Source organism: Cornus florida, unplaced genomic scaffold (genome assembly GCF_030987335.1).
Source record: "Cornus florida cultivar Cherokee Brave unplaced genomic scaffold, ASM3098733v1 CherokeeBrave_3.0.0_Hap2_Chr11, whole genome shotgun sequence".
NCBI classification, from domain to species: domain Eukaryota; kingdom Viridiplantae; phylum Streptophyta; class Magnoliopsida; order Cornales; family Cornaceae; genus Cornus; species Cornus florida.
The window spans coordinates 140,007,443-140,295,800 of record NW_026775581.1 but is presented as its reverse complement, the minus strand read 5'-3'; the positions used below and the strand labels follow the sequence as shown (position 1 = coordinate 140,295,800).

General features: G+C 37.7%; 6 protein-coding genes across 21 annotated transcripts in view; all 6 read right to left on the bottom strand.

Moving 5' to 3' along the window:
- Positions 1-1,582: 1,582 nt before the first annotated feature.
- On the bottom strand, positions 1,583-18,351 carry LOC132285061 (probable magnesium transporter NIPA8). 5 transcript variants are annotated; one of them, XM_059787226.1, is made up of 15 exons: positions 18,121-18,351; positions 17,998-18,032; positions 16,889-17,188; positions 13,686-13,770; positions 13,528-13,589; positions 13,246-13,331; positions 13,060-13,133; positions 10,488-10,590; positions 10,185-10,313; positions 9,994-10,093; positions 9,697-9,816; positions 3,134-3,224; positions 2,987-3,053; positions 2,582-2,678; positions 1,583-2,492 (listed from the first exon to the last, which is right to left on the bottom strand). In XM_059787226.1, exons 3-15 carry the CDS (start codon positions 16,979-16,981, stop codon positions 2,268-2,270), a joined length of 1,332 nt encoding a protein of 443 aa, XP_059643209.1. In that variant the 5' UTR covers positions 16,982-17,188; positions 17,998-18,032; positions 18,121-18,351; the 3' UTR covers positions 1,583-2,267. The 5 variants fall into 5 exon arrangements, with proteins under 5 accessions (XP_059643209.1, XP_059643211.1, XP_059643207.1 ...); XM_059787228.1 differs by having other exon boundaries at positions 16,889-17,101; XM_059787224.1 differs by having other exon boundaries at positions 17,998-18,351.
- Positions 18,352-36,025: 17,674 nt separating this feature from the next.
- On the bottom strand, positions 36,026-37,462 carry LOC132285285 (uncharacterized). The gene has a single exon (XM_059787451.1). It carries the CDS (start codon positions 37,188-37,190, stop codon positions 36,276-36,278), a length of 915 nt encoding a protein of 304 aa, XP_059643434.1. The 5' UTR covers positions 37,191-37,462; the 3' UTR covers positions 36,026-36,275.
- Positions 37,463-56,596: 19,134 nt separating this feature from the next.
- Positions 56,597-103,090, bottom strand: LOC132286359 (syntaxin-22-like). Of its 2 annotated transcripts, none has more exons than XM_059788687.1 (7): positions 102,694-103,090; positions 102,506-102,599; positions 101,225-101,364; positions 101,062-101,133; positions 74,930-75,087; positions 74,707-74,807; positions 56,597-56,838 (listed from the first exon to the last, which is right to left on the bottom strand). In XM_059788687.1, exons 1-7 carry the CDS (start codon positions 102,870-102,872, stop codon positions 56,806-56,808), a joined length of 777 nt encoding a protein of 258 aa, XP_059644670.1. In that variant the 5' UTR covers positions 102,873-103,090; the 3' UTR covers positions 56,597-56,805. The 2 variants fall into 2 exon arrangements, with proteins under 2 accessions (XP_059644670.1, XP_059644669.1); XM_059788686.1 differs by lacking the exon at positions 56,597-56,838 and adding an exon at positions 65,156-65,604 and having other exon boundaries at positions 102,694-103,089.
- A 10,786-nt stretch (positions 103,091-113,876) lies between these two features.
- On the bottom strand, positions 113,877-231,417 carry LOC132286960 (ATP-dependent DNA helicase At3g02060, chloroplastic). 5 transcript variants are annotated; one of them, XM_059789403.1, is made up of 14 exons: positions 230,523-231,413; positions 223,649-223,874; positions 223,194-223,439; positions 222,122-222,256; positions 218,195-218,319; positions 217,364-217,503; positions 217,017-217,087; positions 185,591-185,752; positions 158,788-158,874; positions 132,903-133,076; positions 132,593-132,637; positions 116,235-116,591; positions 114,363-114,758; positions 113,877-114,255 (listed from the first exon to the last, which is right to left on the bottom strand). In XM_059789403.1, the coding sequence occupies exons 1-13, from the start codon at positions 231,194-231,196 to the stop codon at positions 114,657-114,659; spliced, it is 2,544 nt and encodes an 847-aa protein (XP_059645386.1). In that variant the 5' UTR covers positions 231,197-231,413; the 3' UTR covers positions 113,877-114,255; positions 114,363-114,656. The 5 variants fall into 5 exon arrangements, with proteins under 5 accessions (XP_059645386.1, XP_059645389.1, XP_059645387.1 ...); XM_059789406.1 differs by lacking the exon at positions 116,235-116,591 and having other exon boundaries at positions 230,523-231,414; XM_059789404.1 differs by lacking the exon at positions 158,788-158,874 and having other exon boundaries at positions 230,523-231,414.
- Positions 231,418-232,132: 715 nt separating this feature from the next.
- LOC132285440 (potassium transporter 4) lies at positions 232,133-248,166 on the bottom strand. The gene is made up of 9 exons (XM_059787631.1): positions 247,952-248,166; positions 245,405-245,645; positions 245,069-245,314; positions 244,380-244,430; positions 243,996-244,256; positions 236,670-236,722; positions 236,061-236,175; positions 235,708-235,962; positions 232,133-233,494 (listed from the first exon to the last, which is right to left on the bottom strand). The coding sequence occupies exons 1-9, from the start codon at positions 247,994-247,996 to the stop codon at positions 232,407-232,409; spliced, it is 2,355 nt and encodes a 784-aa protein (XP_059643614.1). The 5' UTR covers positions 247,997-248,166; the 3' UTR covers positions 232,133-232,406.
- A 37,885-nt stretch (positions 248,167-286,051) lies between these two features.
- The window catches only part of LOC132282967 (nodulation receptor kinase), a 5,096-nt gene continuing 2,789 nt past the window's right edge, over positions 286,052-288,358 (bottom strand). For all 7 annotated transcript variants that reach the window (XM_059784817.1, XM_059784818.1, XM_059784815.1 and 4 more), the window contains 5 exons: positions 287,978-288,104; positions 287,607-287,678; positions 287,203-287,389; positions 286,989-287,121; positions 286,052-286,539 (listed from right to left, as the gene is read on the bottom strand). In XM_059784817.1, coding sequence (XP_059640800.1) covers positions 286,276-286,539; positions 286,989-287,121; positions 287,203-287,389; positions 287,607-287,678; positions 287,978-288,104 — 783 coding nt within the window. In that variant the 3' untranslated portion in view covers positions 286,052-286,275. The remainder of the gene's footprint in view (positions 286,540-286,988; positions 287,122-287,202; positions 287,390-287,606; positions 287,679-287,977; positions 288,105-288,358) is intronic.

The following is a 288,358-nucleotide window of genomic DNA, read 5'->3' as shown; positions in this document are numbered from 1 at the left end:
AACTGAACCCTGTTGTTACAACTGAAGAAACGACACCACTTCCACGCCGAAGTTAAACAACACCAAAGGAAAATCCAATGTAGAAGAGTATCAATGATTTTTTTAAAAAAACAACAGTGAGTAGAAAATTTGACACAAACACTCTTAGGTCTTATTACCGACTGGTTGAGTTTTTCCTTCTTATATGTGAATACATTTGCCCAAAAGTAAAACTCCACACACAATTACGTATTTGGATGGTCTTTAATCTATGGAATTTGCCCCCATAGACATCTGTGGAATAGAATTTCTATTCTGGGGGTTCTCACACACACATAATTGTCATCTAGTTTAAATCATTCAATTGTCTTTTTTTTTTTTTTTTTTTTTTTTTTTTTTTTGGGAGGGGTGGGGTGGCACGCAGTATCAATGAATTTTTAAAAACAACAGCAAGTAGTTTGACAAAAACACTTGTAGGTCTATGGCCGACCAAGTGAGTTTTTCCTTCTTATATGTGAAAGCATTTGCCCAAAAGTAAAACTCCACACACAATTATACGCATTTGGATGATCTTTACTCTACGTAATTTGCCCCATAGATGTCTGTGGAGTATAATTTTTGTTCTGGGGACACACAAACATAATTGTCATGTAGTTTAAATCTAAATCATTAAATTGTCTATTCTGGGTTTGTATAATCGTTAATAACACTCCAGTGCAATATAATTCAATAAAGAGTGAGCCAATAATGAATGTCTAATGTACCAACATGAATGTATAGCCTTTTCCTTTTCAGTATGACTGAGATGTACAACACCTGCCCACCCCCACCCCAAACAACCCCAACCCCGACCCACAAGGCTTAATAAATAATAGAAGAAAAAACAAAGTGCAGTGCGGTCAACAATTTTGTTACTTGATAGCAGAGAAGATAAAAGGACACTCATCCAGCTTTATAGTTTCATTCGTATTGCAAGCCTTACTTGATGCTCTGGGAAAGCATTGTTGTTGTCTCCAGCACTTCTGCACCATCATCCTCCACCGAGATTTTACTCCAACCGAGATTTCTCAGGGGGGACGAACTGAACCCGATTGTTACAGTCGAAGAAATGACACCACTTCCACACCAAAGTTAAACAACGCCAAAGGAAAATCCGTTGTAAAAGAGTATCAACGAATTTGTTTAAAACAATGGTGAGTAGAAAATATGACCTACCGAGTGAGTTTTTCCTTCTTATATGTGAAATCTTTTGCCCACCGGGAAGAACTGAACCCGGTTGTTACAACCGAAGAAATGACACCACTTCCACGCCGAAGTAAAACAACGCCAAAGGAAAATCCAATATAGGAGAGTATCAATGAATTTTTTTTAAAACAACAATGAGTAGATAATTTGACACAAACACTCTTAGGTCATATCACCGACTGGTTGAGTTTTTCCTTCTTACATGTGAAAACATTTGCCCAAAAGTAAAACTCCACACACAATTACGTATTTGGATGATCTTTAATCTATGGAATTTGCCCCTATAGACATGTGTGGAATAGAATTTCTGTTCTGGGGGTTCTCACACACACATAATTGCCATCTAGTTTAAATTCAATTGTTTTTTGTTTTTTTTTTTTTTTTTTTTTGGGGAGGGGTGGGGCGGCGCGCAGTATCAATGAATTTTTAAAAACAACAGCAAGCAGTTTGACACAAACACTTGTAGGTCTATAGCCGACCAAGTGAGTTTTTCCTTCTTATATGTGAAAGCATTTGCCCAAAAACAAAACTCCACACACAATTATACGCATTTGGATGATCTTTACCCTACGTAGATGTCTGTTGAGTATAATTTCTGTTCTGGGGACACACAAACATAATGCCAAGAATTCAGGCTTGGATGATGGATGCATTCACACAGGCATGCCCATCCTGAATTATGCTAATTGTCATGTAGTTTAATGTAGTTGAATTATGCTAATTATGCCCATCCTGAATTATTCTAGGGTTTGCATATAATCGTTAATAGCAGTCCAGTGCTATATGATTCAATGAAGAGTGAGCCAATAATGAATGTCTACTGTACCAACATATGAATGTATAGCCTTTTCCTTTTCAGTATGACCGAGATGTACAACACCTACCCACCCCCACCCCAAACAACCCCAACCCCGACCCACAAGGCTTAATAAATAATGGAAGAAAAAACAAAGTGCAGTGCGGTCAACAATTTTGTTACTAGATAGCAGAGAAGATAAAAAGACACTCATCCAGATATTACAGTTTCATTCGTATTGCAAGCCCTACTTGATGCCCTGGGAAAGCATTGTTGTTGTCTCCAGCACTTCGGCACCATCATCCTCCACCGAGATTTTACTCCAACCGGGATTTCTCAGGGAGAAGAACCTCGCCCGATCAAACCCACTTCCTCTAAAACCTGTAATCTTGGAGGAAACCATGGGCATCACAAGAACTGAAGATGCATGAATTGAATCTTCTCCCAGACCTAGTGATAGTGAACAAGCAGTCTGCAGAGAAATCAAGTCATGCATAAGTAACTACAATAGCACATTTTCCATCAGAAAAAAAGAAGAGTAAACCAGCCAATTAGCAGAACCTTTGCCTTGACGACCATATCAGCAGCCTTCACCAGCATTGCTCGCCCAAGTGATCTCATGTCTTTAATTTGTGCATCTTCAGAAGGCATGAGCAGCCTGTAAAAAAAATAAGAACAAAAGAAGAAGATGAAAAAGAAGACGAAGAAAATTATATTGATACTAGAATGCACCATGATATGTAATAGCAAAAAACATTTAACCATGTTCTCTTTATTAATTCAATTTTGCAAGATCAAGGTTAAAAGCAGAATAAAATTGAAAGTAGTTTGGCTATGTTACCATTAGTTTGTATCAAATATTCCCCATTACAAAACTTGGTAAGAACATATAAAATTTTATCCCAAAAATTATCCATGAATTCTCCAAAGTTCTGAATTTTGAAGAAAGCAAAAGATGAAATATACCTGTCCGCATCAGTTGAGACATTTGAAGATGTAACAGAAATTAAAGAGCTATCCTTGACTTCACCTCCTGAAAGTACTCAGGGTCAATTTTTATAGTTGACTTTGCATTGTTAGAGTAAGTGAAAATCTCTTTTGACCAGAATGTACCTTTTGATTCATCTGGTGCGAGCAAAGAAATGCCTATGAATACAGAAATCATTCCTAATATGAACATAGTAGTCCTTAGAGTATCAAATACCTGCTTAAATAACACTGAATAAGTTGACAGAAGCAAGAAACAAATTATTGACAGAGTGTTATTCACCGAAAAAACATTGCTAGTGTGTCAACAAGCTCAATGACTATGGCCCAATTTGGTTGGAAAGAAATGGATGGAAAATAAAAGAAAGGAAATGGAGGGATATCGTTGTGTTTGGTACAAAATTAAGAAAGGAAATGAAAGGGAATGGAAGGATTTGAAGGGATACATAAAAGCTTGATGAGTTGGTTTGTTATCCTCAAAAGCTAGCATTTTTAATGAAACTTTATTAATACCAAATCTGCCCTTATTTTTACAAAAGACAGAACCTATGGAAAAGGGTACAGTAGTAAATTCATTAAAATAGTTTCTTTTCCTTTCTTTCCCCAAACATGATTACTATCCTTGCCTTTCATTTCCTTCATTAATCAACCAAACACGACAAGTGATTAACACTATCATCTCATTTCCTTTCTTTTCATTTCTCTCATAATTTTCTTTTCTTTCCTCTTATAACTAATGTTATTCTTTCTATTCTTTTCCACTGTACCAAACATAGCCTATGTATACATCATTTTCATCTTCCTTGCCTTATTCCCATTTGAATGGGCCCGGCCACACGAATCCCCTTTTTGTATTCTTTTAACTACAAGCTCTCTCTCCTATACCACTTAAGTCTACTTTTTCTTATTTTATTACCAACAGGCATCACTCTTAATTTCTCCCTCACGCTTTAATTAGTAACTTTATCTCTTCTATCACTTCTACTATCCATCATAACATTATCCAAACGTCGGACGTGGAATCCCCAAGAAATGGCTAAAGAAGTTTTCTATGTTCCATGATTCCATCGGAAGATGTGTTTAATTCTCAACCACCTGAATCTAATATCCTACATTATCCTATTTAAAATAATCATGTGGAGGCTGTTAGAATTAATGACTCACACACTTCTATTGTTTTCCGATAGGGACATTAAATATATAAGCTATTTTTGGAAAACACTTTGGACATCTTTGGGCACCAATTTGAAAATTTTCTCCGCATTTTGTCCTTAAACTGAAAGAAAAATTAAAATTGTTGAGCAAAGTCTAGGAAAGTTGATTCGGTGCCTTATGGGAGCACATGCAGATATTGGAAACTCATTGTTGCCTCTTTGTCTTTTTTTTTGTTCTTTTTTTTTATATATAAGTAAAATGTATTAGAAAGTGTTCAAAAGGGGAACGCGTCCCGAGATATACACAAAAAGAATCTATGAACTCAAAGAGCCCAAAAAGTCCACAATGTCCTCTAAAGAAGAATAATCCCTCCCCCAACCCCAACAAAAAAGGGTAAAAATAATAGAAAATTTCAGCTCTCCAATAGAGGACTCCTTCCCATCAAAAGATCTTCCGTTCCGCTCTTTCCAAAGACTCCACCAAACGCAAAGAGGGGTCACCCTCCAGAAGTCTCTAGCCTGAGCCCCCACCCATTGGCCCCTCCAGATATCTAGCAATCCTCGAGAAGTCTAAGGCATGACCCAATGGATGCCAAATAAACCAAGCAAAAGACTCCAACATTTATAAGCAACAGGACAATGCAGCAGAAGGTGATCCACGGACTCCCCAAAGCACTTGCAAAGACAACACCGGTTAACAATGATATGTCTTCTCTTCCATAAATTGTCCAAAGTCAGAATCTTACTTCAAGCTGCAGTCCACACAAAAAAGGCCACCCTAAGGGGCGCCTTAGATAGCCACACCGTCTTCCACAGGAAGGGCAACCCATGAAACCCCGAGAGGCGCACAAAGAATGACCGGACCTGGAACATCCCATTAGAAGAAGGCACCCAAAACAAGGAATCCACACCAGTGCCATCCAATTCCTGTCTATACAAAAGGGCCAACAAGCCAGTGACATCATCCAACTCCCAATCCTGAAAAGGTCGCCTGAATCGCACATCCCAAGACAACGTCCCGCTATCAAGACGGTAGCAGTCAGCAACCAAAGTATGTTTGTCAACAGCAATCCTAAACAATCTTGGAAACAATAGAGCCAAAGGCCTATCTTCGCACCAGGAATCCTCCCAAAACCTGATAAATCTTCCATCCCGAACTCTGAATCTAATGTGTTTGGAGAATTCATCCCACCCCTTCCCAATGGACCTCCACACCCCCACACCATAAGCAGCCCTAATAGGCCTAGCTGACCACCCCCCTCTCCTCCCCAAAACGACAAGGAATGACCTTTCTCCATAATCTGTCTTTCACTACCGAATCTCTAAAGCCACTTGCCTAGAAGAGCATTATTGAAAGGGCCAGTCTTCTAATTCCGAGACCACCAAGCTGAAGAGGCTTGCAAACCTGATCCCATTTGACAAGATGATATTTAAACTCCTCCCCACGACCCCCCCAAAGGAAATTCCGTTGGAGCATCTCCAGTCTTTCCACAATAGAGGCTGGAATCCTAAAAAGCGAGAGAAAGTGTGTTGGAAGGCTTGACAAAACACTCTTCACTAACGTGACTTTTCCACCCTTGGAGAGATATTGCTTTTTCCAACTAGCCAATCTTCTCTCGACCCGCTCAATTACCGGGTCCCAACTTCCCACCCTCCTTGCCGAGTCCCCCAACGGTAGACCCAAATAAGAAATAGGGAAGCGTTGCGTCCCACAGCCTAAAGCAGCAACCAGAGAATCCACATCCTACACCTCCCCCACAGGGACAAGCACACTTTTACCCACATTGACTTTCAGACCAGAGACGGCCTGAAAACAAACCAAAACACATCTCAAATACTGCAACTGGGACACCTCTGCCTCACAGAAAACGATAGTATCATCCGCAAAAAGAAGGTGAGAAATCTTCATCTGCTGAACCGATTCAGGGCCGAGCTTGAAACCCCTAATAAACCCCAAATCCACAGCCCTTCTCATCAGCCTACTAAGGGCCTCCATAACAATAATAAACAAAAATGGGGAAAGAGGGTCCCCCTGCCTCAGACCTCGAGAACTACCAAAGAATCCCGTAGGAGACCCATTAACCAAAATCGAAAATCTGCCAGTGGAAACACATGTAGTAATCCATTTCCTCCATTTCGCACCAAAACCCATCCTTTCCAATAGATAAAACAGGAAATTCCCTTATACAAAAGTGGAATCGGGGTTTTAAGGCCCCAAAGAATCCAAAAAAATGATTAAATCATCTGAAGAGGAACATGACTTCCTCTTCACGTGACTGAAAAGAGAGCGAACATATGTAAAGTTTCAAAATCACCGTAGACAACTCTTTCCCTTCGAACATCTACTATTCCTCTCCTTCCATGAGCACCACCAAACATAATATGGTACAACTACCCAATAATCGTGAACATCACTTCTCACCCGGCATCCTTTCCAAACATGAATCAAATCCTTAGGATAACGAGGTATAACCCGACGCATACCAAACAGGCCAAAAATAAGATTCCAACAGTCTCTCGCCACAGGATAATGCATGAGAATATGATCAACTGACTCACCATCTTGTTTGCATAGGCAACACCAGTTAACTAAACAGTTGCCTCTTTTCCTTAGATTATCAATCGTCAGGATCTTACCCCATACAGCGGTCTATACAAATAATGCCACCCTAGTTGGAGCCATAGAGCGCCAAATGGTATTCCACGAAAAATCAACGATATCAAAATTAGAAAGACATAAGAATAAGGATCGAACTTCAAAGCGACCATGGGAGGAGGGAATCCATGTCAGATCATCACTTCCTCTGCCAACTGTCTCCTGTCGATACAGCAAATCCAGAAAAACACATAACTCGTCCAACTCATAATCCTGAAAAGAACGTCAAAAGTGCACATCCAACATAACCCCACTACCATCAAGCCGATAACAGTCGGCTACGTAGGCATTTCTATCAACTGCAATACTGTATAAACTGGGAAATGAACTAGATAAAGGCCGGTCACCACACCAAAGATCCTCCCAAAAGTGAACACATCTGCCATCACGAACTCTGAATCTGATGTGAGAAGAGAAAGCATCCCATCCCTTCCAAATGGATTTTCACGCCCCTACTCCTCCCACGAGATAAACCGGACAAGTAGACCAACCTCCACTCTCTTCCCCATACCGACGTGATACAAGCCTTCGCCATAGGCAATGTCTTTCCTTCCCGTACCTCCACAGCCATTTACCCAAGAAAGCTTGATTAAAGGGAACCAGTCTTCTGATACCAAGACCACCAAACTTCAAAGGCTTGCAAACTTGTTCCCAATTGACAAGATAATACTTAAACTCTTCTCCCCTTCCGCCCCAAAGGAAATCCCTTTGAATTTTTTCAATCCTATCACCAACCGAGTATGGAATTTGGAACATAGATAAAAAAATATGTGGGAAGGCTCGATAACCCCCCCCCCCCCCCCCCCCCCCCCTCTCTCTTAGACAAATATTGCCTTTTTCCATTCTGCCAATCTTTTCGCATATCTATCAATCACAGGTCCCAACTTCCCACAGTTCTAGAGGAAACCCCTAAAGGCAAACCCAAATACTGAATAGGAAAAGAACTCACCCTACACCCAAGGACTATAGCTAAAGAAGAGATATCTTGAACATCCCCAACCGGAACAAGCATGCTTTTAGCCACATTGACCTTCAGACCAAAAACAGCCTGAAAACAGGCCAAAATGCACCCCAAATATCTAAGTTGAGACACAACATCACCACAAAAAACCAGGGTGTCATCCGCAAAAAGTAAATGAGAGATCTCCATCTAATGGGCAGGATCTCTTCCCACCATAAATCCCTTAATAAGATCGAGATCCGCTGCTTTGCGCATAAGTTTGCTTAAGCCCTCCATGACAATAAGAAAAAGGAAAGACGACAGGGGATCTCCTTGTCTTAATCCTCGAGTACACCCAAAGAAGCCAGCAAGAGACCCATTCACAAGAATAGAAAACTTGACAGATGAGAGACAAGTCTTAATCCATTTCCTCCATTTACTTCCAAACCCCATTCTCTGTAGCAAATAAAGCAGGAAATTCCAATTCACATGATCAAATGCTTAATCTATGTCAAGTTTGCATAAGACTCCAGGAACACCACTTCTCAATCTAGAGTCCACACATTCGCCTGCAATAAGAACTAAATCAAGAATTTGCCGTCCTCCGCCAAAAGCATTCTGGGAATCCAATATAATCCCATCCATCACTTCCCTCATCCTAAGAGCAAGAACCTTAGTCATGAGCTTGTAGATACAACCCACTAAGCTGATAGGTCTGAAGTCTTTACTATCAGAAGCACCTCCCTTCTTAGGGATAAGGGCAATGAATGAGGCATTTAGCGACTTCTCATTGTTGCCTCTTATGGAGTATGTATATTATAATTTGATCGATTGGTCAACTAATAGCTATCCTATTGAGATTATATGTGATTTTATTCCTCATCGGTCCATCAACCTTATACCTATGGCTCCATATTTTCATATGTTTGAATTTGTTGATTCGTTTATCCAACTTGTCCATGAGTTTCATGCCGATACGCGACGACAAATTGTTTTGAGTAATAAAAATTATGAATTTATTGCATATGCTCATATTAAGAATCAAAAATTCATTAAAGGAGATTATGTTCCAATTTGTCCATCACCACAATCTTATAACTCATTTGAGACTTTGCAAGCCCAAGTCACTCGATATTTCCACATCACTCATAACTTCGGACCTTATGCACATTTACTTGACTTGCCATCAGATAATGGTATTAGTCCAATTTTTCATGTGGAGTATTCGATGCCTAACCTAGGTACCTTTGAGCCTCTTGTGTTGTTAGCTTGTGTTCCTAAAAGTGAAATTAAATTTTCTTCAGCAACAGCATTTGTCCTCCCATCATGTCAACCAAGGCATTTGAATTGGATTAAAGATATTATTAACTATTAGAGTGATTCACGATGGACATATTATTCAGCTTTAGATGTCACAAGGAGTACAGACGAGTTTTGCCATGTTGTTCCAAACTTTTCAGAGCAGTATTATTAACTTTACCCTCCGGAGAAGAGTTCTTCTTAGCCGAGGAGAATTGATGGGGAATGGGCTGTGATTCATACACGAGTTGCGCGTGTTCCAACATTACTTTTGGAGAAGAGGAAAAGAGAAATAGAATTAGGAATTTTTGTAATTTAGGGCTACATTATTATGTTCCTTGTTGTTTTGGCAATGTTCTATTTTTAGGGTTATTTTAGTATTTTCATATATTAGGGTCTGCTTAATGTTTTGCCTATATAAAGGATTCTTTGTAAACAAAGCATTTAGTTTTGGAATATTGAATATTACCGTGAGTTTGCGAACTCCCCCTCTGACTTTTCTCCCTCCTTGTTCTTCTTGTTTTTAATCCCTCAGTCTATCTGACCCTATGGCCTATGTTGTTGCAGTTTTTTTTTGTCTTCAAGTTGTAGATTGGATCCAACAGAAAACACAAAAGAGAGAGAGAGAGAGAGAGATAACCTGATACTCCTGAAAGTACACAAATCCTGTACAAATTGAAAAGAAAGTCCAAGCAATCTGAAGCATAGGAACGATTAGCATTGCATCAAACAATGACAATCCTTCATTCAACCTTGCCATCTGCAGCAGTAGCAAATTGACAATAAAAATCAAAATTTGGCACCATCCCCAGGTAGTTTATTTATTTATTTTTTCCCTGTATACCATCCCCATGTAGTTGCGGCGTTGAAATATTATAACAAAACATTCAGAAACAGAAAAATATGAGTTATGCATGCAATCATGAATGATCTTTACCCAAAAACCAGCCGTACTAAGAAACAGTAAAAGCATGGAGTAAGTGAACCAGCTATGCAACCGATAACCGTTAGACATGGACAATCTTAGTAGGATAGAGCTGCAAAAAAAAGGATATTGCACGTCAGAAACAATGGCAATTGTAAACTTTATCACCCAAGAAGCAATGTAAACTAAGGCAGCTTACTTACAGAGATTTTGCAAACAAAACCGAGCAGGATCCTACAGCACCCGAAACTATGGCATAGGAAAAAGGAAGCAGCATGTGCCAATAAGACTTGAGGTCATGTCCAGGAACTGCAAGCAGCAATTCTCCTCTCCTGCATATTCCACATATCTATTGTAACAAGAATCAAGATGGAGGCTTAGTCATTTTATCAAATAAAAGAAGGAATAGAAACTAGAACAACAAAATCAGTTAGCTCCCACAAAAGCATATGCCCAGCTCGAATCCTTGATCTTACCCTGTAAAGGTCAGATGCAGTAGTCTTTACCTGTATATGGAGTGATGCAAGGCAACAACTAAGACCAAAATCAGACAGTAAAGAAGGAACGTAATGTTGCTGTACTTCTCTGCCAACTGCTCTGGTGTGTAAACTGTGAAGCAAAAAAGGGAGCAGAAAAACGTCATCACTTGACCTGGAAAACAGCCATACTTGTTCGCCAAGAGAACCTCTATTGCTCAATTGAGCATGCGATGCTGGGTGCAAGTGCCCGTGGACATTATATACAAACCATGACAAGGACACAGCCTATGGTGCATGTGCCACTAACCTAAATACATTTGTTTGGGGAGTGGGATAAGAAGAACTATGCAATATTTAAGAGATCATTCATGTGGAACCCTGATTAATATAAGAGAAGTTATCAATCATTCTTTGACCACAAGTAGAAACAAGAAGCAGGCCATTTCGTGAAAAGATAACATATTGGGAAGAACCAGTCCCAGATACTGATGGAAAGAGATCTGATCATGTGTACAGTGTATTGCATTCAACAATTAGTTTATGGCTCTACGTAAGTTGACACAGACTCTGCATTGGTTACATCATATATTGAAAAACAAAGGCTGATCCGTCAACTGGAAGAGTAGTTCATTTTTGTTATGTAAGAGAAAAATAATAAATCTGATATGTTTTTTTTAGGTACGAACTTTCCCAATAAGAATAAAAATATTATAATACAGGTGTACAATGGAAGCAATACTCCAAGTGTCTAACAACCAAGCCTTTTCCCAATTACTTGGGGTTGGCTACATAATCCCATGTTTCCATTAACTTGGGGGGGGGGGGGGGGGGGGGGGGGGGGGGGGGGGGGGCGGAGGTGAACCCCATGTTTCCATTCTGCTCCTTTTTTAAATATATATATAGATATATATATATATAGAAATGGCATGGAGAACAGTACCAAAAGTAAAATGTAAACATACTTTAACATGTGTCTCACACTGCATGACTCTACGAGTTCACATTATAGGCCTGTAATGTCTGGTTGCTGGTACAGAACATGGCTATCATGATACTTCGGAAGGTTTTGGTAGCAACACTACTTGATTGTTCTGTTCCATAGAACTTTAGAAAAGAATTATTGAATACACATTTTCCTTTAATATTTCATATCTGTATATTGATAGATAAAACTTATAGAAAAAGCTCCTAGTAATTTTTTTCAGAAGTTAAGGAACGTGGACACCAATAAGTTGTATCCATGTCAGACACATTTAATTGGTAGGAGAGAAGGAAGGAGGGATGGAGCAAGTCACAACTGTTTGGTACAAGGGCGAACTTGAGGGAAGGGAAGGATTGATGCATGAGACATACTACCTAGTCTTCAATTTGTCATCCCCCCAAAATTGGATGTAGGAAATCTGTGAAATGTGTGTGCGAGTACTTACCTAACCCAAAAATACATATATATATGGATGTAAGAGTAGAGGAAGAGACGGATAAGGCATTGTATATTATGTCAAGTGACAATATTACCCTTCATCTATTTTTGCCAAATTATATTATATAAGTATAATGGTAAAATAAAATATGAAACCTCTCCTTTCCTTCCCTTTCTCCAAAGAATGAAAGGTGTCACCACCTTATACTCCCTTACATTTCACCAAACAAAAAGAAAGGACACCTTCCCATCCCTAAGAATTCCTCATCCATCTTTCCTACCCTCCTATCCATTCACTTCTCCATCCTTCATACCACACAAGCATTAAAAACATTGAAGGTGTAAAAGCCAAGCCAAGCCAAAGGAAGGTGACAAGGAAGATGGCAGGCAGCCATTAAGAAGAAAACGGCCAGTATACTGAAAGATAGGGTCGCTCTCCCAGTTCGAAGTTTTTCCTAGAAGTTTCAACATTGTTGAATATAACAAGAGTGGTGACTATAAACAGACTCGAGGACACATCATCACATTTTGCACGTCTTTCTTAATTTCGAACACATGGCCAACACTCAAGAACATGAAAAGAAGATTAATTGCAACCTTCTAATTTGGATATAAAACTTTTTAGCATGGCAGAAAAGAAGATTAATTGCAAGGAAAAATCAAATTATAGGTTAATATAAAACGTGTGAAAAGTCTGATATATATATATATATATATTTACAACAAAGTCTGACTATACTAAAGAACACAAGATGTAGCAAGGCTTGATTTAAAGAGTAAACGCTGTAGAGGACATATAGTCATCAAATTGTGTACATGTGCATATACATATCTACATACATGTACAAATTCACATATACGTATCATTATGACTTTATTTATATGAAAAAGGTGATTATGATTATATCATTTGAACATTATAAATTTCATCCAATCATAGCAATTGGACGTGATTTTTAAGAATTGTTGTGTAAAGTGTCTATGATGTGTCAATGCCCTAAATCTGTGTCCATGCTGTCAGGTCCAAAACATACCCATATCTTGTTTGTGCCACACTTCTTGCAACATCAACTTTTAAGACCTTAACTCTTTAACCAAGAATATGGACAAGAAAGTAATGGCTAGCACAAGTCATCATCCTGAAGAAATTAAACTACATTGTTCTCAGAAGTGATTTACCAGGTGACTGGTGGTTGCCAAAAGCTACAAGAAAAATGTTTCCAAGAACAATAAAGGCTGTGGCAACCAATACTCTGCAAAGGAAGAAACATTTATGTATATTAAAATGCAGGAAAAAGAAAAAAAGAAAATAATATTGATTCACTAATATTCTAAAGCATGCTCTCTCTACAGATTCTAACCTACCTGACAGTCACCGTTTTGCTTAAAACAAAGTATGCAAATGCGATGTTGGATACAAATTGTATAGATCCGAGGGCTGCAAGAAGTGACTGCAAAACACGAGAGGACAAAAATGAATAAAAGGACCAAAGTATAATGATACCAAAAGTATAATGATACCAAGGTAAAATTTGTTATCTAACTCAACAGCGCGTGTAGCAGTCACCAAACTGCGTAAATACATGAAGTTCTAGTATCAACCCCATCTATTAAGTGAAAGGAGACAATATTACATGTCATACAGACCTGAGCAGCATATCCAAAGGAAATGAAATTAAGACAATTTCCAAGAGCAAAAACTAGAATACCTGCATGCCAAGAAGTATGCATTCAAGTTACACTATATGTGGTACAATAAGCAGAACAGTTGTAAAAAAACAAGAACCAAAAACTAAACTTCTCACCAACTCTCCAAGCCTGGAAGTACATGATGGGCTTCATTACAATTTTTCCATTTGTCACATCACTGCCGACCATAGCTCTTTCTCTCTGCAATTAATTCAGTCACTCATCATAAATGCAATAGGAAGTGGAGCCAAAAAATTAACGCAACCACAGTAAAAAAAATTTAACCTCCCAGTTCATTATGCCATATTATAAACATAAAGCCAGTGATAGAATACTGCAGAAAGGGAGCTATAAAGACTATGAAACATTTCCTATTCAAACTAAGCACCATGAGGATGATCACAAGGTCCCCAACAAGAACCGAAATTCAAACAAGGCATATATTGTAAATTTGAAAATTTGAAGAGAATTCAACAGACTTGAGATAAGAACAAAATTCAAGTGGAAACCCGAGTCAAGATCTCCCTTGACATTAAGACTTTAACTCGTACATCTTTTAGCTACGAATTTATTTTAGTCGGAATATTTGTCAAATGTCCAAGAGTAACAAATGTAACAGAGTAAAAAGAACAACTTATATCAAAGACATGCACATTAGAACCAAGAAAACAAATGAATAATGAAATGTCCAAATAACACGTCAATGGCAAATCCATGTTGATACGATTCTATAGTACAAGTATCGTAAAAAAATATGTATTCCCTAAACTAACATTCTCATGGCTCCCAAATCCAAGTTCAATAGCCAATCTTTATTCAAACTCAAATCCTTTCATTTCAAAACATTGATTTATCTAAATGTACCATTAGAAGTTTTTGAATCACCCGCAACAAAATTGTGCAAGATTTAATCACTCATTCTAACATTAGTAAAAACAAATATTGCAACCCTTTTATATAGTAGTTCCTACTTATAACCATATGACTTCTTAAACTTACAAGAATAGTAATTCCTGTATAACCATGTGACTCATAATATCACATCATAATGGAGGTAACCATAAGGCTAAAAAATCTCTTTAAGTATAAATTCATAAATTTTTACTGTCAATCGTGACTTATGGAATTTTAATATTTGTGACCCATCATATAAAAATACATAAAAGACTCTCAGGCTAACAATTATAACAGCCCGCACAGAAGAACCCATAAATTATCCAGCTGACTAAGCCCAATTAAGCAAGGCTCCAAGCAAGCCCTGCATCATCTAACAAATGTCAAATCAATGCTTGGACCCTTGAACCCTCTTGTACACGTCCTTTATAGGTCCTTAAAGATCATTCTGTTGTAGAGGGATAGTTTAGTCTTTTTAGCATTCAGATCCTTATTTGCACCAAAATTGAATGTTAAGGAGATTTAGAACGTATAGGGGTTATATACTCTATATGCATACCATAAGGGTGTTTTTTGCCCACAACCTTATATTATATATATAAAAAGAGGGACAATTTAGTTATTTCACATTTAATTAGTTTTTTTTACCTATTTTCTATTGAGTTATAGAGGGACACTTAGTCTTTTCAACATTCAGGTCTTGTTTGCTCCAAAATTAAATGTTAAAGGATCTTTTAGAACGTATAAGGGGGGTTATACACCCTATATGCATACTATAGGGGTGTTTTTCGCTCGCAACCCTTTATATTACAAAGATTCAAATGCATGACTTGCTTGAACAGTTGCTAAATATATAAAACAACATTTTACTGGATCAATTTAGGCACATCATGCATCAACAATTGCTAAATATATAAAATATAGAGAGAGATAAATAATAGAAATAGAGGGTATAATATATATAAATGAGGGAGGGGCAGTTTGGGAACACACAAAGGGTAGATTTGGTATTAAATAGGGTTTTTAGGTCACATGACTTGCACATGGCCTCTACAATGCACTTTTTCATGTCAGAAGCCCTTATTTGCACACTTTATATACTACAAGGGTGGAATTTGAACATCAAGGGGGTTTTTTGAAACCTTTCCAAACTACATGGTTGTTTTTTTTTTTTTTTTTTTTTTTTTGCAATTCACCCAATAAATAAATAAAATAAGGAAAAAAAAGGTCAAACTCAAACTAGTCGAATTAAGAATTGAATGAACTAATAAGTTTATAAAGCAAATGACTTGTCTATAGCAGTATTAGTCGAAAGGAGATGAAAGGAACAAAAAAACATTTATGCCTTGAGTCCTAACTTACCAAAAAGGAACAAGAAAACATTATAAGGTTGTATAGCAGCATCACTAGAATCAAAAGTCGCCTCGTGATCCATAAATTTTATGAAATTATAGAAATTTCACGAGGATTTTACACTTCTAGGATGTTGTAGGGTTCAAGATCAATCTAGTATTTGTAGATAGTAAGATTGTCAAATCATAAGATCATGGGATCATAAGAGTCATATTGGGATCTCAAAAACCCAGGGACCAAAGGCAATAAAGATAGAAAGTTGTACTAATGCAAACAGTGGCATGGAAGTTGACGTTGTAGTTGTCGACAGATAAAAGAACAACCAAAATAAAATTAAAAATTTGTTTATTGAGGTATAAAAGAAATGAGACCAAAATAAAGGAGGGTAGAAAACGTGATGACCTATAAATAATTATATATATATATATATATATAGAGAGAGAGAGAGAGAGAGAGAGAATGGCTTAAGATAGAGCATAACAGAAGCATTATTAATGTAACTAACCTGGACCAATTAGAACAAAAGTGGTTTTGAGTTTAGTTGACTACTATATGCCAGGTAGTTCCTCATTTTTGAGTTTAGTTGACTACTATATGCCAGGTAGTGTCCCATCATTGATGATGAAAGCCATCAAAGTAAACAGTAACCACAAGTGGTGCAAAGAATCAGTTACAAGTTCTCATGATTTGTTGGCTTTTCAAACTTATCACCAATGATTATGTTGCGGCCATTTCTTGCATGATCACATTTTCAATGATGAACTTGCATGCAAAATAGAAAAATAAGTACTAGATCATTTTGCCTGAAACGCCGAACGAAACAAAGTGAAATCATCATTTGTATCCAAACGGAGCAAACACTGAGCTAGCAAATACCAAGACAATAGATAGGAATAATATTTTGCAGCTTTCTTGGAAGAGAGAAATTTTCTAGGAAGCTCTATTGCAAGGGACACAACTTTTTATTATGTTGTTCAGCACAAAGTTCTGGGTACTTAAACCCAATAATTAAATATATATATATATATATATATATTTATATATATATATATTAAAAAGTGTTAAAAATTACCTCATCATGACCCAATTTAAGAAGGTTGGTACCAAAGTTGATGGCAACACTGCCAAAAATGTTGATGAAGGCTCCAATAACCCATTCCCCCATGGATCAAAAATGCGTAGCCTTAAGTGTGGATAGAATGTGAGGATGCTGTCCTTGCAAAGTCACTGATTCTCACAAAATAATTGATTAAAGAAAATGCTGCTTGAAAGACCAAAAGTTCTCCTGCACCCATCAATGAGGCAAAAGGATCCACTTCAAGCAAACATTTGCTTCCAATGCTGAGAACATCACAGTGTGAAAGTGTCTTACCTGCAAAATGCTTACTTCAATTTCTCAGTTATAAGAATCCATATGCCTTTGAGGGGGGGAGAGAGAGGGGTGGGGGAAGGGGAGGGGGGTTTGTTAGTGAAATTTCTCAGCCAAAAAACAAGAAAAAAGAAAAAAAAAAAAAAAAAAATGAGAGGGGAGAAAGTGTTGGAACTCAATTAACTAAACAGAGCCACTTCCCAACTACTTGGGATCAACTAAATGAATCATGTTTCAGGTTTCTACTATATCAAGACCATATCATCTTTCAAGATTAAAACATGCTGCAGGAAACTTTAATTACTAATGATAAAATGACAGAATACGCTAAATAAATTTTCAAATGAATATAAGTAATTGTGATACTCAAAAAAGAAACAGTTATTGGCTATCAGCAAATCTCAGCACTACATCAAATGTAAAAAAATATACCTCCGTTGAGTTCTGGATGCATGGATTAGATGATTTGGTAATGGAATTGCAGGAAATTTTGATAAAACTCCAAACTACTTTTCATTCCATTCCAATTCCAAGACACCTATTCCATGCTACCGTACATAACTTTATGTAGGTCAATTAGCAAGGGAAGGAAGGAAAAATAGTTCATAATTGCCAAATAATAAAGCAAAAAAGTAATTTATTGATCAGATAAGTTCCTGATATTCCAGGTATCAGTTATGATCTAATAACATATAATTGCTCGAATCTATGCAGAAGCAGAAGTGTTGAGCATCATCCAATTGAAAAGGCTAATGTTGTAAATTTATAACAGTAAAAATTGAAAAAGAAAAGGATCTAGAGGCAACTTTTACCGTGAAAGGCTCAGCGGGGAAGAACCACAAGACTCCTTTGAGATGATAATATAGAGAATTAAGAACCGATGCAACGTTTGGATTATATAATACCTTCGATTCAGGAAAAAAAAAAACCCTAACCTGATTGCGAATGTCCAGCAGAGAGGGAGAAAAGCAGAGGATAAGAAAATTAGGGTGCGGCAATGATGGAGGATGGTGGTGGAGGAGGAGGAGGAGGAGGAGGAGGAATGAATTTGATCAACTAAAGTTCAAAGTTTTGTTGGTTTGAGTTCGATTGGTCGATAGCTTGGCTCTGGAGCAAAAAACGTAACATTTTACCCACCGCTGCCCCCGAAATTCAACTGTCGGTGGCAGATATCAAGAGGTCTTTGGCTCGCGGACAATTCATGACGCGTGGCACAAAAACTGCAAAAGGTACCCTTTTTTTTTTTTTTTTGAAGTTAGTCATCTAAATATTGTAAAATTAGGAAAATAATTATTTTTGAAAAATGATATAATTGACAACATTAATATCACGATTTAAACTGACTAGCATAAAAATAAAAATAAAAAAAAACAACTAAGGTTATTACATAAGCGTATCTCCAACAGTGTGTTAAAAGATCTTTTTGCATAAAATATACACAATGTGTAAATTTTTTTTGGACAATACTTAGATCTTCAGTGAGGATCTACAACACACAACCCTACTATAGACCAATAATAAATGAACAAGTCCTATTTTAATTATCAAATCATAAATGGTATTTAATTTTCCATCTCTAATTTGGTAAATGAGTATCTACTCTACCATCTTTGATTTGATAATTAAAGATAACGTGTTCATTTATTATTGGTCCTCGTAATAGTGAAATGATGTAGATCCTCACTGTAAGGACCTAAGTATTGTTCAATTTTTTTGAACTCTACCAGTGTGCTAAGATACATTGTTACCTCATCAATGTGTAAAATTGCTATTTATTTTGCACAACTAATAAGTGATGAACCCTTAAACGTGCATATGTTAATGCCTTAGTGATACTTTTATCTGGTTCTTATATTTATTATTATTTATTTGCTTTTCGTAGGTTTTTATCCAAAGAGACGGTCAATTCCATGTATTTAGAGATTATTGAGCTGTTCCCGGTGCTTGAAGAGATGTGTGGGGCCTTCTCGGTAAACTCGGGACTTAACCGAAAAGATTTGGTGAAGTTTCAGGCTTTAGGGCTCGAGCACACTAAATAGGGCTCGAGCATTGATGAAAAATTATGTACCTTCTTCAGTATTTTGGATATAACTTATTACTCAAAATTCAAAATTGGGCAAACTCAATGGTTATGGAAAAAAGACTCGAAGCTTGACATTTTTGTGTCTAATAGTAATTTCGAGATTCGTATTCCAAATTTGTCAAAATAGCGTTACAAACTAAGTATAGAAGAAAAGACGCTTCGGAAAAATTGGCTAAAAAATAAAAATAAATAAAAAAAACTAAGTGTTAAGACAGTGCTTGAGCACTGTCACTCTGGTAATTAAAAACACATGCAGGAAACACTCCTTTTTTGTTTTAGACGGGCCCGATGACTCCAAAAGCTGTAAAGTCCATCCAAGAAGGATTAGGGCTTGTTCTTTACTATAAAAGAAGATAAGAAGACACATTGATGCTCTAACTCTTCTCTCTCTTGGTTCTCCTACCTTGTGGCTACTTTTAAGGTTTTGAAGATTCCAATTGGCGGTCCATGGAGATGGCTTCTACACTAACAATGATGAAATATTTCCTCTACATGAGTAGTTAAATTCCATCTTAAGGCATTGATGTAGCCCTAGTCCGAGTATCATGGTTTGATTATTCTTGACTTCAGGGATTTTTATATGTATATTGTTTGCATGGTTTTGAGCAATTGATTTAGTTGTACTAAGCAATTGGGTTTTAATGATTATAATCAGTTTTGATGAAATTAATCTCTTGTCTTAGAATTAATCTTATTTTAATTAAATTCAAACCCTTCTATTGTGAGAGATAGGCGGCTAAGGGCTTCTCTTAATGATAGAAATGGTTATCATTCAATAATGCTTAAACAACTATGTGAATGAGTTATGATAAATTGGAGTAGTTAGATAGACAATTCGTGCTAACTAAAAATGAGTTATGGCATGTTTATTCATATATATCTTCTTAATTGAAATAAAGTGTGCTTATACCATTTGATTCCCGAATATGCATATCCGTGAATTTTCCCATAGTTGAAGCAATTGACCATGTTACGAGGCTAGCGGCGAAGTCAATCCCTAAGTTCTTTCTTTCCTTGATCTTAATACTTGATAATTTAGTTTACTTATTTTATTTTATTTTTTTAATGCAGTTTAGACTTAATCAAACAACAAAATCATTCTTCCCTTGAGTTAAATTAGGATTAATTTTATACTTTACAGTCCACCATAATCCTTGGGGTTCGACACCCTCAACATAGAACTATCCTACAAAGATTCGTTCTATTGCGAGTGATTTTATCATTGAAAAATACACATATCAATTTTTGGCGTTGTTGCCGGGGACTATGTAACGATTATTGTTAGGTTAAAGATTAGTTCTACTTTGATTGTTAGTTTAGGTCTTGTATATAATTTTTTATTGATTTTTTTTTTTTTTCAAGTGCAAGAATTTAGGTGCACGAGATGAAGGAGGTAGTCGAGTTGTTAGATACGGGCTAGAGGGTGACATTTCGTCTTGCTAGAGACGTTAAACTTAGCACCCATGTGACACATTATGTCTTATTTGTAATTGTAGATTTCATAGGTTTTCAAAAAAAAAAAAAAAAGGTTTTTAATTTTAATATTATTAATTTTTAAATTAAAATTTATTTTTACTTTATTTTTATTTTTTTGTAGTTATTTTCTATTTTTTTTTTTATCATGACTCTTTACTCTAAATGTGTGCGATAGTGAGAGTGTATTTATTACTTTATATTCTTTGGTGACTTGTTCATTCTCATGAGGTGATGTTTAGTTGCTTTCATTGACAGGTTTTTGTATTAAGGTTTGGGCGTACCACCGTACTTGACAATTGCCTATGCTTTGGACAGTTTGATTTTGACATTCATCACTTCTGTAGTAATATTGTTCTAACTCTTCTTATATTTTTGTTCTTATTGCACATTGAGGATAATGTGCAATTCAAGTTTGGAGATAAGGCAATATAATTGCAAGTTTGTTGATTAATTCCATACTTTTTGAAAAAAATTGCAATTTCTGAATGGTAGAATTAAGAGCATGTGTTGTTAGCAATGATTTTATACCTATGAAGCTAGTTTGGTGTCCCAAAGTAGTTTTTAATGGATTAATACATCATGTATGTGGAATTAATGTTATTTTGGGGATACATTAAATTTTTTTGAAATTGTGTCGGCATATGTGGTCCACATTATTAGTCTTTTCATATTTTTATGATTTCTGATTTCTAGAGTGCTTCACTTTGCACATGAGCATACTTACATTTATTCTGTGGGAGTATAAACTTGATATCTCGTTCTATTTTTTGATTGACTGAGATGAGTTGGAAGATTTGAAAATTTTGAGGACTATGGCATAATGATAAGTATGTATGCAAAATTAATTGGATCGTTGTCCACTGAGTAATTATCCGCACGAATCAAATTTTGTGAGGAACGTATCGAGAGATAATTGGATTTGGTTATACAATATGTGGTTGGTAAACAAGGGTTTGTTTTTTAGCAAGATACGAAATGTATCGTCAAATATTCAATATGATTCCATAAGATCTAGTTTCGTTCAAGTAACGGATTCTAACCAATTTAAAGGATCTTCTGATCAATCCAGAGATCATTTGGATTCCATTTAGTAATGAGGATTCGAAATACTACACATTGATCAATCAGAGAGAGATTTAACAACTAAAAGAAAGATCAATTCTTTGAGATCCTTCCTTTCTTCAAACGAAATGAACAGAGATAGAATCAGACCGATTCCCGAAATACTTTTCTGAATATTTCTCAATGTCCCGGCTCTTCACGGAACGTGAAAAGCAGCTTTCGAAAGAAATCAAACAATTTCTTGAGAATCCTACAAAATCCATTCATTCTTTTTTCTATGGTCAGAACTTCATCTAGACGAGTGTCAATTATTTTTGGGACAAAAAATAAAGATTTATTATATATTTTATATAATATTATTAAATTATTATGCAACATGTATAATATATTATTATATACCATATCTATATCTATATTATATTATAGTTATATTATTTAATATTTATTATAATATAATATATGTTAAATATATTATATATTTAATAATAAATGTATAGATGATGCATATACATGCACTTATACACATAATTGTTGCAAATATTTTTGTCCTAATATACGTTATTTTGTACGATATTATTAAAATTTGTAGTTTTAAATTGAATATTATATTTTATTATCTTGTATTGGGTCTTTCTAATATTTGTAAAATAATTGAATTACATATATATTTAAGGTTTTTTTATATTAATGAAAAAAATTAAAATTAAAATAAAATAATTAAAAAATATTAGGTACATCGGTAATAAATATATATTATTAAACATAACTATTATTTTTTTACTTTCTAAATTGTGACAACAATAATTATTAATAAACATCATTTTTATTATCACTCAAGAAAATAAAATTATATTTCTACTTTCTTGAAATTGCAAAAACAAGAAACAAAAACTTTACTAAAAGCACTCTAAACAAACACAATTTGTGTTTGAGCCCTCCTTTACTAGTATCATGTCCTCCTACTATCCCCACTTAAAAGACAAATTAGAAGACAAATTAGGGAAGAAATCAGAAAATATATTTGAACCTAACGATCTCCAGTAAACAGAAACCGAACAGAAGTGTGCGATGTTTCTGGAAAACATATCTAAAACACAGTTCGATAGGGGAACAGGGTTATAATTTATTCCATAACTTTAGACTGACTTTTGGAGAGACTACTTGTGCTTGCCTTGCTTGTGCGTTTTCTCTGCTTTAATTTCTTTCACTCATCTAATTGAGTTTAGAGAGTTTCTAAGTCATGATATTCCGGGCCTCTCTTCTTCGATTAAGAATCATCACTATGTTCAGAAACTCTCCACTTGGCTGGCCTTGCCACCTGCTCGGCTGGTGGCGGCATCGACTTTCACCGTTATTTCCTTCACCGGTGCCTTTCCGGTTATGGAAGCGAATGAATCAAGGCGATATCTCTGGTTTTGGTGAATTGGGGACGGGGAGATTAAGAACCCTAATACGATAAAAAATAAAATTGAAACCTCAATGAAGGAAAGGAATTTGTACAGAGATGTGGGTCTTGAGGCTCGATCTTAACGATAACGGGGTGACACAACTCCGACGAGGCAGGGTTGGTGTTCACTATGGTTGTAAATTGGGGCTCGATAGTGGGTCGCTGAGTCGACAGCGGCACTAGTGGTGGCAACTGGCCAGGGAGGAGAGGAGGCGACACGATAGATATAGAAGCAATAAAGGTCTATATATATATATATATATAATTGTAAATTTATAAAATATTTAAGAATATTTTAGTCTTTTAATCTAATTTTTTTAAGAGTTAAAGGAGTATAAGTCAAAACTAAGACAACGTGCTGGTAACGATTGAAGGTTTGATGCGATTGCGCGGAGGCAACCCAACCCAAGCCCACAGGTCAAGTCCATCGTCGCCAATAACCCATCAAACCCCACCACCATCAGGAACTAGACTTCTTAAGTAACGGTACCGGCCAGACTTCTTAAGTAACGGTACCGGCCAGGCCGCCACCCTGTTGGTTCAGAAAAGAGGATCGTTTTCAATGTCGAAAAAGGCATGTAGGCCACATCCCTATAACAATGAAAAACAACCGGTCTATTTCTTGTATCCAACATCGTGTCCCAAAATAAAAATAAATATGAAAAGCATCAGTAATTTCAACTGGGAATGAGTAAATCAAATAGGAGCCCACGGCTCGATCACGAACTCTTTTTAACTTGATGAAAGCTATTGCTTATATTACCCGTCAAAAATGGTACTTCACGTCATGATAAGAACTAAAAAAATGTTATCCAATGTTTTATCTAAAAAATATCATCAGAAGGAGAAACACTTGAGAGAACGTCAAAGTAGATACCAAAATGAAGACATTACTATTACCGAAAGTTCTAAAGCAAAAAGGATATTAGCAAACAGTGCGAAGCCTTACCCCTCTTTTACTTTCCCTTTTCTCTCCTATTTCTTCTCCACAAATGTCTAAGAAGATTATGGATTAAATTTTGAGCAGCACTCACAGGAGAAATTGGTTTTTTTTTTTTCCTTAAAATATATGTGCAAAACTGTCTCATTTGCTCTACAAAAACAACAGCAAGAAGTCAACTACAATAAATAGCATTGCAGCTGCTTACAGTTCCTGTATAATTAAAACAACCCATCCACCTCCAGTCCATGCTGGAAATCGATGTGCAGTGGCAACTAATTCAGCCAAAACATGGAAGATTACATCATATACAGTCCAAATAGACCGATTGGTGTACACAAACATACTTCTATTTGGAATGTTATCAAATAAATTACTCCAAAAAATAGTCACGCACTGTAAATTACATGAACTGGAAAATTACAGAGCAAGGCAAAAGATATTACCCTTCGTCCAAGTCTGCAGTCATGAAAGCCAACAAACAAATAAAAAAAGATCTACAGAATCCAATCTGCTTATACATGCCAGCAAAAGACACCCATTTGCTCAAAGTAACTTGAAAAAGGTTAGGCAATGGAAATAAAGGGGGAATCAGCGATAGGGGGTTAGTTATACTTAGATGAACATCACGGGATGGTGGAAGATTGTCCCAAATTATATTCGTTTCCTCCTTTTTTGTGGATATCTAGTTTACTGTCCAAAATGACACACCATTAGGACATTAACCAAGTAATCTAGATTGCCACTAACTTGAAGTTGTTGTCTGAATCATATCTTCATAACTAAATGTCACAAAAAACTTGTGTGCCTTCAACAAGCCTCTTTTAAGGCTCAAGTACCTGAGGCATAGTTTCCTATATAACACACAGAAGTATGCTAAACCTGCACCACATAATCTAGGTACAGTGCACCAGTACAGGCTATTACTTGAGCAACTTCAAACCAACAGAAAATCTCTCTCCTCATACCCCCCAACTGCTTAAGAGCACGTTCTATGTCGTCGACATAAAAAAGAAAAACCATTAAGTTGGTTCATTAGCAATGCTCATACTTTGGGTCAAACTGAGGTAAAAATGATCAATTAAAACTGAGAACTGTATCCGCAGAAGATACGAACAACTGCAAGCCTGATACCACAAACATCAATATGTTACCATCCACAAGCATTAATAGTCTGTGTATTATGCAAATAATTTAGACACTAAGTCAATAGACATTAAACATATCCCACAAAATGTAAAACAGTTCAACAGTTGGGTATGGTTCTCCGTTTAGCCACTAAGAACTACTACGGTACATTGTTATTCCACTGGAAACCCCATATTTGGCAGTGCTAGGATAACAAGGTTCTTTTTTTCTCGATCAATGAGGCAAAAGAGATAAAACCACTTTAAAACCTTATTCTGTCAGAATGATTAAGCTTCAACTTTTATTTTATTATTACTATTATTTTATTTTTTTATAAGTAAGAATTCAAAAAAAAAGCGTTCAAAAGGGGAACACATCTCTCAAAAACAACACAAGGCCAAATAGGGCCTCTAAACCCTCAACAAATCCAAAATTCTACAAGTTCGTTCAAGGATTTACAATTTCTTCCTAGAACCCAACAAAAAAGGGTGCTAAGAATGGAGAATTTCAGCGACCCAATATGATTTTCCTTTCCATCAAAGGATCTCCTATTTCTTTCAAGCCATAGACACCACCAGACACACAAAGGAGTAACCCTCCAAGAGTCACAAGCTTGGGCCCCCACTATACACCCTCTCCAAGAGTCAATCAAGCCTCTGGTAGACCAAGGCATAACCCAATGAATCCCAAACAAACCCAAAAACATAAAGCTTCAGATTTTATCTCTTCCACTCTACCCAATGACAAAATTGAGGACAAAGCTCTAAAGATGGTCCAACGTTAATGAAAGCCATATCTACAAAAATACTGTGATATACATACTAAGGTACGCAAATATACAGAACTTTTAGTTAAACTCAAGTGGTATCTCCTCTACCTCCTATACGAGAGGTTGAGGGTTCAAGCCCCTAAAGGGTTAATTTATATAGGAGTTACAATCAAACCCATCCCAAGTTCCAAAACAAGAAAAGAGAAGGGTTCCGTTAAGTAGCTTAATACCATTTGAACACAAGTAAAATTAGAAATGAACATATTCGAGAATTAATTAAAGTAGAAGCCATTAAAGATAAAACAAAAGAAAATCAATTAAAGAGGTTTGACCATATGCAGTAAAGACCAATGACATCATCAAGAAGGAAGAGTACAGTAGTCCACATTGAGGGTGATGCTAGGGGAAATGAATGTCAAAACAAACATCAGTTGAGAAAGTAAGGAAATATATGAGAATATGTTGTTTGGACGACATCTCCAAGGTTTAAAGGCTTAAAAACCAGCAGAGACCACAGACCTAACAAGTTTAGAATTGTTCTAAAGATGGTCCAATGTCAATGAAAGCCATATCTACAAAAATATTGTGATATACATACTAAGGTACTCAAATATACAGAACTTTTAGTTAAACTCAAGTGGTATCTCCTCTACCTCCTATACGAGAAGTTGAGGGTTCAAGCCCCTAAAGGGTTAATTTATATAGGAGTTACAATCAAACCCATCCCAAGTTCCAAAACAAGAAAAGAGAAGGGTTCCGTTAAGTAGCTTAATACCATTTGAACACAAGTAAAATTAGAAATGAACATATTCAAGAATTAATTAAAGTAGAAGCCATTAAAGATAAAACAAAAGAAAATCAATTAAAGAGGTTTGACCATATGCAGTAAAGACCAATGACAGTATCAAGAAGGAAGAGTACAGTAGTCCACATTGAGGGTGATGCTAGGGGAAATGAATGTCAAAACAAACATCAGTTGAGAAAGTAAGGAAATATATGAGAATATGTTGTTTGGACTACATCTCCAAGGTTTAAAGGCTTAAAAACCAGCAGAGACCACAGACCTAACAAGTTTAGAATTGTTCAGTATTTGGACCATCAAAGTGCTGATTAATTCCAAACCATGTCTAGTTAACATATTACCAGTCCAAATTCTACGGCTCATTTGCATATCAGTATATAGGAGCAAATCAATCCAAATTCTGATTAATAATTAAATATTATAGTGCAAATAAGAAATTTTTAGATCTTATGTCTGTGTGTTTTACATAATTTGTTCTTGTTGTGGTGCATTTCGAACTCCAATAAATAACTGGTACATACATAGCACTTTCCTAAATATGCCTCCTATCATATATCAGTATGTAGGAGCAAGTCAATTTGTTATGTTGCAACATGGAATTATCGGGCATCTATATACCAAAACATTACATGTTCAAAAAAAATAATTGCAGAAATCAAGAAACCAGTTGACAATTAAAAAATGAAATGAAAAAATAAGCAATCGTATAATTTATATTTTTGCAGTCCAAGTAATTATCTGTATATTGATTGATCAACTACATGGTTCATAAGCACTTTAAAGATATCTATATTTGGGGTTCATTAGGTCATGCCAGGTTCCATGAAGAGCATGCTTGAAGCTTGGAGAGGATGTATAGTGGGGGAAGCAAGCACGAGATGTTTGGTGGGTGGCGCCCCTTTGCTTGTGGTGGAAGTGAAATAGGAGATCCTTTGATGACGAGGAGGCTTGTATTGGGGTGCTTTCAATGATTGAACAAATTGAATTATTTGCTCCCAACTACACCACATAACAGAAGTATTTTGGGTATTGATTTTTCTTTGTCTAGGTGACTAGGTTCTTGATAAGAAAAGCATTATCATCAGCAATGAATCTACATCTTAAATCCAGTAAGTTACACTCTTTTTCTGCTAGTTAATAAGAAATTCATTGCTTGCTTCACAGAAATCACTATTATTTCGTAGAATTTATTAAATTAATTATTAAGTCACTCTGTTATAAACTCTCATTCCTTCAAAGGTACCTTGAATAAGGTCATTTTTAGCTTAAAAATCACATACTCTCTCAAAGTTTGCATCTTTTTACATTAAAACACTCTCACTCCTTCAAAGGTACCTTGAATAAGGTCATTTTTAGCTTAAAAATCTCATTTTCACTCAAAGTTCGTATCTTTATTCATTCAAACACTCCTTCAAAGGTACCTTGAATAAGGTCATTTTTAACTCAAAGCTCTCATTTTAACTCGAAGATCCTATCTTTTTACATGAAAACACTCTCGTTCCTTGAATAAGGTCATTTTTAGTTCAAAAGTCCTATTTTCACTCGAAGTTTCTATCCTTTTACATCAAAACATTCTCGTTCCTTAAAAGGTACCTTGAATAAGGTCATTTTCAGCTTAAAAGTCCCATTTTCTCAAAGTTAGTATCTTTTTACATGAAAACACTCTCATTCCTTCAAAGGTATCTTGAATAAGATCATTTTTAGCTTAAAAGTCTCATTTTCACTCCAAGTTCGCATCTTTTTACATTAAACGCTCTAATTCCTTTAAAGGTACCGTGAATAAGATCATTTTTAACTCAAAACTCTCATTTAAACTTAAAATTTCTATCTCTTTACATTAAAACACTCTCATTCCTTCAAAGGTACCTCAAATACGGTCATTTTTAGCTTAAAAGTCTCATTTTCTCTCAAAGTTCGTATCTTTTTACATTAAAACACTCTCATTCCTTCAAAGATACCTTGAATAAGGTCATTTTTAGTTTACAAGTCTCATTTTCTCTCAAAGTTCATATATTTTTACCTTAAAACTCTCACATTCCTTCAAAGGTACCTTGAATAAGGAAAGTTTTAATTCAAAACTCTCATTTTAACTCAAAGTTCCTATATTTTTACATTCCATAATGCATCATTGACAAAAAAAGGTATTTGTTTTCAGGAAGTGATTAATACTAGAGCTCCAAACAGGGATAAAAGCTCATTGTATAACAGTAGAATACTTCAGCAAGTTTGATCACTTCCTATTTTATGTTTAGTGAATCCATCTATCAACACCACTACTTTGTTAGTTGGCACAATGTTAAAATTCTTCATTTACCTCAAAGTGGCTAAATCCACCTCTCTGCCAAAGGCATGTCCTACTATCAAAAAGGCTTATCAATCTGATGTTTGAGATCATTTTATCATAATTATAAATATTGGAAAATGAAAGCAATAGCTTCCCTTCTTTTACATTGCCCAGTGGCCTAAGATTGTTGGTTTTTGTTTTTGGGTTTGTTTGGGATTCACTGGGTTATCCCACGGTCTAACAGAGACTTCATTTAGGCTTGGAGTGGTTGTATAGTGGGGGCCCAAGCTCCTGACTCTTGGAGGGTTACACCTTTGTGCGTTTGGTGGAGTCTGTGACATGAAAGAAATAGAAGATCCTTTGAAGGAAAGGAAAATCCTATTGGGTCGTTGAAGTTCTCCATTCTTAGCACTCTTTTTTGTTGGGTTCTAGGAAGAAATTATAAATCCTTGGATGAGTTTGTAGTGCTTTTGGATTTGTTGAGGGTTTAGAGGCCCTATTTGGCCTTGTGTAGTTTTTGAGGGATGTGTTCCCCTTTTGAGTGCTTTTTATGAAATTTTACTTGTCAAAAAAATTAAAAAAAATTACAAAAAACCGTGTTTGGTTGGAATGAAAATTTTGTAAAAAGTTATAGAAGAATATCATTTAATAATTTGGATAGCATGAAAGATAAAAGAAAATATTATTTGGGATAACAAGTCTAAAAAAATTTGCCTAACAAATATATTTTTGGGTGTTCTTTTAAAAAATTGAAGTAAGAATCTAAATAAATAATTTTCTGGAATATTCAGAAAGACGATACGGACCATTATTCAGTTCTTTTAAAACAATGGCATAAATCCATCTTATTTTAGAGAGATAAAGAGAGAACATAATTGTAAAATGCAAAATTTCCTTTGTTTTTTGCATAAAAAATTTAATGGATTTTTTTTTTTTGCATAAAATGTTAACTCCTTGAAAACTTAACCAAGAATTACACGGATTTAGATTCAACCGAATAATAAGCGTCAAGGCTTACCACCATGGAAAGGGAATACTGGGGAATTCTAGGCTAATAGGAAGAAAATGTTGAAAATTTATCGACAAAATCAAATTAAATAATTTGCCTTGCATAGATTTATGGACCTTGTTAAAAACCTTTCACAACTCAATTTAGTGATAAAGATCGAATATTTCATAAATGAATTCTCAAACTTTTGTTTGATTTCTAGTCACAAAAGTGAGACAATTGGTCGATCAGTTGAGGCATGCTACAACTACATGGGGTATGAAAAAAATACGCACACTCACTACCAATAATGCAAATCCAAATGATTTTGCAATTTCATACTTAAAGATTAAGGTTTCTAAGATGAATGATACATTTATTTTAGTTGGTGAATTCTTTTACATGAGGATTTTTGCATATACATTGAATTTAATTGTGAAAGATGGATTGGGTACATTGAAAGATTCATTAACTCAAATTTATAAAACTTAATCCTATTAATCGTAATTGGGAAGTGCTCAAGATTTACCAAATTTTTAGACACTTCTAGCTCATTTTCTCATATATATATATATATATTTTTGAGAAATAAAATATATTAGAAAGCATTCAAATGGGGAACGCATCCCAAGAGATATAAGAAAACCAAACAAAAACCAGATGGACCCAAAGAACCCAAAAAGTCCCAAAACTCATCTAAAGATGTACAATTTCTCCCCATCACCCAACTAAAAAGAGAACTAATAATAGCAAATTTCAGCGCCCCAATGGAGGTTTCCTCTCCATCAAAAGATCTTTTGTTTCGCTCTTTCCAGATGCTCCACCAAACACAAAGGGGCGTCACCCTCCAACAGACACGATCATGGCACCCACCCCTTTGACCCCTCCAAATGTCAATCAATTCCCTTGAAGACAGATGCATAACCCAATGGATGCCAAAAAGACCAAAAATAAGACTCCAGCAATCATAAGCCATAGAACAATGAAAGAGAAGGTGATTCACAAACTCTCCATCATTCTTACACATACAACACAAGTTGAATGTGATCTGTCTTTTCTTTCTCAAATTTTCCACAATCAAAATCTTGCTCAAAGCCGCAATCCAAACAAAAAATGCAACCCTGAGAGGAGCCTTCGAATGCCAAATCGTCTTCCACGGGAAACTAGAGCCAAAACCAACGAAGCAAAGGAATAAAGAACGGACATCAAACCTCCCCTGAGGAGAAGGCATCCAAACCAAGGAGTCAGACCCTCTACCATCCAAATCTTGTCTATACAAAAGATCCAAAAGGCCAATGACATCCTCAAGTTCCCAATCTTGGAAAGAACGCCGAAAAACGCAGATCCCACGTAAGCCTTCCGCTATCAAGCCGATAACAGTCCGCTACCATAGCATACCTATCCGCAGCAATCCTAAAAAGTCTTGGAAACAACCAAGACAATGGGCAATCCCCACACAAATAGTAAAAGGAACACGAGTCTGTTGAAAATTAAATGCATGAGTCATTTATGCCATATACTAGCACAGCTCAAAGCCTAAATGACATGAAGGTTGATCAACCAATTATGGAAGCAAGTTTCACGAGTAAAGTCTCTTAAATCTATTTCTAAAAGCACTTGGAAGAAAAGGAGCATATTGAAAGCCTGAAGTGGACAAATATTTAGAGGAATCTTGTGACAAGAATGATCTGAACTTTGAAAGATTAGGTTGGTCAAAATTGAATTGTCGGTGTAAAATACTCTCTCAAGTTGCATAGTACGCTTTAAGTATTCCCGTTTCAATCGTTGCCATTACGTTTGCTATTTGTACTGGGAACCGTATCCTTAATTAATTCCGTTGTTAGGTCAATAGGATTTATGTTGGCAAATTTCTACTTTTGCTTAATTTCTAGCTTAGAAGTTGTAAAAAGTTAAGAGTTAGGTACCTCTACATGCAACATCAAAGGACAATATGGTAATCTTCATCAACAAGATGCCCAAACTTTTCTATGGAAACCCAAAACCGAGAAAAATCATAGAATCTCATTCAGAGTGAACAAAACTGGACACCTTAACACGAAGTTCGTATGACACAGTCGCTACCGACACCTCGGTCTTACACAGTTACGTCTGCACTCTCAAGATCAGTGATTGTTCCCTTGAATTGATCAACCTTGATCGATTCTTCACCAGTTTACTCAAAAAATTCTCCATGAACAATGGTTTTGAAGTAATTGTGAGTATACTACTAATCTAACTTCAATTAATTATGTAATCATGGCACACACGAATAATTTGCAATTGCATGTGTGCGCGGCAAAAGAGAAATAGCAGCTTACCAGAAAATAAAGGGGTTGCTGAGAACAAAAGCAAGCGTGTAAATTTGAAAAAGAGAAGACAGAGAGTTGGAAAAATACTAGGAGTTTTGTTTCTGTAGGGTTTACAATCACAATCAAGTTCTAAACGACTTCAGGATTGATTTGAAGATGTTTTATAAGTTTAGGATTGATTTGCAGATGTTTTATAAGTTTAATAACAAATAAGTTTTAGGCATCGTATAGCAGTACAAGGGCAACTTACACACTAGTGCAAACTTTTTTCCCGAGTAAGCATACCTGTAGAAGCGCAACTTGTACCGATGCACAACTTCCACTGGAGCCATATACCAGTGCGAAAATATTTTGCACTGTTGGGTTGTGTACCGATGCAAACTCACCTTGTAATGTACAAAACTCAATATTTTGATATGAAAAAAAAAAAAGCTAGAAAATAACGTGATCAGGTGATGCTACCACATCGAGCCCGTTGCTGGAGAAGAAAATCAATATATTGCTTACATAGCTTAGCCCCTTAGACCTTTTTTGAAGAGGGTTCTGTTACAATTATGTTTATTTCCATTGTGGGTAATGTATTTGGGTTCAAAGCCCTGTGTGCTCTCCTTCATTTTGAAAACATATTTAACACTTTACAACACTACCAAACATGTTTTCAAAAATCAAGTAAATTCTCACCAATTTAATAACTTGCCCTAAGTGTGTGATTATCAAATTATTCACAGAATCAATGTGCTTTTGGGAACACAACGTGAACACATCCTTAACTAGAACAAACACAAGACTTCAGACTCAAACTCAAATTAGAAATTACGGAATCTTTAACACCAAAATTATCAACACCCTTTTTAGTTGGGTTCTAGGGAAAAATTGTAAATCTATGGATGAAATTGTTGATATTTTGGGCTCTTTGAGTGTTTAGAGGCTCCATTTGGCCTTGTGTTTCTTTGGAGGGATGTGTCCCCCTTTTGCGCACTTTCATACAATCTTACTTATCAAAAAAAAAAAAGTGCAATTGTTGATTTTAAATTTTTTTTGTAGTTTTGCAGTCACAGATCGGGTTGACAACATTGAAATCAATTTCAAATTCTAAAGCATCACATGTTTCAATTTTCATGGCAAATGATATAAATTGTTGACAGATGTTTACTAATATTTGATGTATTAGTTTACAACTAATTACGAAAGAATTAAACATATGTAGCTTCTAAATGACATCTATGGAACTGAGGAGGTGGTGCAAAGATGTTTGTAGGAGAATGGGTTGTTTGCTTAATTGAAGTTTAGAGTGCTATTAGTTTTACTCACTTCGAGATGATTTGTTAACTGTTGGATGCTTTCTTTTGTGGTAATGTGTGAAAGTTTGAAGATTTTACATGTTTTATGGATGTTACGATTATGATGGTTAAATATTTTAGTATTATTGTTGTGAATATTGATATTTTTTAACTTAGTTATTGTGCATTGATGTTAGAGCTTTTTGAGAGTTGTATGCTTTTTAATTGTATTCCATGTTGGAATCGGTTGTAAATCTTTACTGTTGGCATGAATATTTACAAATTTTATCTACTTTCTCTTTGCAAAAAATCAAGTTATAGCTGGAGCCTCAATTACAAGAATTTTAATTCTAGAGAAGAAGAATTAAACTGGTAGTAGCAGAGCTATACGACAATTTTAATACTTGGTTGGCATATTACTTAGTATTTTCTTCTGTTTGAATTGAACAACTATAACACTGACATTCATCTTTCATGCACAACAATTTTAAGGTTTGAATGAAATGAAATTTCAATTATTAAAAAATAAAAAATAATAATCTTCTTTTGGGCACAACAATCTTTAGGTTTGTGCAAAGAAGACCTTTAAGTGCGCCAATTAGGAAAAGTGACATAGTCTATATTGAGGGCAGTATTAGGAGAAGGGTAAGACCAAAGTTAATGTGAATAAAGTTAGTAAGGATGGATATGATAGCAAGTGGACAGACTGAGGCTATGGCCTGAAATAGAGCGGAATGTAAACATAGGATTCATGTAGCCAGCCAAATAATTGGGAAAAGGGCTTGATTATGTTGTTTATTTGGGAAATTCGAACAAATTGCTGCAAATTGAGTTGGCATAGTGTTCCATACATATAGATACAGATAGAATGGATCATTAGTAGTCATTCATAATGTTAAATAAGTTTTTGGACTGAGTAGCTCTTCACTTGAGCTAGCCTATTTATGATTGGACTGTTTTTCTACGTAAGCCCAATATGTAAAACCAAAACAATCTAAATTGTTCTTATACGATTCAGATTTCATTCGGTGGTTCCATCAGTTTAGTTTGGTCCAATTCCAATTTCCAGGAGACCAGCAAGATCAGTTTGTTTATAGTTCATCCTCCAAAATGAACCATGTACAACCCTATATGGGATTGGCTATTATGCTTAACAGATGGATTAAGATCATCCCAACCCCAATTCACATCCAATCTGTTCACTAACCAACGAGATGGCACGAATGGTTCAGCCATTGACATCTCTTTCAGCGTATCCTCTTTGAATTTCAAGCAAAAGATTGGATAATGTTACATCTCGGTGTTCATGGAATGTTTCAGCTGAACTACAAGTTTCTAACTGAAATAATCCTAAATATGGGAATCGGGCCGCCGGGGGGGGGGGGGGGGGGGGGGGGCGGGGCGGGGCGGGGGGTGCGGTAGGAGAATATATAGAACTTTTGTGTGGAATGAAATAAAGGATTCTTGGCTCCAGTTCTCACTGAAACAGGACATTTCAGCATGAAATATGCCGAGGATGAACTGTTTTCTAACTATAACTATGTACAATTGGCAACAGGATGTTAGGCAGTCAAAACCCAGAAGCCGAGCAGCTTATGTTAATTTACACCTACTGTGAAGACAAAAGCATGCTAAATTGTGCTCTCTTTTTCTCTTACGAGGACATGCTACATCATAGTACACTGTACACCTAGTACTCCAACATGCACCAGAATAACAAATTCAGCAAACCAAGGAAGGATATCAAGGTCTCACAGAATATAACCTTCCATCGCTGCATTTATACAAACTTCAGAGACCTATAGCTCCCAATCTTCAATCAGACAACAAACCTAAAGAATCCGAAGCTGGAATGTATCTCCTTATGATTGTTTTGCACTCAGCATTTTCAACTCGGAAAACTATGGTGCATTCGCCTGTCAGAGCTGGCTTAGTCAAGTTACGGTTGTGCCACCAGTTCCCCTTTGGCAAAAATTAAAAATTTCAAAGAACAAAAGGTCGCATTGCAAATCAAGCTTTAAACAAGATAATGATATTTAATCAACCTCACAGTAATAAATGAAGCATCATCAATTTAAAAGCATGGTGCAACTTACGGGCATGATTTTAGAGATTCTAAAATCCAGCCTTTCTTTTAAACATTGGGCAGGAGAGAGAAACTAATAATGCAATATACATTATAAAAGGACAGGGCCCAAAACTAAACTATCTGAGTAAGAAAGATAATTTCCATAAAACAGGAGAAGATCAAAAAGTGAGGAAGCTTTGCAAGTTCACCAAGCAAGAGATACAGTCGATTTCTTTGTATACACAAAACTGAAGTTGTTTATGAGGTTACAATGTTTTTTAGTCAAACAACAAAAGAAGGGAGAGGACATTCTCAAATCATTACCATGACATTAACTAAAAAGAAGGAAGGATAGCTAGAAAGAGCACAATCTAAAACATCTCTAAGAATGGAAAAGTAAATTAAAAAAAAAGGAAAAAAAAAAGGGGTAAAAGCGAACCATACAGAGATGATATCAGGCTTGGGTGCCGATCATAGCCTTCATCTGGACGTGATTAGAATCGGCGGTGGCTACAGTGGGCAATGCCTCGTAAGACCCGAATCTCCTGATTCCAACAGTCTTGACGATGGCAGCATAAGAGACCATCACAATGATCACCACGAACATGACGTGAACCACGAACAACAGATCGAGAACCGCAACAGCCCTTAGCCTAGAGTCCTCCAGATCGCACTTGGTGGAGCCCTCGACGCCGGTGACCACATCCAACAGTTTATGGCAACCTTCTGGTATAAAGGCATCCACGTAAAGGGAGAAGCCCGTCTGAAGCACCCAAAGGCCCTGCAGGCACAACGAGGCCCCCAGTCCAACGTCGGCGACGAACAGCCTGGGGTTGCAGGCCAGGACGAGGCAGAGGACGGCAGACAAGGCGGAGATGCGGGCAGAGACGGAGTCGCATTTGGCCTGGAGATCGGAAATCTGGAAGGAAGCGGCAGCAGAAGAAACGGAGTACTGGAGGAAGAAGAGGGCGGCGGCAAGGGCGAAGAAGAGATCGGGAGGGAAGGGGAGGAGGGAGGTGGTCTCGGATAGGAGAAGGGCAAGGGAGAGAAGGATGAAAAGGAAGAGGACGGCAGCGGCCTGGAGAGAGGTGAAGCGGTGGACGGGAGTGCGACCCTTAAGGAGGGGGTCGGAGACGGACGAGATTAGGGTTTGGTGGACAAATGCTATAAGGAGGCAAAGGATCATAAGGTACAGAAGCAGATGCTTGAGGCGTTGCGAAGATGAAGAGGAAAGAGACAAGGGATGGTAGGGTTTGGCCAAGTAGTCGCGCGGGGATTTGAGGTGGTTCCTGGTGGTGCAGATGAGGTGGTACAGTCCCAGAGATAGCAGAGCCGACGACGAGAATATGTGATAGATTATGGCTGCCATCTTAATCACCCTTTCACAAACTAAATAAATAAATAAACTCTAGAGTGAGTGTGTGAGAGAGACGGTGGTTTTAGTTCGGAGTTAGAGAATTGGGAATAGCGACACCGTCGCTGCGCTTGTATGAGGTAGTAAGTATTGTAATTCACACTAGGTCAAAAGCAAGATGCACCGAACGAAAATGCCACTGCTCTGCTACTTTTCTCTTTATTGGAAAACTACGCGAATCGGCGGACTGAGGACCTCAGCTACGAAAAGGGTTTACAGGTATAAAACGTTTTAAATATATATATATAAAGTAAGGGTTAAGTGGAAAAGGGGCAAAAAAAAAAAAAAAAAAAAAAAAAAAAACTCTGTTATACAAATATTTGTTTAATTAAATCCCTAAACCTTTTAAATTCTGCAAATAGACATTTTTAAATTCTGCAAACAAGTCTATTTTGTCAAAACGGCTAAATTACCCTTACAGAAAAATTAAAAAAAAAAAAAAAAACTCAAAAAAAATCAAAATGTCTAATAACACTTGCACATAACTCAGTGCTCTTGCCTTAATGTCTTCGGCACTTTTTGCTTTGAAAAAAAAAACAAACCGAGTGATCTTGCCTCCGCAACTACATTCACTGTCCACATGTTGGTCGGCATGTTCGTTTTCATAGACAGAATCAAACGGAGCTTGACATCCGCTATGGGGGTCACATTTGATAAGCAAAAAATTAATATGTGTCGAGAAATCAATACTAAATTTGTGATATTGATTTGGTGGGTATGCCACTCGAAAGTCATAGGAGAAGAGTTCTTGTCTCCTTCCCAGATAAAGCAGTTAGTTAAAGAGAGAGACATGAAGAACATCCACGGTAACAACGCAAGGTACAAGTTGGGCAGCCCCAACCCAGGCCTGGTCAACCCGGAATGGGCCGGTCTGGGTTGGGTCAAGGTCACCCAACTTTGGGTTCAATCAGTAACCCAAAACAGTAGTCTACGGCAGGTACAGACCGAAAATTGGTTTGGTGAATTTGACATCAACTAAAACAACGCAGCAGGATTGATAGAGGGAAAACGGTCACCATGATTCAGGCGAGGAGAGAACTGGTTATGAAATGAACTATAATAACATAGTGGTCGTAGCTGCTACTGAAGAGGGTAGCTGGGAGAAAATTAAAATCGAGAACAAGCTGCAGAATTTCCAAATAAGAGTTTTGAGGGGCTCCGAGCACGCCATTGTTGATGGTGACAGAGTACTAGCTAGCCATTGTATTAATAACAATGGAACAAGTTCAGCCATGAAACATATATATATATATATAATAAGATAGGGTTAAAACCAGGATCTGGAAAGCATCAGAAAATAAGATAAAACTCGTAAAAATGCTGATCCAGTTGTGTTTTGATGAGTGTGTAATATATTCGTTTGCTAGAGCACTTGTGGTTGTGCAATACCCATTCGCATATGAACGATCTGTTAGGTTTTTATGGTATAAAGTTTTTAAATTTTCATTTTAAGGTTAAATTAAAGAGGTGTGAGTAAATATGAAAAGGTGTTTCTGGGTTGTGTCGGTTAGTTAGAGGAATGAAGTAGTCTATAAATATATGGCCTCTTCAATAAAAATAATGAATGATGAACTTATATCCTTACACGTCCCATGTTTTTGGGGCAACTACATGACACTACAAGACTTGGTAAAATATTCTTCTGTGAACGTGTGCATAGAAGACTAGAGTTCTATGTTGGAGCCTTTCAGAGTCGTCACAACCTACACGTAAGGAGACTGTAAAAGCTTTAGGACAGAGCAGTATTGCGTGCCTCTCCATTAAACATGCCAGAAGTTTCTTACTCTGTACTACTTTGATATGTACATGTTGTTATTTTACTGGCTATTATTTTAGTTTATTATTTTATTTATACAATATATTGTGTTATGATTATATTGTGATATGAATATATAAGTATTTTAGTCAAAGTGCATTTTGATATAATTACGTGAATAAACTTAAAAATAAGAATGATCAACGGGTTAGTGGCCTAACGATAGCAGTCTCTTACTTCCCAAAAGGAAATCAGGGGTTCAAATTTCAGTAAAGATATGTGTGTGTGAGTACCAATTAGGAAAAAAAAATAAAAAATGTATAAAAATATCAAAAATCCCCAACAATCTAAAGCCTTTACGGACTCCTTATGTGCAGATTGTGACGACTATTAAAGAATTCAAGATACAACTCCAATGTTCTCCATGCGCACGTTCACAGAATGACGACCACCAAGTTTTGTAGTGTCATGTTGCCCCCAAAAACCCAAAGACTTCTTACCTGAATATATTGAGACATATTAGTTAAAATCCTTGGTTGAGTATCACAGTACAAAACCAAGTAACCATAATTGGATTAAAATCCAGTAAAACGTACATACCCTTTCACATGAGAAGTCCATACTTTTTAAGTTTCTTCTTCACATAAGACGACACCCTTCCCTGGAGTTCTAAGAGTCTAAGAGGATAAAGCTATATTAGAAAATATTACTAAAACGTTTATATGTGTAGGATGTGTAGGATGTTTTATAGAGGAAAAACGATTATTTGAATATATATATATATATAACAAGAAGAATCCTTTCTTTTAGTAAAGCGATATTCTAAACTAAAGTACATTTGAAGAGGCATGTCTTTTTAGAATAAAGTCACGTCTGTTAAAATTGTTTTCATTATATATGAAAATAATAATAATATATATATATTTTTAATTTTATTACCGTTAGATTGACAAACCTTTTTAATGTCGTGTAAACTAAAAATGTTTCATTTTGAATTCAAATAGATAAAGCGTCGTGTTTTAGAAAAGTCATATATTTTGGATTTTGGATCTTAAAAGAAATAAAGTTTAGTTTGTGATATGTAGTCCAATCAAAACATATTGACATATTAACAATAATTTTATATCATCATTTTCATGCAACCCTTGATGTCACTACATGTATACAGAGATATTAAATTCATAGTCTCATGAACTCTCTATTTGAGATGAACTGCTTTCATCAAGTACTATACTTTGGTTATACTTGAATATAATTACACACATTTGTATCTGTTACTGTTGGGTCTGAATTTAAACTAAATAAATTAATAAATAATATGTTTAGACCCTGAAACAGAGTATTGGTCATGTTTTTATTTTAGAACACTAGTTTGGTTGGCATTCAAAATGATTGTTTGAGTCCAAACTTATATGAATCATCTTCTTGTTAATATCAGGTGTTGCTTTTTCTGTAACTTTTAATCTCATATTTCTTTATTAATTTAAATATGAGTTTTTTTTGGTTTCTTCCCATCGTTTATTTTATAATCCTAAAATGTGGGGGTAAATTTAGTTGAAATTATATTTTTTTGACAATTTATTTTAAAGTTGAGAGTTTGTTTATTTTCAACAATTATATGTTTCATTATTACTCTAAATAAAATTCCTTATATGGCACAAGTTAGAGACATTAATTCAATACCTTATTTAAGTGACAGAGGTGTCTGTCCCTTGAAGAATTTAGAATTTTGTATACAGCGGCGTATAAATATGCAATTACACTTCTTTATATTATTTCAAAGAAAATTTTTATATGTAAGTTAACTAGTATGTTGTTTTAGTCTATGATACAGGCTAATAATCTAATTTGACAACTCAGTGGCATCGATACAAGTTAGAAGATGCATGCGCTACAAAGAGAATTAAAATAAAAAGACCAAGTATCTCTTCTTTCTAGGAGTGTAGTCCTAGAACTCTCTACAGAAAGAAAATAATAATGATACTGATGATGTCTTATTTTTCTAAGAGCGTAGTCCTAGAAGTGTCGAGGGGAATGGGCTTAAGCCCCAAGGGAGTCACCTACGGAAGTACTAACCCGTTTTGTGATTGGAGATCCCATGAATTAGGTTTAACAGGTAGAAACAATTTGTACTACATGACTTATTTATAACACTATCTTTTTAGGAGGTTTCTCATGAAGATCCACTCCTACCCATCCTTATGGCACCAATGCTATTTAGTGTGATGTTAGGAAGGGCATTGCCCTGAATGAGCCCGAGGCAAGCAAACTTTTGCAAGGTATTGGTCACATGTATCTTTGGAGGACTCACCTAAATGAGAGTAGTCTTGAGGCCGCGATGGTCGGTTGAGTCGATTACAATTATAAATCAACCTTCGCAATAGCACGAATCATTGTAAAATAGGGATATTGGTCGGGTAAGTCGAACCACTGGGACTGCGCTAATCTATGGCAACCTAAGTGTCTAGAGTCTTTCTAGAATGATATGGGGTGTTCATAGAGGAATTGTTGGTTGTCACTTAAGTTATGAAATTAAGGTGCATAAATTAAAAGTTTGCAAGAGTTTAAGGGAGATGAAATACAAGTAAAGAGGACTAGTGTTAGCCCCTTGACGGTTGTCCAAGGGAAGACATGGGCATTTCAAGGCCATGCCATGTCTTGGGAATACTTTGGCTTTGGTTAGACAGCCATGAGAATGCTCAGTGGGTTGTCAGCGTGCACAAGATGCTCAGCGTGCACACAAGATGCTTAAAAGGATGCTCGACGTGCACTGGGGGTGCCCAGTGGCACTTTCGTAAATATGGCGAAAAGTGAAACTTGGAGTTTTGACTCGGGATCTTTATGGGAGATACCTTGAGTCCATAGAAGCTGGTTGGGGCAGACGGCACTCAATTTGGATGTCGGGAAAGGTCTGAAAGGCCATTATGACTCCTCAAGCATGGGTGATGTTTACTCCTGTCAGAGTGCTGGATTTCCTTAAGACTATATTAGGGGGGGTCTGTTGAGCGCATCGGTTGGGCTATGGCATGGCTTGCTTAGAGGGCTTAGCCAACGTGCATGGGCACGTGTTGCACCACTCCAAGATGGTTGCACAAGTGGGGAGCATCCAAGATATTGAAGGGCAAACAAGTGTGCACCGACACGCGCGCTGGGGTGCAGCGGCGCGCGTGTGGGCGTGCAGGTGGGCGCGCGGGTAGGCGTCCAACCTAGTGTGCACGAGCGTCTAGCTCGGCGTGCGCATGGGCGTCCAGGTGGGTGTACAGCCACGGGCGCATGAGGGTACAAACATGGCGCGCGAAGAAGGGCACTAGTGTGTGCGCCGGCGTGCACTTTGGTGTGCACCCGAGCGTGCGCACGGGCGTGCATGGCTTGGCACGCCGTGCACTCAGAGACATATATATGTGGGTGCAGATTGGTGGACTTGGCTTGGGCTAGGTTCACAAGGTTGACTCAGATGTGGCTAGAGCATGGACAACACAAAGTCATGGCTTGCGGTTACAAGAGGTGGTGGCTTAGTGGGCTCGGTTGGTTGGGGGAAGTTACTAGCACTTCCCACTCATCATGGGAAGTGGGGGAGTGCTGAGTAACCTCCCAAACATGTGGCACAATTCTGAGAGGACCAACATACATGCGGTTAAGGGTGGTTTCCTCCACTATGCAGAATCTAACTTCTTGTGGTTATGTGGCATGAGCAGAACATGCCAACAAGTCTAGCAGTTGGGCTTGTCAACTGCATTATAGTGCTGGCTCATTTAGAGGGTGCCAGCACGACCCTAGGTGGATGGGGGTGTCATCCATCATCTTAGTGGGCAGTTATGGGCGGTTTTGAGAGTGGCTTATATAATGCTAAGGTGGGCTTTGTAGAGGGAACAGAGAAGAGGGTGTGAGTCTTGGTTGTTCCTTGTACGAACTCATGTTCCTTTGTAATATGTTTAATATGAGCAAAGGTTGGGGCTTGTCCCTGTAACTGTGTGTGCCTTCTTTACATTTTCTATACTGTGTGTATTATGTTGTTGTGTTGGCTGAGACTTGGTGGCCCCAAGTGCCATTGCAGAGGCAAAAATTCGTGGTGTAATTTAGCCCTGTGACAACTAGGGATGTGAATCCGCCTCCATCCCTATACACATGCTAGATTAGAGCTAAATTGGGGGAAAACAATATATATATATAGTCATGATACATAGCACACTTGGTTGCTATGTTATCCTCAAGAAATTCATTAAATCAGAAGCAAGCATAATCCATCAAAGGTTAACATGTTTAGACTACCTAACTAAGGTGTAGCTTAACCACATTTACTTGAATGAAAAACTATCAAGCCCTAGATAAAATGATGAAGCACATGAAGGCAAGAAATAAGCATAAATCATCAAAGGTTTCACCTAAGCAATGATCTATCAAAGTCCTTAACAACATGCCTTTAAACCATTTCATAACCTTGCTTCCATTGTCACCATGAAAACTTAAGCAATATGATTAAAATAAGATATCATCTACAACTAGATAATCAACTTAAAGAAATCATCCATACATATATCAACATTCATTACAAGACATGAAGTGCTCTTGGTTATGAAAAGACCATAAAAATATACATTGTAATCCCCAAAATATAACTATACTAGGACATGCTTACAAGAGAGGGACTTCATCACCTCCCTAGAAGGAGGTTTAGTTACCCATGGGAGCCTTAGAAGAAGGAAGAAGCTTGGTTGGAACCTCCATTTTCGAGCTCCCTTCCTTTTGCTCCAAGAATTCTTTCTTTTTCTCCTCTTTCTCTCTCCACAAATCTTGCAAAGATTAGATATCATTTGTTTGTGTGGTTCCCCCCTTTTGTAAAGACATCTCCCTCCACCAAACAAGGCACAGAAAACCACCAAAAGACATCTCCAACCAACCCATAAAGATGGAAATCAGAGATGAGAGAAACAAGGTGCAAGTGGGCTGAAGTGATGGTTCTCGGATAGGAAGCTGCTCGGAGTTCGAGCGCTCGAACTAGCACTTCGAGCGCTCGAACTAAGGACTTCGAGCGCTCGGACTAGCACTTCGAGCGCTCGAACTAAGGACTTCGAGTGCTCGAAGTTAGTCCAGTGAGCTCCTTGCTCTTAACCTGCTGTGCACAACTTTGGTAGAACAGCCATAACTTTTTGCTCCGATTTCCAAATGACGAACCGTTTGAAGATTTTGAAAGTTAAATCGAAGCTCTAAATATGTCATGTTTAAATGGAAGACCAGTTCTCGAGTTTGATTGGTCAAAAATGGCTAGTAAAGTCAGATTCCGCTGCTGCCAGAACTTAGCCTTGAGCATATTGCTATTCAAAGATTTGATAAAACACCATTTTTGCTCCTTTTTGGCCAATGAACCTAAAAATAAATAAAGGCGTGCAAATGAAGATAATTTACAAAGAATAATCATAAGATGGATTGAACTAATGTAGCTAAGGGCGCTTGAATATGCAATATTCGGCGCTTATCACACCCCCAAACTTACATTTTGTTAGTTCCTTAGCAAAACTAAGATGAAAAACTCAATGAAATGACAACAATGGAGATGCTACCACAAAATCAACTATGGCAAAATGAAATATATACATAGCTCGAATATAACTCGAAACAGACACAGGACTGGAGACGGGGTCATTGAGGAGACTACCATGCATATATGAAGCATTGATACAAAAAAAAATGGTTAAACACATTTCAATAAACACGCATCGACATCCTAGTCTATATAAATAACTCAATTGTCATCTCTTGACTGGAAATCAACTCTAGCCTCAGTGAAAGTGGATTGGATTCACAACATGCGGCTTTTACTTTCTTTTTCCAGTTTCAAGACACAAGTCTTCAAATCGTTGAATTCTCTTTTAAATGAAGTTCCTAAGGCATCAATTAAATTACAAACAACTTTGTTGCTTGTTGACGGTTTATTTTAACTCGAAAATGATACATAAAATGGTTGGGCAATGCTGAAATCCTTTAAGCTTTCTAACCAACCCGTATAGCAAGCGTTAGGCCAATAACTCCCAAACCAGATGGCTTTAGGGTGCTGAGTGTAGAGACACTCCTAGGGCTTAATAGCTCGAATTGGCAAGGCTACGAACTCCAACGAATCATGTTTAATAAAAATATTTTTGAATGACCATGCAATGTCTAAGTCTTTTAAGCTTTCTGACCAACCCATATAGCAAGCGTTAGGCCAACAACTCCCAAACCAGATGGCTTTAGGGTGTTGAGTGTAGAGGCACTCCTAGGGCTTAATAACTCAAGTTGGAAAGGCTAAAAACTCAAACTGGTCAAGATTTTTTTTTTTTTTTTTTTTTTTTTTTTTTTTTTTTTTTTTTTCACACCAAAGGTATCCATCTATTAAGTTCATCAATTCAGATTGACTAGGTCAAGATCACGGTTAATCAAGTTACATGCCTCACGGTTAAGTTTCCAATGTGCATCTGTGCATTGTGAAGCAAAAAAGAGTGGAAAATCCAACGAGAATCTAATTGAGACATTTATACAGACTAATTTGAAACCACATGATCGCTTTAAAATCACATTTTTTCTTTATTTTCAAAAATTCACAATTGCTTCTATATCCACGGTATTAAACATATGCTTTATCTCCGCCCAGTTTCAAATTATATTGTCATTGTTTAGCAAAAATATGGACCCAACAATGCAAGTTGCACCCCCAAACTGGAAGGACACATTGTCCTCAATGTGGGAGACAAAGATGGAAAAAATAAAGGGCAAAGGGGGAAAAAAAAAAGGAACAAAAATACCCAGTGGAGTGACGAAGGCAAAGGCGTCCAGCTATATACAAGCGCAAAAGGCGTCCCCCAAACTTGAAAGGTGCCACCTGGAATGGGACATGAAGAAAAAACAGAACAACGACAAAAATAGTAACAAATTGTAAAATATGGACGGAAAATGTCAAAAAAGAAGATAACAGAAAAGCTAAAGTATTTTTATTCATAAAAACATGATTACAAAAGGAACTGAGAGTCAATCATGTTGAACCAGAGCAACTTGTGCATAGTACAATCCTAAAGGTGAAAAGTAAAAGAAAAACAGAAAGGAAACATACACAAGTACGAAACAAAATGAAAAAGTCCAACATAGGCTACTAGCTACGGGGCCGGGGGAAAACGGGCGAGGATAGCATTGAGGAGGGATTGAGTCTCACGCCGGTCCTCCTGAGCCATGCGACGGTCCTCCGCCGCAACACGGTGGTCGTCGGTAGTAAGGCGACGGTCTTCTTCGGCATAGAAGTAGTCCTCCCGCACAGTCCGAGTGTAGTCGGCTAAAGAAAGCTCAAAACGATCCATCCGCTCATGAAGACGGGCAAGACTATCCCGGAAGAAGGCTTGGTTAGGCAGAAGATCAGTAGGAGGCTCGTCCCTTGCAGCGTCCTCCGCCATAGGGTCATCCTCAGATAAAGGAGGAGATAGAGAGTGGGGTAAAGGAGGAGCAGCGAGCCGAGGGTTCCGAGAATGGCTGAGAACATTGGTCCACCGGCGGAGAGTAAAAGTTTGAATCTTTTTGCCCCTTGGTTCATGAGGGGGAACCATGAAGCCCTTGTACTTCAAGAGCTTGATAACAAAGAATGGTAATGGCAAAGGCCGATTTTTAAGACGCTGCTGCCGTGCGTTGATACACTCATCCCAAAACCGCATGAATGTGTCCCAAATGAGTTTGGGGACAGAGAACCATTTGCCTTGGTCCATGGCATACAAGGCTTGCAACATTAGGCCTCGGCACTCGGTGCTATGCGCCAAAGGGTAAACATTATGCTTGAGAATGGAGTCAAGGAACCAAACTCGCTCCGGAAGGGTGGATTTAAAGGTAAAGCTCCGAGGGCGATAAGGGTCATCCACGTTGCAAATGGCAGCGACAACCTGCTCCACAGTTAAAGTATCCGGCTCCTCATATAAAGGGAGATTCTCACGATTGACAATGTCATTGGGGCACTCCAGAGGATAGCCAGAGACAGCCACCATGTCCGCAAGAGTGAAGGAAAAAGGGATGCCATCAATGGATATGGTGAGAGTGACCGGCGGCTCTTCAGGGCAATTAAGGTTCTGGAAGAAGAGCCGCACCACACGGGGGTAGGTGACCTTGGAAACAGGTTGGCAAATGTGCTGAAGACGCCGGTTAACTAGCTCGGCGACCGCCCATGAAGTGGTGGGATGAGTGTCAAAGACACCCGTGAGCGGGAAGAGAAGCTCATAATTGAGCTCTTTGTCGAGCCAAGGGCCGCGGGGCTGTTCATAAGGAACGACGGGAACATCCTCAGATGGTCTAGGACGACGGGAAGGTCCTGCACGAGACATATGGAGAGGCGAACTTGGTTGGGGAATTTCAGCGAACACCTGGTATGCATAAAGAAATAAAGGATGTGAGAATGAGAGGAATCTATGAAGAAACCTAAAAATTTCAGACATAATGCTCTCTATGATAGAGCATAGCAACAAGCACAATTAAACTCCAAAGATTTAATGCCCATACTCCTCAAATGTAAGAAGAAAACACAAAGATTAAAGAGAAAGAGGGAAGAGACATACCTTGGAAGAAGAGTAGAGAAATGCACCGGTGGAATGAGGAGGAATGATGGGGGTGAGGGTCATATATAAAGGGATGGATGAAGAAGAAGGAGAGGAGTGGGATGTGGGTATGAGTTAATGGAGGAAGAGAGGAAGGTGGAAAGGTGGAGGTTGTGGGTGATGGAGGGAGTGGGGGAGGTAGGAATTAATGGAGGAAGAGATGAAGGTGGAAAGGTGGAGGTTGTGGGTGATGGAGGGAGTGGGGGAGGTAGGAATTAATGGAGGAAGAGAGGAAGGTGGAAAGGTGGAGGTTGTGGGTGATGGAGGGAGTGGGGGAGGTAGGAGAGAAGTAATGGGAGAGAGAAAATGTGGAAATGGAGTATGGAGGTCGTGGGTTAGGGAGTTAGAAAGACACGGGAGAGGGAGAGTCGGTTTTTAAAAACTGGGGAATGGGGGTTCGAGCGCTCGAAGTTAGGCCTTCGAGCGCTCGAACTTGAGGCAGTGAGTTTCGAGCGCTCGAAGTGTGCACTTCGAGCGCTTGAAGTTCAGGCAGTGAGCTTCGATGGATTTTCGAGCGCTCGAAGTAAGGACTTCGAGTGCTCGAACTTGAGACAGTAGGCTCCTAACTGAAAATTGGAAGTTTCAAGGGCTCGAAGCCTGGACTTTGAGTGTTCAAAATTGGACCAGGGAGCAAAGCTTGGGTGAAATGTCTGAAATTGCCTATTTGCCAACATCTCTTCAATGCATGAATGGAATTTGGAGTTAATTTTCCCATAATGCATAAAAAAGATATAGAGGTCATACACATGCGAAGCACTCCAACAATCCAATAAAATTGCCGGATGGAGCTGAAAATTTCCAAGTATGAAAACAAGGGTTGTAGAAAGCCTCAGAGAACCAGTTTGAATTGTTGGACACAATTTAAGATAATTCTAGATAAGGTTAAATTTTGGCTTTCCTTAGTAATTTCCCAGAAAATTTCAAAGCCCAGGCAATGAGAATGCAGAGAAGTCTGGAAATAGAAAGAAGTGCTTCTCTTGCTATGCTAAATTTGAAGTCGATAGCTAGACGAAGCTAAAACAAGCATCAATCCTCATAAATTGGGTCTGTCAAGAGGACTTCCTCAATTTTTCGGGTTGGGACTATGCCGTCAATGCAAGGCTTAAGCCGTTGGCCATTAACTTTAAAGAGCGATCCTCTCGCCGGATCTTGGAGTTCGATTGCTCCATGAGAGAAGACAGTAGTGACGATATATGGACCATCCCATCTTGACCGGAGTTTACCGGGAAAGAGTTTCAAGCGGGAATTGAAAAGCCACACCTTTTGTCCCGGGGCGAAAGACTTGCTAACAATGTGCTTGTCATGAAAAGCTTTAGTCTTTGCCTTATAGATTTTGGCATTTTCGTATGCATTATTTCGGATTTCCTCAAGTTCATTCAGCTGCAAAGCACGATTAAAGCCAGCCTGTTTGAGATCAAAATTTAGCCTTTTTATGGCCCAAAAAGAACGGTGCTCTAATCCTACTAGAAGATGACACGCTTTGCCAAAAATAAGTCGATATGGCGACATGCCAATGGGTGTCTTATAAGCCGTTCGGTAAGCCCAAAGTGCATCGTCTAGTCTTAGTGACCAATCCTTGCGGTCCGGGCGAACCGTTTTTTCCAAAATGTACTTTATCTGTCGGTTAGACACCTCTACTTGACCACTCGTTTGAGGATGGTAAGGTGTAGCAACCTTATGGATGACGGAATACTTAGAAAGGACGGATTTAAGATAACGATTTCTGAAATGTGATCCGCCATCGCTGATGATTGCTCGGGGCGTACCGAAACGACTAAAGATGTTAGATTAAATGAACTCGATCACAACTTTATGATCACTGGTTCTGGTGGCCGTGGCTTCCACCCATTTGGAAACATAATCCACCGCTACAAGGATGTACTCGTAGCCATAAGAAGATAGAAATGGTCCCATGAAGTCGATTCCCCACACATCAAAAATTTTAATTATTAATATGGGATTGAGGGGCATCATGTCTCTTTGGGACATGGATCCGAGCCTTTGGCATCTTTCACATGATTTACAGAAATTGTATGCATCTCGGAACAAAGAGGGCCAATAGAATCCGCTTTGAAGAACTTTATGAGCGGTCTTTTTGGCACTGAAATGGCCTTCACAAGCAAGAGTATGAGAGAAATTGAGAATGCTCGTAGTCTCAACTTCGGGAATACATCGCCGAATGATTTGGTCGGGGCAGTATTTGAATAGCTCCGGATCTTCCCAAAAGAAGTGCTTGACTTGGGAAAAGAACCGGTCCTTCTCTTGTTTGGACCAATGAGTTAGAATTTTACCTACCGCAAGGTAGTTAACAATATCCGCAAACCATGAAAGATTTGCATGGAAAATTTGGAAGAGTTGCTCATCCGGAAAAGAATCACGGACAACAGCGAAATCGGACGATTTTTCAATGAGTAAGCGAGAGAGATGATCGGCGACAACATTGTCTGCCCCTTTTTTATCCCGAATTTCAATGTCGAACTCTTGAAGTAAGAGTATCCATCGAATCAAGCGGGGTTTTGTCTCCTTTTTTGATAGCAAATGCCGAAGGGCGGCATGATCCGAGAAAACTATGACCTTGGAACCTAGAAGATAGGAGCGGAATTTGTCCAAGGCATAAACCACAGCTAGCAACTCTTTTTCAGTAGTTGTGTAATTTAATTGAGCATCAGAAAGAGTTCGACTAGCATAATAAATAACGTATGGGAGCTTGTCCATATGTTGGCCCAAAACCGCGCCTAATGCATAGTCGGATGCATCGCACATGATCTCAAAAGGAAGAGACCAATTAGGCGGTTTCATTATTAGGGCAGATGAGAGGAGAGTGCGAAGTTTAATGAAAGCTTCCATACAAGCTTCATCAAAATCGAATGGAACATCTTTGGCTAAGAGGTTGCACAAGGGCCGTGAGACTTTGCTAAAGTCTTTGATGAAGCGGCGATAAAAACCAGCATGGCCAAGAAAAGAACGGATTTGACGGACGGAATTCGGAGGAGGGTGGTTAGAAATTAACTCAACTTTTGCCTTGTCTACCTCGATTCCCCATTTAGAGATGACATGACCTAGAACAATGCCTTCTTGGACCATGAAATGGCTCTTCTCCCAGCTTAGAATTAGATTTGTCTCCTTACATCTTTGGAGTACAAGAGATAGGTTGTTAAGACAAGAATCAAAGGAGGAGCCGAAGAATGAAAAATCGTCCATGAAAACTTCCAAGATTTTTTCAACCATATCGGAAAATATGGACATCATACATCTTTGAAACGTTGCAGGAGCATTGCATAGCCCAAAAGGCATGCGTCGATATGCAAAAGTTCCAAAGGGACATGTGAATGTTGTTTTCTCTTGATCTTGAGGAGCGATTGCCACTTGGTTATAGCCGGAATAACCGTCGAGAAAACAATAGTAACTTTGGCCGACTAGCCTTTCTAGGATTTGATCAATAAATGGCAATGGAAAATGATCTTTCCTAGTTGACGAGTTGAGCTTTCGGTAATCAATACACACATGCCACCCGGTGGTGATTCGTTGTGGCATGAGCTCACCCGCTGAATTTTCAACAACGGTGAGACCGGATTTCTTGGGAACAACTTGTGTGGGGCTTACCCACTTGCTATCAGAGATGGGGTAGATGATTCCCGCATCTAACAATTTTATTACCTCCTTCATTACTACTTCCTTCATGTTAGGATTTAACCGGCGCTGAACCTCTCTAGTAGGCTTTGCATCATCTTCCATATGAATGCGGTGCATACAGATGGAGGGGTCAATTCCCTTCAAGTCAGCCGCTGCCCAACCAATAGCTTCTTTGTGCTCTTGTAGCACCACTAAAAGGTTGGTTTCTTGGTCCTTTAGAAGATCCGATGCAATGATGACCGGGAGAGTTTGATTTGAACCAAGGAATACATACTTGAGATAGGCCGGGAGCGGCTTAAGCTCAAGTAGCAGTGGAGATTTCAGAGACGGAACCGGTGGAGTGGTGGAAAGCTGAGGAAGCGGCTCTCTTGGAATTTTCCAAGGGGGAAAATCCATGATAGCATCGACATCTAGCAGAGAATTAACTTCTTGAATGGATTGGTCAATATCAAAGTTTAAGAAGTCGAAATGAGACATGCAAGTCTCAAGGGGGTCCTTGCTTAGAATGAAGGGGAGAGATTCTTCAACCACTTCATCAATAACATCAACAAGAAAACAATCATCCTCATTGGAAGGATGTTGAGTTACATGAAAGATATGGAGTTTGACTTACATGTTTCCAAAAGCAATGTCTATCACCCCGGTTCGGCAATTAATTGATGCATTAGCCGTAGCTAAAAATGGCCTACCAAGGATCACTGGAATATGCTTTTTTGGATCGTGGACTGGTTCCGTGTCAAGAATTACAAAGTCTACCGGGAAGTAGAATTTGTCCACTTGGATGATAACATCCTCAAGAATGCCTCGTGGATGCTTGACCGATCTATCGACAAGTTGCAAAACCACAGAAGTTGGCTTTAAATCTCCCAGGCCAAGCTGTAAGTAAACTGAGTATGGAATTAAATTCACACTAGCTCCTAAGTCAAGGAGGGCCCTCTCGATTTTGTTGTCACCAATGACACAAGAGATTGTGGGGGCACCCGGATCCTTATACTTTGGAGGAGTGCTGTGCTGAATGATAGCACTAACATTTTCAGTTAACCTCACTTTCTTTGGCAAATGACTATTAGAAGTGCGCTTTTGAGTACACAAGTCTTTGAGAAATTTCGCATAGGGAGGAATCTGCTTGATAGCATCCAAGAGGGGCAAGTTGATTTTCACTTACTTGAAAACTTCCCACATGTCTTGAATTTTACAATTCTTGTTCCCAATGTGTGTTGACTCTTGAAGGCGTTGCGAAAACGGAGCTTTTAGCTCATAAGTAGTTTCCACACTTGGGTTAACATGCGTGGGATTTCCGTGAATGGTATTTGGACAAGAAGAGCTTGGAATTTGATTGGAAGGGCTTGAATTTGGATTTCTCAAAGGAGGTTCTTTTCCATTTTTATCTCCATCAACCTTGTTGTTAACCACTCTACCACTCCTAAAGGTGGTAATCGCTTAATCATGCTCATGACTCGGCCCACTCGATGGAAGGGTTTCATCAATCGCATGCATCCCTCTAGGATTTTCAAATGGTTAAGCGGGAAGCTTACCCTTATCCTTTTGAAGCAATTAGTTCACAGAGTTAGCTATTTGGCCAACTTGATTCTCGAGCTTAGCTATGGATTGAGTATGAGAGTGAACCATTTGAAGAGTAGGTTACAAAGATGTTAAGAGTTGCTTGTTGGAGTCCATAATTTGCTTGTTTAATGACTCCATCATTTGCTTGTTTGCAGCTACAATTTCATCAGTTGGGTAGACCGGAGGTTGATTAGAGACATTTGGATTATACGGAGGGCGGTAGCTTGAGGAGGCTGGAAATTGCCTATTTTGAAATTGAGGAGAGGGCTGATTTTGCTGCCCTTGATTTTGGAATTGGGAGTTTTGTGGGGCTTGTTGTCGCCACGAAAAATTAGGGTGATCTCGCCATCCCGGATTGTAGGTATTGGAACAGGGATTATTCCCGGATCTTGAGAACATGGCATGAGCTTGTTCTTCATTTGGATTGGAATATTGCTCCGGTGTGGGACAATCTTCCGTGAGATGGAATGGACTAGAACATGATGAGCATACCGAACTTGCCGAATTTTGAGATAATGAAGGAGAGAGATGTGGTGCCATCATTTGATAGAATTTATGAACTATGGCATCCACTTGGGATGATTCCTCCCTTATTGATTTTAGTTGACACGGGTTGGTATTCTTTACATTGGTTGAGGTCGGAGCCCTACGAGAATTATGTTGAAGTGAATTTTCGCTTAAATTCTCTAGTAGGGTCCAAGCCTCATCTGCATTCTTGGACATGAACATCCCGCCACAAGAAAAATCAACCATGAATCTATGGGGTTCGGTTAAGCCAGCATAGAATGCTTGCACTAATTGCCATTTTGGAATCAAATGATGCGGACATTTTCTAAGAAGGTCTTGTAGCCTTTCCCAAGTCTCGTAGAGTTGTTCTCCATCCGTTTGAGAAAAGCTAAGAATGGAATGCCTCGTTTGGTTAGTTTTACTCACCGGATAATACTTCTTAAGGAATTCTTGCTGTAATTGAGCCCAAGAAGTGATAAAATTTGGAGTGAGTAAGTTTAACCAATACTTTGCCCTATCTTTTAAAGAAAATGGAAAAAGATGCAGATGGAGTGCATTCTCAGGAAAACCTCTTAACCGGATGGTCGAACAGATTTCAAGGAATTCAGCAAGATGCTTATACGGATCTTCATTATCAAGGCCATGGAAAGATGGAAGCATTTGAATGGTACTTGATTTGATCTCATATTGAGCCACATCAATGTTTGGCATCACTATGCATGAAGGTGAAGCATATGTAGTAGGGATAAAATGGTCCCTGAGAGTCATTGGCTCTTTATTTGGAATTTCGGCCCGAATTCCCTCATTTCGGGCGTCTCCTACATTTTCAGCCATTATGTTAAATTCAGTTTCAAGCTCTCTTACGCTAGAAGATTCCCTAAGGTTTCGTCTAAGCGTTCTTTGAAGTGAATTTATGTCAACTGGTGAGTTAAGAGTTGGTAGGGAGAGCGATCTACCGCCAAACATCAACAATATATAATGCTATCAATGCTACTATTCATCATTCCCAACTCCACATACGATGTTCCCATTCTCCTCAATTAGCAAGACATAATTTAAATGGCCACGACAAGGACCTATGCTTGTACACGAAATTTAAACAAGATAAGAGCCTCAACCAGGGCTTTAAAACTAAATTATTACTAAGGTTAACACATGCACATTATATTACAAATTCGAAACTAGAAAGTCAAGAAACTTACCTGGAGTCCCCTAGACTTACAAATTTGCTAGCGTTCCCTCAGTGAGCCCCAAGTTCCTAGAATCTCACACAACTTACAACAACAGAATTGTCAAAACCAAATAAGAAATATCCACAAAACACAATATTAATAATCACACTAAAATTAACCCTAAAACTTCGGTTGCTAAACCGTTTGCATTCCCCGGCAACGGCGCCAAAAATTGGTCAGTTGAGTCGATTACAATTATAAATCAACCTTCGCAATAGCACGAATCATTGTAAAATAGGGCTATTGGTCGGGTAAGTCGAATCACTGGGACTGCGCTAATCTATGGCAGCCTAAGTGTCTAGAGTCTTTCTAGAATGATATGGGGTGTTCATGTCTATATATATATAATAAATTTCCACTAAATTATTTTTACATTTCTAAATTGAAATTTGCAGGTTTGAATCAATAAAGATTATGAGATACAGTTAAAGTTAAGTGCACATTTTTTATTTTTTCTTTCTTTATAAATAAATATATATGTTGTTTTTTATTTTATTTATTTTTGGTAATATATACCCCACATGCAAAAATGCCCTTCAAGTTTAAAGTCAACTTGAAAATCTTGTTTTTTCTAAATTTCCAATGAAAGAATTATTTGATTTAGAAAGGATATTTTGATATTTTGAAATAAGAGTTGGCAGGGTATTTTGGACCTAATGCATGTGTAATTATTTTGCTTAACTAAACCGAATTGAAAAACCAACTTTTAAAATGGACTTATTTGTTATTTAAGGCTCCTAATTCTACTTAAATGTAATTTTTCCAAAATTAAATCTAATCCGATCTTACTTTATGGATTGAATCGAATTAAGCCTTTTCACGTATCGTATCAAATTGGTTCTACGTATTTGAATTTTTTCAAATAGCCCAATATTATTATTTTTAATCAAGGTCCCAATGGATAATTTTTTTTAAAACGTTAGTAGGTGTTTAGGGTTAAAAGTTAATAAAACTTAAAATAATAAATGAATAAAGAAAATAAAATTATTGTGTGGAACCCACTCCCACGACAGCATGACACGGGTGAGATCAAGGATGCCTTAACAGGGTACCATGAGAGGGATCGCATCATTACGAGTTCGAGAGCAAGACCCTTCTAAAGGCGCTCGAGAATGATATCGAGAAGTGTAGTACCAGATTGAGAACAAGGTAAGATGGTCTCGATGGTTTGCAAATCATCAATTGGGGTTTGGAAGGATCTTTGGTTTAAAGGATAAGAAGTTAAAGTTCGTTTTATCTATAAGCCTAGTTAATGAGATGATGAAATCACATTTAATGTGCTTAACGACTATCGTTTTTGAGGGAATGGGTACATTTAATACTACAGAGCATCTCCACGAACGGAAAGACCATTGTGACTTTATTAAACCTAAAGGAGTCATGATGGCCTAGCAAAGTAGGCTCGAGCTCCAAGAGTAATTCCCAAGAGCAAGGCAATAATTGAGGCTATAAATAGAGCTCTTATGCATGCATGAAGCCATGAATGAACAACCTTAAAACTACAGACAAGGCAGCAAACATCCTACATTCATCACAGTTCTCATTAACTAGTCTACTTCTCCTCCTCCTTTCTAAGGCTTTTGTCTAGGTCAATAAAAGTTTGTTTCTAGATATCACCCTTCTACTAGTAGCATTATCAAAATAAAGAACCCCCCCACAAGAACAATATTAAAAGCTATGAAACCTTAAAACCTAAACCTCCATGTTTATTAGGTACGTTGACAAAGAGAACTCCCCGAGTCATTTGATTTGAGGTCTGTCCTCTCACACGTTCTGTCACTTCGGACTTAATTAAAAGGCTCTATTGACCTCTTTGGAGTACTACTTTTGTGATTTTCTCGTAAAGGGTAAAAAAGAACAACTGAACAAATAAAAACTTAAGCAAAAAGTAATCTTCTCGTCATCATAGATAAATACCAGTTATATGATATCCTCGGATTTCCGAATGCGGGTTGGCCAGGCCCACGCCCGAATACCCGAGGATATCAAAACAAATTGATAATAAACGAACACAGAGTACAAAAGAATAAAGAAGAATAAATAAAATGCTGACAAGAAACTAAAATGATAATCTAATAATAAACCTCAGAATATATTTCCATTAATTAATAAACTCTTCTGATACAACTGATCCTTCAAAATACAACTCGGGAATCCATACTGTATGGACCCCTAGAAAATTCAAACTAAACAAATGACAGCAATAACTGTCTAAATCAGGAAACTGAATCATAAAGGAACTCCTATGTAGCATCGGAAGAATGAAGTAGACTGATCTCCGCTCAGCACGACCAACCTCGACTCCTGACGAACACCTGAAAAATAATGGTAGGTCAGGCCCACAAACAAGTTCTACTCTACTACAGTCCAAGCAGAGATCCGATACACGTATACGTCATAGTCAATCCAACAGTAACTAGTAGTCCGTATATATATATATACACACTAAAGGAACCTTACTAGACTATAGGGTTGTCTCAACCTGAATAGTAGGCAACATGCAAAACGCAAATATAGTGGGCATGAGTACCTAGACCTACCAGGGTACACAACTACACTATATCTAGCTACACATCCCTGGCGATATACGCACCCTAACCACTAATCCTGAGACTCAAGCTCATATCATGGCACCATACTTATATATATATAATCTAGTAACCATCCTATTCAGTATAAATTAATCCTCCATAAGTCATTCAACTTGTTCAGTTGACCTGACTTGAATATAAGTAGGACTTAACATTTTAGTTAATCCATTCCCTTATATAATAAATCAATCCTCCATAAGTCATTCAACTTGTTCAGCTGACCTGACTTGAATATAAGTAGGACTTAACATTTAAGTTAATCAATTCCCTTTTATAAAATAGGTCGGACTTAACCGATAAGTTAATCCATCCCTAAAATGCCACTGTCCCATACCGGTGCATTAAACCACACAATCCAACAATTGATGTAACGATTAAGGAAATACATCAAACAATTCAGAAATAACTATGATAATATGATATCAAGTTATCACAAAATAAGAATGACTTATTATTTATTTAAGCTTCCTATATCATATGTCATACATAAACTGAATCTTATACATATGATGATATTTTATTATACCGTCAAATAAGCATTATTCATATCCAATTCATCATACACATTTAATCTCAATTGTTAAAACATATTAAAAGATTAAATCCATTCGTTTGTTTAAAACATTTAAATAGCAAGCATCATTATGATTGAGTTCATTTAAATTTATTTAAACCCAAACCTAGTTCTTATTTAATGTTCAGGAATATGTTTCTACGTTCCATCATTCCACAGATATGTAAAATACATAATTTAAACATGTAAAAATTCACACCGGAACTCAAATCAAAATCATGCATTTATCAATTCATAACACAAGAACAGATATGAACCAATTTCATAAAACTTATGTTCTAATCCAATTAAACATGCATAATTATTTAATTTTATGTATTTAATAAATCATGGAATTTCCTAGGCATGCATAGAAACACGAATCAAAGGAAAAGAGATAGAAGAAGAACTTGCCTTAAACTTTCAGATAGAAAGTTAAACTTCTTCTTCCTTGATCTTCTCTCTACAGGGTTTTTCTCCTCATTCCTTTCTTTTCCTCCTTCCCTCTCTAACACTATCTCTCTAGTATATATCACATGAATATTTCTAACCCCTTTTTACTAGCTATATATTTATAAGCTAAATAAAATAACCCTAATCCTTTTCCCAATCCAAGTCAACTAAAAAAAAAAATGAAAATAAAAATATTAAAAAGGTAATCAAAATATGTTACGTATATAATTTATGTATATGTTTATTAAATAAATAAATTATACACATTCCATTATTTATTAATGGATTATCCAATAATATTTAAGTTACCATAATATTATAAAGTAACTTAAAACATAACACGTATCAAATCTATGTATATTTTTATTATTTAAATAAACATATACATCAGATTAAATATTATTACCCAAATTACCATAAAAGTAATTAATAAATTACTTTATCTTTTATATATATATTAAAAAGGTAAGTAAAATATGTTACGTATATAATTTATGTATATGTTTATTAAATAAATAAATTATACACATTTCATTATTTATTAATGGATTATCCAATAATACTTAAGTTACCATAATATTATAAAGTAACTTAAAACATAACACGTATCAAATCTATGTATATTTTTATTATTTAAATATAAAACATATATATCAGATTAAATATTACTACCCAAGTTACCATAAAACTAATTAATAAATTACTTTCCTTTTTATATATGTATATAATATATATCTATATATATACATACATTATCCATGGGTAATAATCCATACACATCCAACCTCCTATCCAAGTAGTCCATGGGACCCAATTGGTTGGCCCATTACTACTAACCATAACCATAAAAGAAAAATAAAATAAAATAATAAAAGAAAAGAAAACATTTAATTTACAATTAATCAAAACACCATTTAAGCACATAATCTAATTAAACAATTAACACATAGACAAATACAAATAATACATAGACACATAATCAAATAATCAAGTAATACCTAATTCAATTAAACACATAAGCAATTAGTCAAATAATTAATTAAATAATTAAAAAATACAATTAAAACAAATAAATAAATACCGAGACTATCCTTTTAAAATTAGGAGTATTACATTCTTCCCCCCTAATAAAAGGAATTTCGTCCTCGGAATTTGCCCTTACTTTCTTTCATTATGCTTGGAAACTGTGAGCGAAAAACATCCTCATATTCCCAAATAGACGCAACCTCACTATAAGGGCTCCACTTAACTCCAATATACCAAGTGGTATATAGAGTTCCTATATTTTAAGAAACACAATAGTCATACAATGCGTAGGTTGTATCAAATAACAACGTAATCCTCCTATGTCGACAAGGGAATGATCTACATACCTCTAAGTGCCATAGAATATACGCACAAACTCCTATGCACCCAGCGTTAATAATTTGGTAACGTTGATTCAGAGGTGACTGCCTCAATTGCGAAACACAATCTTCTAAAAGTCAATGTAATGAGTAAAATTGACCTTTCTCCAAAAATCGCCTTTCTTCCTACATAGAAAACAGAACAAGCAAACTACTCCCTGATAGAAAAACTCTAGTATACGAGTTCAACTATTTACAACATCTTACTGTTGCCTCCCAACCGCGCGCAGTTCAATATAAAGGGAAGTATCTATTTCCGTCATATTTTTAAATGAAGTCGAGGTCTGATTGTACAACCCTTACTTTCATTTCCAACCAACAAATGAGAGGTATGCATTGTGAAAGATACAAAACCTCCAAAGTTGTCACACTAACCTCCTTGTGCCAACAATATCACAGACAAAATTCCGACAAGTGAAGTAAACACTTCCAACAGTCCATGAAAATCTAGGATATACGCCTCAAACATATCCTTTATGGTCTAATTTAATCTCTCGATTAATTCATCCGTCTATATATATGAAATAGAGCTGCTGCTCCAAAATCTTCATAAAGCTCCTTCGAAATAGCACTTTGCATCCACTAATATGGACATCCACATGCTATAACACCACTATCACTGAACAATATAACTACTATGAAGTTCTAAAATAAGCATCACTCAAATTTATGTCCTCAAGCGATCTTTCTCAATCCACCACTCGGATTCCATATGAAAAATTGAAATTCCAAATCAATGTCGATCCTTCCCACCAACTATCACTCCTGTTTAGTTCAACTTCCATATTTGTTATAGGAAGTGGCTAAAGATTCCTATGATATCTAATGATCAACTTTCCACCTTTGTAGCAGGTTTTACACTTAGGGCAATTATGTACACGTCCCTATCCGTACCTGTTCACCAAAACTGACATTTGATATCGTGATGTACTTTCTAACCGTCTGGGTGTACCAAGAAAAATTATAAATTTCCATCTCAGTCGCCCGACCGTCATATCACTATTTACAGAAACTACTAACTCTCCTCTAGTACCTTAAACTCCTTCTCTAGGGTCAGCTCCAATATTTAAAATTGACCTCTTGAACTACCTTGGCAATAACAAGTGTTATTATTAAACCTGCTATACATTCAACTGATAACTCATCAACGAACCGAAAGATTTAAATATCTCATCGGTCGTTAAGAGCATCCACTTCCATAATTGCTTCCACCAGATGGAACTTGATATAAAGTGTGAATTACCACTTCTATCTATCTAAACCGTCTCGTGATCCATTCTATTCGTATGAACTAAAGTCCTACCAGTTTGAAATAGACAAGAATCAAGCTGACCTAATGTATCAGTCAACCAATATCCCATCCAGAATCCTGACCCTTGTGTAAAATCAGAAATCCCGCAACTAAATCTGTAAAATGCTCTCTCATTTCCGCTTTAGTATAGGAAATGGCAGCAAAGGATCTAGTGATCTTTGATGGTTCATCTTTACTATCTAATAAATATTAGACTTGGAGAGAAATCACTATATCCATTCTCCTGCCTATCGTGAATATAAGTAGGACTTAACATTTTAGTTAATCAATTCCCTTATATAAAATAGGTAGGACTTAACTGATAAGTTAATCCGTCCCTAAAATGCCACCGTCCCATACCGGTGCATTAAACCACACAATCCAACAATTGATGTAACGATTAAGGAAATACATCAAACAATCCAAAAATAACTATGATAATATGATATCAAGTTATCACAAAATAAGAATGACTTATTATTTATTTAAGCTTCCTATATCATATGTCATACATAAACTGAATCTTATACATATGATGATATTTTATTATACCGTCAAATAAGCATTATCCATATCCAATTCATCCTACACATTTAATCTCAATTGTTAAAACATATTAAAAGATTAAATCCATTCGTTTGTTTAAAACATTCAAATAGCAAACATCATTATGATTGAGTCCATTTAAATTTATTTAAACCCAAACCTAGTTCCTATTTAATGTTTAAGAATCCTAAGCATGTTTCTACGTTCCATCATTCCATAGATATGTAAAATACATAATTTAAACATGTAAAAATTCACACCGGAACTCAAATCAAAATCATGCATTTATCAATTCATAACACAAGAACAGATATGAACCAATTTCATAAAACTTATATTCTAATCCAATTAAACATGCACAATTATTTAATTTTATGTATTTAATAAATCCTGGAATTTCCTAGGCATGTATAGAAACACGAATCAAAGGGAAAGAGATAGAAGAAGAACTTGCCTTAAACTTTCGGATCGAAAGTTAAACTTCTTCTTCCTTGATCTTCTCTCTACAGGGTTTTTCTCCTCATTCCTTCCCTCTCTAACACTATCTCTCTAGTATATATCACGTGAATATTTCTAATCCCTTTTTACAACCTATAGTTATATATTTATAGGCTAAATAAAATAACCCTAATCCTTTTCCCAATCCAAGTCAACTAAAAAAAAATGAAAATAAAAATATTAAAAAGGTAAACAAAATATGTTACGTATATAATTTATGTATATGTTTATTAAATAAATAAATTATACACATTTCATTATTTATTAATGGATTATCCAATAATATTTAAGTTACCATAATATTATAAAGTAACTTAAAACATAACACGTATCAAATCTATGTATATTTTTATTATTTAAATAAACATATACATCAGATTAAATATTACTACCCAAATTACCATAAAAGTAATTAATAAATTACTTTATCTTTTATATATATATTAAAAAGGTAAGTAAAATATATTACGTATATAATTTATGTATATGTTTATTAAATAAATAAATTATACACATTTCATTATTTATTAATGGATTATCCAATAATACTTAAGTTACCATAATATTATAAAGTAACTTAAAACATAACACGTATCAAATCTATGTATATTTTTATTATTTAAATATAAAACATATACATCAGATTAAATATTACTACCCAAATTAGCATAAAACTAATTAATAATTATGTATATAATATATATATCTATATATATACATACATTATCCATGGGTAATAATCCATACACATCCAACCTCCTATCCAAGTAGTCCATGGGACCCAATTGGTTGGCCCATTACTACTAACCATAACCATAAAAGAAAAATAAAATAAAATAATAAAAGAAAAGAAAACATTTAATTTACAATTAATCAAAACACCATTTAAGCACATAATCTAATTAAACAATTAAAACATAGACAAATACAAATAATATATAGACACATAATCAAATAATCAAGTAATACCTAATTCAATTAAACACATAAGCAATTAGTCAAATAATTAATTAAATAATTAAAAAATACAATTAAAAAAATAAATAAATACCGAGACCATCCTTTTAAAATTAGGAATATTACAAGTTACAATTTCTTAAATGATACAAGGCTTTGGACCTATTTAAACTCTTACATAAATTTCACCAATATGTATACTCCATGGGTTACAAGTTTACAAACTTAACGACTAACTAAGCTAGAAGTGCAAGAATTTGAAAGGGCTTAAGCTACACTGTCAAGCTATTGAAAACATGTGAGGTGGGCAAGGTAATAACAAGTTTCAAAAATAAATTAAGTATTCCAGGCTTGGAGCTTATTGGAGACAGTGTATAATGTCAGGTGTATTAGTGCAACGCTTTTGCTCATACATAAATGAATTATATTTATAATGCGAGCGAGCAAGGTCGATCATTGTATCATTTCCACGTGTGACCAAATTACCAATTTGGTGCAAACACATGCCTCACAACATCTGCATTATCTCTCTCCCACTAAAAACAATTCGATCGATTTGAGTACGTGAAACCCAAATCACTCTTTTATGTAAATTGCTTACATAGATTCCTCGATGTTTAAATTTTAGACCCAACCAGTGTGCAATGAATAAGAGCTAAAGAATATAATTTAGTGCTTATGAGGGACCCTGAAGATGAAAAAATGGAGTTTGTCTACACAGCAAAGATAATATTAGGTTAGAAATAAAGGTGAAACCCCAACTAATTTGAAGATTTTGAGCTTACGAAATCAAGTCAAAAACAATATCTGGTTAAAAATTAAATGAGCATCCATATTTACGAAACCAACTTAAGCAAAAAAGAGAGCGAGCAAGAGGGGGGTGAATTGGTCAATTTCAAATCCTCATTCAACACAACAATGATCACAGTTGACAGTAAATACAAGGAATACAAGGTTTAAAAAAAAACACCCTCTCAATAGGGAAAAACCTTAGTTCTTAGCCTCAGCCAATATAAGCTCCACTAGTTGTATGCAAATAGTTACACACTGAACTGTCTCACACTCTGCACACATCCTTGTATGAGTTGAAACACTAGTTTTCACAGCCTCTACATACACACTAGCTCAACACAGTGTTCACAAACACTCTCCCTATCCTAAGCACCATTGCTTAGACCTTGCAAGCTCTCGTAGCTCACCAAATACAATAAGAAGTATGAATATCAACAATATTCAAGCCTACACAAAACAACAATTTGTACCACCCTATAGAACAACTCTGCTAAAGTCAGGGTTTGAATGGTGAAATTGAAAATTCGTGTCCTCAAAATTATGTGATCAATCCCATAGCCTTATATCACCATTACAAAAATGCTCAGATGATAAACAAGTAAAGTATATCATGTGAATCACAATACAACATCAATAAGGCGTTGATAGCAACTTCAACAATGAAGAATACGGGTTTTGGTAGGTCAAAACCAAATGTGACCAAAGTTCTGTCCAAAAACGAACTTCAACAGCCTTCATTCATCAAAAATAAACTTGCTAGCATGTAAATCAAACATTATATAGCAAGATATAATCAAACTATATATGACTCATAAGACTAAACCAGAAAACAACTTAAATCACGTGTCTGAAATACAAAATTCATTTGCGAGGTGACAAAATTTGAGATGTCAATCCATTACAAGCAATGTTAAGAGTACACTCAGTCCGTTACCTAATGTCAGGCAAAGAGCCCACACGAAAATGTCCGGGTAATTAAGGGTGACAAAATTTGACATGACGTGCCAACACGACTTGAATGCGACAAGAAGTTAACAGATTTGAGTTGTTGTTAATCATGTTATAATCATATCAACCATTTTAATTAATCTTAACCCCTATAATTAATTGTCAACCCAATTAACCTCCAACATGTTACCCAATTACTAAAGACATTTCTTTAATTTTAATATAAATCCAATATGGATATTGTATTTGATTTTTTTTTTTTTCTTTTCCTAATTGTATTATCCCAATTATTTTCATTTTTATGAATTTAATAATCCGTTATCTAATAATCCATTATCTAATATCTAATATTTGCATTTTACACTTGAATTAATAAACAAGTTACATGACCCAATTAAGTTAAACAGTTAAACAAGTGTTTGAAAGGCTGATACACTAAGTCACATAAAGCGGGTGTGGGAACGAGAGCGAATTCAAGAGCGGGAATGCGAAAACGACAAAATTAAGTCACAAATAGTGAGAGCATGAGTGCAAACGCGAGCAAAGCATGGGAACTAGAGTACGCTGGGGGCGTAAGAGCGGCACCCCGTTGAGAAGGATTGTGTAACTTTAAGTCATACATATTATGTCTTGTTACCCATTTAATAAATGAGTTGTGTTCGTGTCGAGAGTTCGCGACTATTAAACAAGTTGTGTCCAGAATACTCGGAGGTTAAAACCACACCATTACAACTAGCCAAAACGAATTGCCACCGTTAGGCTTGACCACGATAAGAGCGTCCCACTTGCTCAGCATAACCAAAAATAGATATACAGTGCTTTTACTCGTGAAGAACTGATAATAAAACAAGACCAAAATGGCGTGGGCGCTTTAATACATTCAGTTTCTTGAATACCGTAAAGATCCAACAATAAGTGATAGACATCAGACAAATCTCCCCGTAAGATGCACACTACAGCTGCAGACGTGTACTTGCACATTATAAGATAAAGACAAGGAGTAAAATGACCACCACCACTACGAAAATCGCCAGCACCCACCAACACTGTTGGATAACAGATAGAAACACCATAATCAAAACGAGCCAGGAGATTCTAGCAGAAGTATGAAAGACAATAAATCATCAAACTTCGAGGATACCAACCAAACATTTCAACATATAATTATTAGGTCTGACCGTAATTCAAAACCTATTTGCTCTATCTTATCGCCATTAAGATGGTTGCCTAAGCATTGTCATGGAAATAAGACTCATTTACATTTTTCTTTCAATTTACAATAGCACGCTCGATGTAGTCAAACATAATAAAATTCATTATCATTCTTTACGACATAATATACAAAATGGCTACAGGTCCTGTAAAAATAGATGACTATTTATTTTAGGATTCTATAAAGTACCTTTGTAAGAGTTGTGCTAACGAAATGCCTGATGGGTACCACGATATGGACCATACCTCCTAGAGGGAGGAAGTGAATAGGTCCCTTCTTCTGCCAATGCCTAATTGATACTTGTTCAATTACCAAGTTTGTATTCAATTACCAAATCTTTTAGTTGAATGGTAAAGGCACCCACCAAAATCAAATAATCTACCATAACAAACTGCTTTTGTTACTTATCAAAAAAACAAAAAAAAAAAAAAAAAAAAAACTGCTTTGTAAATGCAATCACACACTCATGATTTCTTTCTCTCAACAGTGATTCTTACCAAACTAGTTCACCACATGAACTAATAACACTCAAATCTTTATGAGTGATAAAGTGAAGTGGTTATGGAATCTCTGCTCCTATGTTTTAGGAACAATCTTTAAATTGACTAGTCTTAAGTTTTGTCTCAAACTCACAAAGCGTGTACGTGTAAAACTCATGAAGTTCTCACACAAGTGTAAAAGACCGTGAACAAGTGATCCACTATCCTCTCACCTACTTTTATTTGTTTTAGAAACCTTAGAAGACTGTAATATAAGTTATAAAAATCTTTTTTCAAGTAAAGAACCAATTTAAAGAACTTTTCAGATGATGAGACCAGCTATTTTTCACAAATCTACTGCCGGCACGCTCTTAAGCAAAGGTGTCTAGAGTCATTCGTCAGTGTGTAACTCACTGGAGTATGCATTGATGCTTAAATTATGCATCAGTGGTAATTCACTATTTTGTATAAGACTTTTCAGAAAATTATCTTGAAGTGTCCTATTTTGATTTAAACACTACTTTATCAATTTATCACATCCTTGATACCCTCCAAATGTAGATCAAAATGATAGCATATCAAGCTATTTTTTCCAATCCAATGTGGAATTTAGCAATTTCAAATATTTATTTAATTTCAAAAAATAATCTTGAAAGTTTATTGTCTTAATCTTGAAAGTCTTCTAAAACATGAAGGGTTCTCTTATATCGATTTTGCTATAGCCATATGTTCTCTTCCCACATGGAATGTTGAGGATTCGAATTCCCCTCGGAACAATTGTGGGTGTGTGTATGGGAGTTAGTCGTTCCTTGTGCGAGTCTCTTACCTATCCAAAAAAGAGAACTAAGAATAGAGAACTTCAACGCTCTAATAGGATTTTCCTCTCTCACAAAGGATCTCCTATTCTGTTTAAGCCATAAGCACCACCAAAAAGGCAAGGATGATGTTGATATATTAAATATAAAAAAGGAATCATTTAGAGTTTTTAGCTTAGACCTCGACTTCAGTCCTAAGCATATGGTAGCAAGTCAAGTTCAACTTTGACATCTTATTTTATATGTTCATGACATATATATGTTTAATATAATTTGTATCAATTATATTCTTAGTAACTAATGAAATAGGTTTTTCTAGGGTTGCAACTTGGGTGGGTTGGGTTGCAGATCAACGCAAGCTCAACTCAAGATAAAACCTTCAAGATATAAAAAAATTAACCATAAGACAAGCCCAAGCTGCTCACCAAAGTTATTTTCAACCCAAACCACACTTACATTTCTAGACTCAATTGATTTGAGTTAGCATGGAGTTGGGTTATTCCTAGGCACAAAAAAATCTTATAGAAACCGAGTTTAAAAATATAAAAATATATATATAATCTAGCTCTCAAGAAATTAATCATTCAAATGATTAATGTACAAAATATCAAGGTTTAAAGATAAAATTTGGAAAAAAAAAAAAATGATTGACCACGACTAAAACAATTTTTAAAAATATAAGGCCCTGCTTGGATTGTAACTCCCGAAATACTTATAAGGCCCTGTGAAATAGGGTTACCCAATTCAGTTTGGGTTTGGATTGCTTGACACTATAACCTAAGCCCAACACGAATTGAGTCTTGGTCAGCTAGGAAGCACGGACACGCCTAAAAGGGCAAAGAATCCGTGTCGGACACCGACGTGCTAAACACGCCCCGACATGTGTCGAACACGCCAAAAAACGTGTTTGGATATTTTATATTTTGTCGAATATCCGGACCCGCTTCCGACACACCATGGATACGTGTTTGATACGCATGTCCAATTCTTTGGGGATTTTAAAGAAAGTTTTAGAAACAAAGTTGAGTTGAAATTAAGAGTTGGATTATTATATATAAATGGTGTTAATGATCCATATTTACCATTTAATGGAGTCAAAGTCCCATAATTTTGAAAAAATGAAGTTGATCAAATAGCTGACCTGAAAATGGAAAAACACTGGGTACCACTTTTTGTGCACGCAGATACCACTTTTGTTTTGGGCATAGAGGTACTACTTTTATGCACATAGGTACCACTTTTTGTGCATGTATGTACAATTTTTTTGTGCAGTACAAAAAGTGGTACCTAATGATAAAAAGTAGTACATGCGTGCACAAAAAATGGTACATTTGCTAAAAGGTACCACTATTAGGCACATATGTACCACTTTTGTTTTGGGCATAGAGGAACCACTTTTATGCGCATAGGTACCACTTATTGTGCACGCATGTACCATTTTTTTGTGTAGCAAAAAAAAATGGTACCTAATGACAAAAAGTGGTACCTGCGTGCACAAAAAAATGGTACATATGTGTCTAAAAGTGGTCCTTTTGGCAAATGAATAGTGTTTTTCCATATCCACGTCGGCATTTTGGTCAACTTCATTTTTTCGAAACTATTAGACTTCGATTCCATCAAATGGTAAATATGGATCATTAACACCATTTATATGTAATAATCCTTTGTTTAATTACATAATTACTTAAAAACTTCTTGTTTCATAAAATAATTTTATATCCAAACAATTAGATATTTATTCTTATATTTTAGTTCAAAGGTTCGAACTCTTGCACGACTATATTTGACACTCTTGTTGTCCCACCAACCAAGCTTCGCTACTGGTGAATGGTCTCTCTCTCCTTTTTCTCCTCTTTTCTCTCTTATTCTTCGTCCTCCTCTTTTCTTTCTTCTTGTTCTTCATAAACTCTAAATACTTCTCTTTTTCCTTTCATAATAAATTTCCTTTTGTCTCTTTTTCCTTTTTCTTCTATTCCCCATTAATTTTGTTCTCTTCTATGGATTCTTACCTTTATTTTTAACTAGGGCCTAATTCTTTTCCTAAGAAAACCCTAATCCTCTTTCTTTTCTTTTCTTTTCTTTTTTTTTTTTTTTTTTTTTTCATTATGGGATTGTAAAAAATAATATTACCCTTAATTTCTTAAAGTACAACATCATATATATAGAAAAAATATTTCTTATTTGTCATGTCCTCAACGTATCCATATACTAAATTTTTAGAATTTGCCGTGTCACCGTATCCGTGTCGTATCTGTGTCCCATATCTGCTTCCGTGCTTCTTAACTGATCAAGATTTCCTAGCACAAGCCTAACCTCAATTGCAAAAAATGGTTGCTCAATTCTGTGAAAATTCGGTTTGGGTTTAGGTTCTCTCAACCAAGTTGCACCCTAGTTTTTTCTTGGATTGATGAATTTGAAGCAATAGATTTAGATTTAATCCTTTACTGCTTATAAAGAGTTGCTAGTTTGAAATTAGGCTTCACAAAGAGGCATTGACAAAATTTTGGACCTTTGTAAATGTGAATTCGAAATAACTTGTGTAACATGAACACTCTAATTTTCCTTGCATACTCGTATCAACATAAGACGACATGGATGTAGGTATGGGTAATGGGATATGTGTCCAGCACACGTACCCAATCGGAGACCTAGATCCTATTGTGATGAATAATAATAGCATCATAAATTACTCTTTTACGTAACATATTCTGTCTTTAGATGTACAAGATACACCCACTTGCTTGAACCCAAGTTTTGGATGCATTTCCAGCGGTCTCTCTATATCCTAAGATTCTGGATTCAGGGAGGTCCAACGCTCTGACACATACCCAAACTCGATACATTATCCATTTCATTATGAAAAATAAATTCACACAGACAACCTACATATCTTTTGCCATTGTAATCTTTCTAAACGAACTATTATATCTCTTCCACCTCTCTTATTATCAATTTGGATAAAATTGAGGATCATCACCGGTTATAATATTAAATGCTTAAACAATATACGTTTCTTTGAAAATTGCAGGATCAACTTTCATAAATAAAACTATATGTTATGACAAATGCAATGAACCCAAGTTTAACTAAGAATCACGACAGAAAAGTAAACACGCCACACAAAGAACACAAAGATTTATATGTGGTTCGGCAACAGCCTACGTTCACGGTTGGGAACCGGCGAAAGTTTTTACTATGTATAATCGGAGATTACAAGTTTTCAGCCCCCCACTCTGTTTCTGTATGAATTTCAAAGTCTCTTTCATCTCCCACTCCAAACCGTAGCCACCCTTATATATTGGGTTACAAGAGACTAATTAGGGTCCATGACTCATGAGCAAAAAACGGGTCAAAAATTTTCCACACAAAGCTCATCCAACTGGTCGTCGGGTCATAAGCGGGTCGCAACACAACCCAACAACAATTTTGGGCCACAATATGACAAATCTCCACCTTGGCTCGAGTTACGCCAAGCTCCACAATCTCTAGTTACTCCTTTCGCTGCCTCCACAAGCCCCTAAGGGCCTTAGCAACAAGTACCAATCAAGTCCAGACAATGTCTGAACTTGAGTGTAGGAATGACCTTAGTCATCATATCTGCCAAATTCTCTGCTATCCCAATCTTTCTTCCTTACTGCAATAGCACCTTGTGTAACCACATCTTTGATGAAGTGAAACTCGACATTGATGTGCTTGGTCCTCTTATGGAACATCTGATTTTTAATCAAATGTATGGCACTCTGGCTGTCGCAAAACACAGTCAAATCATCCTGCTGCAAGCCCAAATCACCAACTAAGCCTCTCAACCATATAGCTTCCTTCACTGCCTCTGTAGCTGCTATGTACTCAGCCTCAGTAGTAAACAATGCAACTACGGGCTGCAAAGTCGCCTTCTAACTGACCACACTCCCACAAAGAGTGAAGACATACCCTGTCAAGGACCTCCTCCTATCAAGATCTCTAGCATAATCCGAATCAACATATCCAGCAACACTCCCACACGTGTCATTGCCTCTATCATAGACTAACCCAACATCTGCAATGCCTCGTAAGTATCGTAATATCCACTTCACAGCCTGCCAATGGACATTCCCAGGTCTATCCATGTATCTGCTCACTAAACTAATTACATGTGAAATTTCTGGCCTAGTGCACACCATAGCATACATAAGGCTACCAACTGCACTAGCATAAGGAACACGAGACATGTACTCCACCTCCTCCTCGGTCTGTGGTGACAATCGTGCTGAAAGTCTAAAGTGGGCAGCCAATAGAGTATTCACAGGTTTTGATGCCTGCATACCGAAGCGTTCTAGCACCTTCTCAATGTATTTCTTCTGTGACATATAAAATCTGCCCGCTCCTCTGTCCCTATGAATTTCCATTCCCAATATCCTCTTTACAACACCAATATCCTTCATCTCAAATTCACCACTAAGCTGAGCCTTCAACATGTTGATTTCAGACATGTTCTTTGAAGCTATCAACATGTCATCAACATACAGCAACAAGTACAAATACGAACCATCTGAGAGCTTTTTGTGATATACACAATTGACAAACTTACTCCTACGGTAGCCATTCCCAACCATAAAGGTGTCAAACCGCTTGTACCACTGTCTAGGAAACTACTTCAGCCCATATTAGGACTTCTTCAGTAGGCAAACATGATCTTCCTTTCCCAGAATCTCAAACCGCTCAAGCTGATGCATATAAATCTGCTCTTCCAACTCACCATGCAAGAAAGCAGTCTTGACATCAAGCTATAAGTCATACAGAGCAACCATAGCAAGTAACAGCTGGATTGAGCTATGTTTCACCACAGGAGAAAACACTTCATTGGAGTCCACCCCTTCCCTCTGTGTATAGCCCTTTGCCACCAAGCGTGCCTTGTACCTCACATCTTCCACCCCTGGATTTCCTTCCTTCTTTTTGAAGACCCATTTACAGCCCACAATCTTTTGCCCTTAGACTTCTTAACTAGCTCCCAAGTTTAGTTCTTATGAAGAGACTCAATCTCCTCACTCATGGCAACAGACCACTCTGCTGACTCTCCACCTGTGATGGCCTCATGATAAGAACACGGCTCATCAACATCCTCTGCCACACTAAGTACATAAGCAACCGAATCAGTATGTGAAAACCCATATTTCTCACATGGCTTAATATCCCTCCTAGGCCTGTCTCTAGCTACACTATATTACTGTAACTGTGCATCTCCCTCAACTCGAAACTGCACCTGCTTGTGAATCGACCGAAAAGGACTATCCTCTTAACTGAACCTCTACATGTTCCACCTACTCACTAACACCCTGAGCTTTCCCTGAATCAACTACCTCCTTTTGCGCATGAAAAGTCACATCCCTACTAACAAGTATCTTCTTTCTCGAAGCCTCTGGGCACCATAATCTATATCCCTTGACCCCAGGCTGATAACCAAGAAACATGTATTTCTTAGCCCTCGGTTCAAGCTTCCCCTCATTCACATGAGCATACGCTGGACACCCAAATATTCTCAGATTACTGTAACTAGCAAAAGAACCAGACCATACCTCCTCTATAGTCGATGGAGACCGGTTCACTAAGTAACTAGTTGTAGAAACAGCTTCAGCCCAAAACGGTTTGTCTAACTCTTCATTGGACAACATACACCGTGCCCTCTCCAATAACGTTCTGTTCATCCGTTCTGTAACTCCATTCTGCTGCGGAGTCTTCCTCACTGTGTGATGTGTCGCAATCCCGTGAGTCTTACAGAACTCATTAAATTCTCCATCACAAAATTCCAAGCCATTGTCTGTCCTCAAGCGCTCGACCTGTTTTCCTGTCTGCTTCTCAATCAAGGTCTTCCACTGCTTGAATGTAACAAAAGCCTCATTCTTGTGCTTAAGAATATAAACCCAAACTTTTCGAGAAAATTCATCAATCAGCGTCATCATATATCTACCACCACTATGTGAAGTAACCTGAGAGGGACCCAAAGATCAAAATGAATATAATCCACTGTACCCTTGGTCCTGTGAATTCCTGTACTGAACTTCACTCTGCACTGCTTCCTGAAGACGTAATGCTCACAGAAATCCAGCTTCCCAGTTTTCTGACTACCAAGCAAACCCTGCTTACTCAGAACATCCATCCCCCTCTCACTCATATGCCCAAGCCGCATATGCCACAATCTGGTAGTATCTGAACCCGTGATTGTGCTACCCTGCAGAGCATATAAAGCATGCTTCTTCAGTCCCTTCATCACCACAAGAGCACCCTTGGAAACCCGAATGACTTCACCTTCAGCCTTATAAGTGCACCCGATGGAATCCAGCGTACCCAGGGAAATCAAATTCGTTCTTAGTTCTTGTACATGCCTGACATCAGTCAACGTCCTCACTATGCCGTCATACATCTTGATTCGAATTGTACTGATGCCTACAACCTTGGACGCCGCATCATTCCCCATCAGAACTTCCCCTCCATCAATAGATCGATAAGAGGTAAACCAATCCCTGTTTGGACAAGCATGAAACGAGCAACCCGAATCAACAATCCGCCCGTCGTAAGAGCTGCCGACTGAAATTGTGAGACTATTACCACCATCTGAATCATTACCCTCTACAACAACCACACTTTCAACTTTAGAGGATTTTACCTTTCCCTTCTTATGCTCTGGACAATCCTTTTTGAAGTGTCCTTCCTTGTGACGGATGAAACATCTCAACACCTTCGTTTTGTTCTTAGACTTAGAACCTATGTTACCCGGACTCGAGTACGGGTGTCGGACACGGGTACGTGTCTAGAGGTCGGATCTATCTATGTATCAAATTATAGGACACGGGGACACGAAATAAAAGTGTCCAAAACTCGGACACGGGTACTTGGACACTTTATATATGTTGTAAAGGAGAGAGTACTCTTGTATAGATTTCTCTAGACTAGTCTAGTAGTGTAGAGTTTGGAGTGTTCTAGAACCTCATTCTAGAATACTCCTGATCGTTAGATTGTTGACACCTGTAAATATCCAGACCATTCATTGTAAGGCCCTTGGCCTATATAAGGAGGTGGGAGTTCATTTGCTCCTCACCAAGCTACCAAGTTGTAATTAAGTTCGCTAGAGCAATACAAGCTACATTCTCTCAAACTCTCTCTTGCTCACTTGTGCCTGGGTGTTCTCTTCCTACACACACACTAGTAAGCAAAGCACTTGTCTAGCCTTAGTTACTACTAAGCTAGCACACTCGGGTAGGCTAACTTAGCCCGTGAACTCGGGTAAGCTGACTTAGCACTTCAAGGGTGCTTGAACGCGCCTAACGCTGCACGTGAACTTGGAAAAGGCCAAGTCCATGACGTCTAAGGATGGCCACTTAGCGAAAATAATCCTAAAGACTTGGCATAGATGGGACAACATTGGATAATTAATTGCCTCTTCAGAGTAAAATCAGCATGTAGCTCACGCTTTAGGGCAGATACATTTATTACGACCTCCAAGATTCATATTTTCCCCTAAATAAGAGACAATTAAGCTACGTAATGGAACAATATGTTGTATCTTGAGAGACAATTTGCCTGATCGTGAAGGAATCCAAACTGATACAGAGTTATTTCATAATAAAACTTAAAAAACTATTAGACTATAAAGACAGTTTTACTCACCCACGAGGATTTAGAATTCACACTTTTGGAAGCCTTTGATAATTGTACTCTAGCTTGGGTTGTCATAGCAGAGGAAGCCTCAACGTTTGATTGAATGTCGTCTGTTACAATTTACAATAAAACAAATAACCAGATGGATAGAGTAAAAGCAAAATCACTCCATAATTGGCAATATAATTAAGCTGTACAAGGAAAAGAGCCCTAGGGGTATATGACGTCTTACCAATAACAACACCTTGCTCGTGAACTAGAACAGCAAGGTCCTTAAATATTTCATTTGCTTCGCCAATTTGATCTTGTATGTCTCTAATACCCTGTTCCCTTTCCTCAATTATGGCTTCATTGAATGCAATTTCATTTCCCAGCAGTAATACCTCCTGCCTGCATATTCAAAGAAAATCATTGTAAACCGTGGTTCTTTTGAAGCGCTCTCTCTCTCTCTCTCTCTCTTCCTTTACAAAAATTTAACATTAATTTTGTTGGCCCTTTGCCTTGCTGCCAACATATAGCACTTGGAGGAGCCAGGAAGGAATTAGGCACTTCCTAGGTTGGCCCTTTGCCTTGCTGCCATCATATAGCACTTGGAGGAGCCAGGAAGGAATTAGGCACTTCCTAGGTCTCCCACGTAAATAATGACAATGAAGTAAAGTGATGTCTGAAGTACTTATCAGATCCATCAGGATCAGGAGAAAATAAGATAGAAATCCAGCCTTAAGAAACTAGTATACCATTTTCAGATAACATGCAGAGATGCTTAGCTGATAGACAAAAACATAAAACATGGAAGAAAGATGGACATGAATAGACTTACATTAGCTTTAAAGTATCAATAACCATCACAATAACCAGGGTAAAACTATTAGATTCCTCGCTGGGAATATCTCCATTTCTATAACCTTTCAGACAATTATAGAATTGCAGACACGATTAACTTTTTGTCTTCTAGTTTTTTAGTTTTATCAAACACTGAAAGCTCTCAGTTGTCCCTCGAAGGAAAAAATTCACCCAACTGATATGCTTTGATATCAATTGAAAGGAAGACTATGATACATCAGATTACTCTGAATGTCCCAAACTAGACCTTAATTGTTGGTGAGGGTTCCTTGCTTCTCTTTAGCTGACATGTCCAATTTTTTTAATCCCTGTCAACAATTTTACACTACTTAAATCATATAGGGCAAAACAATCAATATACAACAATAATTATATAATTATGTAAGTAAAGCATATGCACTGATTTACATGGAAAACCTTGCAAGGGTAAAGACCATGGGATCCTTAACCAGGCCCCATAACTAGGCCCCAATCCAGAATACATACAGATATCTACACAAGGCCCAATCTATTTATTTTAATATTGTAGGCTAACAACCTTATTTTTAAAAATCTAAATCCATCATCATCATCCTTGCCAATATCCCATATGGATGGGGTCGGCCACATGAATTCTTATTTTCCATTCTTTCATATTTTACACCATGTCTTTCCTTAAAATTAACTTTTTAAAATAACTTATCAAAAAAAAATAATAATAAAATAACTTTTTAAAATAATTTTTAATGACTTCATCCCACATAAGCTTTGGTGGGCCTCTTTGTTGCTTGCCTTCTAGGCAAACAACTTTTCCTCTTTTATCAGGTGTATCATGGGGTCTACGTTGAATATGGCCATACCAAATAAAGTCTACTTTCCCTAATTTTATCATTATAGGCACTATTCCTAATATTCCCCTTGCATGTTCATTATTTATCTCATCACTTCTAGTGACTCCTATCATCCAACCTATCATCCTAATTTCCGCTACATGAATGTGTCGTATTTGTGTCCTTTTCAACGCTCACACTCTGGTCCATACAATATTGCTGGCCTACTAACTGTTCTATAGAAATTTTCTTAATTTATATGGTATTAATTTGTCACAAAGGATACTACTAGCTTGCCTCCATTTTGTCCACCCCGCTCCAATCTTACTTACTACATCACCATCTACCTCTCCATCTTTTTTGTAATATTGATCCTACGTAACGAAAGTAATTTTTTAGAGTAACTCTTTGGTCTTGAATTGTAATATTTATAATGGCATCATTTTCTACTTTATAAAATTTACATTCCATATATTCCGTTTTAGTTTTAGTAATTTTTAGGCCTTTTGTTTCTAGGGCCTTTCTCCATGTTTCTAATTTTGTTGATAAGGCTTCCTTAGAAGTATCTATTAATACTAGGTCATCTGCAGATAACATACACCGTGGGATGTTTCGCTCCCCTTTGAGCGCTTTTTTATAAAATTCTTACTTATCAAAAAAAAAAAAAAAACATACACCGTGGGATGTTTTCTTGAATATCTTTTGTTATTTCGTCCAATACTATCGCAAATAGGTGTGGACTCAACACCAATCGTTGGTGTAGGCCCAATTCTACAGGAAAAATTACTAGTTTAGTGTTAACTTTAGTCAATGTCTCAGTCCACATATCCTGAATAAGATTTATAGTTTTAATAGTCTACATATCTTGAATAAGAGTTATAAGTTTTAATAGTTTACATATCCTGAATAAGATATTTTAATAGGTACTTGTTTCCTTAGGTATATGATGCAAATCATTCATGGTACCTTAGTCAAGATTGAGGCGGTCAATGATGCCTTGAAAAGTGTTTAGTCAAAGTCTATTAAATACTAATTATGGTGTGGAAATCTGAATATGTCCTGGGAATAGAAGTTGTTATTAATGCTCTGTGGGTAGTTTAAAAGTCAGTCAAGATAGTCCAAAAGTCAGTCTAGAGAATTGAAGAGTCATTAACAATCTTATTATAAAAAGGATAGACATGTATATTTGTTGTATTCAAGTCTTTATCAATATATTTTGAGTTATTATAAGTTATAAACAATTCTTCAGGTTTTTTCCCAGATTTCCTATAGAAATCTAGGCTCCAACGGTGATTGGAGTATTCCTAGTCTCCCTTACAATTGTAAGACGACTTGTTCATTTCTGTTTGCTTCAAGTGGTATCAGAGTGACTTTCCTTTTTTTGTTTGCTTCAAGTGGTATCAGTTAAACCATCAATGGTGAGCCGTACTAAAGAGTGTGAAGTTTGGTACGCACATGAGGAGTTGAGATACAAGTCTGCCAAGGGTTCAACAGTTTTTGATAATTGCAAAGTTGGAAATTATGTTGATTTTGTAAATGCCACATCAGATTGGGATGAATTTGCTGGATGGGTAGATGAAGAAGGCGAGACTGGAGGAAAACTCAACTTTCTCGTATCAAGAATTTGACAAAAAGGTGGAGGAACATAAAGACGAAATTTCTTTAGAGAATAATGGTGGTGATTTGCATGGGATAGGAGAAATTCAAGTGATGCAATTGAATCGAATAGCGCAACAACTGAAAATCAATCAGCCTGCAATGAAGCTGAGATTCAAGAGGACAAGAAGGTGGAGGACAAATTTAAGGAAGCAACCATCAACTTGCCTAAAGTTGAAGAAGTTGTCACTGTTCAACCTGCTCTTCTTGGATTTCTCAACAATGTCTCTGCTAAAATCTTGCCTATTGCAAATCCTGGTCAGAGCTATGCCTGAGTCTTGTATTCTTATCATGATTTGCCCAAAACTAGCAAATCTGAATCAGGATTCTGCTATGAAGAGCATTGATTTCCATCAAATGCAACAAACTCTGCTCCCTTCTAGAACGAATATTGGTGATGTCGCATTGTGGGAGGTTGGTGACAAGGAGAAGCTTGCTTCCAGAAATTTCAAGGTCTGTAACCTTCGATTATGTTCAATGACTCTGCAGGAATCTTTGGCTAATGAGTATCCTGCATTAGTGAAGAGAGTAATATGGAGTTCTGATGGTATCCTTTTTGTAGCTTCATACTCCAAGAGCACTGAGCAAATATACTCCTACCATGATGGCGAGGATGTACGGAACCACCTAGAGATTGGTGCCCAGGTTGATGGTGTTAGTGATCTTGCATTCCCTCATCCAAACCAGCAGTTATGCTTCATAACTAATGGAGAGGACAAGACAAGTAAGCTGTGGGATGTTGGTTCTAAGCAGTACACCTTTGAGGGTCATGAGATTCCTTGTTATTCTGTATGCTCACCTTATAAAGAAAACATTCAGTTCATCTTTTCAGCAGCTATTGAGAGTAAAGATAATAAATCTGATCCAGCAAAGTATTCTCAAGTGGGGCAATCTGAAGATAAAAACAGTGAAATTCCTGTGGTACATGGCGCAATAAGCATGACATCAGATTCAAGTTTCTGGAATAACTTGGTAAGAAATGAAGCTACTTAGTTCACGAGGTTGGAAAATCATGAATTCCATATTCATGACTCAATTTGGGATGATTTCTTGTTGCGACATATAACTTGGAGTTGTTCTCATTTGAAAATCAGATTAATTCAGGTTTCGTTTCATGATATGTGTTCAAGCAAGCTTTGGAAATCTTAAATTCCCAAAAAAAAGCTTTGGAAATCTTCTAAATTTAAAGAAGAGCTCGGGAAGTCCATGAAAAGGTGTTCTTTGCTGATGAAAGAGGATTATTGTGTTTTCTTCAAGCAAGGAAATGAAGAAAGAAAGGATGGAAGGCTGTTAGCCGAGATAGGATAGCCACAATTTATGGAATGACTTACTGTATTAGCAGAGATTTGATTATGCTATAGAATATGCCATAGAATATTCTGTGACTTGATTTAGATTTGATTTAATTTCCTTTCTTGTAATATGAGCATGTGCTCTTTTTATATATAAATACTAGAGCTGTGAATGAGTGATTATCTCATTCAAGCCTTCATACAATTCTATCATTTTTCTTCTTTTTATATTTCTTCTTGATACCAAGAAGAAATATAATATAGAAGAAAGAAAAGAGAAATACGTAAAAGGTTTAAATAAGATGTAAAAACACTCATTCACAACTCTCATATTTTTATATATTAAAAAGAGCACATGTTAATAATACAATAAAGGAAACTAAATAAAATCATTGCATATTCTATGCCTAGACATATGCGCACAAGTTTGTCATCAAGGTTTTTAGCCATAGCAACTCACATACCCCAAGTGCCATAGCCCTACTCTGCCAAAGCACTAGATCAAGAGAAGATCATATTTGGTCAAATTTGCACTCCATTTGTCACAAGCTCTTAGCAGCTTGCAGACATTCTTATAAAGGGCATCAACAAGATTGTGATTGTGTTTAAGGATGCATTGTCCAAGTTGGGTGTTTCAGATATCCACGCACCAACTTAAAGGGGAGTGTTAGCAGATATGATAGCCACGATTTATGGAATGATTTACTGTATTAGCGGAGATTTGATTATGCTACAAAAATATATGCCATAAAATATTTTGTGATTTGATTTAGATTTGATTTAATTTTCTTTTTTGTTTTTTTTTTTTTTTTTTCTGATAAGTAAAATGTATTAGAAAGCGTTCAAAAGGGGAACGCGTCCCGAAATATACACAAAAAGAATCTATGAACTCAAAGAACCCAAAAAGTCCACAATGTCCTCTAAAGAAGAATAATCCCTCCCACAACCCCAACAAAAAAGGGTACAAATAATAGAAAATTTCAGCTCTCCAATAGAGCACTCCTTCCCATCAAAAGATCTTCTGTTCCGCTCTTTCCAAAGACTCCACCAAACGCAAAGAAGGGTCACCCTCCAAAAGTCTCTAGCCTGAGCCCCCACCCATTGGCCCCTCCAGATATCTAGCAATCCTCGAGAAGTCTGAGGCATGACCCAATGGATGCCAAACAAACCAAGCAAAAGACTCCAACATTCATAAGCAACAGGACAATGCAATAGAAGGTGATCCACGGACTCCCTAAAACACTTGCAAAGACAACACCGGTTAACAATGATATGTCTTCTCTTCCGTAAATTGTCCAAAGTCAGAATCTTACTCCAAGCTGCAGTCCACACAAAAAAGGCCACCCTAAGGGGCGCCTTAGAGAGCCACACCGTCTTCCACGGGAAGGGCAACCCATGAAACCCAGAGAGGTGCACAAAGAATGACCGAACCTGGAACGTCCCATTAAAAGAAGGCACCCAAAACAAGGAATCCACACCAGTGCCATCCAATTCCTGTCTATACAAAAGGGCCAACAAGCCAGTGACATCATCCAACTCCCAATCCTGAAAAGGTCGCCTGAATCGCACATCCCAAGACAACGTCCCGCTATCAAGACGATAGCAGTCAGCAACCATAGCATGTTTGTCAACAGCAATCCTAAACAATCTTGGAAACAACAGAGCCAAAGGCCTATCTTCACACCAAGAATCCTCCCAAAACCTGACAAATCTTCCATCCCGAACTCTGAATCTAACGTGTTTGGAGAATTCATCCCACCCCTTCCCAATGGACCTCCACACCCCCACACCATAAGCAGCCCTAACAGGCCTAGCTGACCACCCCCCTCTCCTCCCCAAAACGACAAGAAATGACCTTTCTCCATAATCTATGTCTTTCACTGCTGAACCTCCAAAGCCACTTGCCTAGAAAAGCATTATTAAAAGGGGCCAGTCTTCTAATTCCGAGACCACCAAGCTGAAGAGGCTTGCAAACCTGATCCCATTTGACAAGATGATACATAAACTCCTCCCCACGACCCCCCCAAAGGAAATTCCGTTGGAGCATCTCCAGTCTTCCCACAATAGAGGCTGGAATCCTAAAAAGCGAGAGAAAGTATGCTGGAAAGCTTGACAAAACACTCTTCACTAACGTGACTTTTCCAAACAGCCAATCTTCTCTCGACCCGCTCAATCACCGGGTCCCAACTTCCCACCCTCCTTGTGATAAGCGCTGAATACTGTATATTCAAGCGCCCTAAATTACATTAACAAAGTCCATTAATTGATTATTTTATGTAGATTAACTCCATTTGCATGTTTTTATGCATTTTCAGGTTAAAGTGCAAAAAGGAAGCAAAAATGATGCCTTGTGGAATTTTGAACAAAAAGGGTGCCATTTCTGAATTTCTGGCAGCAGTGATCCTGACTTTTGTCGCCATTTTCGACCTAGCAAACTCAAGAACTGGACTTCCATCATAACATGAAAGATTTAGATCTCTGAATCAGCTTTCCAAATCTTCAAGCGGTTCATCATTCGGAGTTCGGAGCAGAGAGTTATGATCTTCTTAACAGAGGTGCGCAGAACTGCCTGGCAGCACTGAAGTACTGCCTTTCTCCCCATTTTCGACCAACCAGACTTGAGAATTGGGTCTTCATTAAAACATGAAGTTTTTAAAGCACTGAATCAGCTCTCCAAATCTTCAAACAGATCATCATTCGGAGTTCGGGGCACAAAGTTATAGCAGTTTTACCAAAGTAGGTCAGCGCTGAGCAAGAAGAGCATGTTGCACATTACACTAATTTAGAGTGCTCGAGACCACTTTTCGAGTGCTCGAAAATCAGGCAGATTGCACTCGGAAATGGCTCAATTTCAGCCACTTGCACATTGGTTTCCTCAATGCCATCTTCCTTCTTTATGAAGTGGTTGGAGGTGTTCCTTGGAGGAGAGAGAGGGTTTTGTTGGAGAATAAAAGGCTACCAAAGGCCACACATTTGGTATGCTTCATTTTGGGAAGATAGAGGAGAGAGAAGAGAGCAAGGAAAGAGAGTTCTTCAAGCTAACAAAGGGAAGCTCGAAAATTGGAGATGGAGTTCAAGCTTCTTCTTCATTCTAAGGCTCCAATGGGTAACTAACTCTTCTTCTAGGGAGGTGATGAAGCCTCCCTTGTAAGCATACTCTAGTTTTGTTCTTAATTTGGGGAATGAAGTATGTATGTGGTATTTTTCATAATCTAGAGCTCTACACATGTTGTAATGGATCTTAAATTCTATTAATGATTATGTTGAGTTTTATCATCTTGTTTTAGGTTATATTCTCTCATGATTTTATAGCTTGCATCTTCATAGTGGGAATGGAGATGAGATTATGAAATGGTTTTCTTGGCATGTCTTGTGAAGGTTTTGATAGTCCATTCCTAGGAACGATGAACCATACTACACCCCTAGTTTAATGTAATTAAGTAGATGGTTCATACCAACCGTGGATGGATTATACTTGGTCTTTGATTACATGTGCATTTACCATACAAAGTAAGGGATTTGATAGGCCATTCCTAGGGGATTATACTTAGATGGTTTATACTTAGCTCTTGATTGTATGAACTTCTTGAAGATAGTGTAGTTATCATGCATCTCTACATATCATGGTCATTTACATAAGTAGCTCCCCAAGTTAATTGCAAGCTAGCATGTTTATGAGGTGTGTGGTGGATTCATTTCCCTAGTCCTCTCCACCTAAGTTTCACTCCTTTTAATCTCCTTCCATTTATTATTTTATGCATCTTTACATTTCTAGCTTAGTGACAAACCAATCAACAACTCTTTATTACACCTTATCACTCTAAAATGACTCTAGACACTTAGGTTGCCATAGATTAGCGCAGTCCCAGTGGTTCGACTTACCCGACCAATAGCCCTATTTTACAATGATTCGTGCTATTGCGAAGGTTGATGTATAGTTGATCAACCGATCAATTTTTGGCGCCGTTGCCGGGGACTTGCAAACGGTTTAGCAACCAAAGTTTAGGGTTAAATTTAGTTTGATTGTGCATATTGTGTCTTGTGAATATTCCTTGTATGTTTTAATCATCTTCGTGTTGTAAGATTCTAGGGACTCGAAGCTCGCCGTGGGATTGCTAGCAAATTGTAAGTCTAGAGGACCCCAGGTAAGTCTCGTGACTTTTAGTTTCGAATTGTGAATATCGTGCATGTGTTAAATTTAGTTTTAGTTTAGTTGTGAAGCCCTTGTTGAGGCTCTTATCCTGTTTTAATTTTGTGTTCAAGCATCGGTCCTTGTCGTGGCCATTTATTTTTTGTCTTGATAATTGAGGAGAAAGGGAACATCGTATGTGGAGTTGTGGTTGATGAATTGTTTTGTTGAGTATATGCTTTGTTGTTGATGTTCGGTCGTAGGTCTCTTTCCTCACCCTAAAACCTCACCACCCCATGCAAACCCAGCTTCACCTCCTCCACCTTTTCTCTCTCCTCACTCCAAGCTCCCAACTCTCGGCATCTCACCCACCAAAGCTTCACCATGCAAGAAATCAACCATGCCCACCAAGCATCAACCAACCTCAAACCTCCAGCATGCAAGCCCCATGCATGCATGCCCCTCCATCTCCTCTCAACCCACAACCATGCATGCCCATGCATGCAAAACCACCCACACCTCCCCAACCAAGCATGCAAATCTTGCATGCAAACCCATCCTAACCTCAACCCCACCTCATCATCCCGACATCATCCTCACCAACCCACCATCCACCACTCTCGACCACCAACTTCCAAACCCACCACCTCATGCATGCCTCCATGCCAAGCCACCTCACCTCCATAACCAAACCACCCTCAAACCCATGCAACCAACCCCATGCCTGCCCCCAACAACCAACCAACCCCCACTTCACACACCACCACCTCTCATGCCACAGCCAACCTCACCCGAGCCCTCTCACTTCCCTCTTGAGTGCTCGAGCTTGTTTGAAGCTCCCACCCGAGCTCACTACCAAGACTTCGAGCACTCGAAGTCCCATTTCGAGTGCTCGAAGTGTAGAGCACCATGCCCCATCCTCAGCCGAGGCCACTGCTCCTATTTCGAGCACTCGAAGCCCAAGCTTCGAGTGCTCGACCTCTTCCTGCCCTTGGCCCGAGGCCTGTGTCCTTATTTCGAGTGCTCGAAGGGCCTCTTCGAGCACTCGAACCCAACCAACCCCTCACTCCTTTTAACCCCCAGCCCTCCTCTATTTCACCCCCAACAATCCCCACCCTCTCGGCTCATCTCTCTCTCTCCCTTCACCCATACCAACTCACCCAAACCTCACCTCTCTCTCTCTCTAAACCCTCACCACCTCCATCAACCATCACCACCTTTCCTCTCTCATCCATACTCTCGGCAGCCACCCCCTCTCCCCAACCTCTCCTCACCTCCCCCCACAACCACCACCTTTCTCTTCCCCATGCAATTCACCCTACTCACCCACCTACCCTCATCCACAACCACCACCCCATCATCTCCCCTCCCTCTTCCTACCATTCTTCTTACTCTAGGATAGAGTGCAATTCAGGTCAGTCTCTTCTACCTTTGTTTTTCCTGCCTTTGTTCATTCATGCTGATTTTACAAGGAGGATGGGCTTGCAATGTTGGTGTTTTGTTGTGTTGATGGTTTGTTGATACTAGCTCTATGCTAGAGCTTCATTGCTTGTCAAAATTTTTGGGTTTGCTTCATCCACCCCACTCATTTTCACCCTCTCCTTTTTGTGGTGCACGCCAGGTGTTCGCTGAAATTCCTCAACCAAGTCCCCCTCTCTAAATGTCTCGTGCCGGTCCTTCTCGCCCTCCTCGACCCTCTTCGGGTGCCCGTGCTGTCAATCGTGAGCGACCACGTGATCCTTGGGATCGCAAACAACTCAACTACGAACTCTCATTTCCGCTCACGGATGCCTTTGACATTCTACCCACTACTTCGTGGGCTGTCGCCGAATTGACTAACCGGCGTCTGCAGCACATTTGCGCACCCCTTGCCAGGGTTGCCTACCCCCGTGTAGTGCGCCTCTTCTACCAGAATCTCCAATGCCCTGAAGAGCCACCCATTTCTCTCACTACATCCATTGATGGCACCACCTATGCTTTCACTATGACTGACATCATTCAGGTTTCTGGTTGCCCCATTGAGTGCCCCGATGACATTGTCAATCGTGAGAATCTCCCTTTATATGAGGAGTCGGATACATTAACTGTGGAGCAGATTGCCGCTGCCATTTGCACTGTTGACGATCCTACTAGGCCCCGGTCTTTTATCCACAAAACCAATCTTCCGGACCGCCTGTGCTTCATTGACACTGTCTTCAAGCACAATGTCTGCCCTTTGGTGCATAGCACCGAGCGTCGGGGCCTCCTTTTGCAAGCCTTATATGCCATGGACCAAGGCCAATGGTTCTCCATCCCAGAGCTCATTTGGACCACATTTATGAAGTTTTGGCATGATGCTCATAATGCACGGGTTCCGCGAGTTGAAAATCGGAAATTGCCTTTGCCGTTTTTCATCACTCGGCTCCTTCCGCACAAGGGTTTCATTGTTCCTCCCCATGAACCAAAAGGCAAAAAGATTAAAATTTTTACCCAGCGTCGGTGGATCAATGTTCTTAGCCATTCTAGTACCCCTCAGCCTGCTGCCCCCCTGTTCATCCACGCTCCACCTCCTCCTCCTTCTGAGGATGCTTCCACCGCAGCAGCCGCTGCAAGGGTAGAGCCTCCGGTCGACTCTCACCAGGACCAGGCTTTCATCCGAGCTAGCTTTGCCGGTATTCATGAGCGACTGGATCGTTTTGAGAATTCTTTGTCCGCGTACACTCGGACTCTGTGTGAGACTTCTTCACGTGCTGAAGAAGATCGTCGTCTTGCTGCTGAAGACCGTCGTGTCGCCACTGAGGAACGTCGTTTGGCCTCCGCTGAACGGCGTAAGACTCAATCTCTCCTCCATTCCATCCTCGCCCGTTTACCCTCTAGACCGTAGCTTGTTGCGAGTGTTGGACCTTATCTTTTTGTTTCATATGTACCTATTTCTCTTGTATCTTTTGTTTTCCTTTTGAACTGTAAGAATTTGCTATGTATAGGTTGCTCTAGTAGACATGATCCCTGTACAGCTCTTTTTGTAATCATGTAATCTCTTTTTGCAATGCAAATTCTTTCTGTTCTGTTAACTTTCGGTACATTCTTTTTCTATATTTATGCTTGTGCTATTAATGCTGTTTGTGGTTGTTTCTTTTTGTTCTTCATGATGCTCTCCAGGTTGCGCAGTCCAATTCAAGTTTGGGGGTTTTTGTATCAAGATGCCGTTTCCTCCCCCTGGGTATTGTTGTTCTTTTTTATACTCTTTGTCATTTTTGTCTCTAACTTACATCCATGTCCCACATTGAGGACACTGTGTAGTTTAAGTTTGGGGGTGCATCAAAGCATTCTTGGCATAGTTTTGGTATCATATTTTTGTAAAGCAATGATAGTGTAACTTGGAACTTGTCGGAGACAAAGCATATGTTTAATACCTTGTGTATAGAAGCAATTGAGAAATTTTTGAAAAAAAAGAAATTTGAATTTGATGTGATCATGCAAATACAATGTAGTCTGTATAAATGTCTCAATTAGATTCTTGCTGGATTTACACTCTTATAAGCTTCACAATGCACAGATGCACATTGGAAACTTAACTGTGAGGCATGCAACTTGATTGACCTTGACCTTGGCCTAGTTAATCTGATTTGATGAACCTGATAGATGGATACCTTTGGCATGTTTCTATTAAAAAAAAAATAATAATAATAATAATAATAATAATAATTTTGACCAGTTGACGTTCGTAACCTTTCCAACTCGAGCTATTAAGCCCTAGGAGTGTCTCTACACTTAGCACCCTAAAGCCGTCTGGTTTGGGAGTTGTTGGCCTAACGCTTGCTACAAGGGTTGGTTAGAAAGCTTAAGGGACTTAAACATTGCACGGTCATTCAAAAAAAAAAATTGTAATAAACATGATTCGTTGGAGTTCGTAGCCTTTCCAACTTGAGCTATTAAGCCCTAAGAGTGTCTCTACACTTAACACCCTAAAGCCATCTGGTTTGGGAGCTGTTGGCCTAACGCTTGCTACATAGGTTGGTTAGAAAACTTAAAGGACTTCAGCATTGCACAACCATTCTATGTTTCGCTTATGAGTTGCAATAAATTGTCAACAAGCAACAAAAGTTGTCTTGTAAATAAAATCATGCCTTAGGGACCTCATTTAAAGGGGAATTCATTGATTTGAAAACTTGTGCTGTGGAATTGGCAAAGAAAGTAAAAGCCGCATGTTGAGAATCCAATTCACTTTCACTGGAGTTTGAGTTATTTCCATTTAAGAGATGACAATTGAATTATTTATATGGACTATGATGTTGATGCATGCATGTTGAAATGGTTTTTCCCAATTTTTGTATCAATGCTTCATATATGCAAGGTAGTCTTCCCAATGATCCCGTCTCCAGCTCTTTATCTGTTTCAAGTTGTATTTGAGCTATGTTTATGTTTATCTTTGCCATGGTGAATATTTTTGTAATAGCATTCCCATGTTTTCATTCCATTGAGCTTTGCATTTTGGTTTTGCTAAGGGACTAGCAAAATGTAAGTTTGGGGGTGTGATAAGCGCTGAATACTGTATATTCAAGCGCCCTAAATTACATTAACAAAGTCCATTAATTGATTATTTTATGTAGATTAACTCCATTTGCATGTTTTTATGCATTTTCAGGTTAAAGTGCAAAAAGGAAGCAAAAATGATGCCTTGTGGAATTTTGAACAAAAAGGGTGCCATTTCTGAATTTCTGGCAGCAGTGATCCTGACTTTTGTCGCCATTTTCGACCTAGCAAACTCAAGAACTGGACTTCCATCATAACATGAAAGATTTAGATCTCTGAATCAGCTTTCCAAATCTTCAAGCGGTTCATCATTCGGAGTTCGGAGCAGAGAGTTATGATCTTCTTAACAGAGGTGCGCAGAACTGCCTGGCAGCACTGAAGTACTGCCTTTCTCCCCATTTTCGACCAACCAGACTTGAGAATTGGGTCTTCATCAAAACATGAAGTTTTTAAAGCACTGAATCAGCTCTCCAAATCTTCAAACAGATCATCATTCGGAGTTCGGGGCACAAAGTTATAGCAGTTTTACCAAAGTAGGTCAGCGCTGAGCAAGAAGAGCATGTTGCACATTACACTAATTTAGAGTGCTCGAGACCACTTTTCGAGTGCTCGAAAATCAGGCAGATTGCACTCGGAAATGGCTCAATTTCAGCCACTTGCACATTGGTTTCCTCAATGCCATCTTCCTTCTTTATGAAGTGGTTGGAGGTGTTCCTTGGAGGAGAGAGAGGGTTTTGTTGGAGAATAAAAGGCTACCAAAGGCCACACATTTGGTATGCTTCATTTTGGGAAGATAGAGGAGAGAGAAGAGAGCAAGGAAAGAGAGTTCTTCAAGCTAACAAAGGGAAGCTCGAAAATTGGAGATGGAGTTCAAGCTTCTTCTTCATTCTAAGGCTCCAATGGGTAACTAACTCTTCTTCTAGGGAGGTGATGAAGCCTCCCTTGTAAGCATACTCTAGTTTTGTTCTTAATTTGGGGAATGAAGTATGTATGTGGTATTTTTCATAATCTAGAGCTCTACACATGTTGTAATGGATCTTAAATTCTATTAATGATTATGTTGAGTTTTATCATCTTGTTTTAGGTTATATTCTCTCATGATTTTATAGCTTGCATCTTCATAGTGGGAATGGAGATGAGATTATGAAATGGTTTTCTTGGCATGTCTTGTGAAGGTTTTGATAGTCCATTCCTAGGAACGATGAACCATACTACACCCCTAGTTTAATGTAATTAAGTAGATGGTTCATACCAACCGTGGATGGATTATACTTAGTCTTTGATTACATGTGCATTTACCATACAAAGTAAGGGATTTGATAGGCCATTCCTAGGGGATTATACTTAGATGGTTTATACTTAGCTCTTGATTGTATGAACTTCTTGAAGATAGTGTAGTTATCATGCATCTCTACATATCATGGTCATTTACATAAGTAGCTCCCCAAGTTAATTGCAAGCTAGCATGTTTATGAGGTGTGTGGTGGATTCATTTCCCTAGTCCTCTCCACCTAAGTTTCACTCCTTTTAATCTCCTTCCATTTATTATTTTATGCATCTTTACATTTCTAGCTTAGTGACAAACCAATCAACAACTCTTTATTACACCTTATCACTCTAAAATGACTCTAGACACTTAGGTTACCATAGATTAGCGCAGTCCCAGTGGTTCGACTTACCTGACCAATAGCCCTATTTTTCAATGATTCGTGCTATTGCGAAGGTTGATGTATAGTTGATCAACCGATCACCTTGCCGAGTCCCCTAGTGGTAGACCCAAATAAGAAATAGGGAAGCGTCGCGTCCCACAGCCTAAAATAGCAGCCAGAGAATCCACATCCTGCACCTCCCCTACAGGGACAAGCACACTTTTACCCACATTGACTTTCAGACTAGAGACAGCCTGAAAACAAACCAAAACACATCTTAAATACTGCAACTGGGACACCTCTGCCTCACAGAAAACAATAGTATCATCCGCAAAAAGGTGGTGAGAAATCTCCATCTGCTGAACCGATTCAGGGCCGACCTTGAAACCCCTAATAAACCCCAAATCCACAACCCTTCTCGTCAACCTACTAAGGGCCTCCATAACAATAATAAACAAAAATGGGAAAAGAGGGTCCCCCTGCCTCAGACCTCGAGAACTACCAAAGAATCCCGTAGGAGACCCATTAACCAAAATCGAAAATCTGACAGTGGAAACACATGTAGTAATCCATTTCTTCCATTTCGCACCAAAACCCATCCTCTCCAATAGATACAACAGGAAATTCCAACTGACATGATCATAGACTTTTTCGATATCCAGCTTACAAAGAACACCAAGAACACCACTACAAAGTCTAGAATCCACACATTCACTCGCAATGAGAGCCGAGTCCAGAATCTGTCTACCCCCAATAAAGGCATTCTGAGACTCAGAAACAACTCCATCAAGCACCTCCCTCAGCCTAAGCGCAAGGACTTTCGCAATGATCTTATAGATACATCCAATCAGACTAATTGGTCTAAAGTCCTTGACATTAGAAGCACCACCCTTCTTAGGAATAAGGGCAATAAAGGATGCATTCAGTGATTTCTCAAATCTCCCCGTGGAATGAAACTCATGAAAAGTGCTCATAATCTCAAGCCTAACCACCTCCCAACTTTCCAGCAAAAATCTCATAGTAAAACCATCGGGGCCTGGAGCCTTATCGCCATTACAACTCTTGAGAGCCTTCAGCACCTCCTCCTCCAAAAAAGGAACCTCCAGCCCATCCCTTTCCAAAACAGAAATAGAGTCAAAATGAAGGTCATCAAGCCTTGGCCTCCATCGAAGAGGCTCAAAATAAAGCCTTTGGTAGAAAGAGACAATACCATTTCGCACCTCCTCCTTTGTAGACAAGACCGTACCATCCACACACAATCGCCCAATATGGTTGCCCCCTCCTATGAGCATTAGCAGTTCTATGAAAAAACTTGGTATTACGATCCCCCTCTTTGAGCCATAAGGCCCAAGATTTCTGGCGCCACGAGATTTCCTCCAATAGAGCAATTTCCACACATTCTGCCTGACAAGCTGCTCTCCTAGTGCGATGAGACTCAGAAAGAACACCCTCCCCTTCCATTCTATCGATCTCGTCAATATAAGCCAAAGCCTTATTCTTCCTCCACTCCAAATTCCCACACTCCTCCTTATTCCACCTTTTGAGCTTATTCTTCAGGAGTCGAAGCTTGCTTGTAAGAATAAAACTGGACGTACCCACCACCAGGTTCTCCTCCCACCAAGAAAGCAAAGAAACCTGGAAATTATCCACTCGAAGCCACATGTTCTCAAATCTAAAAGGAGTGCAACGAGATCTCAAACCTCCACAATCCAAAACCAAGGGGATATGGTCCGACGTAACCCTAGCCAGCACAGCTTGAACAACATCCGGGAACTTCTCCTCCCAGTCGTCGGAAATCAGAAATCTATCAAGCCGAGAAAAAGTTTGCGATTCCCTCCCGCTGGACCAAGTAAAAGAAGCTCCCTCAAGAGGAAGATCAATAAGCTGATGACCATCAATAAAATCAGAAAAATGCATCATAGCTTGAGTCCACGAACCACCTGTAGATCTCTCTGCCGATGACCTAACCACATTAAAATCACCGGCCACACACCAAGGAAGAGACCACCTCCCCTTCACCCCACTCAACTCCTCCCACAACGCATCCCTCACACCATCATCAACCGGCCCATACACCCCGGAAAAACCCCAAGAGAACCCATCCTCCTCCAAAACAAAAGCACAAGACAAAGAAAATCTCCCCCTGCAAACCTCCATTTTAGCCATCCATCTCCTATCCCACATAATGAGAATACCACAAGAAGCCCCAACAGAATCCAGCACCTCCCACTCAACAAATCGATTCCCCCACAAACTCCTAACCACTTTCTCCGTCATAGAGTCCATCTTTGCTTCTTGGAGGCACACCAAATGCACCCCCCATTTTCTAACTGCCATCTTCACCACCTTCTGCTTGCCCAGATCATTGAGACCACGGACATTCCAGGATAGAATTCGTAGCTTCATGAGGAAACAGACGCCCCCATCACCCCCTTACCACTCCCGCCCCCCTTACCACTTCCCCTCTCCTTCTCCCCCGCAGACTTTCCATCATAGTTCACATCAAAACACAAGTTCCTTAACTCCCTTTCCCCTCTTCCTGGAGTAAGGTTCTTCTTCTTCCTGCTTCTCCATCTAGAAAACTGAATCATCTCCCCCTCTCTCCCCTCAACAGTAGCTTGAAGAATGGCCAAGGCTTGTTCACTATTCCCCTTGCAAGAGACCCCAAGCTTCTCACTAGTAGCCCCAATATTAGCCATAACCCAATCCTTACCAATATCCTCACCTCTCTGCCTACAGACCATGCTGCCCAAATCCTCTGGATGAACGACAGCCAAGGGATCCACCACCCCCAAACTAGCATGACCTTCCTTTTCCCACAAAATCAGATCAAGAGAGTTACCCTGTTCCACCCTACATCCATCATTCTCACCTCCCTTGGCCTCCATTTCCTCCTCAGCATGCGACATCCAATCATTCAAACCTCTATACAATTCTCTCATTTTTCTTCTTTTTATATTTCTTCTAAGGCTTTATTTGGGTTCTTCTTTTATCGTGGTAAATTGTTCAACTTGAGGGAGAGTGTTAATAGATATGATAGCCCGATGTTGCTATTACGGTTGAATTTTGTGGCTCCTCTAAGAAGATTTGCGACTCGATTGCAAAATCTTACCCGCAAAAGAGTAATGTTTTTTTTTTTTTTTTTTTATAAGTAACAAAAGAGTAATGTTTCTCGGGTTTATGAGTTATATGAGAAAATTTTCACTACTAAGCAGTTTGGAAAATCATTGTCTGAATACGACAGCATATTGAAAAATTTGTGGGGTCAATTACTACAACATCGGCCCTTTACTACTGACTTGGAGCAACAAAAACAACATTGGGAAGAATTTATGATTGCTTTTGTGTTATCTGGTTTAGACTCAGACCTCCATGGCTTTAAAGAACAGATTTTTGCGAGTGAGACCCTGCCTACTGCTGCTAATGCTTATTCTCGATTATTGCACTCATCCTTGGGACAAAGCTCCACCATGACAAGCTCCACTGTCACTTCTTTAGAGTCCTCTACTTTAGTCTCCAGTAGTGGAGGTTGTGGGTAGTTTTTGTGGTGGTCGTGTAGGTCGTGTTTCTCGTGGTGGTTCTAGAGGGGGTGGTTGTATCGGCGGCCGTGGTGACAGGAAGTGCGATCATTGTGGTGGAATACTGAACTTTATTGTTGGGTGAAGTATAGCAAGTCGAATTATGCACATTAGGTCATTGATGGTACTACACAGCCATAGTCAACTCCTGCCCTGTTTGGAACTCTTGGTTCTAGTTCACATGATGCACTCACTACTCAGCTCAGCGAGTTGGTTCAGACATTGCGCACCACGCTTCCATCTGCTCCCACTGCTTCATTTGTTGATTCAGGTAATAATGCATGTGTGGCCCATTCTCCTTCGTCCTGGGTTATTGACTCTGGAGCAAACCCTCATATGTCTGGTATACCCTCTCTCTTTTCTAATTTGAACCCTGTTAAACGTCAAATTGTATTGGATGATGATTCTTCTCGGCCAGTCCTACGGACAGGTGTTCTTCATCCCACAAATTCCTTATCTTTACCCTCTGGTCTCTATGTTCCTAACTTTCCCTTTAACTTGTTTTCAATTAGTCAGTTTACTAAATCATTACATTGTTTTGTAACCTTTTCTCCTAATTATTGTGTTTTCTAGGACCTCATGACGAAGAAGATGATTGGTTCGGGACATGAGAAGGACGACCTATATTATTTGGATCCTAGTGGTTCTCCTTCATTTCATCTGCTTTGCGTGTTACCGTGTCACCTCTTCAATGGCACTTTCGTCTAGGTCATCCATCATTGGCTAAACTCAAGTTAGCTAATCCTGGTTTGATTTATGTGTCTAGTTTAGAATGGGAAGCTTGTGAGTTGGGCAACCATCACCGTAGCTGTTTTCCTAGTAGACATGATAGACAGTCTGAGTCCTTTGTTGTAGTCCACACGGACATATGGGGACCTTCCCGCATTACTAGTTTGAATGGATTTTGTTATATTTGTGTATGATATATTCTTGTATGATATGGTTATTTTTAATAAAAATATATATTGTCTTTCATCTCCATGGATCCAAAATCTTCATGATCAACCGCACATACTTCATCTTGAGATCCTTCTTTTGTAACTTCCTCATCATCCTCATGTGTCGGAATAAATAGTGGCATTTGCATAACCAAGAATTCACCTATATCACCATATATAATATCATCCTCTTCCTCTGGGTAATCATCATATTTTGGCTTGACCATTGGGGTTGCATCATCTTCCTCGATCAAAAGTTGTTTTTCTTCTCCACCAAGATTTCCTACAAATTCAGGAATTTCCTTCACGAAGCCACCATTCCAACGCCTTTCATCCAGTGAAATAGGTGTTAGTCTGGATGTTGCGCTAATACAAAAAGGATTGAAAAAATCCTCTTCAAGGTTGTCCTCACAAAAATCATAAATCTGGAAATTGACATCTGTCGATCAACAACGATCAGTCCGCTCGTCGAGTGATCTATGGCTAAGCGAAAAATAGAATGAATTTTTCGCAATAGTCTCGATGTCTAACACATCATCATCCACCGAAACATTGTCATCAACTGGCGTGTTGACAACACGTTGACCTAATAGTTGAGTTAATAACTTGTCTCCGCAAAAACTCTATCTCGCTTTCGTGTTGCTTAGGAATAGGTTTAGCCAGATTCTGCATCCTATCCTCCTCTCCGTTGTTGTCGTGGAGGCATGACTGAGCAGTCGAAAAGCTAAACCATAGCTCTGATACCAAACTGATGCTGCTTTACCAAGAGGATATGAATAAATCGTCTCCACAGCAATATTGAAACAAAATAAGAACAAAAAAGCAAGAGAAAGGAGAATTGAAAGGTAAACTATATTTGCTGCAAAAGAATTCTCTGTAATTCTAAAACTAATTGAACCTTAGAAATTACAAGGCTTTATATAGAATTTCTTCCTCCCCAATCCTAGCCTTATATTAGCTAACTACCAAATATATAATAAAACAAAAATAGGAAAGCTGTTGAAAATCAGAAAACTACTTAAAAAGGAAAGCTGATGAAAATAAGAAAACTACTCAAAATATGGAAAGTTTATGAAAAACACAAATTCCTTAGAAATTCTGCCAGCATCAACCTCCTTTTTCTCTTTTATACCATAGTCTCTCACCTTTTCAGCTCACTCGGGTTTTTGGTAGTGTTTCCTTGTTCATATTTCATATTCTTTATCTAGGTCGGGACAAATGACCTCCTCGCGCCTGCAAATGTGTTTTTCTTGGGTGCTCTCAGACTCAAAAAGGTTATCGTTGTTACTATCTTGAGTCTCGTCGTTACTTTGTTAGTGCCGATGTTACCTTTTTTGAGTCCACCTCTTTCTTTTCCTCATCTAGCGGTCTCTTATCTACAGATCTCATATCTTGCCATGAGGAGGAGACTTATTTGCTTACTCTTCCTGCACCATTAACTTTTCCACCTATTTCTCCTTCGACTAATCCTCCCTTGCAGGTTTATCAGCGATTCCAACATAGGCGTGTTGTTTCTTTTAGTCCAGATACCACATCTTTGCCGTTAGAGGTTCCTCTTTCTTCCTCCTCTACTCCTATTGCAATTCAACGAAGTAAACGCAATTGTACTCAACATCTTATTGCTCATTTTGTGTCCTATAATCATGCTTCACCTTGTTTGCAGTCCTTTGCTTGTGCTTTGTCCTCTATTTTTGTTCCCATATCTTATAAGCAGGCTTTATCTTTGTCTGGATGGAAACATGCCATGGATGAGTAAATTAGTGCCCTTCATAAGAGTCTGACTTGGGAGCTTACTACTCTTCCTCCTGTAAAATAAACAGTAGGTTGTCGTTGGGTTTATACTCTTAAGTACCTTCCTGATGGTTCTGTTGAGCGTCTTAAGGCACGCTTGGTTGCTAAAAGGTACACACAAACTTATGGCATTGATTACTTGGAGACTTTTTCTCCTGTGGCTCATTTAAATTCTGTACGGATCTTACTTTCTGTTGTTGTCAGTTGTTCTTGGCCCTTATACCAGCTTGATATAAAGAATGCATTCCTCCATAGTGATCATCAGGAGGAACTGTACATGGATCAGCCCCTAGGTTATGTTGTTGCTGGTAGCGAAAATCTTGTTTGTCGACTGTGAAAGGCTCTATATGGTCTAAAGCAGCCCCCCCATGCTAGGTTTATCGCTTTAGTGCCATGGTACTTGCCTATGGTTTCCACCGTTCTACTTCTAATCATTCAGTTTTTGTTCATCACTCTTCTGGAAGTTACTCCGTAGGTATTGCTGATTTGAAAAGACATTTGGGCCAACACTTCCATACTAAAGACTTGGATGTTCTTCATTATTTTCTTGGGATTGAGGTTGCTCGTTCTCATCAAGGTATCTCTTTATCTCAAAGGAAATATGTGCTCGATCTTTTGTCTGAGACTGGTCTTTTAGGTGCTCGACCGGTTAATACTCCTATGGATTCCACTAATAAGCTTGATGGTAAGCAAGGGGCACGGTATGCTGATGTGGGTAGATATTGGAGATTGGTTGGAAAGTTGATTTATCTTACAGTTACACGGCCTGATATTACTTATGCCGTTAGTTTGGTGAGTCAGTACATGCATACTCATTGTCAACCCCATTTTAATGTTGTTTGTCGTATTTTACGATATCTGAAGAGAACACCAGGGAATGGTTTGTTGTATAAGCCTTCAGCTTCCCTATTTGTGATTGGTTTTGGTGATGCTGACTGGACTGGAAGTCCTTCTGATCGGCGATCCACTTCTGGCTGTTGTACATTTGTCAGTGGGAATCTACTTACTTGGCGTAGTAAAAAGCAAAATGTTGTTGCCCGTTCTAGTGCTCAAGCTGAGTATCGTGCTATGGCTCATACTGCCTCAGAGATGTTATGGGTTCGTTCTCTCCTTCAAGATCTTGGTGTCAATATTCCTACTCCTATGCATATGCATTGCGACAATCAGGCCGCTATATTTATTGCTAGTAATCATGTGTTCCACGAGCGTACTAAACATGTAGAGGTTGATTGTCACTTTATTCGGGACTTGCTGACGAAGAAAGAGATTGTCACTCCTTATATTCGCTCGAATGATCAACTGGGAGATATTCTCACGAAACCATTACCTCATGCTTCCTTTCAACGTTTGTCTTTCAAGCTGGGCATGTTTGATTTATATGCTCCAACTTGAGGGGGAGTGTTGTTATTATATTTTATAGTTAGTTGTTATTTTCTTCGGTTATTTTACCCCAAGGGTATTATTGTATTTGTCTCTATTCTAATATAAATATGTGGCAAGGTGAAGGGATAGATGGATGATCAGTCGTCTGCCCAAAACCTTTTCTCTAATCACTTTCTCTTCATCTCTCCTCTTACTTTTCACCTAAATCTTCTTAGTATTTTATACTCTTAACTGTACGTAATGTTGAGACCTTAACAGATGATGTTCCTTTGTTTGTGGTTTCTAGCATGTCTCAAGCTTCTTTACGTACATTGCACATTGATATTTTATCAAATTCATTTTATGTCACTGCACTAAAGATTGCACTCAGAATGCCAAATACATTGTTCATAATCACTTTTACACTTTTTAGCTCTAGGTTTTATATAGTTTCTCCATGAATTCAAGTTCCTCTTTCTTAGCCCAAGCCTGAACCGAATTCCAAATAAGCCCAAAAATTTTTGGGTTGGGCTCAGGTTAGCCTGCCTGAGTTGCAGCCCTAACTCAAAAGACTCCAGGCATGCAGTCGGCTCTATTAACAAATTCACTCCTCATGTGATCCTCCAACAATCCATTATTTGATCTCCAATGACCAGTCATCCAATCCTGTGTAGGTGTTGCGCTTGACCAATCTTTTACGTATTCAATAAAGCTCCTTACTTTATAACTCAATCACTCAATATAATGAGACATTCTATGGAAAACCTCACTTGTAATAATTCTTGTTCTTCTCCAGAACATTGTTGAACTTCCATTTAAGAAGCGCTATCTCTTCTTTAAAAGTGTCACTCTCGGTATCTTCAGAATTTTCTTTAAACGAATGGCAAATAGGACTTCTAGTTTTCTTATTTGGGGGAAGTTTAATTTACAAGTCAACTTCTCTACCTTGATCTAGTCTACATCTCTACTTTCTTCAACAGTAGTTACTTTTGATTGAAACTCAGCATGTAAAGATCTGAGAGATTTTCTTACAGCTTTAATTTCATAAATCTTTCACCTATCTTCAAGCTACTATCTACTATGCCATTAAGCTTTCCATAGAACTCATCAAAGGTTTCATTTTCTCCCATCCTCATCATACCAAAATTTTCTACTATGGTACGTAATGTTGAGACCTTAACAGCTGATGTTCCTTTGTTTGTGGTTTCTAGCATGTCTCAAGCTTCTTTACATAAATTGCAACTTGATATTTTACCAAATTCATTTGATGTCACTGCACTAAAGACTGCAATCAGAATGCCAAATACATTGTTCATTATCACTTTTACACCTTTCAGCTCTAGGTTTTACACAGTTTCTCCATCAACAGTTTGAGTTGGATGAGTCCATCCATTCGCATTAACATCCCAAATTGTTCCATCAAGTGATCGTGTGAATGCCGTCATTCTAGCTTTCTAGTAATAATTAGTTCCATATAAAAAACAGGTCTAGTAGTGGATCCACTTTAATTAAACGTATCCATGATCTAACTCAGTTAATAGAGCATCCCGCTGTAATACTAATTGAAGGGAAATGTCCCTGACCAATATGCTCTGGTACCACTACTAAATACGCCAAAGAATACTAAATACATGGAGAACCTTATAAGGGTAAATACATGACTCTAATACATCAAAGAATACTAAATACATGGAGAACCTTATAAAGGTTAACACATGGAGAACCTTATAAAGGTTAACACATGGAGAACTTTATGATGGTAAAACCACGAGACTCTGGACCTCCACTAAGAAGAAAGTATACAACCAAGTAACCAGATTCTAAAAGCCAATGAAATTATGCAGTTAACCCTGATCTACAACTTATACCCTACCTTGAACTATGCAGCTATCAATCAACGAACTCGTTCACCAACGTAATCTGCTCTTATCTCCATGATTGATCACCATGGCTAGCAATCCAAACTTGCTATTGTGTGATCATCTTTGATGCAGGTATATAAAGAACAACTCAAAACCGCATCTCAACATTCAAAAACCATCATGCCCATCATCTAAAGCATTGTGTATGGAAAATAGAAACATATGTGAATGCTGTTTTAAAGGTTTGCCGTAGAAAAAAATCTTTAGAACTCCCTATATGCACTTGTTCTAAGAGGCCTTTGTATGTTTCAAAACCTAAAAAGGCTATATATATATGATAGACAACTTAAGTCTTGAAAGAAATAAGTTAATTTTAGTTATCCGTCAAAAGTAGAAGTCTCAGGTCAATGCCATAAATGATCCAAGTCCTGATCCTTCAGTATTGCTTGATTGCTGACCGATCCATCATTAGCTCAACCCATCAAACTCAGTCCAAAATGCATCCATCAATTCCCATAAGGCTTGATTGATTTATCTTAGCCTAGTATGCTTAAAAACCTTATCTTTCAAATTTTGAATCCATTTTATCAAACCATGGTGCATTATAAATGTTCTATATACATTTTTAAACTACCAATGCATGAAATAAACATCTAATTTGGTAAATAATCAATTCATGAAGTTGACTTTAGCTTTTCACCATAAGATGCTTGGTCTTTATGCTTCGTAGTCATAAGTCATCCATGGATCAAAAGTACCTTCCAGCTAACTGACTCAAAAATAAATAAAATACATACTCCGAATTTAATTGAAAAGTTTGCCAACACTATAAACAACGAGGTACTTGCCCCCATAGATGCACCGAGTTTTATGGAACTGTATCTGGTTCCTTTGTTTTTCAGTTCCTAATTTCAAATCATGCTGCTGCCAACCTTTAAAATCAAATTTTCTAGCAAGAGCCATGTACAAGAGCCAATTGGAAATCTCTAATAAGGGATATTTTTCTTGAAAGAAAAGATGCCAATAGATACTACACAATTTTGACTCCAAAAGGTGGGCAGGAACACAATGATGTGCTTTTCTTCACTCAAAGAAAAATTAGCAGAAACTTGTTATAACCTTGCAAACAAGCTCCATGCTTGAGAGTGCAATTTGTTGATCCAAGTCTTTAAACTTTAGTTTTATGTACTTCTCTCTAGCTTTACCCAGTTCTTTTCCGCTTTTTTTTCTTTGGTGTGTGACTTCTTTGGGCTTTATCATCTAGCCACTTACATTGATGATTATGATCCTCCAAATATTCAACTCAACTTGGAATTGGCAGCACAAACCGTTCTGCTCTTTTTCACTGCTTAGACCAACATTTTATATACATTTAAGTTTCCTCCTCGCCTAGCCATTTATACCTATCTTCAGTTCCTGGGGGAATGCAGTGGCTTGTTGGATCACATCAAATGTTTTTAAGGAAATTCAAACACGTGTAGGCAATTTTTTAACCAGCAATTGGCTTCATGTTTCCTACCATTTCTGAAGGAACAAAGTACCAACCCCCATTCAAAAATAATGCACTAGAAATATCTAATCTATATGGATACAGAGCCTCTTAATTCAACTGAATTTAGAACAAGTACAAGAAAATATAGATAACTGGCATTGGGCAGACACTGAAAGGACACCATATCTTTGTTAGCAATACATACATATATATATATATATATATATATATATGAGTACTAGAAAACTAGGGGTAATTGCTTGTCATGGGAAAAGTCAGCTATAAAGCGTGGAATGCGGGTTTGAGTTGGGTATTTGCTTTGTACAAGTAATGCCGAAATCTAGGTTTGTAGTTTGTAAAGTCCACCCACCTAACACCCTCGATTAATACAGACCATACCAAGTACCTTTGAAGTACCAACGTACTCATTGTTATGATCAAAAGTGCCTACCTCTTTTGTTCTGTAAGAAATGGTTGGTTCTCCTGTTCCATGGTAGGCACCGAGTATTCACCAGAGTTAGTGCTGCTTCCAAAAGCACAACAAAGTAAAATGGTAATGCATCAGAGGTAAGTAGAGTAAAAATGTTTTAAAAGAAAAAGCTACGAATGCATACGTAGTCATGAAGGAAGATGGAGAAGCAGAAGGCAAGTAAGTAGACTCGCGCTCAGAGGCAAGCTGTTGAACTTTCTGAAATTCTTGTAAGGTAGTTTGAAAATCTCTTGCAAGCTTAGCATCTTCTATTCTCTTGCTTTGCTGGAGAATCCACCCAAAAATACTGGTTATTCCTAATACACAGATGGAGACTATTGACAATATTAAACATTCAACTAGAAGTAGCTAAGTCTTTTCATAGAAAAACACCTTATTGACCATGACAAATTCATCTTCCTATCATATACAAAATTTTATGCATCACCAAAGTGTTAAGTTTTGGGCTAATAAGAAAGTTATTTTAACAGTATAAATCAATATAAAACTGACAACTGGAGACAGACCATAAATCCACAAAGTAAGAGATAAAAATACGTCAACAACGAACTGAATTCTTTTATGAAACACATGGATTCTATCTCAGACCAACAATTAAAAACAACTGCTTTTATATGACCTCACAAAATATTACAACAGAGAAGGCTTGTCAAATAATTTTACTCCCAACTACCATGACAGAGATATACACTTTACTCTGACTGTTATCATAATATTCTAACAGTGATGAACTGTAAAGGAAATTCTTTGAAATCATATAACACCCAATTAAGGGACAGAGATAGTGTTATTGACCAACTGTCCTCAAATTTCAAGTTAGTTGTAGATATGCTACTAAAAATCAATGAACGCTGCTTTTATTCTATTATATGGAGTTGATAACACAACCAATGAGAAGTTTTATCCATCTAGCGAGCAGCATGACAACCTCAAATCCTCAAAAGGCATCAATTTCAATGCACGACACTGAGAGCACAAACCACTTGTTCTTTTGAATCATGCCCAAGATAACCTTGAAAAATTCAATTGTTGAGCGACAATTTTGTTTAACCTTGAAGAATTATCACATTCATTAGCAAATGAAACAAAACTTAAAACTTTGAAACAGTACTAGAGAAATAAACACAATAAGTTCATTATTATTTAACTCAAAATTATAAACACATATAAGTAAATTAAAAATTTAATGTTGGCGTTCACTTTTATTTATTAGTAATGATTTCAAAATTTTACCTTCACGATTTTCATTTTTTTTAAATATATTGTGAAGACACAAAGAGATAGAAAGTGAGAGAAGGTGACAGTTGTAAAAAAATTGAAGGGGGTGCCAAACTGAATTTGAGTCATGAATTTACAAAATGATAAAGGTAATAGTGGGAAGGAGAGAGTGGTGTGGCGAATTTACATCGACAGTGGTACCCCGGTCGGATTCGCTGAGGGATTTGAGCTTGGCAGAAGTTTGCTTCACTAACTGCATTATCCGTTGCCTTGTATTGTGCCTGTCCCGAATCAGTCGTAAAATTGCATTTGTCAAATCAAAGTAAATAATAAATAAGTAAGTAAGAGAGACAGAAAAATAGAGGGAGAACTGACAGCTTTTGACGGTGATCGGGGGTGTCCTTGGAGGTTCCGATGGCATCAACAAGCCTACGGAATCCGGCGACGGCAGTATTGATCTGGAATATTCCGGCAGCCACGGTCTGCGATGGATTTTGAGACGCAACCGAGGAGGAGGGCTTGGTCCCCCAATTCTGGAGATCTTGGAAGCTCATACTTTTGGGCTTTCTGACAAGTAAAGGGAGGCTTTCTCAAGGAGCAGGAAAGTTATCGGTCGGTTTTCATAGAAGCATGGCGGATTATTCTCTGTTTTCGAAAAGGAGCACTCACGGAATTTGAGTTCTTCTGGTCTGGTATGTTGAAAAGAAGAATAAGATTCAGCAGATGTTAAAAAACCAAAACAGGGCTATTCAGTTTTAGGAAGAACTGCTTGGGTCCTGGGAAAACCACTCACCATGTGGGGTAGCAGTTATTACATACCATGCCACCTCATTTAACCTTGATAATAAGAAATGAAATGTTTTTTTTTTATTTGGAAGGTAAGTTAGATGTATATTCAATAGATACAAAAAAATTACAGCCCAATAGCAGCGGAGGCCCACGATCATAGACAACCGAGCTAAAACAGTAAAAGAAATACAAGCCAAAAGTTAACAAAGCTAAAGAACCCACAGGCCCAAGCCCAACAAAAGCACAAAACATTCCTAGACTACAGAACCCTAGTCTATACATGTCTCAGCCACATGAATCATCCGGTGAAATGTTGTGCTTCAGTGATTGGACTATTTGTATAATTTTTAATTCAAATCAGTAGTAATTGACTATTTGTATAATTTTTTTTTTTTAAGTTTATCTTAATATAGTATGTGATTAAAGTTTCAACCATCATGTATATGTATAATTGTTTTAAAACAATACGTAAATCATCATTCTGATTACTAATTTGAATTAATAATAAATGGGTACGTTTTATTTTAATTACCAAATCATAGATCTTAATCAAATCACCACATGTAATTTGGCAAGTGGGTATATATCCTCACTATATTAAATTTAGTAATTAAAGATGACATATTTTTTGTATTATTGATTCACAGAATCACAGAGGATGATGTTCTTCGTTTTATATTTCAAATTAATCCCGGTAAGGACCATTGAAATTTTTTAGATTGTGTTTTTTATTATTAATATACATCTGTTACTTTGATAGGCATTTGTTAATTGTTATAATGATCAAAGCTAATGATCTATCTGACTCCCAAAAACAAAGACAAGAAGAGAAATTTTAAATAAAAAAAATTTTGCAAAAGCATGTAAAAATTATAAAACATTACAGTTTTTATTTTAGATTTTGTACGAATCAAATTATTAAATTTGAGTACCATGAAACTTATTGTGAATAAGAAAAATAAAATGATACGGCTATGGAAAAATAAGGAAAGGGGCTATAGAAAAACCGAAAAGATAAAGAAAGGGAACGAGAGTATTTTATTGAAATAAATAATGCCTATTTAAGTTGAAATTTTGAATAACCACGTCATATTTTTATGCCTCTTGATTTTAAATCGGGTATTAAAACAGTCAAAAATATCATTTTCTAAATTATATATAAAATGAGTTCTTTTCTAACCCATTTAAAATGGAATTGGTTTATTTTTAATTTAAGAACCCAAATAGTAATTGTAGCTCAGCAGTCACTCGCTCACACTTATAATTTCATTTTTATAACAACTATTTAGTACTCATCTCAATTTTTTTTTAGAGTTTCTCATGATTGTATTTATTCATCTCAAATTTTCTTCTCTCTAACAATCTTAACTTTTCTTAAAACTTCTTTCTTCAGATGAAAAAGGTTAGACTAAGTCCTTCAATTAGCATTTATCGTCCACATTAAGCTAATTGGTTGCAAACTACTGAACGAGCTTGTTTTCCCAGTAATGGCCCACTATTGGCGGTGATTTTTGCAAATCAGACTTTAATACAGCCGTCGTGACTATCAAAACTTCAACTTTCTCTTCATCACTAATTGTATAAAGAATTATATTACAACATACTCACTATTGATGTGAACCAATAATAAATAGATATATCATTGTTAATTATCAATAATCTATGATTTGGTGATTAAAATAGGATGTGTCCATTTATTATTGGTTCACATTAACGGTGAGTATGTTATAAATCTTCACTAGGGAGGACCTAAAAAATTTATAAATGGACCCTCAGGCCAAATAATTGTCATCACCTTTTACCATGGTGAAAATAAGTAACCTATTCGTTCACCGTGTTTTTCTCATAACTCAGTTTATTGTTGGGAGGCCCTATCCTCTCTCTCTATCTAAATTATGTTTCTCTTGTTATAAATATAAGTGAGTTTTTTTATTACTTCTTGTTTTCGGTGTGTCCAACTCAATACAAAACATACTTACTTATTCAAAAATTTGTTAATTGCTATAATGATCAAAGCTAATAATCTATCTAACTCCCAAAAACAAAGACAATAAGAGAAATTTTTTTAAAAAAAAATTTGCAAAAGCATGTAAAAATTATAAAACATTGCAGTTTTTATTCTAGATTTTGTACTATTAAATTTGAGTACCATGAAACTTACTGTAAATAAGAAAAATAAAATGATACGGCTATGGAAAACTAAAAAAAAATAAGGAAAGGGGCTATAGAAAACCGAAAAGATAAGGAAAGGGAAATAGAGTATTTTATGGAAACAAATAATGCCTATTTAAGTTGAAATTTTGAATAACCACGTCATATTTTTAAGTCTCTCGATTTTAAATCGGGTATTAAAACCGTCAAAAATATCATTTTCCAAATTATATATAAAATGAGTTCTTTTCTAAACCATTTAAAATGGAATTGGTTTATTTTAATTTGAGGACCCAAATAGTGTAGCGATTGTAGCTCAGTAATCGCTCACTCACACTTATAATTTCATTTTTATAACAACTATTTAGTACTCATCTCTCATTATTGTATTTATTCACACTTATTATGTGTGTCTCACATTAAGCTAATTGGTTGCAAACTACTGAACAAGCTTGTTTTCCCGTAATGGCCCACTATTGGCGGTGATTTTAGCAAATCAGACTTTAATACAGCCGTCCTGACTATCAAAACTTCAACTTTCTCTTCATCACTAATTGTATAAAGGACAATACTTACATCCTCACTAGTGAGGATCTACAACATACTCACTATTAATGTGAATCAATAATAAATGGACGTGTCATTGTTAATTACCAAATTAAATATGGTGGGTAAATACTCACTTACCAAATCAGAGAGAGTGATTCGATTACCATCTATGATTTGGTGATAAAAATAGGATGTGTCCATTTATTATTGGTTCACATTAATGATGAGTATGTTATAAATCTTCACTAGTGAGGACCTACCAAATTTACAAATGGACCCTCAGGCCAAATAATTGTCATTACCTTCCACCATGGTGAAAGTAAGTAACCCATTCGTTCACCGTGTTCTTCTCATAAGTCAGTTTATTGTTGGGAGGCCTTATCCTTTCTCTCTCTCTCTCTCTCTAAATTATGTTTCTCTTGTTATAAATATAAGTGAGTTTCTTTATTACTTCTTATTTTCGATGTGTACAACTCTATACAAAACACACGTACTTATACACAAATTTTCACCAACACTTCACTATTTTTTTTCGTCCATCTATCATTCCCAATCCATGTCTATAATTTAGGGGTGCAACTTGGGTAGGCTAATCCAGCCCAGAAATTTTGAAATTTGGACTTTCAAATTCACAAATCGGGCTCAAATTGGGTTGGGTTTTCTCAAAACCCAGGCATGTTCGAGTTGGGCTCAGGCTCAACCCGAACCCAACCCAACCCAAAATAATTATAAAAAAAACTTTTTAAAAAAATTATTATTATTTTTTTCTCCCTTCTCTCTCTTCCTTTCTTTTCCCTTCATTTTTTTCTATTCCACTTTCAAGTTTCAAACCCACTGAAAACCCTTGAGAGAGAAAGAGGAAGAGAGAGAGACACACACACACACAAACACAATATTTTATGATTAGCCTAGAATATATATATATATATATATATATATATATATATATATATATATATATATATATATAATATACATATTGCACGCGTATAAGTTCTTTGTATTCTCGAAGGATTATCTTAGGTACATATTTGGATTCAATGCTTTACGGTAAATTCAATACTCTATGGCTAAAACAATTCTTGATTTTTGGTTGAGGTTGGGTTGGGACTGAGCTAGGTTGGGCCAGCGCAACTTGCAGCCGTAGTCTATATACACACAAATCACTCTTTTTCCCTTCTGACATTCATAAGCCCATATAATTGAAGCAAAAAATTTAATGATGGACCCCACATTGACTTTTACAGCACTCCCCTTAGGTATCTATCATACTACACTAAGAATATATCTCGTAAATTCAGTAGGATAAAAACTTAGCGAAAGAAAAAGAGTACACTATTCTTGTATATCTGAAAATGATATTACATAGGTTAAAACTATCTCATTAAAACTTTGTCCTAAACACAATGAGAAAAGAACCTTAGCGAAGGAAAAATAGTACAGTATGCCGATACATTTTCAATTCAATTTCTCCCCCTCATTCAACATTAAAAATCACTGAGTCGACGCATTCTATTATTATGCACCAGTTTTTTTTAATGTTGTGATTGAAAGTTGATAAGAGATGAATGTTGCACATTCGAGCACTTATATTTGCATATTTTAATACCCTAGTAATGTTTATTTTATTTTACTTATGTTATTTTATTAATTTTTTTCATTTTCAGGTATTCTTCAGAAATTCAGTCAATTCCGTTGCTTTTAAAGTATTTTAGTTCAATCAACGGATGGAGACCGCGAGAGTTAGAGTATCCAAGGTAATCTAATGGCTAAGATCATTCAAGGATATTTAAGACTTTTAAAAGAGTTTCCAGCAAGCTAAATTTATTTTTGGGTCATTATATGAAGAAAAGAAAGTTTCCTATTCCAATAAGGAAACAACTTAAGTAGGAAATTCTGCACCCACTTCATATTTTGGGCATAACTTTTTATCCGAAACTCCAAATTAGGTAAACTTAGCGGCTCTGGAAAGAAGACTTGAAGCTTGTCGTTTTTATGTCTAATAGAAGTTTCGAGATTCGTACTCCAAATAGGTCAAAGTAGCATTATACACTGCAGCCTAGATAGAAAAGTGTACGGGCTTCTTTCTTTTATCGGGCTTTTTCTGTTTCATTTCTTTGGGAGGAAACCCTACAATATATATATATAGGAGATGTCTAGTAGAGGAAGAGAGAGATTTGGTGGCTTTTAGGGTTTGATAGATTGAAGATTCTAATTGACTATCCATAGAGATGGCTTTTACACCAACAATGATGACATCGTTCCTCTCCATGAGTAGCTAAAGCATTCCTTAGGGAATTGATGTAACCCTAATCCGAGTAGCATAGTTTGATTGTTCTTAACTTTGAGAATTTTTCTAAATTATGTATATTGATTACATGGTTGTGAGCAATCGACTTAGTTATACTAAGCAATTGGGTTTTAATGATTATAATCAATTTTAATGAAATTAATCTCTTGTCTTAGAATTGATTTTAATATAATTGAATTCAAATTTATTTTATTGTGAAAGATTGGCGGCTAAGGGCTTCTCTTAATAGTTTAAGTAGCGATCATGCAATGGTGCTTAACGAATGTATGAATGAATATTTTGATAATTCACGCATAGGGAAGACAAGTTATACTTACCCTAGATTAGAGTAGTTAGTTAAACAATTCGTGCTAATCGAAGATGAATTATGACTTAGTGTTTATTCATATATATCTTCTTAATTCAATTAAAGTGTGCTTATAGCCACTTGATTCCCAAATATACATAAGTTTGAATTTCTCCATAGTGGAGACAATTAACTATGTTACAAGGCTAGTAGTGAAGTCAATCTCTATGTTCTTCTTCCCTTGATCTCAATACTTGATAATTTAGTTTAATTTCAATTTTATTGTAATTTAGACATAGCCAACCACAAAATCATCTTTCTTCTTGAATTAAATTAGAATTAATCATATATATATCAATTCACCGTTGCCGGGGACTGTGTAACGGTTATTGTTAAGTTAGAGATTAGTTCTAGTTTGATTCTTAGTTTAGGACTTGTAGATAATTTTCTATTGATTTATTTTTGTTTTCAAGTGCAGGAATTTAGGTGCACGAGATGAAGGAGGTAGTCAAGTTGTTAGATATGGGCTAGAAGTGGCATTCCGTCTTGCTAGAGATGTTAAACTTAGCACCCATGGGGCACACTATGTCTTATTTGTAATTGTAGATTTCATAGGTTTAAAAAAAAAACATTTTATTATTTATTTATTTATTATTATTATTATTTTTTTTGTAGTTTTTAGTTATTTAGTGTTTATTATTTCATACCCTTTGGGGACTTGTTCACTCTCACGTGATGGTGTCTAGTTACTTTCATTGACAGATTTTTGCTTTCAAGTTTTGGGGTACCACTTTGCTTGACAATTGCCTAAGCTTTGGACAGTTTGATTTTGACATTCATCAATTTTATGGTAATATTGTTCTAACCCTTTTTCTATTTTTGTTCTCATTGTACATTGAGGATAATTTGCATTTCAAGTTTGGGGGTATGGCAATATAATTGTAAGTTTGTTTATAAATTCCACACTTTTCGAAAAATTTGTAAATTTTTGCATTGTAGAGTTGAGAGCATGTGGTTGTAGCAATGATTTTATGTATGTGAAGCTAGTTTGGTGTCTCAAGTTGATTTTTAATGGATTAATACTCCATGTATGAGGAATTAGCTATTTTGGGGATAAATTAAAATTTTTTGACATCGTGTCTGCATAGGTGGTCCACATTATTAATCTTTTCACATTTTTTTGATTTCTGACTTTTAGGGTACTTCATTTTGCACATAAGTACACTTGCATTTATTCCGTAGGGGTATAAACTTGATATCCCGTTATATTTTGTAATTAACTGTGGGTTTGGAAAATTTGAGGACTATGGCATTATGATTGGAATGTATGCAATGCTAGATTGTTTTCCACTGAATAACTAGGATTTTTGCTTTAATAAGCATTGAGATTTCACGTCAACAGGTGGAAAATTTAGGAAAAAGGAAGTCGAAAAGTTAGTTTGAATTCGTAACCTAGTTAGCTTGAGTGATTAAGTCCTTTGAGGTATCTTGACACTTAATGCCCTAAAATTGGCCCGTTTGGGAGTCATTGACCGAAAGCTTGCTACATGAGTTATCTAGAGAGCTTAAGGGATCCGAACATTGCACTAAACTCTTATTGATGTAAAAGAAAAAAGAAAAAAAATTGAAATAAATGCATACACATGTTAGAATTGTTATTTATGTCTTGAGAATCAAAATTTGAAAAATTTGCTAGCAAGTTGAGAAATATTATGGAATATATATGAGCATGGATGGTAAGCCATATAAATGGATGTAAGTTCACTTTTAAAAGGATGTTAGAGTTCGAAATTGTTTGATATGTGGATTTAAGCTTTATGTGGGGACCATAATTTTTACGCACGATGTTGAAGCTACGAACTTATTTCTGACTGTGCATAATCTATATACTTGTTGTAATTTTTTGTTTATTAATTTTTGGAATACCTTTACTATGCTAAACAAGTGATAATTGAGCTAAATTTGAGATGTTTGTACGTATCAGAATTGGAAACCCTCACGAGACTATAACTCGTCCACTAGGGGTAACCTAGGGGTTTAAAGGCTTGTTGTATACGCTACATGCAATTGTTTCTCCCACAAAAGAGGAAGTTATCTTAGTTGCTTTATTTTAATTTTTGTTTTATATTGCTAAGGGACTAACAAAAATTAATTTTTGTTTTAATTTTTGGGGGTGTGATAAGAGATGAATGTTGCATATTCGAGCCCTTAGATTTGCATATTTTAATACCTTAGTAATGTTTATTTTCTATTAATTATGTTATTTTATTAATTTTTTTACATTTTTAGGTATTCTTCAGAAATTTAGTCAATTCCATTGCTTTAAAAGTATTTTAGTTCAATCAACGGATGGAAACCACGAGAGCTAGAGTATCAAGGTAATCTAATGGCTAAGATCATTCAAGAATATTTCTAAAATACTTTTAAAGGAGTTTTCAGCAAGCTAAATTCCTTTTTAGGTCATTGTATGAAGAAAAGAAGGTTTCCTTTTTAGACTTGAAGCCCGTCGTTTTTATGCCTAATAGTAGTTTTGAGATTCGTACTCCAAATAGTTCAAAACAACGTTGTAAACTGACTAAAATATAGAAAACTGTTTGGGCTTCTTTCTTTTGCCGGGGTTTTTCTATTTCCTTTCTTTGGGAGGAAACTCTACAATATATATATATATATATATATATATATATATATGGGAAGAGAGAGATTTGGCGGCTTTTAGGGTTTGGAAGATTGAAGATTCCAATTGGCAGTCCATGGAGATGGCTTCTACACCACCAATGATGACATTGTTCCTCTTCATGAGTAGCTAAAGCATTCCTTAGGGAATTGATGTAACCATAGTCCGAGCAGCATGGTTTAATTGTTCTTAACTTTGAAGATTTTTCTAAATTATGTATATTGATTGCATGGTTGTGAGCAATTGACTTAGTTGTACTACGCAATTGGGTTTTAATGATTATAATCAATTTTAATGAAATTAATCTCTTATGTTAATGTGTGAATGAATATTTTGATAATTTATGCCTAGGGAAGATGAGGGAAGACGAGTTGTACTACACCCTATATTAGAGAAGTTAGGTAGACAATTTGTGCCAACCGAAGATGAGTTATGGCTTAGTGTTTATTCATATATATCTTATTAATTGAATTAAAGTGTGTCTGTAGCCACTTGATTCCCGAATATATGTAAGTTTGAATTTCCCAATAGTTGAGACAATTGACCATGTTAGAAGGCTAGTGGTGAAGTCAATCCCTAAGTTCTTCTTCCATTGATCTCAATACTTGATAAGTTAGTTTAATTTCAGTTTTATTGCAATTTAGACATAGCTAAATACAAAATCATCTTTCTTCTTAAATTAAATTAGAATTAATTTTATACTTAATAATCCACCACAGTCCTTAAGAGTATCTACTGAACGTCAATATCACGATTCTTCAGGAGCTCGTGTGTGGAATATATTTTTGGTGAAATGTGCTTGGTTCTGTCATTTTTTATGTAACCTTCTCTTATCATTTTTTCATGTTAGTAAGTTGATTGCAAATGTTATATTAGGTCTAGTGCAATTTGTAAGGTACATAAAGGCACCGAAGTTCTTCGTCTTCTTGTTTAGGACGAAAATGATCTTTCTTAACATCAAGTGATCGGATAATCATTGGAGAACTCAAGGGGTGACCTTATCCATATAAAGCGCTTCAGGACTTTTTCAGTGTACGTTGACCGATGGATAAGAATTCCACTTGGTAAATGCTCGATCTGCAGGCGTAGACAAAATTTTGTTTTACTAAGATCTTTCATTTCGAATTCTTTCTTTAAATAATCAACAATCATGGTGAGTTCTTCAGGAGTTCTTACAAGATTTAGATTGTCAACAAATACAGTTATAATGGTAAATCCAGAATTTTGATTTCTTGGTAAAAGTGCATGGACAAACTGGATTATTCACATATCATTCTTTCAATAAGTACTCACTGAGACAATTGTACCACATGCGTCCAAATTGCTTCAATACTTACAAGGATCATTATAACTTGATCGAATACATGGTAATTTCAAGTTATTTCCTTCAAGCATTTTAAATCCTCCAGAGATCTTCATTTATATGTCACTATCTAGTGATCCATATAAATATGCCGTTACAACGTCCGTTGACGTATATCCAATCCATCCGAGACTACCAAACTAATCAAGAAGTTAAATGTGATTGCATCCATCACAAGAGAGTATGTATCTTCATAATCAATGACAGGTCTCTGTGAAAAACCTTAAGCTACAAGTCGAGCTTTACATCTCAAAATTTTATTTTTCTCATTACGTTTCTGTACAAATACCCATTTGTAGCCTATAGGATGGACATCTTCGTGTGTCTGGACTACATGTCCAAATACCACATGTTTTGCTAATAAGTTTAGCTATACCTGGATTGTTTCTTTCCATTTTGGTCAATTAATTATACGTTAACACTTTTTGAAGTTTTGAGGTTCAAGATCCTCATGATTACCTACAATATCAAGAGCAACTAAAAAAAGAGAATATATCATCAACAATAATTCGAGTTGGGCTCAAATTGACCATGTTCTAACTTGAGACCAACCCGAAAATAGGCCCAGGTTAAAATATGTCAACCCAAAGCTAACCCAATTTGTTGGTGAACCTAGCCCAATCTGAGAAATCTCGGGCTAGGTTCGAGTTGGGCTGGACCAGCCCGTCCCAACTTACAGCCCTACGCAAGATAGCCAAGACGATTATGCCAAAGTATAAAAATCAAGGGGTCATAGCACTTCTGGTACATTATAACACTTCAAGTGCCTGCACTTCTGGGTGCATCATAACACTTACTTTAGGTGATTGCACTTCTGGTGCATCACTACATGTGATTCAATTGCTCTTATAGTTGTTGAATACAACGCAAAAGTGAGCAGGAAGTTTTTCTAATACATGTTTCTGGCATGAAACAATAGATGTAGTAGTGCAGAAATAGACAACATTACTTTTATTTATAGTCTCAATATAGTATCTATTACGATGTATATCTTCTAAACTCAACATATTTCTTCTTGATCTGGTTAAGTGCAAATCATCATCAATATATAATTTTGTTCCACATGGTAACAAAATATTAACTTTTCCGGAGCCTTCAATCATGTCTGCAGGACTTGATATTGTATTTACACTAGCTTCTAATGTTATAAGAGAAAAATATTTGCTATCTCGAAAGATAGTGTGTGTTGTTGCACTATCGGCTAAACATACATCTTCACCATATTTCTTGGACTTAAGTCAATTCAATTGCCAGATCCATGCCTCTTCATACATGCAAATTTAAAATTGATTACTTCCAAAAAGAAATATGGAATAGTCAAGAGTGTTAACTTGGTTAAGCTACCCAGTCATCTTTTTTGATAGTGAATGCTGTTAATGCAAAAACATTACGCATCCTGAGAGCATTTAGCTTGCTAAATTAGCGGGAAGGTAACTAAACCAAATACGTACAAGACCTTAAACTTAAAAGAGGAAAACTACAACATATACTTGCTGACATTTTTGTTTGCATAGTCACGCTCAAAAAGGACAAAGCTATGGTTTGTACGGAACTATACAACAAATTGCAGTATGACAAAAAAAACCTTTACGCAGTAAATATTCAATCAGATAATAAAAAAGTGATAGTAAAAGCTTTCAACATAAAAATTTTATGAGGAAGGAGATAATTCCTTCCAATTTCAGAAACTAGATCTTCAGAACACCACATGCTATGAAACATGTTCAACAGTCTTCTAGGATGTAGCTGTTACTTCGTAGTGGAAATAAAAATGTGCTGAAGAAGCTGATGCAGGCATCTTCATATCGAAAATCCTGCACATTAGAGTTATAGTCTATGACAGAGAGAGATACTTGATATGATCCATGCATATTATTCTGATATGAGATAGAGGTAATTAAATTGAGTTTGCATAGCTTACCATGAAATGATTTGTGCATTGGACAACTGTATTATTCTTCTGATCAGATGCTGTCTACCACAGGTAGAGTTGTAGTCTCAAATATCAATAAATTGTGTCAATTGTATTCGACTTAAATTTGTATGATCTATCCAAAGGCATCGTCAGCTCAGAGACAATGGAGGGTGAACACAAGCAGCTTCTATGACAGAAAGATTCTTAGTTTTTATGATGGACCCACTCAACGCAAGTATATCATCTTGATGTATGGGTGCTGTACTGAGTTCATCAAAAAGGTTATGTCTATAGAGAGCATTAGTATTTTATAAGGGCTGGTAGTGATGCATGAAGTTCGGCCAAGCACTGAAAGATCCAATTGAGCAGCTGTTCTCTTGGTAGTTCCAAAAGAAGTTCTGCCTGCAAGATTGAAAAGAGGCAATATATGGGAGATAAGTAAGAACAGCCTGAAAGTTCTCAACTCTATGGAAGGTGAATAAAAGGTGTGCCAAAATCACTTTTCTTTAGTGAAAAACTTGTTTATAGAACTCAAGGACCAAAATACAAGTTGGGGATTTTCATGACCCGAAAAAAAAAAATAAAATAAAAAATTATAATAATAATAAAAAGCAGCAATAGACACTATCAATGCAGCCACTGTGTGCAAAATAATATCAAAGTTCAGTTTGTTGGAGTGGAGCGAGACCTAGAGCTTCTCTGGTCTGCTGTCTGGCAATGCAGAATAAGCTTTTAACCTTTGAAAATCTAAAGAAGAGGGGGCTGCCTTTAGTGTCTATCTGTCATAACTGCATGAACTCAGCCGATGATGTAGATCATCTTACCGTAAATTGTCCGTTTGCTAAAGCAATTAGGCAATGGTTGTCTGATGTCCTAGGGTGGAATATGCCTCAAGTCAGTTCGTTGATTCAATTGGCTGATTGGTTTGTCACCAAAGGGATTAAGCATAAGGCCCAAAAACGTATTTGTGCAACTGCTATTTGGTATGTGTGGAATGAGAGGAATTTGCGATTGCATCAGGAGGGTCGAAGAACTGCTATGGAAATTGCTAGAGCTATTTGTGGAGAGGTCCTAATGTTGTCTGGGATGGAGATGGGAGAGTTGTGCTCTGAGTCTCTATCTAATTGATACTTGTACCTGTTTGATTAAATGTGTTTATTCTCTAGTTGTCAGTAGACAACTTGTTTCCAAGGGATGCCTTGCTGATGATTTGTAATTTTTGTTATATCTATAGAAATTTTCCACTTTACCCAGGAAAAAAAAAAAAAAAAATATCAAAGTTCAGATTTGTTTTTAGTCTTTTGTCCCAACATATGGGTAGGTGGATCATGTGATAAATGAATACAGACAAAGATAGTAAGATACAGGGATGGAAAACAATATGGGACCCTTCTTGCATCATACTGTGCTCAGAATGAAAATTTGTTGCTAAAAATTTCGAAGACAAATTAATGACACTAGAAGATTTTAAATTGCTAAAATAATATTTGAAACCTAGTTTATGAATTCGAATTCAAATTAAAAGTGACCTTTCACTGGCTTTGTTCAATTAAAATAAGTGAAAACTAAGCACAGCCTATTGAAAATTTTGACCCATTTCAAATATATATTTTTAAGAAGTGAATCACTCTCACATTATAGAAAACCCACACTAAAGAAACCGCCAAGACTTCCAAAATCCAGCAATTAACAGGTCTATCAGAAATCAGATGAGCAGTCAAGTAGTGGCATCGCATGTCTCCTATATGTGTACTCTTTGGAAGCTCATGGAGCAAGTATGTGGAATATCCAGGTGAACTGGCTAACATTACAACCATCCATCATAAAAGCAGACATCTACAACGTAATTATAAATAACGTGCATATACTTTTTAATACCTTAATCTGGTCGTTCTCAAAAACCAGAGAATTTCGGTGAACATCAGAAGCCATTGAATCCTTGATCAGCTTGAAAACCTTTTTACTCATGCTTGTTTTCATGCCGACCATCTTTCCTGAAGCATATATTCTGGTAATCCCTAGATCTGCTGCCATTCTCTTCACATAAAGTTTCTTCAGTAGAATTTCCATGGAGTAAGGCTCCTTTCCATATTGGCGGCGTAGATTCTCTGTAAATTGCATCAAACTCCAGATGTCTTTTTCAGCAGCTTTTTCAGCTTCATTAATTATTTCCATGGGATTCTCCAGATAATTTATGTACTCAGAAGGGAGATGAGGATTTATATTCATATCGAGCTGGCATAAAAAAAAATGAGAACAGATGATAGTAACTAATTGACTGTTGATTTACGGTACAGTAGGGTAGATTACTAGATTCTACATGTCCATTTACATATTTTATATATCTGAGAATTTAACTATGCTCTTAATTTTATATTGAGACTCTCTCTCTCTCTATATATATATCTAACTTCATGTATGTGTGTTTACATGAAGAAAAGTGATGAGTCCAGGAAAGTTGCCATTCCACATTCCCACTCTGGATAGCTGAACCAAATAGTTACAGTACTACTGTTTTTGAAAAGGCAACTAGAAATTTTATAGAAGATACGGAACAAATACAAGAAAAACAAACGAACTCTACTTCTAAAGCAAAAAGGCCCACAAATAAAGAAGCTAGAAACTACCAAATAGAAAAAGGGAGGAGGAAAAACCAATATTTACAAACAGTTACAAAGCCTTGGGGAGGATAAAGTGTCACCCATAAAAACTAAAGAATGCTCGTTTAGCTAAAGAACCTATTAGGAAGTTGAGTCGTGTTGGCATATTCCTCATCAAAATAGCATTGTAATGTGTCAAGTGTCATTGAGCTGTTTGTGGACACAGTTGAAGACATGGCAGACACGGAATCTAAGAGATCACGGAATACTCAAAACACACATTTAGGTTACAAGTAATAGGACTATATGTTATGACAAATGCAGCAAAATAAAAACAAATCACGAAACACGACATAAAAGTAATTACGTCACACAAAGAACACAAAGATTAAACGTGGTTTGACACAAGTTGTGTCTACGTCCACGGTGAAGATCCGGCAAAATTTTTCACTATGTGAAAATCAGAAGATTACAAGTTTCAGTTCCCAAACCCTAACTTAGGGGTGCAACGTGGGCCTGCCCAACCCGAACCCGACCTCAACCCGGCTGTCCTGGTCAACCCATTTTCCTTTTTTTTTTTTCCCCCCAAAAGCAGGTAGGCCTACAGTTTTTATTCTTTTCCTGTTTGAATTTAATTTCAAGATAATTTTAAAAATAGTGTTAATATATATGAAAACCATGATTTATGGAATGACTTACCATATTAGTAGAGATTTGATTATGCTATAGAATATGCTGTGATTTGATTTAGTTTCCTTTCTTCAAATATGAGTATGTGCTCTTTTTTATCTATAAATACTAGAGCTGTGAATGAGTGATTCATCTCATTCAAGCCTTTACACAATTCTCACCTTCTTCTTTTTATATTTCTACTTGGTATCACGGCAACACCTTTCCACACCTTTCAGCAGCCTTACTACTTGTGCGATAATCACCTTAGGCTGTTTGTGACATCGTGTGACGTTGCCTACACATGTTTTTTTTTTTTTTTTTGTGTTACAGTCTTGTGATCGAAAAAAGGTATTTTTAAGTTTCACAATTTCTTTTTTACTCTTCTAGGGTTGGGTAAACTGGGATAGTTGGTCTCCAACACCTAGAAGGGTTTGGGTAAAAAAAAAATTTTAGTCCACAAAGAGGATCCGGATATTAAGGAGGAGGCTGTCTGGCTATATGTAAGTAGGCATCGCTCCTTAAAAAAAAGTATGTATTTGGATTTTTCGGGAATGGTCTGAGGAGACATTGTTATTATTTATGGTTTGAGGAGACCCTTTGATTTATTAACAAATTTTGTGGCGTTTTTGGAGGGTTTTTATTTATTTATTTATTTATTTTTTTGTTGTGTGATAGATTATGGCAGATTCAGGGTCCTCGACAATTAATTCTTTTGGTTCAAGTTCTGTGGGTGGTGGTGCCATTTTTTTCCACCAACTCATCAGAAAATCCAGGACTTCAAATCACCACAGTGAAGTTGGATGGTTCCAACTATTTGATTTGGGCACACAGTCTACCAAAATGTTCATTGGTGGCAAAAGCAAGATTGGCTATATTACTGGTTCTAAGAAAGAGCTAACTGAGTCTGAGAAGGCATATCCACAGTAGTTTGCAGATAACGCTATGGTTATGTCTTGGCTAGTCAATTCGATGCAACCAAACATAACTGTTGGCTATATGTTTATAAAGACTGCTAAGCAGATTTGGGATTCAGTTCAACGCACTTATTCTCAGAGGCAGAATAATGCACGAATTTTCCAGCTGGGGCGAGATATCACTAGGATTTCTCAGGGTGACTTGACAATTTCAGGTTACATCGCCAAGCTTCGTTCTATTTGGGAGGAGATGTCACATTATAATTCCTTCCACTCTTGGAAGGATCCAGATTATGCAGTGTTATATGTACGGATTATGGAGAAAAATCAAGTTTCAGTTTCTTGCCAAACGACGAGTTTAAGTATGCTTGTGTTCATTTATTGGGCTTATTTTCATTCCCTATTCTTGAGGATGCATACTCCTATGCGTTGTCAGATGAGAGCCGCTAGACTCATCCATGAAGTGTAGCTTCTGTTGATCGTTCTACTATGGCAGTTCGGGTTCCCAACCTTTCAAGAATTACACCATCCCAGTCAATTCAGAGCTCTACCACCAGTCCTCTGGGACGACAATGTGGACGATGTGAACATTGCGGAAAAATTGGTCGCATCAAATCTTCTTGTTATGCTCTACATGGATGCCCACCGCAACATAAACAACAACCTCGATCCTCTGCACATTCTGTTACACAACCAGTCTTGTTGTCAACTCCTGACAACTCTGCATCTAAATCTTCTACCACAGTCACCTTAACTCAAGCTTGATTTGGACAAGTTCAAACAATTCTTCAACTAAATGAAGACATCATCTCAGCCAACCTCCACTTATGCCCACTCAGGCACTATTGCGTCTGCACATAGCATATCTACATCTTCAACACCATGGATCATTGATTCTGGTGCTTAAGACAATATGACTGGTATGTCCTTATTTTTCTAATCTTATAGTATCTGCTTGCCGATGGCAATCAGTAACTCTTTTACTAACTTTGTCAGATACATTCATGTTCCACAATTGACTACAAATCTTAAATATGTTAGTAGCGTCACCAAACAATTAAATTGTAGTGTAACGCTCTTTCCCTCTCATTGTATTTTTCAAGATTTGGTGTCGAAACGGATGATTGGCAGTGGGCATGAAGTGGACGGTCTATACCTGTTGGATGCTCCTTTGTCACCTCAAGCACATTCAGCTTCATTTTCTAATTTTGTTTCATCTAATAAAGCCCAGCTTATGCGTTGGCATATGCGCTTAGGACATATTTCTTTCGGTTATTTAAAACATTTATTTCTTTATTTTGTAACGTGGCAGTGTCAGATTTATCCTGTGAGACATATCACATGGCTAAACATGTTTGTTCCAATTATCCTGCTAGTAGTAATAAATCTACTTTAACACCTTTTGATCTTGTTCATTCAGATGTGTGGGATCCTGGTCCAGTTATTTCTAGACTTGGATTTTGATATTTTGTGTTGTTCATTGATGATCATAGTCGTGTTACATGGGTTTATCTTATGAAAACAAAAAAGGAGGTGTACATAATTTTTAAAATTTTTATGACAATAGTTCAGACTCAATATGGTCGTACCATTAAAAAATTCAAATCTGACAAGGGTACGGAGTACACTTATGGGGAGGTACAACGGTTATATACATAATTTGGGATTGAGCATCAGATGGCGAATGTTAAAACTCCTCAACAGAATAGCCATTATGAGAGAAAGAATCGCCACATCCTTGACTTAGCCAGAGCAATCTGCAATGGCATGAATGTTCCCCAGTCATTTTGGGGAGATGCAGTTCTTACAGCTGTTTACATCATTAATAGGACTTCTTCTAGAGTTCTTAACTTTTCAACTCCACTCTCAATCTTACATCCCAATTTATCTCTTTTTTTTATTCCTCTACGAGTCTTCGGGGGTGTGCGCTTTGTTCAGTAGTTGGGGTAGACTCGTACAAAGCTTGACCCCAAGGCTTTGAAGTGTGTATTTTTGGGCTATTCTCACTCTCAAAAAGGTTATAGGTGTTACCATCCTCCTAGTCGTCGGCGGTTTATATCCATGGATGTTTCTTTTTTTGAGCATACACCATGCCACAGTGGTTCAATTGGTTCTTAAAGTGAATGGTTCCCTTTGAATATAATGGATGATCACCTTCTTCCATCTTTAACTCCTCTACCGTTACATGTTTCGTCTTTTATGATTCCTCCTCGTGATACCCCTCCAGCAACGGGAATTGTTCCTTTTCCACAGGTTTATAGTTGGAGACAATAGGTACAAGCTTCTACTCCCACGATCAACTGCCCTGTTCCTTCTGCACCAGCTCCGCCTTCTCAAGCTATTGTTTCGCTTGATGATTGCCTCATTGCTCTTCGAAAGGGTAAACGTTCTTGTACATATCGTATTTCTAATTTTGCTTCTGATTGTGCTCTCTCACCCTCCTATCGGAGTTTTCTTGTTTCTGTTGCCTCGGTTCCTCTTTCTTCTAGTGTTGAAGATGCACTAGCACAACCTCAATGGCGTGATGCTATGACAGAAGAACTACAAGCACTTGAGAAAAACCAGACTTGGGACATTGTTAGGCGCTGAATGTTATATATTTTAGCCCCTTTATTCGTATGTTTTATTCTCTTAATAATAGTTTATTTGTGATTTTACATTGTTTTATTGTTTTTATTTATTTCAGGGCTTTAATTGTAAAATCAGTCAAGACCAGTAATTCTGAGCTTTACAAGATGACTTTTCGTGGGGACCGAGCAATGTTGAAGATCCAAGTCTAATTATACTTAGAAAATAGTCTAAAGAAGCTACAAGTTGATGAGAATGGAAAGAAGAAGAAAAGGAAAAATCCTTCTCCAAAAAGGAAACTTTGCCAAAGTTGGTAACTTAAACCCGTTTTGGTAATCTGTCTGTATCTCTCTCCTCGAGTGTCAAAACAGCTAAATTCCCACGTTGGTTGATAGGAAATTCAATGAGCTACAATTTTGTGTTTCACGAGCTTTCCCTAAAACAACTGTTTACCTTGTCAAAATTGGCCTAGAAGTCTACACGAATTTTGGGAGTCCTTATTCGATAGAATTTCTATGCATGTCTCTTATATGAAAAAGGGAACTATAGGGCTGATATTTTATTATTTAAAGGGGGTCCTCTACAACATTGGATGAGACAGAGGAGTTTGAGGCTGAGATCAGAGAGGAGAAGCAGTCAGAAGAAAGAAGGGATCAATCCATGGCGGTGAAGATGTCTTCCTCAACCATGAAGAATTCCACCCCAGTCATGCTTGACTAAACGCTTTGCTAGGGTTGTGATGTAGCCCTAGCTTAGCACCCTGGTTTGATTGTATTTAATTATTGGAGAATAATTTCTATCATGCATGATTGTGTAATCTATAGGGTTTTTAATTGAATTTTCAATAAGAATCGGTTTTAGAGTTTTAATTCAATTACAAATATTTTTCTATCTTGTCTTAGATATTTTGATCTTATGATTGAACACAACTCATTCACTTCTTGTAGTTGTGAATGAGATGATTACACAATGGTTTTTATCTGAATATAGTGTTAGAGATTTGATGGATTATGCCTAGAAAAGATAGACCATGCTACACCCTAGAATAAAGTAGTTAGGTAGATGGTTTATACCAATCGAAGATAGTCCATGCTTAGCTTTAAATTATATTATTTTCTAGCTGAATTAATATGTGCTTGTAGCCATGATTAATTCCCCATGCATGTTATATGATATATCTCCAATAAATTGATGCAATTAACTGGTGGTGCGGCGTTAGTGGTGAAGTCATACCCCTAGTCCTCTCTCTCTATTTTCTACATCATATTTAATCATTGTTCTTTAGTTTATTTTATTTTTCTACTTAGTTAATTTAGAATTAATCATCACAGTTCGATTATCCTACTTTCAAGTTAATTTTGGAATTTAAGAAATCCGTTGACAAACTTAATTTACACAAGTCCCTTGGGTATGACACCCTTACAAGTAAACCCTATCTGCAAAGATTCGTGCACTTGCGAGTGGTACATATAAATCTCACAACAGACGTGGTTTCGCTTCTTATTGGACGAAAGGCTGTGATTGTCGTTGGGTGTTTGCAGTTAAGTATAATCCAGATGGGTCAGTTGCTCGTTACAAGGCCCGTTTGGTTGCCAAGGGTTATGCTCAGACTTATGGCAGAGACTATCAAGAGACTTTTGCCCCTATTGCCAAGATGAATACCATTCGTGTATTATTTTCTGTTGCTGCGATTCAATCTTGGCCTCTATTTCAGTTAGATGTCAAGAATGCCTTTCTCAATGGTGATTTGCAAGAGGAGGTGTACATCGCTCCTCCTCCGGGCTTTCGTTCTCCCGCTCATTCTGGTATGGTCTGTCGTCTTCGTCGTTCTCTGTATGGCCTCAAGTAGTCTCCTCAAGCTTAGTTTGATCGCTATGGCACTGCCATGCTTAAGTTTGGTTTCCATCAAACTATAACTGATCTTACCTTATTTTTACGTCATTCAGGCAGTAAGACAGTTGCTCTCATTGTGTATGTCGATGATATTGTTCTTACGGGAGATGATACTATCGGAATAGCTACTATCAGAATTGCTGAGGTTAAGAGCTATCTTGGCCGTCAGTTTGAGATTATGGATCTTGGTCCCCTACGGTACTTCTTGGGCATTGAGGTGGCTTGCTCCAAGGCTAGCATTTTCATCTCTCAACGCAAGTATGTTCTTGACTTGCTTTCTACTTCTGGTCAACTTGGCGCTCGTCCTGCTGATACTTCAATTGAGCAGAATCATCGGTTGGTTGATTCTGAGGCGGAAGTTGTTGTCAGATGTTCGTCAGTATCAACGACTTATGGGGAAGCTCATTTATTTATCCATGACTCGAACTGACATTGCTTATGGCTTATGCCATGAGTGTCGTGAGTCAATTCATGCACTTTCCTCGTACCCCTCACCTTGATGCAGCTATTCGGATCCTTCGCTACTTAAAAGGGTGTCCGGGCTGTGGTATTTTGTTTGCCAATCATGGTCACTTTAAGTTGAGGCTTGAACAGATGTTAATTATGCGGTAACAATTTCAGATAGGAGGTTAACTTCGGGGTATTGTACCACTATTGGTGGTAACTTGGTTACTTGGCGTAGTAAGAAGCAGGATGTTGTCTCTCGATCTAGTGTAGAGGTAAAGTATAGGGCTATGGCTCTTGGGGTATGTGAGTTGCTATGGCTGAAAACTTTGATGATATACTTGTGCCTTCCAATGTTTCTTCCATTCTCACTCTACTACGACAACAAGTTTGCAATTAGCATAGCAGCAAATCCCATTCAGCATGACAGGACTAAGCATATAGAGGTGGACCCTCACTTCATTCGAGAGAAGATCATCTCCGGTCAAATTTGCACAAGCTCTCAACAACTTGCAAACATTCTTACAAAGGGCGTTTGGAAGATTGTGTTTGAGAATGATTGTCCACGTTGGGCGTTTCAGATATCCACGCACCAACTTTTTTTTGATTAGTAAAAAATATATTAGAAAAACGTTTAAAAGGGGAACGCGTCCACGCGTCCCTAATACAGGAAGAAAAAATGTCTAAAGACCAATAGAATCCAAGAGATCAAAGAAATCATCAATCGAGGAGCATGCATTTCCTCTTACATAAAGACGATTCTTTTCCTTCAAATGATCTGTTATTCCTCTCACGCCACAAACACCACTAGACACAATGTGGAACAATCTTCCAATAATCATGAGCTTGTTCTTTAACTGGACACCTTTTCTAAGCGTCAATCAATTGTGAGGAGTGCTTAGGCATTACCCAGAAAACGCCAAACATGCAAAAAATAAAACTCCAACAATCATACGCCACAGGACAATGCAAAAGGATGTGATCCACGGATTCACTATCAGCTTTATATAAACAACACCAATTAAAAATGATGTTGCCTCTCTTTCTAAAATTGTCAAATGTCAAAATCTTTTCCAATGTGACAGTCCAAACGAAGAATGCGATTCGAAGAGGAGCTTTAGAACACCAAACAGACTTCCAAGGGAACTCAGGACCAACGAAATTGGACAAACAGAAGAACATAGATCGAACGCCATACCGACCATGAGCTAAAGGAACCTATAAAATATCATCACACCCTCTGCTAACATCCTTTTGCCTATACAACGTATCCAAAAAAACACAAGCTTCCTTTATTTCCCAATCCTGAAAGGGCTGCCTAAACCGCACATCCCCACGTAACTCCATTGTTATCAAGTTGATAACAATCAATCACGTAGACATGCTTATTGGTTGCAACACTGTAAAGTCTAGGAAAGGAGTAAGACAGCAACTGATCGCCGCACCAAAGGTCCTCCCAAAAACGAACATGTCTGCCATCACGAACTTTGAATCTAACATGTGTGGAGAAAACATCCCAGCCCTTCCGAATGAATTTCCACACACCAACGCCTCTCGTAATAGTGACTGGAAGAGATGCCCAGCCCCCACTCTCCTCACCAAAACGACACGAGACAACTCTTCTCCACTGACGATGACGTTCCCTTCCAAATCTCCATAACCACTTTCCCAAAAAAACACGATTAAAAGGAACAATTTTTCGAATGCCTAACCCACCTACCCTCAACGGTTGGCAGACTTGATCCCAATTAACAAGATGGTACTTAAACTCCTCGCCCCTTCCATCCCAGAGAAAATCCCTCTCAATTTTTTCAATCCTTTCAGCAACAGAGCATGGAATTTGAAACAAAGATAAAAAATAGGTAGGAAGGGATGAGAGAGTACTCTTAATGAGTGTAACTCCCCCCCCCCCCCCCCCCCCCCTAGATAGATACTGCTTTTTCCATCCTGTTAATCTTTTCTCATATCTATTAATCACTAGATCCCAATTCCCAACTCGTGTAGAAGAAACTCCCAAAGGCAATCCTAAGTACGGAAGAGGAAAAGTACCAACTCCACACCCTAGGACAGCAACTAAGGAGGAAATATCTGGGACATCCCCCATTGGGACAAGCACACTCTTTCCGACATTAATTTTTAACCCAGAAACCGCTTGGAAGCAAGCAAGAATGCACCTCAGATATCTGAGTTGAGAAACTTCAGCATCACAAAATACCAAAGTATCATTTGGCAAACAACAAATAGGAAATCTGCATCTCATGTTCAACATCTCTACCAACTCTGAACCCCCTGATGTAACCCAAATCTTCCACTTTTCTCATTAACCTGCTCAGATATCCACGCACCAACTTGAGAGGGAGTGTTAGCATATATGATAGCCACGATTTATGGAATGACTCATCATATTAGCAAATATTTGATTATGCTATAGAATATGCTGCGATTTGATTTAGATTTGATTTAGTTTTCTTTCTTGTAATATGAGCATGTGCTCTTTTTTATCTATAAATACTAGAGTTGTGAATGGGTGATTCATCCCATTTAAGCTTTTACACAATTCTCTCCTCCTCTTTATATTTCTACTGATAGCAAATTTGTTTTTTTTGGAATGACGGCTTGCACCAGTTGGACTATTTCTTATCATTGCAAAGGCACCAGTTGGACTATTTCCTATCATTGCAAAGGCATGCACTGACATTTTTTTCTGTTTTAATTTGTTTGACATTAAAAAGGCAAAACATGCATATATCTTTTGTATGTATTACTTAAAATTGAAATTTTATAAACACATAACAAGGAAGACAAAAGTACCCAAAAAAAAAAAAAAAAACTGAAACACTACTAATGAATAAATTAACAATCTCTGGCATCTTACCAACACTACGACTGAAAGCATGAAAAACTATAAATAAAAGCATGAGTTTTCCTCTCCTACCTAATTAAATGCTATGAGGAAAAAAAAAAAAAAAAAAAAAAAAAAAACCTAATTGACACAATATGTAAGTATATGTATATGTATGTATATATATATATATATATATATATATATATATATATATATATATATATAAAGGAAAAGCTATAACAACAAATTATTAATTTTTTTAATACAAGCACTTATGAAAAATCTAATCAATAATTTGCCGAAATTATAATAGAAAAACCCATATCCTATGTAATTATCTCTTAATAGTAGAGAGATATTCATCTATATTTGGGATGGGTGAGAGAGAAATCCTTGAGGTTGAGGAAGAGAGAGAGAACAACTGAAAGAGGGAGACAAATCAAACGTGGTCTGGTTAGAGATAGAAAGAGTTCAGGCGGTGAAAGACGCAGATGTTTGGCTAGAGAGAAAGGGTCCAGGCTAGAAATCCGCACCATAATATGAAATCTCATCCTTGTAGTCTCCGCCGTCGTTGGAACCCTCATCCTCATATTCTCCACCGTCGTACTAATGGCAGTGATCATTTGTGGGGTGGCGACTACTTCTCTGAACGGCAATGTTCTCTTTTTTTTTTTGGTCTCTAAACACAGATCTAGGGTTAAAAAGGGAAAAAAAATAAAAATTTAAATACCCAATTCGGGTTGGGCTTGGGTTAGAACTATTCTAACTTGAGGCCAACCCGAATTAGGCCTGGCTGAACACTGTTCAGTCCGAACCCAACCCAAAGTTCTAAAATTGGGAGCCCAACCCAAAATATTTTGGGTTGGGTTCGGGTTGGGCTGGGCTAGCCCGCCTAACTTGCACCCCTACCCTAGCTCTCGGTCTCACTATCTTTTCTGCGATTTCCAGTCTCTCAATATCCCATTCTAAACCCTAAATGCCCTTAGATTATCAATCTACAAGAGAGTACTAAACAGGGACCACGACCCGCAAGAAAAAATAGGTCAAAAAAAATATTTCAGGCCCACACAAAGCTCAACATCTGGTCACGTTGAACCAAATTCGGGCCACAACATCACACTATAGTATGACCTTAATTTAACTTTTTTTTTTTTTTTCTCTTAGTTAGGGTATAAAATGTGGAAGTTGGATTTTCAAAATTAAGTAATATTAACTGTTTTTCAAAAACTAGATTATGTAGGAAACAACACCTGCCAATTGAAGTATAGATTGATCGAGGTGTTGCTTAGAAAGCGAGACTTGTCTAGAAGGTGTTGATCTATGCATCGATCAATCAAAATTGTCGAATGCAGATTTTAGAAACTCTCTTAAATTAGAGTTTCAGTAGGTTTTGACTACTTAACATGTTTGGGACTCTTATATTGGCTATAAATATGTATAATGTTGGCTTCCCGAATTTGGGGTCGGGTCGCGTTGTAACCCGCTTACGACCCGTTGGATGGTTCAGGGGCTTGACCCCGAGGAAATATTTTGACTCGGTTTTTGCTCATGGGTCGTGAACCCTAATTAGTCTCTTGTAGCCCGATATATAAGAGTGCTTAGGGTTTGGAGTGGTAAGAGAGAGAGACTGAAATTCGTACAGTAAAAGAGTTAGGGGCTGAAAACTTTTAATTTCTGATTTTACACATAGTGAAGATTTTCGCCGAATCTCCACCATGGACGTAGGTTGTTGCCGAACCACGTATAAATCTTTATGTTCTTTGTATGTTGTGTTTACTTTTCTGTCGTGATTCTTGATTCTATCTAGGGTTCGCTGCGTTTGTTGTAACAATATGGAATTATGGCCAGCCTAGGAGTATAAAGAGAATAGAGAGAACAAGAGTAAGATCTTTAGATTTATTTTTTGTTCTAGAGAGAGATTCCATTCATAATCAAACTAGGATTCACACGAATCCTAGTTTTATTCAATTTAGATCTTATTATTCAACCGATAAAAGAAGAGAAGAGAGGATTCAGGAGGTGTGGATGCTGCAGACAAGCGGACAAATGGTCTAAGACTATCAATGGTGACTGAAGGTTTGGTGTTCATCGGTGTCTAGAGGTAACTAGGGGTTCAAGGATGATTGAACTGGTACCTAGTTGTAATCTCTTTTATGATAGTGGATTGCACCTTACCGGACTAGGTCCTGCTGTTTTTTCCTTCTGAAGGTTTTCCATGTAAAAATTATGTGCTCCTGTTAGCAGATATGATAGTCACGATTTATGGAATGACTTACCATATTAGAAAAGATTTGATAGCCACGAATCATGGCATAGTATATGCCATAGAATATGATGTGATTTGATTTAATTTCTTTTCTTGTAATACAAGCATGTGCTCTTTTTATCTATAAATACTAAAATTGTGAATGAATGATTAATCTTATTCAAGCCTTTATACAATTCTCTCATTCTTTTTATATTTCTACTTAGTATCAGAGCTAGGGTGGTCCGACTGCAATGAGGGCATTATGAGTTTGGCACCACCCTTTCAGGAATGGTCTAAGGTGACATCGCCCATCCGGGAGGTGTTGGGTAGGCGCGGTGGTTCAACCTTAATGAGGGTGCTGCAAGTTTGGCACCACCCATTCAAAAATGGTATGAGGAGATATAGTTGTTTCTTTTTTATGGTTTGAGGAGACATTGTTGATTCTTTTATCTACATTGTTTAAACATATGTATAAAGGGGAATGGTCTGAGGAGACATTGTTGATTCTTCCACCTACATCTTTTAAACATGTGTATGAAGGGAAATGGTCTGACGAGACATTGTTAGTTGTTTACGGTTTAAGGAGACAAGATTGGTTGTTTATGGTTTTAGGAGACATTGTTGATTGTTTATGGTCTGAGGAGACATTTTTGACTTGTTGATCGACACTTCATTTGATAGAAAATCATCGCTAGTCAGATTTGCACTCAACTTGTAGATTTTGAAGAAAGGTGCTAGCAAGACCGTGTTTGAAGATGCATTGTAAAAGTTGAGCGTCTCAGATATCCACACACCAACTCCCGAGTGTTAGCAAATATGATAGTCACGATTTATGGAATGACTTACCAGATTAGTAGAGATTTGATAGCCATGAATCACGGCATAGAATATGCCATAGAATATAATGTGATTTGATTTAATTTCCTTTCTTGTAATATGAGCATGCACTCTTTTTATCTATAAATACTAGAGCTGTGAATAAGTGATTAATCTCATTCAAGCCTTTACACAATTCTCTCCCTTTTCTTCTATATTATATTTCTACTGTTCCTACTCTTCTTTTCTTTGCCTCTTTTTTTTTTTTTTTTTTTTTTTTTTTTTTTTTTTAAATAAAATAAAATAAAAATCCATTACCCTTGGTTGTGATTTAATTTCTTAAATTTGGAAATTGGATCTTCCTTGATAATGAAACATCACATAAAACTGATTGGAATTAAGTTGTATCTATTGGAATTCAAATAGTTGGTTTAAAAGTTAAAAAATATACCTAATCACCCCCCCCCCCCCCCTCCTCCTCCTCCTCCTCCTCCTATAGGTCTAATTTTCCGTGTAGTCTGACGTGTTAAGAGCCTTGGGCAACGGTCCTATGTTTTTGTCAGTTCCACTTTCTTATTGGCTTCCATCTAAAATCTGTCTCCAATGAAGAAAAGAAATCCAAAATCTCTTTAGGTGATTATAGCACCATAGGTGATGAGATCGCAATGTAAACCATCTTACCAACATGTTGGAATAACCCTCTCAATCAAATAACAATGCATTTAATTTCAAGGGCAGAGACACCTTTCAGAAACCTTCCAAAAGGACTTAGATCTCAGTCTCTATTGCATAACTCTACCTGCTGGCCCTAGAGAATGTGAAAATGCAAGCTCAGTCTCTATCGCAAAACATCACATTAAACTTTAACTTTCTCAGTCACGAATCCAGTCACGGGGAACACACTTAAAATGCAAACTCGAGACACATATGTCAAATCTATCAAGATTAGTGAAAAATGGCATTCCTTTGAACCCTTCAGTAACCAAATTTGAAAGAGAAGCCATGAACTGAGATTACCCCCAAGCTTTTCAATAGATGATTTGTTATCTACAGTAGCTCTGTAAATAATTTCGATCTTACTCCATAAAACGATCCTGATTCCACAAAGCAGCAAAGTTCTGGTTCTCTCTGCCTTCCCAAAACCTTGAAAGAAGTTCAAGTGAGGAATGGATTGCGATAGGGGTCAACAGATCACCCAACAAATGCCAAGGAGAACAAGAGAACAAAAGGATGGTTGCCTAATTAATCATATCCCTTCTACACAAGTCACAATAATTCGTACTAAGAACTTTATTTATTGGGTGTTTTAGCCTGAAAGCTAAAAAAATGAAAAATTTAGATGAAAAAGAACCGCTAGACTTTTGACACGATGAAAGATATACGTAATAAAGAAGGGGGAGAAGAGAAGAAAGCTCAAATCTATTCCCGAACTTTCAAATATCATAAAAAAGAATACGAAATTTTGATGACTCCACAAAGTCAGAAATAGGGTCTCTAGAAGCTGACAATACAAAAAAGATGATGAAAAGAGTCTTTGAATGCATGTCTCCCCCCACATACATCCTTCCATAAACGAACCTTAGATCCTGTTGTTTTTTAGAGAGAAAAGTTCTAAGTATTTTTCATCTTAATATGTCTACATCTTGTACAAGTATATATAGGAAATAGGGAAAACTATACAAGGAAAAAAAGTCTAAAACAAAACCCTAGAATCTGCTCCTCATCTGCTTCTAACTCACAACGATCATAATAATCAAATCCCTAAAAGAAAGGACCTAAAGCAATTATTAATCAAATCTGTAAAATAAAGGAGCTAAATATGGCAGTAAATATAGAAAGTCTAAGGCTGGAAGATCAGCTGTTTAAGGCTACTATTAGCTGTCACAACTAACATCTTCCAACAGATCCATTTCAAATGCTGAACATAATATGATTTGAGAAATTGGGTGCTACTGAGAAAAAGTTTTCCAAGGATGAAGTGAGTCCCCCTCAAAGCTAAGTTAGCTTACCAACCTCCTGCAAACCATACTCACTTTTGACATAACTGAGACTGTCTAATCAGTTGGTTGTATCTGTACAAGTGTGTATAACAAATAACATGTAAAATATAATAAGATGGACATATAAAACCTATAATATAGGTACAGATGTAATATATTACTCTAGATCATTTCCTAGATATCTTTTGAAGGTTATCTGACAATATAATTGCCATATATTCAACATTTGTATTCATCTAAGAAGGCTAGTATTTGGCACAACAATTTTCTAAGGACCTTCCACATTCATCTCCGTGGTTGCCACCTTACCAATTCTGACACCTCAATTTTGACACTACCCACACCATGATTCTCAGTCATGAAAACAAAAATAAAACTAAGAAATAAAAAATTCAGGTACACCACATGCACGTGAAAAGATTTTCTCCTTCCCCGTCTCTCATCTCTAAGAAATCTTGACCTAAATCTTGGCTAAGAATTAATAGGAAAGATTTGGGTAGTGAGGAGGGCGTCACAATGGGTCTTATCGGTCTGATGTGATGAGATGGTGGTTATTTGCCAGAGGCTGTTGAAAGTTGCTATGTTTCTGCAGTTGGGAAATGAGGACTAATTACTTTTGCAAGAAAGCATAGCAGTTGCAGAATTGGGGTTGATTGCTTTCTCAAGATAGAAAAAATGAAGAAACACACACAGCGAGAGAGAAGAAAGAAGAAGCTGGTGCATTAATGTCCATCCCAGTAGTACTTCAATCACATCCTCATGGCTCTAAAGAAGAGCAAAGAGTCGAGGCATTGATTTTTTCTTTTTTCCTGAAAATCAACTGTAAGTTGAAATACAGGCAGCCACCAGGCCTTAATTCAAGACAATAAAAACTGAATTTTACTAATGAGGTACTACTAGGGGAAGAGGAAGATCAAAGTTAAAATGGGTAGAGTTAGTAAGGAAGGATATGATAGCATGTGGACTGATTGGGCTATGGCCTTCAATAGAGCAGAATGAAAACATAGGATTTATGTAGCGGACCCCAAGTAGTTGGGAAAAAGGTTTGGTTGTTGTAGTTGTTGAAACTATGCCTGTTTAAAACCTGGACACAATGTACAGAGTTAGCTGGTCTATTGGCTTCCCAAACAGCTCCAAAACCTTGGTTCGCATGTTATAAACTGCAATATCCTGTACATGCTAACATTAAATTTTAAAGATGGTTTGTTTTTCCTTATACTGTGTCGAAGAAAATACCTGTACTGATTGGTACGGAACTGAAATGACACGATGCTCTTCAACCTGGATTTTAAATAAAACCCATTTTAACTTTAAAAAAAGAATGAAAAACAGTAAGGGAACAGCAAGTCAAAATAGTCGTACTACAAAAATTGGAAAACAGTTCAAGGCTTACAATAAGAAGATAATAATAAGACAAAATGGCCAGCAACCATTCTCTTATGTTTAGACACTTCAACAAGTGATTCACAAAACACATCGAACTAGATTGCATCTATTGCATGACAATTAAGAGTTAATGAAAAGAGGATCACAAACAATAACTTACCTTAGACAAGCTCTCAAAGAGCATTTCAAAGAAGAGGTCAATTCCCACATTTCCAACATCCCCTGTTTGCTGCTCACCAAAGATATTACCAAAGCCTCTTATAGCCATGTCTCGTTCTGCAAGCTGGAAACCTTGACCAAGATCACAGCACTCTTCTAGAGCCGCAAGCCTCTCCTAAAGTGCCAAAACCCAGAGTATTACTTTACGCAACATAAGGAACAGCAAATTATTACCTAAAATAAACATGAACAACTGCATCTAGAAAACTGGGAATCACCTACAGTTGGCCTCAATTAGAAAATGCGTAAAACACAAGGGTAAAAGAACAGCTACCTCATCATCATCACTCTTGCCATGGTCTATTTAAATGTGATCGGCCACATGAATTCTCTTTTTTCATTTTTTTTTTCATTATAAGTTATGTCTCCTATTATATCTATTTATTAAGGTCTTTTTTTCACTACTTCATCCCAAGTTAGCTTTCATCAACTTTTTTGCCTTGTCCCTTCTATTTTAGAACACCAACAGTTGGCCTAAAATCAGAAAAGGGTAAAATACAAGGGTAAAAGAACAGCTACCTCATCATCATCACTCTTGCCATGGTCCATCTAAATGTGATCGGCCACATGAATTCTCTTTTTTCATTTTTTTTTTTTTTCTATTATAAGTTATGTCTCCTATTATATCAATTATTAAGGTCATCCCAAGTTAGTTTTGATCTCTACTTTTTTGCCTCTTACCTTCTGATAGGGAAAAATAAACTTAACCTACTTGACCTAACGATAGAGGCAACTAAGTGTTGACCAGCCGCCAGACCTCTTCAACTTTCGAACGATGATATTTTCATTGGATAAGAATGATAATATTTCATTATTAAGGATGATGAAATATGATATGGTTCAATAGGGTAAAGAAAACCTTGGCACAATTTGAGGAAGTCAAAAGGGTTAAATCATATCCCCGACAAATCTGGCAACAAGCGGATCTCCTCTGATCCCGCAAATGAACTGAGGGAGAACAACTATAAGAATGAGATCCTACCGGTCAATAAAGGTACGACAAAAAACAATTATTAAATCCCTACCTTTCTTTTAGACCTCCGGTGACCGACTTGATCGTCGTAGAGCTCTTGGCAGGCACCATACTGGTGCCGTCAATATTCATCGACCTTCTATTCTCTTCTTTGCAGGAAAACGATGTCGTATCGGACCGCGTGGTTTCTCCCCCAACACCTTCTATTTTAACTACATGGTGTATAGATATGGATTTGGTACTGATCCTCAGTGCAAAAATACTTTTATAGAAAGACCTTTTCAATTTCCCCAGGTATGGTTTAAACTCTAGTTCTAATGTTCCTATACATATCCTTAATCTTTGTTCTATTACCTTCTCCATAGTTTCAGAGTGTGACTCCTTAACTTAATTCCTTTGTAGTTCTCACAATTTTGTATATCCCCTATACTGCAATAAACTAGTACAATAATATTATTTCTCCATTCATTTGGCATCATCCCATATTTCAAAATCTTATTGAATAATTTTGTTAGGTATTCAATTCTCACACTTTCAATGTTTTCAAGCTTCCATCAGTTTTATCAGGTCCTATAGATTTATTTCTTCTGTTTTTGTAAATTATCTTCTCTAGTTTATGTTGAGAGAGAGAGAGAGAGTGAGAGAATATATGAAAACGTATATCTTATTGAGTTAGTAATACAATAATACAATGGCGTTTATATAGGAGAAGCTACGGGAGTAAGTGAGTAGAGAACAAGTAAACCCTATATATGGTAATGAGGGGTAGGTGACAACTCATAGAATACTAAATGTACACGTGTGACAACTCATAGAATACTATATAACAATCCCCCTTAAGCTGGAGGGTAAATGTCAATAACTCCCAGCTTGCTACATATGGAATCAATAGAGTTCTTGGGAAGCGCCTTAGTTAAGATGTCTACTAGCTGTCTACCAGAAGGAACAAAAGGTGTAACAATCTCATTCGAGTCAACTTCAGATCGAATAAAATAGCAATCTACTTCAATGTGTTTAGTCCTCTCATGGTAGACTGGATTGCTAGCAATATGAATAACTACCTGGTTGTCACAATGGAGAGGAATTGTGTACTGGATTGAAATCCCAAGTTCCTGTAAAAGAGTTTTTAACTAAGTAAGTTCACAGGCAGTGTGTGCCATGGCACGATACTCTGCTTCAGCATTGGAACGAGCCACAATTGACTGTTTCTTACTCCTACAAGTTACTAGATTTCCTCCTACGAAAGTACAGTAACCCGTGGTGGACCGTTGATCAGAAGAAGAACCGGCCCAATTTGCATCAGTGTATCCCTCAATCCGAAGATGTCCAGAAGATCGATAAAGCAGACCACGTCCCGGAGCACCCTTGAGATACTTCAAGATGCGTACAACTGCCTCCTTGTAAGGTACTCGAGGACTGGTCATGAACTGGCTCACAAGACTGACTGCATAGGAGATGTTTGGACGAGTGATTGTGAGGTAAATAAGTTTACCTAAAAGTCTCCTATACATCTCTGGATCATCGAGTGGGTCACCATCATCCACCTTAAGTTTTACATTAGTCTTTTTTTTTTTTTTTTTTTTTTTTTTTTTTTTTTTTTTTTTTTTTTCATAATTGTGTTTTACATTAGTCCCCATGGGTGTAGCTAGAGGTTTCGAACCAAGATGTCCAGTATCTTGTAAAAGATCAAGAGTATACTTCCGTTGAGAAAGACTAATGCCTTGCTTCGACCGAGCCACCTCAATTCCTAGAAAATACCGAAGTTTGCCCAAATCCTTAATAAGGAAGCTAGAACTCAAGTGATGGATTAGAACTTGTATCCCATCTTTGTCACTGCCGATGATAACGATATCATCTTCACACACCACAAGAATCACAATACCACGCTTCGTTTTCTAAAAAAAAAAAGGGGTCAGCCTGGCTTCTGGTCATACCATGAGTTACCACTGTTTTACTGAACTTATCAAACCATGCATGGGGGGACTGTTTGAGGCCACAGATAGACTTCTTGAGATGACACACACACTCCCCCTTATACTCAAACCCAGGTGGTTGAGTCATATAGACTGTCTTAGTAAGGTCACCGTGCAGAAAGGCATTTTTAACATCAAGTTGATGAAGTGGCCAGTTTAGATTAGCTGCAAGAGAGATTATCACACAAACATAATTCAATTTGGCCACAAGAGAGAACGTCTCAGTATAATCAAGGCCACAAGTCTGAGTGTAGCCTTTAGCAACAAGTCGAGTTTTGAGACGGTCAACAATACCATCAGGCTTCTGTTTAACAGTAAAAACCTAACGACAACCAACAACCTGAGTATCAGCAGGCTTAGGAACAAGGTCCCAAGTATGATTCAATTTTAAAGCATTTATTTCTTCTTCCATAGCTTTCCTCCACCCAGGATGAGAAAGTGCCTCCCTGTAGGACTTAGGGAAGAGCAACAGAGGATAATGCCAAAGAAAAAGCTTGAAAGGAGGAGGACAATTTATTGTACGATACAAAATCGGAGATAGGGTGGTTGGTACAAGACTGTTTACCTTTCTGAACAACAATAGGTTAATCAAGATCAGAGTCCGGAGAGATGGAAGAATCTCCAGGTGTTGAAGCGACTGGTGGAAGTGGCAAGGTTGGGTTTACTACTTCAGTCATTGGAACATGATTAACCATTCTTTTCCAGCGACGAGCATAGACACGAAGAGCTGGTGGGATGTCAAAATAAAAAATTGGAGTTGGAAGAACAGACTCTTGAAGAATAGAGTCCTCCAAACGACTGCCTTCCTGGGAATAATAAGGAACATCCTTAAAGAAAGTTACATCTGCACACACAAATTGTTTACGAAGAGTTGGACTATAACATTTATATCCCTTTTGAGTGCGAGAATAACCTACGAAAATACATTTGTGAGCACGAAGATCAAGTTTGTCTCGTCCCGGGCTTAAATTATGAACAAAACAAACACACCCAAACACCTTTGGAGGAATGGAAAAAGGGTTTTTGTCAGGAAACATCAGTTGGAAGGGTGATTTTCCTTGAAGGACCCTAGAAGGCATATGGTTTAAAAGATGAGCAGCAACCAAAACTGCATCTGCCCAAAAATGTTTTGGAACATACATTTGAATTAATAAGGCACGAGTGATAGCTAGGAGTGGGCCATTCTTCCGTTCCGCAACTTCATTTTGTTGAGGGGTATCAAAACAAGATGTTTAATGGATAATGCCCCCAAACTCAAGAAATTTTGAAAAACATTAAGTTTATATTCAAGGGCATTGTCAGTTCTAAGAAGAAGTAATTTTGCGTCAAACTGATTTTGAATTTTAGCATAAAAGGATTGAAAAACAAAGAATACTTGAGATCTATCTTTAAGAATATAAACCCAAGTTAAACATGAATAATCATCAATAAATGACACAAAATAACGAGCACCAAATAAACCAGTAGTACGAGCTGGTTCCAAAACATCCGAATGTACTAACTTAAAAGGTTTTAAACTTTTATTATCAAAACGAGACTTAAAAGTAGCCCGACGATATTTACTAAGTTTGCAAGCAGTGCAATTAAACTTAGCAAAATCAACTAAAGAAGGGACCAAGGCTCGAAGACTATTTGAATAGGGATGTCCAAGGTGACAATGCCATTGGTAAGCTGAAGAGGAGGTGGAATGTAGAGCTGTCGGAGTAGTAGTTGGCTGGAAGTAGTAAAGACTATCCTTCCCAAACCCCCCACCAATAGTCTTCTTCGTCTTGAGATCCTGAAAAACACAACGGGAAGGAGAAAAAGTAACTGAGCAATTTAAATCTGAGATGATTTTGTGAACTGACAATAAATTGAATGAAAATTAAGGGATATATAAAACTGATGAAAAAGTAAGACCCGAAGTGCGGAAGGTACCAATTCCATGAACAGGTGATTTGGCACCATTCACTATAGTAACAACCGATGGTGAGAAAACATGAGAAATATTAGAAAGAAAAGATGGGTTACCTGTCATGTGATTGGATGCCCCTGAATCAATGATCCAAGGTGTAGAAAAGGAAGCATGGAGACATATATTACTTGAAGTAACGACAGTAGCGGTGGAGGAGGGCTGATTTGCACCCTCACGCTTTACTAGAGAATTATATTCGGCTTTGGAGAGAGTGACTTGTTCATTCACAGGAGTGCGAGTAGTCTCCTCTGAAACCGAAGCTTGATTAGCCCAAGCTGGCTTGCCATGAAGAGCCCAACAGAAGTCAACATAGTAATTGTTTCTGCCACAATGAGTACATTTCTTGCTGCCGCGACCCCCTCTGCCACCACGAGTACCACGGCCTGGGTTAAAAGGACCTCTACCCCCTCGTCCTCCACGGAAAGTATCATGTCGCTTAGTAGGAACAACAAGAGCAGAGTGGTTGTCCTTCTCAATCACAAGGGCATGAATGGATGCTCTTCGAACTCGAGCACAAGTCTCACTTGCTGTGGGTATCTCATTGCCAGACAAAATCTACGAACTGATCGGAGCTAGTTTGGGTTTAAGTTCAGATAAAAAATTTGCCACCCGAAACTCCTCCCTGTGCCCTATTTGTTGTTCTATGTCTGTAGTCAATGGTTTAGTTCGGGAAAGGAAGATCATGTTTGCCTACTGAAGAAGTCCTTGTATGGGTTGAAGCAGTCTCATAGACAGTGGTACAAGCGATTTGACACCTTTATGGTTGGGAATGGCTACTGTAGGAGTAAGTTTGACAGTTGTGTGTATCACAGGAAGCTCTCAAATGGTTCGTATTTGTACTTGTTGCTATATGTTGAGGACATGTTGATAGCTTGCAAGAAAATGTCTGAAATCAACATGTTGAAGGCTCAACTTAGTGGTGAATTTGAGATAAAAAAGATCTAGTTGCTATAAAGAGGATATTGGGAATGGAAATTCATAGGGATAGAGGCGCGGGCAGATTGTATTTGTCACAGAAGAAATACATTGAGAAGCTGCTGGAACGCTTCGGTATACAGGCATCAAAACCTGTGAACACTCCATTGGCTGCCCACTTTAGACTTTCAGTACGATTGTCACCACAGACCGAGGAGGAGGTGGAGCACATGTCTCGTGTTCCATATGCTAGTGCAGTTGGTAGCCTTATGTATGCTATGGTGTGCACTAGGCCAAACATTTCACATGCAATTAGTGTAATGAGTAGATACATGGATAGACCTGGGAAGGTCCATTGGCAGACTGTGAAGTGGATATCACGATACTTGCGAGGCACTGTAGATGTTTGGTTAGTCTATGACAGAGGCAGCGACATGTGTGGGAGTGTTACTTGATATGTTGATTCGGATTATACTGGAGATTTTGATAGGAGGAGATCCTTGACAGGGTATGTCTTCACTTTTTGTGGGAGTGTGATCAATTGGAAGGCGACTTTGCAGCCCGTAGTTGCATTGTCTACTACTGATGCTGAGTACATGGCAGCTACAGAGGCAATGGCGGAAGCTACATGGTTAAAAGGCTTGGTTGGTGATTGGGCTTGTAGCAGGATGATTTGATTGTGTTTTGCGATAGCCAGAGTGCCATACATTTGATTAAAAATTAGATGTTCCATGAGAGAAGCACATTGATGTCAGGTTTCACTTTATCAGATATGTGGTTGCATAGGGTGCTATTGCAGTGAGGAAGATTGTGTAAAATCCGGCAGATATGATGACTAAGGTTATTCCTACACTCAAGTTCAAACACTGTCCGGACTTGATTGGTACTTGCAGTTGCTGAGGTCCTTAGGGGCATGTAGAGGCGGCGAAAGTAGTAGCTGGAGATTGTGGAGCTTGGCGTAATTCGAGCCAAGGTGGAGATTTGTGATATTATGGCCCGAATTTGGTGCCGGGTCGCGTTGTGACAAAATTTTTGACCCGTTTTTTGCTCATGGGTAGTGGATCATAATTAGTCTCTTGTAAACCGATATATAAGGGCGCTTAGGGTTTGGAGTGGTGTATGAGAGAGACTCTGAAATTTGTACAGAAATAGAGTGAGGGGTTGAAAACTTGTAATCTCCGATTTTATACATAGTGAAAACTTTTGCTGGATCTCAACCGTGGACCCGTAGGTTATTGCCGAACCACGTATAAATCTGTGTTCTTTGTGTGGCATGTTTACCTTTTTGTCGTGATTCTTGGTTCAACTTGGGTACGTTGCGTTTTTCATTATATCTAGTATTGACTATACGGGGACTTTTGCTCCTGTTGCTAAAATGACGACAGTTTGCACATTAATTGCTGTAGCAACAGTTAGTCAGTGGAGTCTTGCACATATGGATGTAAAAAATGCCTTCTTAAATGGGGACTTGGCCGAGGAAGTTTATATAGCTCCTCCTTTTGGTCTTTTTCATATTCATGGAGAAGTGTGTAACTCAAGAAGGCATTATATGGTCTCAAACAAGCTCCAAAAGCTTATTTTGAGAAGTTCTCTACACTGATATGTGGCTTAGGCCTTCATCCCAGTGCACATTATTCTGCTTTATTTATTCGTTTTACTTCTGCTGTCGTATTCTTCTTCTCTTATATGTTGAAGACATGATTCTAACTGGATATGACTCACATGGCATTACTATTTTGAAGTCACAGCTGCAATATCAGTTTGAGATGAAGGATCTTGGTCTCCTCCGCTATTTTCTTGGCATTGAAGTAGCCTATTCTCCCAAGGGCTATCTTCTTTCTCAGTCCAAGTTTGCTGCTGAAGTTATTCACAAAGCTCGTCTCACAGATTCTAAGACAGTTGACACCTCTTTACAACTTAATGTCCGTTACTCTTCAATAGATGGTGTCCCTTTGGCTGATCCAACTTTGTATCGCATTCTAGTTGGCAGTTTAGTATATCTCACAATTATGAGGCCTGATATTACCTATGCAGTACACATTCTTAGTCAGTTTGTCGTCTCCTACTACTGTTCACTGGGTTATCGTTCTTCGTATTTTGCACTATGTTCAAGGTACTTTACATTAGAGTTTGTTGTTTGCTTCCACTTATTCTTTGGAACTTCGAGCCTTTTCTGATGCTAACTCGGCTAGGACCAACCGATCGTAGGTCCACAACTGGCTTTTGTGTTTTTCTTGGTGATCCTCTCATCTCCTGGAAAAGCAAAAAACAGACAGTTGTTACTCCCTCCTCTGTTGAAGCTGAGTATCGTGCTATGGCAGCCACTACAGCGGAAATTGTGTGGCTCAGATGGTTGCTTAGTGATATGGGTGTTTCTCTTTCTGTTCCTACTCCTATGTATTGTGATAACAAAAATGCCATTCAAATTGCTCGTAACTCAGTTTTTCATGAGCGCACAAAGCATATTGAGATTGATTGTCATTTCATGCGAGATCACCTTCAATTTGGCACTCTCTCTCTCTCATTTGTTTCTTTTACTATGCAACTTCTTCACGAAGTCTCATACTATTATGCGCTTTCATTTTCTTTTAGGCAAACTCTTGATGCTTCTTACTGTAACATCGTGAGTTTGAGGGGGGTGTGTTAGAGGATTTATTTATTAAGGGTAGTCTTGTCTTTTCTTTCGTTTTAGTTAGGACAGTATTGTCTTTTATTTCATTTTAGTTAGGGCATATTTTGTGTATATATATATATATGCATTGTAATACAGAAAAAATATACGATTCAATAATTTAGCATAAGTTCTTCAAAGTTTTCAAAAACAAAAACTACAGAAGACCGCCTCTATCTTTCTTTATATACTACCCTAAAGAAGCTACTTTAGGGTTTTGCACGTAAGCCCCCAAAATATAAGAAACCTTGCTAGTACCTATGCACTTAACTTTCTACTACAAAAGCACCCCAAATATCCAAAGACAACCCGAAATTAAACCTCAATTAAAACATCCACGATCTAAAATTACCAAAATACCCCTAGACTACACTACTTGCTAGAAACCACCCAAAACACTACACATACTATACATATTTTACATAAATTCGCATCACCGATGCAAATATTTAGAATATAACCCTCTAACTATTAATTAGATAATTACTCAAAGTGCCGGTCAAAGGATCCCGCAAGTTCCGCCGAATAAATCAAAATAATTATTAATTAACCAAAGAGTATATACTTCTCTCGTACTTGAGAGTCAAAGCCAGTGATAGGGACCAATTGCATACGATGGCTCTCGCAATATATCTCAACCCATCGCGGATCTGATTCAAGTCTTCGTTAATTAAGAGTTCATCCTTAATTACCGACAATGAACTATTTATGATTGCTATTTATACTCTTGTTTTGATCGCCATCACATACATATAAATATCTCTTGTAATCAAGTGGACACATTCAATTTCATAACGAATCGAAACATAATACATTTGCATTAACCAATTATATAACGCATAAATATCATTTCAGATAACGCAAAGAACATATGTCTCTTCTATCCAAATAAGAATGCGTTATGCCAGGGCATACAAATACTAACAATACATGCCACGGACATGCGTGCCAGATTAAAAGATGGATTAAAATATAAACTAGGTGGAATTCCTTAAAAAATTCAATAATATGGAGGTCAAAACATAAAAACTAAAGAGTTTTATCAAGATATTTTATTTACTTGATCTTTTGTAGCTATTACTTGTTTGAAATGGTAGAAGTCAGAAAGAGAAATGGGAAGAATCTTGCTCTTCGCAACCAAGCTTCGTACTTTACTACAATAGATTATATCTATCACAAACCCTTTTTTTTTTGCTCTACAAGTTCTCTATTTTATTCTTTTATTGCCAACAAAAATATATTTTTTTCTGAACACCTTATTTCTTTATTTTTTCTTCCTTTAAGGGATTCTCTGTGTGTGCGCGCGCGCGCCCGCACATGCGTGTGAGGAATTATCTTTCCTTTTTTAAACAAAGCCCGATTTTTAGAAAGGGTTTGAAATTCTACTTCAGCCAATTCTCTTTTTTTATTTTCTATCATTCTTTACACAATTAGATATAGATAACAACAAATCATTCTTTCTTTGTTCTCTTTTTAAATGAGAGAATTGTTATTGTAGTTGATAAGTTATTGTCGTATGGGATTTTTAATTCTTAATTTGATGAAAAGTTATATTAGTATTATAACATATTATCACATATACTTGAATCCGTGTATTAATCTTTTAGGATTTTTAGGTGTCACGATGTCCACGTCATGCTGCATCCGTGTCATTAGAAGCGCACAAAAAACTGGTGGAACCAGTAAATCGAACAGCACTGGTTGGTTCAGTTTTTTTACAGTTCAGTCTCCATCCGGTTACAAAAACATGGAGCCATTTTTTTACAGATCAATTCTGGTTTGGAGTCCTATAGGATGAAACTGAACCAAACCGTTTCCTGCTTATATATAATATATGATATATAATACATCCATATGAAATAATATAACTATAGGTGGATATATTATTTTTTACTGAAAATTCATATTACGATACTGAACCACATATGACACATCAATTTCCAACTGAAAATTTAATTTTGTTTTCTTCCAAGGCTAAAACTGTGGAAACAAATCGACCTGGTCTTTCATGGTCTGGTTCCATCCTCGCAGTCCGGTTTGGTTCCAATTTTTGTGGAACCCTTAGGACTGGTATGGTTCCAAATACTACCGAATCAGTCCAATTTGAATTGTGTGCACCCCTACGTGTCATGTTTGTGTCAAGTATCTATATCCATGTGTAATTATGATTAATTATTTATTAAATTATGATTAATTATTTGTATTTTATTTTTAATGATTTATTTGATTTAATTTGAATTAATCGCGTTTTTTTTTTAATTTTTAATTGATTTGTTTTAATTGAGTGCTTAGATTAATTATTATTATTTTTAATTAAATTATATTTTGTGTTTATATATGATAATTGTTGTGTGTGTGCTTAATTATTGATTAAATTATTCGGTGTTGTTTTTCTTGGTATGGTGTGACTTAGTTGTAAATTCATGTTTGCTAAGGTGCTTCGTGTAATTAGTTATTTTAATTTAAGTGTTTGTTTAATTATTTATTTTATTTAAATTAATTGGATGTGGGCTTAAGGGAAGTTGGACCAAAAGATGTGGTTTTGGACTTGTATGAAGCCTTATTGGGTTAATTAATAAAGGCCTATGGTTATTTGATTATTTAAATGATCATTTTTGTATTAATTATAAATGTGTATATTTAATTATATATACATATAATTAATTAATATGTGTTATGGAAGAATATATATATATATATATATATATATATATATGTAATATAATACATGTTTATATATATATTATATTATTTAGAGATTATTGTTCTATTTCGTAATCGTAGTAGAAATAGGATTTGGATTCTAATGTGTATAAATATACACATAAGGCTTTAGAGTTAAAAGTTTTACACGTTAGGAAAATAAGAGAGACAGAGAAAGGAAGAAGAAGAGCTGACAAGGAGGAGGCCGGATCTGAAAAGGAGGACGTTGGGATTGGAGGAGACAGTCAAGCTTGAAGCGTCGGTTTCGTTTCGAAACCCACAGGCAAGTTTTCTCTATCTTTCCTCTTGGAACTCATAAATATTTCACCTTGAGTATCAATACTTTAATTAAAATATTAATTTAAATCTTTATTAGAACGGATTAATCAAAGTTAGGACGGATTAATAGGAAAATATTAAGTTAATTGTATTTGATTAAATTAGGATTAAATTGAAGTATGAAAAGCGTGTTTTATTATTATTATTATTATTTTTTGGAATGTTGGATTTTAATTATATACAAAGGTTGTATATATTTAAAATAATTGTTATGCTTGATCTGTGACCTAAGATGATTAATTAGGGTTTATGGAATTTCTGGTAATTTTCTAAAATTTTCTGGTATTTTTATATATTTTTTGGAATTAATTAGATTTATTTTCCTATTATTTGTTTGGATATATATATATATACATACGGCACATATATACGCCGGGGCAAGAATCGGCGTCTCCAATAAGGGGTGCGCTACAGTGCGTCGCGGCACATAGCAGGATGGTCCTGATGATTAATAGATGATCCGGTGTGGGCAGGTGTATATGAAGATGGTACATAAACTGATATAGTCCATTAGATTACTTTAAATGTTAAGTAGATTGATTTGGTGCAGTGTGGATACATGGGAATTCGGTGTACCACGGATTAGAGCCATTACTGTGGCTTGATCAAAGAGAGATTGATAAGGTATAACACAAGTGCATGTATTCGCGGTGAGATGATCCAGTGCTTCGCGTCTCACAAAAAGAGAGAGGAACAACCAACCATAAGAAGCCACGTCATCCAAAAAAAGAGAGCAGTGCGTGGGAGCGCGTGTGACCATCTGCCAGCTAGGAGTGGTGCGTGGAAGCGCGTGAGAGGTGTTTGGTGACATGTGACGACGCGTGGGGGCGCGTGCATAGGGGTTTGATGCCCCGGGAGGTTGTTGTAGCGTTCGTTGATGTCCCAGAGTTGATTTCAAGCTTATTAATGTTGACATCAATTAGAAGAGGAGGTGTTTTAGGTGTTTGAGAGCTGTAGTATGTTGTTACAATATTTTTAGTTGCATTTTTCGGTAATATACTTAATTAATATTACGTGACGGGAGGAAGTGAATATATATATATATATATATATATATATTTAAATTATATATGTGTATATATGGTTTAATTGTTTAGGATAAGTATGGAAAGAGGGGTACATATATATATATACATATTGATATATATGTATATATATATGGAAGGTGTTATACACATGTATATATTAAATGATAGATGTGTATATGTTGTATATATTATTTAAGATGGTTAGTATCATTAGTCTTATTTGGTATATATGGATAGGCTGATTATTAAATTAATTATATGCATTTGATATGCATGCAATGCCTAGGTATGAGTTGTTTTGTTGATAAGTTAATTTGCTTATGTATGAATTGTTTGGTTGATAAATTTAATTTTAAGGTTTGGTACATGGTTGAATTGTAGGCATGGATAAGTTGCCAAAGGCGTAATTATATTGCCCAAGTATATGTATGAATAAAATATAAATAGGACGCATGGATGAGTTGCTAAGTTTTAAAAGTATAAATATATATACTTAAGGAGGCATGGTTGAGTTGCCAATATATAAATAAATATATTTTTAATGGCATGGTTGATTTGCCAATGTATAATTAAATATACTTAAGGAGGCATGGTTGAGTTGCCAATATATAAATAACTATATTTATAAGGGCATGGTTGATTTGCCAAAGCGTAATTAAGTTGCGATGTGTTAGATGATTAAAACTTCATCGATGGTTATTGTCTGAATAGGTTGGATAAGGACTAGATATTCTTAAATTAGAATAATCTAGTCATTATAGGTTAGTGTATTATTTTATGTGCATTAATAAAATAATATTGGTGGAGACATGGATGAATTGTCAAAACCTAGGTATTGGAATCATTATTGAGTTTGGATTAAATATAATATTATTTAATTATATTGTTTAAATGTTTAAATTAACTATTTAGGACGGGATTGAGGTTAATGAACTTTTCTTTAAAAGAAATTGTGGAATGGTCTAGGTATGATTAGTATTTAATCATTGTTTTATTGGATTTGAGAATTTAATAAACCTATTTATGTATTTATTAAATTTTATTAGTGTAGTGTATATATATATATATATATATTATTATTTGTTTATATATATATATATATATATGTATCATTGTATAATAAAGATAAAAGCTTTATCAGGTTTAGATTTGATCAGAGATGATCAACTTATTGGTTTTCAGAGGTCTGGTAGAGAGAACTTGTTCGTAGGGTTTAACCCGCGATTTATTTTTCAGGTTATTAGAAGTTCAAGTCTCAAGGTTGAGGATCCGCAGCTGGAGGACTTATCTATTCTTTCTATGTTACTTCAAAGTAGAATATTATACTTCAGTAAATATTAATGAATTTATGGATAGTGGATTTCGGTTAAGGGGTCCTTGAGTTACGGGATTCCTGAGTTGTAATCATTGGAGAGTTATTAATAGAAACTTTTACTTATTAGTTTTTCTTCAACAAGTTATTTATTCTTTTTATTTCTTCTTGTATTCTGTGTTCGTTTAAATGCTAAATTGTTTTGATATTCCCGTGTTTTCGGGTGTGGGCCTGGCCAACCTACACTTGGAAATTGTGGGGTATCACACCATGCATCTTGTTTTTTTTTTTTTTTTTGATAAGTAAAATGTATTAAAAAGTGTTCAAACGGGGAACGCGTCCCAAGAGCTATACAGAGGCCGAAGCCAGAGATAAGGTCCTAAGGACCCACCGAACCCAAAAAATCAATAAACTCATCAATAGATATACAGTTTCTCCCAAAACCCAACTAAAAAGAGAGCTAATAATATAAAACTTCAAAGCCCCTAAGGAAGATTCCTCCTTTTCAAAAGATCTTCTATTCACCTCCTTCCATAAGCACCACCAAACACAAGGGGAACCACCCTCAAACACTCCCGGGTGTGCGCTCCCACACCTACAGCCCCCTCGAGGACCAAGCCATAACCCAATGGACGCCGAAAAGGCCAAAGAAAAGGATCCAACAGTCGTGAGCTACATGGCAATGCAAAAGAAGGTGATCCACAAACTCGTTACTCCTCTTGCACAAACAACACTAATTGATTGTAATCTGTCTTCTCTTTCTCAAATTATCCAGGGTCAAAATCTTACCCCAAACAACGCCATACCGTCTTCTAAGGGAAATTAGAACCATGAAAATCAGAGAGACAACAGAATAAGGAACAAACCTCGAATCTCCCTTGAGAGGAAGGCACCCAAACCAGAGAGTCAGTGCAACTACCATCTACCTCCTGTCCGTACAACAACTCCAACAAATCTGCAACATCATCCAACTCCCAATCCTGAAAGGAACGCAGAAAATGCACATCCCACGCGAGCCTACCGTTATCGAGCCGACAACAGTCGGCCACCAACGCATGTCTATCCACGGCAATTCGGAATAGTCTGGGAAAGGAATGAGCCAACGGGCAATCAACACACCATAAATCCTCCCAGAAATGTACTCTACTGCCATCCTGTACACTGAATCTAATATGCTTAGAAAATTCATCCCATCCCTTACGAATGAATTTCCAAACTCCCACACCTCCAGCTAATTTGACCGGATCAGAGGACCAACCGCCTCTCTCCTCCTCGTAGCGGCACACAACAACCTTCCTCCAAAGACGATGGCACTCACTTCCGAATTTCCACAACCACTTTCCCATAAGAGCCTTGTTGAAAAGGGCCAACCTCCTAATGCCCATCCCTCCCAATGGAATTGGCCTGCACACTTGATCCCAACGAACAAGATGATACTTGAACTCCTCCCTCCGTCCACCCCCAAGGGAGTTCCGTTGAAGTCTATCAATCCTTTCAACAATCGAGACAGGAACCTGAAAAAGGGAGAGAAAGTATGTAAGGAGACTCGAAAGCGTACTCATCAAAAGAGTAACCTTCCCACCCTTCGAAAGATACTGCTTCTTCCAACCAGCCAGTCTCCTTTCGAATCGCTCAATTGCAGGATCCCAACCTCCCAGCCTCATTAACGGAGCACCCAACGGCAAACCCAAATAGGAGATAGAAAAAGACACCACCCCACACCCAAGAACTGCAGCAAAAGATGCGGTGTCTTGAACCTCCCTTATAGGGGGACAAGCATGCTCTTTCTGACACTAATTTTCAAACTAGAAACTGCTTGAAAACAAACCAGGACACACATCAAATATCTCAAACGCGACACATCAACATGATAGAAAACCAAGGTATCATCCGCAAACAATAAATGAGAGATCTCCATCTGATGACCCGAGTCTCCATAATAGTAAGGAATAAAAACGGAGATAGAGGATCGCCGTGTCTCAATCCATGCTTCTTTATTTATATCTCTATTCAACCTATCTACACTTTCTGCTAAGTTGTAAATTGCTGATTCACCTTATTTTGCACTGAATTTTTTTATATAAATGATAAGCGCCGAATATTGCATATTCAAGCGCCCTTAATTGCATTATTTAAGTCCATTGTTTGTTTAATTATGTAGATTACCTTCATATGCACGTTTTTGCATATTTTCAGGTTCATTGGCCAAAAAGAAGCAAGAAGGATGCTTTGTGGAGTTTTGAACATCAAAGGTCACAATGCTGAATTTCTGGCAGCAGTGGAACCTGGACTTTGCTTGCCATTTTGACCTTGAAAACTCGAGAACTGGACTTCCCTCATAACATGACATATTTAGAGCTCTGAATCAGCTTTCCAAATCTTCAAGCAGGTCGTCATTCGGAGTTCGGAGCAGAGAGTTATGATCTTCTTATCATAGGTGCTCAGAACTGCCTGGCAGCAATGAATTTCTGCCTTGCTCTTCAATTTCGACCAACCATCCTTGAGAATTGGATCTCCACCAAAACATAAAGTTTTTAGAACTCTGAATTAGCTTTCCAAATCTTCAAACGGTTGATCATTTGGATTTCAGAGCACAAAGTTATGGCCGTTTTACCAAAGTAGGTCCGGGCGGAGCAAACCAAGCATAAGGCATTCTGGCCAATTTTCGAGTGCTCGAGGCCTTATTTCGAGTGCTCGAAATTAGGGCAGATTGCTTCACGAGATCAGCAGTGGAGTTAGGACTTTGCTCGCCATTTTGACCCAGAAAGCTCGAGAATTGGACTTCCATCATAACATGAAAGATTTAGAGCTCTGAATTAGCTTTCTAAATCTTCAAACGGTTCATCATTCGGAGCTCGGAGTAGAGAGTTATGGCCTTGTTACCAGAGGTGCGCAGAACTGCCTGGCAGCACTGAAGTACTGCCTTTCTCCCCATTTTCGACCAACCAGACTTGAGATTTGGGTCTTCATCAAAACATGAAGTTTTTAAAGCTCTGAATCAGCTCTCCAAATCTTTAAACGGTTCGTCATTCGGAGTTCGGAGCGCAAAGTTATGGCCATTTCATCAAAATAGGTCTGGGCGGAGCAAGTGAAGCATGGAGCTTTTTACACTAAATTCGAGTGCTCGAGGCCCTATTTCGAGCACTCGAAATTTGGGCAGTTTGCTCCACGAGACAGCCCACTTGTGCTCTGAAATTTTCAACTTTGGATTTCCCTATTAATGAGGTGGTTGGGGATGTTTTTTGGAGGAGAGAGAGGGTTTTGTTGGAGGACAAAAGGCAACCAAAGGCCACACATTTCATATCCTTGAATTTTTGTAAGATAGAGGAGAGAGAAGAGAGCAAAGAGGAGGAGTTCTTGAAGCTTCAAGGAGGAAGCTCGAAAATGGAGGGGAAAGCCTTGCTTCTTCCTTCATCTAGGGCCACCATGGGTAACTAAACCTCCTCTAGGGAGGTGATGAAGCTCCATTTTGTAAGCTTTGCTTTGTTTTGATTTATATTTGGGGGTTAATATATGTATGTAATCCTTCCATGAACTAGAGCTCTTCATTTGATGTAATGAATTTCAATACCTATACATAATCATCTTGAGTTAAATATCTTGTCTTAGATGGTTTTTCTCCTATGATTATATTGCTACATTTTCATAGTGACAATGGAATGGAGTTTATGGAAGTGTTGTTAATAGCATGATATTTAGGAGATTTGATAATCTATTGCTTAGGATCTTCCTTTGATAGATTATTCTTGGATTCTGTGTCATGTGCTTCTACTATGTGATTAAGGGCTTGATAACTCTATGCTTAGTGAGTATGTCTAAGGTTACAACCTAGTTTAGGTAACCAAAACATGCAATGCTTTGATAGGTTATTCTTACCTATTGATTTCATAAATTTCTTGAAGGGAATGTAATAATTTGTGTTGTTGCATCCTATGGTTATACATATATGTTATTCCCCTAAGTAAATCATATCCTAGCATGCTTATTGATGGTTGTGGAGTCTCTTCCCTAGTCTCTTCTCTATTGTTCTATTTCATCCTAAATTCCTTGCACTTTGAATTCCTAATTTAAGTGACAGCAAACAAAACCTTTATGAACACCCCCTCATCATTCTAGAAAGATTCTAGACACTAAGGTTGCCGTAAGACTAGCGCAGTCCCAGTGGTTCGACTTACCCGACCAATAGCCCTATTTTACAATGATTCGTGCTATTGCGAAGGTTGATGTTTAATTGACCAACCGATCAATTTTTGGCGCCGTTGCCGGGGACTGCAAACGGTTTAGCGACCAAGGTTCTAGGGTTAATTTTAGTTTGATTGTGAATATTGTGTCTTGTGAATATTCCTTGTGTGTTTTGACCATCTTTGTGTTTTAAGTGTTGTAAGATTCTAGGGACTCGAAGCTCGCCGTGGGAATGCTAGCAAATTGTAAGTCTAGAGGACCCCAGGTAAGTCTCGTGACTTCTAGTTTCGAGTTGTGAATATTGTGCATGTGTTAAATTTAGTTTTAGTTTAGTTGTGAAGCCCTTGTTGAGGCTCTTATCCTGTTTAAATTTCGTGTTCAAGCATCGGTCCTTGTCGTGGCCAATTTAATTTTTGTCTTGATAATTGAGGAGAAAGGGAATATCATATGTGGAGGTTATGGTGATGAAGTGTTGTGTTGATTGCTTTGTGTGTTGTTGAATTACTCCTAGATGGAGAATAATTGTCTCCCAACTCAATTCTACGCACCACATGCGTTTTGTGCTTTTTGCTCTAGTAATACACATTATACAAGAGATTGTCTTCCAACGAGACAATTCTCGGATTTTTATCTAGAGCAACCAAATGCAAATTTCTCTGAACCGGGTAGTGATCCATACTTCAATGGTTATGACTCGAGTAGGGGAGATCACCAAAATTTCTTGTGGCATGACATAGGAAATTCAACCCCACAATCTCATATGCAACCTTTTCAACCCAATGATCATCCTTTCCCGCCCTCTTCTCCTTTTCCACCGTCTCCATTGGATGAGCTAATTGTTGCTAACAAACAAATGATGGAGTCTATGCACACGCAAATGATGGAGTCTATGCACACGCAAATGATGGACTCCAACAATCAACTATTGGCCTCCCTTGCTAGCATGCATCCAACAATCAACTATTGGCCTCCCTTGCTAGCATGCAATCCACAGTAGAGTTTATCAATCAAGTGGTACCATATCACCAGTCCCAAGTTAGTGCAATGATAGATGACCAAATATCTCAAATTCAACAAAGGATTAATGCTAAAAATCATGAAGAGGAGGAAACATTTTCATTTGAATTTATGGCCAATCCAAAAGAAAATTCTATGAATGATGAGATTACTCCTAGTAACTTTCATCATGAGAATGATCAAGTGGTTATTACATGTGAAAATGATGAAATGGTGGTTGAAGATCAAATTGTTGCCACTCATAAAATGGAAGAATTTGTGGTTAAAAATGAGGAAAAAGATGATGAGATTGCATCCTTTAAAACTCCAGAACAACCCCTAAATAATCCTTTGCTTGATGCACCTCCTTCAATGGAGGATCCTCTAAAAGCTTGTTTGGCTCATTTCAATTGTGAGGATTTTAATGTTGACAATTCCATTTCGGAGGTGAATTCTTTACTTAATATTCATCCACCTATTCATTCTCTTCCTTGGTCAACATCAAATGTATCTCTTTCTTGGAAGCTTACATCTCATCCCATTCCCTCACTTGAGTTGTCTCAAGTTGTTGAGCCCAAACCGCCGGATAAGTGTGAGGAGGATGTTGAAATTTTGAAGGATAAGTTGTCGAGCATTCCCGTGCTCAATATGACCCTTCAAAAGCCTTTGCTAGGTGCACTCTCACCTACTCCATCTTCCTATAATCCAAATAAGCCCCATAATCCAAAGTTCTTCATTGAGGATGAAGAGTGGGTTGAGGTCTTTCCGCTACCTCTTTTCCACTTTTGTCTTCAAGCTCTTCCTCCCTCGCTTTTAAAAGAATTATCCTATTTGGGGAAGCTTGAATCTCTTGAGAGACATGGTATAGGGTAAGGAGGACTAACCTGATCTCGGTGTGTCTAGCTATCGAGATTTTTGAGGATTAGTACCTGCTCTAACTTCGTCTAGCTATCGACATTAAATTTAGCAAAGCAAGGGAAGCAATTCTTTCAATTTCCAAGCTTCTTTCTCTTTGAAATTGCTCGTGCCTTGCAAAATTTTCTGGGAAACGGTTTAGAAAAGCCAAAAATTTGATTTTTCTTAGACCTTCTCAACTCTAATTTTCATTCCCGGAAATTTCCATCGCTTCCTAGCAATTTCATCGGATCTTGGGAATGCTACTCATGTGCATAATGTCTCATTTGTAATACATTCTTGAAAATTTTCGCAAAATCATCCATGCATTGAAATTCTTACATTGTTTAAAATTTTTCCATGCATTTGCAATGTTTGAAAATTTTTCAAAATTCCCCATGCATTGTCCCATGCAAAATTTCAATTTCTTTCCATGCATGCAAAGCTTCAAAAATCCATCCATGCATTAGATTGGAATAATGTGCAAAGTTTTAAAATTTTCCATGCATGGCTTGAATTGAAGCTGCTGCTTGCAATGATTTTTCAATGCATGGGAATGACATGAAAAATTTTCGACGCATGGAATGGCATGCAAAGTTTTCAAATATTTTTCCAACTACCATGCAAAGCTTTAAAAATCTTTCCATGCATGGGAATGGCATGCCAAGTTTAAAAATTTTCCATCCATGCATTGGAATAGAATGAATTTGCAAAGTTCAAAATTCATCCATACATTGGAAATGTGTTGCATTTTGAAATTTTTTCCAATTATATTCATGCATTAGCAAGATGTTGCAAAGTTTGACACATTTGTTTCAGCAATTGCATCCACTCAAAATGCTCACTGGGCCAAGATTCTAGTGCTCGAATGATCTAACCAAAATTCCATGAGCTACTACCCATTTTGGAGCACTCTAAATTCCATTTGGATTGCTCCAAATGTCTTCACCATCAATCCCAAGCTCACTGCCCATTTTTGGAGCACTCTAGCTTCCATTTGGATTGCTCCAAATTACCACACCAACTTGCCGAAGTCACTGCCTTCATTTCGAGCAATCTAGCTCCATTTTAGAGTGCTCTAATTGTGAACCAATCTTGTATGCACCACTGCCCAATTTTAGAGCGCTCTAAATTCCATTTGGATTGCTCCAAATTTCAGTCCTCACAGCCGAGCTCACCCCCTAGCCTACTGAGCCATTTTCGAGCACTCTAAATTCTTGTTTGAGTGCTCGAATTTCATGCACCAACCCACCCAACTCACTGCTCTCAGTTCGAGCACTCGCCGATCCTATTTGGAGTGCTCGAATTCCACCTTCTTTCTCTCTCCATAGCCAACCCCAACATACCGAACCTACTGGCTCCATTTCGAGCACTCGAGCTCCCCCTAGCGAGTGCTCGAACACCTCATGCCAACGCCCCGAGCACTCGTTGCCTCACCCTCAACCTCTCTCAACCTCTCGGCATCTCTCCATCCAGGCCAACCCCTGCATGCCAACTAGCCACCACCCTGCCACCAACCTACCCACACCAAGTAACCCAACCCCATCACTCCTCTCGGTTTGCACCAATCAACCCAACCCCATGCCCACCATGCTTTCACCACCCTCACCATGCACACCACTACACAACACTCCACCCTCGGCACACCACCATGCACCCACAACTAACCAAACCAACCTCATCCATGCAAGCTCACACTCGGCAACTCATCCATCTCTTCCAAACCCACCACCTCACAACCATCTCATCAACCACTCCATGCACCAACCCTCCCATGCCAAGCTCTCCTCTCGGCCACCACCCTTCACACTCAATCAACCCCATCCTCAATTCCTCCACAACACCCTCATGCATGCCATTCAAAAAAAAAAAAAAAATGGCACACTTTTGGCATTCTTTTGCTATCCATTTTACACTTGTGGCTAATGTCTGCATTTGTGTTTTGTTTGGATTTTTATCTTGCACTACAATTCAGGTTAGTGTTTTTAATTCTGTTTTGATTTTTCTTAAGAGCCTATGCTTTTACATGTGTATATTAGTTGTATTTTAATAGGTCTTCATGTCCAAGTTTGGGGGACGCAATTGCGCACTCACATAGCTGAACATCTTCGCCTTTGTCACTCCACTTGGTATTATTGTTCCTTTCCCCCCTTTTTGCTCTTCTTTTCATTTACTTGTCTTCTCACATTGAGGACAATGTGACATTCAAGTTTGGGGGTGCATTTATGCATTTTTGGTTTTACATTTTTGCTAAGCAATGATAATGGAATTTGAAACCTGTTGGAGATGAAAGCATATGTTTAAAACTTTGTGTATAGAAGCAGCTGATATTTTTGAAAATAAAGAAAATTTGAGTTAAAATGATCATGTAGATTCAAATTAATCTGTATAAATGTCTCAATTAAATTCTCGTTGGATTTGACACTCTTTTAAGCTTCACAATGCACAGATGCACATTGAAAACTTAACTGTGAGGCATGCAACTTGATTGACCTTGACCTTGGCCCAGTTAATCTGATTTGATGAACCTAATGGATGAATACTTTTGGCATGAGTCTAAAAAAAAAAAAAAAAAAAAAATGAAAGAAAGAAAATAATGACCAGTTGACGTTCGTAGCCTTTCCAACTCGAGTTATTAAGCCCTATGAGTGTCTCTACACTTAACACCCTAAAGCCGTCTGGTTTGGGAGTTGTTGGCCTAACGCTTCCTACAAGGGTTGGTTAGAAAGCTTAAAGGACTTAAACATTGCACGGCCATTCAATAAAATTGTAATAAACATGGTTCGCTAGAGTTGGAAGCCTTTCTAACTTGAGCTATTAAGCCCTTTGGAGCGTCTCTACACTTAACACCCTAAAGCCATCTGGTTTGGGAGTTGTTGGCCTAACGCTTGCTACATAGGTTGGTTAGAAAGCTTAAGGATTGCACAACCATTCTATGTTTCGCTTATGAGTTGCAATAAATTGTCAACAAGCAACAAAAGTTGTCTTGTAAATAAAATCATGCCTTAGGGACCTCATTTAAAGGGGAATTCAATGATTTGAAAACTTGTGCTTTGGAATTGGAAAAGAAAGAAAAAGCCGCATGTTGAGAATCCAATTCACTTTCACTGAAGTTAGAGTTGATTTCCATTCAAGAGATGATAATTGAGTTATTTATATAGTCTATGATGTTGATACATACATGTTGAAATGTGTTTAGTATCAATGCTTCATATATGCAAGGTAGTCTTCCCAATGACCCCATCTCCAGTTCTTTGTTGTTTCAAATTGTATTTGAGCTATGTTTGCACTTCATTTCACCATGGATGATATTTTTGTGGTAGCATGCCCATGGTTGTATTTTCATTGAAGTATTCATTTTGGTTTTGCTAAGGGACTAGCAAAATGTAAGTTTGGGGGTGTGATAAGCGCCGAATATTGCATATTCAAGCGCCCTTAATTGCATTATTTAAGTCCATTGTTTGTTTAATTATGTAGATTACCTTCATATGCACGTTTTTGCATATTTTCAGGTTCATTGGCCAAAAAGAAGCAAGAAGGATGCTTTGTGGAGTTTTGAACATCAAAGGTCACAATGCTGAATTTCTGGCAGCAGTGGAACCTGGACTTTGCTTGCCATTTTGACCTTGAAAACTCGAGAACTGGACTTCCCTCATAACATGACATATTTAGAGCTCTGAATCAGCTTTCCAAATCTTCAAGCAGTTCGTCATTCGGAGTTCGGAGCAGAGAGTTATGATCTTCTTATCATAGGTGCTCAGAACTGCCTAGCAGCAATGAATTTCTGCCTTGCTCTTCAATTTCGACCAACCATCCTTGAGAATTGGATCTCCACCAAAACATAAAGTTTTTAGAACTCTGAATTAGCTTTCCAAATCTTCAAACGGTTGATCATTTGGATTTCAGAGCACAAAGTTATGGCCGTTTTACCAAAGTAGGTCCGGGCGGAGCAAACCAAGCATAAGGCATTCTGGCCAATTTTCGAGTGCTCGAGGCCTTATTTCGAGTGCTCGAAATTAGGGCAGATTGCTTCACGAGATCAGCAGTGGAGTTAGGACTTTGCTCGCCATTTTGACACAGAAAGCTCGAGAATTGGACTTCCATCATAACATGAAAGATTTAGAGCTCTGAATTAGCTTTCTAAATCTTCAAACGGTTCATCATTCGGAGCTCGGAGCAGAGAGTTATGGCCTTGTTACCAGAGGTGCGCAGAACTGCCTGGCAGCACTGAAGTACTGCCTTTCTCCCCATTTTCGACCAACCAGACTTGAGATTTGGGTCTTCATCAAAACATGAAGTTTTTAAAGCTCTGAATCAGCTCTCCAAATCTTTAAACGGTTCGTCATTCGGAGTTCGGAGCGCAAAGTTATGGCCATTTCATCAAAATAGGTCTGGGCGGAGCAAGTGAAGCATGGAGCTTTTTACACTAAATTTGAGTGCTCGAGGCCCTATTTCGAGCACTCGAAATTTGGGCAGTTTGCTCCACGAGACAGCCCACTTGTGCTCTGAAATTTTCAACTTTGGATTTCCCTATTAATGAGGTGGTTGGGGATGTTTTTTGGAGGAGAGAGAGGGTTTTGTTGGAGGACAAAAGGAAACCAAAGGCCACACATTTCATATCCTTGAATTTTTGTAAGATAGAGGAGAGAGAAGAGAGCAAAGAGGAGGAGTTCTTGAAGCTTCAAGGAGGAAGCTCGAAAATGGAGGGGAAAGCCTTGCTTCTTCCTTCATCTAGGGCCACCATGGGTAACTAAACCTCCTATAGGGAGGTGATGAAGCTCCATTTTGTAAGCTTTGCTTTGTTTTGATTTATATTTGGGGGTTAATATATGTATGTAATCCTTCCATGAACTAGAGCTCTTCATTTGATGTAATGAATTTCAATACCTATACATAATCATCTTGAGTTAAATATCTTGTCTTAGATGGTTTTTCTCCTATGATTATATTGCTACATTTTCATAGTGACAATGGAATGGAGTTTATGGAAGTGTTGTTAATAGCATGATATTTAGGAGATTTGATAATCTATTGCTTAGGATCTTCCTTTGATAGATTATTCTTGGATTCTGTGTCATGTGCTTCTACTATGTGATTAAGGGCTTGATAACTCTATGCTTAGTGAGTATGTCTAAGGTTACAACCTAGTTTAGGTAACCAAAACATGCAATGCTTTGATAGGTTATTCTTACCTATTGATTTCATAAATTTCTTGAAGGGAATGTAATAATTTGTGTTGTTGCATCCTATGGTTATACATATATGTTATTCCCCTAAGTAAATCATATCCTAGCATACTTATTGATGGTTGTGGAGTCTCTTCCCTAGTCTCTTCTCTATTGTTCTATTTCATCCTAAATTCCTTGCAAATTAGTGTTTTATGCACTTTGAATTCCTAATTTAAGTGACAGCAAACAAAACCTTTATGAACACCCCCTCATCATTCTAGAAAGATTCTAGACACTAAGGTTGCCGTAAGACTAGCGCAGTCCCAGTGGTTCGACTTACCCGACCAATAGCCCTATTTTACAATGATTCGTGCTACTGCTAAGGTTGATGTTTAATTGACCAACCGATCAATAAATCATCTAACAATTTTGTTTAACCTTATTTACACTTTTTTTTATCTTCACCTTTAATTTATTTATTTTTATATCTTTCCAAATTCTTGTGTTTTTCAAATTTCTGTCACTTTTTGAAGTTCTTTCTCTGATGTAGTATCACTTGTATTTCATCGTTCCACCACTATGTTTCTTTCTTTAGAAATTTCTTCCCTTTGGTATTAAAGAACAACATAATTATCTAGGGTAAATTTCACGGACCTACTAAACATATGGTTAATAGGACATACCAAGAGAAAATAATAATAATGATATTATAACATACCAGTGCTTGATCAGAAAGTAGTGACTTATCGGGGTAAAATAAGTGTGCATGGGCTTCCTTATCAGCCCGCCCCACCCTTCCACGCAACTGTTGTTATAAAAAATAAAAAAAATAAAAAGAAGAGAGAGAAAAAAGAAGAACATAAAACATTAAAATCCCTTGTTACAATGAATTAAACCACCATAGCAACTTTCAAATTAACCATGAACTGATCCAACCATAGAAGACTTGAAATTTGATACAAACACGAGTTACAGCATGTAGCAGTAAGTTCAGTACAGACAGTTAAACTACTCGCATGATCAACCGGTCCTGGAAGCATGGATTTTTATGAAGCCTATTAAATTTTCTTGAATATCACAAGGATTTAAATGCAGATAATTTAACAGATTTTTTTATTTATTTATTATTACAGTAATTTTAATTTCATTCAAATATCACGAAAAGGAAAAGGATCAACCAAACACACACAAAACAAATCTATATATGTAAACAAGGATACTGCATATATGATTTTGTGTAAAGTCAAGAAAATCAAAACAATTGAAGCCCACAAAGAAAAGTAGAACTTTAGGAGCATATTGTTTACTTCTAATATATTTTTCTAAGAAAACAAAATCAATTTTTGGACTTTGATTGTCAGACCTACTATTCACCATCTTGGAAGGCAATCTTGTCAGTTAGAGACCTCATGTTGCAGCACTTGAGATTGCATGTCAATAATGGTACTACTTTGAGTCTGTTTTTTGACCCATGGTTCAATGGTGCATCTTTGCAGCAAAAGTTTTCCTTAGAAGACTTTCTGATGCTGGATTTCAATTCAAAGACACTGTCAGCATCCTTTGAAACTCTGGTAGATGAGCTGTCCCAACTTCTTGGCCTGAAGAAATTGGATGTTGTTTGAATAGAGCTGTGAATCCAGTAGAGGAGGATGCTGTGGTGTGATATAATGAAAAAATTTCTTTTAAAGTAGCATGGATGATTTATAGACAGCAAGGAGTTCAAGTGCCTAGGTATATGCTGGTTTGGAATGGTTGCAGGCCTAGCTCTCTCTTTTGGTTGTTCTAGTGCTGCAGCATTCCAACAAATCTTTCATCAATTTAAGGAGAAGACATCTCACTATCATCTCAGTTCATCACAATTGTTACTGTGGGAGGACTCTAATGATCACTTGTTCTGGACATGCAACTATGCTAGTCAAGTTTGGAATTAGTTTATTCACTTATGCAAATGGGATGGCTTACAAGATCTTCATTCATTGGATGCAGTCACTCGATGGTTCATTAACACTTTTGCAGATTCTTCTATTAAGAGTAGGCCAGTAGGGTTTCAAAATGTTTCTTTACTGCAACCAAATGGAGTTTATGGTCTCAGAGGAATAGAAGATTACATGGTGGACTGTTGACCTCTACAGATCAGTAGCCATTGGAGGCTTTGGAGCATGTTCGGAAGGGATTTCCTCTATGGGAATCTTTTAGTTGATTTACATGTAATTTTTTAAGTTTCACATGCTTATTTCTTTGTCTTGGTATAGTTTAGGGTATGCCCTGGACTAGTTGTTCTCTTTGTGATCTCTGTCTTGATCACTTCTCTTTTGTATTGTCCATTTGTATCAATAAAATTATCAACATTAAGGGGACAAAAAAAATTTGCGTTTCTGTTTTGCACCAGAAATTGTTAGGTCGTCAGGACTTACTACTAGCAATTTTCATAACAAAAGACTCTATTTACTTTTCAATGTTAGTTGAAGTGTTAAGAGTTAGATGTTGATGATCAATGGATCTTGCAGATGACAATTGGAGATTAGGACACGGGCAAAAGGATAAAATCACCTCTCAAATACCCAGCTCACCAATTAGCATTTTGTTCTAAACATTTGTATCACAGATTATGCTCCACTTTAGAATGCATCACATACTTTATAGAGTGTATATAAACAGTTTTTAAAATGAAATCTCGTGTTTCTGAAGAAATAGAGAATCCAATTGATAGACGCATCAATCGTCCCTCACTGGTTTAGTTAGACCGGGTTGAACCAACAATGGATCGATTGAATCTAGTGGAAATTAAGTTTTCTTTTCTGTTTTAAACTCAAAAACCCTAATAGCTCTGATCAAAAACCTACTTAAAGATTCTTAGGCCTATATAACGAGAATAGTAGCATACACAAGAATACATGAACAACTTATACGCAATTAATACAGCAACGACTAAGTTTTTTTTCCAACATCGGTGTAGCACGAGAAAAGAGACTGTGGTGTGGATTTGGAGAATAGACCAAGTCCTAGGTAGGACTTGAGGTACCGAAGAATTTGGTATACTGCATCTAAGTGTGAGGTCCGACGAGCATGCATGAATTGACTCACAACATTAACCGCAAATGTGAGATCAGGTCTAGTGTTTGTTAGATAAATTAAGCAGCCAACAAGGCGTTGATAAGCAGACGGATCTGGAAAAAGGTCTCCAGACTCGGCATGAAGCCGATGCGTCGAATCAATAGGAGAGGAAGCAAGACAACACCCAAGCAGACCAGTGTCCCGTAGGAGGTCTAACGCATACTTCCACTGAGAGAGCAAAATTCCATGCTTAGAGCGTGCAACCTCAATACCAAGAAAAAATCAAAGAGGACCTAAGTCTTTAACCTCAAAAGCAGGTCTATGTTTACCTTGTCAATGAAAGATGCATCATTTCCTGTGACGATTGTATCAACAAAATATAATAAGATAATGGCACAACAATTTTCTGGACTACAACGATAGAAGCATGTGTGATCTGAGTGACATCGAGTGAAACCCATAGAAATAACTACACCACTGAGTCGGTGAATCCATGCCCGAGGTGACTGCTTCAGTCCATATAAGGATTTTAGAAGGCGACACACTTTCCCATAATACTCCCCTTGAAGCCCGAAACCAGGAGGAGGATCCATATAAATTTCTTCTGTAAAATCCTCATAAAGAAAGGAGTTCTTCACATCTAACTGGTGAAGAGCCCAAGAGTAGCAAGCCGCTAAGGAAATAAGAAGGCGGACAGTAGTCAACTTCGCGACCGGAGCAAAAGTGGCATTAAAGTCCTTCCCCAAAGTTTGTGTAAAGCCCTTTGCGGCCAACCTAGCTTTATAGCGATCAACAGTACCATCTGGTTTATATTTGACTGTAAATACCAATTTACAGCCCACAATCCTCTCTCCATATGGTAAAGTAACAAGCTCCCACGTCTTAGTTTTTTTACAAGGCATCCATCTCAGCAGCCATGGCTGTTGTCCAATGTTGGTCTTGCAAAGCCTCAAATATAGTTCGAGCGATGGAAATAGCCTAGGTGGCGGCAAGGTAGGCCCGGTAATTGTGTGAAAGTCCCTGATAAGAAACAAACTGGGCAATAGGATGATTAGTCACACAAGTCATTTTACCTTTACAGAGAGTAATAGGCAAATCAGAATCAAAAGTAGGCGATGCAAGATCTACAATACAAGTAGGCAAGGTAAGTTCTGAAGTAGAATTGGGAATAGCGGGGTTAGGATTACCTGTACCACAAAAGAACAGTGGCAGGGTAGCATGAGGGGGATCTCGTGGGCGACGAGTGTATACGTGAAGCTCGGGTTGAGCCACAGGAGGAGATGTTGAGGATAGAACTGGTGCAGGTCGAGCTAGGGGTGAGAAAGTCACCGATAGAGTAAAAGAAGATGAAACCTGCAAAAAGAATGTGCCAAAGAAGGGAACATCTTCGAAAAAAGTGACATTAACATAATGATATATCTGACGAGTACTTGAGTCATAACAACGGTACCCTTTCGTCATATAGTTGAATAACCCAAAAAAAAAACACAATGAATAGCTTTATCATCAATCTTTGTACGTGTAGGAGTTTGGTCCTGAACTAAACATGTATGTTTTCCGTTATGTTTCTAATTTAGAGTTGTATTCTGTTAGGTAATTTCTTATTTGGCAAGTCTTGGACTCAAGAAATTATAATCCTCGTCCAATGAGTAATTGGGTTTGAAACTCTATAAATACATACATAGGCTTTGGGTTGAAACTTATGAGATTAAGAGAGATGTAGTCTCATGAAGGAGTTGATGCGGGTTGGTAGAGTAGGAAAAACACCGGTGAAGCTGAAAGCGAGGAAATAGGCTCGTGGAGTGGTGATGTTGGTACTCTATTGTTGTAATATCTCTACAAATCATAATGGAATCTCTTCTCATCCATGGACGTAGGCCGATTTTGGTTGAACCATGTATATCTTATGTTTTTGTGTGATTGCTTTATTGGCTTTCACTGGATCTTTTTGTTCGTGTACTTTTGTTGCCCCTAACAAATTGGTATCAAAGCCAAAGGCGAAAGAGATCCAGAAAACACAAAGTGTCAACATGTGCTGCAACGGGCTTCAGTTGTAGGTGGAGTCAATCGGCTTTGCTACATGGCATGGAGCTCAAGTTGTCAAGGTAGAGCCTTGGAGGTTTGACTGATCCAGCAGCGTAGAGTGTGGACAATCGGAGTTTTACAGAAGGATCGTCAAGATTGAAGCTGCAACAAAATTGTCTTCATCAATGCCGCGGAAGCGATGATTGGCTAGATGGAATTTAAGTCAAGGTGGAGATTGTTACAAATTCCTATTCTAATTATGTTTCTGTTTTAGAGCTGTATTATGTTTGGTAATTTCTTGTTTGGCAAGTCTTGACCAAGAAATTGTAATTTCTTGTTTGGGTTGAGACTTATGAGATTGAGAGAGATGTAGTCTCATGAGGGAGTTGATAGGTAGAGGTAGTATGCGGGTTGGTAGAGTAGGAAAAACACCGGTGACGTTGAAAGCGACGAAATAGGCTCGTGGAGTGGTGGTGTTGGTACTCTATTGTTGTAATATCTTTACGAATCATTATGGAATCTCTTCTCATCTATGGACGTAGGCCGGTTTTGGCTAAACCATGTATATCTTGTGTTTGTGTGTGATTGCTTTATTGGCTTTCATTGGATCTTTGTGTTCGCGTACTTTCGTTGCCCCTAACAATGTACATCTAAAAACACGAGGAGTAATAGGGAAAAGGGTGCCGTCTGGACACAAAATATGTAATGGAACCTTACCCCTTAAAGTTCAACTAGGGGTTCGATTAATCAAAAAAGTTGCAGTGAGAACTGCCATATTCCAATAAGATTGAGGAACCAACATACCACGTAAACGACACCGAACAACACTCATGAGATGACGGTATTTACGTTCCGCCACTCCATTATGTTCCGGTGTATAAGGGCATGTCAACTGATGAAGAATCCTAAATTGATTAAGATGACCGAATGGTTTTAACAATAGTATTTGAAGGGGCCAGATTCGCCCTAGGCCGAGCCAGCAATATCTATTCTCTTAAACCCAGTTAGAAGATCCAGTGGCCCCATTGGGCCTAAACCAATCCAGCCCACTCAGCCAAGGATAAGGCCTAGCAACGCCTTGACCCAGCTACGTGCACGACAGTGGGACATCTCCAACCAAGCAGGCTAAAAGGACAACATTTGGCCCACCAGCTCCAAAACGGGGGGCACCAAGAGAGGTAAACTTTATAAATAGAAGTTAGAGAGAAAAGGAAGGCAGAATGTTTGGAGTGTGGGAAAATTCTTTCCTCATATTGAAGAGCGTTTTCTTGCATCTTCATCTGGCACCGTCTATGGGAACGGGAAAAACATCCATCGATTTCAGCATCAAATGACGCAGCTCCGATCGGGGCCCATGATCTGAGGAGACTCCTATCAACAGAGCGAGAGTGAACGAGTTAAGCATGATGAGCTGATACAAATCATTGAAACTCTACGACAAGAGAACGCCAAGCTCAGATCCAGGATGGAACGAAGGGAAGTGCCGCCACTCCATCGCCCCCCAATAGAGGGTGAGAGGGTGGAGACAACAAACATCAACCGGCGGTCAGAGAAAGTAGGATCCATTCATATGGACCCGTAACCCAGGAAGCCTAGACCGGAAGAAGAGATGGAAAGCATCTAGGTTATTCCTTCATGGCAGAGAGAATCAACTGCAGACAAGTCATTCGAAAATTTGCATCAGTCAAAGGCGAGCACTCATAACCAAAGGGCTGCCGGAAAGCAGCAGCACGACCGAAAGGCGCCCCCAATGAACAACAAGGTTGTTCGATCATCGATTCTCCCATCATGGAAGAGATACTGCAATCCCCAAATCCCAGAAAGTTTCCAATGCCAATGTTCATTCAGTTTGACGGAACTATGGATCCGACTAAGTATGTAGTAGAAATATAATATAGAAGAAAAATGAGAGAATTGTGTAAAGTTTTGAATAAGATGAATCACTCATTCACAGCTCTAGTATTTATAAATAAAAAAAGCACATGGTCATATTACAAGAAATGAAACTAAATCAAATTTAAATCAAATCACAGCATATTCTAAAGCAAATTCGATGGCATATTCTATATTATAATCAAATCTCTACTAATATGGAAAGTTATTCCATAAATAGTGGCTATCATATATGCTAACACACCCCCTCAAGTTGGTGCGTGGATATTTGAAACGCCAAACTTGGACAATGCATTCTCAAACACAATCTTACTGATGCCATTTCAAAGAATGTCTGCAAGCTGTTGAGAGCTTGTGACAAATGGAGTGCAAATCTAACCACAGATGATCTTCTCTCAAATAAAGTGAAGGTCCACCTCTATACGCTTAGTCCTGTCATGCTGAACGGGATTGGCTGCTATGCTAATGGCAGACTTATTGTCGCAGTAGAGTGAGAATGGAAGCGACACTAGAAGGCACAAGTCTGTCATCAAGGATTTCAGCGATAGTAGCTCACATACCCCAAGAGTCATAGTCCTATACTCTGCCTCTGCACTAGATCGAGAGACAACATCCTGCTTCTTCCTGCGCCAAGTAACCAAGTTACCACCAATAGTGGTACAATAACCCAAAGTTGACCACCTATCTGAAAAAGATCCTGCATAATCAACATCTGTCCAAGCCTCAACACGTAAGTGACCACGATTGGCAAACAAAATACTATGACCCGGACACCCTTTTAAGTAGCGAAGGATCCGAATAGCTCCATCAAGGTGAGGAGTACGAGAAGAGTGCAAGCATTGACTCACGACACTCACAGCATAAGCAATGTCAGGTCGAATCATGGATAAATAGATGAGCTTCCCCACAAGTTGTTGATATTGACCAATATCTGACAACAACTCCCCCTCAGAATCAGCCAACCAATGATTCTGCTCAATCGGAGTGTCAGCAGAATGAGCGCCAAGCCGACCAAAAGCAGAAAGCAAGTCAAGAACATATTTGCGTTAAGAGATCAAAATGCCAACCTTAGAGCCAGCCACCTCAATGCCCAAGAAGTACCATAGGGGACCAAGATCCTTAATCTCAAACTGACGGCCAAGATAGCTCTTAACCTCAGCAATTCCGATAGTATTAACTCCGGTACGAACAATATTATCGACATACACAATGAGAGCAACTGTCTTACTGCCTGAATGAAGTAAAAACAAGGTATAATCAGCTAAACTTTGATGGAAACCAAACTTGAGCATGGCAATGCCAAAGCAATCAAACCAAGCTCGAGGAGACTGCTTAAGGCCATACAGAGAGCAACGAAGATGACAAGCCATACCAGAATGAGCAGGAGAACGAAAGCCCGGAGGAGGAACCATGCACACCTCCTCCTGCAAATCACCATTGAGAAAGGCATTCTTGAGATCTAACTGAAATAATGGCCAAGATCGAATCGCAACAACGGAAAATAATACACGGATGGTATTCATCTTGGCAACAGGGGCAAAAGTCTCCTTATAATCTATGCCATAAGTTTGAGCATAACCCTTGGCAACCAACCGGGCCTTGTAAAGAGCAACTGACCCAACTGGATTATACTTAACTGTAAACACCCAATGACAACCATAGCCTTTTGTCCAATAGGAAACAAAACCATATCCCAAGTCTGATTTTTCTCAAGTTCGTGTAGTTCTTCTGTCATTGCATCACGCCATTAAGGTTGTGCTAGTGCATCTGCAACAATACAAGAAAGAGGAACCGAGGTAACAAAAACAAGAAAACTACGACGGAGGGTGAGAGAACACAATCTTAATGGCAAAAGGCTATGTACAAGAACGTTTACCCTTTTGAAGAGCAATGGGGCGATCATCAAGCGAAACAATAGCTTGAGAAGGCGCAACTGGTGCCGAAGGAACAGGGCAGTCGATCGTGGGAGAAGAAGCTTGTACCTGTTGTCTCTGACTATAAACCTGTGGAAAATGAACAATTCCCCTTGCCGGAGGGGTATCACGAGGAGGAATCATAGAAGACGAAACAGGTAACGGTAGAGGAGTTGAAGACCTAAGAAGGTGATCAACCATTATATTCAATGAGAACCATTCAATTTGAGAACCAATAGAACCACTATAGTATGGTGTATGCTCAAAGAAAGAAACATCTATGGATATAAACCGCCGACGACTGGGAGGATGGTTACACCAATAACCTTTTTGAGAGTGAGAATAGCCTCAAAACACACACTTCAAAGCCTTGGGGTTAACTTTGTACTAGTTGGCCTCAGCTGCTAAATAAAGCACACACACCTGAAGACTCGTAGAGGAATAAAAAAAAAGAGATGATTTAGGATCTAAGACTAAGAGTGGGGCTGCAAAGTTAAGAACCCTAGAAGGAGTCCTATTAATGATGTAAATAGCTGTAAGAACTGTATCTCCCCAAAATGACTGGGGAACATTCATGCCAATGCAGATTGCTCAGGCTAAGTCAAGGATGTGGCGATTCTTTCTTTTAGAACGGCCATTCTGTTGATGAGTTTTAACATTAGCCATCTGATGCTCAATCCCAAATTCTGTACATAACCGCTGTACCTCCCCATAAGTGTACTCTGTACCTTGGTCAAATTTGAATTTTTAATGGTACGACCATGTTGAGTCTGAACCATTGTCATAAAATTTTTAAAAATGGTGTACACCTCATTTTTGGTTTTCATAAGATAAACCCATGTAACACGACTATGATCATCAATGAACAATACGAAATATCGAAATCTAAGACTAGAAGTAACTGGGCAAGAACCCCACACATCTGAATGAACAAGATCATTTATTACTACTTGCAGGATAATTGGACCGAACATGTTTAGCAATATAACATGTCTCACAGGATACATCTGATACTGCAACATTACAAAATAAGGAAGGAAATAAATGTTTTAAATAACCGAAAGAAATATATCCTAAACGCATATGCCAATGCATAAGCTGGGCTTTATTAGATGAAACAAAATTAGAAAATGAAGCTGAATGTGCTTGAGGTGACAAAGGAGCATCCAACAGGTATAGACCGTCCACTTCACGCCCACTGCCAATCGTCCATTTTGACACCAGATCCTGAAAAATACAATGAGAGGGAAAGAACGTTAAACTACAATTTAATTGTTTGGTAACGCTACTAACGGAAAGATTTGTAGCCAACTGTGGAACACGAAGTGTATTTAACAAAGTTAATGAAGGAGTAACTGATATATGGGTCCCTTTGCAGCAATGGAAGATGGAGAGCCATCCGTAAGATGTACCTTACGATGGCCAGAGCAGATACTATAAGATTGGAAGAATGAGGACATACTAGTCATATTGTATGAAGCACCAGAATCAATGATCCATGGTGTCGAAGATGTAGATACACAATGTGCAGATGCAATAGTACCTGAGTGGGTATAAGTGGAGGTTAGCTAAGTTGATGCCTCCATTTGGTTGAAGAATTGTTTGAACTTGTCCAAATCAGCTTGAGTCAAAGTAACTGTGACAGAAGATGTAGAGGCAGAGTTGTCAGGAGTTGACAACGAGACTGGTTGTGTAACAGAATGTGCAAAGGATCGAGGCTATTATTTCTGTTGCGGTGGGAGTCCATGTAGAGTATAACAACGAGATTTGATGTGACCAATTTTTCTGCACTAGTCACACTGTCAGAGGACCGGTGGTAGAGCTCTGAACTGACTGGGATGGTACAGTTCCTAAAAGGTTGGGAACCCGAACTATCATAGCAGAATGATCAATAGAAGCAACACCTAATGAATGAGTTCGACGGCTCTCATCTGACAACAAATAAGAGTATGCATCCTCAATAATAAGGAATGAAGATAAGCCAACAAATGAACACGAGCATACTTAAACTCGTCGTTCAACCCAGCAAGAAACTGAAACACTCGATTCTTCTCCACAATCCCTGCATATAAAACTGCATCATCTAGATCCTTCTAAGAGTGGAAAGAATCATACCATGACATCTCCTCCCAAATAGCCCAAAGCTTGCCGATGTAACCTGAAACTGTCAAGTCACCCTGAGAAATCCTGATGATATCTCGCCCCGAAAAATCCGTGCATTATTCTACCTCTGAGAATAAATGCGTTAAACTGAATCCCAAATCTACTTAGCATTCTCCATAAACATATAGCCAATAGCTATGTTTGGTTGCATCGAATTGACTAGCCAAGATATAACCACAGCGTTATCTGCAAACCACTGTGGATATGCTTCTCTAACTCAGTTGGCTCTTTGTCAGAACCAGTAATATAGCCAATATTGCATTTGCCACCAATGAACATCTTGGTAGACTATATGCCCAAATCACATAGTTGGAACCATCCAACTTCACTGTGGTAATTTGAAGTCCTGGATTTTCTAATGAGTTGGTGAGAAAAATGGCACCACCACCCACAGAACTTGAGCCAAGAGAATTAACAATCGAGGACTTGAATCTGCCATAACCTGTCACACGACAATAAAAAAACTTCAAAAACACCACAAATTCTGTTAATTAATCAAAGGATCTCCTCAGACCATAAACAATAACAATGTCTCCTCGGACCATTCCCAAAAAATCCAAATATATATATTTTTTAAAGAGCGCTACCCGCTTACAAATAGCCAGATAGCCTCCTCCTTAATATCCGGAACGTCTTTGTAGATTTTTTTTTTTTTTTTACCCAAGCCCTTCTAGGTAACTATCTAAATTTACCTAACCTTAGAAGAGTAAAAAAGAAATTGTAAAACATAAAAATACCTATTTTCGATCACAAAACAGTAACAAAGAAAAACATGTGTAGGCAACGTCACACGATATCACAAATAGCCTAAGGTGGCTGTCAAGTAGTAAGGCTGCTAAAAGGTGTGGCTCTGATGCCAAGTAGAAATATAATATAGAAGAAAAATGAGAGAATTGTGTAAAGGTTTGAATGAGATGAATCACTCATTCACAACTCTAGTATTTATAGATAAAAAGAGCATATGCTCATATTACAAAAAAAAAAAAAGAAACTAAATCAAATCACAGCATTTTCTAAAGTATATTCTATAGCATATTTTATAGCATAATCAAATCTCTGCCAATATGAAAAGTCATTCCATAAATTGTGGCTATCATATATGCTAACACATATTTACCAAATCCAGCTGAAAATGGCTCGGGATACCAAGGATGATGCCCAGATGTGCAAGGTCTTCCCAACGAGCCTTACCGAACCAGCACTCAACTAGTTTAAGCACGAAGAGGTCAGTCGGAAGTTTTCAGGCACTTTGTGATATGTTCATAGGTCAGTATTTCGGTAACTGGCGGATAGAGAAGGATATATTATGTCTATTCACTATGCGACAACAGGAAGGCGAGCGCCTTCGGCCTTCCTTACCAGATTCAACTTGGAGATGAACATGGTGATTGATTGTCATCCATCATCAGCAGTACTAGTGTTCAAACTCACTATGATCAGAGGGACTCAGTTTCACACATCCTTGGTGGTGACGCCACCCAAAACTGTGGATGAGCTTAAATCAAGGGCACATGGCTATATACAGCTGGAGGAGGATGAAGCTGTCAATGCAAGGAAGACAACGATGGTCACAGTGGAGAACAGGTCAAAGGCCAAAATGAGCACTCAAAGGCCTCTAATAGCACAATCACAAGTAGTTCCTTAGAAGAATGAGAAGAGGCAGCGGGAAGACGAGACGATCAACCCCCTCAGAGTCACCTTGGCACGGCTATACCAAGAGAATAAAGCGATGTTCCGACCACCTCAACCAATCCGACTACCACTCGAACAGCCGGATCAGTCCAAACACTGCGCATTCCATAGTGATTTTGGGTACCAGACAAATGAGTGTAGGAGCCTAAGAAGACAGGTTTAAATGCTGATTGCAAAGGGTGAGTTGGCCAACTATGTCCAGGCCAAAAAGCACAATCGTCCAGTTAATCAAGCGAAGAGAAATCCGAGATTAAATCCTCAAAAGGGACAGCCAGTCAGAATCATAAATGCTATACACGGCCGAACAGTGGCTGAGGATGAATAAGAGGAATTGCGGCAGGTGCACAAAATGAGGCTAGGCAACGTCAACACAGTCTGCTAAGAGTGCAACATGGCCTTGATCGGATTTGACAAGACTGACCTTCTCAGGGTTCAGACTCCGCATGAAGACTCGTTGGTGATTAGCCTAATGGTGTCAAACTACTTGATCAAAAGAGTCCTAGTAGACCCTGGCAGCAATGCTAACATCATAACGAAGGTGGTGTTTGAACAGCTGATGATAGGACCAAGGCAGGTCAGGCCACAAGCAACCCCTTGGTAGGTTTCAACGGGAAATGTGTAAAACCCATTGGAGTTGTTGAGCTTCCAGTATGTGTTGCAAGAAGAAACTTGAAGGAGAACTATGTCATAATGGATGTTCACCCTTCTAATAACCTCCTGATGGGGAGGGAGTGGATCCATCAAGTCCAAGGCATCCCATCCACTTTGCACCAAGTTATGAGATGTTTGAGACCAGATGGGAGCGAAGTGATTGACATCTACGATGACCATGTAGCAGCCAAGGAGTGCTATGTGGTGACTCTTAAGGCCAGTGGAAAGGGCAAGGCGATCGCCCATCCCACGAGTCCAAAATAGCAATTACAGAACCCTTTACCAGGAAAAGCCGAGACCGGAACGGGGGAACCGGTCCTCACAATGGTAAAGGGTAGACTCTTTCCTTTACCTCATCTCATTTTTTTATCTTCAAGCTCTACTTTCTCCACTTATAAAGGAACTTTCTTATTTTGGGAAGCAAGAATATCTAGAGAGACATGGTAAAGGGTAGACCTTACTTTGAGATTTGTAGTTAGATTTTATTTTTTTTCAGTCATTGATTTTTCATTTTTTTGCCATTTTTATCTTTTGGATGTTTTGATTTGATTTCATGAACTTGTGGATATGCATAGTTTAGTTTTCTTTGCACATTTTTAGTTTGTTTTTGTGTGCCTATGCTTTTAATTTTGTATGCTAATGTTGTGATTGATAGGTTCTTAGGTCCAAGTTTGGAGGGAAGACGTCTTGGCATCTCTTCATGGGATTGTATGCGGCTGCATTACCGACGTTACTCACTCACTTGGTATTATTGTTCCTTTTACACCATATGTGCTTTATTTTTATATCTTGTCTTCACACATTGAGGACAATGTGTAATTTAAGTTTGGGAGTGTTGGGATGTAACCATTCATATGCATATTGTCATTGCCAAGATGTGGTTCTTTTAAAAAAATATAAATATAAAAAATAAAAGATAAAAAAAATTGAAATTGAAATTTTTTAAAAAAAGAAAATTTTGTATGTTTAGGCAAATGATTTCTGGTTTTGCTGGAACTAAGATTGGGGAGGAATTTATGTGATTAATTCAACTTGTATGCTTATATATGATATCAAGGAATGATTGAAAGTTGTTAGCAAGATTGTTCAAATGAAAATGGTCCATTGCATGATTTAAATGTTTTATTTTGGAGTCTTTCATCTCTAAGTGACTTCACAATGCACATTGACCACACCGAAAATTGCATTCCCTTCCTTGTGGTTTTAGTTAATTGGCTCCCTGAATTAGTAAGTCGGATGAATGAAATAATCCTTGGCATTGAAAAAAAAAAAAAAAAAAAATGAATAAAACTGCATTCTTTCAACATGTCAACTGATTAAAAAGGAAGATAAGGAAAAAATGTAAAATGTATGATTAGTTTGAATTTGTAGCCCAACCATTCCGAGTCATTACGCCCTTAGGAGTGTCTTTACACTTAACGCCTTAAGACCATCTAGTTTGGGAGTCGTTGGCTTAACGCTAATTACATGGGGTGATTAGAGAGCTTAAGGAATTTAGACATTGCACATGGTCATGCATAAAAAATAAATAAAATAAAAAATAAAATAAAATAAACCCACAAAATGTGTTCAAATAAATTCATGTCTTGGATTATTATTTCAAAAGATGAATTAAGGACGTGGAAGGCATTGTATGAGCCATAAAAGGGTTAAAAGTGCATTATAAAAAGAAACTTAAATTTCGGTTCACTTCTAAGGAACTTGAGATGAAATTCTGTTATAAATGAGACGTTGAAGATCATGTATGTGGACTATTTTGTTGATGCATGAATGCTGGGAATTCAATATTGTTTTGAGATGTCATTGTATGCATACTTATTGTAGTCTTCATGATAGAGTTTTTCCCTAAAATCATATGTTTCAGTTTATACAACAATGAGCCTTGTTGCTTAATGTTTGTGGGTAACATTTCTGTTAAACCCTCACGAGACTTCACTCGTCCACTAGGGATGCCTAGGGGTTTAAAAGGCTTGTTGCATATGCTAAATGCAACCGTCACTCTCACGAAAGACGGAAAGAGGAGTCATTTTGATATTTCATTGTGTGTTCCATTTTATTTTGCTAAGGGACTAGCAAAATGTAAGTTTGGGGGTGTAATAAGCGCCGAATATTTCAGATTCAAGCGCCCTAAATTGCATATCTTAGTCCATTTTTGTATTGATGTTGTATACTTTATATGCGCTTTTGTGTTTTTCTTATTTTCAGGCGCTTAGCCTCAAAATGCAATAAAGACCATTAATTTCGGACCATAAAAATAGCAGTTTCACGGGAAGGCTCCGAATTCCATTCTAATGGTCATTCTGAGTGTCTAAGGCCTTCTGGAGCTTAAATTTGTAATTACACAATTTTCCGGGCTCATCCCGGCCTCCGTTTGGCGATCATGAAATTTCAGCCTCTGGCCATTTTGGCGTCCCAACACGAGTTCTTGCGTCCGGACGCGGGGCCTTGTCTCGCGCGAGCACATGTCATCAGCTCTGCGCACCTTCGGTAAAAAGGCCATAACTCTATACTCCGAACTCCAAATGACGAACCGTTTGATTCTATGGAAAGATAACTCAAAGCTTTATGTTTGGTATGTTTTAATTAAAGTCTAATTCCCACGTTTCAGAGGTCAAAAATAGAGAGCAAGAGGACACCAATATGCTGCCAGGCTGGCAGAACTCAGCTTTCCACCCGTTTGCTATTTTGACCATATTTCTCTGGTTATAAATCCAATTGCTAAATGGTTTAATGATTTGGAAAGCTGACTCATAGCACTATATTTTCTATGTTGAGAGGAAAGTCTAATTTGGACAATTGATAGGTCGAAAATACAGAAGAATAATATGTTAATTCTGCAAAAATGCTGAGCTATCACACTATCTTTTGGTCAAAGTTTGTTTCCTTAATTTAAGGGATGTCTCCAACTGTTTTAGGGTTCAAAGGCCACAAAATATGCTCTTTTGATAGGGCATTTTCAGTTTTTATATCAATCACCCATCATTATCTATCTATAAGTTTTGACTTGGTAAAAGATGGAGAGAGAAATATTGAGAAAGGGAGAGGAAAAAGAATGGGGCAGAATTTTGAACTCGTGGAGATGGAGTCTTGAACATCAATAGAGGCTTACACCTTGCACATGAGAGGCTAACTCCCTTCCTAGGGAGTTGATGTAACCCTTGCCAAGTAATTATGTCTTGATTGTATCTAAATTTGGGGAACCTTGCATATTTGTGACAAGTTGTATAATCTAGAGATTACACTTTGATGTATTTGTGCTTCATTCTATATATAATCTTGTTGAGACTCTTATCTTGTCTTACAAAATTGTTTCTTCATGATTATGCTACTTACATCTTTATAGTGAAAATGAAGATGAGATTATACAGTGGTTTTAATGGCATGTTAATTGAGAATTTGCATAGATTATATTTAAGGAAGATGGACCATGCTACACCTTTAGGTTAATTTATGTTGGGTAGATGGTCCATACCAACTGAAGATAATTTATGATAGATAATTGAATTTCATGTGCTTCAACATACAATTGAAGGACCTTGATAGGCCATGCCTAGGGAAGATGGTTCATACCACAACTTAGTTTAGGTAGATGAACCATTCCAACCAAAGATGGGTTATGCTTAGTTCTGAAATGTATGAATTTCTGGAAGATATTATAGTTGTCTTGCATTTCTACATATCATGGTTACATATATAAGTTGTTCCCCAAGTTAATTGCAATTAGGCATGTTTACAAGGCTTGTGGTGAAGTCATTTCCCTAGCCCTTATCTTTATTATCTCATTTACTTGCAATCAAAATTTTGTTTTAGTAATTTTAGTTAATTTCAGTTTATGTATGTGACAAACAAAACAATCCAACAACTATATTTCACAAATCAAACCGGGAATTAATCTTACAATCTTGATTGCCATAAGCTAGCATTCCATGTGGTTTGACAAAACCCTTATTATAGCCTTATTCTACATTGATGTATGTGCTATTGCAAGTGGTAATTTTAAGTGGTAACAAATTATTGCCATCACCCCTCCTGGCTATCCAATGTGGTGGTCGTCCAAAAGAAGAATGGAAAGTGAAGAGTCTGCATTGATTTCACAAATTTAAACAAGGCTTATCCCAAGGACAGTTCCCCCCTGCCCAAGATCGACCAAATGGTAACCACCGGGTATGAACGGCTGACCTTCTTAGATGCATATTCGGGTTACAATCAGATCCCCATGCGTCCGGACGATGAGAAGAAGACATCTTTCGTGAAAGAATGAAGGATCCATTGCTACAAGGTGATGCCGTTCGGACTGAAGAATGCCGGGGCTACCTACCAGAGATTGGTCAGCAAAGTTTTCAAAGACCAAATGGGTATGACCGTAAAAGCATACATTGATGACATGGTGGTAAAAACCAAGAGGAAAGAAGACCACCTCTTACACCTGCAAGAAGTGTTCGACACATTGCGAGAGCACGGCATAAGGCTTAACCCCTCCAAGTGTTTGTTCAAAGTTGGCTCCGGACAATTCCTGGGGCATATTGTAAATAGCCGAGGGATCGAAGTAAGTCCAACACGAGCCAAAGCGCTACTGCGCTAGTGCAAAGTGAAGAGCCAAGGACTCTCAGAGAAGTTCAAACTCTCACGGGAAGAATAGCAGCACTTAGCAGATTCGTCTCAAAGCTATTCTTTGACACATAAGAAGTAGCGAACGGCAGACTAGGGGAGTGAATAGCAACAAGCGTTGTCCAGACTAAAGGAATACATGCAAAGTCCACCAATCCTCTCCGCCCCAAAGCAGGACGAACGACGACAAGCGCCGCTCTAATCAGAGAAGAGGAAGGGAAGTAATACCCCGTATTTTACGTAAGCAAAACAATGGCTGATCCCGACAAAAGATATTCAAAAGCAGAGCGAGTTATACTAGCGCTAATGCATGCCAAAAGAAAGCTCCGGCATTATTTCGAATCCCATCCGATTGTTGTCCCCCCCACTTATCCGATAAGAGTTATCTTGCACAAGCCCAACCTATCAGGACGAATCACCAAATGGGCGATTGAATTGAGTTCATTCGACATCACATACGAGCCGGCCATAAAGGGCCAAGCGGTAGCCAATTTCCTGTTAGAATGCGAGACAGAATATTAAGAAGAGGACCTAGAGGAACCGCTGTGGAAGCTTTACGTCGATGGCTCATCGAACCAAATGGGAGCAGGTGTAGGAGTTAAACTGCAAACTCCCGAGGGCACAAGTCTGCACCAGGCAATTAAACTTGAATTTGAAGCGACAAACAAGGCAGAGTACGAGGCACTTCTGGCAAGACTGAGACTCGCCAAGGAACTCAAGATTAGAAGTGACAGCTGATCGTGAAGCAAGTGCTAGGGGAGTATAACACTAAGGACAGCACAATGAAGGCCTACCGTTCTACAGTCGAACGAGAGGTGAAAGGGTTTAACCAAGTCAGATTCGCTTAGATACCTAGAGAAGAAAACTGTGATGCCGATCGGCTACCTCGCAGCGCGTCCGGTTTAGGCGAAACGTTAACGATGGTAGTGCCCGTAGACGTGTTGCACCAACCATCCATCTTTAAAGCATCACTCGACCCTGACCGCCTGCAAGTATACGCGATACCGTATGAGCCTAGCTGGATCGATCCGATCATGTCTTACTTAAGGGACAGAGTGCTGCCTGAACCAAAGCATGAAGCAAGAAGAATCCGAACAAATGCAGCAAAGTATGCAATCCTTCACAACCAGCTCTATCGAAAATCCTTTTCAGCACCTTACTTGAAATGCATTACCTCGTTACAGGCCAGACAAGTCCTGCGCACCATTAATGAAGGGGTATGTGGCAATCATACGGGGGCAGATCCTTAGCACACAAAGCAATGACACAAGGCTACTTTTGGCCACATGTCACAAGATGCAGAAGAGTACTACAGGAGATGCGGCAAGTGCCAAAGATTCGGACCACTGATACACCAACTACCTGAGGACTTGTACGTAATGGCCAATCCATAGCCTTTTGCATAGTGGGGGATGGATGTGGTCGGTCCGCTACCAAAGGCAAGGGCACAAAATAAATATGTCCTACTCGCAACAGACTACTTCACCAAATGGGTAGAAGCAGAACCCTATCCTAGCGTCACACACACAGGTGAGGCGCTTTATACGGAACAATGTAATTTGCCGGTTTGGGGTTCCTAGATCAATCGTCATGGACAATGGCAAGAATCTGGACAACAGACAACTGAGGAAACTGTTGGATGAACATAGGATCAATCAGAAGCTGGTTGTAGTAAGCCACCTAAAGGGGAACGGACAAGCCGAGATCACGAACAAAACAATTTTCGATTCCATAAAGAAGAAGCTGGAGGGCAAAAAAGGCAAATGGCTAGACGAACTCCCGAGCAACTTATGGGCATACCGAACGACCCCGAGAAGACCAACTGGTGAAAGCCCGCTCACTATCGTTTATGCCACGGAGGCCGTGATACCAACCAAGCAAGCTGTACCAACTATATGGAGCCTGACGTAAAGTAAGAAGAGAACGACAAAATGCTAAAGCATAACCTTGATCTGTTGGAAGAAAGAAGGGATTTGGCAGCAAGCAGGCTTGTTTCGTACCAACAAACACTAACGAACAGCCACAACAAGAAGGTAAGACACAGGGACTTCGCCATTGGTGAGCTAGTGCTAAAAAGAGTAGTGGGCATCGTCCCAAAAATGAAGCCCCCGTGGGAGGGCCTTACACGGTTACAGAAGTTATAGGAAATGGGGCATACATGCTGGAGACCTTAGCCGAAAGGCAAGTTGCCAAGCCATGGAATGCCACCTACCTGAAGAGGTATTATCAGTAAAATAACATTATCAATTAAGTTTTTGTTGGCTTATTTTTTCCTTCAAGAATATATTTACATGAATATAAGATGATCGAGCAGCAAGAAATCTATAAAGAAAAGAAAAAGGTCGAAATAGAGGAGTTTTTTTTTAAATTTAAACATAACAGATTGAAGTGACAGTGGCAAATGGAATTATATTAATATTCTCAACTTCATTACATCGAAAAGTTTCCTTACAAGAAGGAAACTTAAAGTTTACCAAAAAAAAAAAAAAAAATGGCCTACTCTTGGCCCTCTATATTTGGGGTGGGGGAATCGAGATAGATGGGGTTCTCTTCGGTGGTAGCAGTGACTGGAGCCACAGTCATATCTGAAATCTCCCCACCGAGATCTCCTTGCTCGTTCCGAGAAAAAAGGCTGGCATTTTCTCCAACAGGAATTGTTGGAAGCGCAGGAGCACGTGGAAGTAGCTCAACCAGGGCTGCAGTACAATCTTCAAAAACCCCCTCTGTTGGATCTTCATCCGGATCAACATAGGATCCGGAAGGATCAATAAGCAGCTCCGCATCACGTGTCTGGATTAGCAAAGGCCTCTGAGGCCCTTCAGGCAAAGGAAAGTCACCAAACCCCTCTCTGTAACCTTTGGCGTACCTCAAGGCAGTCGTTCGGGAGAAACTAGTCAAAGCCTCAACCCCCTCCAGGAATCCAACCAAAAAGATCAGTTAGACGGATCCGTTCGGCAATGGCAACCTTCAGCCGTTCCTCTACCTCAAGCCTTGCCGCCTTTTCAACCTTAAAGGCCGCCCCCAGGTCAACCATGTCCTTCAAAGCCTTGTTCTGACCGTCTTTGGCTTTGCTTAAGTCGGTGGAGAGCCTGGCGTTTGCATCATTCAAGGACCGAATCTTATTGTCCCCAACCTCAATGGCCCTTTGCATGGCCACCATTCCAAACACCATTTGCAAACGAACATGTCATCTCAAATAAATCAATCATGGCAAATTATATATCTCAGAAACAAAAAGAACGAAAGCCAAAGGAATTGAAGGTACCTCCATAGCACAAATGGGAAAACGAGTGAACAGCTCCTGCCTGTCCAGCTTATCTTAGATCTACAAATCTTTTTGAGTCCACAGATTCCAATAGTAGGACATGGAGATAGGCCCATTCCTGAACATGGTATCTGTCGGGTCACCATGATGTTAAGAATTTGGGACTCCAAGCACTAACGGGAACCTCAGGGCCCTCAGAACCGGCGTTCTTAACTCTCTGATCAAATGACCAGAGTCAGTAGTAAATCCACCCAATCGGAGTCTCCTCCTACGGGCATCATCCCCTTGATTGGTTGCAGGCCTCTTTCCAAAAGACCTACCTTGTGCAACTAGTTCCAGCCTCTTGCTGAGTCTGAGCACTCTGGCGAGATTGGGCAACGGAAGGACGCTTACCAAAAAGGGACGCTGCAGGCGGGGCCATGTTCGTACCTTCAGAAGCTATGTCTTGAAGAAGTTTAGGAGTTGGCAAGGAAAAGTTGTGGGGGACGTTGTGCCACAGGTTCTGCTTCAAGTATCTGAGCCTACACAAGCAGATTGAGTAATCAAGAAGATCGTATGGAACACCCAGAAACTGATAGATGAACTTGCAGAAGCGAGAAAGACATGTTTCACAAACACATTCAGACTTGTGTTTTTTGAGAGGAGGATAGAAAGAAAGGGCGCATTGCCCAAATTTAGCGGGGATAGCGACACGATCAGCAGCCATCCAATCTCCCCCAACCATGACCATGTCATCCCTCCAGCCCTTTTGAGAACCAGGATTACCTTTACAAAAGGATCGGCCAGGGATCGAAAAGAAATGATACCGAAAATCAGTCCTCCCAAATCGACATGTGTAACGAGTCTTGACCATTTTATAACAAAAAATAGGTCGAGGATGGAAAGATCAAAATTATGGCTTGAATTCAAGGCTAGCATGACAGATATGACTCTGAAAAAATTTGGATTAAACTGTAGGGGGGAGAGATTCAGCTTGTTTAAAGCAAGATTGTACACAAGGTGTAAAGGGAACCTAAGCACTTCTAAGTGTTTGGAGGAAAAAATCATCTCCCCATCATTAAGCCCTTTACTGATCTCATAGTTAGCATCATTGAGATAATATCTAAGTTGGATCTCATTGGGAACTTGGCGACGTTCGCGCAGAATCTCTACATCTACAAACATGGTGAGGTAAAATCCAAAGACTAAGGAAATAGGTAGTTCGAAGAAGAAAAAGCAACTGACCTTGTCGGAAAGAGACATGATCACGCCGGAGAACTTGCTAAGCGGTAGAAATCACCAGAGAAAGAAGCTGAAGAATTAATGCAGGCCTTCAGTCAATGTGCAAGTACAAATAGCAGAAGAAACTGTGGTAGCAGTGGAGAGGGGTATATAAAGACAAAGCAAACCTCGTTGATCGACAAAACCCAACGGTCATGCAATAAAGACAATACAGAAACCCAAGTGATGTACGTCGCCTCTTCCCTATCATAGCGTATATATGCCTTCATTGCGCACGAAACCCGAAGAATGTGTCCTATACAACTGCTCCACATTTATGAGGAACAGTTGTAGGGGCATGATGAAGGCACCATATTCGCCCTAGGCCGAGCCAGCAGTATCTATTCTCCTAAACCCATTTAAGAGATCCAGTGGCCCCATTGGGCCGAAACCAGTCCAGCCCAATCAGCCAAGGATGAGGCCTAGCAACGCCCTGACCCAGCTACGTGCACGACAGTGGGACACCTCTAACCAAACAAGCCAAAAGGACAACATTTGGCCCACCAGCTCCAAAACGGGGGCACCAAGATAAAGGTTTAGGGCAAATGTAAACTTCTATTTATAGAAGTTAGCAAGAAAAGGAAGGCAGATTGTTTCGCGTGTGGGAAAATTCTTTCCTTATATAGAAGAGCATTTTTTTTTTTTTTTTTTTTTTTTGATAAATAAAAAATTTTATAAAAAAACACTCCAAGGGGGAGCGGAACCCAAGAACAATACAAAAAGCCACTCAATCCTTCAAAGAGGCCAAAAAATCAACAATTTCCTCCAAAGATCTATGATCTCTCCCTAAAACCCAACAAAAAAGAGTAGAAATAATCGAGAATTTAAGCACCGAAATCGACATCGCCTTTCCTTTAAAATATCTCCTATTCCTTTCAAGCCAAATGCACCACCATACACAAAGCGGTGTAGCCCTCCACGCATCCTGACTGTGAGTCCCCACAGGGCAACCTCTCCAAGCCTCAATCAACCCTCTTGTAGATCTAAGCATAACCCAATAAAGCCCAAATAAGCCAAGCATCAAATCCCAACACTCTTTAGCCACATAGCAATGAATGAGAAGGTGATCCACTGATTCCTCGTTACGAAGGCACATAAAACAACGATTGATCACCACTTGGCTTCTCCTTCGCAAATTATCCTGGGTTAGGATCTTACCCATAACCGAAGACCACACAAAGAAAGCCACCTTGAGAGGAGCCTTGGAGCGCCAAACAGACTTCCAAGGAAAACGAACATCGGGATCAAATGAGAGACACTTGAAGAAGGACCTCACCTCAAAACGCCCATGAGAGTTTGCTACCCAAGACCAACAATCCGAAACCTCCTCCACAATCCTTTGGCAATAAAGCAGCTCCAAGAAGCGAATGACCTCCTCGATCTCCCAATCCTGAAAGTGACGCCTGAATCGAACATCCCAAACCAGTCTCCCATTATCAAGATGATAACAGTTGACCACCATGGCCTGCCTATCCAAAGCAATCCTGTAAAGCTGAGGAAAAGCGAGAGCGAGAGGAACATCTCCACACCACACATCCTCCCAGAAGTAAATCCTCCTCCCATCTCTAAGACGAAATCGAATGTGCTTAGAAAATTCATCCCAACCCTTCCGAATCACTTTCCAGACCCCTACCCCCCGAGGATCCCGCACTTCCAAGGAACTCCACCCTCCTCTCAATTCCCCAAAACGACACGCCACAACCCTCCTCCAAAGCCAATGTCTCTCCACACCAAATCTCCACAACCATTTCCCGAGAAGGGTCTAATTAAATGGCACCAATCTACGGAGACCCAACCCACCATTCCGAATAGGCCTGCAAACCTGATCCCATCGCACCAAATGGAACTTAAACTCTTCAGCTCTACCTCCCCAAAGAAAATTACGCTGCAACCTCTCAATCCTTTCCGCAACTGAAGAGGGAATTTGAAAAAGAGAGATAAAGTAAGTGGGGAGGCAAGAGAGGGTGCTCTTAATCAGAGTGACCCTGCCGCCCTTGGTAAGATACTGCTTCTTCCAACCCGCTAGCCTTCTTTCAAATCTGTCCACCACTGGGTCCCAAATTCCTACACATCTCAAAGGAGCACCCAGAGGCAAACCTAAGTAAGAAATGGGAAATGACCCAGTCCTACAACCAAGAATGTCAGCAAACATCTCAATCTCAGGGACCTCCCCAACCGGCACCAAAACACTCTTGCCCACATTCACCTTAAGGCCGGAGACAACTTGAAACCAAATCAAAACACATCTCAAATACTGGGACACATTCGCATCACAAAGAACTAAAGTATCATCAGCAAACATCAAATGAGAGATCTCCAACTGAGAAGCAACATCCCTGCCCACCCGGAAGCCCCTCAAAAAACCCAAATCTGAAGCCTTTCTCATCAATCTACTAAGGGCCTCCATCACAAACAAGAACAAGAAGGGAGAGAGAGGATCCCCTTGTCTCAAGCCCCTTGAGCTAGAGAAAAAACAGGAAGGAGCACCATGGGTTTTAATCATTTGTAAGAAAGGAATAAATGTACACAATACTTCAGAACGTGACATAAGTAAATAAACCCAAGTACAACGAGAGTAATCATCAACAAACGTATTTATGACCAGAGTAAGAAGTAACAGGGGAAGGTCCACATACATCATAATGAATAAGATCAAATAAACAAGGACTACGACGCATGCGTGAAATATAAGAGGTGCGTGTGTGTTTAGAAAGCTCACACACAACGCACCGAAACTGATGGGTTCTACAAGCTGTTCGTAATCCAGGAAACAAAGATAACAAATGCGGAAAATTAGCATGTCCTAGACAAGCATGCCATAAATCAAGGGTTTGGTTCGTAAAAGAATGCCCTTCCATACTCTAGTAATACGGAAGCACGTGTAAGAATTGGAGATGTCCCAAAGAAGTACAACCCGTTCTTTTCATACCCCCAACCAAATATCCTCTTTTTAGCAAGGTCCTGAAAAACACAATAATTAGGAAAGAAAGTCACTGAGCAGGCCAAGGAACGAGTTAAGTGGCTAACGGATAATAAGTTAAGGGAAAGGTTAGGCGTATGAAGAATAGACTGTAAAGATAAATCAGGAGATAAAGGCACCGTACCCTTACTAATGATCGGTGTAAAATAATCATCAGCAAGGCGTACCTGCCCGAACGATGCTTCCATATCCGAAAAATATCGAGACTTACCAGTCATGTGATATGAAGCACCAGAATCTATTGACCTAAGTTGGATGAACAACACTTAGAGGCATGAAATGCGGATGGGGTACCTAAGTGAGCTGTAGTTGATGTAGCTGGGATGGTGCCTAAGTGAACTACAGCAGATGTAGTTGAAGGGAGAGATGCCTGTGATAAATTATCTCAGATAATAGACCCAATTTGTGTATGCAACTGATGCATATCAATACATCCAGGCAGAGGAGCAGGTGGCTTATGGGCACCAAAGGACTCGACAATAGCAACAGTAGAATAAGTTGTAGTGTTGTTAGATCTGAGGTTTAGGTAGAGCTGGAAGCACCTATCCTTAGCATGACAAGTTTTTCCATAGTGTGCACATAAAGTAGAACTCCCCCGTTCACGGTTAATGCCACGGCCACGGCTGCGAGTACCAGATGGTCTAGAAGAAGCGACTAATGCCATCTAATCAGTGTCAGGTTCAGGAAGTGTAGCAGGAGCCATCGAAGGTGTAACCTGACGTCGACGATCATCCCCATCAATAATAGCAAAAGCCTCGAAAAGATAGGGTAGAGGTGTAGTATTTAGAATTTGAGCACGAAGGGCCTCAAATTGCTCAAATTCTGGACGGAGTCCCATAAGAAACTGATAAATCTGATAGCGCTCGTGTCTAGCCTTAATAATCCCTACAGCCTCTGTTGAGATATCACCAAGGGACTCCTCAAGTTCCGCCCAACATAACTGAAGGAAGGTAAAGTAATTTGCAACTGACAGCTTCAAATCGTCTTAGGTAGCTCGTGAGATATCTCGATGCAATCATACATCCAGGCTTCATTATAAGCATGAGCATTAGTCTTAGTGAGAGCAGTCCATAAGGTGTGTACAGTTTCATGATATATAAACATATTATAAATACACTACTCCATAGAATTGAATAACCACCCAAGAATGGTACAATTATCAATGTCCCATTGTGTAAACGTGGGTTCAGCAGGTGCTGTTTTTTAATAATGCCCAATAAATATCCAGTTTTACCCCGACTCCCTAAATAAAGTCTCACTCATCTCTACCAAGACAGAAAATTTTTCCAATTTAATAAAACTGTAGTAATCCTTTGGGCTTGGGAATTATGCCCATATGATGCGTTATCCTTAGTCTGAACAGATTCCATTTCTCAAATTGTGATGATATAGAATCAAATCACAAATTCTTACCAAATTACAGATTGTAAATACTGTTGTCTGCAAGTCACAAGGGCTAGAAAAGTCTTCCAAGTGAGCAGCTCTATCTGCAGGAGTGAAACTCGGCCGGATAATTCGTCAACGGTATATACTGACCTTGCAGAAGTCGACAGAGAATGAAAAGAGGGGACGATTCGTCAGCAGCACATAACGACCAAGTCGGTCATTGGTTTAGAGAGAGACCCCTCTACCACATGAAGCGATGGGGGAAGAAGATATACCCCCGAAGGGGTTTGGTTTGCTTGGGTGTGGTTTAGTGGTTGGTGACTGAAAATTTTAAAGAACATAAAAAGAGGAGAGGATGAACTAAGAGAAGATGAAGTAGATATCAAGCAATGGAGTGTGTGTCATGTTCTTGGCTCTAATACCAAGTTGAATGTAAAAGGCTCTTATAAGCCACAAATTCTCATTAGCGATACTCCTAATAGGCACATGATGAAAATAATATCATATAAAATCAGATTAAGATCAGATCAAATCCAATCCCTAAAGATACTCCCAATACAGATCAAATCCCTATATTTTCTCCCGATACAAATAAAAAACTGAGGCACGAGGGGAACATAAAAAGCAAAACCTGATACAACTGTGCAAGGCCAAATTGTTGAACATCCTGAATTATAATGGTGTTTGCATTTTGTATGTCAAGCCCACTTTCTACTATATTTGTGCATATAAGAATCTTAATTCCTCCTTGCGCAAAATTTTCCATGGTTTCTTCAAGCTGTTTTGAGTATTGCTGCAATAAATAAATAAAAGATGTATTATTTATGTGAAAAAGCACAATAGTCAACAGTAGTTTTTCATGTCTATATACATATATATAAGTACATACACATTACATAATGATGTATAAGAGCCAGTGTGTGACCAGAGTAGAAACTTCTCATAAGAAAGCTGTGTTAGAAATTATGAGAATTTTTCAACAACTGTTAGTATATTTGCCAAAATTACTGGTGCAGTACCAGGCAAGTACACACCACCAGGTGTCAAGGAACATACTTCGGTTCTTGTATATGCTTCGCTCACTTGTCAAACAAAGAAGCAAGTTCTTCATTGACATCACAATATAATTTTTTAGTTGGGTAGTGTGAAAGGGTTTATTATATCAAAACTGGACCACATGTAAAAAGTCTTGAACAGATACATGGATAGAAGTTAGATAACAATTACTAAGACAATGATGATTCTATAAGTACGACACCAGAGGAAGTTTTGGAAACTATTGGTTATTGACTGCAATGGCACGTCGGTCTGGAAGAACACTAACTGCCAATAGCATAGATTGTGTTGATTTCTCATAATCACAAGGCCTTTTTAATAAGTATCATAACGAGAAAATTTGTTAGTTGTACTAAGAATTATCAATGCCTCAGACAATGTGTGCAAATGTGCCAATATTGGAATGAGAAATTACAATGTATGCCGAAAGATAGTTATAAAATTGTAAGGCCATAAGAAATTTTTTTCCCCCCGAATGGTAGGCCATAAAAAACTTTCCTATTGGACAATTGCATGATTCCCAACATTTCTTCAAAAATTCTCCATATAGAAATGTATAATTCGATAAGCAGTTTCCTGAATACAAAAATCAATAAATAAATAAATTGCCTGAAATGCTATCATCCTGTTTCGTCAAGGCCATCTACCATCATCTTTTCTTCACCTTTTCTTTCTTTATTTCTTTTTTTTTTTTTTAATTTTGCTTTGTTTTTGGAGAAGTAATATATACATTTTTTAGAAGAATTTAAAAGCATTATACCTTGTGATCATTAATTGTAGTTTATGAACTTGGGCCTTCAGTAAAATATGATCAATATTGTCACGAAAGTTAGTTTCTAAATTACCAACAATTTCATATGTTAAACTCCTTTTTTTGAATATACATGTAGTTTATCATCTAAAAAGTACTCTCTAACTTTCTGAAGATATAATGATGTCATAGTAAGAAAATAAACCATGCAAGGTGATCAAGGAAGACGTGTCATCTATAGTCGGATATGTGTACCAGGTGCAGATTTGTGTTAAAAGTGTCAAACCTTTCTTTCTTCTTAATCTTAGGATACTGGGAGTTGGCTTTATACAAGAATGTAGATAAGTCCTGCAAATTTAAATATATTATATGTTATATAATAGAGTAATGCACCATTTATTGTTCTTCAAGGATATATACTTAATTAAATTTAGGTAAATTATCTTGACCTTTCTTGAAAAAGATGGGTTACATGTGCTCTCCTATCTCTCTTCACGAACTTGTGTCGACATAACACGATGTGAGTATGAGATATGTGTCCGATACACAAAAAATTAGACATTCTGACCTTCACACGTAAAAACACTATTTACGATTTTTATCTTAATAGATAATGAGTTAATTGTGCTGGAAATTAACTTAAAAGAGAGTTAATAAATTACAAAGTACCAAATTTTGAACAAGTACCGATATGCAAGAGAATTTAAAATTAGAAAGTCCAAAAGGTGTGAAATTGTTGAGAGAGAAAAATGAGGTAAATATAAGATAAAACTAAAAGAAACTTATATTGACCAATTGGTGCAGGGCAGTAGCAATAAGCTGCTGTCCAGCAACTGTAACAGTGCAAAACCACGAAGGAAAATGATTTCCAGCAGTAGTCAAGCAGAAAAATAGAGAGATAAAGCAATAGAATCGAAGTTGGAACGTAGATGGGTGAGTTCTAGGGCAAAGAGACTCAAGAGAAACTCTAAATCTGATTTCTGGAATAAAAACTGCATACAAAGTCTCTTAATAGACTATTTATACTAGGGTTACAGCAGCCCTAGCATCCTAGCCCTTGATTACTTCAATAACTAATAAATCTTAATCCTCCAAAGTACTTACAAACTCACATGACAGTCACATGACTATTTAAAAAGACTAGGACTATAACTATCATCTACCAAATAACATAAAACATAAAAATCAAAAAAGGCACATAGAAAATAAGCAAATAACTAAAACCCCAAGATAAATAGAACCCAAGCCTAGTTCGCTAGTGGGCCCGATTAGTCTTGGAGCCTTGTAGATGCTCCTGCATCAACTCCTCCCGGTCGGGAAAAACTCGACTCCGGCGAGAAAGCCTCCACAACTTCGGCATATATTTCTGGATTAATTCTTTTCAGCTCTGCTTCAGCAACCCAAGTATTGTCACTAGCAGGTTTACCCAACCATTTCACTAGAAACGGCCTATACTGGCCCCTCCTTGATTTCACCTCTTTAACATCCAATACATCTTCGACAACATCTGGTTCACTTTTGGAAAGTACTTGAGTTGTGCCTCTGTTGACACTGGTTCCCCATCAAATCCTTCAAACGAATATAGATCAGACACGTTGAAGATTGGGCTTATTTGGAGGTCAGATGGCAGCTCTATCATGTACGCATTTTAGATAATTTTCTTCAGCACCTTGCATGTCCCAAACTTCTTTGATTTCAGTTTATGATATGTGCCTTTTGGGAATCTGTCTTGCCTCAAATGCACCAAAACCATGTCACCCTCTTCAAAATCTTTGACTTACCGGTGTTGATTGGCTGCTGTTGCATGGGATTCATTGCTAGCCTTTATCGCTGCCCTTACTTCTTCGTGCACTTTTTTGATGTGGTCTGCAAATGCCTCTCCATCATCACTCACTTTTACCTCTTGTGGTAGCGGAACTAGATCAAGAACATGCTGAGGTTTTAGTCCATAAGTAGCTTCAAAAGGTGTCTTCTTTGTAGATCTATTCACGGAATTATTGTATGCAAATTCAGCTTGCAGAATAATTAAATCCCACGCCTTCACATTGCTTCCAACAAGACATCTCTGCATATTACCCAAACTCTGATTTACTACTTCCCATCTGTCTGAGGATGGCATGTGCTACAGTATTTTAATTCAGTCCCAAACTTTCTCCATACAGTCCTCCAAAGTGTCCCGAATAGTTGACATCTCTATCAGAAACAATAAAAGTTGGCACGCCATGTAGTCTCACCACTTCTTTGAAAAATAAATCAGCTCCATGTGTGGCATCCGCAGTTCTAGAACATGGAATGAAATGCACCATTTCGGAGAAACGGTCCACCACAAGAAAAATACTATCATGGCCCCTTCCTGTCTTTGGAAGTCCCAACACAAAATCCATGCTAATATGAACCCAAGGAGCTTCTGCCACTGGTAAGGGTGTGTATAAACCTGTGTTTTGAGAACTTCCCTTCCCAAACTGACAAACATGACACCTCCAAACCAGCCTATTCACATCCATATATATTCCAGGCCAATAATAACGATCAGCCACCATTGCCATTGTCTTATCCCTAACAAAATGTCCTCCTAACCCATTTCCATGAAGTTCTCTAACAATTTGTTCCCGTAAAGATCCCTCTGGAATGCACAGCAAGTTTCCTTTAAATAAATACCCATCATGCATTCTAAATGGCAGCAACTTCCAACCTGCAGGGCCTTGAAGTTCAGCAACTACAGAGCTAAAATATGGATCTGCGACATACTGATTTTTCAACTCCCCAAACCCAATAACTTGAGTACTCATCACTGTCAACAGTAGATTCCTCCAACTCAAAGCATCTGCAACTTTATTAGACTCACCAGTTTTGTACTTAAGACAAAAATTGAACTCTTGAAGGTATGAACTCCATTTGACATGTCGAGCATTCAACTTCTTTTGAGAATTCAAGTACCTCAAGGCTTGATGATCTGAATAAACCACAAATTCTTTATATGCTAGGTAGTGTTCCCAATGTTGGATTGCACGAGCCAAAGCATAAAATTCCAAATCATAGGTGGAATAACGACATTTAGCACCTGACAACTTCTCACAAAAAAATTCCACCGGCCTTCCTTCTTGACTCAAAACAGCCCCTATTCCTGCATGCAATGCATCACACTCAATAGTGAATAGCTTCTCAAAATCTGGTAGCGTGAGTACCGGAGCTGAAATCTTTTGACCACTCAAAAACATTTGCTTTCAAGCATTCAGTGATCGGACTCATAATGGAGCTGAAATTGTGAATGAACCTCCTGTAGAATGAAACAAATCCATGGAAACAGCGAACGTCACCAACAGATTGTGGTACAAGCCACTCCGTAATAGCTCTTACTTTCTCAGGATCAGCTTGCAAATCATCAGCAGAAACAATAAAGCCAAGAAACACAACTTTGTCGCACAGAAAAGGGCACTTTTTCAAGTTTACATAAAGCTTCTCCTTACAGAGAACCTCCATGACTTGGCGCAAATGGACTGAATGTTCTTTACTTGTATGACTATATATTAATATGTCATCAAAATAAACCACCACAAATGAGCCCAAGAAAGGTTTGAGGACCTCGGTCATAACTCGCATACATGTGGTAGGAGCATTGGATAGTCTGAATGGCATTACTAACCACTCATAAAGTCCAAGAGTTTTGAAGGCTGTCTTCCATTCATCACCACTCCTAATACGAATCTGATGATACCCGCTTCTCAAGTCTATTTTGGAGAACACCTTGGCCCCCACTAACATATCAAGCATATCCTCTAATCGAGGGATGGGAAACCGGTATTTTACTGTAATTTTGTTCATGGCACGACTGTCCACACTCATCCTCCATGATCCATCTTTTTTGGTGTTAGCAATGCTGGAACAGCGTAAGGACTCTTGCTCTCACGCACAAAACCTTTAACAATCAAGTCTTCCACTTGCCTTTGAATTTCAGCTCCTTGTGTGGGTGGCATCCTATAAGCAAGAAGGTTTAGTAAAGCTGCACCAGGCACCAAATAAAAAACATGTTGAATACTCCTCATTGGTGGCAAACCTTGTGGTAAATCATCACCAACCAGCTCTTGGAACTCCATTAGTATATGCTGAATTTCAAAGGTTGTTCCTCTTGTACTTTCTTAGCAACAAGCGCATACACAACTCCCATCTCCTCGCTCTCAAGTTCAAATTTGTGGGCTGTCAAAAACCCATTAACTTTGGCAGCCTTAGGAGTGGCAGTGATTTCTTCTTTAAGTGGCTGCAACGTCAACTTTTTCCCATCTTTATGAAACGAGTAGGTATTGGCTCTAGTATAATGGGTCATGTATTTGTCAAACAACCATTGCCTTCCTAATAAGATATGACAGGCATCCATACGAACAACATCACACCAAGCTTCATAATTAACTGTATTACCCATAGTGTAATTTAACCAAACAACGTGAAGTGACAGGCACCTCGTTCCCTTTTTGGAACCATGCAACCTTGTAGTGATTAGGATGCTTCAATTTGTAACTTGAGTTTGTCTACCGCATCCTGCGAAATAATGTTCTCACTGCTACCTCCATCAAGAATGACGTTACACACCTTTCCACCACAAAGGACTTGACGAGCACTGAATATTGCAAATTCGAGCCCCTAAACGTTCGTATGTTAAGACATTAAGTAATACTTCTATCCAGTTTTAGATTTATTTTAGTTTATTTGCTTTTGTAGGGACTTTCCCAAAGAAAAGGAAAAAACCGGGATTCTGAGACTAAAAGACTGATATCGAAACTTACAGAGTTGTTCCCGATCATCTAAAGCAAGCTTGGAGGAGTCAAAACGGTAATTTTCGAGAAGTTCAAGTGCAAAAGCTCAAGCACAAGTTCCTTAGCTCAAGCACAAAGTCAACTGAGGCAAGAAAAGCAACGAAGGCCAAAAGGCTCGAGCAGAGGTACTCCTGCTCAAGCAGAAGTTCAAGGTGCTAGATCCTTTGCAAAAGGGCTCGAGCATAAACTCCCACGTAATATGAAAAATCGCTTCGGAAGATCCATGTTGCCAGAGCTCGAGCACAACCCAAAAAGCTCGTGCAAAATTCAAAAGGCTCGAGCACCCAAGCCAAGGTGATTGAGCACCCTGAAGAAGAAGTCTCAAAATATTCCAAGTGTCGATAAAAAAGATGCTTCGGAAATAAATTGGAGAAAAATAGTTAAGTATAGAATTCCTGCTCGAGCATAAGTCAAAAGGCTCGAGCACCGGCCAAAAAGCTCGAGTAGAAGCTTCTCTGCTTGAGCCTTTCCTCCTAAGTCAGATTTCTAAGTTGCAAGATTAATTCTAATTAAGTCCAAATTCGTCCTAGACGGGCCCACATGACCCCAAAAGACCTAAAGCCCATCCAATCATTGATAGAAGTCAGTTGCTTCTATAAAAGGATGCACAAGGCCACAAAAAAGCTCTCTTTCCTTTAGTTGTTTTTTATTGCAAATATTTGGCGGCTTTAACGGCTTTCTGGTTTTCTCTGAAGCATTGAAGGTGAAGATCCTCAGACGAGAAGTGCAGTCCATGATGATGAAGTCCACAACAACACAAATGATATCTTCCATCATCGTGAGTAGCTAAATCCACTCTTAGAGCATTTATGTAACCCGAATCCGATTTCTATGGTCTGATTGTTCTATACTTGGGGATTTTAATTCTTTATGTATTTTGATTGCATGATTTTAAGCATTTAACTTAGATGTTCTAAGCGATTGGGATTTTTATTTTTTTTTATAAGGCGTTTATTGGGTAATGCCTAAACACTCCTCACGATTGGGATTTTAATGAAATATATTAGTTTTTTGAGAAATTAATACTCTAAACAACAAGGAATTAGGAGAGAATTATTTTAGTGAAATGGTATTTCATTGATACTGAGAATAATATACACATACACTACTTATAGGCTATACAAGGCATTAAAAAAGGAACATAATAACTATACAACTAATTTTCCTTATTTACAAAGTTGACTAGGCCTATATTTAAAGATAAAATACAGCTAAACAATCCCTAGAGATCGGTAATAAATCTCAGCTGAATATTCTCCTTTCCAACACTCCCCCTCAAGCTGGTTTGAATATATCTTCCATAGCCAGCCTGCCTGTCAATTTCTCAAATTATTTCTTGGACAGACCCTTTGTAAGAACATCTGCAATCTGTTCATCAGTTGGTGTACAGATCATACAAATCTGCCCGTTCTCTATTTTCTCCTTGATGAAGTGTTTGTCTACCTCAACATGCTTGGTCCTGTCATGAAGAACAAGATTATATGCTATTGAGATTGCTGCTTTGTTAGCACAGTATGCCTTTATCGGAGAGGGACTTGAGATTTTCAGTTCGTTTAAGATTCTCTTAACCCACAACACCTCACAAATTCCACGGGCAACTGATCTATACTCGGCTTCAGCATTGCTTCTTGCCACCACATTTTGCTTTTTACTACGCCAAGTAACAAGGTTTCCTCCAACAAAAGTACAATAGCCAGAGGTTGAGCTTCTATCGGTTATACTCCCAGCCAAGTCTGCATCTGTATATACTTCAATTTGTAGGTGACCGAGCTTTTCAAACAGCAGGCCCTTCCCTAATGATCCCTTTAAGTACCTTAGGATTTTATACACAGCCTCGAGGTGTTTTGGACATGGTGAGTGCATAAATTGACTTACCATGCTAACTGCAAAAGCTATATATGGGCGAGTATGCGACAAATAAATTGGTCTACCAACCAGCCTCTGAAATTGTTCCATGTTCTTCACATCTTCGGGTTTAACAAATTAGAGCTTCAAATTAGGTTCAATTGGTGTCAGAAGAAATATATAAAAAGAAGAGAAATGAGAGAATTGCGTAAAGGCTTGAATGATATGAATTACTCATTCACAGCTCTAATATTTATAGATAGAATGAGCACATGCTCATATTACAAGAAAGGAAACTAAATCAAATCAAAAATCAAATCACAACATATTCTAAAGCATATTCTATGGCATATTCTATAGCATAGTCAAATCTCTGCTATTATGGTAAGTCATACCATAAATCGTGGTATCATATATGCTAACACTCCCCCTCAAGTTGGTGCATGGATATCAGAAACGCCCAACTTGGACAATGCATTCTAAAACACAATCTTGCTGACGCCCTTTGTAAGAATGTCTGCAAGCTGCTGAGAGCTTATGACAAATGGAGTGCAAATTTGACCAGAGATGATCTTCTCTCGAATGAAGTAACGGTCCACCTCTATATGCTTAGTCCTGTCATGCTGAACGGGATTTGCTGCTATGCCAATGGCAGACTTCTTGTCGCAATAAAGTGAGAATGGAAGCGACACTAGAAGGCACAAGTCTGTCATCAAGGTTTTCAGCCAAAGCAACTCACTTACACCAAGAGCCATAGCCCTATACTCTGCCTCTACACTAGATCGAGAGACAACATCCTGCTTCTCACTGCGCCAAGTAACCAAATTACCACCAATAGTGGTACAATAACCTGAAGTAGACCTTCTATCTGAAATTGATCCTGCATAATCAGCATCTGTCCAAGCCTCAACACGTAAGTGACCATGATTGGTAAACAAAATACCACGGCCTAGACGCCCTTTTAAGTAGCGAAGGATCCAAATAGCTGTATCAAGGTGAGGGGCACGAGGAGAGTGCATGAATTGACTCACGACACTACAGAAATAAGATTTATAGTCAACTTTGGAACATGAAGTGTATTTGACAAAGTTAATGAAGGAGTAACTGATATGTGACCCTTCCCAGCAATGGAAGATGGAGAGCCATCCGTAAGGCGGACTTTGCGTTGGCCAGAGCAGATACTATAAGATTGGAAAACTGAAGACATACCAGTCATATTGTCTGAAGCACCAGAATCAATGATCCATGGTGTTGAAGGTGTAGATACGCTATGTGCAGACGCAATAATACCTGAGTGGGCATAAGTGGAGGTTGGCTGAGATGATGCGTCTATTTGGTTGAGAATTGCTTGAACTTGTCCAAATCAGCTTGAGTCAAGGTAATTGTGGCAGAAGATGTAGAGGCAGGGTTGTCAGGAGTTCACAACGAGACTGGTTGTGTAACAGAATGTGCAGAGGATCGAGGCTGTTGTTTCTGTTGCAGTGGACGTCCATGTAGAGCATAACAACAAGATTTGATGTGACTAATTTTTCCGCAATGGTCACACCATCCACGTTGTCGGTCCCAGAGGAGGACCAGTAGTAGTGCTCTGAACTAACTGGGATGGTGAAGTTCCTGAAAGGTTGGGAATACGAACTGCCATAGCAGAACGATCAACAGAAGCAACACCTAATGGATGAGTCCGGCGGCTCTCATCTAACAACACATAGGAGTATGCATCCTCAAGAGTAGGGAATGAAGATAAGCCTAAAAAATGAACACGAGCATACTCAAACTCGTCGTTCAACCCGGCAAGAAACTGAAACACTCGATTCTTCTCCACAATTCCTGCATATAAAACTGCATCATCTAAATCCTTCTAAGAGTGAAAGGAATCATAATATGACATCTCCTCCCAAATAGCATGAAGCATGGCGATGTAACCTGAAACTGTCAAATCACCCTGAGAAATCCTGGTGATATCTCGCGCCAGCTGGAAAATTCATGCATTATTCTGCCTCTGAGGATAAATGCGTTGAACTGAATCCCAAATCTGCTTCGCAATCTTCATAAACATATAGCCAACACCTATGTTTGGTTGCATCGAATTGACTAGCCAGGACATAACCATAGCGTTATCTGCAAACCACTGTGGATATGCCTTCTCTGACTCAGCTAGCTCTTTCTCAGAACTAGTAATATAGCCAATCTTGCCTTTGCCACCAATGAACATCTTGGCAGACTATGCCCAAATCAAATAGCTAGAACCATCCAACTTCACTGTGGTGATTTGAAGTCCTGGATTTTCTGATGAGTTGGTGGGAAAAATGGCACCACCACCCACAGAATTAACAGTCAAGGATCCTGAATCTGCAATAATCTGTCACACGACAATAAAAAACTCCAAAAAAACCACAAATTCTATTAATAAATCAAAGGGTCTCCTCAGACCATTCCCGAAAAATCCAAATACATACCTTTTTTTAAGGAGCGCTCCAGCTTACATATAGCCAAACAGCCTCCTTCTTAATATCCGGAACCTCTTTCTAGACTAATTTTTTTTTTGTTTTTATCCAAGCCCTTCTAGGTGCTGGAAACCAACTATACCAATTCACCCAACCCTAAAAGAGTGAAAAAGAAATTGCAAAACTTAAAAATACCTGTTTTTTATCACAAAACAGCAACACAAAAAAACATGTGTAGGCAACGTCACACGATGTCACAAATAACCTAAGGTAGCTGTCGCACAAGTAGCAAGGCTACTGAAAGGTGTGGAAAGGTGTTGGCTCTAATACCAAGAAGAAATATACAAAAAGAAGAGAAACAAGATAATTGCGTAAAGGCTTGAATGATATGAATTACTCATTCACAGCTCTAGTATTTATAGATAAAATGAGCACATGCTGCTCATATTACAAGAAAGGAAACTAAATCAAATCACAACTTATTCGAAAGCATATTCTATGGCATATTCTATAGCATAGTCAAATCTCTGCTATTATGGTAAGTCATACCACAAATCGTGGTATCATATATGCTAACAGTGTCTCTGCTGCCTTGCAACCTTGTAGACCTGTCTCTCCAAGAAGATCCTGCACATATTTTAGTTGAGACACGACGATGCCCTTTTTAGACCTGGCAAACTCCATTCCAAGAAAATACTTTAAGGCTCCAAGTCCTTGATCTCAAAGTCATCAGCAAGAACTCTCTTGAGTCTTTCGAGCTCAACATGATCATCACCTGTTAATATTATATCATCAACATAAACAATCAAAATAGCAATCTTTCCTTCTTTTGAGTGCTTATAGAACATAGTGTGATCTGCCTAACATTGTGTATATCCGTCGCCCTTTACAGCTTTCCCAAATCGCTCAAACCATGCTCTGAGAGATTGTTTGAGGCCATACAGGGATTTTCTTAGTCTACACACTTTCCCATCACCAAGACGTTCTTCAAACCACGGTGGTAGGCTCATAAAGACTTCCTCTTCCAAATCCTCGTTTAAGAATGCATTTTTTACATCTAGCTGGTGTAATGACCAGTCAAGACTAACTGCTAAGGATAGTAAGACACGGATTGAATTAATCTTTGCGACTGGAGCAAAAGTCTCCTGGTAATCAATACCGTGTCGGTGTAAATCCTTTTGCCACTAAACGTGCCATGTACCTTTCTATACTTCCATCAGCTCTACACTTAACTGTAAACACCCATTTGCATCCTACAGTTTTCTTCTCCCTGGGTAAGTTAACTATCTCCCAAGTCCCATTCTTTTTTCGAGCATTCATCTCTTCCAAAACTACCAATTTCCAATCCAGATTATCTAAAGCTTCCTGAATGGTTCTCGGGATAAACAGATGGGAGATTTTTGAGGTAAAAGTTTCATGAGACTTAGAAAGCCTATAGTAAGACACATATTTAGCAATAGGATGTTCTGTACAGGTTCGGACTCCCTTTCTAAGTGCTATAGGTACATTAAGATCGAAAGAAGTAGGAGTGGAATTTGACAAAGAAGGATTAGAGTTACCTGGAGTAGTAAATGGACCACTCGGAGACAGTGGTTGGTCTTGTGCTACAGTTGTAGGCAAGTCTTTATATTTTTGATGAGTACTCCTTCTAGTGTAAGCACGGAGCACTGAGTCTTGATTATTAAAGGTGGAAGGATCAAGAACAGGGACGGGAAAGAAAGTATTAGGCAAAGGAACAACTAAGGTATTAGGCAGAGGAACAGCTGTTTCCCAAAACTGAGCTTCATTATTCACTATTTCCCCATGAAGACAGTTTTGTCCAAAGTAAGGCTGACTTTCCACAAACGATACATTCATACTCACAAAAATGTTTTTTGTTTTAGGATTACAACACTTGTATCCCCTTTTATTTGGCGCATAACCGATAAACACACATTTTTCTGCCCTAGGATAAAGTTTGGATCGAAGCCTACTAGGTATGTGAACAAACACAGTGCACCCAAAAATTTTAAAGGGTAAGTCAGAGAAAATTCGACATTCAGGGAAGAAGTTTTTAAAACACTCTAAAGGTGTATAATATTTTAAAATACGAGTAAGCATTCTATTTATTAAATAAAATGCTGTCAAAATAGCATCTCCCCATAGATATTTTGGTACATGCATTGAGAACATAATGGCACGTGCAACTTCAAGTAAATGTCTGTTTTTTCCATTGGCAATACGATTTTGTTGAGGAGTATCACTACAAGTAGATTGATGTTGAATCCCCTTTTCCTTTAAAAAAATTCCCAAAAAAAATTTTTTTTTTTTTTTGACAAGTAAGATTTTATAAAAAGCGCTCAAAGGAGAGCAAAACCCAAAGAAACAAAAGGCCACAAAAAGCCTCAAGCCTTCAAAGAGGCCAAAAAAATAACAATCTCATCAATAGAACGATAATCTCTCCAGGAAACCCAACAAAAGAGAGTGGAAATAATGGAGAACTTGAGCAAAAAAAAATAGGCTTCTCCTTTCCCTCGAAATATCTCCGATTCCTCTCGAGTCAAATGCACCACCAAATACAAAGAGGCGTAGCCCTCCAAGCATCCTGAATAAGAGCCCTCACTGGGACACCCCTCCAAACCTCAATCAACCCTCGAGAAGAAGATGGCATAACCCAAGGGACCCCAAATAAACCAATCATCAAAACCCAACAGTTTCTAGCCATGCTGCAATGCAACAAAAGGTGATCAACAATCTCCTCTTCGAGTAGGCACAAGAAACAACGATTGACAATCACCTGATTCCTCCTCCTTAAATTATCCTGGGTTAAAATCCTACCCAAGACCGAGGTCCAAGTAAAGAAGGCCATCTTACGGGGAGCGTTGGAGCGTCAAATAGACTTCCACGGAAAAAGACCTCCATCACCAACAGAAAGGCACCTAAAAAAGGACATCACCTCGAACCTGCCCTAAGAATTAGGACTCCTAATCCAACAATCAGAATCCCCATGAGAAATCACCTGGCGATACAGTAACTCCAAAAAACGAGTGACCTCCTCAATCTCCCAATCCTGAAAATGCCTCCTAAACTGCACATCCCAAGTTAGTCTTCCGTTATCAAAATGATAACAGTCAACCACCAGAACCTGCCTATGAGAAGCAATCCTGTAGAGTCGTGGGAAAGAAAGAGTAAGGGGAAACTCCCCACACCAAAGGTCCTCCCAAAATCTGATCCTTCTACCATCTCTAATCCGAAAACGAACATGCTTGCTAAAGGCGTCCCACCCCTTTCGGATGCAAGTCCAAACCCCCACCCCCCTAGGACCACGCACCTCAAGGGAGCTCCACCCTCTACTACTCTCCCCAAATTTGCTAGCAATAACTCTCCTCTAGAGCCAATGCCTCTCCACCCCAAATCTCCAAAGCCATTTCCCAAGAAGGGCCCTATTGAAAGGCAACAACCTTCTAATCACTAGACCTCCATTCCGTAAAGGACAGCAAACTTGCTCCCAACGAACCAGATGATACTTGAACTCCTCTCCCTCCCCCCCCCCCCCCAAAAGAAAATTACGCTGCAAACTCTCAATTCTCTCAGCCACAGATGAAGGAATCTGAAAGAGAGAGATGAAATAAGTTGGAAGGCAAGAAAGGGTGCTCTTAATCAGAGTGACCCTTCCCCCCTTGGAGAGGTACTGTTTCTTCCAACCCGCCAGCCTCTTCTCAAATCTATCCACCACCGGATCCCAGGTCCCCACACATCTCAAAGAGGCTCCCAAAGGTAAACCTAAGTAAGAAATGGGGAAAGATCCAGAGCGACATCCAAGGATCTGAGCAAACATCTCAATATCAGGAACCTCCCCAACCGGCACTAAAACACTCTTTTCGACATTCACCTTTAGCCCAGAGACAACTTGGAACCAAACTAAAACGCATCTCAAATGTCTCAGCTAGGACGCATCGGCATCACAAAGAACTAAGGTATCATCTGCAAACATCAAGTGAGAGATCTCCAATTGACTAGCAACATCTCTACCCACCCGAAAACCTCTCAAAAAGCCAAGCTCAACAGCCTTTTTCAACAATCTGTTGAGTGCCTCCATCGCAAAAAGGAAAAGAAAAGGGGACAATGGATCCCCCTGTCTCAAGCCCCTCGAACTAGAGAAAAACCCCATCAGAGCTCCGTTCACAAGGATAGAGAAGCGAGCACTAGAGATACAAAAAAGAATCCATCTCCTCCACCGGTTCCCGAACCCCATCCTCTCCATCAATAAATGAGAAAACTCCAACTCACATGGTCATACGCCTCTCAATGTCCAGCTTGCAAGTAACACCCGGAACCCCACTGCTCAACCTGGAGTCCACACATTCACTGGCAATAAGAACTGAATCCAAAATCTGACGACCTCCCACAAAAGCATTCTGAGAGTCCGAGATGACACCATCCAAAACCTTCCTTAGCCTCGAGGCCAAGACTTTGGCAATTAACTTGTAAAAACATCCCACCAAGCAAATAAGACGAAAATCCTTAACATTAAACGCTCCTCCCTTTTTCGGAATGAGAGCAATGAAAGTGGCATTCAAACTCTTCTCAAAAGAGCCATAAGCATGGAAAGCGTGAAAAGAACCCATCACATCTTCTTTGACCACCTCCCAGCACTCCAAAAGGAAACGCATTGAAAACCCATCAGGACCTGGGGCTTTATCCCCGTTACATCTCTTCAAAGCAGACACAACTTCCTCTTCAGAGAAAAGCACTTCTAGAATGGAACATTCCTCACTCGAAATAGAGTCAAAATGAAGCCCATCCAGCAAAGGTCTCCAACCATTTGGTTCAGTGAACAACATAGAAAACAAATCAGTAAAACCCTTACAAATCTCCTAGTCCTTACAAAAAACCTCCCCATCCACCCGAATCCTCCCAATATGGTTGCTCCTTCTATGAGCGTTGGCATGCTATGAAAAAAATTCGTATTATTGTCCCCTTCCTTGAGCCACAAAGCTCTAGACTTTTGCCTCCATGAGATTTCTTCCAAGACAGTAATCTCCGCATACTCTGCCTGACAATTTACCCTCCAAATTTTAAAGGAGTCCGCCAAAGTGCCCTGACCCTCCAAACGATCAATATCAGCAATCTCAGCAAAAACCCGATTCTTTCTCCACACAAGATTACCGAAATCCTCTTTGTTCCAAACCTTAAGATCATTCTTTAAGAACTGCAGCTTACCTGCGAGAGAGTGACTATGGGTGCCTGCCACACAATACCCCATCCAGCAAGAACGAACTCGCTCCAAAAACCCCTCAGCCACATGTTCTCAAATCGAAAAGGGGATCTTCCGTTACGCAGCACACCACAATCAACATCAACGGAACATGGTCAGATAAAGGGCGAGCCAAAGTGGCCTGAACAACATCCGAAAAGTGCTCCTCCCAATCGCTTGACACAAGGAATCTATCAAGTCGAGAGAGCGTAGGAGGAGAACGACCACTGGACTAAGTGAAAGGCCCACCCACCAAAGGCAAAGCAATCAATCTAAAAACGTCAATGAACTCCAAAAAAGATTCCATATCGACCGTCCACCTACCTCCCATCGATCGCTCAAAAGGAGAACGAACAACATTAAAATCCCCGCCAATACACCAAGGCAACGACCAACCCTTATGAACCTCTCCCAACTCCTCCCAAAGCAAATGATGATCATTGTCCTCATTAGGACCAAAAATGCCAGAGAACACCCAACGGAAATCATCCTCCACCATAGACAAAATATAGGAAACAAAGAAAAGCCCAACCTGAAACGCCAACCTAGAGACCCACCGGTTATCCCACATCACAAGAACACCCCCCGCAGAGCCATTTGCATACAAAGCAAACCACTCCACATATCCCCCCCCCCCCCAAAACTACGTACAATCACATCTGTCATCGTCGCAATCTTTGTTTCCTGCAAACAAACCAAATGTCCCCCCCCCCCCCCCTTCTTACGAATAACCGATGTCACCACTTTTCTTCTAACTGGGTCATTGAGACCCCGAACATTCCATGAAAGAATTTGTAGCTTCATAGAGACAACAGAATTAACAGTCTCTCCCCTTCCTTGTCCACCCCTCCCCCTAGAACCCTTGCTCCTTCTTTCATAAGTGACAAGTGCCGTTGGGCTCGACACTCCCCTCTCCTCTTCTCCCACTGGAAAATTTCCTCTCTTCCCCCTACAACCCATTCTTTCCATCTGCTGAGAATTCAGAACCTGAAGAAACAAGTTAGTCACCTCCTCCATTCTGTCTTCAAAAGAGACTGCCAACAAAGAGCCAATCTCAACACCCTTCTCCCTCATCCAATCCTCCTCCACATCAGTCATCCCTGCTTCAAAAACATTCCCAGCAACAAAAGCCTCTTCCGGTCGAACAACAGCCAAAGGAGCAAAAACATCAAAATTCGTCTCACTGCCATTCCACTAAATCAACCCCAAATCCTCATTAACAGAAGAAACCGACCCACCATCAACATCCTCAAAAATTGACGAAAGAGGTGAGCAGGAAACTAGCGAGATCCCATATTCCTCTACAGACAAAGGCCCAGTCGACCAACTCTGAAAGTCTTTCAAGGCTAAATGAGTCCGCAACTCACTCAACAACACAGCCGCAGAAGCATTATCTAACCGAATTTTCACATCACGTCCCACACAAACTATGACATTCTCACCCTTCCGAAGCACCGATCGAGAAGATCCCAACCCCTCCACCTGAAAACCCCCTAACAACTCCTTCTACCCAATCTCCAATCCATCTCCCAAAGCCGATGAAACAAAGGACACCGGCCTCATTGAACTCTCAGAGCCAATCCTCGACAATCCAGAAGAGGAAAACGGGGTAGAAGAAGAAGGAACAAAAGACGAAGAGCTTTTCAAAGAGTCCAACTTACCTGTGAAAGAATCTGAACGAGGGATCCATTTTTTTTTCTCCTTGCGAGTCCACTTTCTTCGGAAGGCAGGGAGAAAGATCTTTTTCTTCGATCTCAATCGGTGCCCTTGAGAATGCTTCAATGCTCGCCGACCATCCTTTTGAGAGACCTGGGACAAACCCTCAAGAGAAGAGAGTGGACCAAAGCGGTTAGCCACAATCGATCCAGAACAAAACGGCCCAGGGTCATCCGACACAAAAATTGGCCCAGTCAAAATCTTGCAGCCCACAACATCTGAAAGATCTTTCGAGTGACAATTGACCTCAACATGGGCATCCTTTCCTTTAATAAGCCAACACAATGATGATCCAAGCTCTTTAGAACAAGAAGACCCAACAACCGGCCCACCAGGAACCTAAGCCTGCTTAGCCAAATCACTACTCACTGCCTAATAGCAAGCCCACCAACACATGTTGACAACTTGTCCGTTCTTGGCTTCACAAAAGAATTTGAAAAAGAACCAGCTGTAAGCCACTTGGAACGGTTCTCACCTCTGCGCCAACCGCGTGTAAGGGAATCTTTTCTCCCCCACCCACGCTCCATCTGCGCGTGAAAGCCACCTCCAAAAAGGTTCCCATCCCGTCTCTGAAACTGACGGCCAAAACCAGCCCCGCCGCCCCTCTGAAAATTCCAACCACCAACCGACAAAGAAGAAGACGAAGACCTTTCTTGCCTTCTCTAAGTGTAGATCCGTCTAAAACACTCTGTGTTACGATCCCAAAGATCATCCCTCCATTTCTTCCAACGTCAGAATTCTGCCATCCCCTTACCACCCATTGAAGTCCATCTCAACCACTTTACCTCCTTCAACAAGTGAGATCCATCCCCCCCCTCCAAGCTATCAGTTGTCGGGACAAGTTGAGGGGGTGATTCCTCCCAAACAACCACCTTATAGCAAAATCGGTCGTCATGAACAAAGATGAACAACGGGCAAGAACGACCGTCAGCCACAATGATCCGAACCTTCTCCGCATCAAGAGACTCATCAGCATCCACCCAGATGAAACCGCCACACAAATCCCCATTCATCACAAAAAGAGTATGGCTCCAAAGGTGCAAAGGGAGACTGTACACCGTCACCTTCTTCAACCCTTGCTCTTTCAAAACGTCGGAGCATCCCACCTTGAAATTCCATGAATCCACAGAAAGCGTAGCCTTCCCCCAGACACGACACCCCCCTTTGAGCACTCTCTCTACTTCTGCCAAAGAGGGAAAACGGAAAAGGAGAAGAGAATCCGGCAAAGGCGATACAATCACCGCCGGAGAAACTTTCCAAGCACGCGAGGCCCAATCTGCAATCTGAGCCCTAGAATCCACTTCTTTGTCGAATTTCCCAACCAAACATGACCTCAGATCCTCTCTTCTCTTGCCCACTGAGTCATCATCCAAGAAAAACGACCCTCTGTACGTAGAAGCAGTTCTCACAAAGCCACCTTGAAACAGACGTGGGAGACTCGCAACCTCCAAGAACGAACGCATATCTAAACAAAAAACCACGAGAGAGGACAGAGAAAATCAAAGGAAAGTAACTAAGGATTTCACCGGAGTAGATGACTCGGTGACTGGTCAGAGCAGTGGGCTCAGACCGCGTCTCTGTTACCTGAAGCTTTCTCTCTCTCCATACACCTCACCAGTGACCTTTCCTTGGATTATTCTAATTCCCTGTCAGATCATGTATACTCGGTTCCATTATCAAAATGAGGTATTCTTATTTTTGTTTGAAATTGGTTTTCAACCATATTATAAAAAATTTTGAACAAATTTTCAACTTTAGATTTATCATTCATCAAATATACCCAACATAGCCGAGTGTGATCATCTATGAAAGTTACAAACCATTTTTTTCCAGAAGATGTGGTAATTTTCGAAGGACCCTAAACGCCACTATGAATTAAGTAATATGGTTTTGAACTGTACGTAGTACGATGGCTCTTTGATAAATGACAACTTTCACATTGAAAAGATGAACAATCCACATTTTTAAATAGAACAGGAAATAGATACTTCAAATAAGAAAAACTAGGATGTCCTAGTCTAAGATGCCAAATCATTATTTGTTTACGGACAGAGAGAGAACTAATACTAGTACCAAAGCCTTGAGCTTGTTTATTACGGAGGAAGTTGTCATCAGAATAGTAAAGACCGTCCACCATTCTAGCACTGCCAATCATCATCCCCGTGCTCAGGTCCTGAAAATCACAGTGAGAGTCAAAAAAGGTAACACGATAATTAGAATCTTCAGAAAGTTGACTCACAGATAAGAGATTACATGCAAGATTAGGGACATGAAGGGCAGATTTTAGGGTGATTTTGTCATAAATTTTGATAGAGCCTTTTCCTGCAATAGATGAAAATTTTCCATCTGCAAATCTAACTTTTTTATTACCAGAACAAGGCGAACAAGAATGAAATACATGAGAGAGATTTCTCATGTGATCAGAAGCACCCGAATCAATGATCCAAGGTCTAGGACTAGAATGACAAGAGAAAGCACTAGAGTTGCTACCTGTTTGAGCCAGAGAAACATAAGGAATACCAGACTCTGGATTAGATTTCAGCAGCTTCAGAAGATGATCCATCTGCTCTCTACTAAGGGGAGCAGCATCAGCCTCATTTGCACGAGTAGATCGGTCTCCAGGATTGCTGCTCTTCCAGTTGGCGGGTTTGCCATGAATCTTCCAGCATGTCTCACGTGTATGGCGGGGTTTGTTGCAGAAATCACACCATATCCGAGGCGACATCGTGAGAAGTTAGGGTTTCGATTTGAAAGGAAAAAGAAATAAAAAAATGTGGAGTTCACCAAGGAACAAGTCCTAGTATTTTTTTTTTTTTTTTTTCGGGAATGCAGAAAAGAGTCAGAAATAAAGTTCATGCTCTGATACCATCTAAACAACAAGGAATTAGGAGAGAATTCTTTTAGTGAAAAGGTATTTCATTGATACTGAGAATGATATACACGTACACTACCTATAGGTTATACAAGGCATTAAAAAAGGAACATAATAACTATACAACTAATTTTCCTTATTTACAGAATTGACTAGGCCTATATTTAAACATAAAATACAGCTAGGCAATCCCTAGAGATCAGCAATAAATCTCAGCCGAATATTCTCCTTTCCAACAAATACCTTGTCTTAAATTTAATTCTTCTTAAACTATATTCAACCTATTCTTAGTGTACGAGATTGGTGGCTAAGGACTTCTCAGACAATAAGAATAGAGATCATGCAATGGTATTCAAACGTTTTTTGTGGATGAATGCTTTCACAGTCTATGCCTAGGAAAGACAAGTTATACTACAACATTAGTTAGAAGTAGGTATGTAGATAATTCGTGCCAACCGAAGATAGGTTATTATTAACTGAAATTCATAAAACATCTTTCTTTAAATTGAATTAAACGAATGTTATTAAATTTAATTCCGTATTATACATAAGTGTTGAAATCCCAAGGTTGAACAGTTGACCATAGTATGAGGTTCATGGTGAAATCAATCCTTAAGATCTTCTCTCTGATCTCAGTCCTTTATTTAGCTTAATTTTGTTTATGTTATTGAATCACAACAAACCAAACAAATCTTTCTTCTAAATTAAAATAGTATTAATTGAAGACTTGATAAACCACCATAGTCCCTGAGGTTCGATACCCTCTAAGTAGCCCTATCCTACAAAGGATTCGTTCTATTGCGAGTGGTATTTTATAATTGAAAATAGCGACACATCAGGACTCGTGTCCGGAATATATTGTGTTGTCACCACTCTTCTTCCTCAACTTTGGGTGTTGTCATCACGCGTCCCACCACCAAAGACTCTCTTACCAGGAAAAGCTCAATTACTTCCTCTCCGTTGTTATACACGTCAAATACTGGTTCATGTAATTCTGTTTCTTCATCTTCAAACTCTACTAAGTTCACCCTTCGTTGTGGACAAGCGTAAGACGTGTGCCCCTTCTCTCCACAAGTGAAACACGAACTTGTGAAGTGCTGCCACCCTTTGAATTGCTTACACCAGCACTGTTTTGTGCTCCGAATCTTACTATTTCCTTCCCATTTTCACTCCTATCAGCACCCCCAATGTTCCCACCTCCTGTTTGGGTACTTGGGATAGCACCTTGAGCAATTCGAACACCTCCAACAGCAGCTGTACTCCTCTGCCAAACAGCACCTGGGCGACCAGAAAGAACTCTTCCACCGCCACGACGCAACATTATTTTTTCCGCCATTAAGGCATATTGCCGAGCATCTTCTATGTTGAACAAACGGACCACCCCCATCTCATCTCTAATGGACTGATGCAAACCAGAGAGATAACGAGATGTCAATTGTTCATTACTCTCATTTAAACCTACTCGAATCGAGAGATTATTAAACTCAGATGTATATTCTTCAACGGACATGTCATGTTGCTTCAAACTATGAAACCTTTCATATAACTCCATTAAATAATCAGCAGGCAGAAATTGCTTTCGCAATTTTGATTTCATACATTCCAATGTGTTGATTTTTTGCTTCCCTCATTGAGCACGCTGTTCTTCAACTCTCTTCCACCATTGAAGTGCAGCACTCTTCAACTTAAGCTTTACAAACAACACCTTCCTATCTTCAGCCATAGGCTTCCACTCAAAGTAATTCTCCAAGCTTGCCTCCCAATCTAAATAATCTTCGGCGTGCATCTTTCCATAGAAGTCAGCAACCTCAATTTTAATTCCTCCACCATTCAAATCCAACGCACGAATCAACCGCTCTTCCGATCTGCCATGATCCAGATTTTCTCGATTTGTAGCATCATGAAAGGGGTTCTCCTCTACTTCCTCAAAATATTCATTCTCAAGACTACCTTCTGGTACGTCCAAGGGGCCGCGGTTGCCTTCCGGAATCTCCATACGGGCTTCCGCACGTTCCTGTCGTTGAAGAGCTTGCACCGCTCTTGACAGATCTTCAATCATACGCCGCATCTCAGTCATCTCTGTTTGTTGGGCTTGGTATCCTCTTCCACAACCTCTACCACATCCAACCATGGTGCAGACCTAGGGTTTTTTTTTTCGGCTCTGATACCAATCTGGTGCAGGGCAGTAGCAATAAGTTGTTGTCCAGCAATTGTAGCAGTGCAAAACCACGAAGGAAAAGGATTTCCAACAGTAGTCAAGCAGAAAAACAGAGAGATAAAGCAGGATCAATCGAGAGACACCTGAAGAAAGACCTCACCTCAAAACGCCCCTGGGAGTTTGCAACCCAAGACCAACAATCCGAATCCTCCTCCACTATCCTCTGGCGATACAACAGCTCCAAGAAACGAATGGCCTCCTCGATCTCCCAATCCTGAAACAAACGCCTGAATCGAACATCCCAAACCACTCTCCCACTATCAAGATGATAACAGTTGACCACCATGGCCTGCCTATCCGAAGCAATCCTGTAAAGCTGAGGAAAAGCGAGAGCAAGAGGAACATCCCACACCACACATCCTCCCAAAAACAAATCCCCTCCCATCTCTGAGTCGAAACCGAATATGTTTGGAAAATTCATCCCAACCCTTCCGAATAAAATTCCAGACACCCACCCCCCGAGGACCCCTCACTTCCAGAGAACTCCACCATGCTCTCATCTCCCCAAAACGACAAGCCACAACCCTCCTCCATAGCCAAAGTCTCTCCACACCAAACCTCCACAACCATTTACCAAGGAGGGCCTTATTAAAAGGCACCAATCTACGGAGAACCAACCCACCATTTCGAATTCGCCTGCAAACCTGTTCCCATCGCACCAAATGAAACTTAAACTCTTCACCTCTACCCCCTACAGAAAATTTCGCTGCAACCTCTCAATCCTTCCGGCAACTGAAGAGAGAATCTGAAAAAAAGAGATAAAATAAGTGGGAAGGCAAGAAAGAGTGCTCTTAATCAGAGTGACCCTGCCGCCCTTGGAAAGATACTGCTTCTTCCAACCCGCCAACCTCCTCTCAAATCTATCCACCACTGAGTCCCAAATCCCCACACACCTCAAAGGAGCTCCCAGAGGCAAACCTAAGTAAGAAATGGGAAAGGAACCAGTACGACGACAAAGAATGTCAGCAAAAGCCTCAATCTCAGGGACCTCCCCAACCGGCACCAAAACACTCTTACCAACATTCACCTTAAGGCCGGAGACAACTTGGAACCAAATCAAAACACATCTCAGATATCTAATCTGGGACACATTCGCATCACAAAGAACTAAAGTGTCATCAGCAAACATCAAATGAAAGATCTCCAATTGAGAAGCAGCATCCCTGCCCACCCGAAAGCCCCTCAAAAGACCCAACTCGGTAGCCCTTCTCATCAATCTACTAAGGGCCTCCATCACAAACAAAAACAAGAAGGGGGGAGAAGATCCCCCTGTCTCAAGCCCCTCGAGCTAGAGAAAAAACCCGTAGGAGCACCATTAACAAGAATCGAAAAGCGAGCGTTGGAAATACAAAAGTGCATCCATCTCCTCCATCTATCACCGAACCCCATCCTCTCCATCAGGTCAAGAAGGAAGCTCCAACTCATATGGTCATACACCTTCTCAATGTCCAACTTACAAAGAACACCCAGGACCCCACTACGCAATCTGGAGTCCACACACTCACTTGCAATAAGGACTGAATCCAAAATCTGACGGCCTCCGACAAAAGCGTTTTGAGAGTTCGAAATGATGCCATCCAAAACTTTCCTCAACCTTGAAGCAAACACCTTGGCAATCAACTTGTAGATACAACCCACTAAACTAATAGGGCGAAAATCCCTAACATCCAACGCCCCTCCCCCCCCCCTCTCTCGAAATAAGAGCAATGAACGTGGCATTTAAGCTCTTATCTTTTCCCGAGAATAGAAAGCATGAAAAGTGCCCATCACCTCCCTTTTAACCACCTCCCAGCACTCCAGAAGAAAATCTCATGGTAATTCCATCTGGACCTGGGGCTTTTTCCCCATTGCAACTCTTCAAAGCAATCAGAACTTCCTCCTCAGAAAAAGGCAACTCCAAACCCAAGCACTCCTCCTCAGAAATAGAGTCAAATTGAATCCCTTCAAGCAAAGGTCTCCACTCAACAGTCTCTATGAACAACTTCTCAAAAAACTCTGAAAATCCTTTGCAAATCTCCTCCTCCTTACAATAAATAACCCCCTCAACCCGAATCCTCCCTATATGATTGCCTCTTCTATGGACATTGGCTAATCTGTGGAAAAATTTTGTGTTTCTATCCCCCTCCTTAAGCCACAAGGCTCGAGATTTTTGCCTCCACGAGATCTCCTCCATGATTGCAATCTTAATAAACTACGCCTTACACTCCGCCCTCCGAACCTTCAAAGCGTCCAGCAAATCCCCTTGACCCTCCATCCGATCGATAGCCGCAATCTCAGCAAGAACCCGATTTTTTTTCCATTTTAGATTCCCAAAGACCTCTTTATTCCAAGTCTTAAGATTCTCCTTTAAAAGACACAATCTGCCTGCAAGCACATAACTAGGGTGCCAACCAAACCATACCCCTCCCACCAACGTCGGACCCTCTCCAGAAAACCCTCAGCCCGCAGCCACATATTCTCGAATCTGAAAGGAGAACGTCTACTACGCAACCCGCCACAATCCAACATCAACGGAACATGGTCAGAAATAGGACGAGCCAAAGTAGCTTGAACAACATCAGAGAACCTCTCCTCCCACTCCCCCGACACAAGGAATTTGTCAAGTCGAGAAAGGGTAGGGGGAGAGCGACCACTAGACCAAGTAAACAATCCTCCAACCAAAGGCAAATCGACCAGCCCAAACTCATCACTAAACTCCGAGAAAGCCTCCATATCAGACGTCCACCTACCTCCCATTGACCTCTCGAACGGAGAGCGAACAACATTGAAGTCCCCTCCAATACACTAAGGCAAACACCATCGACTTCTAATCTCCCCCAACTCCTCCCAAAGCAAGTGGTGCTCACCATCCTCCGGAGGACCATAAACACCAGAAAAAAAACCCAATGAACACCATCCTCCACCAAAGCAAGAATGCATGAAACAAAGAAACGCCCAACCTAAGCATCCACTTTAGACACCCATCTATCATCCCACATGATCAAGATGCCCCCCGAGGAGCCAATAGCATCCAAAGCAATCCACTCCACAAATCTCCCACCCCAAAGACTTCTCACAATCCTATCAGACATCGAAGCAAGTTTGGTCTCTTGGAGACGCACCAAATGACCCCCACCTTTACGAATAACCGACTTCACCACTTTCCTTCTGACCGGGTCATTGAGACCCCGGACATTCCATGAAAGAATTTGTAGCTTCACAGGGAAACACCTGAAAAAGCAAACCCTCCCCACCTTCCACTACCTCTCCCTCCTGACCTGGACCCCTATTTCTCCTTTCATACGTGCTAAAATCATTGGGACTTTGTATCACTATCTCCCCTCTCTCCTACAACCTTTCCTTACCACCCACATTTTCCTTAAAATGAGAATTTAGAACATCATTAAACAAACACATCGCCTCATCCACCCTACCCTCAAAAGAAACACCCAACAAGGAGCCCACCTCCAAACCCTTCTCCCTCACCCACTCCTCCTCAAGGTCATTCACTCCAACATCAATCAAGTCTCTAACCCAATTCTCCCCGGGCGGAACAACAGCCAAAGGGACAGCCAAATTCACTGCTTGTTCCAAGTCTTCCCATGGAATCATGCCCGAGTCCCCATCAAAGGAAGAACCTGCAACTCCCTCCCAATCATCAAGAACAGAAGAGCAATGCGAGCAAAACTGCGAAACAGGCTCCTCCTCTGTCAAAACGCCTCCTGAATCATAAAGAAAACCTTTCAAAGACAAATGGTCCCGTAACACCTTCAACAGAACAGAGGCCATTTCATCATCAAGCTTCACCTTCACATCCCGACCTACACAAACCGTAACTCCCTCACAGTTACCCTCACTTCGCTGAGAGAAACCAAACCTATTCCCAGAATCACCACCATGCCTTCCAGCAAAATCCGAGTCCTTCTCAACCGCCGGTGCTAGGGAATGAGAGACAGTGGCTGTCCCACCCATCTCCCGTCCCAAGGAAATCATCAACCCCCCCAAAGGAGAAGAAGTAGAAGAAGAGCACGGCTTAGGAGGAGAAGCTTCAAAGGGAACTGAAAACATACCCGGATCGAAACCCGACTGCGAGGATGCCACCCATTTTTGTTTATCCTTTCGTGACCACTTTTTGCGAAGAGCGGGAAGGATAATCTTTTTCTTAGGCAAACGATGTCCAGCACTGGATCCTTAACTCGCCGATCAACCTTGACTCTCGCTTTCAACGAACCAGTAGCACAAGGATCACTATCATCCCTCGAGGAAGACAAAGGCTCAAACCTATTCGACAAAACCAACCCAAATCCACAACTCGGCCCACTCTTCAACCCCGAAGACCCACCAACAAAAACATCTTTAGAAACTGAAGGCCCAACAAGCAGCCTAACAGATAAAGGCGCATCATCACAAGAAACTAAAGCCCCATTACCTAGCCCAACAACACAAGTAGGCTTCAGAGTCTTCCAAACCCAAGAAGAATGGGCAAACGGGCTGGATCTGGGCAAACGGGCCGGATCTGGGCTATCGAGCCAGATCTTATCCCAGGTTTAGTAAACCAAGGTTGGAATAGCTATTCCATGTTTAGTAAACCAAGATTGGAATAGCATAACCATGTAACCAAACAAGGGTCTTCTTCTTCACATTGTCACAAACGCCGACGAACAAAGCAGCGGAGACAATGGCGACCCAGTCACAAGCAACAGCCGAATCAAGAGGCAGCTACCTCTGTAACTTCCGGCCAAAAAAGAACAATTTGATGAACCTCACCTCTGTAAATCAAGAAGGCAGATCTGATGACGAGTTCGCTGACAACCAAAAAGAAGCTGCCGGCAACGACGATGACGAACGATGCAGATCTGACGACGACGAATGACGATGCAGATCTGATGACAGTGAACGAGGAGCTGCCGGCGACGAACGAAGAAAGCAGGAACACCAACACCACAATCGCGATTCCGATCGTGATTCCGATCTTAAACCACACAATTACAGACCCTCACACCCATGAATTCGTAGAGCTCTGATACCATGTTCTTTATCATGAGAGACAGAGAGAGAGAACTTGTACTATATTTCACACAACTGTAACCTAATAAGCCTACATAAGCTTATATAAAGGATACAAGTCACCTTAATAACACAAGGGCCCTACTAACATAATGTAATTACATAATGGCCTAACATATATATATATATATATATATATATATATATATATATATATATATAACATTCTAACAGAAACCACCACGTCGTCTTGATTGATCCCACTGCTACAAAAAAAAACCGACGACCATTTCCGGCAAGACCTTTGCCCCACTGCATATTCCGAAACCCTTCTTACAGTCGGCGATTCGGCAAAAAAGGAAGCCCTTCCTTTCGATTATGTTTGAAGATCCTTCTAAAGCACTCCGAATTACGAATCCATAGCGCATCTCTACATTCCTTCCAAACCTGGAACTCTACCATTCCTTTTTTCACCATGGATTCCCACCGCAGCCATTATTCTCCCAAAGCAAGTGCGAACCATCACCGCCTTCCAAGCTATCTGTCATCAGAACAAGCTCGGGATGCTTCTCTTCCTAAATAGACACCTTATAACAGAACTGGTCATCATGAATGAACACAAACGGAGGGCAAACCCTACCATCAGAAACGGTGATTCAGACTCTTTCAGCGTCCAAAGCTTCATCAGCATCCACCCAAATAAACCCACCACAAAGATCGCCGACTGTCACGAACATAGCATGACTCCAAAGGTGGAGAGGAAGACCGTACAGCGTCACCTTCTTCAGCCCCTTCTCTTTCAACACCTCCGAAAACCCTACCCTAAAACTCCAAGCTTCCAAACTAAGAGATGCCGTTCCCAGTCATGGCGACCCCCCTTGAGAACTCGAGAAGCTTCCGTCGAGGAGGGAAACCGAAAAAGAAACAAAGAATCCGACAGAGGTGAGACCGTCACGCCAGAGGAGACCTTCCAAGCACGCGAGGCCCAAACTGCAATATGAGCCCCATCACCCACTTCCTTATCAAATTTCCCTACCAGACACAACCGAAGGTCTCTCTTCATCTTCGTACCGAATCATCATCCAAGAAAATCGATGGTCCTTTATACGGATTTGCAGATCTAGTAGATCCACCTTGGAACAAGCGGGGCAATCTAGCAACCTCCAAGAAAAAGCGCATGACAAAGAAAAAGAACCAAACCAGACAAACATCCAACAGCAACCACGAATCACAGACCCAACAGAGAGAGAGAGCAGCGAAAAAAAGTAGTAGAGGATTTCACCAGAGTTAATGACTCCTGTGACTAGTCTGAGTAGTAGACCCCGACCACGTCTCTACCACGTCAAGCTCTCTCCGTTAAGTAATCAGCTGCAACCACCACAAACCTCACTCCAGAGTTTATTTGGTAATTAATATAATACACGAAGCATAATTAATTCATTAAAAGAAATATCTAACTAATAGAATGAGATATGGGCCTCTGCTCCTATTGGGGGCCTTAGGTGTCCACCTAAATTGCCTTATGGGTACTTGTATCCAACTTTTGGACACATTTTCCTATGCTGAAAGATTTGGGAGTCGGGAAGGTATACATGGAAACACACGCACCCAATACTCTCATACTAAAGTACATGTAACATAAGTTGACAACCACGTATAGAACTTTCATGGAAATAATTCTGACATGTTGAGTTGTTATTATGATTATTATTTTGGAATAACAGAGGGTGTCCCCACCCTTTTTGGGGGGCAGAACAAATCCATTCGGATACCCACAAATCACTTCCACATTATGGGTATTAGCTATTGAACAAAACCTAGGTCATGCCCAGAGGCCTTATACTAACTCATGGGGCTACCTTGAGCTAGAATTAATGTTAGCCTACATTTGGTGGAGGGAAGGAATGGAGGGATGAAGCAAGCTTCCATTGTTTGATAGAGGGGAGAGGAAAGGATGTGGGGAGGGATGAAGTATCCCTCTTGGCCCACCATTTTGCTTACATCCAAAAGTGGAAGGAAGAGGAGAGAGAAAAAATAAATATTGGATGGATTAAATCAAAAAGACTTCATAACTCTCACTTAAGCATTAATTTAATTAATTAAGGGTAAAATCACCTCTTTTCTTCCCTTCCACTCACCAACAAAAGGAGAAATGGGCACCCTCTCTTCCCTAGGGATGCCTTTTTTTGCCCTTACTCATATCCATTCCCTTTTCATCCCTCTTACCAAACAAAGTAATAGTGTCCCAAAAACTCATGGCCTTTTCCCATTTTACCCCAAGTATACATATTTTAGAATTTGGCAAATTGATTTTCAAATTATATCTATACTATGTCAAGTTTTACTACTAATTAAATATAAAAGATCAAAGTCAACAAAATTCAAATGACCAAAATACCCTCAAGCCAACAACGCATTCTCTCTAGTCTCTCACTTTTGTTATATCTCCTCCCTCTCAGACACAACTCCTTCACCACTAGCCTTGGATCCGCCACAATACTCACAGTTGGAACTTTGATTTATTATACAATGGGAAACTAGAATAATATGATCAAAAATATTTAGAGAAAAAAGCAGAAAGGAAATGAAATTGAACCCATAAATATACAAACATAAATATACCGAATATAAGAGAAAAACAAACCCACGCATTACAGATATCGTGGACTAGAAGGGGCAAGAAGAGGGCCAAGAATCCATCGTGTTCGTGTGCGTGAACCGTGATAGAGAGAGAAAGAGAGGGGGGGAGAGTTGATCATGTTTGGATCATCATTGTATCAACCCGAATTGACATGCTAATTAAAGGTGTTGTGTTCGTGTTTGACACGCCAACCCATTTGTAGTTAAATTACACAATTTTAACTAAATGTGTCGGGTCAATATGAATATGACCTAACCCGTTTAAATTAAACAAGTAGCAAAAGGGTTGAAATGACCCTACTAGTATGGAATTCTAATTATGTTGTGTTTTGTCTTCTTGGGTCAAATTTTCAACCATATATTGAACTGGTTACGTGAGTCGTGTCATGTTACCTGTTTAATAATAATGTCATGTTTGTGTCGAGGTTCCTTGACACGAATGATAAAATTGTCGTGTTTGTGTCAACCCATATAACAAGATACTCAAATTATAATACAACACAACTATGACATAGAAACACAAATTGTCACCCCAAGCAAACAGTTCGTCAAAATCCAATCACAAGGAGGCCAGATTTTGGGAGTAATTTTTTTTTCCCAAATCTTTTTAAAAATTTACTGTCAATATTCTTTTCCAAATATTTCAGGAGTCATTTTTTTTTTTTTAATTGCAAATTTTGCATGTGCAATCAGTTATATGATATTTAATAAAATATTTGATTAAAGTTAACTTAATTGTAATATAAATATATATATATATATATATTAAAGTGAAAGAATGGCGATTTTGACATTGAAGGAAAACATTTTAAATGGAGTAAATGGACCATCAATGGCATACGGAATCTGCATTTTCAAGATAACCTCAAAGAAAGTTTAGCACAATTTTTGAATAAGTTTTGTGTGCGCATAACAGCTTAAATTCTTGGGGAGCTTAGTGTAATTTCCCTAAAGTAATTAAACAGAATGCAGTGACAAAGGGGATTTTCATCTATAGTAGAAAGAGGAAAACCTTCTTATTATTCTTCCATCAGATTAACTATAAGAATAATTATATGAGGCAGAGGACGAGTAAAAATTATTGAAGTATAACAAAGATTTAAGAGAACAAGTGAGTAGAAGATAGACATTTTCACTGGAGCATAAAGTTTCTCATCTACTTTCACAAAACGTACTTTTGCCACTTCATATTATACCCATTTTCGGGACATGTTGCAGCCACTGAACCAGCCAACCTGTTTATAGTAATTAGACAACCATACTAACAACAAGGATACAAATAGCATTTCTTTTCTTTTCTAGAAACAATTCGGACATAAAATTCCAGTTTCAAACTAAAAGTACAGTCACAAATATTACAACGCTTTAATTTAAAATCAGGGAGCTTGCTGATTATAATAACAGGGAAGTTCCATTCTGTGGCTTAAATTGAAATCAGTGCAAGCCAATTTAAAGAATACCCATAAGAAATTAGAGAAAAGTCACCTTTCCGTGAGCAATAGCAATGTCCACATTTGGAAATGACTGTTCAAGAAATTCCATCACTTCTTCAAGTCCTGTAATTGTGGTGAAATCATCATCAGGAAACCAAAATATAAAAGTAATAGTAAAAGGTAAACTTGGCAAGTGAATGGAAAAGCTCAATTACTGGGTGATAATTGTGAAATTTTATTTATTTTTACTCTTTCTATCTTTAAATATTAGCAGGAAAAAAATAAAATCAGTTGCGACTCAAACAAAGGCACATTAGTGAATGTTAAACAACGTACTACTAATGCAAAATGAAAACGACATTACTTTGTATATTATATTCAAAATGGTAATGGGGCTACCTTTGATACGAGGCAAAACATAGAAAACTTGGCCCCCACGGTCCAGCTCATACTTGATTGCTGAAATTACCTTTTCCTTGCTGTATGCTGAAAGATGGGTTCTTATAGGAACTCTTTCAGGAGGTGCTGTTGAAATTAAACTGAGGGGAAAAATGCATGGTATAATAGCACAGTCAATTTTAGGATTAAGAAGTTGTCGGTCAAAATTTTCTAATAGGATGAGACAAGTCACATGCACACAGCAAATGAGTAAGGAATCCATTTTAGTCATGTCTTGGCAATCCTTTGTTCTCATAGCGTTAGTTTCTCTACTCACGGAGCATTTTTTTTTTTTTTTTCTGAATACTCGCGGAGCATTTATTACAACCAACCCTGGGCATAGACAATATTTATACCTATGAATATTCTAACTGAACAGAAAAATAATTTACTATTAATGTATTGATAAAAAATACATGATGCAGTTTCCATGATACTGTTAATCCAAACTAGTCCCCAATAAGTTGTACAAATTCTAAAACATGCCACAATGGCCAAACATTTCAAAACTGCCAATCCGGCATTTTGTTCTTGTATTATACACATTTCTGTTTCACTCCTATGAACAGGTGAAGGTTGTAAGAGCACTTACTGAAGGGGATTTAACCTTTTAAACCATGAATAATATTTTCTATAGGTTCAACTTCCATTAATTATACAGACCCACAACTCCCTATATTTTCATGTTTACCTTGAAAATAACAAAATTGATTAAAAATTCTAAAACTCAACTAAAGATTCTAAAATTATAGCAGCTCAACTACTATATTAAATGGAATTTCCACTCATTACCTAGCATCACGAAACCCAGTCAATGCTAAATAAAGGGTTCTTGGTATAGGTGTTGCAGAGAGAGTGAGAACATCAACTGAAGTTTTGAATGAAGCAATCTTCTCCTTCTGTTTGACACCAAACCTCTGTAAAAGGCAAAGAAGCATTGCACATGCAAGTCAAGGATCTCTCCAATGGTCAGGAAAGATAATCAAAAACCATATCAGGAAAAAAAAAAAAAAAAAAAAAAAAAAAAAAAAAAAAAAAAAAAAATGAAAAAAGAAAGGAATCAGGGAACTATTGTGTTCAAAGTTCATACTCTGCTCCCAGACACTTTCTTATTAACCATTGGGCAAGGAATTTGTTTATTAATACAAGGATGATGGTGTTTTGACACTGATGTTGACATTTGTCCTCTTCTGCTTTCATTTTCAATAAATATGGTGCTACAAAACCATCCTTATCTAATTCAATTATAGGAAATTAAGCTCCAGGAAAAAAGAAACGTTCTTTCCAGCAGTTAATTATTTTTGAGAAACATAGTTCACACTAGTTACCTATGGCAAAAATACCTTTTCACATATATATTCCCCTTCCCAAAAGAAATGTTCACACGTATGTATGGATATACATACACACCAAACTCCACCCCAAGGATTTTCCCCGTGTTGCCATCAGGGCCCTCAAAATAGCAATGGCACCTTATCCATAAAAACTTGTTTAACAAAATTAACCTCAGATGAAACTTTTAGGAAAATCACTGTGACACCCCCCGTTAGAGTTAGAACCATTATCACCATTAACACCCATTATGATAGTACACAAATGCCATCACTTTTGATAATCATGTTTCATTACCTCACAAATGATGTAAGCAAAGTAAATTATTAAAAATTAGATATAAATTTAGTATACATATATTACATATTACTATATTTATACTCACATACAAAGGTCATATATATATCCTCCCAATATAGATTTAATATACATATATTACATATTACTATATTTCTACATGCGCATAATGGTTATATATAAATATATGTATCCTCCACAGCACCCACTGCGACCTGTCTCTCTTCACCGCCTCCACCAAATCCATTACGAAATCAGTGATTCTTGATCCAGGTGCAGCTGTGGCACAAAGTGTGATAGAAATTACGGAGTTGTCTTCCTAATGCAAATGGAAGAGTAAATCGCAGTTGCAATCCTTTTAATGGGTGCTGCCTAGGCCATTAGTCACTGCATCTATGCAAACTCTTTCTTTGGTGGTGATACAGTAATTATATACGCATAAGAAGAAGTGAGAGCATATAAGAGAATCAACTGAAACTGCTCCTCCCTTCCTGTGGTTTTGTTTCACAGTACCAAATACATCAGTCACTTCACCCAGATTATATCAGTTTAATTTTTTTCCTTAGTTTTATAGTACAAATATATATATATATATATATATATATATATATATATCTCTCTCTTAGAAATTAAGTATACATTTAATATGGAGATTGTGATATGGATTGGGGGGTGGCGGTAGTGGGGAGAGAGAGGTCGAAAGAGAGTGGAAGCAGAGGAGGTGGTGGTGGAGAGAGAGACAGAGAGAAGTGGTGGTGGTGAGAGACGGGGTGGGGGGGAGAGAGGTGGTGGCATCAGGGGGAGAGGGACAGCGAGGAATATATGTATGTATATGTAATTTGGTTCAAATGGTAATTTCATAAAGTTAGTAGGGGCATTTATATAACAGGTATTTTCAGAATTTAAAATTTATCCATTGACTAGCATAATGGTTGACTGACTGCAGGGGTGGTCAGAGTGATTACCTTATGCTATGTTTGGTATGTAGGAATGGAATGCCCATTCCAACCATTCATTTGTTTGGTGTGTAGGAATGACCATTCCATTGGAATGAAAATCCATTCCATTACTAAACCTATGAAATGGCCATTCCATTTCATAGTAAGATTAAATATTTTTGTAATATTCCCAATAAGCCCTTCGTCACATTCCAATAAGGCAAAAATCTTTGGCATAGACAAAAAATCTTTCACATTCTTTATTAGACGTGATAAAGGTCTTTCACCTTCCCTCTCTTCTGAATACACTCAGAGCTGCCATTAACAAAAAGTTGCAGGACTTTCAACCAAATTGCAGGTTTTAATCTCTTTATTTTCTGAATATATCACTTTTTTCTTTTTCTTTTCTTTTCTTTTTTTTTTTTCTTTTTTTTTTGTATCTTTGTGTTGAAATGTTTATGTAATTTCTCCATCTTTCTCTCTTCGAACATTTATATATGAAGCAATGATAGCATAAAATAATTAGATTGATTTTATTAAAAAGTAATGTAAGCCAACGAAAAGGGTCTTTTTGAGAAAAATCATTCCATTCCAAATTTAATGATAGTCAACCAAACAATAGAATGATAAAAATCATTCCATTCCATAACGATTCACCGTATCACACCAAACAATGGAATGAGATTCTCATTCCATTCCATTCTCATTCTCATTCCATTCTAAGTTGCACACCAAACGTAGCCTTAAGGAAGGTTGGCTATTATTATTATCATTATTATTATTATTATTATTATTATTATTTTCTATAAGTATTGTAGACGAAGCTCAAAGGAGAGTGCATCCCACAAGCAACACAAGGACCACATAGGGCCCCTAAACTCTCCACAAAATCCACCAACTCCCCTATAGATTTACAATTTCTCCCCTGAAGCCAAAAAAAATAAAGTGTGAAGGATAGAGAACTTAAGCACACTAATAGGAGTTTCCTCTCCCTCGAAGGCCTTCCTATTTCTTTCCTTCCACAATGACCGCCAAAAACACAGAGGTACAACCATCCAAGCATCACAAACCCGAGCTCCCACAATGTGACCTCTCCAAGCCTCAAGTGCACTCCTCGTAGAAAGAGGCATAACCCATGTGCCCCAAGGAGGCCAAGAAACATATCCCAACAATCGCGAGCCACCAGGCACTAGAGAAGAAGGTGATCCACCGTCTCCTCATCCCTCCTGCACATGTGTCACCGATTCACTATAACATGACCTCTCCTCCTCAAGTTGTCTATCGTAAGGATCTGGCCCAAAAACACTGTCCAAGCAAAAAAGGCCTCTTTCAGGGGGGCCTTTGTGCGGCACACGGCCTTCCATGGAAAAGGAATAGCCTGATCACTCACCAATCTCATGTAGAAAGAGCGCACCCCGAAACTCTCCTCAGAGGAGGGGATCCATAACCACTCATCTGACCCCACACCCTCCACCCACTGATAGTAAATCATTGCCAAAAAATCATAAATGTCCTCCAACTCCCAATCCTGAAATTGTCTGGAAAACTGCACACCCCATGTCAGCCCTCTGCTATCAAGAGGATAGCAGTTAACAATCATGGCATGTCTGCCTATCGCAATCCTGAGAAGCCTCAGATAGGAGCCAGCTAAGGATGGATCTCCACACCAATGATCTTCTCTCCAAACTTCAAACAAATGACCCTCCTCGAGAGTCTACTCCTCTCCACCCCAAATCTCCAAAACCACTTCTCTAACAGGATTATTGAAGGAATGATTTTCAAAGGTCGGAGGGTAATTTACCAAAAAGGCAAAAAGTAAATATTTAAGTAAAAGAAAACAACCTACTGATTTTATCTAACCATGCATTTCTATCATCATGAATAAAAGCACTACTTACAGAAAATATAGCTTATGTATGCTAGCCAACAAAAGGCAGATATGTACCTCACCAACAAGAAGACCAAGATTGGAATATAACACTACTAATCGCAAAGTTTGCCTTTACTTGTTTGGCATCACCTAAGCCAATCTAGGAGTCTCTTTTATCATTGACAACATTGTGAACTTATCGCAAGGTTATGCAAGGAATAATACAGGTAAACAAGCAGAGGATTATATTCAAATGATAGGATAAAAGTTAAGGAAGCAAACCTGTTCCTCGTCAACCACAAGGAGGCCTAGATTATTATACACAACACGACTACCAAGAAGTGAATGAGTCCCAACAATTATGTCCAGATGCCCATGCTTAATCATATGCAGGTACTCCTCTTTCTCTGCCTTCGTCTGCATATTGTAGGAGATCTCGTCAGTTCTAACATATGGTAGTTAAGAGATTTTGTCCTAGAGTAGAGCAACAAAATGATGACAAATTGCACCTAAAGGAGGTCATTACCCAGCCTGCCAATGAAAAATACTGGGAGGGTTGGATTAGGTAAAAACCTAAAGTGGTCATTACCCAGCCTGCCAATGAAAATTGCTGGGAGGGTTATATTAGGTAAAAACCTAAAGTGGTCATTCCCCAGCCTGTCAATGAAAAATGCTGGGAGGGTTGGATTAGGTAAAAACCTAAAGTTCATTAGTATTTGCAAAAAGTGACTGCCCTCATATTTAAAGCCCACGATCTTAAGCTTCACTGTAGTTTATTTTACTACTACATCAAGCAATGGTCCCTTATGAACTGTACGTCTTATGCAAACTCTAGTTGTTAGATATTCAGGACAATCAATACAATTCCTAGTAGCAACTTATTCTAATATAAGCATTACTGTCAATGATTGAAATGCATGAACTTTGGGAAGAGATTGAAAAATAGTAGAAAAATAAAGTAGATCACATAAAACCACCGTGCAAAATAAGTGAATTGAAAAGACAACTCAACATTAAGCATAGTTTAATAGAGAGTAATTACTATTATAAAAAATAAATAAAATAAAAAATTGAAAAACAAAAAGAACATCTCACAATGCATTGGAATCCTGAAAAGACATATATTATTATACTTTGGTTAAGAAAAATAAAAGAACCTACATCAGTGTATCTTTCGCATCAAAACACTCTATTATTTAAAAGATAGCTTCTTACACTAACAGCCTCCCCTCTTAATGAACAGAACATTGATAAAGAATTGAACAATTTTTACTCTGTAATATTGATCCCACAGCAACTAAATAATCATTTGCTTCTTATAGATGATAAACCAAGTTCAAAAAACTTATCTTACCTGAAACCTGCTCAGAAGCCCAACCTTGATATTAAAATACTCCGAAAATCGCTCTGAAATAACATCAAAATGTTGTTTGGCTAAAACAATCGTCGGTGCTAGAACCATAGCTTGCTTCCCTGCTGAGACCACACAAAAAATGGCACGTAGTGCAACTTCAGTTTTACCAAACCCAACATCTCCACAAATTAATCTGTCCATTGGAGTTTCTCTCTCTATCAAATCCTTCTCAACATCAATGAAAGCCTGTCAGAATTATCCAAACTCAGCCAAAGGAAGCATCCTCCAATGCAAAGCATTTCATCATAGAACATAAAAATCTAATTCCTCATCACCCAATAAATGAGTAACATAACCAAATAAAAATATTATAAAATAATATTTACTAGCTCTGAAAAAGACACCTAGCGGACCACAAATAGATTTTTACAATCCTAAAAGAATGTAGACGATACCTGCTTTTGATCTGGTGTGGGTTCATAAGGAAATTGAGCTGCAAATTCAGCCATGGCAGGACTCCTCGGGTAGGGAGACCTTCTCTGTTTTAGCCTATGCAGATACAACTCCATCAAGTCAACAACCATTTTCTGAACAGCAACCTTCCCTTTAATCCTTCTCCTCTCCCAAGCACTAGTGTCACTTAATTTGCTCAAAGTTCGTGGTCTTTTCGTTTCGTTTGGGCTGGAAAAAGAAAAAGAAAATTATATCATGCAATAATTTAACCCAAGTATCACAAACATCCTATATCTATATTTTTGTGTATAGCGTCCATGTATGGGGAAAAGGGACATATGCTGACTCAATTCTAGAATTAATGGGGGTTGGGGTGGAAGTTGGCCCTCTGTGATCTTGAAACTTTTTAAATATTTTTTTTTTTTTTTTATACGTATTGAAACTTTTTAACTATGGGACGAGAACAAGAAGCCAATACTCTTAGTTTCTCAGTCTCCATTTGATTATAAGGAAAATTTAGGGCACCCAGGTTTTTGTGATTTGTTAGGGATGCGTTCCCCTTTTGAACGTTTTCTTTAATGAATTAATTATTTATAAATAAAAAAAAAAAAGGAAAATCTCCAGGACCTTTTTTTTTTAATAAGTAAAGATGTATTAGAAAGCGTTCAAAAGGGGAACGCATCCCTAGAGCTGTAAAATCTCCAGGACCTGTTAGGGGTAATTAAGCTAGAGCTCGATCTGTTCTGTATCTATCATTTACATGAAAATTTCAATCAGTCATATCAGATTGTGCCCTTTGTTTTTCATACTATTTGCTTTTCACTCCCGTATGTTATTCAACCATTGAAAGAATCCGAGATAAACAAATTGCTAAAATCAATAATCAACCTCAATTTTCCAATCACCAGTCTAGTAAAGAAGCCAACCAGATAGTGGATTTTGATTCTTCTAACAATCATAACATGATAAGGCTTGAGCAAATTTTTTGTAATGCTATTAGTAGCTACATCCTACCACTAATCTTAACTTTTCCTCCAGACTCTTTTTCTTGAAGTAGTGATTCAATCACCCCAAAAGGGACTAAATTTGTTACCAAGGAATGCTATTAGACAATACCAGTTGAAGCTGATTAACATTGATAACCTCAATTAACTAGATTAATTTTGCTTCCTGCAAGCCCCTGTTTGTGGAAGAACAAGTCTTACTTTCATTCAATATAGATCTATAATTTTTATATAACATATACAAACACTAGATATGAAGTGTGCGTTCCAATAAGACCAATTAGGCAACCAATTAGGACTTGTGAATGATTATGCATATCACTATTAAACTCATGGTTGTTAAAATTGCAATCCAGATCATAGGAATGTACAATTCTACAATCCCAAATTACCAAATCCATTGCATTGGAAATTGGTCAACGTCAAGTTGCAGTAGGAATGGTATGATCCCACCATTTCAATGAAATGGGTTTGTTTTGTCTTTCTATTCCAAATTTTGGACCTACAGCACATTCTGGATTAAAAAAAAAAATTAGGCAACCCATTAGGACTTGTGAATGATTACTATTAAACTCATGGTTGTTAAAATTGCAATCCAGATCATAGGAATGTACAATTCTATAATCCCAAATTACCAAATCCATTGCATTGGAAATTGGTCGACGTCAAGTCGCAGTAGGAATGGTATGATCCCACCATTTCAATGAAATGGGTTTGTTTTGTCTTTCTATTCCAAATTTTGGACCTACAGCACATTCTGGATTTTAAAAATAAAAAAAAAACTCAGGCTTTTAAGTATAATTGGCAATTCGTGTTTGTGGGCATAATCATGTCGTGTCGACTTAAGGGTATTCTACTAAACAAGGAACCCCGAATAAGACAAATCATCAAACACCCCATAGCCAAGTAGTCAGAACACAAATGTTTAACTCTAATCACTTGAAAATCGTAAGGCGTGGCATGAATCAGACTAAAAAGAAATGACATCTTATGATATAATATATATTTTTGTTAGGATTTATGTTGAAATGACCCAATTGTCCATAGTTACACGGGTTGAACCCCTCAACCCTAACACGACACAATTAATTAATCGGGTTAATCGTGTCGATCTGTTTACAAACCGAACTCGTTTAAGATCAACCCAAACCTGCTTATCTCATATCGTGTTCGAATCATGTTGGCGGGTCATGTCAAACTTTGTCACCCCTAAGTATAAAGCCCAAGCATCCAACTTTTTTAAGCCCAATTCCAATTTTTTTTTTTTTAAAAAAGACCAGAAAACCTTGTTAAGAATCAATGATCATAGCTCAGAGCTCAACATTACTCTCTATTTTCCATGTGAAGCTACACGATCTGCTGCGATTCAGCTTTCTAACGACTTCCAACAACCTCCGGAGAGCACTAACAAAGCTTAAAACCAGCTCCTTTCTCAACTTTTTTGCATATCTTAAAAGGTTAAGTTTCAAATGTGAATGTTACATATATTAGAAAGCGTTCCCCTTTTGAACGCTTTCTAATACATTTTACTTATCAAAAAAAAAAAAAAAAAAGTTAAAGATATTTTTAATTAGAAAGATATTTTCAATTACTCAAATATTGGAGGTAGGGGTTTTGATATGATATAAATATATATATATATATATATATATATATATATATATACATATATATGTGAGTGTGCATGTATGCATTTCAATTTCTTGCTACTGTGAATTAATCTTTTCTGCTTGCTACTTTTCTTTTATGCTTGCAAAAGCTTAGTGACAGAATAGAATCTATTGTCCTTTTCTTTGTAAGTTTAAAAGGCATTGCTTGAATTGTGTGTATAATTGCTTCATTACCTAATTGTTTTTGGGTATCAATTATGAGAAAATTGTTTTGGAATAACTACGAAAAAAAAATTTATTGTTTTGGAATATTTGGATATGGAATCATAGACTTTGCATGGAACATGTCATTTTATTGTAGTGGAATGCTTCAATGGCGGAATGCCTTTCAAGTGAGAAACAACTTTGAAGGATTAAGTGGTTAGTTTTGGTGGCGATCCCTAGGAGAATGACCTAACACACGTAGGTTACATGCTTCACTGTGACAAGAAATTGTTTTGCCAAGTTGTGTATATTTTTGTTCGAAGTGATTCTATGGAATTGCCGAATATCTCATTATTGGAAGGATCGTAAGAAAATTAATTGTTCTAATATTGTTTTGAAAAACTTACTTTTTAACATGCCTATTTAAGAAAAACTATACATTTACTATATTGTATTCAAATATAGTTTAGTGTCAACGGGGTTGTGTAGCTCAACCCCTTTATATCTTTCAAATGCTCATGGAGGAAAGCAGAGACATGATCACATCATTGCATGAAATCCTATTTACTGGCCGTTGATTACCACTGTTACGGATTTCTATTTTGATTGTTAGGCATTTCAACAATGGAACAAATTTATTTATTTTTGTGGGACTTACGTAAGATTTGGTAGAACTTGGAAGTTTAATTGCCGATGGCTATTGATAAAGATGATTTTGGAATTCCAATAAATAAATAATTTTTCGTGACTTTATTAAATTTTATTCCTGGAGGATTCATAGTATAGTTAAAGAGTACCAGGTCAGGTTGCTTTTAGAATATGTATCTACTTCCAAACAATTTGTTTTGGGGAAAGCTGAATCGGAATAGTTAGATAAAATATGAAACCAAACTTCTGTGAAATATCATGAACTTTTGACCAAAAAAAAAAATTTAATTTGAATTACACAACATGTCCCAACTGTTGCAGTTTTTGTTACGCCCTGCTATAGTTTAGGAAATTAAAAATATTTTCTATCGGTTCTGAGTTCGAAAAATTTTGGAAAGGTCTTCTAAGTTAAACTTACCTTAATATATTGTTTTCCAATCAAAAATTTTGTTTCACACGAAAATATTTCACACATAATTATAGTCAATTTTGTTATTTGGATTATTATTCTATGGTTTTATGAGCTCAATAGCAAGGGCCAGAACTGTCATAGAACAGGATCCCGATTCCCTCCTGTGGTGGAAATCACAGGACCTATCATGTGCCTTAAAACGTTGAAGTTTGGAGGCATAGTTGGCAGTCATTTAAAACTAATTAAGGCAGTATTTGCCTATTCCTTCAAATAGCCTGTTTTGTTTTTGGAATATTAATCAGCCCTCAAAATAAATCAACCTGATGAAAACTAACTGAAAACAATTAAAGGATTTTCAACCGATAAGAACAATGTACGATTATATATATGTATGTATTTATATACATATGGGTATAGGTGCCCAGCCTAATCAAGGTATATGCGTCTATAAATATGGTGGTTGGTGGAGAGGGGAGTGGTGGTAGGAGGTTGAGAAGGGAGGGGTGATGGCCATCGTTAGAGGGTGAAGGTGTAAGAGGTGGAGATGGCCATGGTTAGAGGGTGGGGGAGTAAGAGGTGGAGAAAATAGAGTGATAGAGATATGGAAGGAGAGAGGAGAAAGAGAATAAATATAATAATGGTAAGTTTTTTATTTTTTGGAAGATTATAATAAGGGTGAGATGTGCCTCAAAACATTGTAGTTTTGATGCATAAAATAAGACCACAGGACCTCCTCAACAGGAGGGGATCCAAGTCCCATGGAACTTTTTAATTTGATAAAGTGTAAGACCGTTACCCGAGGCTTTGATGATTCAGAATGCGAGCAGTGAATTAGACCTAGAGGGGGGTTTGAATACGTCTTTACAGATACTTTTCTGCTTTTAACTAACTTTTCAACAATCAATTAATTTTACGTAAATTCCGGTTAGTTTATATGTGACATTTGATTCTCAGTTAAGATTCAATTTTCATTTTCAATCAACCATATGATAAATAAGAAGAGAATAAAGACAGAAATTTTTACGTGAAAAAGGCTCAAAAGGGAAAAAGTATAGTACTTAGTCCCGTTCTCTCTACCATAGATTGGTCATAACCACATATTTCATAACAAATATAGGAGTTTCTTATGTTTTAGGTAGTTGAAACCTTCTAAAACTGTATTTTAAGAGAGTTTATATATTCAAGTCAAGCAGGTTCGATCAATCAACCTTTTGATCAAAACCTACTGGGAACACTTTGATCGATCAAGGCTTGAGTTCAAAACCATTTTTCTTTCAACATCTCAATCAATTGACCATTCGATCGATGCATACTGGTTCTGCACCAAATTTTACCTAGAAAACTTTTGATTGCTTGACATTTCGGTCAACGCTGTAAAGCCAAGCCAGTGTTAAAATCTTTTTCAAAACAGTTTATAAACCCCAACCAAAATCAATTTTGGTTAAGCTAAGGTCATACTGAAGTCAGATTACCTGTAACCTAAATGTGTCATTGAGTATAATTTGCTCTTTGCAATTCTGTGTATGTCATGTCATGTCATGTCATGTCTTCAGTATATGTAGACAAACGAATCAAGACACTTTGACACATTACAACTCTGGTTTTGATGAGGAATATGCCACCACATGACTCAATTTCATAAGATGATTGAAAAAAGAAGAATAAGAAGAAGAAGTCCATACGAGTTGAAATTTTACACACATTCAACACTTTTGAGTTTACTTCTGGATTTGATAAATTAAGTCTCAGTTTGTTGAGAATGAAAGTATTAACATTTCTTAAAACCCAGGAAGGTTACGGCTGTAACATATTCATGGATCTAGAATTACAATTTTGTTGAGTGATTAGATATATTTAATAACATTCTTGGATCTCAAGAATCCTAAGATAATTGAATGAAGAACAAGAACAAGAAGTCCATATGAGTTGAAAGTTTACACATATTCAAAACTCTCAGTTTACTACTTATGATCGTTTGAACCACGCGTTCTTGTTTAAGACTCTCCTCAAATTTAGCTTCTCCCGAGAAATGGTAAACTGGATCAAAACATGTATCAATGGGCCTTGGACTGCCCTATCAACGGCACTTATCGACTCTAAGGCAGATTTCTTCAAGGCAAATCGTGGACTCGGGCAAGGATGCCCCCTTACAACCGTTAAGATTTTTTCTCGGATAAATCTTTCTTTTAATAGATCTCTTCTTGTTCTTCAATTTTCAGAGAATGCGGCCACTGTGGTGATGTACTATTGTAAGTTGTCTGTTCCAAATATTCCTGAAAGTATTTGATAAATTAAGTCTCAGTTTGTTGAGAATGAAAGGATTAATATTTCTTAAACCAGGAAGGTTACGGTTGTTACATATTCATGGATCTAGAATTACAATTTTGTTGAATGATTAGAAATATTTGATAACATTGTTGGATCTCATGAATTTTTCCAAACATAATACCATGTCTAAACTCCTAGAAAAATGTTTTGCCTTAAAAATGTTCGGAAAATGAACTAGGAAAAAAAAATTGGTTCAGAAAATGAGTGATGAAATTTTTTTTCATCATAAATCATGCCAGCACAAATAAGAAATCAAGCAAATTTAATTTTTTGTATTTTTTTATGGTCGCATAATGTTGAAATTAGAAATTAGGATTTAATTACTCAGGTAATAACCAATGAGATATTTTCCAGCTTTGGGGCATCACAGAATTTTAGTGCACTTTAGGCATAAATTAGCAGATTCCATTATTTGAAATCAACCAGAATTAAAGAATATGTAACTTGAAAATACAAAACGAAGGGACTGCAAATGAATAGGATTTAATGACTACATCCTCGACACTACTAGATGATAGTGGTTTTCAACAGTGTGTGAACATTTTTCCACAAAATGAACCATGACATGGACTACAAAACTCAAACAACCATTGCAATTGGTCTAGCTATACAAAAGAAAAAGAGAGAAGAAAAAGAAAAAGGAGAGAGAAAAGATGAAAAAGTCACTTACAGATTATATCGGTAGAGCATACGGGCCGCTTGCTTAACAGGGAGCTTTGCCATTCCATCCGCATACTCAATAAAGACATACTCAATTGGCTCCGTATAATCTTTGGGCACGTCGAATTTAATCCCAACAAATCGTCCAACACCAACCTTCTTGTGGACGACGTAATCTCCAGAACGAAGAGTGTAAGGATCTACCTTGTAGTTGAAACCTCCGTCTTTAGCTGCTACCCTATCGCCTTTTAATTTCTGCAAGCCTCTCTGCTGCTGCTGCTTCACCAACTGAATATATTTGTCGGCCTCCTCAGAATCCATAGCGGGCCTGGAAACATCTCGCTTGCCGTGATCGCGGCGTATCCTCTCGTTGAGAATCGATACGGAGTCCCGGTCAGTGTCGACGTTTTCCCTTCGTGGCGGCAATTTGGTAGAGATTCCTCCTCCTCCTTGGGGGGTGGTGGTGATGGTGGTGTACACGGCGGCATTTTTGGTGATTAAAGAGGACGATGGTGTGTTATTTTTGAGCCGACGACCACGACGAGGGCTCTCGGAAGTGAAGAAGAGTGTCGAAACCCTAACCCTAGTAGGAGAGGAGTAGCGGAGATGTAGTTGTTTGAAGAAGACGACCGAATTATCAAAATGCGGTGAGGTTGGGAATAGAGATGCTTTAGCAGCGGCCATTTTTTTTACTTCCCCTAAAACTAACTACTGCTGCACTACAATGGACTAATGCTAACTCGGGACGGGAGTGAGTGGCACGCATTGGTTCGATTGCATCAGTAGCCAAAACCACCAGTTTGCTTTATAGGGAGGATTTGGAAAGCGGTTTTAGTTTTTAGTTTTAGAGAGAAGGAACGAGGAACCCCAGAAATATTTATCAGATTAGGCATTGATTGTGTGATAGTTGTTACTAGTTATATTTGTGGAACTGATACACAGATATTTTACTAGCAGTTAGCGCAAAAATATATTTAGGACATGTTTGGTAAGTGTTTTTATATGTTTTGTAATATTCCACTCTTGTTACAGTTATCTATTTTGAAAACAAAACATGTTTGGGCCGATTTGTTTTGTTTTTAACAATACCAAAACACTCTAGAATTTTGGGCCCAGAGTTGGAACACCGTTTTAGAAACCACGCAAATTTTTGTATATGCGGCTCATGCACCTTATACAGAAACACTTTAAATTTTGCCGCTCGTCATGGGCTATATACAAAAACACTTGTGTGACGGAGAGCAAGGAAACAAAAAGAAATTAATTGTTCTTTCCCCTTAAATTTCACTTATAATTTATTTAAAGTTCCGTAGTGCTCTGAGAATTAATTTCAAATGACCTTTCCACCAATGCAATTAAAATTTTCTCCTCTCCATCCCGTGATTTTTTTTTTTTTTTAACTTGGAGAAAAGAAAAAAAATAGAACCTGTTTACTCGTAATATTTAAGGGTGACTCGCCTCTAGAACAGCCAGTAGCCCAGTTTATAATTTTTTTTCCGTACCACTTATGCTGCCAAGGCAAGGGGCACACTAAAAATAGCGGTCCTTAGAAAACCCGACCAAATAACCTATAATTATAGGAGAATATCAAACCAAACCCATATTACAAGTAGCAGAAGGTGAATCTTAAAAGTGAAAATCCAGATTAAATGCACCTTCTGATCATTGTTTGATATGAAAGCTTATCTGTCAGATGAATATTACGACATAAGTGAGACAGAATAATTAAAGCACTTTCATGACCATTTGCATTGTACTAATCCTAATCCATAATACCTTCAGCTACAGAGCTTCTCCTGCCAATGGCAAGGATAAGTGAGTAACAACCTCTACTTGTCTACTACTTCACAAATACACAAAGATTGATGGAGAATAATAGTTCACTAATAAAGCACTAGACATAATATGTCATGCCAACTTCAATGAGGCTAATGTGAGGAATGTTTAGCGCCACAGCAGGGCCCCTGCAATTCTTGCGGAGAAATGAATAACCAATATCAATTACAAGCTTTTTCAAAAACGAAGATGATCTCCTTGCCTTCACATAAGAGTGCCCTATTATATATGCAACCCCGGCTTCCTTTGCCCGGATCAAGTCCAAAAGCTCTTCTCTAACTGAAGGATCCATTCCAGGGCTTTGTGACAATTGAAACCGCACTTGGCGCCTCCTGATCTGTGGGTTCTCATCATCATAAGCAGATCGCAAACTCTGGAGGGTTAAAGATTTACTGCTTTGGATGGAGTTGCTCACAACAAAATCCTCTTCCTCAGATACCATTATGCTTGAGCTTGATTGAATAGTTCTGGTGCTTATGACTGCCATCCTCCCATCAAAAGACGCACTCTCTGAGCTCGAAAGCTGTGGTTCTACTGCTTCCATCTGAATGAATTCTGCTATACTTTGAATGAGTTGGTTTTCAAAATCTCCATCATCTCTCTGGATGTCCTTATACCCATACCTCACAATGCAACGGTACATACGGTAGGGTCTTGGGCAAATTCGCCCAATGAGGAATCGTTCCTCAGGTGAGACATAGGGTACCGGAACAGATTTTACACAAACGAAAACCAACACATTGTGAAATGCAGGAAGATTTGTCACAAAGTGAGAGAAGATTGCAGGTACTCCTGTTGCCAACTCCGAATATATGAGGCCAATCCCAGGCACACGGACAATCCCAAGGCTAGGGCCCAGGCCAAAAAGCCATCTCAATGGAACTTTGTTGTGCAGATCAAAATTGTATTTCTTGCGAGTTCCATAGTGCCAGACAAACATGATAACCATAAAGATGAAAGAGAGCACAAGAGAGACCCATCCCCCCTGAGGAACTTTTATGAATGCAGATGACAGGTAGACACCCTCAATGAACCCAAAGAATAGAAGGAATGCTGCGGCCAATAGAATGCTTCTCTGCCAGACGAAGATTATGACAAGTGCCATGAGAAATGTTGTTATAAACATAACTGTCATGCAAGCAAGACCTGGAACCAAAAAACAGAAGAAAATTAAGGACTACTAAAATCCAGAAATGTAAGCAACAAACTCAAGAAGAAACTCAATAAGCAACAAGGAGGGGGGAAAAAAACAAGAAGTATAGAACTTCTTTCCCTGCGTCAGTGTAAGAATGGCAGATGTGATGGACTTTAGGGCCCCCCCCAATGCAAATTCATTAACTATTATAATCTATGCTCCTGTATGGCATAGTATAAAGCAATAGCAAAAGCTACATAACATTTGATAACATTGGCCATATACTTGATACGTGTTTGTCTTGTGTACCCATGCACAACCCAAAAGTCACATGATCTGATTGCTGGTAAACCAAACAGACCTCCGTAATCCATTTTGAGATATAAATAAGGCAGACTGGTGGGCATGCAATTTAAATGATGCATGGTCACATGTTTAATATTCAAATGAAATAACTAAGCCTTAGATGGATAGGAGCACAAAGCTCGATGCATTAAATATTCCCTCCAAACTTTCAAGGAAATAGGGCTAGAGAAATATTACTTCCAGTACAAATATAAAAAGTAGGAGGAGAGAATTGTGTAAAGGCTTGAATGAAATAATCACTCATTCACAGCTCTAGTATTTATAAAAAGAGCACATGCTCATATTATATAAAAAAAAAATTAAATCAAATCTAAATCAAATCACAGCATATTTTATGGCATATTCTATAGCATATTCTATGGCATATTCTATAGCATAATCAAATTATTACTAATACGGTAAGTCATTCCATAAATCGTGGCTATCAGATCTGCTAACACTCCCCCTCAAGTTAGTGCACGGATATCTGAAATGTCCAACTTGGACAATGCATTCTCAAACACAATCTTATTGACGCCCTTTGTAAGAATATCTGCAAGCCGAGAGATTGTGACAAATGGAGTGCAAATTTGACTAGCGATGATTTTCTCTCAGATCAAGTGCCGATCAACAAATCAAAAATGTCTCCTTAAACCATAAACAATTAACAATATCTCCTCAGACCATAAACAACCAATCATGTCTTCTCAGATCATAAACAACCAACAATGTTTCCGGAGGCCATTTCCCTTCATACACATGTTTAAAACATGTAGATGGAAGAATCAACAATGTCTCCTCAGACCGTTCCCCTTCATACATATGTTTAAACAATGTCGATGAAAAAATCAACAATGTCTCCTCAAACCATAAAAAGAAAGCCTCCTTAGACCATTTCTGAATAGGTGGTGTCAAACTCGCAACGCCCTCATTGAGGTCAGACCACTCTACCTATCTGACACCTCCCGGATGGGCGATGTCACCTTTAGACCATTCCCGAATGGGTGGTGCCAAACTCGCAATGCCCTCATTGCAGTCGGACCACTCTGGCTTTGATACCAAGTAGAAATATAAAAAGAAAAAGGAGAGAATTGTGTAAAGGCTTGAATGAGATAATCACTCATTCACGGCTCTAGTATTTATAGATAAAAAGAACAAATGCTCATATTACAAGAAAGGAAATTAAATCAAATCTAAATCAAATCACAGCATATTTCATGGCATATTCTATAGCATAATCAAATCTCTGCTAATACAGTAAGTCATTCCATAAATCGTGGCTACCATATCTGCTAATACTTCCCAATCATAAATTTAATAATCAAGAACCAGAATCGCAACCTCAATGGATGAGTTGGTCATTAAGCTTCAGACAAGGTCAAAAGTTCAAATATAAGTCAAAATATCAGACATGCATTATGAAATCGGTATTAAAATTCTGTTAATCTGTCCACGTGGATGGCAGAGAGAGAGAGAGAGGAGAAGGAGGGAAGAGGGGGGGAAGGGGGGTGTTGTTTACAAGCGGATACTGTAAGCACAGTCCATAAGCAAATTCCTCCATTATAGTCACACGCACGAAAAAGAATATGGGAATTATCAAATAAAACAAATGAAAACCTAAAACAACTTCCACTAGCCCTTTCACATCTAACTCCCACTATAGAGAGAGAGAGAGAGAGAGAGAGAGAGAGAGGATATTCTCTTTCAAAAACTATGAACTCGGTAACTTACCATAAGCATTTCCAATTAAAGTTGTGTCCTGGAACCCAATAGCTATAGCAACATCTAACTCCCACTATAGCGAGAGAGAGAGAGAGAGAGAGAGAGAGAGAGAGAGAGAAGGAGGAAGGATATTCTCTTTCAAAAACTATGAACTTACCATAAGCATTTCCAATTAAAGTTGTGTCCCGGAACCCAATAGCTATAGCAAGAGTAAGAATCATGAGGATCCAATTTATCTCTGGTATATAGATCTGTCCATAAATATGTTTTGAGGTGTGGACAACCTTAACTCGTGGAAAGCAACCGAGGGCATGACATTGCTTGACAATGGAAAATGTAGCACTAATGATGGCCTGACTCCCAACGATAGCTGCTAGAGTGGCAATAACAAAGACAGGCCAAAATACAATATCTGCAAGATAAGCAAGGGGCACACTCAGATTTAGACCAAATTCAGTTTCATTAACAAGAATATCTGGAGCATTTAAATTTAGGTGAAAATGAACTAACCAGGAATTGAATCATAGAAGCTGTTAGGAATCGATGATATATTTTTAGACAAGAAAGCAGCCTGTCCCATGTATTGTACCACCAAACAAGGATATACAACAAACGCAAATGCAAGCTGCACATACAAAAAAATATTCAGATTCGGTACTGCATATAGTAAAAGGGAACGCATATTACTGCAATTGATCATGTGCTCAATTCCTATCTATGACAGAACGAAAAGAGAACTCTGTTTTTGCTGTTTCGTGTACTCTTCCAATAATACACATACTGATTCCCTCAAAACAAAGGTAAAATATTTTTTTTTTATTTTTTTTTTGTCAAAACATCCATTTTTCTCATTTGATGAAATCCACTAGCAATAAATTCTCCACGATAAATATGGGAGAAGAATAAATTAATAGAGAAGGGACTAAAGAATAAAAGAAGGCAAGTATGAATGCAAAAGATTCAGGACTTATGGTTCTATAACTACATAAAACTCCAGCATTGGAGATCTAACAGGAGGAGATTATTATAACCCAGAATCAGAGTACCAATTCACATTTTTGTACTAAAACATTGCAATGTAATGTCTCCTATTGCTAAAATGCATGTATAGTAACTTACCCTTATTGACAAGGCGGTAAAATGGCCAAGATCTGCAAACATAGCTTCAGTACCTGATGAAACCCAAAGAGATTATCATTAGAGTGACATGATTCAAGAGCAGATATTGGGACTCGTGTTGGTGATGACCGTGTTATCTTTTTCCATTTTCCGAGTTTATTTTGATTTATATTATTTCTTTTTCGACTTCGGGCCATGTGGGCCCAAGACCAGTCAAGTGTTAGGGAATAGTTCCCGCCACTAAGTTCATTCATCCTTGCACATATTACTCTCATGACATGATAGAATTGTATAGCACTTGTGTGCCATTTGACTCGTATTATTTGAGGGTACTTGTGCGATTATGTTTTGGGGACATTTTCGTTTTGGGATTCTTAGAAGATATTTTCATTTGGGACAATGGTGCGATTATCCTTTGGAGATTTATGAGTATATATTTAATACATATTTTATCCCCAAATTTATATTTGTTAGTACTTTTATATATTTTATTTTAATTAATAAAGGGTTTTATGTTTTTTCAGGTCTTTGGTAATTTTCACATCATTAAAGGCTATATCTATCATTTTAAGCAAAGACCAATTGAGAAGATCAAGTGTCCGAGTGCATTCAAGGGCTGAGATTGTTTATGGAGATTCTAGAGAATTTAGAAACGTATTTACCAAGAAAGAAATATTCTGAGAATTATTTTAAAGAAAGAAAATCTCTATATTCAAATATGGAAATTATTTGGACTAGAAATTCTGGACAAGTTTCAGTAATTCGGTCATAACTTTAGACTCGACTATTGGAATTGGGTAAACTCAGCGGCTCTGGAAAGCTGACTCGAAGCCCGTCATTTTTGCATCTAATAGAGATTTCGTGATTCGCACTGCAACAGGGACAAATTCGAGATTGAAGTTGCTGCATTTAATTTATGCAAAAGAAAATTCTGGCACATTTGATTCTCCGCCAAATTTATTATTCCTTCCTTTGGAGAAAACCCTAGAGAGACTATTATATATAGAAGAGATGACAGCAAAGTTAAGGAGGTCGATACAAAAGAAAAGAGGAGGCGGCATAGAGCAATCAATTAGTAGACATCCGGGTTTATTTGTTTTAATTCTCTTTACTCATGTCATCTTTAATCTATTTGCTTTGTTCTTTCATAATGTGTAACTAAATCCTCAACTAAGGTTGAGGAGGAAATCTCCATTAATGAAATAAAGTTCTCTTATTCTTGTATCAATTCCTATTTGTATGGTTTTAATGCTTATGATTTTTGCTTCATATGATTAATTGTTGTAAGTTTCTTTTACCATTATTATCATGTATTGATGGTAGTTAGGAATATCAAATAATTAATCTAGGCTTTGTTTTTATATTCTTTAAAAGTAATAATCTTTGATCCTATGTTTTTCATTAAGTTGAATACATAGGATGCTTCGAATTCTACACCTTGTAAGCGAAGGAAAATCTAGATTTGAAAATATCATACTTGAGTTTTAATGATAAAATCTTTCAAAAACAATGGAGTGACTTCCGAATTGTTTTTATTAGTTAAGGAATTGATTAATTGCTGATTGAGACTTTATGGATTTAATGGTGGTGGAATCCGATACCTTAGTGTTTTCTCTCTATTGATTTCAATCTTTATTTTTTTTTTAATCTTGCTTGTTTATTATTACTCACTCTACAATCAATTTGGGTAACTAGTTTAGTTTTAATTTAATTAGATTCGTATTAGTTTTCTTCAAAGCATTCCCTTGGGTTCGACCTCGTTCTTGCCTATCAATATTCCAATAGATTCGTGCGCTTGCGAGTTACATTTTAAAATCATCATCAAGTTTTTGGCGCCATTGCCGGGGAATACAACAAGAAAATTAATTGGATCTGGATTGATTTATTTCTTCTACTAGTTGTACTTTAGATTTTATTATTAAAAAAATATTATTATTATTATTATTATTTTTTATTTCTATTTTTCTTTTTGTTTTCTTTCTACACGAGGCATCTTTGGTTTAGAAAAAAAAAGAAAGAAAAAATAATGGTATGTTCTCTTTGTGCTAATCCGCTACATTTGACACAAATGCGTCCTTCCATGTACGGTCATTCAACGTGTTATGCTGAGCAAGTAAATACGCTAAATAATTTTTGGGAACCTTATGCTAGCCAATTTTCGAGACATACCATCATGATTGGTGGGACTACCGCAATTCTTCATGGGAGCAAAACCCACCCCAATTCAACTTAGGAGGAAACGAAATGTATAATAATCAATTTTACCCTCCTTCTCAATCATATCATTTTGTTCATCAATCTATTCACGAGAATGTTGCACCACAACAATCATCTTTAGAGGATATACTTCAGCAATTTATGTTGGTAACTAACTAGTAAGGCCATTGGAAAATTAGAAAATCAAGTAAACCGGTTAACAACTATAGTTGGTTGTAATTTTGAGAGTGATGATGAAGAGGTAAATGTGTCATTAGATTCAGTCTCTATTGTGGATACTGAACGGTGGGAAACCGAGGTGGAACCCATTCCCACCCACTGAATCTAGTTATGTCCCCCCATTGGATGAGTCATCACCCGATCTTAACTTTCACGAACTTAAGTTTGATTACTTAGGTCCGGATGAAAGTCTACCAACTATTACCATTTCAAAGTGCCACAACGAACATGGAGATATTATTTAGACACTTGAAAAGAAATTTATTGCGTCATTTTTAACAGAATATGTGGAAGCATACCCAATTAGTTCTTTTAAAGTGAAGTTTGATGAAAGTCCTCAAATAGCGTCTCTTAATGGAGAGTTGGATACTTGGAGAATAATGATTGATCTTCTAAAGAGATGTGGCATAGGATGAACCATGTGTCCCAAGTCGTAGTTTAGTAGTGTGTTTTTCTTTTATTGTTATTTTTCGTTTTTGTTTTTGTTTTTGTTTTTGTTTTTGTATACTCTTTTGCATGATTTAAAGTTTTTCTTTATGTTCAACCTCAAGGTACTCCCTTTAATCTTTACTACCTTATTGTTCTTTATTTACATTGAGGACAATGTTTAGTTTACGTTTGGGAGTATGGATTAGGTTGTGTGGTTTAACTTTCAAAAAATAAAATAAAATAAAAATGTGTGGTTTACTTTTGTTTAATTTGTGAGGTGTGATTTAATTTGGTTTTAATTTTTGTGTGGTGTGTTTTCATATTTTGTGTCAAAAATTTAAAAAAAAAAAAAATTGAAGTTATGAATTTGATGAGAAGTTTGTAAAAGTTGGGATTTAAGGTTCAAAATTTGTTTTGGTGTGACAATCCTTGATTTAGGTGAGCATTTGAATTGTAGTTTATGACAACTATCACCAATTAGATTTATGTCCCTTATGTCTCACTTTTAATGCACAAATGCACACTAGTTTTGAGAAATTTTTCTATGACAAACTAAGTTGTTTTCATTTTTGAAGAAATATTATATACTCTCTTGTTAAAACATTCTCTCAATAGAAATTTTTTAAAATGAGGTCATCAAAAGCACTTCTGAAAAGAAAAGAAAAATCTTGGAAAGACTTGTATCATAATACGGACTTAATGCTTCTCTTGGTAAACAATCAAGTCGTTTTTCATTATTATGATAGAAGGGGAAGGTTACCATGTGGGATAGAGTGAAAGCTTCCTTGTGCCTAAAAGTAGCTTTGATTTGTTCATGCTCTTCAACTGGAAGAAGGCTACCTACCCATATAGAGTGAAAGCTACCTCTATCTAATACTTTGAAAAATCCAAGATAAAAAGATAATATGGTGCTTACTTGTTAAAATCAAAAAGAGAGTTGAAAACTGAATTTTTTTTCTTAACATGATTAAAACTTCTTTGTCTTGATAAAAATTTCTATCAAAATGAGGTTCTTCCACACACATGAAGAAAGAGATTTTGGGACATGTTTCTAAATGATGATAAGAGGTTAAAGACTTAAATTTAAAAATCTCAAGGCCTTGAAAAAGGGAGTAGAGTTGCTAAAAACATTCAATGAACCTCAAAGAACTTGACTTGCATAGATTTTCATCAAAATTCATGACTCGTGATATTTGTAGGTATCATCACTGGAAACCATCACGAGACTATAACTCGTCCTTTAAGGGTAACCTTGGGGTTTAAAGGCTTGTTGCACACACTAAATGCAATCAAGATATACCAGTGAAAGTGGTGTAGTTAGGCTTTTTATTCTGTTAGTTTTGCTCGAGGACTAGCAAAATATAGGTTTGGGGGTATTTGATGAGTATATATTTAATACATATTTTATCCCCAAATTTATATTTGTTAGGATTTTTATATATTTTATTTTTAATTAATAGAGTTTTTTATGTTTTTTCAGGTCTTTAGTAATTTTCACATCATGAAAGACTATATGTGTCATTTTATATTCTTTAAAAGTAATAATCTTTGATCCTATGTTTTTCATTAAGTTGAATACATAGGATGCTTAGAATTTTACAACTTGTAAGCAAAGGAAAATCTAGATTTGAAAATATATTACTTGAGTTTTAATGAAAAAATCTTTCAAAAACAATGGAGTGCCTTCCGAATTGTTTTTATTAGTTAAGGAATTGATTAAATGATGATTGAGACTTTATGGATTTAATGGTGGTGGAATCCGATACCTTAGTGTTTTCTCTCTATTGATTTCAATCTTTATTTTTATTTTAATCTTGCTTGTTTATTATTATTCACTCTACAATCAATTTGGGTAACTAGGTTAGTTTTAATTTAATTTAGATTTGTATTAGTATTCTTCAAATCATTCTCTTGGGTTCAACCTCGTTCTTGCTTATCTATATTCGAATAGATTCGTGCGCTTGAGAGCTACATTTTAAAATCAACATCGGATATATTTCTTGGAGGGACTTTTGTGCAATTAAGGGAAAGTTGGGACGTGTGTCTTGTTTTCATTTGGCCATGTGTTGAAGGGGGATTGGTGACATGTGGGGAGGCTAGGATGATGACAAGTGGAGGGTGTGGATAGTGGTGTGTGAGAGAGGTAGTGCAAGGGGTAGGTGTTTGTGACATATATCATTTTACAAATACACTTTTTCTCCTAATCTCTTTCTTCTTCCTTGCTTTCACTCTCTACCTCCATTAGAGCTCAATTTTAGACCTTCATTTACTTCATCTTCCACTAGCCTTTTGGACAAACCATAGAAGGGGAAAAGCTTGGGGACTCCATTTGCAACAAAACCCTTTCCTTGGATTTAGCATTTGTGACATTTTCTTCTTAGTTTCTAGGGTAGCTTCCCTAGAGAGGTAGGAGGTATAGCATAATTGTAACCTTGGTATTTTCATTGTGTTTTGGAGAGTTTCACATGCTAGACTTGTGTTGTGGGAGTTGTGAGGGTTTTGCTTTGAAATCATAATGTTCTAAAGCATGAACAGTGATAGCCTTATGATTAAATTGTTTATGTGGTTAAGTTATGTAATTTAATTTGACTTCCTTGACAATGGGGCGTGGTTGCTTTTATATAACCCTCGTATATGTGAATTGCTATACATTGAGTATTAAATCTTTACCAACAGGCCTCCATGGAGGCATGTGTGTGTGAGTAACAACTATGAAAAAAAAAAAAGTATTAAATCTTTGGATGAGTTGTGTAGAAATTGTATATTGGTTCAAGGGTTTCATATTGAGGACTATATGTATTAGGTTGTTAGAATATTTTGAAGAATATATTGCTACCATGATGATGGCCTTGTTACTTGGACATATACAATTGCAATGCATGACATCTTATCTATATTAATGCCACAAGCTAATGTTAGAGACCTTAGGGTATGGTTTGTGTGAATAGAAATCTTCGTTTGCTTGTGGAGTGCATTATTCATCTTGAAATGAATAAGATACATTGGGAAATTCTTGTTGATTTTGGGAGATATTTGGGACAATTGTTACTTTGAAAATGTGAGGGCTTGGCACTCGCGGTTTCCCCAATTTATAAGTTGACATCCTTATGTGGTTGTAGCTTGGATCATTTTGACATTGTTGTATATTTTTTGCATTATATATACACACGAGTTGACTTTACATTCCATAATTCAAATGCTAGTTCTAAGATGATTCCTTAGTCCTACCCTTGAATTAGACGACTAGGAGGCATGTACCACACTCGTGTATCCTGTGTCATTCTTGCAAAGCCAATGAACCCTAGGTTATTCTTATAATGCATTTTCCTACGGAGTAATGTCAATTACTCACTCTCGTTGATTAAATGTTTTCAGGTAAGGACGTGTTTTACATGGATGCACCTCCATCTTAACTTGGACTATTTTAAGTTGTTTTGGACATCTTTTGTATAATGCATACATGCAAAGTGTTTAGCATGTTTTATGTATTCCTTTTGGATTTTGGAAATGTAATGTAATTTTGAGAGGGAAAATGACTTGAGAACTCATTCTCATCTTTTGGAGTTCTCGGGTGATTATCTCTTCTTCACGCTTCTTTGGATGGTATTTCAAATGATGTAATGAGGCCTTAAAGCCATTTTATTCAATATTTGTTTCCTTTAGAGTATATCGCACACCTATGAATGCTTCGCACACTTCCAAACGGATTTCACCAAACCATGCCACATACCATTGTAAGAGTGTTTATTTACCCCTTTGGAATCCATTTGTATGCTTAAGTTGAACTTAGAATGGACTTAGGAGTGACCACGAGCAATTCTGCAGATTTTAGGACCAAGGCTTTGGCAACAGCAGAGTTTCGGTCGACGTGTAACTTCAACACGTCGACCGGTATCTCAATTGGTTTGGACAGTACACTTTTCTCATGACGAACCAGGTTTCGGTCGACGTGAAATGCCTACACGTCGACCGAGTCGGCCAAACCAGTCGACATGTGGACCTCACATGTCAACCGATTGCTGGCACCATCTTCTTCTGCTGCTGTTTCTTTCCCTGTTCACCTTTGACCATCCCCTCTTGCCTCGAGGTACTTAGGTTTACCTTGTAGTGATGTATATACATTTTGAGACCTTGTACGTTATCTCATTGGTGGGTTCGACAATTTTACCCTTGACTTTGGTACTTTTACCATTTTAACCTTAGCTTCCGCACTATGTTGACCGAGTTACCAGATTGGGTTATACTTCTTGGTTGATGAACGAATCACAGGATTTGGGGAGTCACACGTGTTAATAAAGTAATGAGTTGTATGTGCTCTAGAAATACCAGCCACTCACCAGATTCATGTGAATGACTAAATTGCTTCAACCAAAAAGAGAGATTTTCAAATTTTCCAGACCCGCAACACAATTCATGGCAACAAAACGTAAAACAGATTCACTAGTGTACAGATTCATATACCTGTTATGGAAAGAAGGACCCCTCCAAGTGAAATCCAGCCGTCTTTACCAGTCTCACTAAAGAACTTGATAATATAATACGGAGAAATAGCACGCACAATTTTTGGGTTCCAATGAATGATATTGTACAGCCCAGTGGCAAATATTGATATCAACCAGATTATAACAATTGGTGCAAACATAAATGCTACCTTGTGGGTACCACAATGCTGCAGAGCGAACAGGCCAACCAATATGACACAGGTAAGCAATAGCACCTCGCCTACCAAAAAATAAGTAAGATAAAAAAAATATAAAGCCACTACATAAATGGTGATAGGCAAAGTAAATCAAGAGGCAAACACAAAAAAGTAGAGGAAACTGAGAATCTAATGCAACTACCTACCATCAGTCAACTTATGTTCGGTAACTTGAAGCCCCGATACGGATGACAGAACTGCAATTATAACCACATACCCAGTATTAAGCCTCTCTAATCAACAAGATTAATTAACTGAAGTTCCATATTTTCTGTCTTGACGCTCGATAATTTTGAAGGACATACCACTGCAAGGATCTAGCAAGGAATCAAAGTTTCTATAAAAGAACCACATGAAAAAAAAAAAAAAAAAAAAAAAAAAAAAAAAAAAAAAAAAAAAAAAAAAAGAAGAAGTTCCATTAACAGAATATACTGTGAAAATGAATCCATGTGGCCGACCCCGTTTGTACGGGCTAAAGGCAAGGGTGATATTGTTGACTGGTCAATCTAATTTCACACTACTTATTTAAGAAATTGAAATTATCAAATGAATTGATCCAACCATAAATATAGAGACTTCAATAATGAGATAAGATCACCAGCTGAACCAACAGGACACTAACAATTATCTAACTAGAAAAAATCAAATGTGATATATGGGTTGTGAGTATAATGAATAGTTCCCCTCATGTTTGTGTGGAGTGTCTGACATGCAAAAAAAATGAACCAAGGAAAGACGAGACGATGGATTATGTTCAACAACTAGACCTAAGCAGAAGATGATAATAATAATTATAGAGATTTCATCCCACTTAGATGCCTCAGTATTATGTTACCTGAAATTGCAGGAGTGATAACACCATCTCCTATGACCATGCAAGCACCCAATAATACCACAATAAGTAGCGCTGTCCGTAACCTTTTATGCTTTTCAAGAAATCGCTTCAGTGGTAAAGATGATGCAACCTGTCTTGAGGGACCATATTTGTAAGCAGACAGCTCCTCATCAGCTGCTTGTTGATTGGGAAGTAAACTAAACTTTGCATGCCTACAAAGCAGCGAGTAAAGAGCAAATGTCCCACCTGACATTAATTGAATAAAATTAGGTAAAAGATTTTCAGATCCTAAATTTCAGTAAGAGTTTTACTAAAAGAGGGTCAGTTCCAACACACCTTCACCATTATCATCAGCACTCAATAGGATGAACACATATTTGAGCAAAGGTATTAATGTGAGAGTCCAAAAAATCAATGAAAATGCACCAAATATTGCTTCCTCATTTTGATGATTCTGCAACTTCCCTATGAATATGCTTCTATAGACATAGAGAGGTGAAGTGCTTAAGTCTCCATATACCACACCAAAACTTTGGTATGCTAGTACTAGATTCCTGGATAGATTCACCCATGAAAGCTGCAAGGCCATGTATCAAATTTAGAACAAGTCTAAACTTAGTCCGGCACCAGTTCTTACATAGTTCAAAAAAGGAGATAATCTATTCATGCTAAAGATGATGTTAAACTGAAAAGTACTGTAAAATAGATATAACATGGAAATCCAAGTAACTCGACCACTGAGAACATACCAATGTCACTGATGTAGCTGTGGACCCAGGGAAAGTTTTCCGACCACATTGGAAACACCCAAAAAAAAGGAAACAAGTAGGGGAAGGGTAAGGAAGACAAGATTTTCTAGCAATTTCTGATTTTCAACATTCAATTATTATATTCAGTAATTCTCCTTTTTTCTTAATTTATATTTGGTAGTAAAGTCAACCTGCTACTGCGATTGGGTAGGAAAACTTTATGAAGTCTTGTAGTTTTTACAATTTGGCATCATTCTTGCTGAAGAGATAATTTTACAGCAACTAAAGTTTGTTTCAATTCTCCTTTTCTTTTGCACTATTCCTTTGTTTCATTTTCAATATTGTCGTCACGACGAATTGCTCGTCCACTCTTGGTAAGGCGGCATCAGGTTTGGTATCAGAGCTTTGGTTCCAGCTTCCCAACTGCTCAATCATGCCTCCACAACAACAACAACCGGGAAGTGGATGTAGCAGGATGCATGTTCCAGCCGAACCCTTACCCGGCCAAAACCAGAACCAAATAGATTTTTTGCAGATACAATCTAAGATGCTGACTCAATTGACCACTGGACTGTCACGAAAAATCAATTCTATGTTCCACATCGCCATAGATCAACCAACGAGTGGACTGATTGTCGCCGGGAGGCAAATATTAAATAAAAAAAATTCTCCGAAGGCTGAGGATTTCATCGATTGGCTAAATACCATTGAACATATTTTTGAATACAATAGAGGTACCATCACAAGAAGGTAAAGCTCATAGCTATTCGTTTGAAGGGAAGGGCATCATCATGGTGGGAGCAAAGCAACTGCGGACTACTCAGGAGCGCAGAGGTAAGCCAAAGATCGTAGAATGGGAGAAGATGAAGGAACATTTTTTTTTTCCTCATAATTATGTTCAAATGATGTCTCAAGGTTTGCATAATTTAAGGGGAGGGAGTCACACCACAGAAGATTATACCGAAGAATTTTATTGTACCAAAAAAATTTATCACCTAATTGCCCGCAATGATTTATCGAAAAGTAATAAGCTGCTGGTAGCACATTGTATCAGTGGATCGGGGCCCAGTATACAAGAGGTTTTACTTTTACATTCGTTTTGGAGGCTTATTAGAGGACTTTAGTCGTAGGAAGCAACAAAACAAGCCAATTTCAGGTTCAAGCAGCACTTCTACAAGGTTGCAGCCCACTTTAAGGGGAGAATCAGCCCCTATAGCTGTGCGAAATAATGCCCAAAATGTGGGACAGCAGCTGCCTCATGTTGGTGGAGCTAGAGAGTAAGCTGCAAGTGCTGGAAATCGCAAAAATTTTGGAAGGACAGCAGTTCAAAATCAAAATGTTTCCCTTGGGATGAGGCGTTGTAAGTGTGGGAAACCTAGGTATAGGTCAAACAAATGCTCAAAATCTGTGTGCAGCAGCCGTAATAATAATGGAAAACAACTTTTGATAGAGGAAGATGATGCAATCCGGAGTTCGAGTCAAAATTTGATGGTTTCCCGAAGGTGAGGATGATGGAATTTCTTTTGTTGAATGCAAAATGATTCCTTTTGAACTCCTGCAAGTGCAATGGATTCATTGAAACAGTCTCAGCACTTGGAGGCCAAAGCCACCAACATGATAAACACTCATTCACTTTTTACTCGAGTACAAATGGTGATAATGATTACTCATAAATTTGTGGTACTTGTTCTCCAAATGATTGTGGACGATTAATCCACAACCATAACAGGTTACGGAATTAAACTTGATCAAATATTAATGTTGATATTGTTTTTATCTCCTTTTAATGCCAAAGAAACAAAATCAAAATCAAAAGCAATTTAAAACACATGACATTTTTTATTTAGTTAAAATGAAAAGGCACAAAAAAAAAAAAGGAAAGGGGAGAAGGTAAAATCTAAAAACACGCATATGATCGATCGATGAGAAGTTAACGATTAAGATTGACTATAAAAACATATTACAATAAAGGGAACTGTTAAAAGGCAATCGAGACACAAAGTAAAATAAATCAGCCAACAAGAATAAGAGGGGTAGAAGAGAGTAAAAAAAAAAAAAAAAAACTAATGATTAAAAAACAATAGAAGTGGAAGGCAGAGAAGGAACCCTAGAGAAAAAGGTGGGGTACAGAAACCTGAGAAGGGTGCGGAGGCGGCGAAATTCCAGACTCTGGCTCCATTGGTATCGGCAGTCGACCCACCTGCTCTGCCTGCTTTCTGCTTGCTTTTTTTAGTAGTTCATCTATTTATCCATCTATGTCATGTCTATATATATCGACAATCTCTCTCACAGTCACTCCTTTCCGTTCTTCCTCTTCTAAACCATCCATTAATCATGTGACGAATGTAAATATTACTGCAGCCAAGTCAACGATAACTAAGAAGTGCGCTTATGTCACTGAATTACGCGGCTGGTACGCGTGGGTGGGTCTCGGATCGTATACTATGCTATACGTACGCGTGTGTTGATCTGAACCGTTCACTGCTCCAGTTGGTACCCTTCCCATCAAAGTTTCTTATTTATCATCAAACACATCGCCACCTCTTTTAAAAAAATAAATAAATAAACAAATAAGTAAATAAATAAAGGTAAAGTAAAGCCACACCCATTAAAAAAATGTAAACATCTAAAATAATTTTTTAATTCAATATATATATTTCAAATAAATTATATTTTGTTATTACTTTTTTTCTTTTTCTTTTTTATTTTTAAATTAAGATGCTTAATTCTTTCATCTAAAAATATTAAGCCAATCAGTTTTCCTTAAAAATAAAAAATATAGTACCAGTATAACTTTATGTATCTTAAATTATATATCAAATATTATGTATTTTCCAACATAAAAGAAAATAGGTACCAGTATAACTTTATGCATCTTAACTTTATGCATGCCTTTGGTTTTTTTTTTTTCCCTTTGTTTTATTATTTTTTTCCCTTTTATGTTGGGAAATGTATAATATTTTATATATAATTTAAGATGCATAAAGTTATACTAGTACTATATTTTTTATTTTTAAGAAAAAGAGATTGGTTTAATTTTTTTAGCAGAAAGAATTAAGCATCTTAATTTAAAAATAAAAAATAAAAAGAAAAAAAGTAATAACAAAATATAATTTATTTGAAATATATGTATTGGATCAAAAAATCATTTTAGACGTCTACATTTTTAAGAATTTGGGACATTTATACAGTAAAAAAAAAAAAAAAAAAAAAAAAAAAAAAAAAAAAAAGTGAACAATATAAAGTTTTTTTTTGTTACTTTTTTTTTTTATGCATAAATTGTTCATGAGGGTAGATTGGTTCAATTTATTAAATTGTAAAGTTAAAAAATCTCCTAAATGGTCAAATAGTAATTTGATTAATTTCTCATGTAAAGGGGTGTCTTTATCCATTTTTTAAGCTTCAGGGGGTGTCTTTATTCAAAAAACAGGTAAGTTTCATCTGAGTGTTCTTTTGCCAAACCTCAAGGGGTGTGACTGTACTTTACTTAAAAAAAAAAAACAAACAACATATAGCTTTGATGGAAAGGAATACTGTTGAGGGTGAAATCTAGTCCGATACAATACCGTTTCCTTCAAAGAATAGAGTAGAAGATCGATGAATCTTGACGGCACCGGTGTGGTGCCTGCCAAGAGCTCTCCGACGATTAAATCAGTCACCGGAAGTCTAAAAGAAAGGCAGGAATTTAATAATAGTTTTTTGTCGTACCTTTATTGACTAGTAGGATCTCATTCTTATAGTCGTTCTCCCTCAATTCATTTGCGAGATCAGAGAAGATCCGCTTATACGAGATCAAAGGAGATCCGTTCGTTGCCAGATTTGTCAGATATGATTTAACCTTTTTGACTTCATCAAATTATGTTAAGGTTATCCTTACTCTGTTGTACCACGTCATATTTCATTATCCTCGATAATGAAATATTATCATTCTTATCCGGCAGAAATATCATCGTTCAAAAATCGAAGAGGTTTGGCGGTTGGTCAACACTTAGTTGCCTCTGTTGTTAGGTCAAGGTAGGTTAGGTTTATTTTTCCATATCAGATACTAAGTGTTAAAATACATTTAGGTATTGTAGAATTTCTAGTTACGCAGTATACTAGACAGTGAAATTATTACATAAATTAGGAATTATTAATTTCAAACCAAATCCATGATTGGTTCGGAACCAGTAATTCCAAAACTTTGTAATAATTTTTCAAATGACAGCATGGTTTTCTTCATCACTCTACTACCACTCCACTTCACATTTTAATGCCTGATTCATTATATTTTTCATTTTTATACTACTATTGTTTATTTCCTTCCATTTTGCTCTTAAATATCTATGACATATGCTAAGTCACATAGAGCAGGTGTAGGAGCACGAGTGAAAGCAAGAGTGGGAGCGTGAAAATAGTAAAATCTAAATCATACATAATGGGATTGGGAATAAGAGCATGTGCAGTCCGCGGAACTTGAGAGTGACACCCGTTTAGAAAAATTGTTTGACTTAAGACGCAAATCTTTTTTATTATTATAAATAAAAGTACTTATTTATGATTTTTCTATGTAAAAGCAAAAGCAAAAGCAAAAGCAAAAGATTTGCCAAATGGTACTTGATCTTCATCGTGTCTTCCCTTTAGTAATGGGTGTAGTTGATTACTCGTCCCTTTTACAAAGAGAAGAGGTGTAATCGGCCTCTCGTCCCTTTAATGAGGGAAGAAGGTTTTGTAATATTCCTGATTTTCAGAGTATTTATTTATTTATTTTTATTGTATTTAATTTAATAATTTGACTAATTGTTTGTGTAGATTAGTTAATTGTTTAATTGTTCTGTATTATTTAATTAATTATGTGGTATGATGTGATTAGTAGTAGTTGTTGGTTGTGTAGTTAGTTTAATTGTTTAATTTAAATATTTATTTATTTAGTTAAATTGTTTTAGTTATTTTTATTCTAAGTATGGATTGGGCTTGGTGTTTATAGAACCCAAAGGTATAGGTTTGGGCTAATTGGACAAGGCTTAGGTGTTAATGAAGACTTAAGGCCCGTGATATTGGATGGGGATGCGCGCGTGCGCGCGCGCACACACACACATATAGATATCATTATTTATATTTTAATTTCATGCTTTTAAGTCATGTATTATTATATCTACAATTATGTATAGTTTTATTTATTTATTTTTATTTTTATTTTTATTTTTATTATTATTATTATTAGGGTAGTCAGTTTTAGGTTAGGATTAGTATTTTAATATATATATATATATATATAGATGCATAATTAGAATCAAGAGGGTTTAAAGAACGTGATTGTAAGAGGCAGAGAGTTAGAGAGAGAGAGATAAGAGGATGAGGGTGAATGGAGCAATTGTTAGAAATTGTGAATGAAAATTGTTTAATTAGTCATCAATAGATGCCTTTGACTGAACATGTGTGATCAATGATTGATTGTAGAATGAAAAGATACAACTCATAACCAATAGACATCATGTGAACCATTACAACCTATTGGAATGGATATGTCTAGTGGTGAACAGACACTCTGTGAACCATTGCAACCTATTGGAATAAATGTGTCTAATGGTGAACAGACACCATGTGAACCATTACAACCAATTAGAGTGGTTGTGTCCAGTGATGAAGAGACACTTCTAAATGGTTGTGTCTAGTGATGGAAAGACATATTTAAATGGTTGTATCTAGTGATGAAGAGACAATATCCAATGATGAAGAGACACGCCCAATCTGAAAAGACACTTCTATTTCTATAAATACCCTATTAGGTGCCATTTACAAATGGTTCAATTTAATTTATTATCTCTCTCTCTCTGGACTTGAACCTAACTCAAGTGGGTTCAAAACCACAGGTTAAGTGGTCCGAGCCACTTAGACCATAATCCAATTTTATCGAACCATATTAAGAATGGTCTGGACCATTTGGCTCAGATTGTATCCAATTTAACATTTATAGAGTATAGATGCATTTTTGAGTCAGAGAGAGTATTACACGGAGGAGTTTCGCAGTATCCACGAGTTTGTAGTGCTACTACTAGTGGATATAGACCATTGTATCATGAGAGATAGACGCCACTGAGTCCGTTAGCACCATAGCGGGACGAATCTATCTTAAGAACATAGTATTATTGGTTGAATTATTTTAATTATGCAATATGATATTATGTGTAATACCCCTAATTTTCAAAAGAATATAATTGGAATTTAATTGCTTAGTTGTTATTTGTAATACGTGATTTAATTGTGTGTTTTGTTTTAATTGATTGTGTGAAGTTGTTTGATTAATTGTGTGACATTTCTTGTAAATTATTTATTGGTTTTAAATGATTTGCTATTTTATTTTAATTTTAATTTTATTTTAAAAAGGAGTATGGAGATGGATAGTAGTGCTGGACCAAACAACTAGGTTGCGTGGGTTACTTGTATAGGAAGTGTAGTGGGTACGAATATTGCCCATGGGTGGTTGTGCATATATGTATAAGTATATATGTATAGGAGGATAACTTATTAGTATTATCATTATTGTTAAATAATTAATATTAATGATAATATTTTAATAGTCAGTAAATATTTTTATATATATATAGTTTGTATTTTACACACATATGTAAATTTATTTTATTTTATTTTTATGATTTATTTTACTTATTTTTGGACTTATGGTATGCATCGAATTAGGATTAGGTTATATTTGATATAAGCCTATATATATCTATTATATGTCTGCCTTAGGGTTTGGAAAACCCTATTCACGTCCTTATTGGAGATGTAAGGAGAGAGAGATAAACAGAAAGAGAACAGGGCTAGGGTTTTGGCCAAAGTCCAAGACCAGACCAGGGAGGAGGAAGGAGGCTGTGTGCAGGCTAGAACAATGTAGCAGAGAGCTTCGACGGCAACTAGAGTCGCCGGAAAATCTAGGAAGACAACGTTGAGAGTTTTAATCCGAAATCTCAAAGGCAAGTTATATTTCTTGCTCTCTCCCTTTGACTTGTGTTCTGTGTATGCCTAGGTAGTTTCTAGGATGTAAACAGACATTAAAATTTATCTTTTAATCATGCTTGAATTAAATTGAATTGAATTGAATTGCATGGAATGGAATTGAATTAAAACTGCTTTTACAGTTCTTGATTTTTCTTGAATATAAACTTGTTTTGATTCACGTTAGTGATGCATAATTACTTCTTAAAATTAGTTGGGACTGTCTGAAACTTAGAACAGAGGGTTAGGAACCTTAACAAGGGCAATCGAAAGGTCAGAAAGTAGCCGGAGACGAAGAAGATGGAGACTGGGAGGAGTGGAGGCGGCTCCACATAGCAAGGAGTCGGCTCAACTTGAAAAGAGCCGTCTCAACCATGAAAGGAGCCAGCTCAACCTTGAATGGAGCCGGCTCCCCTTTTGTAAATACACATTAAGTGTATTTTTTTATGATTTTTGGGATTTCAGGGGTTCCAGTGCAGTTTTGAACTTGTATGGATGGTTTTAAATGATTTAATTAAGCATGATAATACCCAATAATGATTAATCCATGCTAGAAACTCGAACAACATGAGATTTAAAATTTAATTTGCATGCTGTTAATGGTTTGGAAGGATTTAAATTGTTTGTCGTTATGTTAGCAAATTAAATGGATGGATATAAATTTACTCCTGTAAATTACAATATAATATACTCAGTAAATGTCTGATTCTTCTTATTATACTCTTCTCTGGATTTTAATTAATGAACTACTTTATCTGTTTTATCAATTATTGGATTTATTTTGTGAATTGTATGCACCGGTATGGGACGGTGACATAATAGGGATGGATTAGTTCAAAACACTAAGTTCTACCTATTCTGGATTAAGGGAATGGATTATAAAATTAAATCCTACTTATATTTAAGTCAAATCAGCTGAACAAGTTGAATGGCTAACTGGATTACCTACTACATATACTTATGTTGTGTCAAGGCAACAAACAATTGAGCGGAACTATCCTGGTTTTGGAATGGATTTTAAATATATGTTTATGGTATCACAATATGAGCTTGAGTCTCAGGATCGATAGTTAGGAAGCGTATATGCAGTGGGATACATAGCAGGTTATGATGGTGGAGGTATACACTGTTAGGCTTAGGTACACATGTCCACTTCGGGTGCGTTTTGCATGTTGCCTCTATTCAGGTTGAGACCCCATTTGTAGTCTAGTGAGAGTCCTCTAGTGTGGTTATATATATATAGTTATGAACTATATAGTTATTGCTAAGTTATCTGGGATGTATCTGCATATCGGGTCTTTGCTCAGATTGTAGTTGGTGGCTTCTCGGGCGTGGCACAATACAATGCACAATACTTTAAGTTTGAAAATTAGTGTCAAGTGGGCACCATAATTTAAATTTATAAACCGCTTAACACCTGTACTATGTAGTATGAGTGAGAAGGGATCGTCCCAAGGGATTGAGGTGTCGTACTAGGTTGAGGAATCTAGATCAGGGTTAGTAGGTCGAGTGATCAAAGTAGTGGTTGGTTGGTTGAATTACACTAGATGCAAATTGAACTAAAGTAAACAATAATGCAATAAGGAGAATAAAAGAGAGAGAAATCTTAGGGTTTAGAGATCACCACTAAGCATATATTTTCTATACCTTTAATGAATGATTAATGAGGGGAAAAACATGTATTGCAACAAGGTGTGTGTGTGTGTGGTTGTTCCAACAAGCATGGATGACAAATTAAGCATATATTGTCTAAACAACAAGGTGGATAGCACAACATATCAAATTAAGCCATTAATCCTTTCTTTAAGCTCACAATCCAAACACATCACAAGGTTAGAGATATATGTTACTTGCTTTCATAAGTATGGAATATCAACAACAAGCATGGATTGTCCTCCCATTTAACAACTACATTACAACTAAGGTAATGGCATGAAATTAAACTAATTAAACCAAGGGAGAGGTACAATCCATCAAGAAATAAGTATGAACCATCAAATAAACCACAAGAACATGACATTAAGCATTATGTCTTGACAATCTCTAGATCTATAGCATCAGTACACATAGACATGCATCAATAACACAAGAAATATAGACAAATACATGAACATCTATTCTAGCATACATAGACATATGGATAGAATGAAATGATCAATTAGAAGCATTAAACCATATAATTCATTGAATAAACAAGATCTATATATATAAAAGTGTCAAGATATGAATCACAATACAAATCCCTTCAAAAATACATAAATCACGAAGTAGAAAGCATGCTTAGGGCTAACTCTAGCCCCAAGAGGATGTCTAGCCACTCATGGATGATGTCCTCTAACCCTCAAGGGCAAGTTCCATGGTTGATGAAGAGTCTCCAATGGTGTTTCTAGCCTCCTCCTCTCCTTTTGCTTCCTCACTAAGTATTATCTTTTCTAAGTAAGTGTAAAAGTGGCTCATATTCCTTATATAGGTAGGTCAAAAATTCCCAAAAATGAGCTTGGTTCGTACACTAATAATCCTCTAATGATTAGATATGAGATAACTTTTAATGAGCTGGAATTTGGATTTTTGTCGGGATTTGGGAAGTTTGATCAATCAAACTTGAGGTGAGATCGATCAAACATGGCTGAGATCTATTGAACTGAAGCTGGATCGATCCTCAATGACGGCGTCTTTTTGGATAAAAATAAATCTGAGATATTTTGAAGATATTTTTGGGAAAAGGACAAAAGCGGTTGGTAGGGTGGTACAGCTGGATAAGATCTGGCATGTGGATAAGGACAAGAAAGTTCGATCAATCAGAGAATGATGTTGGATCGATCGAACTTTTGGGATCTCTAAAAATGACATCATGGCCTGGATCTATCTTGAAGTGCTGAGATCGATGGAAATTGGATCGATCGAACTTTTCTTGAGATCGATCAAAGTTGCTGAAATTTCACCCTTTACTTCCTTTTGCTCTACTTTGCTCATTTCTTTGATTCATCCCATAATTGCTTCATTTCTTCTCTTATTTGGCTGAGTTAGCTTATTTTGGGGATAAGTACCTGAAAATGGAAATAACACGAAATCAATACAAAACGGTAAAATAAAATAGATAAGGTTCTAGAATACCTAAGCTTAAGGGGTTTAAATACGCACTTTTCAGCGTTCATCAGTAGCAGAGTAGAACTTGTTTATGGGCTTGACCCAACATCATTTTTCAGGTATTCATCAGGAGTAAGGATTGTTCGTGCTGAGTGAGGATCGTCTACTTCACTCTTCCAGATTGTCTACATAAAAGTTTCCTTTGGGATTTCTACATCTACATGTAGAGCGTTGATTGATCAGTTTTGGCTTTCCAAGGGTCCATAATGTGGATTCCTGAGCTGTAATTTAAATTGGAGGATTACTTGTATCAGAGGATTTTATTAATGGAAATTTATTGTAAGGTTTTAATTATTGTTTTAGTTTCCGATCAGCATTTTGGTTATTCTTATTTTCATTTATTGTACTCTGTGTTCGATTATTGCCATTTATTTTTTATATCCTCAGGTATTCGGGCGTGGGCCTGGCCAACCCGCATCTAGAAATTCGGGGGTATCATAATTGGTATCAGAGCAATCTAGGTCAAGTGTCCTTAGGAGTGTTTTCGTTATATGACTTCCGCATTGCGTCTCTTAAAACTTAGAGCCCATATTATGATTCGTTGTACTATATTTACGGTTCGTGAAGAGGAACTGATGTCAACAATATTCTATAGTCACAGAATGGTTGACACTAGGAAGATGATGGGGTCCAAGGCGAAAGCGATAAAGACCCAAAGGTGTAAAGAAGTATGTTATCGATTTCATTGCCAGAAGGTATAATTTGAGATCGCTAGGTTTAGTTCTGGTTGACACTACTTTAAGGTATAAGCCAAGGAAAGAATTAGGTGCATGTGATAGGTCACTGCATATCGGGGCCAACACGACTTCAGTGATCTCAAAAAATGAGACAAGCGAGGAGTAAGAGTTCGAATAGGATCCTAATGGAGGAAATTTCAGTGTATCTAAGAAAAAGGGCACTGAATCTGGAAGATGAATGATTGATCGAGGAAGATCTTACTTGCTAGTATAACGAATAATATTAGTAGAATTTGGGGTTGATTAATCTACAAGTAGTTAAACTTTCGTATCATCTCTAAAAAAGGTAGATTAAAAGTACTATTCAAGAGTTTGGGGATTTGATGGAGTTCTTATCAGAATGAAATACATGATTTTATATTACGTTCAGGAGAGTATGGGGATTATGTTGTGATGTTCTAAGTTGCTTTATAAAGCCACATTAGACGGTTTGCATTCTGCGTATAAGGAGGATAAGGGATTAAGCCCTTGGTATTTTGCTTAGGCAAATGAATGTTGTTGTTCAGCTATATTTAAATGATATGTTTCGAGATTAGATGATTACCTACGAAACTATAAAAGGAAATTTTTGTGAAACAATTTTTTTTTTCAAGTTGATTTCAGAAGAAGTTTTCTTTTTTAGAAAGAACGATGTTTTAAGTAGGATTATATTTTGTTTTATTGGGTGTGTCATATGTGTTTTATTTTTAATTATTTGGAATTGGTATATGGTTTGGTTGAGGACACAAGTGTGTGATCAGCCAAATACTGTTTTTAATAACATGGAGTAATAGCGCTATATTACGCTAGGATTGTGAGCATGTGGTAATAGGATTTGGTAGATATACATAAATCTAGCCAATCTATTGGACCTGGACTTTACACTAGGTATGGATTCGTATAATATTACAACGCCATGGTAATGGTGGTTGTTAATATTTCGATATCCATGAGGTTGTGGTAAATAAAGACCACTGTAACGCCACGATGGTTTGTCGGAGGTGCCGAAGTTGCAAAGCATTTTCTTGGAAATTCTAGAAGCTGTCACCAAGTCAGAAGGAGGATTTTGTACTGATTTAAGTACTTATTGGAATGATGCCGAGTGAGGCATTAGACTGGATAAAACTTCATTAGTCTATTATTAATCAAGAATCTTTTCACGAGGGGTGTCATTAGGAGGAGTTGCCGGTGTTGCGCATAGAGGAGGAAACTAAGTCTCTTCATTGCATACATAATATAGGGGAAAAAAAAAAAATTAAGGTCACAATTCGCACCAATTAGTTGTTGCTAGGAAATTGATGAATATTTGGAGGATGAAAAGGTTCCATATTCTTTTGAAGTTAGACAGGTAGTCTAATAGGCACTTACTTGTGGTGAAGCAACAGGGTGTGTCAAAGACATGAAGGTGAGACTGAACACCTAAATAATGAAGAGGTGTACGGTGTATATGGAAAAGATGTAGTTAGTTGACTTTTGATAAATAGAATTACCAATTAACTTTCCATATCGGTCGGTTTATCACAGATCAGTATGTAAACAATGGGTGTAGACGAAAACTGGTGGTATCAGATTAACGGTACTTTCTATCAATAAATTGGAAGAAGGATGTAAAGACTGAGGTTCACAACTCTTAGTACTTTATTTATCCTGGTGGAAACATGATGTTTCACGATATGAAAAAGATGTTTGGAGGCAGGTAGGAGGAGGAACATAGTGATTTTGTATCCAAGTCTAATATCTATTAGATAATTAAGATGGACCATCAGAGATCACTAGATTCTTGCAGTCATTTCCTATACTGAAGTGCAAATGATAGAGTATTTTCCATGTATTTAGTTGAGAAATTGCTGATTTTTCGCAAGGGTCAGGATTCTGGTTGGGACATTGGTTGACTGATCAATTAAATCAGTTTTATTTCGTCTATTTTGAACTGGTAAGATATTAGTTCATACAAATAGAACGGATCACGAGACGGCTTAGATGGATAGAAGTGGTGATTCACATTTTGCATTAAGTTCTGTCTGGTGGATGGGAATATGGAAGCTTTAACTTCAAATATCAGATCTAGCCTTGGAGGAGGTATTACTTTACTCGGATAGAGTTTAAGGTACTGGAGAAGGATTAGTAGGTTCTGTGACTGATGTCGGAGTGATTGAGATATATGATTTGTAAATTTCTCACGGTGCATTCAAATGGATATACGTTACATCAAGACATCCAATGTCAATTTTGGGGAAACCGGTACGGATAAGGATGAGTTCATAATTGTCTCTCAGTAGAATACCTGTTCGAAAAGTGAAAAATTGATAATCAGATATTATTGGAGATTTTTACCACTTCTTATATCAAAATGGGAGTAGGACTAATTAGGAGTGGATGGTTGCTAGAAATTATCGACACTGATTGGAATTTTAATTCCATATGGGATAAGAGTGATGGATTGAGTAAGTTCGCTTGTGAACATTAATTAGAATAATGTTCGCTTTGGAGTTTCATATCAGTTTTTCATTGCACTGATAACGGAGTATGTTATAGCATGTGGATATCTATTATTGTGGATAAAAGTGCTATTTCGAATGAATTTTTTGACGATGTTGGAGCAATAACTTTGCTTCATATCTCTAGATGGGGGATTTGATCAAGAAATTAAATTCGATCATGGAGGATATGCTTGTGGCGTATATCTAATGATTTCATGGATAATTAGAAGTGGTTACTTCACTTTTTGAAGTTTTTGTTTGTCATATAGTTGGCATAAGGAGGTTGGTGTGACAATGTTTGAGGTTTTGTATATTATATAGTGTAGATCTCACCTGTTGGTTTGAAATGAAAGCAAGAGTTATACAATCTGACCTTGACTTCATTAAAGGATACATCGAAGAGAAATACGTTTCTCTGTACTGGATTGCGCGCGGTTTCGAGGCGGCAGTACGATGTTGTAAATAGTGGAACTCGTACACTAGAGTTTTCTATCAGGAAATAGTTGATTGGGTTGTCTTCCATATAGGAAGCAATATGCGTTTTGGGGGAAGGACAGTTTTTTACGTATTAAATTGATTTTTCACGGATTGTATTTCTCAATTGAGGCGGTAGCCTATAGATTAGCGTTACTGAAACGTTAGAATTGAATGTATAGAAGTTTTGGCAAATCTATGCTGTGGACCTTGGAGGAATATGGATATGTAACCTTGTGTAAAAATGGGGTAAGAATGAGTTATTGTTAAATATAACCTATGTGCAGTATAATTTTTGTGTTTCCTAAATATAAAACCCATAAATTTTTCTATGAGGATTTGGAATTGAAGTAGAGCCCGTCTACAGAGGCAGAGTCCACAACGGAACGGAAATGAATTTAAAAGAAAAAAATTCAGAGTTTTATGAATTCCGAGGACGGAATTCCTTTTGTTAGGGGGGAAGAATATAATATCCCTAATTTTTAGAAGAATATAATTGGAATTTAATTTTTAGTTCTTGTGCATTTTTAATTAATTATGTGGCTTTGAGTTTAATTGCTTAGTTGTTATTTGCAATACGTGATTTAATTATGTGTTTTGTTTTGATTGATAATGTGAAGTTGTTTGATTAATTGTGTGACATTTCTTGTAAATTATTCTTTGGTTTTAAATGATTCTCTATTTTAATTTTAATTTTATTTTAAAAAGGAGTATGGAGATGGATAGTAGTGCTGGACCAAACAACTGGGTCGCATGGGCTACTTGGATAGGAGGTGTGGTGGGTACGAATATTGCACATGGGTGGTTGTACATATATGTATAAGTATATATGTATAGGAGGATAACTTATTAGTATTATCATTATTGTTAAATAATTAATATTAATGATAATATTTTAATAGTCAGTAAATATATATATATATATATATATATATATATATATATATATATATATAGTTTGTATTTTACACACATGTATAAATTACGTTGGTTCTGTAATATATATAAGTATTATTTATTTTATTTTTATGATTTATTTTACTTATTTTTGGACTTATGGTATGCATCGGATTAGGAGTAGGTTATATTTGATATAAGCTTATATATATATGTTATATGTCTGCCTTAGGGTTTGGAAAACCCTATTCACATATTTGTTGGAGAGGTAAAGACATATAGAGATAAACAGAGAGAGAACATGGCTAGGGTTTTAGCTAAAGTCCAAGACCAGACCAAAAAGGAGGAAGGGGAGGCTGTGTGTAGGCTAGAATAATGCAGCAGAAAGCTTCGACGGCAACTAGAGTCGCCGAAAAATCTAGGAAGAAGACGTTGAGAATTTAATCCGAAATCTCAAAGGCAAGTTTTATTTCTTGCTCCCTCCCTTTGATTTGTGTTCTGTGCATGCCTAGGTAGTCTCCAGGATGTAAACAGACATTAAAATTTATCTTTTAATCATGCTTGAATTGAATTGAATTGAATGAATTGAATTGAATGAAAACTGCTTTTACGGTTCTTGATTTAATCTTGATTTTTCTTGAATATAAACTTGTTTTGATTCATGTTAGTGATGCATAATTACTTCTTAAAATTAGTTGGGACTGTCTGGAACTTAGAACAGAGGGTTAGGAACCTTAACAAGGGCAATCAGAAGGTCAGAAAATAGCCAGAGATGAAAAAAATAGAGACTGGGAAGAGTGGAGGCGGCTCCACATGGCAAGGAGCCGGCTCAACTTGAAAGGAGCAGGTTCAACCTTGTATGGAGCTGGCTTAACCATGAAAGGAGCTGGCTCAACCATGAAAGGAGCCGACTCAACCTTGAATGGAGCCGGCTCCCCTTTTGTAAATACACAGGAAGTGTATTTTTGATGATTTTTGGGATTTCAAGGGCTCCGGTGCAGTTTTAAACTTGTATGGATGGTTTTAAATGATTTAATTAAGCATGATAATACCCAAGAATGATTAATCCATGCTAGGAACTTGAACAACATGAGATTTAAAATTTAATTTGCATACTGTTAATGGTTTAGAAGGATTTAAATTGCTTGTCGTTATGTTAGCAAATTAAATAGATGAATATAAATTTACTCTTGTAAATTACAGTATATTATACTCAGTAAATGTCTAATTCTTCTTATTATACTCGTCTCTGGATTTTAATTGATAAACTGTTTTATCTGTTTTATTAATTATTGGATTTGTTTTGTGGATTGTATGCACCGGTATGGGACGGTGGCATACTAGGGACGGATTAGTTCAAAACACTAAAACCTACCTATTCTGGAATAAGGGAATGGATTATAAAATTAAATCCTACTTATATTTAAGTCAGATCAGCTGAACAAGTTGAATAGCTAACTAGATTACCTGCTACATATACTTATGTCGTGTCGAGGCAACGAACAGTTGAACAGCAGTATCTTAGTTGTGGAATGGATTTTAAATATATGTTTATGGTACATTGATATGAGCTTGAGTCTCAAGATCGATGGTTAGGAAGCGTATATGCAGTGGGATGTATAGTTGGCTATGACGGTGGAAGTGTACCCTGTTAGGCTTAGGTACACATGCCCACTTTATGTGTGTTTTGCATGTTGCCTCTACTCAGGTTGAGACCCCCTTTATAGTCCAGTGAGAGTCCTTTAGTGTGATTATATAAATATAGTTATGGACTATATAGTTATTACTGAGTTATCTAGGATGTATATGCGTATAGGGCTTTTGCTTGGATTGAAGTAGAGTTGAACTTGTTTGTGGGCTTGACCCACCTTCATTTTTCAAGTATTCATCAGGAGTAGGGATTGTTCTTGCTGAGCAGGGATCGTCTGCTTCACTCTTCCGGATTGTCTACATAGGAGTTTCCTTTGGGAATTCTGCATCTAGTTGTAGAGCATTGATTGATCAGTTTTGGTTTTCCAGGGGTCCACAATTTGGATTCCCGAGTTGTAATTTAAATTGGAGGATTACTTGTATCAGAGGATTTTAATTATCGTTTTAGTTTCTGATCAGCATTTTAGTTATTCTTATTTTCATTTGTTGTGCTCTGTGTTCGATTATTGCCATTTGTTTTTTATATCCTCGGGTATTCAGGCGTGGGCCTGGCTAACCCGCATCTGGAAATCTGGGGATATCACATTATGTAGTATATTATATTATATTATCTTAAATTTGTGCCAACTAGAGGTGAAAAAAAGTACTTTGTTATTTTTATCAATAATTGCATAAGATAATGTTATGTATATTTGCTACGACGCAAAGATGAAACCTTCAAAATATTTAAACATTACTAAAGTGAGGTTGAGAATTTGTGAATGCAAAACATCATGTGCTGATATTTGTTTACAATATGGTATCATTCATGAGAAATGATTAATGCTATGTTGATAAGTTTTGGTTTAACTCAGAATTTGTGGGGGGAAGTTTTACTTGCCGCAAATTATTTTACTCAATAAAATACATCGAAAGAAAACTAATGTGATATCATATGAATTATGAAAAGGTCGAAAACCTTCCAAAAAATTCTTAAAAGTGTGGGGGTGTTTAGCTAAGGTTGCTGTTCCTACTCTTAAGAAAGTTAAAGTTGGACCTAAATTGTAGCGATCTTGTGGGTAGGTATGCCGTGGGTAGGTACAAAAGGAACTGATAGGCTACCACATTGGGTGAGCTACAGGTGCATAGTCCCACATCACCTAGGTAAGGGAAAGGTGAAGTGCTTTTATGTAGTGGTGTTATCTCCAACTGGTATGTGACATTTTGGGATAAAATGCAAGAATAAAACCGTGTGGGCTCGAGTCCAAAGCAGACAATATCATACCATGTGGTGCAGTGGATTGTTAATAAAACCTTTGATAGGTTATGCTTATATCAGTAATGCATATCATTTTCTTGTGCATAAAACATATATACAGTGAAAATAAATATGAGCTTAAACGTAACATGAGGCTGGCCTAGAACGTTTATATCTTTTGGTCATGATTTTCTAGCATGTTTTTTGGAGAACGAGCCACAAAGCTTTAAGGAAGCAAAGTCTTCTCCTCCTTATTATTATTTCTTAGATTAATTATGTGATATAATTAATCATGTAATATAATATTAAACTATATTGTTATATTTATTTATGCGAGTTCAATATTGTTTTATAAATGTTTACTATAATATTGAACTATGGAGTTGAATTACTTAGTGTGCATAGTAATTCATTAATGTGTGATATTATTATATTTGTATGAGTTCATGACTAGTTTGTGTATGTAATACAACAAACAAAAATTGACTAGTCCAGCTCGTCAGTTCTCCCGATAGTCAAGGGAAAAGATCTATTTTAGTGTCTAAGACATGTATAGCTGTGAATGAGCTGAATAAGAGAGAGATTTCCAATAACTCTAAAGAGTTCAATGGAAAATGTTATGAATACATTAAGCTAGTACACTGAGACAAGCTAAATCAAGCTTGGTAAAAGCTAAAATGTTACTGAGCTAAAAACTACTTAGCTTAGCTATAAGCTAAAGTGATCACTAAGGTACAAAGAACCTTAGAGACGTTAGTTGGTTTTAACTCTCAACTTGGTAGGAAAAAAAAAAAAAACAAGAGGATGGTGAATAACCATTTTAGCTATAAATTATTTGAGTTATATGTCATATCTCCTCTTATAGGAGGGAAGAATACTACTTTACAAGTAGTAGTTTTTGGATAATATTTTCCAAAAGAAATTCCTACATTACCAAGGTAGACTACTTAGATAAGTGTGTACTAAAGTTATGAGCTACTAGAATTGGTAACTGAGCAAAATTAACTTCAAGCTAGTGGTAATAGCATAGAAGTGGATGTTCATCATAACCTAGTAGTGAGATATGAGAAGAGTGTGCTTAATCTAAGTTAATAATAATACTTGAGAAGTGAATGCTCACTATGTGATGATATATCCAAAGCTTAAATAACTAGAGAATTATTTGCTCAAATTATTGAGTTATGTGATGTATGTGATACATGAAAGGTTATGACATGTTAATATGACTAACTTAACATAAACCTAAACATATATAACTCAAGTCATAAATATGAGAAATGTAGAAGCAAATATTAATTAGAGCGCAATCTAATTAATATCTCTACCATTAATTCACAGTGTTGTCACTGAATTATTATAATAATAAGCTAGAGATAAAGTGATAAAGTGAGTACATATGCACTGGAGACTGTTATACATGCTTGTTGATAAGCGGATATGAAACCTTGAAAAAGTAGATGAAGTGCAGTATTTAATATATGGTACTTCCAGAGTTGGAAAATCATAATAAATACATCAGAAATAAAATTTCAGGATTATCCCAAAGTTATGGGGAGATATTATCAATTGATCAAATTTGTTACAAGTCACCTCATCTTAAGATAAATACTTATAAATGTGGGGGGTTCCGAATCCTAAGAGTTTTAGGATAGAACCAAAAATCATTTATAGTATTATAACAATAGTGCATGTTGTACCTATGAGGAAAATATTATGCAACAACTAGAAAAGTTCTATTTCCAACTGAAAAGCTGAATTATTTATTTCAGTTGAAAAGTCAACTGTGCAAGCTTTTAAATCCTTGAATGGATTAAAGCTACTACCGAGATAATGACATGAATGTGATGCATAAGTCATTATATGCCTTAAAAAATTAATAATATACTCATTAGTATATTTGAAATGAAAGATTGAACATCTGAAAACATAGTATATTCTTAATAGAGTGAGATTGAGATAATACTAGTTATGATAACAAAAGCCTAGCTAACTTTTGTAGATGTAAATCTCAAATATAAATACTAGTCAAAATATATCACTGGTTGAGATTACAAGGCATCTTAATAACTTTGCTTAATCGCACACTTTCAATCTAGGATAGGACCACTGAAAAGCAATAAATTAGGTAGTTGAGATACATCCCAAGTCCAATATTGCATAGATCAAGGTATCTAACTAAATTGGAGGTGTAACAGTGATGCAATCTGGATGTATGATATTAAAGATTTCAAATCTATGAGTAGATATATTAAAGGTGTAGTTGTATGTTCTTAATATAACTCAAAGTTAGAAATTTTGAATAAATCAAATAGGAAAGTCAATAGACTTCGCCTAGACGACATTTCAAAGTAAGTCTATATCTGTGCCACTAAAGAAAAGAATATTGCTAACAATAAGCAATTTTAGGGCATAAAGTATACATTTGCTCTCAATTGGGGAAATCTCTGCAGAGTATAATATTTCTATATACAACCATGTGGCCACATATAAAATTGAGGGTTATACTAGAGAGTAATTGTTCAGATCATCGAGGGGAATGGGATTAAAAGCTGAAAGCTAACGAGTCATCTTAATGGAAACCTAACCTAGTTGATTGGAGATCCCAAGATCTAGGTTAAAAGGGACAAGAGAAATTCAGAATGGCTCACCAAAAGCACTAGGAAGATATAAATCTTCTGCCAATTTCTATGATGAGACAGTGCTACTTACAGCGAGGATTAGGATAAGCTATGCTTTTAATGACTCTTATACCTTAAAAATTCAAGTGGGGTATGGTAAGATACTCTTAATAAAAAGTCACATATATGAGTGTGAAGTGGGGCCGCTTCTCTGAAAAATATAAAAGCTAAGTTTTCTGGAGCACTCATTGAATACTAGGACTTGTTCAGGGCCAAAATGAACACAACAATGAGAACCAACTTTGTGAGGAAAGGAACTGTGTGTTTGTTATTGTCTTGGTTTACACGAACATCTGAACAGTTCAAGAAATCACGTTCACTTGTTAGCCAGTAAATCCGATAGCAATACACTAGGGAAGGTTCAAAGCCAAAAGCTACTTATCCTGATTCAGTAACTTCCGACTATACTCTCTCTAGTGTCTGCATGATCATCTTTTGCATTTAAGCAACTAATTTCCATTCATGTGGGGGATTGTTAGAAATTGTGAATGAAAATTGTTTGATTAGTTATCAATAGATGCCTTTGACTGAACAAGTGTGATCAATGATTGGTTGTGGAATGAAAAGATACAACTCAAAACCAATAGACACCATGTGAACCATTGCAACCTATTGGAATGGATGTGTCTAGTGGTGAACAAATACCGTGTGAACCATTGCAGCAACCTATTAGAATAAATATGTTTAGTGGTGAACAGGCACCATGTGAACCATTGCAACCAATTAGAGTGATTGTGTCCGGTGATAAATAGACACATATAAATGGTTGTGTCTAGTGATGAAGAGACACTTCTAAATAGTTGTGTCTGTTGATGGAAAGACATATTTAAATTACAAATCAAAACAACCCCCATCTAATTATTTCCCACTTCTCATCTTTTAGGAGAAGTCCTCACTTTTTTTATTTACTTTTGCAATAACTTTTTTTTTTTTTTTTTTTTTTTTTTTTTTTTTTTTTTTTCAAGTTCAATTATTAACCTAGAGTTTGGGCCCTCCACCTTTCAGCGCGAGAAATTCAATGCTTGATGAGGCTAGAATCCCAGCTACTTAGTGAAAAGGGTTTGTTATCCACCTTCATCAAGAATGAAAGCTTTCAATGTACTACTAGCTCAATTGTGATATAACCAATTCAATAATCAACAAAGCATGTACCCCACAAATGAATGTTAGTGTGCACCTGTGCTAGTGTAGAATCTTAGAGTGAATCTCAAAACAATCACAAAAGTAGGATGATGTGGACCACAAGTGCAAGCAAGATATCAATCTTTCAAAAAATTTACTCGTAAATGGCATCCATAAGGCATACAAAGAGTATTGGACTCTCAAGTCAAACAATTTTTAAATTTTAAGCAATATAGTCCTCAAAAGATCAAAATCATAGCTAGCCATGGACCAATCATAGAAAATCCCTCAAATATACAAGCCATGCTCAAAATGTTGAATTGAAAACAAACACTGCAAAGAACACCCATTACCGCCAAACTTAAATGGCATAGTGTTCTTAATGTGTAAAGAGAACAAAAAGAAAGAGTATACCAGTGCCGCTATAGCAAAGAATAGCCGGGACACAAGTATCCGAAGTGGGTGGTACAACCCCCCCAAACTTAGGATTTACTGTGGTCCTGAAAAGATGGCACTGTGATAAAAGCTCATCAGATAACAAAGGGGATAATAATAATTCATAGTGGACATGCAAGTGTAAGTGGGATAGTAAATGAAGTAAAGAGAGAAGAATAAGGGTGGTCCTGAAAAATTAGGGAGCACTCTCTCACTGAAGTCACTGAAATGCACCTAAGAATGGAGTCAAACACAGATAGATATAACAATATAATAAACTGACATCCAAAAATAACATGCATATGATAGAGAAAATAAAAGCAGTGTAAAGTACAACACAGTATCGGGTCAACAGACTGGCCGCAAAAATATAGTGATAGTGTCAAAGTAGCAATCAAGCAGAGGAGGTTGGTCTAGCGGGGCAAGATCCTTGGATGTCTCTGGAAATGCCCTGCAGCTCAGTCAGTATGTTTGCACGGAGAGTAGTCACGTCCGCTCGGAGAGAGACAACCGCATCCTCCAAGGTCTGGATACGCTCTCCAAGCTGGGTGTCTGAACTGGAGCGTTAGGGATGACTGGATCAGGAAACTGAGGCTCATCCTGACTCTGCTCCTGAGAATGTAATGGTGAATGCACTGGGGAATGATGTGGTGACTCATTTGGAGGCTGTTACTCCAGGTCTATGTCAATATGCATATCCGCAGCCGCTGGTGGGTCTGCTGGATCATCTGCTGCTACTGCCATCTCTAACTTCTCTGCCTCCTCGGTTGCTAAGATGGCCTCATCCTCTAAACTCCTAATAAGAGCGTTGTAGCTCTTATTCCAGTTCATCTTGCCATAGCGGCAAGCCCCTGTCTCAGGATGCTCCTCTGAATGAAAATGATAGTGCTAATCTCTGAGGATCTGAGTAATCAGATGTGCAAAGGGTAGGAAGGTGGCTCGCCTGGGTTTTGCCTTGCTAATGTAACTCGTGCAAAGCCTCATCACTACACTCCAGTAGAGTGCAGGAACAGAAAACCAATGGCCTGTATAGAAGGCATAGAGAACTCTTAGAAAATCTGAACGTCGTTGGATCTTATGGCCCGCGATAAATACATTTTGGTATAAAACCGAATCGAAGAATCATAAATCAACGGGCAAATAAGTTCGGGTGGCAAATGGCTCGCCAGTACTGGCAGGGCCAGTCAGAGCAATGGCCATGTCTGTGTCAGATGGCCACCAGAGAATAAGATAATCAGATGGCCATGTCTGTGGGCACCGAAAGGATGTGGCTAGTGTCTCGACTGTAATGCGGATGAAATGGCCATCAATGGTGGTCCATAACTCCGCCAAGTTACTTGGGGCCGATCAAAGGTTCTGGTAGAACAACCGGACGAGCCACGGGTAAATCGGATTGGCCACCGGGGCCAGAATAGCTGAAATACCGTGTCGATAAATCTCATCAAAAGCTGCCTAGGTCAAAATCAACCGGGAGAAGAAAGTAGTATCAAATATGGACTCATGTACCATTGTAAGGCGTGATATCTGCGCTCAACTCGGTCACGGACCAAGCCGAGCAGTGCCGATGGTGGACTAGGGAAGGGAGGCGGTGTCCGCTCGGCCTCCTCAGCTGATGAAGAAGATAAGAATGGGGAAGCAGAAGAGGAGGAACACTCGGACTGAGCTGGAGCTGGCTCCCCAGGCTCCTCTACTCTCTACCGTACTCTACGCTCATATGTCCGGCGGGTAACGATCTTGACTTGAGCCATAGTCTGCAAAACAGAAAAACACTTGTAATTGTAGTCAGTATAGGAAACAATATACGAGATACATAATTAAAAGCACACACATAGAAACATATTTTTCAAGTCAGGATAGACAACTCAGAATAAATTACATGAATCTATCCAAGTTATAATGTATCCAATAATAGTTAGTGATTATTCTAATAAAGTGAAACATGCTAGATATAAAAGAGCAGAATGCAACCAATGTGGAAAACACAGGCATTAGGCATAAATAAGATAGCATGGAACACAAAAGAGGGTATGCAAAATAATAAGGTTCGATCGATCATAAAAAAGATGAGATCGATCTAGGTTGGATCGATCAGGACATGGTTGAGATCGATCGTGCTCTGATCGATCAGAGCACTATAGTGATCGATCGAAACTATAAAAAAACACGAACAGTCACAGATCTGTGACGTGGACAACACGGGGGCACCTGAATATGCTTGTAGGCCCCTAATACACCTTAATCAAGTCAAGAATAGTCACTTAAGTCGGCACGTGACCCCCGAAATCAACATCGGAAACAAAATATATACATATATATACATATATACACATGCTCTATAACTCCAAAATGGGACCACAAATCATAAGAAGCTTAAGATCTAAACATGACAACATCTAAAACATGTAGATCAACTCAAAAATAAGAAAAGAGAACCCAAAAACTTACCAAAGCGAGAAGAGATAAGTGGTCCGTGAGATATGGGAAGAGAGAAAAGATCAAAAATAGAGTGTGGAACCGTTTGGAGTTCGCTGAAGGTAGGGAAGACGAATGAACAGCGGCGGGAGAGAAGGAGGGCCTTGGATCAATGTTGAAATCGATCCAAATGACCATTGGGTCATGTTTTTAAAAACTGTCTCCGACCTGTTCGATCGATCACTTGGGTGATCAGATCGATCGAACCCTGATCGATCATAAAGATATTCAGATCTATCGAACCCACAAAATGACAAAGTATTTTGAAAACTTTTGAATTTTTTTTTTTGAAAATTAAAATTAAAATTAAATTAAAAATATTTTTGAATTTTTGGAAAATAAATAACTAAAACAAATTTCCAAATTAAAAGTATTTTTGGAATTTTTTTTTAAAATTTAAATTTAAATTTGAAATTAAAAAAGAAGTCAAAATTAAAAGGAAGCAACAGATCGATCGATCTAATAGGTGAAAACCTGCAGACATGTACGAACGATACACAGAGAGGTAATTTTTCATTATTTCAAAAAAATTTCTAAGTATGGAATGAAGATGGATCTGAGGAAAAGCTAGATTAATCTAGGAACACTCAGATCGATCAGGAGTAAAGTTCACACGTTACACAGAGAGCTGAAATATGCAGGAAATTTACGCACGATGGGACAGAGAGATGATTGGATGCAGAGATGATGTTCGATCGATCGAACCTCCTTTTGAAATCGATCAAACAGACATTAATTACTTAATTCAAAAATGATAGTGCAAGCATTCTCAATCAAAGTCCCCAACAATGTGTCTGAACCCATAATATATCTAGACGATGTAAGAAATAAAAGGTAAAATAGAAATGAGGGAGGAATAGGGTTGCAAACCCTACGAGGCATTAGTGTTTAACGTTTATAGCAAGACGTTGGGCTCTTTTAGCCTAAATCAAAAATTGTGTTGTGCATCCCCTCTTTAGCGGGGTAAAAAACACTTTGAACCCTACCTAATAAATTGTTCCCTAGAGAACTCATTGGACTTGATTCAATAGAAATTGACAGTCCATTGTTAATGTAATTCTTGAGCTTCCATGACCTTTCAAAACTTGGTTTCGACACGTTTCACTTTGAAATCTTTTTGGAAATTCCATTGACAAGCAAAGACTCATATTTTTCAAGTTTATTTTCAATGCATTTTTCAACAACACACACTTTTTCATGCTTGCCTATTGAATTCGGGGTTGGATTGAATATGTTCAACTTCACTTTCATATGGCCAAATGAAATTTTCATTACCCCCGTCCTACAATTTATGTTGGCATTAGCGGTTGCCAAGAAAGGAAGGCCAAGGATAATCAGAATTTGACTCTTGGGATTTGGAACCGGTTTTGTGTCTATGACTACGAAATCGATTGGGAAGAAGAATTTATCAATTTTGATCAACACATCCTCAATAATACCCCAGGGCTTTTTGATAGATCGATCAGCTAGTTGCAAAACCACGACGTTGGTTTTAAGTCTCCTAAGCCCAATTTGACATAAACCGAATATGGAAGAAGGTTCATACTTACTCCTAAATCAAGAAGAGCCCGATTAATGACATGGTCACCAATGATGCAAGAAGTAGTAGGTGAACCAGGGTCTTTGAATTTTGGGAGAGTGTTGTGTTGTAAAATAGAGCTCACTTGCTCGGTCAAGACGACTTTCTTTGGTGCATGGCTCTTGTTATTCCTCTTTTGGGTGCAAAGATCTTTCAAGAATTTGGTATACACCAGAATTTGTTTAATTGCAACCAAGAGGGGAAGATTGATCTTCAATTGCCTAAATATTTCAATGATTTTGTTAGCTTTGCCTTGTTATTTTTCAAGAGAATTGGATCCTTTTCAAGCATCCGGAAATGGAACTTTTGGCTCATAAACCTTTTCAAATTCCTTTTTCAAAACATTTTCAGCATAAGAATTTTTCAAATCATTTCTCAAATCTTTCTTAACAAAAGGATCATGCACATGCAATGAAGGAGGAATAAAATGTGAAACGGGATGGGTGTCAACTTTTGATTGCACCGGTTCACTTTCTTCATTTTGAATACTAACTTGGTTGTCAACAAATTTTCCCCTTCTCGAGGTTGTCACCGCATTGACATGCTCAATTGTGTGACCTTCCGATGAGGAATTTGTCTCCACAACAAATTGTTGTTTGGGAGATGGATTCAAAGGCATCTTCCCTTTTTCTTTAGCATTTAAAGCACTAGTTATTTGCCCAACTTAGGTTTCTAGCTTCGCAATGAATTGAGAGTAGGAATGAAGTAATTGGGTGTTTGCCTCCAAAGTACCCAAAGTGGTCAACATTTTTTCCTCAAAAGCGGGACTCCTAGAATTTCCTTGAGAATAAGATGATTGATTAGGAAAATGAGAGTTATAAAATTGATTTCCATGTGATTGAAAAGATGATCTGTAACCTTAAGAACCTTGGCTTGAAAACCACCATGGGGAGGGTTTGAGCTTTCCCCTTGGCTTTTCCAAGAGAAATTTGGATGGTTCCTTCACCTGGGATTGTAATATGTGCCATAGGGATTGTTCCCTTGATTGACAAATGTGACATTCACTTGTTCATGGTTCTCACTTTGCACATGTCCATAGGGACAATTAAAAGTAGAGTTTAAGACACTTGAATAAGTCATGCAAGATTCATTGGAATTGCGATGTGAATGATTAGGGGAGGAAGACACTTGATTCACCGAATTTTGGTTGATTAAAAATTGATCAAACCTCTGAGATAAAGACTTGACTTCAACGACTATGTCATTGGAATTGTTAACTTGATACAAGCTGATATTCTTCCTTTCACCTAGATTTCTACCATTTTTACTCACTCATGCTTTCATACAATTGCTAAACATTATTTTCATGCTTATCAAGGTAAGAGCCACCCATAGATGCATCAACCATACCCTTATGATTATCCGGTAAGCTTTTAAAGAAGTATTGAACAAATTGCCATTTAGGAATGTCATGATGGGGACACTTCCTAAGTAAATCATTAAACCTTTCCCATGCCTCATGAAACATCTCCCCGGATAGCACTTTTTCAAAAACTTTTGTAGTATTTCTGCCCAAGAAGTTATCGGAAAAGGCCTAAGATTGTTGAACCAATATTTAGCCTTGTCTTTAAGGGTAAAGGGAAAGAGTTTGAGTCTTAAAACTTCTTCCGGCATGTCCGTGTATTTCACAGTGGAACACACTTCAAGAAACTCATCTAAATGCTTGTAAGGTTCTTCACTTGGAAGTCCATGATAGTTAGAAAGCATTTGAATAGTTTGTGGTTTAATTTCATAGTGATGTGCTCTAAATGGGGGTAATTGAATGCATGTAGGTGCATTATATTCATTTGGCACATAATGATCACGCAAAGCAAGAGGAGGATTCATAACCGGTGGTATTATACAAGCACCTTGATTTACTTGAGCAATAGGAGGTGGGGGTGGAACAAAAATTGGCCGAGGCATTCCTAATAGAACTTGGCCTTGTTGTTGTGGAATGAAAGGTCTTCGCATGCATAATAGTACGTGAATGTTATCATGATGCACATTAGGGTGGAGGATACCTTGTTGGTCAATGTGACCAAGGTCCTCCACATGGTCGTTATTTTGCTCCTCTATTGGTAGAATGGAGTGATGAGAGTTACCCCTTCCCCTAGGATTGCGAACAATGAATTCAAGAGTCAAATTAAGTGGGACAAGAGTAGGATTTAACGACCTACAACCATGCATGCACAAACAACACAAAAATTAGAAACAAGCACGTAACAATCACTTCGCCTTAGCAACAAATCAATCAACAACAATCCTCTACATACATTGATCTCATACTCCCATGTTTTGAACAATATGCAAGAAAAATTAAAATGCCTCCACACGGACTCACGATTTATCTAAGAAAGTAAAAAAAAAAATATGTCTCCACACGGGCTCACGATTTAACTAGAGATTGAGTTAAAAAAGACTCACAAAGGGTCCTGAAACAACTTTAAATTAATTTGAATTTTTTGCTTTGCAATTTTTTTATTTTTTATTTTTATACTCTTGCTTAGCTTCACTTGGTTTTCTCCTTTACTTTAACTTCTTTTGCTTCACTTCTTTTGGCTCAATGCACCTAGCCAATGAAGAACAAACACAATAAGTAACCAAAATAAAAATAAAGTCAAGATACGATAAAAAAGTACTAATTCCTAATTGTTTCCAAAATATAGCGTTATCTAGATCCCCGGCAACGGCACCAAAACTTGGTGTCGTCGTGAGCCAACAACTTAAAACATGTTAAAGAGTGGCTAAGTTTGAATTTATGAAATGCCACTACCACTTCTAACTAAAAATATAGTTAGGGTGAGTAGGGATTGGAAGAGTACTTTGCTTGGAAACAAGGTTGGATTAGTAGGTCGAGTGATCAAAAGATGGTTTGATTGGTTAATTAAATGACAATTTTAAATTAAATGAAAGCAATGTAGAACAACTAAAGTAAGTAAAGTATAGAAAAATAAGAGAGAGGGGACTTGGGATTTAGAGGTCACCGCTAAACATCACCTTCCTAGACACTCAATGTGCAATAAATGAGTGGGATTGTATGTTGCAAAACTAATGTGTGTGATTGATTGAATCAACAAGCATGGATGACCATTTAAGCATACATTGTCTAGACAAACTAATGAATAGCACAATATATCAAATTAAGCCATTGTTCCTTCCTTTAAGCTCACATTCAAAACACATCAACAAACTAAGAAATATACTACTTGCTTTCATAAGCATGGAACATCAAACAACAAGCATGTTTTGTCCTCCCATCTAGGAAAGTAAGACAACTACACTACAACTAAGCTAGGGACATGAAAATTAAACTAATGAAGAGGCACAATCCATCAAGAAATGAGTATGAACGATCAAATAAGTCACAAGAGTATTCCATTAAAGCACCATGCATTGACCATCACAAGATTCATGATATTAACACACATGGACATGCATCAATGTAACAAAATCTAAAGATAAACACATGAACATCTATTATAGCATATATAGACATATGAATAGAATGAAATGATCAATTAGAAGTATTAAACTACACAAATCAAGATAGAAACAAGATTTATATATATATCAAGGTCAAGACAAGAATTACAACATAAATCCCCTTAAAATACAAAGTATTAAAGCCTATGAGGCATGATTAGGGCTAACTCTAGCCCCAAGAAGATGTTTAGCCACTCATTGATATAGTCATCCAACCCTCAAGGGCCATTTCCATGGTAGGAATGCTCTTCTTCTCCTTGATGGAAACCCTAGATGAGTGGAAGAACTCCCGAATGGTGTGTATTCTCTAATCTCTAGACTCCTCCAACCTTCCTTGTGTATATGATTCTCCAAGATTTTATATGTGTAAAATGGTTCAAAATCCTTATATAGGTAGCTCAAGTGTCACACCAAATAATCAGACCTCATGCACTAGGACCCCCAAATGATTGCACCATGAGCATCCTTTTAATTAGCTGGAACTTTATTTTTTTTTCGCACTTGAGGGGGTTCGATCGATCGAAGTCTGGTGAGATTGATCGAACCATGGCGGTGCCTTTTTGGAATAATGACAAATCTGAGATATTCTCGGGATATTTTGGGAAAATGACAAAAGTGGTAGGTGGGGATAAAATCAAAGAAGTTAGATCGATCGAAGATGAAAATTTCCTAAAGATGAGGACAAGAGGCTCGATCCATCTTGGCATGGCTGGATCGATCACTGCGAGATCGATCTGAGATTGGTCCGATTGATCGAATAGTGCTGTTTTCTACCACTTTGCTTCCACTTTGCTCATTTCTTCCATTCAGCTTGAGATTGCTTCTTTTATACTCTAATTTGACTGAATTAACTTATTTTGGGGATAAGTACCTGAAAAGGGCAATAATCATGAAATTAGTCTAAAACGGAAAAATAAGATAGATAAATGTTCTAGAATACCCAAGCTTAAGGGTTTAAATGCGCACTTTTCAGCACTCATCAGGCTTGAAAGGTTAGAGATGGATGGATGAAAGAACTTTTATAAGTGTTTTATGGTTCTTCATGGTTTTGTTGTAATATTTTACTTATGTTATGTAGTTGTGACTAAGGATGGTAAATTCCCCATCCTCGTCGGGGCCCCGCCCCGCTTATAGCGGGGATGGGGATCCTTTTAGCTAAACGAAGATGGGAATGGGAGCAAATTATGAATCCCCGCCGGGGTCGGGGGCGGGGAAGGGGATGGGGTAAACCTGCCCTGCCCTGCCCGATTAAGTGTGAAGTTACTAATATACCCTTACATGTAATAATTTATTACTAAATTAGATTTATTACTAAAAATGTGTTTTTTTTTAATAAAAAAATTATGAGGCCGGGGCCGGAGCCGGGGGCGGGGACGGGGATACGGAGGCGGGGGCGGGGAGGGTATGGGGATGGTGGCAAAATTTTAATTGGGGATGGGGATTGAAAAATTCATCTAGGATGAGGATGGGGAATGGAATCCCCGCCCCGCCCCACCCCCTTGCCATCCCTAGTTGTGACATATGTTATGTGATGTGGGAATGGATCCTCTCCAAGGAAATTTCTCTCCTAGCATCTCCAAGGATTTAATCCTACTGTTCTCATAACGCCACATCACCAACTTATCATGTCATCATTAATTTACCAGACTTATTTAATTAACTAATAAATATGGTATCTTTTGGCCTAAAATTTTCAAGATAACAATTACCATTAAGCTTCTTTCTTTTGATTTGCTTCTACTATCAATGCTTTCAATGGTTTATAAGGATAAAAATTTACATTTAAAGCTTATATGTATATGTGTGTGTGTGTGTATATATATATATATATATATATATATAATTCACACTAATCTTATATATATATATATATATATATATATATATATGTATATATGTATGTATGAAGTTAAAAGGGGGTAATAGGACCGTTGAAAAAAAGAAAGAAAGGATGAGAACAATTCACATAAGAATAATTGTTTATATAAACACAAATACACATATACGTATATAGGTTGAGGTAGGATGGTAAGAAAGGCTAATAAAAAGACTTAAAAGGATAGTTTTCCTTGAAAAGATTATTTTTAAAATATTATTAAAAAATTAAAATAAGTAATTAATACAGAATAAAAATAACCAAATACAAGAGAAAATGAATTAAAATCATTGTGCATTTGCAGCTTAGAGTTCATACAGAAATATAATGAAAACAGAAATTAAAACAGAAGAACCTAAATGTCCATACATAAATTAAATAACAATTACAAATATTAATGAATAAAGTCCATTGTGATGTGGCGAAAGTCCATTGTGTGTTACCCAATAAATATACAGAACTACCCAAATAATCCTTCTATGTAATGTGGCAAAAGACGACCTTGCAAAACCATGATATTTAAATCACACCAACAACGATTACAATTGATGACATCCTCATTAAGGATCCAACAATGCCAATCAATATGGTTGCCTTCTGGATAACATTTTGGAACATGCGTAAAGAATGACCAATTGCAGGAAAAAGTCCTCTGAATAATTGTTAACATTTTTCTACGAGCAGACTTGATAAAAGGGATCAGTATTGAATTTGTCCTCAACAAGGTTAACAAATTAATCCCCGCCTCTTTGTCCACTTCATTGGAAAACAATAATACAATACACATAGGATAGAGGGACACGTAATCATTTCTACGGAGGAAAGGTTAACCCTATTTTTTCATTGTAAACAATCCAATCAACCTGTGCAAATTTTTTTGCATGTTAGACCTTACAAATAAATAAAGTGTAATGCGTAAAAGAGTACACATGATCTTAGTAAACATACCACTCCCCTAATGAACTTTGCAACATGATCCCTAGATTGAAAACAGTGTTCCAGGTACATACGTCTTGCTGGGATACTTTCATCTGGCCCATTACGTGCAAGTAATTCAATTGTTGCATCGTATCATTGTAGACCCGTTGTCCATGGTCCAATGCCCAGTTCTGCCATTTCCCTGTATTTCAAATACGAAGAACACCCATATTCCTCACTTTAGTAATGTAGACCCATAACCCGATAATGCATGTAAATTGTAAAGTATAAACTGAAACATAACTCACCATGCATGTTTTTCCGCAGTGTTTGTAAAAGCTATAGCCTCAACTCGTCTAACCATATCTTCAATCTCAGTCTATAGAACAGAATCCATAGTTTTCGAATACATGCAGCAACTGGATATGGTAATACAAATAGAGGCATCAAATTACTGTTTAGCCTTGGGTAGTTAAAACGTCAAAATGTTTCAATATAAAAATGATTAGAAAGGTAAGATCGAAGTTCCCACGTCTCAATCATTAATACATTTTTTTAAAGTTCATTTATGTTGTCAAAGTATACACGTGTACATTATAAAATAAAAATTTCTCTCAACGGTAAATTTTGTTTTAACTTTTGTTACAAAATCATTCATACTGTACATATAAATTAATCACGACAAAACATATGAAATCGTTTTGATGTTCTTCCCAGTAATTTAATTATAAAATAACTATTACAATAAAGGTACAACTCCAGAAATATTATTTGTTGCCATGTCTTAGCCATTGATATGTTTTTTTTAAGTTCATTTATATTGTCGAAGTGTACACGTGTACATTATGAATAAAATTTTATCTGAACGGTAAATTTTGTTTTGACTTCTGTTACGAAATAATTCCTACAGTACATATAAATTAATTACGACAAAACATATGAAATCATTTTGATGTTATTCCCAGTAATTTAATTAGAAAATAACTATTACAATAAAGGTACAACTCCAGAAAAAAAAATTTGTTGCCACGTCTTGGCCATTAATACGTTTTTTTAAAGTTCATTTATGTTGTCGAAGTGTACACATGTACATTATAAAATATATTTGTTATCATTGCACCGCTGTCCAATTGCACAGCATTGAAGAATGATGGATCTTCTAAACACTGTGTCTGGAAATAATTCATCAGCCAATTCGCATCACCAAGTTCAAAGTCGTTCTGTCATCTCGTCCGAATATAATTTTGTACATCAACCTTAGTGAAGCCAATACTTTCTCTACCACCAGCTTGCCTCGAACTTAACTCAAAGACTTTACGAACTGGTATTCCACAATCGGAAGCCAACTCCACATCAATAGCTTGCACTGACTTGATTTTTCACTGCGACGCCATCATATGGGCACACTCCTTACTGATGAGGGGATAGTTGTGAGTATCTTTAAAATCTTTGACAATGTACTTACCAAATTCCACATTAAAGGCAATAAACATGCGTGCACAACAATCGGTGCGTGTTTCAGCCCTTCGATTTTTTGTTTTCCTGTACCTCTTGTACTTACCTCTTTTTCCCTCCTTGCTACACACAAAATTTCTAGATGTTACTTTTCCATCCTTCCGACTGTTGTTTTTGTACTCTCTCCGAATACTAAAACCCACTCTGTCACTATATTCATTGTAAAAATCATAAACAGCTTCTTCGGAATCAAACTGCATGTCAACGCAGGGTATCCATTCTACTTCAAGAATTTCACAGACTGAATCGCTATCTGTCTCTTCAATATTAATAATTGCCTCTCCAATAGCCATAACTATAATAACAGACCTACAAAAACATAACAAAAAAATAAGTATATCTTAATAGCACAACATTTATATGACATATGTCAATACTTTCATAAATACAACATCACATCTTTTACCTAACATATCCACATAAAATCTACTTCTACACTACTATCATGCATTACCATTCATGCAAGAACTTTCTAACATGTACCATATGTTTCCATTACAAATATATCTAACATGTTTCAGCTGTACACTAGATATGCAAATAATTGGTGGCAAATATACTTTTACATTCATAGCACAACTTTTCTATAACATATTTCAACACTTTCACACATACAACATCGCATATATTACCTAACATATCCACATAAAATTTACTTCTACACTACTATAATGCAATACCATTCATGCATCCATTTCCTAACATGTGCCATATGTTGGCACATGTAATACATGTAACATACTTCAACTGTACACTAGATATGCAAACTACTGGTGACAAACATAAAATTACTTTGACAGCACAACTTTTGTATAACATATGTCAGCCGTTTCATAAATACAACATCACATATTTCACCTAACATATACACATCAAATTTACTTCTACATTATTATAATGCATTACCATTCATGGATCCATTTTCTAACATGTGCCATAACAAATACATCTAACATACTACAATTGTACACTACATATGCAAACAATTGGTGAAAATTATAATTTTACAATCACAGCACATGATTTATGCAATAGATGTCAACATTTTCACAAATACATCATCACATCTTTCACCTAGCATATCCACATAAAATTTAGTTCTACACTATTATAATGCATTATCATTCATGTAAACACTTTATAACATGTACCATATGTTAGCAGATCAAATATATTTCAAGTGTACACTAGATGTGTAAACAATTGGTGGCAAACATAATTTTACATTTAAAGCACAACCTTCCTATAACATATGTCACCAGTTTCATAAATACAGCATCACATATTTAACATAACATATCCACAGAAAATTTAGTTGTACACTACTATAATGCATTAACATTCAACCAAGAACTTTGTAGCATATGGTACATGTTACCATAACAAATAAATGTAACATGATTCAAGTATAGACAAGATATGCAAACAATTGGTGGCAAATATAATTTTACATTCACAACACAACCTTTCTATAACACATGTTACTAGTTTCATAAATACAGCATCACATATCTCACCTAACATATCCACTGAAAATTTAGTTATACACTACTATAATGCATTAACATTCAGCTAAAAACTTTGTAACATGTGGCATATATTGCCATAACAAATAATGTAACATAATTCAAATATACACAAGATATGAAAACAATTGGTGGCATATATAATTTTATATTCACAACAAAACTTTTCTATAACATATGTCACCAGTTTCATAAATACTGCATCACATATTTCACCTAACATATCCACATCAAATCTAATACTACACTACTATAATGCATTACCATTCATGCATCCATTTTCTAACAGATTGTATATGTTGCCAGATCAAATACATATAACAAACTTCAACTGTATATTAGATATAAAAATAATTAGTGTCAAACATAATTTGACTTTCTCACCACAACTTTTATATAACATATGTCAACAAGTTCATAAAAACAACATCACATATTTGACCTAACATATCCATTAAAAATTTATTTGTACACTACTATAATGAATTACCATTAATGCAACTTTTTTCTAACATGTGGCATATGTTGCCATAACAAATATATCTAACATAATTCAAATTTAAATTAGATATGCAAACAATTGGTGGCAAACATAATTTGACTTTCACATCACAACTTTTTTATAACATATGCTAACAGTTTTATAAATACAACATCATATCTGTCACCTAATATATTCACGTAAAATTTACTTCTACACTAGTATAATATTGTATCATTTATGCAATCATTTTCTAACATGTGTCATATGTTAACAGATCAAATTCATATAACAAATTTTAACTGTACATTAGATATCAAAACAATTAGTGTCAAACATGATTTGACTTTCTCACCACAACTTTTATATAACATATATCAACAAGTTCATAAATACAACATTACATATTTGACCTAACATATTCATTAAAAATTTACTTATATACTACTATAATGAATTACCATTAATGTAACTTTTTTTTAACATATGACATATATTGCCATAATAAATACATCTAACATAATTCAAGTTTAAATTAGATATGCAAATAATTGGTGGCAAACATAATTTGGCCTTCACATCACAACTTTTTTATAATATATGCCAACAGTTTCATAAATACAACATCATATCTTTCACCTAACATATTCACATAAAATTTAATTTTACACTAGTATAATGTTTTACCATTCATGTAACTATTTTCTAACGTGTGCCATATGTTAACAGATCAAATTCATATAACAAACTTCTACTGTACATTAGATATAAAAATAATTTGTGTCAAATATAATTTGACTTTCTCACCATAACTTTTATATAACATATGTCAACAAATTCATAAATACAACATCACATATTTGACTTAACATATTCATTAAAAATTTACTTGTACACTACTATAATGAATTACCATTAATGCAACTTTTTTTTAACACGTGGCATATGTTGTCATAACAAATACATATAACATAATTCAAATTTAAATTACATATGCAAACAATTGGTGGCAAACATAATTTTACCTTCACAACACAACTTTTTTATAACATATGTCAACAGTTTTATAAATATAATATCACATCTTTCACCTAACATATCCACATAAAATTTACTTTTACACTACTGTAATGTTTTACCATTCATGTAACAATTTTCTAACATATGCCATATGTTAATATATCAAATACATCTCAAATACGGCAACTGTATACTAGATATGAATACAATGGGTAGCAAACCTAACATATGCACATATAATTGACTTCTACACTACTATAATGCATTACCATTAATGCAACCGTTTTATAACATGTGACATATGTTGGCAGATCAAATACATCTAACATGCTTCAACTATACACTTCATATGAAAACAATTGGTACAATACATATTTTGACCTTCACAATACAATTTTTCTATAACATATGTCAACACTTTCATAAATACAAAATTACATCTTTCAATATTCGGGATATACAAAAATTATTTTACAATTTTATTCAAACTGAAAAGTAATACTCCGTAAAGTTTAGGATTGAACAAGGCTAAAACAGATAAATATAGACATAACATTGGCATAAGAACAAGCTTCAAAATGGTATATGCATATACAATCCTAAACTTTTATTATAACTGACGACTAATAGAGTTTATTCACAAATAAAGTTATTTCACAAAGGCTAAAACAGATAAATATGGGTATATCATACGCACAACAACAAGCTTCAAAATCTGGTATATGCATATACAATCCTAATTTATTTTTTTTTCACTGATGATTAATAGGGTTCGTTCAAAAATAGAGAACAAGGCTAAAACAGATAAATAGGAACATAAAATATGCACAAGAACAAGCTTCCCAATTCTCGGGTTGCCTGAAAATAAGATGAATTCATACTCATCAGGACTAATAATCCAACCTTCAGATTTTTGGATTACCAATAATCATCACCGGATTTGATATATCATTATGAATAAAGTTATAAAAAATTTAAAATAACAACTTAATACTTATAATGATTAGAGCTTCAGCTTCTCGCCGGACTGGATGATCGCAGCTTTAGCTTTTTGTCGGAAGGGATGATCGCAACTTCAGCTTCTCGCCGGACTGGACGATCGCAGCTTTAGCTTCTTGTCGGAAGGGATGATCGCAACTTCAGCTTCTCGCCAGAATGTATGGTGATTTTTCCGAACGAAGCTTCTGAACAAGGACCTTCTCTTCAAAAATCTTTGTCTTTATGTGTCTAATGTCTTGGTTTCCTTCTTTATCGGTTTCCCTTTCCCTTGGAGTTCAGTTTGGATGTTTGAGAAGAGAGTTCTTAGTTTACAGAGCAAAGGCATATTTCAGAATCTGTATATATATATATCAATATCAGTATCAGTTTTGGGGGCAACCTTAATTTTGGTTTTGGAGGGAATTTTAACTTGAAAATCAAATACAGGTACCATGTATTGTGTAAAAAAAGGGTGCAGAAAGAGTAAGCAAAATTACAGGTACGATGTATTATATAAACAAGTATGTACAGAAAAACTACAGTAACTACCCATTTTACCACCTTTGCCACATCAGCCGAGGGGCTCAGCACTGAACAGGTTCCAGTGAGATGCGAATGGAGAGGATTTCTTCCGAATGTTATTATTTCCTTCTGACCAAGGTGGTGCATCTTTCCAAAGGTCATTACACAGACGCATCTCTCCAATAATTAAACCTTCACCAAAGACTGATCATCGACGATACAGTCAGCAGCCGAGGCCAAGATAGTCGTCGATGGTTCACAAATCAAACCAAGATGAAGAAGATCGGTGGTTCAAACCGAGGTGAAGGAGGTCGAAGTTGATCCAGACCGATGTGGTTTTTCGATTTGTAGTTCTTTCATCTGTCTTTCTCCGTATACAAATCTATATATATACACACTATATTTTATGGTTTTCGATCTGTGGTATTACTCTCTATCCATATACAAATATATATCTATGTGCATATATGTTATACATATATTTTTGGGGGGTTGAATTTTATTATTTGTTATCCAAGCCAAGGGATTAAGCCCTAAAAAGTTGATAATTTGCATTTTCGTTTGTTTGGGTCTTGATTTGAGAATAGGTGCCAACCCATTTCACATTCTTGATTTGAGTTTTTTTAGACTGTGATGATAGCTTCAAGGATTTACTATCCCAGTAGCCAAGGATTAAGCCATATATATATATATATATATATATATATATATATATATATATATATCACTAACAGGACGTGAGTGGGACGGTGACAGGTGCAGTCATTTCCCAACGGGAGGGAATGGATTGAGAAAACGCAACCCGCCACGGCTATGGGGCGGGAACGGATTTAGGCAAACCCGCTGCAAATCCAACCAGTTGTCATCCCTAATGCTATGTTTGGTTGGAGGGAAGGATTGAGGGGGGATGGATGAGAGGAGGGATGAATAAATATTTTCGTATTTGGTTGGAGGGAAGGGAAGAGAGGGAGGAAACAAGGAGGGATGCTTCATCCCTCCTTCCTATATGTTTTTCTATCCGCCCACTTTTGGGAGGAAGAGATGAGAGAAAGAAGGCATAACTATCCATGAATTGGTAATTTATAATTTTAACTTTTTCAAAAATTTTGAAATAAATATCTACCTTTTATAATTTTATATAAAAAGGGTATATTGGTAAAAATAATATAAGAACTCTCCTTTCTTTCCTTCCAACCAAACAAGAAAAAAGTATCACTCCATTCCTCCTTTCTACTATCCATTCCATTCAACCAAACATAAAATGGGAAAGACACCCTCCCTTCCTTAGGGATATCTCATCCATCTCTCCTCCTATCTCTTCCATCCATTTTTTTATCCCTCCAACCAAACGAAGCATAAGTCTCCTCTTGATCGTGGGGACCATGATGGTTTGGGAAGACCTCCTTGATGCCATGCCATGGTCTTGAGTATCATCATCATGCACAGAATTGCTATTATGTAATTCAACATTCTACCCCAGTATGATGGATGGAGGATGTAGACCCCTCATGCGGCTATAATGGCAATACCTGTTGTTATGACGTTACAACACTTTACAATCATCTGGGACGTCTGGCTGTATTTTGGACTATCCCCCTTGTCGGAAACTTGCATTGACTGGCTGCCCCGGCATTCATATTGGATCATCCGGCCCTGGATCATGCAGAAATTCGTATCACTTGTTGGCTCCATCTGTGAAAAATGTATACTAGTTTCCTTGATAAATCATGGTCCGACCATGATTTACCATCAATGTGAACAACCACATCATTCGTTCCTTATTCACATTCACATAATATTTTCAAATCGTCTTTATCAACTTTTTTTCCAATTTTATTTCTAATAAGTTTATTACGCAAGAAAGGAAACGGAAGGTTTAATCTCCTCCTCCTCTCATTTCCTTCCAACCATTAATTCAAAATGTACTTTTTAGTAGCCCTGTACGTGAACCTGGAAAAACCATTCTTAATTAGATACGAAAGGAAAATTTAAATAAATACCATTACTAGGGGAAATTTTGTTTAAATCAAACTATCAAAGCAATCAATTAATTATGGTGTAACCAAAATCACAAACCTCAACCATCACAGTTATATTGACACAAATAATGGTTTACAACAAGATTTCTCGTACATTTATGAAGGGAAAAAAATCAAAAAAATACTACAGCTGTTCTTTATACACTTATCAAACAGCTGGATCTATTCTTCTCTGGTATTTCCAAAAAAGTACTATTTCACAAGCAACACACTCAACAATTTGAAGGCAAACAAGCTAAACCCTTGGATCATTTTATTTTGATGCCCTAAAGAGATGGCTCCCAAGGATCACAACTGGGGTTCCTTCCCCCATGATTGTCGTCAAACTCATCTCTTTCTCAAGTATCCGATCCAGTTCCATTACCACATAGCTCATGGCAGGTCGCCTTTCACTGGAAGGGTCCACACAACGGACCATCAACTGTATGAACTCTTCCATGCCTTCTGCTGTGAAGCTATTCCCAAGCCTTTGATCTATGATGGTAGATATCTTGCCAGAATCTTGATAATTTTGCACCTTGACAAATTATAATAAACCAAAATGAATATCAGATGCACCAACAACTATCTATGGCTAAACCAGTTTCAAAGAGGTGTTACATTTCAAAGCACGTATCAAATATCATGCAAATAGTTACTTGCTAATGTGATGAGAATTCTCAATAACCTCTTTATCATCGTGCCACACATGCACATATATTTATGTATATTTGTGTGCAAAATAGACCATAACTCTCCTTGAATGTTTTAAGGTAATTTGCTTGGTACATCAGTTGTTCATAAGTGATTTGTTCGAACCGTTGAATACAACTTCAACTAGGTTTGGATTGGCTGACAGGCTGAGCTGAGTATAGCAATTCCATCTATTTATATATACATTCACTTGGATGGTGAACAAATCAATCAGAAGTCTTATTCTATGTTATAAAGGTAGTGCGTCAGCATTTTGTAAGAACTAAAAAATACCCATTCAACCAGGTTTTGATTCGCATCCAAAGATAGCAATTCCATTGCTTCCCGTCCGCTTACCAACTCCAGAAGGAATACCCCGAAACTGTATACATCACTTTTTTCAGAAAATCGTCTGAATTCTCTCACCCTACATCAGTAAACTTAATAAGGATAAAATAAGATTTACAAAAATAATAGAAGAAAAACACTTAAATGCAGAGAGTGATACTCGGGGGCAAGAAATAGCTCATCGGCAGCCATTTGAGAAGATGGGCCTGCAACATCAACTCTTCCAAGAAAATTCCTTAGTCCAGCATCAGCAACCTTGGCTATGAAAGTTTCATCTACAAGAACATTTGCTGTCTTGAAATCCTTATGTACCAAACGGGGACTAAGGGAGTGGAGATGAGCCAAGCCTGCAGATAGAAGCTAATGAATGAGGCTGCACAAATAAGGAGCGTTGCTTTGAAAACTTTCAAATACAAAGGAGTAGATGCCCTACTAATTTCAAGTCGTAAAGAAGCCTACAAAAGAATTTTGTGGATCGAGATTGATAATCGAGTAATTTATCCATGGAGAAGAAATACTAAACCAGGAAAGCGACAAATGCTCACTGATTTTGCAGAGGATCACCTTTAGCTGCCCCTAGAGCTATTGGAAGTCTGTGCTTGAATTCTAGCTTCTCCCTTGAAACCTGACCAGCACCTACAGATATAAAATCACAAAACTTCACAACTAATGAATCAGAATAAACACAACTGATGAAAGGTTTCTTTAGAAACTATGCTAAGAGCACGACCACAGAAGAAACTTTGATACAGAAACAGTGTTGTGTACATCATGATTCTCTACACATCACATGAAACTAAGGTGACATCTCTACATGACAACAATGGATAAATTTTAAAAAGTTTAGAGCAATAAAGAACATAAGCCCACTTAATTAAAATTATTTACTACTCTCTGGTTGTGAAAGCAAAAATGATAATTGGATAGAGCATTACCATATAAGTGAATAGAAACACTTCCATTAGGTATATATTCATAGACTAGAATTTGCTGATTATTTTCTTGGCAGTAACCTAAAAGTGTCACGAGATTCCGATGCTGAATAGATGAGAGATATCGCACCTGATAGTAAATTCAGTCCAAATACATCAAACCACCAAAAATGAAATTTAAGGGCAACAGGATAATGAGATGGAAAATAAAAGATGCATATACTTGACTAGAAACTTGTTATACATTTCCCTACCAATTCTAGAAACTCGGCAAGTAATATTTCAACAGCACTAGTGCTTGACATTTTTGCCCACATTTCATTAGTAGCTACTTCCTAAAAAATGGAGTCCCTTTATTTTTGATAAATCAAAAAATGGATAAGC

Coding starts and splice junctions, on each gene's coding strand:
- LOC132285285 (XM_059787451.1), bottom strand. CDS start 37,190: ATGGCAGCCATAATCTATCACATATTCTCGTCGTCGGCTCTGCTATCT.
- LOC132285440 (XM_059787631.1), bottom strand. CDS start 247,996: ATGGAGCCAGAGTCTGGAATTTCGCCGCCTCCGCACCCTTCTCAG. Junction 244,431..245,068: donor TATCACTCCTGCAATTTCAG/GTAACATAATAC, acceptor TTATAATTGCAG/TTCTGTCATCCGTATCGGGG. Junction 244,257..244,379: donor CGAACATAAGTTGACTGATG/GTAGGTAGTTGC, acceptor ATTTTTTGGTAG/GCGAGGTGCTATTGCTTACC.
- LOC132286960 (XM_059789403.1), bottom strand. CDS start 231,196: ATGGCCGCTGCTAAAGCATCTCTATTCCCAACCTCACCGCATTTTGAT. Junction 223,440..223,648: donor CCACACCAGATCAAAAGCAG/GTATCGTCTACA, acceptor TAATTCTGACAG/GCTTTCATTGATGTTGAGAA. Junction 222,257..223,193: donor GGCTTCTGAGCAGGTTTCAG/GTAAGATAAGTT, acceptor TACAATATGCAG/ACGAAGGCAGAGAAAGAGGA.
- LOC132286359 (XM_059788686.1), bottom strand. CDS start 102,872: ATGAGCTTCCAAGATCTCCAGAATTGGGGGACCAAGCCCTCCTCCTCG. Junction 102,600..102,693: donor CCCGATCACCGTCAAAAGCT/GTCAGTTCTCCC, acceptor GATTCGGGACAG/GCACAATACAAGGCAACGGA. Junction 74,808..74,929: donor CGAGCAAGGTGTTGTTATTG/GTAAGACGTCAT, acceptor AAATTGTAACAG/ACGACATTCAATCAAACGTT.
- LOC132285061 (XM_059787224.1), bottom strand. CDS start 16,981: ATGGGGGAATGGGTTATTGGAGCCTTCATCAACATTTTTGGCAGTGTT. Junction 13,332..13,527: donor CCTTTGGATATGCTGCTCAG/GTCTGTATGACA, acceptor CGTGTTTTGCAG/TCACTTCTTGCAGCCCTCGG. Junction 3,054..3,133: donor CGCACCAGATGAATCAAAAG/GTACATTCTGGT, acceptor GAGTACTTTCAG/GAGGTGAAGTCAAGGATAGC.